Here is a 243,793-nt window from a genome sequence, read left to right on the forward strand (position 1 = left end):
GATAGGGAAACATAAGGATGTGTAGTGTAGGAATAGAGGAACTTTTAGCTATTGCTGAATGACTAAAGTAAGTCATTTTTTTTAGGAAACTGAGATATAGCTAAACGGTACAAAGCTCTTACAACCATGAACCGTGATTTCTAGCTATTCGGCCCTCTTGTGGTAACAGTACATTAATGCATGTGACGACAGGACAATCCTCTGGTATCCACTGGATGAAAGCTATTGCGTGCCCCTGCAAGTATTTGAGACCCAGCTATTCAACGTGTAACATCAAGCAAAGATTTGCCCAAAATGTACCGGGGTGCTGTTTCTGTCGTCTTGCAATCTCTGAGCCGTTGCGTTACAAGAACAATATGCAGACGGTTTGTAATAAGTCTGCAAACATAATAAGAATATCTTCTCTGTAGGAATTAACTGTAAGAATGTTTGTTTGTAGGCAGCGGCAGCATTGACATCCCTGTCCTTTGTATGCTGATATCAGGGGAAGCAAGCATGCTGGAGGTACAGACGCTGCTTTTTATGTCGGTTGATCGCCACAAAGAAGTTTTTGGGTCAGTTTTAACAGTAAAATGTAAAGCAAATACATCTCTCTCTCTCTCTCTCTCTTTTCCTAATATCTGCCAGAGAGTGGATCTCTCTCTTAAAAACTCCATGCCCTGGCTGGTGCTGGCCGGCTCGGGAGGCCTGGCTGACTTCTTGAGCGACGTCTTGTCGTCAGCCGCGGTTGTCCAGTCGTCCGGCGAGGGAGACGGCGAGGCGGGTCCCAGCGTGGATCTGAAAGACAAAGTTGCAGAACGGGTTAAAAAGCACTTCCCTTCTGAGCCAGAGACCGACAAACTGGTTGAACGGGTAAGTGCTGCGGACGGAGACGTGTGCCGTCGTTGTGCAGCTTTTGACACGCAGAACAGGAAGAAGCTGTTCAATGAGCCGCTACGGGGCTTTAGATTGCCGTGACGTTTAACTTTGAGGTTCATGGTCTCAGTTTTTAAATGTTCTTTTTTGAATACAATAAGGTCAAGATTCCAATTCGACTCTCCCGGTATATTTCATAATGTAATGGGCAGATTGCCAATAAACTTTCTGTGCAGTCTTTCTTTCTTCTTCCTCATCCCTCAGGGCATGCTTACATGTTTAGCCTCGCTGCTGCTGCCGAGGTTCGACAGCAAAATGATCAGAATGTTGCTCATGTCATCTATCCGACACGTTACGGTTGTGGCGTGTAATGAACGTTTATTGAGCCTCTGCTGCGCCTGTAGACTTCACGCTACTCCCCGTCTGTTTGTCCAACATTCCTGAAATGACTGGCTGTGTTCTTTTTTAGTTGTTCTTGCTGCTTTTTACAGTCGGCTCACTCACAAGCAGCGGTTTGGAAGTCAGTCGGATTATTTTTGGAACACAGTAGACTGTACAAGGATTGGCGGATTCGGAGTGTGTAGCCAATGCTCCAGATCTCCCGAGGACATCTATTGTCAAAATCATTCTTATACTCTAGAAATTGGATACTTTCTAGAAAACTCCCAGAATGCAATGTACAAAGCAGTGAGTATCTTTGCTCACTCTTTATTGTGAATGATGGTGACATCAATGTCCGCCTCTCGACACTCCCAACACACCCTCCTCTCAGCTGCAGCTCCAACATGATTTGTGTGAGTTTGATGCTTATGGTTATTGACTCATTCGTCAGTGTCCCAAATGATCATTAAATCACAAACGTAATCAGTGTGATTTGCCATCTATTGCACTTGATTGAAAACACTCTTAATCTTCTTCTTCTCTACTTGCTGGTTAATTATTTCTGTTGCTGCTTAACTTCAAATGGCCCGCTACGATCTCTGAATGCCAGACATCCTGCGCACTCAGCACGGGGAGGCAGTCCGCTTAACGCGATCGTGGATTGGACCATCTTTCTTCATCACTATCTGTCTGCTTGTTAGTCTCTATCACCAAGTATTGAGGTCATATATTCAAAGAAAGTTCTGTTTGTCTTGTTCTCCTTGTTCTGGGTCTCCAGGCTCTGAGCATCTACCAGAACAGAGACTTCATTACAATCTACCACGGAGAGCAGGAGGGCCCAAATGACTTTGATACAGTCCTGCTCAAAACATTGGTTGGAGGTACATACAACTAATTTGAATTATGGAAATTGCTGTTTTATGTGGCAACATGTCTTGATTATGACGTCTCTGTGTGTGTGATTCTGTGTTGTTTTTTTAGCTAGTAAGCATCGTGCGTCAGTTGAGGGCAGCCCGTACAATGAAGAGCTGAAGCTGGCGGTCACATGGAACAGGGTTGACATTGCCAAAAGTGAACTTTTCAATGGAGACATCAATTGGAGGGTGAGGGGGAAAATATGACTACTCTAAAATAGAGGCATTATGTGTAGTAACACTTTTAGCCCTGTTGTGCAATGATATTGGTTTTATACAAGTGAAAATGTCTCAAAATGAAGTATTGACCTTGTGTTGAAACCTTCAATCAAATAGTATGAAGACTTGCGAGACTCCATGACAGACGCCCTGATCAACGACAAGCCTCAGTTTGTGCGTCTTTTCACCGAGAATGGCCTCAACATTCTGGACTACCTGACTTACGGCAGGCTGGAAAGCCTTTACCGCTCAGTGGCTGACGGGACGGTGCTTTACTATCAACTTCAGCGCCGCCTAGTGGAGCGGCTAGGAACCGCGGCCTCTGCGCCGGCATCGAACCTGCAGGACTCTGCTTCCAAAGTGTCAGCAGAGAACATGCAGAGTGGCCCAGTGACGGAGATTAGCCTTTTCGAGGTTTGATTTTTCTGTAGAGAGAGTACAAGTACAATAAAAACAATGTCAAGAAAACTTGTGTTGACATGTACACTTTTGTTTGTTTGTTACTCAACCCCCTCCCCCCTTGATTTCCACAGGTTGCAAGGGTCCTGGAGCTGTTGATGGGTGACATCTGCCAGCCATTTTACTATGATGTCTTGGGCTTAGAACAGATCTCATCCAAGAGGAGAGCACTTAGGGTACTCTAAAATGTTTCTAGCATGTAGACCTACTGTACATGAAAGCTAATAAACTACTGGCATGCCACCTGTCACTGTGCCTTTCTCACAGTCGCTCTGATACCCCTGCTTCCTTTCATCCATCCCAGCATGCCAGTAAGCTGCTGCGGGGCAATTGCCTTTATCGGGAACAGCGCTGCCTCTACCCCTGGGCCTCGCTCTTCATCTGGGCCGTCCTCCAGAACCGCAGCGAGATGGCCACTTTCTTCTGGGAGATGGTAAAAAAAATTCTGAGATTCACAAAAGCCCAAATTTGTTCTGTAGCTCATGACAATCCTCTAAGCTGTTGGAACAACCAGACTCAGAACTGTGTCTGCAGTAGCACATATACTTCTTTAAACCAACTAACATGTACATAAACAGTTTGTCTGCCCTGACTTCTCTTGCTGTCTCTCCAAAGACAGGCGAGTCGGTGCTCAGTGCTCTGAGCGGCTGTAAGATTCTGAGGGAACTGTCCAAGCTGGAGGCTGAGGCGGAGAACAAACTGTCCATGAAGGAGCTGGCCCAGAAGTTTGAGAACCTGGCACATGGTGAGACCATGACCCTTGAACACACCATCAACTAATGTTCATTTAAACAACAGCTGATTAATACACTTTTCTTTCATGCTCGATTTCTTTTTTTGTTTTCTAAATGGTAACCATCCAACCAAACTCCTTCTGCACTTGTCTTTCCCTCATCTCAGACATGTTCAGCTCTTGCTATCGGAGCAATGAGAGTCGCTCTTTCACCCTGCTGATTAGGAAATCTCCAGTTTGGGGTGGTACCACCTGCCTCCAGATGGGCATGGGCGCCGACACACGGCTCTTCTTCAGCCATGACGGAGTACAGGTGTGTTACAACTTGGGCTGGGCGGTATGACCAAAAATGCATATCACAGTATTTATTAAGATTCTGGTGGTTTCACGGTATTTTTTTTTTCCACGTTAAAGCATTAATTAATTAACAAAAGAAACGGCCGGCCAGCGAGCGGTGAACAGCTGTTGTGTCTTCCGTTCCGTCACTTCCTGTTTCCTTCACCTACATTCTCCTGGGTCCTAAGCCCCTCCATGGAAAGAAACGGGATTGGACCATAGGATTTAGTTGTTAGTAGGTGTTTAGGTTTATTTCTTTAGTTATTTATATATAATCTATTATATTTTATTATCGGAACAGTGAAGAAAAGGTTATCCTTAAAAAGTGCACACTCCGGTACAGTAGGTCGCGGTATGCACCTATGCAAGTTGGTTACTTTAAATACAGATTAGATATTTATTGCAGGTTATATTTAGCAGGCGCTCAGCTACAGCTCACATAAAAATAATACGATACTTGATTCGATTAGTTACAATTTTTCTTGTTCAGCCTTTGTTCATCCTGCATCGCTCTTTTCTGATCTTTAATGTAACGTTACTGGAGCGACAGAGCCTCTCCCAGCTGTTAGCAGACTGTTGTTGGCGAGCTTTACCCAGCATGCAGAACGGCAGAGAAATTTTATGAATGTACAATTATTAGTGCTACAAATTGTTTATCTGTCACAAACTGTTGTGGTGTTTTGCCCTATTAAAGAGCGTTAGTTGTGGGTTAATTGTTGTTATAAAGTTATGACCGTGACTAGGGTTCCCGCTCAATACAGCTAAGACAACTAGCTCCAACCATAGCATTCCCAGCAGCGAACAATATATTTTGCTGCCTGTTGAAGAGCGACAGAAGTTGTTTTGGCTGTGCACCGGTATGACTGCATATGAAAAATTCATATCGTACGGGAAATTAAAACCGGTATACCGCCCAGCCCTAGTTACAAGTCACTGACTTCGTTTTACAGTTCAACCAGTTCTCTTCATGCTTAGTCCCTTTCAAATGTTCAAAACTGTCACTTGAGCTTGCTCTCCCAGATATCCATCTTTCTATATTTTATAAATAAAACCCTTCCTTTACATTGAAATACATGCTCTGCCAGTCAATGCGTAACATTTGATGTGCAGCTTCAATAGTCTTCTTTTAATTTACATTGTTACCTAAAGGCATTTCAGCACTATATTAATATAATTAAAGAACAATGCTATAATACTACACATTCAACACTTTCACATCGAGCAAAATTAATAAATAGCACTTTGGTTGAAATTGGTCTTCTTTTATCGTCTCCTGTAGTCTCTGTTGTCCCAGATCTGGTGGGGTGACATGAAGAGGAACACGGATGTGTGGAGCCTCCTGCTCACCTTCTTCTGCCCCGTCCTCTGCTACACCAACATCATCGCCTTCAGGTAAAATCCACATTCGTATTATTTTTACGTTAGCATTCAGAGGTTGACGATTTCAGGACTGATACTTTACAACACACCCTAACCTCACAGGAAACAAGACGACCAGCATCAAGGGGAGGAGGAGAAGCCTACCGAGGACGGACAGGGCAAGGACAGCGACAGCCTCTATGGCCATACCGTCTTCTCTTTCTCGGACATCAAGCACATGTAAAACCAAAAACACTTTTTAAAATCTTTGTTTTTTATCAATTGGCAGTGTTTATTTTATTAAATTAATTTGTAGTGTTTTGTGTTAATTTAAATGTTCGACTGGTTTTTTGTTTTTTTACCAGTGAAGCTGATGCACAAGGAGCAATGTCTCCCAGGTCAGCAACCATTAAAGGTGAGCTCTCTTTAAACAGCACCTCTAAAATGAATTATCAATATCATCAGCAGCGTGTATGACTATAAGAAGCTAACTAAACCATGTCCAATAACCTTCCTTACAGGCATACCGCACTCTCGCAGACCACCAAAGCGTCCGTTCATAGTGTCAAGATGGTGTCAGTTTTGGTTTGCACCCGTCACCGCATTTTTGGGCAACGTCCTGATGTACTTCCTGTTCCTCCTGCTGTTTGCCTACGTGCTGTTGGTGGACTTCCAGCCCTCTGGTCCGGCCATCACCGAGTACGTGCTGTACTTCTGGGTATTCACCATCGTGTGTGAGGAGATCCGGGAGGTGAGTGCAGAGAGACGTACTTCTACAAAATGTTACACTTAGTGCATCTACTTCAAGAGCTCTTCAGTGTTCTGTTTCTAGCTGCGTTTCATTTATTGATCTGACGTTTTCTTCCCTAAGACGGTCTTCCTGGGGACGAGGACTTGGCGTCAGAGGGTCAGAGTCTACATTCAGGATGTGTGGAACAAGTGTGACCTCATTGCCATCGTGCTGTTCGTTTTGGGAGTAATCTGCAGGTAAAGACAACAACTACGCAGTATAGACAGTATGTACTGCTACAGGATGATGCAAAAACCTTTCGCATTTTCATATCCCTGGTCAGAGAGGTCTTGATATTGCAGAATCTCAATGTATGATATTCAAATTCCTGCTGAGAACCTGCAGTCATGTTCACATGTTGGCCACCGGGTGGTGCCATTATAACAGTGTACATGCTTCACTGTGTTTTAGGATGTTCACATGGTCGTATGGATTTGGCCGGGATGTCCTGTGTGTGGACTACATGGTCTTCACCCTCCGTCTCATCCACATCTTTGCCATTCACAAGCAGCTGGGGCCAAAAATCATCATTGTTGGCAAGATGGTGAGAAACCTTTTCCATATGTTGACATCGAATCGTTATTACAAAGCAAGATGTTGGCATTATAACGACGGAAAGTAATTTCTCCTTTTCAGATGAAGGACATCTTCTTCTTCCTTTTCTTCCTGATGGTGTGGCTCATGGCGTACGGAGTCGCCAATCAGGCTTTGCTCTACTCCTATGACCCGAGCTTAGAGCGCATCTTTCGCCGGGTCTTCTACAGGCCGTACTTGCACATCTTTGGACAGATCCCCGTGGAAGAGATGGATGGTAGATGTGTTAGTTTGTTTGTGTGTCATGCATCTTGATGAAATAATACGTAGTTTGAAACCAGTCGAAGAGTAACGTATGAACTGGATGTGTTTCCACATCCATTGCAGCTTTTTAAAATCACAGTAATAAGAATTCACTGTTATTTTAAACTTAAAGCAGATCTATATAATAATATACAGAACAGGACATATTTTAACCTACTCTTTATTTTGTGTCTATGCCAGTGAGGAAGCAGTGGGATATGCCCTGCACAGACAACGTGACATTGATTGAGAGCGGTCAGGAGCCGTGCAGGACTGAGTATAATAACTGGCTGGTGGTAATTCTGCTGATTGTTTATCTGCTCGTCACCAATATCCTGCTCATCAACCTGCTCATCGCCATGTTTAGGTACAGAACAATGAGTTCAGTGTCCGTCAATCTGTTTCTAGCTCGCTTTACTGACATGCTATAAGTTCTCTACACTACAGTTCCCCACAGCACTCGTTACTCTGCTCTCTTTTGTGTCCACCCAGCCACACCTTCTCCGAAGTGCAGGGCAAGAGCGACATCTACTGGAAGTTCCAGCGCTACACCCTGATAGTTCAGTACCACTCCCGTCCTTCCCTGGCTCCTCCTTTCATCATCCTCTCTCACATCAATCTCTTCATCAAAAGGGTCATCCGCAAAGTGCCCTCTATCAAGATCCACCACTTTGGTCAGTATCAGAATGGCTTCAACTCAGCCGTGGTGGTTCCTGCTCGGTCCAGGAAACGCCTTGGCTGAGTAGAATGATGACGATGAACCTTTTAAGCCCGAGAGTGCCCCAAATGGGGCACTGGTACCGTTTTCGAGGTTCCGAATGGACTTATCAAGAAATATGAAAATTGGTCCATACATGTAAAATATTGAAGAAAAAAAAAATAGTTAATCAGTTAACAGTTAATCCATTGAAAATTGGTACCGCTCTCTGCGCCGTTTCCTGCTTCGTGTGTCTGCATTGGAATGAATGCACTGAGACGTTCCATGTGGGAACAGTGCGGATCTTTCGACTGAACAAACTTATTTTTTTTCGCATGGGGGAGATTTTTACTGACTAATCGCCCTCAACGTTCCAAATAACACCCCTGACAGTTTCAATGGACTATTCCGGACCTAACAACGTGTCGTATGACTAAATCCACCATTCACAGGCCCTAAAAATCCCACATAGACACTGAGTCGCAGCATATTTTTTTCAAGGATGAGACATCTGGAAATAACTGAACATGACTGAAAATTATTGCAAACTGCTTTATTCCGATGTATTGAACACTCGTAGTGATAAAGAAAGTGAATATATAGTTAATATGTAGTTGTATGGTATATACAATTAGAATAGAGCAGGGCAAAATCTGGTTCCGAAAATCTGAATTTTGTTTGAAATTCTGTACTCGGACCTCATTTTATGCTGGCCTGCTAAGTAAAATTAACAGACCACAAAAATTGGACAGACCACAAACCTGTTGTGCTACGACTGTGGAGTGATTTTAGGGTTAATTTGGCATTATTTCAACAAAAAAAAAAGTTCAATGCAGGTGCTTTTTTTTTTCAGGCGAACATGGAACTTCTTCAGTTTGAGCTGTGCCATAAGTGTATCAGTTATTAACCAGTAACGTATACACAATAATTACATAATTGAACACATCTCACAAGTGTTACCTGTATTCTGGCATCAAATTATTAAAATAGACCTTGTAGTTAGAGCTGGGGACTCTTGAGTATGGGAATGCAGTTTTCGAGCAGAGGCCTAAAAAATAGGGCTAGGAGGCATAGGGCTATAGTTAAACACTTGCCTTTTCCATCAGTGCTGCAGTTAAAAGGGAAAGCAGCCAACAGGCTCATGACGTGGGAAACCATTCAGAAGGAGGACTTCTTGACTGCCCAGAACACGATCCAGAAAAGCAGTGACTCGGAGAGGCTCAAGCGGATGTCTGTCAAGTGAGAACACCTTCCTACACCAACACCGTAGCGGTTCAACTGTTTATCTTTTGTCTCCATTATACTGAGGTTAATATCTTCTGTTTTAAAGAGTGGACAGTGTGCTTAAACATATGACTGAAAGCAGAGACTTTGACCACAGGCTGAGGGCTCTGGAGAATGAGGTAAAATGAAAGCACTGTTGTCAAAGCTTTTCACTGAGTTCATCGCTCTGTACCGTTTGTGTAGTTCTCATGACTTTCACGGCATTGCTGCAGTCAACCAATCCTGTACAAAAGTCAAATAACCGTCACTCATCTAGATCTAGCAGGGCCGGGTGATTGCGTCATCACAACTAGAACACTACGATCTAATGATATATGTATTTATGTCTGAAAAATCACATTTGTTGATCAAATAGTTTGCCATTTTGGGAAATACGCTTATTTGCTTTCTTGCAGGCTAGCTGTTTCCCCCTGGTACCAGTCTTTATGCTAAGCTAACTGGCTGCTTGTGGTAGCCTCGTATTTAGCAGGTTGAGTTGTTAGAGTGAATAAGTATTTCCTAGAATGTTTAAATATATTGTTTACTCTTTTGATCTTCTTTCTCAGATGGAGTACTGCTCAAATGCTCTCGGCTGGATTGTTGATACTTTGGCACAAGGCAGCACGTTCAAGCCTCCTCGTCCTCCTCCGACATCGAGAGGTACAAATGAGAACATACACGTATCGTCACAGAAACAAGACAAATGTGGAATGTCACAGGTCGTATTCAGCATGTAGTTTTTTTTTTTTTCCTCGAGTCACTCGTCCCCTCACTTTCCGTATTCTGCCTCTTCCTCACAGATTCGTTCGTCTCTTCTTCCACCTGATCCAGCCGTGGTGATGCGTTCACTTGCTCAGGGTCGGTTTAAGACAATATTCAAGTGCTTTTACTTTGGCTGCTCCCTTGCTACACACCCACCATTCTTACTGTTTGCCAGCTATGTTCATCACCGGACTCAGTTACCAAATACTTTTACTTGTTCTGAACTGAAAAATAAAGTGTAGCAGCCATCACCTCTTGTTACAGTATTGATTAACTACAAAAGCTGATATTTTAAATGTGCAATCGATCATATTTAAATGCCAAAGTCAAGTCTGTGTATTTATGATGTAGCATGATGTATTTTATGGATTATATTTGTCAATGCTATCATGTCTTCATTGCTGTATTTTTTAGAGGACTGCTGGAATTCTGTTTAAGGTTTTTATATTGATTTTTACTGGTATATTAAAACTGATACTTTTTGACAGAGGTTACATTCACTGCACATTACTGTTTTCATACTTTTATGTTCTGTTACTTTCTGTAAAGGCTAAACTATTTATTTGTCATGCCACATTACTTTATTCAGTTCAATAAATTGTATATGCAGTATTAATGAACTCATTATTTTACTGTTAATGGAATAACACTAGGAAATGCTTTACAAGTCCATTTACCATTTAGGTCAACATTCTGGGACATGCGAGGCATTCACTCTCCTGCCGAGAGTTAGATTGATATCCCCCTCATGAGCCAGCTGAGTTTAGCTGAGCACAAAGACTGGAAACAAGGGGCAACAGCTAGCCTGATGCAGGATGCATGTTAATTAGAGTCACAAGTTAGTTACAGGTGCAGGAGAGTGGTATCGATCGTCTCATCCAACTCTGCAAGAAAATAAATAAGTGTTCCCAAAAATAATGGACTATTATGTTTGTTAAAGTAAGCTTGGTTCAAAGAAACTTCGTAAAACGGCACTGCACTGAACTATAGAGCATTAAATTATGTGAATTTAAGGAGAGAATCACTGAGGGGAAAGTGTGACTAAAACAAATAAGCAAAGTAGTTGGATATACTGTAGAGCAGCGGTTCCCAAACTTTTTAGGCCGCGCACCCCCTTCTAAATCCCGACCGGGTTCACGCACCCCCAAATCCCCCATACCTTAAAAAAAAGAAGCAACAGAGCCTATTTATAGCGCATATAAATCGGACCAATGAGAACAGTTTGCTCGCGCGTGACGTTTGTTTACAATATTTAGGAGAAAGGGCAAGCTCAAATCGTGGCAGCGGCAGCTAGTACAGGCACTTCCTGTTGCAAGCTCAGCTGCCACGACTTTCCGTGGCAGCTGAGCTTGCAACAGGAAGTGATTGCCACTATATGTACACGATTAACTGTATTTAAACGTTTCGCTCAAAATTAGGCTTTTTTGTTGAAATAATGAATGCTCTTACTAATACTGCGACAACTACTACTACTACTGCTAATATTTCTAGTATTACCACGACTACTACAACTTTTGCTGTTGCTACTACTGCTACTGCCATTACTGCTACCATAAATATTATTACTACCACTACTGCTATTACTACCACTACTATTATTACTGATACCACAACTGCTAATACTGCTATTCCTGCTACTACCAGTACTAATAACCAGTACTAATACGACTACAGCTATTAGTACGACTGCTGATACTACTACTTCTACTACTTCTAATTACAAATACTTCGACGACAACTTCTGCTACTACAAATATCACTACTGCTACAACTAGTACTTATTCAAATGCTACTCATACTTATACTGCGAATAATACTTCTACTACTACTACAACAAATATCACTACTGCTGGAATTCTTTTAAGCTACAGAAACCGTTCGAATATCAAAATGTTCAGCTCTTTCAGGAGAGGGGTGACATAACTTCATATTTGTAATCTTTCAACTTTTTGAATTATTCAGCTTTTTGCAATTTTTTTTTAATTGGATATCTATTTTCAGCAATGTTTTTGAGATTCATTTCAGCTTTCAGCATTCCAACGCATTTTCAGCAGGAAATGCATTTTCTAGTTTTAAATTGAAATCTTCAAGGTGAATTTTTATAATTCATGTAACCGAGCGTCTTGGGTTCGTGTATAAGGGCACTTATCAAACAGTAATACCTGGAGTCGGGAGATTAGACATCTTGTATCAGCCCACGGCTACTCTCTTTATTATTGATTTCTCCTTTGGCCAGAGGTCGCTACGGCAACCCTCAAGGGACATATCATCGTCAACACCAGAACGACAAACACGAGACAGTTTGTTACATTCATGTTTTTACTTTGTGAAAATTATATTTAATATTAGGGGTGCGCGCACCACACTTTGGGAATCCCTGCTGTAGAGAGAAGAGGATATGGGCCGTGTGAAAGGTGTACCATGGTGCTGAGTGTCGGTGTGCCAGAGCCCTATTGAAGGTCACATAGTGGAGCAGGGCTATTGAAGGAGCCTTTACTGTAAATAGCCGGCTGGGCCACCTGTCAATCGCACCAGCGGCTTACAGTGAGGGAGGCCGTGTCATCGCTTTCTGCATGACTGCTGCATGTGCAAATATGTTCCCATGTAAGTGACCATGTGTGTCTCACTACTCGAGTCTCATCAAGAGTCATTTTGATTCAAACTCTCCTCATTCAACACGATGGCACAGACTCAAACTCTCCCACCTGTTTCTCATCTGGCTTCATGATCAATACCCAGTATAAAAACTCTGAACTTCATATATAAAGCTTCTCTGGAATGCCAAGTTGCTGCACATGTGCAGATTGCCGTCATCTCTATTTCCTTCTATTTACATCCATTCCATACATCATCCTGACATGTTCCCCACTGCTTTGTGACTGGCAAGCAAATATCACCTTCACTGTTGAGACTCTGAGAGGTGTTGGTTTAATCCTGTGGTCATTTTATAAATTCGATTTCCCTCCAGAGAGGCCTTCATTCGAATGGATCTGCTTTCATATGTACAATTGGGTGTGCGCACATGCCATTCTGAGTTTCAGCCACATTTAAAATTAGATTAAATTAAAGAAAGGGAGTGTATTGGTGCACATGATTACACCTCCCACAACTTGATTGGGCTGAGAATAAACAGCAAAAGTCAAAGTTGAGTCTGAATACCATCAGTTACTCTTCATGTGTCTCATTTAGAAAAGAACTCTAGAATTGTCTTTTTTTATTTCTTATATTTCTTTATTGGCTCGTTTCTGTTATGGGTAATTTAGAGATGTGTGCTGGAATTACATTATAATTAGAGAAAAATATATAAATTTAACTTCTCCCTCCTTATTTCCATATGTTCTTTAACCTCTCTTTTCCCCTCCCTCCTGGAGTCCAACCCCCCCCCCCCCCCCACACACACACACTGTCTGACATAAGCACACACCCACCTCTCTAATACACTGGGTTAAGGGCAACAGGAGCATTCTTCCCGGACATGTGCCCCTGTCACTCACAGCCACACAACTACACCACCCAGTTGTGTTTGCACTGTGTCCTCTGCGTTCCCAGCACAACGCTGGCACTCTGCTCTGTTAGTCTTGTGAACGTGGCCCTGCTCACCCCGTCTCTCTGAAGCTCGGAGCAAAGAGCTGAACAATATCCCCGAATCACCTGCAGCTCTGTTACGTTTTCCGCGGATTTAATTGTTTTTACGTGTTAAAAACCCATTGATTGTTTTTAGTTTTTTAGTGGAAGAAACAGGGTGGAGATAATCACCCGGTTGTGGATTTGTAGTTCAGAAGAGTGTCCTCAACTGTGCTTTCCAACATGGCACCTGTGAAAGGCTGGGTAGTGGGGCTCCTGCTGGTCCTCCTGTGCCCATCGCAGGGCCCGCTCTCTGGAGTAGTGAGTGCTCAGGACGTGGCTGCAGCGGACGAAGGCCTCCATGCCAGAAATGTTGCGGAGGTTGTGGCTGAAGAGGGCGAAACCACTGAGGGTGATGATGGTGCAGGTGAGGAAGACGAACATGTAGCAGAGGATGATGAAGAAGATGATGAAGAGACAGATGATGAGGCAGAAACTGATGAACAGGAGGAGGAGGAAGAAGATGAGGAGGAAGAGGAAGTGGAGGCTGCCGCTGAGGAAGTGGAGGAAGACGAAGAGGAAGAGGCTGCTGAGGAGGAGGAAGAAGAAGAGGCTGCCGATGAGGAAGAGGAGGTAGAAGCTGAAGACGAGGAAGCGGGCGAGGAGGAGGATGCTGAAGATGAGGGGGAGGAGGCTGCAGATGAGGAAGACGAGGACGATGCTGAAGAAGAGGAAGACGAGGAAGAGGGGGAGGAGGCTGCAGATGAGAAAGACGAGGACGATGCTGGAGAAGAGGGAGACGATGAGGAGGGGGAGGAGGGGGAGGAGGCTGCAGATGAGGAAGACGAAACTGAAGGAGTTGAGTTCGCTGAGCAAGAGGAGGCCGATGATGCTGATGAGGAGGAGGAAATAGATGAGGAGGAAGAAGAGGATGCAACTGAAGCAGAGGAAGATGATGGTAGTCCCGCTTATTTAATACATTGGGTTTATCAAAACACTTGCAACCACTCAGTATAAAGTAAAGCACATTGTTTCCTAACTCTTCTGTCATAAAGCGAGCGGCAGCCACCGTAGGAACACTGTCACACATATCAATCCTAAAATAGACCGGCTTATCTGTGCGGTAGCTGGCCCCAAGCAGTATCTAAACCCTTCATGCCTTTTGCTGAACCAGTGTGGCCATTTTGAGACCTCAAAACAGGTGAAGTGTGTAAAAACATTTAGATGGAAGCGATATTCAAAAGAAGAGCTGATTTGTCTGAAGAGGTTGTGGTGTTCATGCTGTTGTTTATTCCTCACTGTGCAGACACAGTGTCATACAGCATATGTTGGGGATAGTTTGCTCATTGACCTTACGTCTTATTTTTGTTACAAGCACTCATCTGTGCATTCTGCCTTCTCTCTCTAAAGACTAACTGCTCAAACGTTTACAGGCGACTCAAATAAATATTGTTGTATCAGCATGTTAGCATTGACTGTAACACAACCTGACACTAATCATATGATCTCATGATCTCTGGAAAAAGGAAGGTTCATTTTTTTTTTTTACTTTTATGAACACAACACGAGCAACAATGTTAATATGGATCCCTCAGATGTGTTATTTAAGGAATTGTGCCCGAGATACACACCAAGCAGGACATTTTGCAATGTAACAAGAGAGTCTACAGCCATGTTAGCGGCTCTGTGATGCTAACATGCTGACAGTACTTGCATGCTGATGTTTAGCAGGTATAATGATTGTATTATATTATGTATTAACATGCTAACGTTTGCTAATTAGCATGAAACACATAGTACAGTTGTGGCTTCCTGGTATGTCACTAGTTTTGCTGGTATTTTTCAGGACGAACTGAAATTTCGACCTGGTGATAGTAGATGAAAAGTCAGGAGATCAAAGTTATCACAATTCATTCTCTGGGGGATCATGGACGTTTTTACTAAATTTAACAGCAATGCATCCGGTGGTTGTCGAGATATTTCTCTTTGAATCACAAACGTCAGCCTCATCGTGGTGCTAGAGGAAAAGTAAGGGGATTACCAAAGTCAGTAGGATTCATCCTCTGAGGACCATGAATGTCTAAATGCACATTGTTGTTGAGATATTTCAGTCTGGACCAAAGTGGTGGACAAAATACTTAGTGGAGACACTTTCTAAATGACGTATACCCAGCGATACCTACAGTTGGGGTTGGTTTAAAAAAATGAGGATACCAGTAAAGTGATACAGATACCAAAAGAGTACTTCAGGGTACTGGCTTATTTAGGTTGGCTCTGGCGATACGATGTATCAACAGTGAACTGATGTCGATCAGGCTGCATTATTGCTGCAGCTCTAGAGGCCTAATTTATCATTGACTCTGTTGACTTTAGATGAGCCGGAAGATGATGACGCAGCAGATAACACGAGTGAAGTGGAGCCCGCTACTGACCTGCTGCAATACCGCTCTGGCTCTTTGTGTAGTGTTTGCTCCATCTGTGAGGTAAAATCATGTAGTACACGAATGTAAAGTTGCAATGAATAGTCTAAGTTTATTTCAAATACATTTTTATTTGAAAATAACTGTACATAATGTGTGTGTCCCTCCCCCTGCTTCTTTTAGCACTGCGCTATTAACTGTGACAAATGCCCTTGTGAAGAGGGAGATGAGTCGGACCACTGTGAGCACTGCCAAGTAAGCATCCGCATAAACTTTGTCTTTATAATACACATTAAAGGCAATGCTTCAGTGGGACAAGAGCCTCCTCATTTTCACCCTTTTGTCTTCTAGGAATGCTCATCCTGCTACATTTGCCCAATACTGTGCGACACAATTTGCACGCCAGGTAAATACTGGTACTCATACTGTGCATGCACCTTGTTTATTTATATATTCAGTCAACTTTGGCCCTTTTAAAATATTGTATATCTTGCTTTTTTTCAGGTGGCCTTGTTGATGAGATAACTGGGATCCTCTTTCAGTAAGACTTCTCACGACACACTGTTTAATTAAATGCTTCTGCGGCACATACAGTATTTTGAAATGCTATGTAGTTCAGTGTTGAGTGTCCCCATGGTGTTTGGTCTTTGTTTTGCAGGAGTGTTTCCTCTCTACTCTGAGCAACCCGGAGATTGTGCCCTTTACCGCCACCCCGTGGTTGCACGAAGTACTGCGCCCAGGATTGGCGCTGTCCGGCTGTTCATACCTCTCCAGCAGCATGTGGACTCCCACAAGAGCTCGTCATGAATCTAACAGCTGACAGAAATACAAAAAACACATTTAGGTTTTAACTGATGTTTAGATTTTTAACGTGCCTTTAAATAAGAGCAAGAAAGTTTGTTTTACTTTTCCTTTATTTAATAATCTGCCTGTTGTACATTTTCCATGCAAAAAGGGTGATAATATGATTTGTTAAGATTCTTTTTTTTCTAGGAGCATTTTTGTAAAACAGTTTAGTTGATCCAAAATGGTAATTGGTCTATCTCAGCGGCAGTAATCTGTATGAATGCACTAGAGAGATGAAAATGAAGTCTACTGCCACTCTCCTAATTTGCCCACTGTCCACAGTGATTTTTTTTACAGCACAATTTCACAGCAGTTAACACAAAAACAACTCATACAATGTTACAAATTCCCATCTGATTATAAAATGTTCCTCATCTGTAAAACTTCTAGCGGACATACACCACAAGCACAGGTTATCTCTGTCATGAATTTGCTTCCAATTAGCTGCTTTTGCTATGTTTACTTTTAGTTTTCTATTTCACATTGTTTACTGACTTCTAAAGTATTACGAGATTTGATTTTGTGCACATACTCATGACTGGGGCTAATTGAAACGTCAATAACTTGGGTAAATATGCCCATAAAACACAACAGTTTAAACTCACAACTATAAAGTTATAAAGCATATAAAGTTATATGTATATAAACCTATATATATATATATATATTACCTTATTGAATGTATATGTTGTAAATTCGGAATGATTCATAATAATATAATATAAATTGGGTTCAGACTTTTAGTCCAGAGTATGAATACATTTTAGAATATACTGAAGTAAGCTACATTGCAGTTTCTTAAATAAATCATTTCTGTTCACCCTTCCCCTTTTATTTATTCTTTAATCTGTTATAATCTCGTATTTTTTCCCTCCCCTGGTCGCACTCATTTAATATTTGCAGGCATCAATGATTTTTCCTCACGGAATATACACAGAAAAATCTAACTCACACTTGCATTTCTGAAGCAAAAGACTGGTGACCACCACGACTGCTGAAGTCAATTGTCCAGCCAATCACAAGATGATTAGTTAACGAGCTGCAGCTGCTGCTCAGATGAAGCAACGCGTTTCTCTCCAGACAGCACAGGGAACTTTATGAAATCTTCAACTCACGGACCAAGGTTTCCTGCCGGGAGGTTTTATGGCAAACGTCTGTCTTGTGTCAAGGAAAAACAAAGTTCTTATTTATGTGGTCAGTGACTTGGCAAGTAAAAGGAGGAAAGATATATTGTTCAATCAACACAGACAGAACTTTGTGTTCTTTTGATTGTTTCATATTGATACAGGTTACTGACTTTAGTGCCACCACAAAATGTATCATCAGCTTATTTTAGGCCTTGGTGCTACTCATGTTTCGCCTTTCATTCATTCATTCATACACTCTAGATTGCAGTGGCGGGCCGTGCGTTTTACATGGACCTTCTGTGCTGTCCTACTGAGCTACGGTTAACACACGTTCATTTGTAAAATATCTCTAACTTTGTGATTCTGTTTAGGCCAGCAGAGAAGGCTCAGCTGGCCCTGACGGCCCACCACTGCTAGATTGTTCTTCACGCATACTGTCTCTCCATTGTGTCAATTCACGTAACATGAACCTGCCAACAGCTTGTCCTTGTTGTTTTGGAAAAGGTGTGTCGTGTTTGAGAAGTCAAACCCGGATAGAGCTTTGGATACATGAGGTGAAGGGCAGGAAAACTGCTGCGGGTTCATTTACAGAGTCGTTTGTGTGTGTGTGCATGCGTGTGTGTGTGTGTGTAAACACTGACTTGTACAAACACAGTTTTCTCCCTGTCAAGAATGATGGAGTGATGTTGAAGTGTCAATGTTTTCATGTTACGCTAAATTCTTTCATAAAACACATTGTCATTATCAATTTAAATGAATTGTTCCGACGTCTTGGGAAATACAAATATTCACTTTCTGGCAGAAAGTGAGATGAGTCGATTGATTGGTCTCTAAGGATTGATTTGTATCAATCTTCTTAGCTAACTATCAAATAGGCGTTTCATAGACTGTCACATAAACTGCAAGATCAATTCTAGCTGGTTTTTTTTAATAGCTGCAGTTAACCGTGTGTGTGTGTGTGTGTGAGAGACACTTTCCCGCAGTTTCTGTTTGATGTGTCAACCTGAACTTCTGTTACCTTCAAGATTTCCCAAGTCGAGCAGCTGAAATGTAGTCATATGTGCAATGAAAGAAATGGCACTGACCCAGCAAACTGTATATAATATCTCACATTACTGCAGTTTATGGTCAACATTCCTACACTGGCTTGTATAGGCTGCTTGAAGCCTGATATAATCCAATTGTGTAAAGACTAATTGTTATTTACGGGATCAGTTTGCAGGGTCACCTGTGAATTCAAAGCTTTAGCAGTGTCGTATGTTTTCAAAGGGATGGAGCAAATTGCAGTATGTCCTTTTATCCGGGTTATGCTTTTGTTAATTTGTGTTCTGTTGTTGGTGACGACCACAAAAACAGAGGTGTCAAATACCACTTACCCTTTCACAGGGTTCAAATTGATGATTTTAAGTTTCATCACAAGTGAAGTTTGCATTTAAACTTAGGCTCTTCTTTTAAAAATAAATAAAAAATCATCATAAAATATGCTGCCATACATTGCGACAGTATTGTGTGTGGAAACCTGGGCGCTGTGTCCTGCAGCACGATTCATTGAGCTAACTTTACTTTGCTGAGTAGACATTTATATGTCACCAGATCATTGACTTGCTCTCACCATTTGCATTTTGATTGCAATGTCAGGAACAGAGACCGGCGGTCATGTTGCGCGTCTCCCCCATACTGGTTTGGTGTTGTATACGCAGAGGGCCTCCCTCCCACTGTGTGTCCCTCCTCCTCCTTATAACCGACTTGATGGATACCGGGACACTTTTTCACCTCCTCACTGATCAACTTGTTTAATCCGTATCGGGACTCAGGCCAAGGTAGGATGTTTGTCAGACTTCTAACGCATGAATTGCCAAAGGGCATTGCTTTATCTATAAAGGTTTTTGTTCTTCAATATAGTGCATTTAAATGGGATTTCAGGGCAGTGATGGACTCTGTAACGCAGATTGCATGGAATAGGTGATTGACTCCATGTCCAGACCTAAACCTGGAAAAAGAAAACCTCTGCATTCCTATTGATATTCTTTCACGTATACATCGTAGCGTACGGTGGGCTTGCTTAATCATCACAGAGGCTGGTATCGAGTGGTCTCACCGACGTCACGATCTCCTTAGTTACGAGGTCGGTCGGCCATGTTGGAGTACATACAGAACCTACATGGCGGCGCGTAAGCAAGGAAGTGCGGCGAAAATACCATACTTTGAATCACTGGATAGTGCATCAAAGGTTCGCTACCTGGCCAAATTGAAGGTTATTGGTAACTTGGATCCCTATACGATGAGTGCAGATGGTTTCAGTGCCGATCCTACTTATCTTCCATCGGTAAACTACGCCAAAATCTACACGTATCTCGTGAACACCCCGAGTCCTTACACAAAATACGAGCTGGAGTGCTACAAAGGGCTCGACGCTTATAATCAGTTTGTCAGTGGATGGGTCCGAGACGTCAAAGCAACGGTCGTCGAGAATTCTCATCTCGTCATTGGAAGGGTAAATATATACAGATCTGGTCAAATATTTAGCAATATTCAATGTTTACTCAGCGCAAACAGACACGTGTGTTTGTTTACATTGTACATGCACGTCATTGTGTGCGTGTGTGTAGGAATTCACTTTCAACTAACTCCTAACTTCATCCCCCCCCACACATATATATATATACATACATATATATATGATCTGACGTTAAACTCATATCAAGCAATGCTGAGGCTGCATCTCTGTGTTTCGCCTGTTGTACGCGCTCGACACGTCTCTGGCACCGACTGCTGTCACGGGCCGATGAAGCTTCGGTAACCTTCTCATGTAAAAGTTTAATTTATATTTCCTTTATTAAATACTGTTCACAAACGAATTTGTAAATAAAATCACTGACCACTTATAAAGTGATCCGCACATACTCTAGTGTACGCCAAATTCCATTCCTTTAGATCTCGAGAGATGCGTGACAGCCATTTCTCGCGAGGTCGCTTGGATAGCTCCTTCGTGTCATTTCCTTGATGTGTAATGACCGCTGGCAAACGAAAGAATGATTTCTTGTCTATCAGCTCTGCTGCCACAACCAAAGACAGCACAAAAGTTCACCACCGATAGGTTATGCGACTCAGCCGTGCATGCCAGTGGCTTTGTGTGTACTCCAACATGGCCGACAGCTAAACTGTGACGTCACACGAGACCACTCCTATGGAGTTTTCTCTGTCTGATAAAGTTACTTCAGACATTGAGAAAAAGACTTCATGACACCTTGATTGATAACCGGTTTCCTTTTCTTCCTAAAGATGCATCTTTCCGTGCTGTTTCTGAGTTTTGGGGCATTGGTCAAATGTGGTGAGTAAAATGCATCGTCACTAAATGGAAACATTTGTAATTGGTGAGCTTTATCAATTTCTGTGTATCATGTAGAATGTTTGAGGATTATAGGGCAATGTGCAATTTATCTAGGATATGAGGGATATATATATATAGGGCCGCATGCTTGGTACCCTCATTTTTGCTAAGCGTAAGGTGTAATTGTAGTTCTTGTTAATACTTATTATTTTACCATTTTAATCATGTTACATTATTTTAATAAAATGACTGTGTTCACTGTCCGTTTAGCTACAAAAAAAGTCCTCGGAATGTGGTCCTGGAACTCTGAACGCAGTGCAGAGCGGCTAGCAAAGGACACGCCCGGCGGGCTCAGCTCAGTAAATAAAGAAAAGCCTGGATTACTACACACAGAGAGAGACTTTATCCTCCGCCTGGGGAGATGTTTTTCCACTATATCTTTACATTGCAAATTCAGAACATCATAGTTTAAAGAATAACTACATACAAGTGTTAATAATGATATTTCTTACCAATTTGTTTTTTAAAATCTACATTTCACTGTTGAAAATGGCTCAAAACACCATTTACTGTTTTAAATCTGCCCTAATCTTGCAATGCGAATCTGCGATTGAGTCTACATCATGAAATAAAAGAATGTTAAAGCACTCCACTTAGGCCCTCCTGCTCGCCTCTCCCCACACCGTCTATCGTTTTCACTTTTTTAGTATTCACTGTGTAGCAATAGAATCCCAGCACAAGCTTGTCCTCTCTTTACTGTGGACCGTAAATTAAGCTATCGGCACATTAAGAAACCAGGAGAATCTGCATTCCTCCCGGCAAAGTAGTCTCCCAGCGGTGGCACGTGAGGTGGTGGGACCACAGGGTGTAATAATGGTCTCATTTGTGGTCTGATGAATCTTAAATCCATCAAAGTCAGTGAACCACATCATTATTTTCCAAGCTACTTGTCTGCTGTGTCAAGGATTTCCACAAATGGAAGTGGGTGTGGTTTCATCGCTCAGCTCCTTGCCCACTTTTGAACATTTTCCTAAATTACACAGAGGGCGGAGTTAGGCTCAAACCTGGGGGTGAAGATGCACTTAAAGTAACGATAACTGAATGGCTTTGTGCCACATTATTTGATGTTTCATAACAACACATCAGCATCATTTTGCTCCTGTAGCTGGTGAAGGTGTAGCCCGTTTCTTGACATGAAACCTCTTTCTCCCAGGTTTTGACTTTACGAATTGTTTTTTTGTTTAATATTGGATCATTTGACCTATTTCGACAAATATTTTCCTACCCTTTGGTAACCCAAGTATTAGTCTTCGGAGGCGAAAAGTTGTCATGGAGGTCAAGAGTGTGGTGCGACGGTTTGTGTTCATGACTAAGGCTTGGCAGTTAGACTGACCAACAGTAAACAGGCGCATAACTTCTAAACAAATGCACGTACCATGACCAACCTCGTGAACTGTTTGTAGTGTACACTGTGGTGGGAGGCCCCATTGGTAGCAGCAGAAAGTGACATCATCATCAAGCCACGGAGGACGAGTGTTTGAGAAGTGGTGTGAGAATGCCTTCACCTGTGGATGTACATACATGTAATTCACACTTGTTTATGTAAAATCATAATGTCGAAAGTAGCTTTAGTTGTCATAACTGAAATGTACATTTCACTCTGAAATGTGGTGGAGTAGAAGCACTAAGTAGCATAAACGATGGGTACAAGTAGGCTATCTTTTTATCAATTTAACTTGAGTAACCACCACTGATTATTATTAATATGTCTCAGGCAGGGAAGTATTTTATTACATAATGCTGATGAAGCCACCGTTGATGCTTTTGTATCAGCTGGCTCCTGTTTCACAGTGCATTGTCTATATCTCCGTTTCAGCTGATGGAAGTGAATGGTGCTATCATGGCTGTGGTAAGTAGTACAGACAGATGCGACGGTACAATTTGGATCAAAATCATTATCGGTCTACAATAGTTTAATAACTTTCACAGAGCACACCCCCAAAAGGTGGGCAGACATCCCCGGTGCTTCCTGTGGAGAAAAAAGGCAGTCTCCTGTTAATATCGTCACCGGCGATGTTAAGACTGACCATCGCCTGCTTAACTTCACCTTTCTCAACTTCTCCTCTCAACACGTCATCAAGTCCGTCATAAACAACGGTCACACAGGTACACAAACTGAGACCGAGTACACAACGTTGCTCTGTTTTGCATCGAACACTATATGCAGTATTGAACTTCTGTAAAAACAGACTGTAACTACATAAACACTCTTCTCCATCTGTAGTGAAATACATATTGGAGGCAAATGAAGTTGAAGTGAGTGGAGGTGGACTTAATGGAACTTATTCTACACTTCAGTTTCACTTTCACTGGGGCAGTACGGAATATCATCCAGGTTCAGAGCACATGATTGATGGGCACAGATATCCCATGGAGGTACAGTATGGGTTGGCGTTTCACCTGAGGCAACATGCCTCTCCTCTTTATAAACTGCATTGTTTTGTCTTATCAACCCATGTACTCTTTCGTAGATGCACATAGTCAGTGTGAAGGAAGGCCTCTCCGTGCAGGACGCCAAGGAGGATTCAGAGGGAATTGCTGCTCTTGGGTTTTTCATAAATGTATGTCCAGTATTTCAAATCATTACAAAGAAAACTATTGATTGCTAACCATTCACTAAAAATAATGCCTTGAAAACGTCATTGGAATATTAACGTTTTTGCAGAATTTCAGCTTGCTCATTGGAAAGAAGTTGCAATTATGAAATTTGCAACTGAACACCAGCAACCCGCTGACGACTGGACTGCTCCAGATAATATTTACAAAAAAATAAACAAATGCATGCACGTCGAAGGAGTTAATTCCCACATTGTCAAAATAATGTAAGTATAATTGATGTCCTCTCCCTAAAGGCAACAGACGATGGAGATATGTCGGGACCATGGGGCGAGCTCACGTCTTACCTGACAAACATCATAGGTAGGTGTTTGTCCCTCGAATATTCTTGCAGCAGATTGGTCTGATGGAGACCTAAGACCGTTCTCATTTACCAGTTTGTACATCCTCGATTCCTTTCCTCGCCTCCACGGTTGTCCTGAACACTGTTTATGATCTTGTATATTTACTTTTAATTCAATTCACAACGTGGCACAATGTGACAAGAAGGACGTCATGCATTTTTATTCAACACCTGCTTATATGTTATAGGATTAATGTGTTTTATTGTGTGAGGCGCTACAAATGTTTGTATGAAAAGTACGACGTAAATAAAGTGTCGTATGATTCAGTGATGTATATCAGGGTGACCTGACGTATTGTGCTTTGCGACTCAGACATCAGATCATGCACATGTTGGCATCCTGTCGAACCCTGAGTCTAGTTCTTACATCTTTTCACAGGCACAGAGGTTGATATGAACCATACCATTTCTATCGATGACCTGATTGGAAATGTAGACCTCACGAAGTTCTATCGGTACACGGGCTCCCTGACCACCCCTCTGTGCAATGAAACCGTTGTGTGGACACTCTTTCAAGAGCCAATAAACATCAACAAAAAACTGGTGAGCTAACCCTCGTTAATCTCCTATTACACCTCAGCACAGAGAGGACCGTAAGGGCCCTTCAAACAGTATTTGGACTTGCAGTGTTACAGCAGCAAAAGCCCCAAAAAGTCCCCCAATTTGTAACCAGATGGCCGTGTGAACCCTTGAGAGAATATTACCTGAATCTGCAGCTGTTGTTTAGCGGTCTGCCTGCAACATCACTGTTTTGGTTCACTGTTATTGATAGAAGGGGGCCGCAGAAAGCAGCTGTTTTTTGTGAAAAAGCCACTGCAGACTACCTGCTCAGCATCAAGTTGCAAGTTGGTTTCTTCCCTGCCAGCAACATTTCATTCATTTCTATGTCATGCTGTTCCCCATGAACCGGTTAAACAAAATGAACCTCACCAGAGAACATGATGCCGGGACATACTGGTACATGGTGTGCTGTTTTCATCATCATGTTAGATCATCAGGATTGCTTTACTTTCTGCTGAATCCAACAACAAAAGATGAGACGGTGGGTTAGTACAGATAGTTGAGCCATGTGTTGTATGTTGCAGAGTGACAAATGATCATTCTCTTATCTACCTGACAGCCATCAGGCGTTGGAAGATAGACCGGCGCACCTGTCTCTGTATGTTGCCTGTGCGTCAGGTGGTTCAGCAGGTGCGTGACTGTGACCTCTACTTTATGCATACCAGTCTGTAACACACGTGCAAAGGGTAGACCGTGAGACAAAATGACTGTTTTTAAGTTGATTTCTGCAGTGGAACGTCATTTAATTACTTGCGTCTGAGTTAATTAACTGTACCATGTTTCACATGTATGTGAAAAAATGTTGTATAAAGCCTTTTGAGCCTCTGGGGAAAACTCGGCCTTATTTTTGCCAATAACTTCACTGTTAAACAATAAACATTTCTTTTGTTTCGTAGGTTCAGCGGTTTCCCATGAAGACAGGACTCGCCAATGTGTATCGGCCTGAACAACCTCTTCACGGACGTCACGTCTTCGCTTCCCCTGCAACTCCTTTACCACCCGGTGAGTTGTGAAATCACACTCTCATATAGACCAGTCGTGTTCATGACTGAGTTGACCTCTCAAATGTGACTTCTATTCTTTAGGTCATTCATGGTGCTATGAGGAGGAACCCTGTGGTATGTACAAATCTGACCACAGGTTCAAAGTGATAATGCTGTTACAGGATTTAGTTTTACACTTTGATTTTCCTATCTGTCATCAGAGTACAGGCCGGCTCATTGGCTCAATCTGCCTCACTCGAAATGTGGCGGCGAGCGCCAGTCACCCATCAACATCGAGACTCGTGACACTGTGTCGGACGAGCATCTCGACGCCTTCAATTTTACAAAGTTTGACGACAAACATGCCATCATGTACATCACTAACACAGGCCACTCAGGTTTGTTCTCTCATATTATGGGCTGTTTCCAACTCAAAGGGAGACTTATATATCCGTTTACACACACAGATCAGCTTGTCAATGATTTTCAAGAATCATTGAATCAAGAATCCCAAAACAAGGCTCATGCTTAAGTGCTGCAACGATTAATCTATTCGTCGAACACAATAATTCATCAACAACAATTTAAATAATTGTTAAATAATCAAATCGGTGAATTGCCTTATGTATGTCATAGTCAAGTTAATATATTTTGGGTTTTAGACGTGGTTGGTCCAAACAAGCAATTTGAAGGCATTACTTTGGGGTCTGGAACATTTTCAGGGGCTATTTTTTTTTTGGGGGGGGGGGGGGGGGGGCATTTTATTCGATAATTCAATAATGAAAATAATTTTCATCTTTCAGTGAAGTGTGTGTTGAAAGAGGACATGGTGGAGGTCTCAGGGGGCGGTTTGGGATACGTCTACTCCACCCTTCAGTTCCACTTCCATTGGGGCTCAGATAAGTCTGATGGCTCAGAGCACAAAGTGGATTCCAAGAGATACCCAATGGAGGTAATTGAACTCCTCTGTTGTTGCAGTGAAGGCGTGGCTTTCTAATCGATTTAGTTTTTGCCAGTGTAATACTACATGTCGTCATTGTGTCATTGTGCAGATGCACATAGTGAACAAGAGGAAGGATTTAACTCTGGAAGAGGCACTAGAGACTCCTAATGGTTTGGCAGTGCTGGGATTCCTTATTGAGGTAACATTGAGTGCATTAGACTAGTTATGTAATGAGTCAGTAGTGAGTCAAAGCATTACTACACACACTCAACACGTGTTTGTAATTTGTTACTATTTCTAGTATGAACACACTTCAAAGATTTCGACGCATATGGAAAAAATATGGCCCGAGAGACGCCTACTGTAGGGAGAAATGCCACAGAAGAGGTTATGTGTAATGAGCCAGGTGTTTATGTCTGTGTGTCTGTCCGTTGACAGATTGTGTCACTGCGATAGCATCACAACCGTGCAAGATACAGTCAAAACACGTTACAGGTATGTAGCTGAGTTCAAAATAAAGGCTGAGTTTTAAGATGAATGTGGCCCGAGGCAGAGACACAGAGCTATAAACAACTGGCAAAGATTCCATTGCTTCTGTGGTATTTCCTGCTACTGGGTGTCTCCAGCCCTCCATTTGGCCTTGATGACACACACACACAGTCACAAGGTAAAAACAATACGATGTCACTGTTGCTGCTGGTAAAAATCTGTTCCTTCAAGTGCTGTCATCGTAAATGTTTTCTATCACATTTGACACTTGGCAAACAAGAGAAGGCTGGAAAACGGTGCCAAACTAATTGGGCTCTCACTCGTCAGGTGACATTATTTACTGACAAGAATGTCACCACCTCTCATCCATTGCTAAGTGTTTCATGCGTATACATCCACAGTTGTATGTTTGAAACTAAATGACAAGAAGTACTTTTAAAGACTGTGAAATGGTTTGTCATAATCCTATTTTAAACCGATTTAAAGGGGCTGCTATGTTCATGAAAGTTCCAATGCAAACCTCGTGAATATTTGTTACAATATAAAAATCTACCACCTGTGGTCAGTTCTATAATTGGTGGAGAGTTTTCACAGTGCATATTAGGGTAGGGAACCATCCTTTCTTTTCTCTGCAGTCTAAATCTGACACTAAGAAAAGCTGTTTACGCAACAGACTCACTTCTGTGTGCTGTTTATTGTTCAGGCGACGAATGCCCAGAGCAGCAGTTCAGGACATCGTGAGGCAAGTGGTGTCGATTTCTTAAAGCAACAGATTGTGCTACTGCTATATTCAAAATGTTCCTCATCATTTACCGTGTTTGTCTCTGTAGACGCATCCCACATCTGATATGGAGGCCTGGAAAAAACTGACCAGCTATATGTCAGCTGTTCATAACATCAGTGAGTGAATACCTGCTTTGATTGCATACATTTCAAAACAAACGTGGCAGTACGTCTTGTGCATTTTGGCTCCCATGCAGGCTCGGAAGGTAACGTCACGGATGCGATCTCCATCGATGACTTGCTTGGCGACGTCAACCGAGCTCAATACTACCGCTACAACGGCTCCTTAACCACCCCTTCATGTCATGAAGCGGTGGTATGGACAGTCTTTAAAGAGTCTGTCAAGGTGGACCAAAACCTGGTACGTCCTTCTCAACATCTTGGTGCTGAAGATTTAAATGTGGTGTGCCACAATAAGAATTGCCGGTGTATATATGAGGTGATTTTATGTACAATCAACAAACGGGGTAATGAACACCATAACGATTGTAAAAAATAGTGAGCATATTATCCTGCTTGGAGGTTAGAAGAGAGCAGTTTGTTCCACGACATCACAGGATGATGAAAAACGACTACGCCGAGCGTAGCGGTAGATAATACAGAGATGCAGTGTGTCAGAATCCTGATTCAACGTGTGCTTAACAAATGCCAGTGTTATATCTGTTGTTGGGGGAAAATCTCAATAATACATTTCAACTTTAAACAGTTTCAGTTACTAATCAAAACAGAAAACAACGATATGACTCCCCGAGGAATGAATTGATTGACAAAGTCATGAAAAATTGGAACGACAGAACAAATGCGAGACATGACGAAGGTTACCTGTGGGGTCCGAAGGAACCCCAGTTGGTAGGATGAGGGTTAAAGAGGTTCTTCAGGTTTAAGTGATCTTATAATTAGTAATTGGCCCTGGTGCCCAAACGTTGGTTCTCCACTACAGTCACTGTGATTGACGGTAATGATGGCCGCTAATCTATCCACAATGAATTGCTGCACCCTGTTTTTGGACAACTCAAAATAAAATACTTCACTGATGCAACACCCTTGATAATATTGACACTATGATCTCATGCTTTGCTTTGCCACTGGCTTCCTGTAGCATCTAGGATACACTTCATACAGAGCACTTCACGGTCAGGCTCCGGCTTATGTAGCTGATCTACTTCGCCCCTATTCACCCGCCCGCACTCTCAGGTCAAACGCTCTCGGTCTTCTGTCAGTCCCACGCACACGATTTAAGCCCCGTGGTGACCGAGCCTTTGAGGCAGTGGCCCCGAGGCTCTGGAATGCTCTGCCTGCAACTCTACGCCTCGCAGATACTGTGAATACTTTTTAAAAAACAGCTCAAAACCCACCTGTTTAGGCTGGCGTTTGAGTAAAAACCCATGTCCTAGACCTGCTCTTAAAATATGTTTTACATTTTTATTTTATTTTTTATTTTATTTAATTTTTTAATTTTCTCTGTGTAGATCATTTATTGACCCTTGGGTCACATTGTGTTTTTTATGCTTTTAAATGTCTGCTCTGTTAAGCACTTTGTGATACTACTGTCTGTGAAAAACGCTATATAAATAAAATTCATTCATTCATAGTTGATGCCGACGGCGTTGCTACTTGGCAAATGGACGACTTTTTAAAAAGTCGTCCAGACTTTTCGCCTGGAAAATAACAAACTTTCAAGGATACAAAAATATTTTACAGTACACTGTCTGAATGACAAACACTTCCATGCACACATGATCAATGCTTTTGTCAGCTTGAAAGTAACCTATAACCCAAATGTGCTGTCATCATTCAAATGGCATCTTTTTTTTTTCAAAGCTTCTTTTGTGATGGCTGTTGTCTCTTCTGTTCATCCTGTCACGCCAGGCACATTGTTTACGCACGGATGCCTTCACTAGTGTAACAGGTTGTACTGCTCGAACAGGATAACTAGTGCAAGAATGTTATTTAAATGAAAGAGGCGGCCTTTTACAACAAGTCAAATTATAGGCCGTCTTTTTTTCCCACCAGATGACGATGTTCCCGACTCATGCAGGATATCACAACGTCTATCGGCCTACGCAGTCTCTTCATAATAGGAGAATCTACTCCACCAAATCAGCATCCGGTGCCCCTGTTGCCATCATGCTGCTGCTACTGCTGGCATGTCTCTGCGCCTTTTCATACAACTTGCACTTGTGAGACGATTAGCTAATCGGAACTGCTGTGAAGAAGTATATTGAGCTCATTATCGGCCTTGCTTGGAAAGTGCCGTTTCATTGGTGATTTTCATTGATGTAGTATGCAATTATATAATCTCATAATCAAGATCACATCTTTTGATTTGTATCGAAGTGGTTACTACTTGATTTAATAGTATCCCGATTTGCTTTGCTCTGTCAAAACATGCAGGAGAGTTTAAACCTTCATAATGGGAAGGTTTAAACCTTCCCATTATTTTCAGATAACAAACAGGTAAACAAGCTTTTTCAAACACTTGCTGACATTGAATGAAATACTTGTTTTTAATTATTAAAGTTGATAAGTGATTCTTAAACGCTTGTGGCCACATTGTTTATATAAAACATAGAATGTACATCACATTCCCACATTTGTTTTTTGTGGAAAAATGCTCAATTGAGAGTTTCAAACAGAATACATTCTGGGGCCCGGTACGCAGGTCAACCAGTCATATGAAGACAATCTGTAGTGAGATCACCAGCCGGATAAGGAAGAAGAAATGAAATCTGAAAAAGTATGGACAAAGCCAGAGCACCAGGAACATGTCACTGCTCGGGCAAGTGATGAGATTCCCCAGCCTGTAAAGTTGAGTTGAGTACAGAGCTTTAGGTAAAGAGCACATGGCTAAACAAAAAAAAGAATTACGATCATTAAATTGAATTTGTAGAAGTCTTTCTGTGGTCTCTGCTTCTTGGTTTGACCAAACACGTCTGTCGGAAACAAATCACAAACAAAAAGTTCCAGGAAAAATAAAGCCACGGGACAATACTCTGGGATTAAGCAGGAACTAAAGGTGCTGTCACCATAACGTGTGTTGTTCATTACTAAAACATTGTATTTATATACAGTTCTTTATTCACATTTTATGAACTTTAACACGTAGTGCTCATTCCAGATGGGTATGCTGCAAAAAGCACAGTTAACTGCTAATAAATGCATTATGAAGTATTAATCTTAACAAAGCAACACAAAAAAGTTGAACAATTACATAATAGGTAAGCTGAACTCAATAAATATGTACTGTAATGTTGTAATGAACAATTATGAGAATATATGAACGGTTAATTATTATATAACTGCTTGCAAATGTTTTATAATCGAACAAACATGTTTATGGTGATATTAGTGAATCTTAAATAGTCTTATTAACACATAATTATGTTAATACGCTTATAAGGACTTGTAAAGGTCTTCTATTTTTTTTTGATACTTTTACCATAAACAATGTGTTTAAATATCACAGCAATATGTATACTTCCCGTTGTTAGTCCGAAACAGACCCCGGGGAATTCTCTCAGGGAGGTATCCTACAGACATAGCTCTGACTAGAGGCGGTGTCAGAGCAACTTCACTGAGTGAATAAAAAGGAGGATGAGACGCAGCTGTTATCAGACGAGGTGCAGGTGCGTCAAACTCAAAGGTAGGACTCGCTGCTGCGCATCTCAATTGAAATCAGTTGTGTCCAATTGTCTGAAGAGACTTTTTTTCTGCACGATTGGTGGTCTCTGTTGTCGGCTTTACACAAGGCAGTAGCATTTTCAAATCCCGCAGTAGTTTATGATCATTTCATTATTTTGAAACAGTTGTTAAATTGCGTGCATAATTGGCGACTTGGTATTTGGCTTGTTGCGTGCATTTCAAACGGACTAAATTGATTTTATTTTCTCTTAAATATTTGCATGGCGACAGATGCTTTTTCGTGCCGATGAATTAATGTGTGCTTTATTTGTTTTCTGTTGAATTTTTCTTATTTTAGATGAATTGGCTTGGAGCTGTCCTCACTGTGTGCGTCCTCGTGTCCAGCGCCCGCTGTGCCTCGGACACAATCCGTATGAATTCATTTTTATTTTCATCTTGAATCAATATTGACTATTTTTGGATAAACTGTTTGTCTCTTTGTATATTGTTTGTCAGCGTAACTAATGTATCCCCCCCCCCCCCCCCCCCCAGCCTGGTGTTATCATCAGCCAAGCTGCAGTAAGTGATCTCCCTTTATCTCAAACTGGCCGCACTTAACATCTTAACCGTTGCTTCTCTTCAGCTACTTAAAGCCTTGCTCCTATGTGTAGGTGATTCTACCTGGCCAACCATTGCTACGCGGTTTTGCAATGGCACCCGACAGTCACCGATTGACATCGTCTCAGGTTCTGCCCAAACTGACTCCAGTCTGACTGCATTCAAGTTTGACAACTACGACATCACCACCGCATTGAAAAGCATCACCAACACTGGGAAGACAGGTGGGCGGTCGAGTGGTGTGGCCAGAAACCAGTTGTGCTTAATGCCTTTAATTGCATTTGAAGGAAGTGTATACGCTTTTAAAGAATTTGCCTGTTGGGGTTTTCAGAAGTAACGATGCAGCCTTATTGTGAGTCAGATGTCCCTCATAGTGTCGCAAAGCAGAGGTGTAGCCGGGATTGTAACCGCAGAAATGATCATGCTGACATTCTTGGTGTTATCTATTTGTCCTCCAAGTTGCCCAACAGCTGCTTGCCAATTAACCACTTTTTCTAAAGTTTCTTGATTTTAATAGTCCGTTCTTCCATGTTCCAGTCAAAGTCAACTTCAACAGCAACATCAAGATTTCAGGAGGAGGTCTGTCCGAGGACTATGACAGCCTGCAGTTCCACTTGCACTGGGGTAATGGTGCCTCTGTCCCTGGCTCCGAGCACTCTGTGAATGGCAAGCGTTATCCCATGGAGGTAGCGCACAGTTCCCTTTTCATGTTCAGCTATATGTTTTGCCACTGAATTAATATTTAATTATTTCTTCTTGATTTAACTCTCCCAGCTTCACATCGTAAACAGCAAGGCATCCTTTAATGGGAACACGACTCTAGCTGTTGCAGATAGTACAGGACTTGCTGCTCTTGGTTTCCTCATTGAGGTGAGGAAATACGTTTTTCAGTTTTTTGTAATGCCAATATACTTCAGTCATGTCTCAAACCATGTATTAGCCATTTCTTTAACTTAAGTTTCAATTCAGCCTGATTTTAATTTGCACACCTTTCAGGAAATGGCAGGTGATGCCACTGGCCAACCTGCCAGCTGGAAAAAATTGACCTCCTACCTTGCCAACATCACAAAAAGTGGTAAGGAGAGTGTTGCTTTTGTAGTGGCAAATTTGATCTAATGTTTTTGGCTAAAATGCTACAGTGCCTGCAGTGATCGTGTTTCTGCCCTCAGGTGAGTCTGTTTCATTGAGTGCAGCTGGAATATCACTGGATGATCTCCTACCCGGGGTGAATCGCAGCAGTTATTACCGCTACCTTGGCTCCTTGACCACCCCCTCCTGCAATGAGGCTGTGGTTTGGACTGTGTTCAAGGACAAGGTCCAAGTCAGCAAAGATTTGGTGAGTTGTTTTGTTTTTGGTGTGTCTTGGCATGGCCGATCCCCACAAATGCTCTAACGGTGCTTCACGTACGTAACTGGCTTAATATCGTGTTTCCAGATTGACCTCTTCAGCACAACGCTCTACGTGTCCAACGCCACATCAACTGTTATTATCAATAACTTCAGACGCATCCAGCCAGCACAAAGTGTCTCGCAGACTAGCTCTACCGCCAAAACCTGCTACTCTCTGGGGCTGATGGCTCTGAGCAGTCTTCTGGGAAGGCTTTAGAGAGTCGTCGAAGGCTGGTTTGTCAGCAATTTATGGTAATGCTGGTTAAACTGGTTTGCGTCAAGGATGCACCCTTTTCACCTCATGAAGTCTCCGACGGGCCAACGCTCCAGTCAGGTGTCTGAGAAAGGGGTGCATTTACACTGAGTTTACAGGGTCGATGTGGGAGTACTTGTTTAGAAATGCAGCAATGTAATCTGTGTATTTAGTTGCATTCAAATCTGCCAATGTGTATTGGCCTAGATGGTTAAAACTCAAGTCTGTACCAAAGATTTTAGAGAATATGATTTCATTTTTAAGTGGAGTTTTGTACTTTAATATTCCTTTTGTATTGGAAACTTATTTGCCTTCATTTTTTTCTTCATTAGTGCAGATGAAATGTAGGCACGTTGCCAAGCTTAACTTATGAAACCGCCTCTGTCATTTGGTGTAATAAAATATTCAAATGTCACTCAATTGAATGAAGACTATTATTTATGACTATAATGTGTATACATCACACTGGTGTCTTTCACTTCAAAGGTCATACTTACATTTTTTGCCACTTTGCTTCCTTGGAAATGACGTCTGCGAGGGTGTTTTGCTTCTAGCGTTCTCCAAATACCTGAGTCACTGACAGCTGACCTGAACAGCTCCCACTTCAAGAATCGAGTAAATAACTCTGCACAAACCTTGTATAACTTCAATGTGCCTTGAACAAAAGATTCAATGGTTGACTAGATCTGTTAACAGTGTTCCGTGTTGAAGATGAAAGCCTTTGAAGTATGTATGCACAATTTTCCATACCAGCGTAAAGTTCGACGCAAAGTAACTAATCAAAACATGGAACTACAATAAACGCTAAAAATCAAGTTCTCACTTGTGTATCGCTGTACTTTCAGATTTGTTTGCCAGACTGTAAAATCATAACTGCTTCTCACGCCTATCCAGCCATCTAAATGAGTGACTATAATCAGTTTTCCTCCACTATATATCTGACCTGCTGTAACTGTCTGACTTGACGGCACTAAGAAATGTGTTTCTGAGAGGCGTTCCTAATGGCGATGCCAATCAGCGGTCTAGGACATTCCACACAGGACCGTCACTGGAGACTGTTCATATGTGCACAACAACTCAGCCTTTTGAAGGAGCTAAGGTCGAGGGATGATTAACGCATCACAAAGTAATATCAAGAACTCTTGACATTTTAATCATGGTACTGGCTCATAGTCACTCAAACATGGACCCATTGAGTTCTTTCATACAGACCTGTAGCAACAGTGCAACATACACTCCATACCTTTTATAGTAACTACAATATGGCCTCCAAATCTCCAACTAGGCAATTTACACTAAATAACCTCAATTGATATATAGCACTACAGGTTATAGATTTAAAAAAAAATCTTTTATGGGGTGAACTGTCCCTTTAAGGATGAAATGATTTACTGTTACATCTGCAGCGCTTTATTAATCCACCTCAAAAGGACCCCAGTGACTAAATTAAATAATCAAATACAAGAAAAAAAGACTGAATACCTGTTGCCGTCACTCTGCTTTGAACTCTAACCACGTAAACGACTGATTGAATTCAACTGCTCTGCGAGCCGACGTCTCTGTTTGCAGAACTGTTGCAATAATAACATCACTTTGATTGTCAACACAGACGACGATTTTTCTTCCTGATTGCGTGAAAATCATTTACATGTACAATACAAAACAAATTTAAAAAACAAACTACAACACACTGAGTTTAACTAACCATATTTCTGATTGTACTGTACATGCTCAAACATACTCGAAAAAAAATAGCTCTGATAAAGAAATTGACGATTGCACTTGTGTTTGAGTGGCCAGTTTACTGTCCAAACATGAGGTGGTTTTGTAAGAATGAGGTTGTTTTGTAAGACCTCATTAGGAGGGTCGGGAGTGCTGGATTGGCCGTGTCGAATTTCCATTCATTCTCCTATACAGGCTCCATGTAATCCAACACTTACTCTTGAAAAAGGAGGGGGATATTCTATAGCAGGACAGAGGGAGGACGCAAAATGTACTGTTTTCAGGCGTCAGCGATACGTTCTGATAAGGCAAAGTATTTACAGTAACACAGGCCTCAAATGCCAAAGCTAAGGCAGATATTTAACATTTTTCTGACACTAGTATGTAGAGTGTCAGTACTACTTATTTTCTCATAAAGGCATGAATTACCAATAGGACAGTGATCAGTAGGATCCAGCTGCTTCTTAGAAATGAAGATGATCCCTTCAGTTCACAGTTGCACTCCTTTGGGATTCGAGGAGTGGGGGTTGCAGGAGGAGTTGGACATCTGAGCCAGTCTACTGCGATCGATTTAGGAGTGACGACTTCTTGGTTCATTCCTCCGTTCTTCAGCACCCAGTAATGGTTGTCCTTGAAGAAGTAGGCATCTCCTAAAGTGCAGCAGCAGCAGTGTGACACTTATTCCTTTTTGTTCGCATTGCACATTGAAAACAATATCAGCCTGCATCTACATCAGCACTACGAGTCGTCAAAAACTCCACAGGGTCCCTTTAAGGAAAGAATACTTCTTGCACAATTTTAAATACAAATTTAAAGATTACAAATGTCCAATAGTCATGATCAGTTCTTTTCCATCGCTTTAGTACTTCATACCTTCCACACCAAAATGCAATCCCCCTAAAAAAAACCCCTCTTGGTTTTGTTTATTTATTCAGCACTTGAGGCAGAAACTCATCACATATGCATGTTGCCTCTGAACACAAGATTACCTGTTCCCCAGCTGATGATGTCATCCATGTGGGTGGGCACTCCTCCCCAGAGGCTGTTGTTCCGCGGGTAGCCCGGCTCCGGCTGCCGGGTCACGCGTTGGCCTTTACGGCTCTCGTCGAACCTCCAAAACCTCCCACCGTTGAACAGGTAGGTCTTGCCGTTGTGGGCCCAGATGAAGGCTGCCTCCACTCTGTCCACCAGCACCCCGCTCTTTGTCCTCATGCCCCATTCGGAGATGGGCCGAGGGTAGCCACTCATGGCGTCCGTGTCCTTGAAGACCCAGTACAGAGATCCTGAACAGACAAAGGAAAGTCAGAAAGACGTTTGTCATAAATGGTTTGTCATTCAAGGGCTGTTGGTATTGCAATGTCTTTAGGATTTTGACATTATTAGTTTAATGAAGCTCTTGTTCGACACGGACCATACAAACATTTTTCTCTTGCTCAAAAAATTGATTCAACAAGACCAGAGGATTTTGCTTCTCACCAATAAAGAAGACGATGCTGCTGTCACTCTTTCTCTCGTACACTGCATCCACCTTATTCGTTCCCGGCGGGAGGCCGTTCCAGAAGTTTTTGATCTGAGCCGGCTTGAGGGACACCAAAGACCTGTCTCGCTTAGTTCTCCAGAAGTGTGCACCTTTCCAAGAAAAGAGATGGAACATGACACGTGTCCCTCGCTGTGCACAGACACACTATGAAAGAGGGGTTCACCAAGTGTATCGATGAAACTAAAACACCAGCTAATTCTGAATTTGCATGGTTTCTTCTCACCTTTGAAAAAGAAGACCTCTCCCCTGATATTTGCCACTGCATCAAAGCCTCCCTGACAGCGCTCGTTGAATGAGGGTTCAGAACTGGGACAGAAAAAGTTCACTCAAATTATATTTTGTAGGATGTAGTTTGATAAGAAAATCACTAGAGGGTGCAACACGACCAAACACTGTCACAGGGAGAATCGATCGGAAGACTTGTATCGACATCCACTGGTCTTAAATTACTCCTCATCCTTCGTGAGTAAACAGAGTGATTTGAGAGGATATATGGTGTGTAAATGCAAAAAGTGCTTATTGTCTGGATGCATGTAAAGGGATGGTTTCCTCTGGCTCTACTCACGGCTGTGTTGGTCTTGGAGGAGGTGGACTGGGCAGGCGTGGGAGGTCAGGATCACCACCTCCTGGTGGTCCGCCGTCCTTCACACCTACAACAGAATGGTGACAGCAGGCAACGTTGAAGAGGCGGTGAACGCTGATGACAGCGCTGCAAAAATTGTCCAAGCAACCTACATTCTTGTCAGTAGCCAGGGGAAGTTTGACACACAGGATGCTTTCTTTTTCAGACACGGAAGGGAACAGTTGAAATCCGGTTTGTGTGTGTGCTTGATAGTACAAATCATCACAGTCAACAAGTAAGGATTAGCTAGTTCAGGGCCACTTCCTGCATTTTTGTAGGAAATCACAAGGCCATAGCCTACCTACCTGCCACAAACAACCAATGGTGCTATTTATCTGGACAGTGAGGATTTCACACAAGAATAAATCAAGGAATATGAAAATAATGAACAGGATGAAAGGCCAGCGTGACACTCAGATATTCATGGTGCCCAAAGGACGAAGCAGACTGACCTTGTTGACTACCTACATAACTAATGACATCCGCCTTAGCCGCTCTTTGTGTTTAGTGCTAATTTAGCATGCTAACAGGCTAAACTAAGATGGAGAATATGCTAAACAAACGTGCTGATGTTGGCATTCAGCTCAAACCATTGTTGCCAAAGTACAGCTTCACAGAGCCGCTAGCACGACTATAGACTCTTATTCTTGCTTCTCCACATTGTATTAACTTGCAAACCTACTTTTGACTCCTTCCTTTTTTTCAAATATGTTCCTTGTGGGTTCAATTGAATGTCAGTACTTGTATAAGCCAAAATAAAAGCATATCATGAAGCAACATCCTGTAGAATTTCCGGAATAAACCGTAAACTATTCTAAGCTAAGAGTCAACACGTTTGTCTTTATATTAAGATTTCAAATCTGACAAATACACACACAGACATGGAAAACACATATCAACACATACTGTAAGTTCAGTAAATATCACAGATACTGATACTCTGTACTCGGATCCAGATTGTGGTCAACTGGTGACTGACCATAAAGCTGCTGGATGGCGTGCTTGTCGTCCAGGGCCAGCCGGTAGTTCTGGATGTCTTGTACAGGACCCTGGTAGTAGGGCCTCATGATGGACGGGTCGGACGAGGAATGGGACAGGCCCAGCGAGTGCCCGAACTCGTGCACTGCAACTGTGAACAAGTCTGTGCTGCCACTGCGACCTGAGGATGTGTGAAGAATCTGTGTTACTGGATCACATTAACAACCATGATTTGGGAGCTCTTTGGCTATTATTCTCTGTTATTATTCTCTCATCATGAATCCATCCGTCATGATTTCAATCAGTAAATACCTCCATTGCTCCAGATCTCATCATTATCAAAGTGTGTGTCACCCGCCACTGCATCCCTGCCAGGGAAGAAGGCGTGGGCCAGGGTGCCACCCTGGCCGTCAAAAGGGTACCCGTCGTCGTGAAGCGAGCGGGCAAAAGTCACTCTGATGTCCCCTCCAGTTGCCGGCCCCCTGATGTCACTCGGCAGCCGCCGGAAACTCAAGGGGGCCTCGTCGCTCCAGGCTTTGAAGGCGTGAGTCAGGATCACGTCCACGCTGCTGCTGGACAGGTCGGGTGAGAGGGAGGGCGAAGGGTAGCTGTGGACACTGCAGACAAGAATAGATTATATATTGTAACAAAGTTGTAGACAGTTTTAATTCACCTCTGAATCTGTTCACGGTGCATTGTGTGTGAGACTTTTGTTTTGTTTTACGCTCTCGTTTTTGTTCCAAAGTTCATCGAGATTGAGTCTTTCAAAGAAGTTAACGTTTCTGCAACTTAAAGGGACAGTTCGGTTTTTGAGAATGTTCCTATTTTTGCTGCTTAACACAAAGTTAAAGGATAGGTCTGGCAATATTCTGCGTTTTTGTTATTATTGTCAACAAATCCATTTTAAAGGATCAAAACCAACCAGTATAGCCTGTGTAGCCAAAATCTGTTGTTGTGTATTTGTGCCACAGAGCTGCATTGTTGTTCAAAAGCACATCGATGACTAAATGGCATTGGTGGCATGTTCCTTTCATTACTATGAGCGTGGGCCCCGTAGTTCATTACAGATCAATCACACATACACCCTCCTGCTGCTGTAAGGTCCTGTTGCTGTAAACTCCAGCACAAATTGGGTATTCGTCCGTAGCGAAAACAAAAAACACAAGAAAAATGTAGAATACCACCAGCCTTATTTTATTTCACGATTAAAATATGTATTTTTATATCACCTTGTATTTCTTCTGCTAATGTGTTTTATGTCAAAAGGCTATATTGATACGGTTGTGGGACTATGGACGAAAACAAAAGACTTCCCCAAAAAACCTAACTTCCTCTATTTAGGTATCCTTAATCCTAATATACCGGTAGTTGGCTTTAAAACATAACATACTTTGTTATAATTAAAATCTTGTTTGGCATTCAAAATGGCGGCTGTAACTTTTTAATAAATGTAACAAACACCAAACTCACTTGTGGATGCCACACAAAGCTCTGTGATTCATACAGGGATGACATGAAACCACAAAGCAACATGACAGGGAACACACCTCCACGTGATGTCTGTCTTGTGCCACTTAAGGCCTGACAGGGCGTATCTCTTCCTCCTCCTCCTCCTCCTCCTCAGCATGTCCTCATTGCCAACAAAATCAGGGAGAGAGCATCGAGGCGTAGACATGAGTTTGATGGTTTCTTTGTCTGGAAGAGAAGTTTGTCACGCATGCTGAAACTAAAAGGCAGATTACACCCCAGATATGTGAAATCTCATATACACATCATATATTGTCCTGATAGATCCATGTTTAGAGGTTGTTACCGAGAACCCCGGTTTCCTGGACCCCGCCAAATCTCTGCATGAGACGAATGGCTTTCTCAACCCCCTCTTTGGTCTGCAGTTTACTCGTGCGCGGGTCGGGAGGAGGAAGGTAGCCATACCTGCTCAGCCAATCCTGCACAGAAAACCAGAACAAATTTGGTCATTTGTGATTTTTATTAAAATTATGAGCACAGCACAGGATGTTGGGTCATAAAGATATAACACATTCATTTCCTTTGGTGGTAAATAACTTCTCAAGTAAAGCACCATTAAAACACACCTAATCAACAGCAACACTAAAATCCATGTCTTAACACCAGTCAACATTAAGATTACTGGCAAATGCTGTCATGTAGGGTATTTATTACTACAGATCAGATCCTCACAATGGAGAGCGTCAGCCTTTTTTAATATCATCTGTTGAGTGAGGTATTTGATGGGATAAAGGCTGCGTGCATTTGGCAATTGGCATATGGTGACGAATATGGTGTGAAATGTTTCACGCTAATCGCGTATCTCGATCAAAACAGATTTTCATGCATCTGCTGCCCAAAAAAACAGCAGCATCACACAGAATGTGGACCAAACATGATGACTTTCATGGTGGCAGGAGTTAAACTTTACTTTTTTCTTACACACGACATGCAAAGTTGCACAACAATAAGACGTTTGTATGTCGTTTTTGAGGAAGTGTTTGAGTGAACTGGACAAAGGAAGCTCGCAGATTTCTAAATCGTGTTGCCTTTCAAACCTTTTACCTGACAATAAGTGTAACATTGTTAAAATACACCACAAAATATGGATATGATGCCTTTTCTTCATGCTTTTTTAAACCTCAGGATTCATATGGAGGATGCCTCCATGTGCACCATGTCTCTCTGCCACATCGTGACACCCTGATTCTCATATTAATAGATACAAACATGTGTATGGCCCACACATGTACACAATTGAATACAATAACACATGCAGGAAGGTACGCAAAGGGATTTTTCTCAAAAGCCTGCTGATGGTTTGAAATGTTACCAACTTCATGAATAAATATTTAAATTGAAAAGAGTATATAAAATGCTTCTATGACCCACAATTAAAAATATAAAGTGAAATCAACAAAGTCGACTAATCACACCAAGAATTAGACTGAGCAAAATCAAATATGGCATATAGATAAATATAAATACAACGCTGAATCACAAAACAAGCTCACTTACATAATTCCTCAATAATCGATGGGCAGCCACACACACATTGAAGAGTTTTAGTACAGTTACATGTTTCTTTTCTCTCTCTAATGAAGACATTGAACTCACCACCGCTCTGTACTGCTCGATCAGCGCTGATGCGCTTCCCGTTAAGGTCAAAAGCATCAACAGCATACGACCCAACTCCATTCCACTCCCTGCAAAAAAAATCAAATAAACGCATCATTGTTATCACAACACTTATCATTTGGAGAGTAAAAGAGACATATCTTGTTTCTAATTGCACCAGCTCTCTCCAAAACCAACCCAAACAAAGCTCACCGTTGTTTCTGCGTTGGAGCTCCAGTCTCTCTTGGGACTAGGCTGGGCTGGGCTGATCGATCATCGGCTGCTCTCTCTGGCTCTGCCCTCCCTCACGCAACAGCAGAGCGAGTCGTTTGCCGCTTTCAATATCCGCCCATAACAGCGCGCATCGTATATATCTCTGATCGGAAGAGGGAGCACATGGTGCGAGTCGCTACAGGTGCATGTGAGCAGATGAAATGACATTAGGAAGTTCTCTTCCATTTGGTTTCCATTTTTCAATCTCTAAATTAATTAATTTAGGACTGAATGTGGTTCTACATATACAAATATGCTATACCATGGCTGTAATCAAGTATTTATTTCTGCTGTTATTACTTCTGCTATTATAAATGGTATACCATTTGTATTGGTTACCCATGATGTCTAGTTGAACATACTAATCAACTGTTATTACATTAATACATAAGTAAGTTATATTTAAACGGATTTAAATGGTATACACTTCCTTGTGGTCAATCAGATTGTGGTCATTTGATGAAACAACTTTATTTGGGGAAAAGCACCACGTCTGTGCCATTCTGCCTCTCTGTCCTGCTGCCACATTCCCACTTCCTGCAAACCCGTTCATTGCCATTCTCCTCCTGTCCACCAGATGCCCTCAGACCTTTCCAACCTGCTCCAATCACCTGATTCCTCATCCACCTGCTCACCTGTTTCCACTCTCCCTCATCAGCCCTGCACATATAACTGCCCAAATTCCTTTATCAGATTGTCAAAGTGTCCATGGGTGTCTTGCCTTCTATATAGCGTCTGTGATACCTGAAACCGTTTAGATTTTTTGATGGTTTGAAGTGTGTTAACTGCCTGTTTTGAACTGCTGTGTGATTTTTAGAACTTTGGATTTCCTGCCGTCCTCTTTTGATGTGTTTGCCTGTTTGGACTGCTTTCCCGGTTGTGACCCTTGCCTCCCTCATGATTCCTGTGCCGGCCTGTAAGCATACACATTCACTTTGGCATTACATCGCTGCGTTGATCGTGCCTGCCTGCGTTGTCTGTGTTTGGATACAATCATCCATCCCCAGAGTTGTTACAATGTGAGCACATGTACAAACTGCAATGCTAACTCTCATACAAGTTGGCAAGAAATTAAATTGCCAAACAAACAAACAGTGAACCTGGGGCTTTTGGGGCCCCTGGAGGTCAGGGGCCTGTGGTGCCCACTTTGCTGCGTTGGTAATTCCGCCTTGTGGCCAGGCGTTCCTATTGCCTGATATTACCTTATTCCACATGTTTTAGTATCAGAGTATACGTTATCTGATGAGTAACAAGAAGTGTATGTTTGTTTTTAGTAGAGCCATATGTACCACTGCATAATGTTGGGTTCCCCACATCTGTTCACCTGTTTCCCCCCCCCCCCCCCCCCCCCGGTTACATGGCCTCATGCCTGGTGAATCACCTGTGTCTGACCTTGGAGCTAAAGTGCTCAGCAACCACAATATCCTGCTTTCCACTCTTAAGTGTAGATGACTTTGATAGTAGTTTCAGGACGCCCACACTGTCTCTGTCTGAATCGCTCCCACGTTGAGAAATTTTGGCTTTTGCTGTCAATTAATTATTAATCATGTTTATCAAGTTATTATTTTCCTCATAATTACTGGTAAATTGTTATTGTCTTGTATTTTTGCCCTCCTAAATGATTTTAGATGGCTTCGTTATGAATTGCACTAAAGTACAATGTTCTTTTGATATGTTTTCATGGTGTTAGTTTACAGAAGCTTAAAAATGAAATAATATTTAAATAATTATAATCCAGAAAACACTGAAAATAAAATTCTGATTCGATTATATATTTACATTAAAATTGGCACTCCTGAACATCTATATATGTTAATCATCATGGAGATTTTATTTTACTATTTTGTCAATGTTATTCAAAACAAAGTACTTATAATACATTTGGGGGAAATTGATGACGCTGCATTAAGCTGGAGTGCACCGACATCTGGGATCTCATCTTAGAATCCCATTATGTTCATGAGTGTGTGTTCATTCTCTCTGCAGAGCATCTGGTATTATCTTTCCCTCTTCCTCCTCTCCCTTCTTTAATATCTGTGCATCCTCCAGGGGCCGTGTAAGTGAGTCATGCCATTAGCACAACATGCTGCCCTGCTAATGGTTTGTCCACTTCATGACCGACGCTGCATTCAAGGAGTGTGGATTTAACTGTAAATGTTGGATAGTCTCTCTCCCCCACACTGACCCAGCATTTTCAATCCAAGCCCAAAACAATAACATGGAAGCCTACATCATATGACCAACATTCTTTCTAATATCTATCCTAAAGAAACAACACCTGCATCAACTAATATTTGGCCACCTGGGAGCAGCTATAAAAGTGTAAAAAACACTGACAAAACACACTCCAGCACATTCCTCAAACCCCCTCTCACAGACACTTAATGCATGAAATGACTCCTACAAGTAAACATACTGCATCACATTATATACATAATTAGGAGTGCTTTAAAACTTAAATTCCTCACAGATGCAAAACGAAGTACAGTGTAAACACTTCACAGACAATAACGTTGTGTCGTGTTTGAGTTGAGAGGTGAAAAAACAGAAGGTATGCCTACGGAATGCTGAGTAGAAGTGAGAGGAGCTGCATAGTTTGGTGATAATCCTGTATGGGTTCATCACTAAGCGCGACCCTTTTTAAATACAAGTGCGTTGTGATCCGTTGCAAATAAATAAATGTTGATTCACAGCAGCACATCTTCTTTATCTCATTACATGTGTTGATGATTATCTTTTAAGAAGTTTAACAACAATTCAATTTACACTAAATACTATTTTCACATGTTGGATTTGCCCAAAAATGTAATAAATTGTTGTATTTGGGTAATGGTGATAATATAAGAATACTTTTTTTCAAGTGTTTGTAGTTCAAACTCTTGTTAAATGATCAACCTTTAAAACTTGACCCACACATCAGAAATAAAGGCCCCTGAATACATACTCATGACACACCGTTTTATTTTCATTAAAGGGATCCAAGGCCTTCACAAAAGGGTTGACTCTTGGTAGCTATACAGTACTAACACAACACACAACGACAACAGAAACAACACGGAGGACTTGTGTGAACGAGTGAAAAGACAAATAAATAAGAGTTGAAAGACATTTCATATGAGATTAAACTGAGACGCATCAACAAAAACGAGTCAGAGGAAAGTGAGCAGAGGTTCAAACCCTGCAAAGTAGCAACGCTTTTGTACAATACTCCATTCATTTCTGCAAGTAACTGATTGTCTACAGCGGCTCATTTTTGGTCATGCACGGTTGATGTCATTGCAATTGTATCGACAGTGTTGCATTCATTTCACAGTTTTTTTTTAATTCTTTTTTTTTTTTAAGTCTCCTTTACCTCCCAGCTTTGATTGTCAGTCTCTGTTTGAAGGCAGCCTCTTTGTTTGCTCTGTAATGATTCTTGATTGTCTCTGGCTGATGGATATGGTTCATTGTGTGAGGTACAAAAAAAGTCCCTGCCAATCAAAAGTGTGGTTCACTGCTGAATCTAAAATGCAATTGCTTCTGTTTTAAGATCGACCAGATAAAGTCTTCATATATATATATATATATATATATACTGTATATATAAAACAAAGAGAAAATGTAATTGTTTACTGTAGTTTTTGGCAAAAGTCATCTAGGAAACGTGTAAATGAGTCATATAGTTATGTTCAGTATCGGACACTATCTTTATTGACATGGTGTGTCCCTAATGACGTCGTTTTTTTGTGCTTTGAGGATGATTCGAGTCCACAACGTGCTACAGTCTTCCCTCCAATAACATCCGACAATATTCCAGTTATCTTCATCATACACAGATGTCTGTACAAAAATATGCAGTATCAGTCTTAGTGTAATGTTGCTGGCAGGGTAGGCAGGATTTACTTTTTTCATTGAAAGTTTTTAAGTTTTAGTAAAAGTGATTGCCGTTAGCAAGTTGAAAATCTTTAAGGTAGCCTCGCACAGCTTATGCTTATGGAACAAGCTTGCTATCACAACATCACTGAGCTGCTCAAGTAACAGGAAACTCTGGTTACACTTCACAATACAGACATCTGCTGGCATTTACATAGTACCACTGAATCACACATCAATTTCTGTGTGGAATTATAATCACAATCCTGCCATTTGCTCAACACGTATGAGGAAAGAAAACTACTTTTTCTACTTTTGATATTTGAAAAATTCAAGTTCATGAAGCTGTCTTTTTATTCTTTTTTTTTTTTATGAACTTGGCAGACATTTGATGTACTGAGAGCTTGTAGTAACGTCAGGTCGGATACAATTAGTTTCAACATGTAACAAAATAATCTAAACTCAAAAGTACTTTTACTGGCTTTTCAGAGCTTTCAACCACATCTCAACAAGTTTTCAGTTGTTTTATCCAGAGTACATTTACTTTTTCCCAGTTTTTTTGGGAAAGTAAAAGCCCAAATGTAAATATTAAAATATGGTCCAATGCTAATTCTCAACTATCTGGTAATAAAATACGCTGTCACATGTTGCATCTCCACAGACAATGTGACCTAAACCCTAATTTAAGTCTGATCCTAATCCTGACTCTATTTTAATCCTAAACACACCTCAAACTGATCCTATTTCTAATCCCGACTTCAGCCCTATGATTAACACACGATCCAAACAAAAAAGTGCAACTTGATAATACTAAGCAAATACCAGTATGACCAGAGTACTGTCAAGTGCAACCAAAGCTGCTCTTGTCTGAATTTGTAAACATTTAATGCATTTCAGGGTCTGCAACTCGTTGAGGCCCTCTCTATAGCTCAGTCCTGTGCTTCCTTAAAAACCCGTGTCACCCCATATTGTTTTCTTGACACTTTTTTTGTTACGTGCCCCCTTTTTTTTGTTTTTCTTCTTTTGTTGGCAGCCATTGTCTGTTCACTGTAATCTGGCCCAGTACTGACCCAGGTTATGACTCATGCTCTGCTGCTCAGTTCCTGGAACCTGGACCGGCACTGAAACGCCGGGCGATATGAGCCCTGCATGTGAGAGAGGGTTAGAAGAAAAAACTGATGCAGTTACTCAGTCTGTGAAGTTTCAGTCCAGCAAGCACTCCGAGACACCCCACAGACATAACGTAAAGTCTCCGCCCCCTGTTGAATAAAACCACATCTACCACGGAAATACTCACCGGTGTTGGAGTTGGCCGAGGACGGAGTCTGCAGATGAGGGGAGGAGTACGCCGATGAGTCAAAGCTGCGCGGGGCAGAGGGGGATGGAGGTAACATGCAGGAGTAGGAGGCCGCCGACTGGGAAGGAATAGACTGAGAGTGGAGGAGAAAGATTTGGGTTAGATACATATTGAAACGGACTGTACTCTATGAAAAAAAGCTTATTTTAAAGTTGTATATATATATTTGTATATTGCTGTTTATTGCAATATGTACTGTAATAGCAGTTTAAAGTGACAGCAGTTTCAGGTTGACCACATAGAGGTGCTAGAGTGGTGTTGTAGGGCAGGAGGAGAGCACAGCAGCAGGCCACATTTTTCGCATTACATTATGCAAAATTATTTCTCTTATTTTTATGTTTCTTGTCCTCCACTGATAATTGTTTATTATTATTTGTATGTGTGGCTACAACCCAATGGGTATTTGAATAAAGGGATTTCTAAACAAGAAACGAGAGACAAATTGAAAAGTCTGCTGCCTGTGAGTTATTATTTAATGCACAGATGTAAATGATAATTTGTGGATTTTGTTCTGGCACCCACGCATGACATTTCATAGAGATTCATGTAAAATAAGAAACAAAAAATCGGTCTATTTATTTTCATGCTGCTGTTAGCTTTTGCAGGAAACCATCTCGTTAAAAAATAATCATTTTGTTTCCGATGATCCTGAAACAATGGCTGGGCCTGCAAAGACCCTTTGACCCCACTGATTATTTGTGTTCATGACACACGTGACGCTTTAACAATAAAACTTTTATTGTTGAGAAATCTGCTTGATAAACTTTGATGAAATAAGAGAATGATGTAGTCACATTGTAGGAAGCCTTTCAGTTGTCATTCTTATGGAGTAACGAGTGAGTCTATTCATGAATTAATATCCTAATTAAGCCTAATCAGGACCAAGATTTGAAAGATTGTTTTTGACAAATCACTTTGTTTGCCTCTTTCAGAAAGTCAATATCATATTTAAAATCCCTTATAATTCACACATTTCTAGATATACTTCTTTCTATCTCGTTTAGGCTTTTTGTGTTTTATTTAGGTTACCTTATAGTCGTATTATCTTTATTAGGGCCCGAGCAACCGACAACGTCGGGCCGGCGAGGCCCTATTGATATTGTACCCGTTGGGGTAAACGTACGCATGGTTGGAGGACTTTCCATGCATGAAAACTCACCAAGTTTTGGGGACTTGTCAGGCCTGGTGAATATAGCCATCTGAAAAAGAATGCATCTTTCTGTGTTCAGAAATGGCTCTCTAGCGCCCCCTACAAGTCGGACCGGCGACGCCCCTCGGCCAGTATGTCCCATTAACTTGAAATTTGACACACATGTCCACTAGAGCTAGAGCTACAAAAAAGCCAATCAGACCCCTAAGCTCCGCCTACTTAGATTGTCCGCCATTTTGAATTTAGTGTAAAACACATTTCTGCGAACTCCTCCTACATGCTTAGGCCCATTACTACCAAATTTGCTGTGGATCATTACTGGATCTACCTCATCAAAAGTTATCAAAAGCTTTCTGATATCTCTTAGCGTTTACAAGATATGGACCAATAAACGTCGTAGGGGCGTGGCTAAATATCAATACACATAACTTTTCATTCTAAATTTTTTCCAAATTCTGCAGCATATGTGCACATCACATGCTGTAACATACCCTGAGAATTGTTTTGCATTCGACCACTAGGGGGCGCTACAGTAAACCCGCAAAGCCTACTGGCTGAAGGAAATGTCTGATGTAACTCAGCTGGACTTGTTCCAAACGGTCCCAAACTTCACATGCTTGATAACACTCATGGCCTGAGGATGTCTACAAGCTAATTTTCCCTAATACTCACAGCGCCACCTGCTGGCGAAAGGAAATCTGCGTTTTTTGACAAACACCATCCGATTTACGTGACTTTTACACTACGTGGTTCACACTTGACACAGAGCAACACGACGCACGCGTTCTGTAGCGCCAGGCAGCGGACGCAGGAAGCATCAGACTATTTGCAAAGCGTCAATTCCGGCACCAGGCGGTCCACGCGGGATTAAACACGTCTCGCTCGCGGACGTGCCGTCCGACGGTCGCGGACGTTCTCGGACGCGCAGGCCGGAGTCCCGCTGGCACCCCGACGCGCACATGGCGAGGGCCCGTTCATCGCTGCTCGCAGCTTTAATTATTATTATTATTGTTTTATTATAATTTGAATATATATATATGTTTTATACCCTGGACGTATTTGAGTTAATAAACGGGCTCTGCTCTGTGACGATGACCTGCTTCAGTTAAGTTTGGAAGGTGCTGATGAATGATGAATGATGAAATGTCCAACCTGGACTCCAGATGAGAAAACTGACAGGGAGCTATAGCTGGGCAGGGACGACTCAGCCTGACTCAACATGGACCCTGGAGAGAGACACACACACACACACACACGCAGTTACACACACGGGAAGGGAACATCTCGCAGTAGAAATATAGATGCATGCGCTCTAATGGAGAAACGAATGGTTTGCCAGCTTGCAAATGTCCCTCTGAGCAAATGCTTTAGGTATAACTGATGTGCTGTACGAATGAGCCAATGTACACGTATATTGAGTCTTGCAGTGCAGCGTGTTTACCTGAACTGCTGCCGTGCTGCTGATGGTAGATAGATGTGTTGAAGGAAGTGGTCAGAGGGGCTTGGCTCTGTGAACAGGAAGTCACACTCCCTGACCTCCTTTGATTGCGCAGTTTCTCCTCCCTCCTCCACTTGGCTCTTCGGTTTGAGAACCACACCTGTCAATCAAAGAGTTCTGTCAGGCTTCTTTATCGTGACAATCATGTTGATACAGGTTGATCATCAGGGGTATACAAATCAAATCCTAGTTCTCTTACCTGTATCCGGGCCTCTGGTAAGTCGATCTTGTTTGCCAATCTCTCCCTCGCAAAGACATCTGGGTAATGTGTCCTTTCAAACTCTGTGGAAGATATTAACCAATGTCAAACACGCAGTGTGAGTCTTAATAGAGGATGACAGGACGACAGGGAGCAGCTCGCCTCATAACCCTTGCTGCATGTTGGTAACATGTTTTAAACTCATCTGTTTATGTGAAAAGAAAGCACAAGAGTGGAATCAAACCGAAATTAGTTTGAATCACCTATTATTTTTGACAGATAACCATCTGCATATCAAGTAATTACTGCTTAAGATCATTAATTATCTTGTCATGGGATACACAAATCCAGGAAGCTGAGCTGTATCCTTACAACCATATTTAAAATATTCATCTGTTGCACTTTGTATAAATGATTTATCACTATGGAACACGCAGAAAGTTCACATCAAGTTGAGAAGCTGCTTCAGCACTTTGTCAAAGTAGGCTAAAATTAAACTGAAAAAAAATCCCTATAGATTTTAATTTTGTCAAAATTTAATTTCTGAATATCTAAATGAGGCACTGTGTCTCACGCCTCAGCAGAAACATTGAATTAAAATGATCAGTATTCCTATCTGGTGTTCTGACTCACAGCATGTAACGGTCACAGAGGCTTCAGGTACGCAGAGTCATTTCTCATTGTGGCAGTTCATTTAAAGTTGACAAAGTGCTGACATTTTTGTCGTTGACAAGTTCAAACGAGAATGTGCCTCACCCTCTAACTGACAGTCTGAGTCATCCTAAAGAACTCTGAAGTTTCAGGTCTGGTAATGGAGACATCTTTATTGATCTGGGCGGTCTACAATTATGATGCTGAACATTAGTTTAGCATGTCAATAAAATGTCAGCAGAGAAACCGAAACAAATATGTTAAGACACACACACACGCATATATATATATATATATATATATATATATATATATATATATATATATATATATATATATATATATATATATATATATATATATATATATATATATATATATATATATATATAGTATTGTTGAACATATAATATTGACAGGTTACCAGCATTGTAAATAACTAAAGACTTAAGTTCCCACACATGGTTTATAAATCCATATATCAACGACAGCTCTATGATTAAGTCTGTCTCGCAAATTGTTATAATTGGCTTGGTTATAATTGGTCTCTGTGTCAACACATGATTGTTATTGTGCCTTGGCCGTGCACTGAGGTCAGGGTACCTCATTAATGTCATTTGTAGTGAGTGACCACAGTGATACATTTCCACTCGGCTGCACAGTGGACATTGCGTCCTTATTTAGCTCAAGGGCCTGCTGCAGCCATATCCAGTCAAGGGTGGCTTTCTGATCCGTCTCTGTGGATATCGGCCTACGAAGGCCGGATCTCACTGCATAATACAACCATGGTAATTATGCATTATCAAAACTCTGCTGTGCACGCTGCCGGAGGCTTTTTGGAACAGATCAGGAATATTTGTAAAGATTATTGATGATTTGCATCTAAAAGTGATCATGAGAGGCAAAGTTTGCTCTCCCATGCAGGGATAGGTAATAAAAATCCTATACTGCTAAAAATGTTCTTCATAATTTCTCATATTTATGTCCCCTGTCATTACCCAAAAAGCTGTTAACACGGTGTAAAGACTACAGTCCAATAGCAAAGGTGTTGGCAGGGGGGAAAGCAGCAGGATAAGCTGCGTCATGACCAATGTTCCCTCTAAGCTGCGCGCTTGAGCAATCGCGCACTGCTCGCACATTCTCAGCGCACAAGAAAATCTATGCAGCGCATAAAATAAAATTCAACATAAACGTATTAATTAATATCTAATATTAGTCCTAATCTTATCTAATCAATTAAACCAATAATAATAATAATAATTTTGTTTTCTGTACTATTTTGCAACGTAACTCAGTGAGTGACAGGTGTCCAGCCAATGATACGATTCGGTTCACTTACGCTACGCAGCCAATCATAGCATTGACACTATTGCCCTGCCCATTCGCGCCGTGCAGGTTAGCTAGCTAACAACAGTGCGGCGGAGTTACGAGACGCAAATGCTAACCCCTTATCATGGCGAAACGAACGGGCAGCGACACATCCACTCACCAAGCCATTGGAAAAAAGAAATGTGGTTCTTTTAAGATGGAATGGCTGTCGGAGTATGTTCAAATAGAAGAACAAGCGGTGAAACTGGGTGAGATTTCTTCTTTTTCGAGGGGGAAGGGTCTACTCTGCAAAACATGCAGCGAAGCTAAAGTAGCAAATGAGTTTTCCGAGGGAAAAATGTGGACTGAATGGAAGTTGGACTACCTCAAGCGTCACATTCAGCAGAAAAAACTAAAAATAAAATCAAAACAGCATCCAGAAATCGTCTTGAAGTGGCACATTTGGACCAGCTGATGCGCATAAAGTCAAAGCAAGAAGCAGACGAAGCCATCAACCTGGACAAAGTGTACAACCATTGGAGAAGTGAGAAGGACAGACGTGAAAAATAAGGTAAAATTTAAGTCAGATTTGTGCATATTCTAGTGACATTTATTAAGATTTTTTACTTATGGATATTAATCATTAAATTATGTTACTATTAGATAATTTATGGGTAGTAGAAATGATAATAAAAAACTGAGTAATTACATATTTTACAGACAGAGTTACAGGAATTTACACTGTATCACAAGCTACAGCACACGTCATTGTGCAAAATGTGAATGTTTTAATGTGAACAAAATGTTATGTCTGAAAGGTGTATATGTATAATTTCTTCCAGAACAGGACCCTCACACAGGCCAAAGCAAGACTCTTCCCATGGCCAAGCAGGACTCTCACATAAAACATACTACACATCTCATGAACAACAAGATTTTTGTCTTTTTCCTTTAAAGTTTGTCAAATCACTTATATTAAAAGTAAACTAGTGAAAATTGCTGCTGTAATTTGATTCTTTTAATAAGCCATGTAACTTGCTATGATCCAAGGTTTTGAACAGGTGTGATACTGGTGTGTGGCCACAGCGTACTCTGATCAGAGCACATCTGATGTTGCTCACAGTGGTCCTCAGTGTGCTCAGGGAGCTTGTGTGTATGCCCAGACACATGAAAAATTAGAGGGAACATTGGTCATGACATACTCTGGTGTGGCTCGTGCCCACTGAGGGCGGCGATTGGCTGAAAAGCAAAGACAGAGCTGTGCGTGCTTGCATGGCCTGACCTTTCTCCAGAGCCTCGATCTGCTCCTGTGTGAAGCTGGTCCTGTTCCTCTGCAGCTTCCTCTTGAGCTGCAGCCTCAGCTGAGACTCCTCGTCCCTCTCCACGGGGACTCCTCCCCCTCTGCCCGTTCCCCCTCCCCCTGCCTCCCCCCCCATGCTGCCCTCCGTGTCCAGCAGACAGCCCTCAGACACTGGCAGAGAGAGGAAGGTGACAAAAGAGATGGGGGAGTGTCAAGCAAATTCCTACTTTGGATTTTAGATCAACAGAATGTGCAGATTCATGCGTTGAACTGACAGCAACTTAGTGACACAGCCACAAGTGACTGCTGCTTCTAATGTGGTTGAAATTTGGTGACATTTAACTGATGACCTGTGAGCACTGACATATGTTGAAAATCTCCCCTCACCTGTGCTGTGTTGCGTCTGAACGCTGGTGGGGTCATGGTACCAGTTGTTAGGCCCACTCCAGTTTGAGCCGCTCTGCAGGTTCAGCATTGTTAACTTCTCATACATGCTACGAGTGTCCAAACCACCATGAAGAGAAATGAAAGCAGCCCTGTCCTGTGTGTGTCCGCCCCTGTTTACTGTCCCCTTTGGCTACTCTCTCCCTCCTTCGATCCTCCAATCCTTCCTCCTGGAGGGGGGGGGGGGGGGGTTAGGGGAAGGAACGAGGAGGAGAAGAAGAAGGAGGGGTTCATATCGCATGAGTTCACACATGGTCGGCATTGTGGCGAATTAGCCTCATGATGACAGACAGAAATGGAGTTAGTTACATGCTAGCTGTCGTACCGTGCGTGTGTTATACATTGGTATGCTAGTATGCCATGGGGAGCAAAGGTACATTAGAACCCACTCTGAAAGCCATGACATTTATTATGCTACTTGCTTTTAGCGCTATCTCTGCTGGTAAGCACGAGCTCGCATGCACCCATGTATGCATGAAAAGACAATGAAAAGCCACAAACTGGCATCGCACACACACAGCGGCTTCACGAACAAGACATTCGAACCCAAACCATGTTCAACTTTCAGTTTAAGACGTTAAGGGCTCAAGTATGTCCATAAGCAGCATTACCTGCCAAAATAAGTCTAAGTCTGAGGAGGATAAAAGCTTTTCTCTGCTCCTCCTCGTATCTTGCATTCCCCGTTTATTTTAGAAACTTCCTCTTTGGAGAGGAATGCAAAGGTCAATACTGAGCCAAATCTCACAAACTACAAGATTAGCACGATGTCAAAGGTCAAACGTCATTCATTTTGGCGACGCATATTATATTAAACTCCAGAAATTATTCTAGGAGGGCAAAGTAACTTGAGGACCATCTCTAAGCCTCTACCAAAGTCCACATTAAAGAAGGGATCTCAGCACAGAATGATGCCACATAGAAGCACTGAAAAGACGGCTTTTTTGCGAACTTACCAAGTGTCCAGGTGAAATGATGCGGTGGGTCCTGTGTGTTACTTTCCTCCTCTGTGGACCTTTATTCCCCTGGTCCCCCTACGTCCCTTGTTCTCCAGCTTTGTTGACAATAACTGTGTGTATGTGTGTAAAGCAGAGAGTATAGAGAGATGGAGAGAGTTAGACAGGGTGAGAGAGAGTGAAAGAGGAAGAGGGGGGGCTCTGGAGAGAAATGCATCTGCGGGCAGTCTTGTCCTCCAAGCGATGGAGAGAGAGGAAGAGAGAGAGAGGAAGAGAGAGAGAGGGAGCCACCGAGGGGTGACAAAGTGAGTCAACATCAGTGTCAAGTTTGAACTTAATGCCAGCAAGAGGAGGAGGGGAGGCCGAGAGAGTGGAGCATAAAGCACAGATAATGGAGAGATAGTGGATGATAAATAGAGGATGGAATTCAATTGTAACCATAAATTGCACTTAAAAACAGAGTATAATCGGAACGCAAGTGTGTTTTTTTCACACAAACACACGCGCAACCAGTCAACTTATATTATTAGATTAAACTCAAAGTTCACACGAGCAAGGACTCATTTTCATTGGTCCTCATTTGGATGTTGTAAAACTTTGATGAAGCGTTGACATGTCCACGTGCATCTGCGATCATATTGTAAAATAAAACATTCAGCAATTGCACACAGAAGCAGATATTTTTATGCAAGAAGAAAAAGATCAATTATTACAATTATTAAAAAACAGATACTGTTGTTATTATATCGATTTTAGTTTCTGTTTAAGACACTGACGATTTATAGTTGTAATGTTTTCCAATCGATTTGAAACACTGATAAACTACAAAAAAGGAAAAAGCATGTTACAAAAGATCATGGTACCGTCTGTATCATTAATACAACTTGTAAAAAATATAGTTACCACACAGTTATTAGGTAAATATGAGTAATACTTTCATTGAATTATTTCTTCACATTTTTCAGCATCTACCAATGTAATAAAGATGGTAACGTCTCCAAAGATATAACATTAAACCCTATTGAATGCCCAGATGTGTTAATAATTAATAATTTGTTCAGTAATGTAGCAAAACCTAAATATTTTCATAATATAAATATTTTTACAATGTAATATATATATATATATATATATATATATATATATATATATATACAGTGTATATATTAAATTATGAAAATATTTATGTAAAAAAGCTAAATTATTTGTATGGACGGCATCAGTTAAAGATGCAGTTTTAAGCATGCTCTGCATTTGTTTGTCTTTGTTTTCATTCTTGAATAGTCTACCCGTTTCTTTCTTCATTGTTCCATAAAACTGCAGAAAATGTTGAATTTTCTTTATTGCAATTTCAAAGTTCAAAGTTCAAAGTTCACTTTATTGTCAAAGATTCCACATGTGTTATGCATACAGAAAATTTGAAATGCTGTTTCTTGCAGTCCCACAGTGTGATATAGACATGAACATATAACATATAATAGAGTAAAATTGAATAAAATAGAAAAAAAAAGGTTAAGAACATAAGGGCCTAGATAAAGGATTAAAAAGAAGCTAAGTACTATCTAAAGATATCTAAAGATATATATCAAACTAAAGTATTTGAAGCTATATGTCTTCTTTTGGCAATCGGGCCAAAACCCAAAGATATCCAAAATTGTATTTACAATGATGTAAGAAAAAGCAACACATTCACATCGTTGACAAGCTGCAAATGTTTGGCCAGTGTTTTAGGCCTACAGTGCAGTAAAGAGGCTGTAAGTAGGCAGGTAAAGTTTCCACACTCGGGCTAAAATATGCACGTAGTTTAGGTAGCAGCGTTTCCCAGAGCATAGGTATTGTTCCCTCACAACAGAGGTATTGTTCTCCTGCCATAAAACACCGAGCTTAAAGCTATGGGACAATAAACAAAGGCTTTGTCTGGCCCCAGAGCGGGTTAAAGGAGCACCATACAGAAACCCTTGGCGATAGGCACACAAGGTCTGTGTGAGCCGTGAGTAATGACGCAGGTATGACGGTATGTAGAGTCAAAGAGCGAGAGCAGAGTAGAACCGGGGTTTAAATTTATCTCTTTGCAGCAGAGGGGAGAGAAGAAGAGAGAGATGGAAGCAGGGAGGCAGAGGAGAGAGAGAGTGAAGAGGAAGTATGTGACTTTGGGGTGGGTGTTGGGGCTTGGGGATGGGGAGGGTGCCAGCTTGTTTTATTTCCGGTTGACAAGACTTTGCGCTCCCTTTCTCTCTGTCGCTCCCTCTCTCTTTCATACTAAGCTATTCTTTCTCAGCAGCCCCCATTGCTCACCCCCCCCCCCCTTCTCTGTTACTTTCCTCCAAGATGTGCCTTGGAGAAAGGAAAGGACTTGACAAGTTCAAAGGTAAAAAGGAGCAAGAACAGTGGTGGAGGAAGCATTAGCATCCTTTACTTAAGTAAAAGTACAAATGTGTTTCCAGCTAAATGTTCTCTCCATTATGCATGATGACTACATATTATAATATATATTATTGCGTTATCATTGTTTGTTTTTGCCTTCTTGATAGGAAGGCTGAAGACAGGAAAGAGGGAGAATGAGAGAGAGCACGACATGCAACAAAGTGCCGCGGGTCGGATTCAAACCTACGGCTGCCGTTCTACAGCTGTACCGGGTATTGCATTGTTATCATGATACATCAACATATACAGTAAGCAGCATGTTAATGTTCATAGCTGGTTGAGGTGGAGCTCATTTAAGCTCCTCTGTCCAAGGTTGGATGGATGAATCTATTTACGATGCTTTACAGGTTACAAGATCATGTGTAAAATTATAATCTGCATATTAACTGCCAAATACATGTATATATGTATAATATTAAAAATACAATATTTGCCTCAATGATATTAACTCTAGTAGAAGTAGGCTATAGAAAACTAAATATTTATATCCATGCACAAGTACCTCAAAATTGTACTTTTGTAGAGTACCTATGAAAATATACTTGAACGTGAAAATGGAAACTAAGTGAGTGAAAGTTGAGTAACAACACTGCTGAGTGAATTAAAAACTAAACCAAAACAAGTGTCTTCAACCCGACACACGCTCATCATCCCACCCCCTTTGTTTCCTATCTGGCTACCCTATTTGTTTTTCCTTCATTCAGAAATCATTGTTTCATCTTATTGTGTTCCCATTGTTGGAATGTGGCTTAACCTATGTGATCCCTATGTGCTGAGTGCAATAACGTGTGAGTGTCTGTGTGTGAGATGGCGCGTGCGTCACTGCAAAGATTCATGTAGCTCCCGGATATGCATTTATTTTAGTGCATCTTGTTAGTTCATTCCTGTCATCTCTCTCTCTCTCTCTCTCTCTCTCTCTCGCTCTCTCTCTCGCTCTCTCTCTCTCTCTCTCTCTCCCCCCTTGCTTTTTCAGCGCTGAAGGGGGGAAGGGGTGGTGGACGAGCCTGGGAGGGGAGGCGAGGGCGGTGGAGGCAGTCACCATGGTTACAATGCCACGACAAATATTCATCAAGTCGTTAAAATAAAAACAAACTGGAGTGCATTATAATTGCTCTTGCTGACTGGATCCTATAATGTGTTCATATATTATGAGTGAGATGAGCAGACCGGATGGGGCTCATATGAGATACACACACATTTCAAGTCTCAGTGTATAACTTTATTTTTCAATTACCTGTTTATGGAATTCCCTATGAGTACTTTGGCGAGTCTCTTTTCTTTTCTCTTTGTCCCTCCATCTCTCTCTCTCTCTCTCTTCCTCTGCTGTTGTGTAGCCCGAGGCGATACTGTGATGTGTCCTCCCTCTATCCCTCCCTTCCTCTCCCTCTCTCTCTGTCCCTGTCACCTTCAATTGCGCTGTGAAACTAGACACACTGCCTGGGGCAGGGAGGCAGGGAGGGAAGAGAGGAAAAGAGAAACAGACCGACCGCTTTATAGACAGACGGAAGAAATAAACATTTGGTGTCATGAAAACTAAAAAAATAAATAGGGTAACCACAGCCCAGATGTGTGGCACACTCAATCAAATGAGTTGTGTTAATGTTAATAATCCAGCCAAAAACATGCACTCAAAAGGATTAGCACTGGAAACAGAAGAACGTACAATAAATTGTGTCTGTTCCTATAACATAAAAGCTGGAAACCAGACAAATTACATTATTAGATTAAACTGAATGTTCACATTTAAAGAGGTTATTTTCTTTGATCATTTATATTTCTGCAACAGAGAGTTTATCTTTAAATCTCTGATAAAGCTTTGACATGTGCATCTGCAAATTCGTAGGAAACATAAGAATATGCAACATATAGGGAACAATAATTGATAATAATTAGGCTTAACACATTATATTGATATACTCGTATCTGCTTGAGTCATTGATATGATGAACATGTCATATCAAAGACATTGTGTACATCATCATATGAATACCAAAATAAATATAGAGAATACATGCCATGTTGAACATGGGGGTACTCCTTGTTCTGCCAAGTAAATGCTCCAATGCAACATGAAAACAGTTATGGACTATATGAACTATATAGTTAATATTAAAAACTGCATCACTTACCATTGTTTGGGATTGAGACCTGCATGTACAAACTGTTTCAGGCCTATAAAATATGGAAATGCCCATTTTATCGGATGAAAAGTTCCATTTTATTCAGCAAAAAAACCCGTAAATCGTGATTTACCTGTGACCAAATCAGGAGGAGAATCTGATTCGTCTGCGGGTGCGTTCCAGCGATTCCATTGGCTCAGGTGAATCAGGAGGGCGGGACAATAGTTTTGATTGGGTGTAGTTGTGAGCACAGTTAGCCGTCTGTTCAAGGCGTTTACCTGAGAGCTCATTCGGGAAGCCTGGATCCGAAGAAGGATATACTGTCGACAGTTAAACGCAAGGAGATGTAGCTTTTTTTTAATTTTTTTTTTTTTTTAACTTCCTGTACTGTTTCAGTTCAGTCACAAGAGAGGAAGAAGACGTCGAAAGGTGGATTTAACAGTGTTTTTTCGTGACTTCAGAGATAACGTTAATGGTTGGCTGTGATTCAGTAGTGTCTGCTAAAACCGAAATTGGGGCGCGAAAACAAAATGTCGCCGAGACTGGATTTTTATGCCGTTTGTTGGTGCGTAACAGGTGAGTGTTCCCCGTTACCCCCCTTACCTGTCCCCCCGACCGTGTCTCCTGGTTCTTTGTCTACCTGTAACGCATACAATCGGCACTATAAACTACTTAATTAAACCAGATATGTTTGGTGTCGTATTGTGAAAAAAAGAACCCGCTACATCGGTCGGAGTGTTCAGACATGTAATCTGTGTTTACGTTTTAGGTTTTTTGGCTTCTTACGCCCAAGAATGTGGCCGACCACCGATAGTGGAGAACAGGATTGTGGGAGGGATGGACGCCATTGATGGCGCTTGGCCGTGGCAGGTGGATATACAGGTATGTCCCACTCAAAACTCCCACTAGTATCAGCTCTGCCTGTGGGTAGTTATACGTGCGGTTAAGTCTAGCTCTTGTTTATCCGCTGACCTGCTGAGAGAGGGATTTGCTTGTGATGCTGAGGTGACTCACTGTTTTTCTCTTCCCCCCCCCCCCCCCCCTCGGCCTCCAGACATTCAGTCACATCTGTGGCGGCTCCATCATCACAGAGAACTGGATCCTATCAGCCGCGCATTGTTTCCCCAAGTAAGAAAACTCCTCGCACTCCATTATTTTCAACATCTAATTGATTCTTTCAAATTGTCAATTTCTGGCAATGTTGCACACGAGGAAGAAGAACTATCCCATTTCAAGGAGCACCTGCCTAAGCCATTCGACCCCCCCCCCCCCTCGTCTAGCAGGTGTCCTTTTGTTGTCTTCTTTCAGTCCAAACGACTTGAGCTCTTACACCATCTATGTCGGCCGGTACCAGCTGAACGGCTTCAACCGTCACCAGTCGATGCATCGAGTGAGCCAGGTGGTGATCCCGTACGGTTACAGTGAGCCTAAAAACGGGAAGGACTTGGCGCTGGTGCGGCTGTCCAGACCAGTAACCTGGTCAGATTACGTCCGTCCCGTCTGCTTGCCTGCCTCTGGCACCCTGTTCCCGGGTGGCATGCCGTGCTTTGTCACCGGCTGGGGCAACGTGCGGGATGATGGTAAGGCTCGCTAAATTGTGGCACTGTGGCGCCCGTATTAAATGTAGTTCAGTGCAAATGTATTGCAGCAGCTCGCCTCCCTACAGGAGAACAATGATTAAATAACACGGGGAGAGGGTGCTGGCTGTGTTTTTGTCGTATACTGTTAAACCATATTTGCAAAATACTAAACATGAACATATCCTTTTAATAACCACACTACTGTAGTTGAGATCTAACAAAGCTTACTGACCATCTGTTAAAGCTGTAGAAATAAAGACGTCTCACACTCCTTTTGTTCTTCATCCTCCATCTGTCCTCGCTCTTCCCCTCAGTCCCTCTGCCAGGAGTCGGGACTCTGCAGGAAGTGGCGGTGCCAATCATCTCCCAGAGTTCATGTCAGGCGATGTACCGGACGGACCCGACGGAGCAGGTGGACATTCTGTATGACATGATCTGTGCTGGATACCAGCAGGGCGGCAAGGATTCCTGCCAGGTACTGTTGGATCAGCTGTTCCTTCAGCAGTGTTTACATTCACAACAAATGCTTGTGTACAACAGCTGTACACCGGAAAACAAGAACCTGCTGTGAAAGTAACTTGGATTGCTACTTTTCTGCAATCGTGCACCGTCTAGTTTTGATATCCTTCATTTTTTTTTTGAGCACTTTGATACCTCCCAGTGGTGAAAGTTGAACACGTGCATGTTTGTGTCGTCTCTTCAGGGGGATTCAGGAGGGCCCCTTGTCTGCCAGATGGTGAACGGGACCTGGGTGCAGGCTGGGGTGGTGAGTTTCGGACTGGGCTGCGCTCACGCCAACCAGCCAGGTGTGTATGCCAAACTGTCCGCCTTCTCGAGCTTCATCAGCGACACGGTACCGGAGATCCGGCTGTACGGCCGAGCTGATCAGAACTGGTGTGGGAGGGCTGCCATGTTGGCCAGCTGTCTGTCCACTCTGATGATTCTGCTGCGGCGGTAGAACACTGTGACAACTGGACTTCTGGGAGGTCGAATGCAAACCAAGCCAAATGAAGGATGAGATTAATTGTGTGTCTGACCTTTGTCCAAAGTTATCCCCAATAGTAAAATTAGAAAACTGTACCTAATGTGCACATGAAGCCATATTGGACAAACTGTAATATAATCTTACTTTTTAGAACTAACTTTGCATCATAACCATAAGTGATGTGTTCTGTATTTGAAATAAATTGTTAATTTGATTCTTAAAATCAGGTCAGTGCTCTGTTCAACTTCTGATAGCTGAGTTTGGAAATGTTTTACCAGAATCATGTTCATGGATCAAAGATTCATTTGTGTTCTTTCAAAGCTTAATCTTTTATATCTACCTCTAGCACGCCCACTTATAAGTACTGAAGCGGTTGCCTTTGATCAATGACAAACCCGTTTTTTGGAACAAATATTCCCTAATTTTCAGGACACGTTTCTGTAATGTAATTTATTTCAGCCTTGTTCTTCAAATGTTTGTTTTAAATGAATTAAAGTAATCTTAAAATGTCCTTTCTCACAGAGACGGGTGATGACAGTTCTTTATTATAAACAGTGCAGCATGTCATAATGGTAAAAAAGACGGCTTGGTAGTGCCCATTAAAGAAAAAAAGCTATCTTAAATTAATTTGATCTTCACTCAATGTTTTAATACTAAAAACAAATCTAAGATTTACACAAATCCAAGAGCTGTCTTTCAAATTCCAGGCAGCGAAGGTCAGGCATCGGGGGGAATGTTATCAGAGAGGATCATGGGAGAGCCGAGTTGCAGCTCCTGCTGCAGGGATTCCAGATCAGCTGGAGTCATGCGGTGAACCTCGCTCCAATCAGATAACAGGGAAGCCGAGAGGGGGGCCGAGTCGTAACTGATGGAGAAGGAAAATATAGAAAGCATTAAATGGGGCCATCGTTTGGATCGTGTTCCAGCGTCACTGATAGACTTTTTAGCAAACTAGCAGACCTCTTGTATCGAGTAGTTGACCAGTGATTTGAGGGCTTAGTCAAAGCTCGTAAAACACTTTCGTGCTTTGACACTAAAAGACATTTACAATGTAGCTTATAAGGAAGCAGTTGTTGAATAAATCAAAAGGGCAGACACGAAGGATGACCGTGAGAATGAGTGTTTGCACTTGGTGGGTTAACATGCATGAGTCATGCAATTTGGGGAATTACGGCACATGAGCACTTGATTTACCTCTCCTTTGAGTTAGCTTCTGATATGAATGGGTAGAATACATTGGTTGTGTTCATGAGTGTTGGAAAGCGAGCTCACGCTGTGTAAGCCCTTACCTGTCACAGTGCTGCAGGTCTGTGAGAGACTGGTTGAGAAGGTCATCCAAGTCAAAGCCCACGCCGTACCCAGCCCCACTGCCTTTAGGGGTGACCGAGAACACCGGGGGCAAAACGTCCTCTACCTGACAGGAGACACAGAGAGAGGGGGGGGGGGGGCATTGGGTCAACTGAACTCTGTATCTTTAAGGTCAGTCCAAGGCAAGCGGAGGGTTGTGACATTTCAACCTGGTTTAATGCGTAGAGGAACATCTTTTTGATCGATACACATGGCTTCTTTCAGGTAATATGCTAACTGCAAAAGGCAATGAAATATTTGAACAAGGAAAGCACACCTGGGACTTTGAGAGCTGCAGTGTTACTGTATGGATGTCGGGGGCAATGGGGGGCCCTTGCTGTCCGGTATCTGTGAATCCTAAACTGGGATGAGGCTGCGAGGGGACCCCTAAAGCCCCACAGAGAGGGTGTGCGGCGGTCTGTGGCCCAGATTTCTCTCCGACGGAGGGACACAGCTTCTCCATCGGACAAGCGGGTGCAGTCGCGGGGTTATGGTGGGGGTTGTTTTGCCGTCCGATATTCCCATTCGTCTCTCGGGTGGTTAACGTTGGCGGTTTAGTCAAGAAACTCTCCAGAGGAAGCAGTTGCGACTGCGGTCGAGGGTCCGGCTGCGATTGACTTTGAGGTTGGAGCTGGGGCTGGAGAAAGCTCGGCGGTGGAGGCTGCGGCTTCCTGTTGGGTGGTGGTTGTGGTGACCTCGTCTCTAACTGATGCCCGTTCCAGCTCCCCAAACAGTTGAAACCGCTCTGTCCGTTGCTCTCGCTGTGAGGTTTGAGCGTGTTGTTCTTGGCGAAGCCACTAGTGACGGTCATTACGTCCATCCCTCCGCTCACAGCAACAACTATATCCGCTGGAGGTTTCCTCTGGCTCATGGAGAAAAGCAGTGATGGTTGCTGGGTACTGGGAGGCTGAAACACGCCCTGCTGGTTAGGTTTAACCTGAGAGAGTACCTGTTCATGAGACCTGGCCTCCTTGCCCGTTTTATTGTTCAGTGCTCCTTGAGCGTTATCACTGACGGCTACACCGCGATGCGAGTTCACATTACAATCGGTATTCGTTGCTCCGTCGATATCGGGAGTCGGAGTTCTCTCATTTCGACTGTCCATCATCTTTGTCCAACGTTGCAAAAGGCTTTTGTCGTCGTCGCTCAGCAGAACCCCGCCCAGCGAGTCCCCCTGTCTGCCCTCTCTTCTTTCCTTTTCCTTCATCTTCTTCTCCCTCTCCCTTGCTCGTTCCTGCCTCTTCCTTCTTTTCTCCTCTCGTTCTCGTTGACGCTCCTGTGCTGTGACAGGCCGACGCAAATCTGGAACAGAAGACAGGGAGGACGATACGCCGCCTCCTGCGCCGGCCTCAATGCCCAGAGCAGAAGATCCGCCATCTGCAATGAAAATATACAATTCTGTTAAAGGCCGTCTGAAGGACGAAATGGCAATCATACGAGTGGATACGGACAACAGCAAACTTACCACCCCTGGCTTTATTTCTAAGAGCTGATTTCAATAAAGCTGCTTTAAGTGCAGCTTTGGTATCCTCTGAAATAGCTCCTTCTTTTCTAGTTCCCTCTCCGGCACCTGGAGGCAGCCTGGCATTCTTGGACAGTGACTGTGAAAGGGACTGAGACAGCGACTGGGCCTGTGCCACAGAGAGACAAAGGGACGGCACAGTGGTGGGTAGGGGTGTCATGGTCTGTGCTGGTGTTGCAGGAACAGAGGTGGGAGCCTGGCTCAAGGCCTGGCTCAGAGGAGCCTGACCTCCGGTTAGCTGCTCCTGTACCTCACCGTCTCGCATCGCCTCCAACGGAGCATCCTGACTCGACACCGGTGTTGTTAAATCTATAGTCTCTGGCTGACCGCTGTCTGAGTTGGCGCTGGGCATGTCCACATCAACTGGGCCGCTTTCGCTCTTAGAAAGAAGAGGCAAACCATGGGTCACGTGAGGCGGGGCGCCTTTTAAAAGGGACGCCGGCTTGTTAAAGTTCTGCATCTGATGTGTGAACGTGTGGTTCCCTTCTGCTGGTGTGTGATCTTGTTGCTGTTGAGACTTCGCGTCTCTCATTTGCTGTATCTGTGCTGCTTGTGGGTGTTGTGCCATGGGAACCAGTGTGGATTTGCTAAACTTAACGGTCGAGGGCTGAGCATTGCACTGGTTACCGCTTTGCGCCACAGCTCTGCCGTTCGCCAGCGGCCTGAACTGCAGCCTTTGACGACAGACCTGTTTGTTTTGATGGAAGTCCTGGATCTCCATCAAAATCGCCTCTTTAATTTGTTCCCTGTTCATTGGGAGCTTGTCAAATTCAAAGTCAAAAGCCGGCACGCAGATTGGCTCATCGTCTTGGTCGTGGTACTTCGACAGGTAAGGATGCTCTAGCGCTTGTGTCACACAGATTCTTTCACGAGGGTCAAAGCACAACATGGCAACCAGCAGGTCCAGAGCCTCTGGTTCCGCTTGCGGGTACAGTTTGGCAAAAGGCACAGCAGCCCGCGACGGAAGACTCTGAACATAAGAGCGTACTCGGTCCGCCCGAATGGTACTAATCAACCCCTCGGGAGGAGTGCCTAACACACCCAGGATGAGCGTGAGCTGGTGGACGTAGTGCTTCCCAGGAAAAAGCTGCTTACGCCCCAACATCTCAGCAAAGATGCAGCCCACAGACCACAAGTCAATGCCCAAACTATAATGATTGAGCGACAGCAGGAGTTCGGGAGCACGGTACCACCGGGTTGCCACATATTCAGTCATGAAGGAATGGGACTCCTCGGGGTGTAAACTTAGACCCCTCGCCATGCCGAAGTCACCGATCTTGAGCTCGCAGTTCTCGTTCACCAACAGGTTGGAGGGTTTGAGGTCGCGGTGGATTACGTTAGCAGAGTGCACGTACTTGAGGCCACGGAGGAGCTGGTACAGAAAGTAGCGCGTGTGTTCCGAGGTGAGCGTCTGGGAAGAGTGTATGATCTGGTGCAAGTCACTCTCCATGAGGTCCAGCACCACGTACCTGCACACATGGGAAGTGGAAAAGTGAGACAATGTGTTGTTTGCCACCCAGGTTGACCCCGACAATACAAAATACGTACACAGACTTGAAGGCAGAGTGAGGAAGGTTGGGCTGCAGGATGTCTTTGATGGCGATAATGTTGTCATGTTTGAAGTGCTTGAGAATCTTGAGCTCTCGCAGCGTGCGTTTAGCATTTGTCACCACCTCAAAAGCATTGGAGATCTTCTTTATCGCCACCTGCTGGCCTGTGAAATGTAAATAAAGTCCCAATGAAAAAAACAAAACACAGCAGGACGGGACATTGTAGTACTCACAGATGAAGTAAGTCACTCATCCAGCCTACCATTGTCCCTTCTCCTGGCAGACGAAACGACACCGTAGGCGCCCGTGCCGATGGTTTCTATGACATCATACTCCTCGCCGACGTCGAACTTCACATCCAGAGAGTGTACTTTAAGCAGAGCCAAGTTGTTGGCTGTTGTGCTGGTGTCTGCGGTGCTTCCCGGTGCCTCGACTTCACGCTGGTTCTCTCTGCTTTTGTCAGTGGCCATTCTTTCAGGTGACATGGCCACCGGTTGACCATTTTTTCCGACTCCTCCCTCCTTAGTCGACATTTTTCTGTAAAGAATTAAAAATTAGCAAAGTGAAATGTTTTTGTCTGCGTCGCACGCTCTTGACTGCATGTGAGGAACATAAAGAACTGTTTGGTTTTCTACAAGTGGACTTTCATCAGCATGTGGCTGATACAGAATATGGATCAAAATAAGATCCTACTGTATCTTCACAATGATTTTGCTGAAAGTCAATAAACAACATAAACATTGCAGAGTCACTTTTTAATCAAAACTGCCCAACAATCTGAAATGATACTGTGCTAGTAAGCAGGTTATCTTTAGGTGTTGGGCTCTTGGACTCACAAAACGGGCAATTCAAATGTTTGGGTTTTGGCTCTGCTTTGTTATTTTCAGACACAGAATAAACAAAATTACTTATTTGAGTAAGTATACAATGGGCAGATTAATCAAAAAATTATAATTGTACATAATAATTTTAGCCTTTCCTCCTCCTGGGGCCCCGAGGAGCCACTCCAAGTGTGTCAAGAGGTCAGTCCGTGCTCATTTAGTGCAGCACAGACTGAGCCGCTACACAGATACAACGGAACAGGATTAAGATCGTGAGTTAGCAATTGTTTAGTCACAATAATAACTAAACAGGTGTATTAAACCAGGCATAACCGACAAGCTGCCCAGCAACTTCTCACCGTTAGGCCCGTCAGGTCAGGTGGCCAAAACCTATAACAGCTGGACTCTGCTTGTTTATGGATACAGAAAGAAAATCCAGCTGCATTCAATGACCGCGTTGTTTTAGTCCTACAGCGTGGTTTAAATAAACTATTGTCGTAACGTGACAAAGACGTAGCCTTACCCACTTTTTGACGCAGGGGCGTAGGCTTGTTACCTGAAGCTCGGCCTTACCGTGGACGTAAACCGTTAAACGATGTCTTTCTCTGTGTATAAAACCAAACAGGGCGACACGGAGACGTGTTTCTGTGCGATGGATCAGGCTCTCACCTTGTGAGCCAGTCACAACATCCGTAATTGTGTTTTTAATCCCGTAGTGGCGCTGCTGTCTCTTGTTTTTGTCTGTCGCTTCCTCGTGCAGTTCCGTGTTGGGTTTAAGTGACGCGTGTGCGGACCAACGAGGTGGGGCGACGACCGAATGATCGTCCAATAGGAGCAGAGAACGTGATGGGAGGCGGGACATTACGGCAGACAGTAGGGTCTCTGTTTCGTTTTTTTGTTTTTTTTTTGGGTGGTGGTGACGCCGTTTTGCTGAATTCATTAATCTTAGGAGGGGCCAAAATGACCTGCAGTTAAATCACAACACAAACCAATACGACTTCTTCTACCACAGATCATAACAGCCCAAAAGTACCCTAATTGCTAACACTGGAGCACATAGATTGGTTGATAAATAGACAGACATAAAATATTGATAAATGAAGATCATGAAATATAGAAAGAGAAACTGATCTAGTGTTTGGAGGTGCTTGTATATTAATCATACGCAGTGATGGAAAGTAAACAAGTAGCCTACATGTACTCTTTACTTGAGTATTACATTTGATGATCCTACTATTCAGAAGGAAACATTATACTTTCTACTCAACTTCATCTCTAGTTACTGTTTACTTTACAGCTCAATATTTTAAATCCAAAATATGTGATCAACTTATCTATCACATGATGCAGTGCTGTAGGTTAAATATTCAATATCGTGGCTGGATTGCTGTTTGATCTAACACAATTTTACACAATTCACAGTATTAATTGTACTTAATATCTAAATTTAGTTGACACAGAGACCCCAAGCAAGGCAAGGGTAATAAAGCAGGACCCGCCAATTAGTTAATATAGTAGTTATACTCTGTTGGTGCGGATAGAAAATAACTTGTAATTTAAAATTAGCTTCATCTTGACCAGCTACAATTTAAGATGATACAAAAAAAGATATCTATTTTTGAGTACATTTCGCTAATTATAGGCTTATTTTGTACCTTTATTGGATTATTTTCACGGTGCTAAGTACTCTCACTGAACCTAGTTCCAGCTCTGATTATATCTGCTGATTCCTCTGAAGACCAAACAGACTGAAGTCCACAGTAAACACACAGTGAACTGTCCAATAACAGGCGGGGGCAAAAAATCCCCAGACCAATCAGAAGTGAGAATCGGATTTTAACACGTCGCCTTGACAAAGTGAAGTTTGGAAGGAAACGAAGCCTTGTTTTCTTTTTCTTTTTGCCTACTGGAGCCATTTATATTGACCTAAACGTGAATAAACATGGCAATGCCGAAATGGGAGAGAAAAGCGCGCATATTTCTCTGCGTTTTTGGTTTGTTTTTGTCTGTGTATGCGCTTCACGTCGAGCTGTCCCGGGAGAGAGACCCGGAATACAGGGCGCTGTGCGACCTGGGGGAGTCTGTGAGCTGCTCCAAAGTTTTCACCTCCAGGTATGTTTCTTCATCTCCGTTTGGCTTCATCAGCTCGCACCTTCTTTGTAGTGCAGATTCACGAGACCTCGTCGGATACTTTAGTGATTGTTGAATCATTTTGGATTATTCTCCCTGTTGTTGTAAAAGCAGAATATTGTATGGTCCGACCCCCTTCATTGCCACGTGTTAAAATCATTTGGGCTTCAAACCAGAAACTATTTTACATTATGAGAATATTAAGTCAATATTCCAGTTTTAATGAAATAAGCTGCATGACTGTTTTTACAGGATATAAACCATGGTTATCTTATCAGCACTGTATCTTTTTGCCTGTTTTCACTTTCTTTTTTTTTGGCAGATGGGGCCGAGGTTTTGGCTTGGTCCAGTTCTTTGTTGCCAAAGACAGCCCTCTGAACCAGCCCAACAGTGTGCTTGGCCTCATATTTTACACTCTGCAGATGGGCCTGGGTCAGTCTGTCATTATCTTCAGCAAATCACAGTGTCTTGCTTTATGTTTCTAGACAAAAAAAAAATAGAGCTTGCAATGCATAATAATTATGACATATAACGTTTTGTTGTTGTTATTTGTCAATTTCGACTCCATTTGTAAGTCAAGCATATCAACCATGCATTATTCCCTAAATATGACTGCTATAATCTATTGTATTGAAGGACTGAACTCCTCCATGTTTGTCTTTTATTGCAGGACTGTCTCTGACCAAAAAGGCAGCAATGTTCCTGGTCTTCGCCTCCTGGGTGTCTGTGGCCGGCTCGCTCTACCTCGCATCTATTCTCGCCTTTGTTCTGGGGGATTTCTGCCTGGTCTGCGTGTCAACGTACATCGTCAACTTTGCGTTGCTCTTCACCAACCTGAGACGTAGGACAGCAATTGAAGGAACGAAGGAGAAGGCTGGATAGAAAGTGAATACTTGAGAGATTCTTTCTTTTGTGTGTTGAACAGTATTCCTGCATTGTTTACACCTGTCAAGATCTTTCAGAGGAACAGGCCCGGAGATGCATCTCAGAAGATCTATAACATGATTTATTTTAATGTGCAGAAACTTACCAAAGCATTCATTTTGTATGCAATGCCCCATGTGGTATAGGCCTGGCTTGTTAAGACATCAAAAATCCTTAAAATGGATGATACTTTTATTTGTGTTAAGTTACTTCACGGATAATAGGCTTCTTCTGTACTTTTACTTCATTAAATATTTGAATGCAGGCCTGTTACGTTTATTGTATTATTTTCACGTTGTAGTGTAAGTACTTTCACTGAACATAATTCCACCACTGATTATAACGATGATTCCTCTGAAGGCCAAACAGACTGAAGTCCACAGTAAACACACAGTCCAACAACCAGCAGAAACATGGATAAAGTAAAAAGTCTCGTTAAACTCAACGTTATTTCCCCAACTTTTTTAACCAAAAGTTATTTTAACCAACACAAAAACCTAAAGGAATAGTTGGGCATTTTTATATGCCGCCACTTTATGATGAAAGGCACCACATGGATCTATCTTATATCTCAAGTCACATAATCACTCATGCCAGCAAATTCATTGTTTGACCAGTTCGACAACTTCACAACCCGCACCTCCTCCACATCCTGCGGGCAGTGTGTTTTACACATCCAGCAATGCTGCCATTTGAATGCAGCACAAAGCAGCATGAGGCCTTTAAGGAGGGTGAGCCCTCTCTCAGCGTCAAGTGCCATTTGTACCATCCACTTTAATTGGATGGCACACATTAATTGCCAGGTGGGGTTGATTGTCTGTTGCCCTGCTGATACTTGATTAACTACTTGCCAAGGATCATTGTCCTCATTTGCTAGACGGTGGCAGTGAGTTGGTATTTATTTTAAAGAAGATTGCACCTGTAAACCATGTGGATTATCTTCAATATCAAACATTTGAAAGTCTGTACTTTTGAAGAAAAACTTGAGATTAAACACCACTGTGAACACTAGCCGCGGAATATTGTTATATGAACCGAATGCGCTGGTAAAAATAATCAGATTTAAGATTTAAAGAAAAGACCCTTTTTTTGGTTCCGGTGTGTTCCCAAACATGAAAGCAGCAGAACAACGCGGTAAAATTGCTAAACCCTATCCAAAATGACAACGCATATTTAGGAGAACAGGTACGTGTCCAGTGGGATTATTACTGTGTGTGGGGGGGGGGGGGGGGGGGAACATGAATATCAGGACATTCTGAAAGCCCTATACAAATCCTGTCTGCTTTAGTTGAGAGGACTTACAATCCTAAAGAAAGGTTTCAGCACCTTTGGTTCCCCATGGTATGAGGAACTGTGGACAGAGTGTTTCATAACAGAGGCAAGCTGACATTCTTGTCAGATGTTTTGCCTCTTTTGTAATTGTAACAATTACAAAAGAAGCTCAAATCTGACAAAAATGCCGGGGGCGACGGGGGAGGGTAGAGCGGGAAGTCCCTGAATCACCTCCCTGAATCACCTCCTCCAGTCCTATGACAGTTAAACTATGACAGTGTCACCAACAACAACGACATTGCTCTGCTCAGACTCTCCTCACCAGTCAATTTCACAGACTACATCAGACCTGTGTGTCTGGCAGCCAGTGACAGTGTGTTCAACAACGGTACTGATAGCTGGGTCACTGGCTGGGGCGCAGTCAAGGAAGGAGGTGCGTCTGCTTGTTGCTGACAAATAGTCTTTTTCAAATGTCTTGTAAGCAGCAGATGGATGTGTGAATCATCTCTCCTCTTGTTGGTCTCTCAGAGTCATTGCCGTTCCCTGAAACCCTTCAAGAAGTGGAGTTGCCAGTTCTGGGAAACAGACAGTGTGACTGTCTCAATGGAGTCGGTACAGTCACAGACAACATGATCTGTGCTGGTGTTCTGGCAGGAGGCAAAGACTCTTGTCAGGTAGGCTGCTTCATTGAATCTGTCACTCGTTGGTAAATGTGTTTAGGGTTTTCTGAAATCCTCTGACGTCTCCTCTCCATCTCCTCAGGGTGACTCAGGAGGTCCAATGGTGAACCAGCAGGGCTCCGTCTGGGTCCAGTCTGGAATTGTTAGTTTTGGTTTTGGCTGTGGTCGGCCCAATCAGCCTGGAGTCTACTCCAGAGTGTCCAGTCACCAGTCCTGGATCAACTCCCACATCAGCTCTGATAAGCCAGGCTTTGTCCAGTTCACCTCCAGTGGTACACCTGTCCTGGTCCGCCACCTCCTGTTATTTCTGCTACTACTACTACTGGTACAGCGGGACCAGACACAACTACAGATCCAGGATCCACAGCATCAAGTACTGAATATAAGTATCCTGACTTAAACAATACTTATAATACATATATGTAATTTTGCTTCTTTATTGTTGAAAAAAACAGTCCAGGGAACAATTGGTACAGTATATATGTTGTCTTCAGCCATTTCTTCTTAATATGTGGTGCTGTGCTGTCGGCAACAATGTTTTTTCAGATGCTCCCATAATACCTTATTGATAGGGGCTGATGACTATCCATGAAAGTCTTTATTTTTTTGTCTACTTAATAGCTGGTCTGCCAGCTGCATCAACAACAACTTCATCAACGACAAGACCAAGTACTCCCCAAATTGTAACCAGTCCTGCAAGTGAGTGTTCTGAAAACATATTTCATTCAAATTCTTCCACGATTAGAGTTTTCATCATTTTGTTTTCCACCATCTATCATTTATGTCTGCTTCCCGTTGTTATTTGTTTCTTCCTTAGGAGCAGTGTGTGGTAACGCTCCCATGAACAGTCGTGCTCTAGGTGACAGTGGTGTTGTACCTGGAGGGACCTGGCCTTGGATGGTTAGTCTCCACAAAAATGGGGTTTACACTTGTGGAGGAACCCTAATCGCAGAAAGATTTGTTCTCACTTCTGCCCAGTGCTTCTCTACGTAAGTGCGAAAGATTTCTTCCGCTGGCTGGGAGAACGGCAGTAAGAGCTTTTGTGTTTGCTGCTAATATGAATAGGATCATTTAAGTAGGTCTTATAGATATTTAATAGTTGCTTCATCATATACAAGGCATAGCCTATAGTTAAATTATTCATGTGAGTAATTGTGATTTTTCCAGCGACAGATAAAGCTGGCTCAGGCCTTCGAGATCTTGAAACTCAGGTGTTAAGTTGTGGGGATGTTTCTGATTCAGAGAACATTTGCACTTATACCATTGACCTTCAACAGGTAAAGATTTTCCATCCAGCAGTGTTTCTAAAATCGTTTTTGCGAGGTCTGTTATCACCCAGGGGGTTTTAAGGTGTGTTAATGCTCTCTTCTCAAACCCTCTTAAATGTATTTAAGATACTCAGGTCAGTTGTCAGGCACTTCCAAGTTCATCATTTTATAACAACAAAAGGTATTTTACTGTAGTATGATGATTTTTGTCTTTAAATGAATTGTACAGCGAAATTTTTTTTATGTGTTTCACTGAATCCAATGAAGGACAACTTCTGTGTTCATTTTTATGCCTCTGTTTCCTTTCTACATGAAATGTGATGAGTCATGTATGAACGTAAATATTATTCATATATTATATACTTCCATATATTATTGTTAAGAGAAATGAAAAATAATTTTAATCACATATATAATAAATATTGATGAAGCATAAAGTCAACGTCTCTTTATATAAATTATTAATACAGTACTGATATCAATATTTCCATTTTAATTTCAGCAGTTTTACAAAACGATTTGTGAAATCAGAAATAACACAAATGAACATGCATAGCTTGCAAATATAAAAGCAGAAAGGTTTCATTGTAGACCTATACAATGGGCTATTAGGATCAAATATTTAGATTTGAAAAATGTACAGTCATTTTTTAAAGCCTCCTGCCACATTACATCTCGGCTGTGGCCGAAATCACTCTATGTATGTATAGGTATTTAAAAAATGTTTAAATGCACTACGTTTAACCTCCACCATTGTATTTGAGCGGTTCACAACATTTTAATGAACCGATTTCTACTTGCGATCCTTTTTTACAGGGTGTCTCCCTGCTGAGACTTTCATTTGAAAATTGTTTGGGGAAGAGGTAAACCTTTACAGTATTACTTCCTAACAAGGAAATCATCTTGCGACCCCTTGGCACAGTCCCGGCCCCCTGGTTGAGAAATCTCTGTTGTAGGAAATAGTGAATGACAGAGTGAGGGAGTGATTTCAGACACAGCTGAGCTTTCTAGTTTCTTCAAACGAAAGTTGTCTTCAAATCACGTTGATTCCTGAAAATGGCAAAATATTACAAAATGCAAGAGCTCTGAGTAATGGTACACATGAAGTAATCAGAGTTGATAGGTGCCACTGTAGATGTTGAAACAGTTTTGCTGTTTTGTTGTCAGCTGCAATAAGCAGGCTAATACTTTGGATATGTTTGAGTTGGAAAAGGCTGCCGTCTGGGGAACATCTGCAGATTTTATTTTTGTTATTCTGGTGTGGGTGCGCCTCCATCCACCCCCGGATCTGCCGCATCAGCGTTAATCATCTCCTTGTATTTACTCTTGAAAAATCCAGCCTGAGAGTACAAAACAAAAATAGTGATATGAAAAACATGCGTAATAAATAATAATAAATGTAAAGAACCAAACCCGATGAGACAATAACATATGAAATATTGGAAAAAAGCTACTTAGTTTTGCAATTATTTGAGCCATTTTGACATGTCATAGCAGGGTAAACGGAAAAATCAATGATGGTCCTGTTCTATTAAGTGTGTCACAGTCATTCCAGTGAGCCAGCATTCACTTTAACAGGGCATTGACCCATCTAAATGAAACCAATTCATGATATTAATTACACCTGTGTTTATACTATGAAATGTCAAAATGGCTTCATTGCCTCCAAAAAGCTTTATGCTAAACTGAAGTGGTGTATGTTCAGTGTCTCACCTTATACAGGCCAGCGGTGAGTAAAACCAGGAAAGCCAACCCTCCCAGGGAGCCTCCAACAATCTCTTTGGTGAAGTCTGGTTCAGGATACACTTCTACCTCTGCCTCAATCTGATAGGTGAAATGACAAAATGTGGATTAAATTCCAAGCTCTTTTAAAACACAAAGAGGTCAAAACAATGTGTAATCACCTTGCGAACAGGAGGGTTGTTATTAGACCCTGTTGAAAAGAAGATGTACTGGTTTCTGTCGTACTCCAGACTGGCTGTGCTGGTCAAGAGGAATTTGGCAGATTGAAGTCCAATCTTTTTGAGGGAAAAAATGAAAAGTGGGATGAGCCTGATTTTTAGTGACGTTACATTTCATTAGAATATCGTTATTTCTGGGGATACTTCACTGCAACATAGTCAAAACCAGTTGTAATCAAAATACTTTCAAATGCAGCACTTAAAATGCCCATTAAATGTCAGTTAGTTTGTTCAATAAAAGCATAAACATACTTTACCTGCTCTATCCATCCAGAACTCAGGTTGGCAGCGATGTTGTACTTTTTACTCTCCAGTCTTGCCATGAACATAGTGCACTTGAAAACCTTGCACCTGGCTACGGAACAGTCCTGTCAGGATAAAAGAAGGCAGAAAGCAGAGAGAGAGCAACAATCAGTCCTACACACTCCAGTGGGATGAAAAAAATAGTAGTTATATCGATGTAACTCCAGTTCTATGAGTGTATTTGGGAGCCCTTAAATGGGCTTCGCAATTACTCATAGATGGCAGAGGCATACTTACCACAAACTTATTTTTCTGTATCTCAGCAATAAAATCTGTGACACTAGGTTCTTCCTCCTTGTCGCTTTGGCAGCCTGGAATCTAAAATAGAGCAGATTCATGCCAGTTTACAGAGAACCAGATGTGGTGCTTGGTGTAATCACATCCGTCCATAACACTGTAGTTGTGTAAAACAATTATAATTTTATATTTTAAGGGTTCAGTAACGACGAGTTCCCACACGATACCTGCAAACTGCTGGAATCCACCCAGATGTCTTCATCACCGAGCCTCACGGGCACCCTGATCACCACAGTGAACTCCAGTGCTCTGATATCATTTGTAACCTAAGAAAATATAAAAGGGTGGTAAAGTATCAAACAGACGTAGTGACCATTTAAGTGAAGTCTGAATCAAGTAAATTAAGTATTAAAATAATTACTGATAAAATGATATAAGATATTTTACCACAATTGATTGTTGGACTGGTTTTTGCAGATTATTCTTGCCGAAAGAGAAATTGCTGTAGCTGAAGGAACTTAACGGATATAAAAATCATGTGATGAATATTAAGTGAAAAGATGCCAGCTTAATAGTATTATTGTTGTAGTATAATATAGTTGTAGTATTGTTCTTTTTAAATTTCTTTCGTTTCACATAGAACAACACAAACCTTTCAATCGTAGCAAAAATGCTGTACTTCACATCAATCTCTTTGATTTTGTAGAGTTCACTTGAGCTGGCGTGGTCCTCATTCCCACTAAAGGAAGGGTGAAATTATTTGTACAAATGGGAATGGGACTATTGCACACTTGCATATTGTTGTGCTTATTATGCAGGCAGCTGAGCAGTACCTGGTAGCATTTGCAGTGACATAAATCTCCCTGCCAAGTTGACTTCTAGTTTCGATCCCATAGGAGATGATGAAGAAAGCCTAAATGACATAAAGGAAAGAAATCAGCTTGCCTCTTCTGTCTCTGCAGCAGTGAGAAGGGATAATTTTGTACAACGATCAAACCTTAGTGTTGCTCTTCAAAATAGGCTTGTTAACAGTGCAGTCCGTCTTTCCTCTTGTTACGCCATCTTCACTGTCCAAGGAGTTGCACTCAATTCTTCCCTTTATTACAAACACATTTGACAAAAGCGCCGTGTGACCGGAGAGAACAGCTGACCAGAGATCACCGAAAGCAGACCTGAGCCTGAGGCCTTACCTGCAGAAGTGCAAACTTCCTGTATGAGAGTCCGACTGGGTATGTGAGAATGACACGGCTGTTGTAAGAGTTTTCCTCGCTGTTCTCCACTGAGACGGTGACATCCAACAGTTCATCAATGCCCACTTTTACCTCTGAGGAACTGACAGATTGTGAGGAAAGAGAATAGTGAAGTGAGACGGAAAACAAAGGGCTGCGGTGGAATTGTAAAAAAACAAAACCTGGATGGAGAATATTGTGAGCTCAAGGAAAGATCTGAAGGATAATTCATAGGGACTTAGGAAAAGACAACCATTGGGCCAAGAGAATCCCACTGCATATACGCCAGGCTATGTAATTATGCAACAGCGGATGTCATTGACGTGGGTCTGCTGTGGTGCTGCTGCAAGGAATTGTTGGTGACCATAATCCCTTCTCCTTTTAAAGAAGATGATCCAGTGTACCTTATGCTAAAGGAGGAGAGAAAGGGAGCGCCATTGCTTGGACGATTCGACCAGCTCTTATCAGGTTGCCACTTAGAAACTTACGGATCTTTTCAATCAGCAAGCAAAAAAGACTATTCAACCACAGCTTAAAGTCATGGTCACACTTTAGCATTCGCTAAAAGTTCCATTCAATGCGAGTGCGCAAATGCAGGAGTGACCATTGCCTGCTGAGGCGATATCCGCCTGAAAGTTTACCAAAGTTGAACTCCACACGAATGTGATGATGGGGATTTGCTACGGCACGGTGCAGCAAATGCTTTTTCACTCCCTCGCTCACATAGAATGACAGTGAACGGGAGGCGATTGTTACTTTCATGCATGTGGGACTGTCCCGGGTCTACTGCCACGCTAGCTGCTCTGTGAGGCTGAGCCACAGCGATGCTTTTGAGCTAAATGCTAACGTCAGCATGTTAACCTTCTTATGTGTTAGCATGCTAACGTGTGCTAATTTGAAGAGAAAAAAAACACATAGGACAGCTGAGGCTATCGGGATTTGTTTTGCAGGTATTTCGTCATAAACCAAAGTACAGGAATGATATTTTACACTTAAAGAGGCAGAGCTGAAACATCTGTGCTTTATACTCCCCTGTGCTGCACCGCGAAACGGAAAGAATAGAAAAAAACAGCATGCTGAGTTAGAGTGAGCAGACTCCTTGCACTTGCCAAAAAGTGACCATGTGACCTCACTCCCAAGTTGGGATTCAGTTTCGTAGCTCACCTGGTGAAGTTGAAATCCACTTTCAGGTTATCGGTACATTTATTGTCCGTGCCGCAATTGATCTCGAACCCTAACTGTGGAAGAGAGTATGAAGTAAACCATGTTTGTTCAGGAAGAGTAGACATAACAGTTAAAGTCTGACTGCCTAATCTTACAAATAAATTAAATTACAATCGAACATTGTTAAGAAGGCATGATGCACTGCAGAGCTCCTATGTGGTGGAATGGTCGATTATGTGAAAACTGACTTGAATTTGCCTAAAGTATTGGCAAAAGTGAAGATTTTGTTGTTCAGTCAATACTCAGACAATGAAAACCATGTGGTAGAGTCCTTAGCAAGTTCTTTAAAAATATTTAAAGAGTACTTACAGGATGAAAGCCTGTTGTCTGCGCCTGCAGGGCGAGACTCGGACTTGGATTTTGGCCGATAGGTAAACCTTCAAAGGTGAATCTGAGTTCATTGTTAAGTGCATTTAGAGCATCTTCTGGACAAGCCTGCAAGAAGAGGGTAGGGCACTATTGTAAAATACATTTGTCACGGTTGCATGGGTTGGATTCTTTAACACAACAAACATCGGATTTTTCAATACGAGACAGGCTGTGGTTTTCCATTTAAAAAGGCTGTTCAAAAAGTACAAAGAAAGTATAAAGAACGTTGTGCATGTGTAGCAACTCACCTCGACGAAGTACGCCACCTTGTCGCATACAGGCTGACGTAAGTCAAGAGTAACCGCTCCATTCATCTCTCGTTGTTTCGCAGTAACGTAGGCCCGGTTGTTTGGGACTTTGCGAGTGGCGTCCAGCGTTAGATTATAGCGGATCCTTGCTCGAGCTGGAACAGATTAGTGTTTCATTAAGAGGTTCCTCTATGAAGTATTTAAATGACAGCGGAGCATCGGGTACCTTGGGCTACTGTAGAGTGTTTGGTCATGGTAAAGCAGATTTCCACCATGTTCTTCAAAGGCTTTGAGCAGTCTGAGTTTTGAGTGGAGATTTGTTTTGGGTCGAATGACACTGTAGCTTCTACCATTACTATAGGCTTTGATCTGGAAATGGACAGAGCAGGAAAACACACTGTGCATAACTATTGGCTTTGTGATCAGTAGACTATTGCAGCAGAAAACCAAACCGGTTCTTAGCACTGGTCTGCACACATTGGAAGCTAAAGTTCGATAGTAATAGAATTGCACTTGAGAGTAATATGTAGACAGAAGCATCTTGGATGGACTTACCTAAGTAAGACAACTGCGCCCTTTGAACCCACCGCCAAGTCAGGCAGACCGTCATTACTGTGGTCAAAAGACGACTGACTGATCGACATGCCGAAGAGCTTCAGTCGTGACCCGACTTCAGATGCAGCAATTCTCTGTGTAAATGGAAATATTTAAATGAATCAAGTTGAAGAATGTAAAGATTGTTTATCTTGAATACAGTGGCAAACATGGAGCCATGCAGGCTGGATCGCGCTCACCTGTGAGTAAGCAGAACTGATCCTTCCTCCTCCTTCGCCGTGGAATATGTAGATGCTGCCTTCACCGTTGTTCTCCAAAGGCGCTCCAACTGCCAACTCATTGAGACCGTCTGTGTTAAGATCAGGCAGTACGGCGAGAGAAGACCCAAACCTTCCATTGTCAGATGCAGCCCCTCTCAGCACTGACGGAGAATCTAAGTGACACTCCACATTCTGGTAAAAATAAACGGACGAGAGTCGATGTTTGCATGATCGTTAGAACAACAAATAGATTCATTTTAATAAGGCACCAGATGCAACTGTCATTTACCAAATCAGTTAGGCTGCAAACGTAAACTCTTCCCTCTCTATCAGTGTCCACGAACATAGGGGCAGATATGAGGATTAGGTCAGTGTAGGTGTCACGATCAACGTCCATCGCACAAACAACGGCCCCAAAATATTCACCACTCTGAAACTGTGAAAGCAACAAATTATCAATGAAAACAATTACATAAAAGAAGGCAACATGTTATGAAAACATATGTTTCACGTTGTCTTTCAGGACTGTCAATGCCTCTTTATTTTGAGCTCCCACCTGCCATGGAGAGGGATCAATAATTTTGTAAAGCCGGTCTTTGGGAACTACCATCACAGCACCTCGGTGTTGATATCTTGGAGCACCAAGAATTGTTAAAGTGCCTCGCATCGTTGTAGCGACTGCGATGGAGTAACCTAGAATCAAAGCATCAGTTAAAAGTCTGACCAACTGTGAGCAAACTGTCTCACCTTGGTTATTACCGCTGCGGAAAACATTTATGGACATTACATATTTCAGAGAGTATTAATCTCCAAATAAACTTATTTGATTTCGACAGAGATTAGGCAACAACATGTTCCATAATATTAAAGTATTAAGGCTGAGAAGAGTCTTCATATTCATCATCCCCAAGACATTTGTAAAAACATCGTGATTTCTGACTCTTTTTTTTGTCATTTCACATCTGACATAAAACACAAAATAAAATACTTTCGACATTATAAAAAATAATAACTTAAGTCGAAGCAAAGACAAAAGATTAGAGTGGAGCAGTGCATGTAAATGGTGTACCTTTTGTGTTTACATTCTTACCCAGATAACTGTCGGCATCTATATTAGGCTCAAAGGAGCTCGTGCGGCGTCTCGACAATGAGTATTGGTGGAAGCCTCCCTTCCACTCATTGGCACCAACAATACCCATCTGAATATCCTTCAATTTAAACAGATATTTAATTGAACAGGCTTTCCAACACACAATTTCTTACACACTTCAACTAAATCCTGAACCTTTTAATGAAAGATAAAGAAGAAGCAATGAAAGTAAATAAACCTGAAAAAAAAGTGTTAAACGCAGTAACAATCTGAACTCTGGGTGGCACAAAGACGTGTGTTTGCATCGTCCAGGACATTTCTGGTGTTTTTTTTTTGATTACCTGAGGCCCATAAGCTGCACTGAATCCGTCTTGAGCCATTTCCAATTTCAGTGAGTCTCCACTTTGCGATCCTGTAACGGCGACATAAATGAGCACAACAATCTCTCGATGCTGCACGCGCAAATCTAACTCTGATTTACAAAAAAGTCCATGCTTAGACTGAGATTGTATAAAGGTTCGCATGTGTCAATCTTTTTTTTTTTTTAACTGTACAACTGTACCTTCAATAGAGAAGAGTTTGGCCTGCAAACTCTTCCTTATTTTTTCAAGTGCGGTAAAACTCTCCACTCGAAACACGTTTTCTGTGGGAGAAGACGCAATGGTGTCCAGTTCTTTTTTTGCCGCAGCATTGGAAAAGGCTTGCCCCACCTAGGGATGTTGAAAACAAGTGTTTGAGGATGTGCAACAGAGTTCATCAACTGCTTCCATGTATTGATTTCAACGAAGGGACTTACTCCAATAGCAAATCGAATGATCTTTGCCTTCTCAGCTAAGTCTGCTGCAGATGGCAAATCTTTCCGGTCGTGAGATAGTCCATCGGTAATGACGATCAAGACTTTCTTCACATTTAACCTGGAACCTCTTGATGGTTGGAAAATCTTTGTGCTGTTGAAAGAAAGATGCCATTTCAATTCACCCTTTTGCAATCTATTTGTCGTATCTATGGTTTAAACTTTAACATATTAACCATGTGGTGAACCATATGTATGGTTAATCATATTACCGGTAACTAATAAACTAAAAAATTAATACATCGGGGTGTCTTCATTTTCACAGTATATAGGTACCTGCTCTGAAATTTACAATTCAATTATCATGGGACTAAATGTCTCTCAAAATTCAAACTATCATTATCTCAGCTTTGACAGATTCAATACTTCGTGGCATTTAACTTAAATTAAGAATTCTTAAGGACTTCCTTCGCAAATGGAAAGTCATGACGACACTTACACCACATATTCAATGGCTTTCGCTGTGTAAGTTTGCGATCCCTGTTGCCTAATGTCATTAACTTTGGCTTCCCATGATGTTCCAGTGAAAAAATCATTGAAGTAAAAATGGACTTGGGGAGAGGTGGCGAATTGGGCAATGGCAAACTGCAAAAACAGGAAAAACAGAATTTATATCAAAGAATTCAACAGATCAAAGAATTAAACAAATTTAACTTCAACCATCTGTTAATTTAACAGTCAACTCTTAAATTTGGAACAAGAATTGTGGAATCATCACTTTTATTCATCCAGAAATAAGTTCACACAGCTTGTGCTAAGCACACTGGCAGTGAAAACACAATTGTACCTGTGTGTCTAGTGGCAGGAGTGAGCGGACCAGATCTTTCACAAAAGTCTTCATTGTTAGAAAATCCGTTGTTGCTACGCTGCCAGAGCCATCCAACAGAAATGCAATGTCTGCTGATTGGCACTCTGTCAAAGAGATTTCAAGTAACTTAGAAGTTGGTTAAAAAGCATTTGTTCCCACAGGACACATTACATAAATGCAGCAAACAGTATGCACATTCTGGACATTTCAATAAATACACAATGAATACTACATAACTACAAAACAGTCCCTTTTATTGTGATATGTGTATTGTGTTTGAATTCACAATTAATGCTCCGACAGGATAATAGATTGTGGTATTCCTTCTTTTCTTTTTTAACATTCTTCTATGCATGTCAAAGGTCTGCTTTTAAATAACTGGAAACCACCGGAGGAGGAGGACACTTTCAGATGTGTTGGTATTTATGGCACATTTGTGAAAGTTTGTACAGACTCTGTCGGCCTGCAAAGAGACAAACCTCCCTCCTGTGAATGTGTCACCTAAACACTGGCAGCCTACACAAATGAAGACAAAAGTTTGTTCAGCCTGTGACTGTGGACTGAAACATCAGCTACCTCCACAGCTGATCCACAGCTAAACCCGGCCCACACCCACCTGCAGCATTCAACAGCAAGACACTTTAGCCTTGGACAGCAGATAAGTAACAAAATACCAACTTTACCTTGATTTCTGCAAAGAGTTTGATGCCAAAGTTTGTTTTGGTGCGGTTTTGGTCAGGAAAGGCTCGTTTATATTCGATTTTTAACCGTTTTTTTTCTGTTCATTATACTGTTACGCTTCCAAATTATGCTGTGGTTGCTGTTTCAGACATATCTAAATAATATATTATTTGTTTAGCTATTTGTTCCAAATACATTCACCTTGATTTATTTGTATTCACTGTTAATTTAGTATATCGATAATACATTGTTGCTAGTGTTGTTTCTTTCTGCAGACAATAAGAAAACATCTAAAGGAAAAAAGATCGTACTACATCAGACTGACTGGTTTATTTAAATGTGTTCCTAAGTTGTTAAAGGTGGTGACCCGACAATACAAGTGATATTTCCATTGCCAATGTCCATTTACTGGTATATTTTCACAGCATGCTGATATACTCAATATCAATATCTCAATATCTGATGGTGTCAGTGCTCATCACTCAAGAAAAGCCTTGAAGAGCCACAATGCAACCATGCACGTTGTGTTGATTGTGTAAAGTATGTCGTTTTTGTCTGTGTGTGTTTATTTTTCCATATTTACCTCGATCAGAGGAAGGTATAGGACCTGAAAATTGATCAACACTGTCTATCTGGAAGCATATACCACTGTACATGGTGATACTTTTGCAGTCCTTTGGGATGGTTGGACCACATGCCTAAAAAGAGACACGGTTAAGTCCTGATCAATAAATAATGTGTTGCTGTGTGCATTGATGAAATGTAAGGTAGCAAGGAGATTATTTCAGTGCAAGAAAGACATGTTCCCACAATGAATTGTGAATAGTTGCAGACTATCGGCTCACCAAAGTGTTTTGTGAGGAGGGATCACTTGCCATCGTCAAACCAAGAGACATGTTGACTGCATAGTCCACCCCTGCATTGAAAGCATCCACCAGCCATGTTAAAACAGTCATTCTGAACCCTTTGTGATTGCACCACAGCGACTGCTACAAACCTCAGCTCACACTAAAATACTTCCCCTTTGTTATCTGGTAACTACTCACTGCTTTCTAACTGCACACTCTTTTCTGGCCTGTGACCAATTATCAGATGACTATACCGGTACACATTTTGGTAACTGTTATTACCATTTTCAACAGCATTAAGTACTAAATATTTCCACCCTAACAAGTCATTATTCTGTCATTGCGTCTTGAAATATGCAAGAACAAAAGTAACTCTGGTGGGAACAGGTAGAGTAATACATTAATTCTTGTTTTAACTTAATCTGTTGGCCACTTAAGTCAAAACACCAAATATATCATTTTTAAGAAAGCTAGATTCATCCTGAAAACATATTAAGTGATCCACATAAAGTCTTGACCCCATCTGTTGGAAACCTGCTCTTATAAATCAATATGCAACCCCCGAATGCTTTAATCGTTTAGGTTTAGTTCTATAGTTTGTGAGTTTTAGGAAACGAGAAGTTGCTTACGGGAAAAACTTAGTACCCTGCAGGATTCGGTGGAACACTTGTATATTTGTCCTCCATGTGAAGACTTTGCAAGAGGAGCACTGACCAGCAAGCTGAGAAAAATACAACCGGACAAACATGTGAAAAAGCAATATAGACACACAAATCACATTTCTGTCAATATGGAAGTGATTGATTGGTATGAGACGTTTACATGACAGCAATGCTAGTAGTTAACATTTGGCTAGTGTAGGCCCGTGTTCCAAAACAACACTTTGACTTACTCTGATTGCCTCTGCACCACCTGGTATCCAAAACCTGCAGCAGGTTGAGTCAGGGTCTTCCAGGCCACGGGATCGATGTTAAAACAAAGTGCAGCTTTTAACACTGAGGAAGGAAGAAGGAACAACCGGATTTAAAAGCCACATTGACGCACTCACTGAGGAACTATGGATGATGTCAGTCAAAGTGTTTGTATGATTTTGACCGTTTTTAGAAAAACCTTGTGTTACGGCCGAAAAGGGAAGGCTTCATTCGCGCAAGAAACAAATCTCTCAATGTCAGGAAATCCAATTTGACTTTTAAATCATTCTGCATATGCGCATGTGTTTTAGTTTGTAGGAACATTGTATGAGCGCCACTTTTAGTACATTTGTATTGATGTCTGCCACAGATAACAAGAATGCACCAACGTCAGACATTTTCTAATTCTAAACATAGACACCCTAAATATTTATTACATTTAAAAACAGATACAAACTGTAATGTTTGTTTACTTTTGTATTCTGATACTCTGTAACACCTCTTCAATTATTTAACAGCAGAAACTAGACTGAAGTATACAACTTTCCACGGCAACATGTAGGAAGTTGTCCTTCTATTTTTGCCTTCACATAGATTATCTGACGGGTGTTTTTTCTTGCACGAAGGAATTCTTCCTTTTTTTTCTTTTTTTTGGCCTTAATACAAGGTTTTCAAAAAATAGACAAACACTTTGACTGCCTTACAAAATGCGCCCTAGTTCCTCAAGATTGCGAGAGATTATGTGAATAGATGTGTTGCTGACAAACATTAACTTCCCCTAATAGATCTGACTGACACTCCATGGTCTGTCACCTCTGATAGTTCTTAAAGGATCTTCGTATCATGGATATTTCAAAGTCTGACAAAATTACATAATTTTGCTGACGTAGTTTCTCCAGAAAAAATAAATGCGTAAAAAAAGACACTGGTACAGTCACCATGAGACTAATGCCCCCAGGTTCTGCTTTTTCTTGTGACCAGCCTCAGTTAGGGAACTGCCACCTTCATTGCTTCAGAAAGACAGAAATGTTCTGTTATTTCATTCATGTCCCAGATTTCTGTTGTGTTAGCATGCAATGTTTATTGTAACTAAATCACTTAATATATGCTGAAGCTAAACCACCAGCAGCAGAAATATCACTACGGCGGCTACACACATGTAACGAATCGATATATTGATCTGCGTTTAAGATCTTACATTCAGGTGGTTATGGGCCAAGGAACTGGTGTTTAGTTTGAGTGGTTATTTATAAAGCACTTCTTCACTCACGGCTCTTGAACCGAGAAGCATAATTGTATTTGTCTTGGATTTTGTGGCTCGAGAAAATTATTTTCGAAAAGGTCATGCCCACTTTTGATTTTTTTTACAAAAACATTTTTGCACTCCTCTTCCTCCGATCTTCACCAAATGTATCATACAACATATTTGGATGACCCTGACAAATTGTTTTGTATTTGTTTTTTGATGTGTTGTAGCGTGTTCTTGTAATTAGACTGTGTGATCTGTTTGTTACGAACTGCTGTAATTCTTGCGAACATCTACTATTTGATAGCATTACAATAATAGATGCTGCTACGACGTCATACGTTTAAATGATCATAAACATAAACTTTTCTAATATTAACTAAAGGAATTAGAAAAAGCTTTATAGGGTCAGAGTAAACTCAGCTGGTCACGTATTGATTACATACTGTTATTACAGTTATTCGTCTTTTAGCCCTGGTGGGGTTTAAAATAACACAAATAATAATTTGTGATAATAAGCCTTCAGCATGCTATAGGAACATAACTTAATAATTTGATACTTAATAAAATGTCATTAAAAGAAATGACAGGATCATATTTTCACTGCTGGCTCAAGTATTCATAAAGAGACAAAATGAGGATGTATAAACTTGTCTTACCTGACAAGAATAGTGTTGTAGTAATTGTCCAGTCCATTGTCCAATGGAGAAAGCTGAAAGCTTCTCAGAGCTCGCACACATTTATTTGGAAACTATTGTCCTTTGTGGTGACCTATAACTATTTCTTGCACTGAAACTGTGGGGGGATGTTGATAGCAACATCCAGACATCATAAGGCGACAGCTCCGAGCTACGGCAGCCAGTTAGAGGAACTCTTGTGTGGGAGGGGTTACAACAGTTTCTGTTTTATATTTGCACACTCTGTGTTGCCACTAGATTTCACAAAGAACAGGCATTGTATGACTTGGAGTCAATCACCCAAGCACACATTTTTCCACACAATAATCTACCCAGTGAAGTGGATACTGATGCTAGTTTGGATGCAAGGCTGACAATTAAATAATGAGCAATGTGCCAATTAAAACCTTGGCCCTAACCACCGCTCTCTTTAGGTGTGGTGCTAAATTCCTTGCTGGTTTTATTCAGAACATGAAAGTGTTTTCATCACTTTCAATCTCCACAGGGCAACAAGGCCTGTTGGCCATTCAGCTGTAATACTCAGTTAGAAATTGCCGGCTTTCCTTGACATTCCAACGTGGTTCCTTTTCCCCCAACAGTGCTGCCGGCGGTCCCCCGGAGACCGGTTGGAGAGAGAAGAAGTTCAATTATTATCTGATAATCAACTTCACCACAGGTAAATGAACACACCCGAAAGCACCATAAACATTTGCTTCCTCGTGAAAAGAAAATCTAAAAATAAAGAGGTCCATTTCTTGTTTTTGCTTGACTTCCTGTGCACTGGTTCATCCAATCTGTAAACCCGTGGGCCAGTTTAGGAGTCAAACACTTCGAGTTGGTCAAATATCTTCTTGTTCTTTCTATCTTCTTGTTCTCAAAGGATTACTGTGAATTTTAAAGCATCAACTCGATGTACTATTACGTTGATGAAGTATGGTGCCATTCGTTTGCCACTGTCTAAGGACACAAATCGAGTAATTAATTCAGCTGATTACATATAGACTTTGTATAATTACGCCATGAATAGCTTTTGAACCCTGCCTTATTGACAATAAACCAAGCAGCGGTGCTTATTTTGTGCTCTGCACTCTAAACATGATAACTCCTTCAGCCCACAGCCTCTGTTCAGGAAGTGAACCTATTTCCCTGCAGCTGCTCAAAAGAGATAAGATGTTCGATGGTCTGACCATCACAATGGTGCGAAACTTCACATCTTTTCAAATGTGTGACTTCTTCATTCTTTTGAAATGTCTGTGTGAAAAAAATTAAACAGATATAAAGTGTGTTGCAACTTGACTATGTGCATGCGCAACCTTCGCCCAGCTCGTCAGTTGACCCTTTCATGACAGGCAAAGAAGATCATGAAAGGTCAAGGATCAACGCACTTGTTGCTATGTCTGGATCTGATTTCTAAGGGCAGGTTAGCTATGTTGTCACATGCTCTCCAAGCCTCTGTGTGAGTCTGCTTGTATGGCTGTGTGTACTCTTACTACATACTGCATGCATATAAGTTATCTTCCTCCACACACCCTTTGATATGGCCTTAGGATGCCGAGATACTTAGTTGAGACAGCAAATTTTCAACGAACTGCACTTGAAAAGTGTATGAAATCTATTATTTTACTCACAGCAGCATACACTCGGACAGCTGCTTACACTGTAAATGCTTTGAACTAGAATTTACAGAGTGCAGTGGTGGGAAGATGCATGATTCGGTCCAGAAGAATGTGGTGAGTGAAGACATCAAAGTGAGGCTAATTCCTTTTTCCAAATATCTACCTGCCTATTCACACTATGCCTTCACACAATATATCTACTTGTCTTTCCCCTATACTTGCCACCCTAACGCTCCCTGACTCTATCACTTTCTCCGCCATTCACTGAAACACTCTTTGCCCTTTCACTGGCTGCTCACCAACATGATAGTCCGGCCCAGTCCCTCTGAAGGTCACGAGCCATCTCTGGTTGCGCCCGGCTCTTTTTATAGCCGGGCAGCTGAAATGTGAGGGGTCACAATGGGAGGATAAATACTCGGGTCAGCGGGCTGCAAGAGTGTCGCAGACGAAAGCCGGATCTTCTCCTCCCTCTCTCTTCTCTCAGCTCTCCTCCTAACCTCGAAGGTAAAAGAACAGAACATTTCACAACAACTATGACATAAATGCATTACTTTAATTGGCGTTTTGTGCTTCCTGTTTCATATTTTGTTCCTATAATGCATAAAGGGCACGGCCTAATTGGCACATACTATATATGTAATTTCTGGTTCCTGTGAAAGCAAGAGATTCAGTATTTGAGAGTCACATTTTACCCACAGACGTGTTTCCTCTTACTAACCTCTGATGTACTAAAACAGACCGAAATATCTCAGTTATTTCAAATATACATTCACTGTTGTCCCTCAGCATTAAATATCTTCATGTTTCATATTGTTACACAATGCAGTAATTGTCATTACTATGTGATTTAGCTCATATGTCATCAGTGGATCACTGGTTGTTGCTATGCCCCTCTTAATCTGATGAAAAGTTTCCACTGCATTGTTTCTGTGAGGTCAGTAGTGACTCACCAGTTTGACTCCTTTTTTAAACGGTCTAAATTTGTCCAGGGTGTGAAGCTGCACAATTCTCTCTAATCGAATGCCTTTTCTTGCTGGGCCAAAGGGCTTTCATTGCCTTGCAGCCAAATGACAGCGGATGCACAGACCAGACGGGGGGAAGGGTGTTGAGGAGTTGTGTGATAGAATAGCAGGGAGGTGGAAAGGGGAGGGGGCAGTGAAGGGGGAGGGAAGGTTCAGAGATAAGAGGCTAGAAAATGGAATAGGTTACTCACATGCTTGTCATGATTTGTCAAGGGTGATCAGATACAGAGGAGGGTGCGAGGGCTCTCTGACACTGGATCCTCTGTGCCACTGCATATTGTGTGCGGGGAATATAGTGTGTGACCCCAGTACATGACATGTTCTATTGCACTGGAACAGTTACAGCTGCAACAACTGCAGTCACACAGTTGCGGCTACAGCTTGTCTGACTGTTTTAGAAAATATATATAAGAGACAGGAAACATCAAACCACGTTGTCAGTCTCTCTTCTTCTTCTCTCTTCTTTCCTCTCATGCATTCACAAGAAGAACCACAGCCCAGAGTGCTAAGCTCTGCAGCTTGACTTTTGTTGAACTTTCTTGACCTTTGTCTTCCTCCTACAGTCAGGATGCCTCACGCATATCCCTTCCTCACTCCTGAGCAGAAGAAGGAGCTCAGCGATATTGCTCAAAGGATCGTCGCTCCCGGCAAGGGAATCCTCGCCGCAGACGAGTCCACCGGTAAAGAATTTCAAGAAAATGGTCCTATTATAGTTTAAAAAATCATTCATCATTTAGGATGATCAACATTCACCTGAAAAAGCAAGTGCAGTATATCACCTCATTAAACTGTCTGCCAACAGCTGGTTGTGAAAGGTGAAGCCAATATAAAAGTGACTTAAACTTGCATTTGTTCTGCTGACCAGCAGGGGGCGACTCCTCTGGTTGCATAAAGAAGCCTGATTGTATAGTCTATGAGAAAATGACCCTCCTTCTTACTTGATGTAATACCTCAGTAAACATTGCAAACACTTTCTAGTCTTCATCGATATAGCATGATGTTATTTTCGTAAATTAAGAGTAAAATAGGCGATAAAGCAGGGTATGCTTTAGGGCGTGGCTACTTTGTGATTGACAGGTCACTACAGCGGCGGTATCCAGTATGCCAGTTGTCCCTGTTTTAGTCTTACAACTTAAACCTTTTCATGGACTGTTTTCAGTTCATGAAAGTTAACTGTAACATTTTGGCCATATATGTCATAAGGAAATTACTCAAAAACTGTGTGAAATGATCATGAAAACTATGACCGGCTCGATTGCACATTTCTCAGAACTAACACTTTTTTTGCAAGTAAGTCTGTAAAAGCTCAAACAAATACTCAACAAACAGCACAGATGGATCCAGTTTTCATTTATCTTGTGTCTCCTGAACCTCTAGGCAGCGTTGCCAAACGCTTCCAGAGCATCAATGCTGAGAACACTGAGGAGAACAGGAGGCTGTACCGCCAGCTCCTCTTCACCGCTGATGACCGCATCAACCCTTGCATAGGTGGCGTCATCCTCTTCCACGAGACCATGTACCAGAAGACTGACGGTGGAAAGGTCTTCACCGAGCACCTCAAAGAAAGAAACATGGTGGTCGGCATCAAGGTCGACAAAGGTGTTGTCCCCCTGGCCGGAACCAACGGCGAGACAACCACCCAGGGTGAGCGAAGAACAGATCAGACGGTCAACATCTTTTAATACCTTTGTCTTCCTCACCCGGGGTGTCCTCTCTCCCTCTTTCACAGGTCTCGATGGACTGTATGAGCGTTGCGCCCAGTACAAGAAGGATGGTGCTGACTTTGCCAAGTGGCGCAGTGTGCTGAAGATCACCCCAACCACTCCCTCAAGACTGGCCATCATCGAGAACGCCAATGTCCTGGCCCGTTACGCCAGCATCTGCCAGATGGTAAGAAACAAAAGGCAGAATTAAATGTTTTCCTTCATGGCAAGGACAGATAAAAGTACTGCATATAAATTATCAGTCGAAAAAAAAACAGTGTGTCAGCTTATATACCAACTAAGTTATAGTAAGGAATTGTCAATGGCCCCAAAAGCTATATCAACTTCTACATTCACTTATTGTGTCGTGAAAAAAATGAAGCGTTTTTTTGTTTTGCATGACATGCATTTATTGTCAGTGGAACACGTATGATAAGTTATCGATACCGTTCAAAACCTCAGAACAAGCAACCAGCAAGTGTGTTGCAGATAATGCCAACTCACCGTGGTTTCCCATTGGGCTTCTCTTATCAATAAATATATCATATCAGAGATTTCTATTTATTCTGGAAATGGAGAGATGAAAGAAAGCCGTTTTAACCTCTGACCCTGATAGAAGACTGAAGTAGACTTATAAAGAGAAAATCGGTGTTGTAACTTTGGAAAATGACGAAACAACTACAACCTCCTCAAATTTAAACCCAGTTTAGAAACCACTGAAACAATAAGAAACTATGAAATACTACACACTATGACCCCACTGCGGTTCTTATTTCTAGCCTCCTTGTTATACACTCGTCTCTGACAGCCCCCCGCCAATGCTAACACCGTCATTTTGCCTCCTTTTGTCTCTGCCCTTCTCAGCACGGCATCGTCCCCATCATTGAGCCTGAGATTCTCCCTGATGGTGACCATGACCTGAAGCGCTGCCAGTACGTTACTGAGAAGGTCCTGGCTGCCGTCTACAAGGCCCTGTCCGACCACCACGTCTACCTGGAAGGCACCCTGCTCAAGCCTAACATGGTCACCCCCGGACACTCCTGCTCTCACAAGTACAGCAACCAGGAGATTGCCATGTCAACTGTTACTGCCCTGCGCCGCACTGTGCCCCCTGCAGTCCCTGGTGAGCTGGACGCACACACAATACTCTGTTGTTGACATGCACACATTTGCAAAATTTGCAGACACAATACAGTCTGCATGACGTTCACTCAAATGTCTCGAGAGGTGCGTTGCTAAACTCTCATGCGCCTCCTGTACAGGCGTTACCTTCCTGTCTGGTGGCCAGAGTGAGGAGGAGGCTTCCATCAATCTGAACGCCATGAACCAGTGCCCTCTGCACAGGCCCTGGGCTCTGACCTTCTCATATGGCCGTGCCCTGCAGGCCTCTGCCCTCAAAGCCTGGTGCGGCAAGAAGGAGAATGGAAAAGCATGCCAGGAAGAGTTCATCAAGAGAGCCCTGGTATGTGTGAAGAGAGATAAAAATGTTAAAAAATATATATAAGTATGTCTGTAGAGTTTAGTTCTGAGAACTGTACAGATTGTAAACATCAGACTTCAATATTGTGTTGTGCATTCAGTAAAACTGTCTTTTTTTTGTCTCTCACAGGCTAACAACCAGGCCTGCCAGGGCAAATATGCTTCCTCTGGAGTCAGCGCTGCTGGTGCAGATTCACTGTTTGTGGCCAACCACGCTTATTAAGCATCAACGCGCACTATTTCCCTTTCCACCTTTATCCTTTCATCATAGAAAAGGCCATGACTTCCTCTGCACCACCGATGAAACTGCTATTAAACAACAGCACTTTGACCGAATATTGGTTGAAAGTGAGGGAGAAAACATCCGTTTTGGGTTGTTGCTGCAGCCATTCTGAGAAAATGTTCTGCCTCCATTCCCTTACGTTTTATTTTTCAAACCTTTTTTTAGGTGACGATTCCCACAATGTTTTACACAACTTGTACTATTTTTTCCTTGGTCTGATACCACCGAGTGAAGTTGATGGTACCATGGAATAAAGTATTTACACCGTTCATGTTGCTTTACTTCCTTTTTGAGTCTTTGCACTACCGTTTTTTATGTTCACATGTAAACAACAGTAAAGAGCTGTGCCTTAACAGAAGTAACAAGAGTGAGAAGATGTTAACAGAGTTGGTCTTTACACGTCGACACAGTTCTGACAAGTGGCCTGATGAAACAACAAGTGAAAGTATCTGTGCGGTTGAACCAGACTTCAACTAACCAAAGACTCATATATTGTCACCATAATACCAGTTCCCAAAAAGGTGAAAGGGCTTTTTAAACCTAATCACAAATATATCCACACTGTGATCAACTTTTCAGCTTTTCAGTTCAATATTGTCTTGATATTAAGTTCCAGAAGAGGTCTAACTTGTATTAGATGTGAAGCAGTGTTTAAAATAAACTGGTGTTTTTGTTCCCTAATTAAGAAAATAAGGTTTTTATTGGTGTGGGAGTTTTTCGAAAATTGCACAAATCCTTATCAGCCTTCAACGTGACAGCTGCAGGTTTTGTTTTCGTCACTAGATGCCGCCGGAGCGTGCATTGTGATGACATCACGTCTGTAAAATCCCAAATGCTCTCTGAATGTTGCACTCTCTCGCCGGGTGCGGTGGCGCGCGCCTGTAATCCGAGTTACCGGGAGGCTGAGGCTGGCGGACCATTTGAGCTCAGGAGCTCTGAGCTGCAGCGGACTATGCCGATCGGGTGTCCGCACTAAGTTCGGTATCGGTATGGTGATCCTGGGGGAGCCCGGGACCACCAGGTCGTCTAAGGAGGGGTGCACCGACCCAGGCCGCAGACGGAGCAGGTCAAAGCCCCCGTGCCGCGCAGTAGTGGGATCGCGCCTGTGAATAGACGCTGTAGTGCAGCCTGAGTAACACAGCGGGACCCAGTCTTTTTACACTCTTTATACTGTTCAACAAACAGTTGAGACAACAAAAAATATATTTGTATGTTACAACAGCTCCACCGCAGCTTCTTCATATTCTAGTTCCCATGAAAAGGTTCAGAAACCAGTTGTGTGTGTTTGTCCTACAGCGCCTCCACTTGGAGGAGACGAGCAATGAGCATCAATCACAGCAGTCAGTGCAGCGCCACAGATACAGAAAACTAACGGGGCTTTCTTTATGACATTCAATGAACATGATCAAGAGGTGAATTGTCACGAGAGAACACTTTTCTCATGTTGGACCCTTACTCTAATAAATGTATCCTCTCAATATGAAGCAACAATAAACAAAACAAGGTTTTTGGACCATGAATGCAGCTTGTGTGTAAAATACACTGAGTCCTCTCATCTGGGTGATGAGACGAATAACTGCCTGATAATATGACTGTGACAGAGAAAAACTTATAAAACCAGCGATAATAAATTGGTACTCATAATGAATATGTTAAAAATAAAACAGCATTACAAGTACCATGAAAACTGAAGTGATAGCGATTGTCCAAAATGTGTTGATGCAAGTTTTTCTGTTAGGTTGCCCACCATTAGCAAGTAAAATATGTTAATTTGTAAATTATTTTACTCATTAAATACTCATTAAAGTTTTTTTCTAAACTGAAATAAAATACCGAACCAGAGTGGCTTAGCTAAACAAGTAAAATAAATGATTGTGCTACAATTATTTATTTAAAGTTTCGTTCTCTGTCAAGAAAGTTCGCTCGGAAAGTTATACTACCCAAATTATATCCTTACGACAAGGTGTTTTTAACTGGTTGATGCCTCTGTTTCACCTAAATAAGTAAATAAGACCATCATCGATGAGATTGTCTATTTTTTGATAATTATTGTTCTTAACGCTTGTCAACAGGTTTGATTTCCCGCAAAATCTGACGAAACGATTTACGGCACGTTGACTGGAAAACCTGTTTATTTTCACAGGCAAAGTTTCACATGTGTGTTAGTCAGTTAAAAGCAAGCAGGGGGATTTTCCTTTAGAGATTTTTATTTTGAATATTTGAGATCACATTTTTACACATTGTGGTTATAGCTGATACTATAGGTCAAGATCATCAACATTTTAAAATAAAGAATCGACAGATATGTAATGTGTCTATTTTTTTTATAGCCTACATTTCGGGATCACCGTATACGGCTCTGGTAGTCGTATGTCTCTACGTCACACCTCCGCAGTCCAAATGTGTAATTTCCGTTCACTGGTTGCAAAAAAACAAGATGGCAACGTCCAAAATGCTGAACTCGATGCTTCAAAACGGCAGTCCACAACCCAACGAGTGACTTCAGGATGACTAGGTCCACTTCTTATTCTATGATTTAAAGAAATAAGTTCATCATAAAGTTGGGTGAAAATCAATCAGTCAGGCAATTAAACGGAAAGTAATACATTTTAATAAAGATATAAGTAAATGGTGCCCTGGAGATTACGATTGGCATCAACAAGGGAGGATGTAAATAGTTGGGTATATTTAAAAATAAAAAGTTTCTACTATTGTGTTTGATTGGTTACTTAAGATATTAGTTAGTGCCACCTGTACTAATTGGTCAGGAAGAGGGAGAGACGCAAGAGAAGGAAGGAGTCAGCAGGCAGACCTGTCAGACAGAGCGAAGGGAATCAGGAGCAGTAAATTTAGACAACAACTCGCACTTTTCTCTTTTTAATAATCTCGGTTGATGAGCTGTTTGTGTGTGTGTTTGCATGAGCCGGAATTCTGTGAGGAACTACATTGTTTCACAATAGCAGCTAGCGGGAGTAAAGATGCTAACTGATTCATTGATGTGTTGGTTGGCATTTCTCTGATAGGAAACAGCTGTTTAGTGTGCGTTCCGAGGAGGATTTAATCTCTGCTGCTGCCTGGTTCCATATTTTGGACAACGAGCTGTTTCTCCAGGACTGACGCTGAACTGTGAGTTGGACTTATTTTGTTTTTGCTATGTTAAGGATAATGATTATGTTGCTCCGAGCATGAACAATTTGATTTGCCTCGCAAAATATTTACTGAAATGAAGATGTTTACGATCTCCTGTTTATAAAGCATCTCAAAACGAATTGGCCTATTGTGTTTAATCCCTAGACATGTAAACAGTGCTTTTTATCAGTGAACTATTTGTGGCAGTCACGTGGAGTGCGCGCGCCAAATTACAAAAAATCTGAGGTGCACGATTGTGCTGTGGAATCTGAATCAAATTCAAGGCATCAAAATCAGTACAGTAAATCTTCAAACTATTTCCAGAAATAGTACCAATTCAGACTAAATTCATTAATTTTCAATAGTTCAAGATCTCATTTTTAGATTCTTAGTGTTGAGCATATTCCATATATGAGTAGCAAAGCCATGTTGAGTGGCCTGTGCAGTGATGTCACGTGGGAGGATGTGTGCCTGTGTGCACTGGGGTGCTGTTGTGCGCATGTGCAAAATAAACGGTCAGTGTGTGTTCCCAGACCAAAGAGACTATGGCGGTCTGCTCTTTTTCTCCCGTGAATGCTAGCTACTAGGAGCTACTAGCGAACCACTTTGGTGACTGTAATAACGTAGATAGCTGCAGGAATGTCTAACGCTACACTTAGTCTTTTAATTTCATCCCATTGTGACTGATGGATAAAAACCAGGCCATGTTTTATGATTTGTTTAAATAAGAAGGACGTATGGTTCTATATCTATGAAAATGAGAGATGATTTCAGAAAGTAGGATCATCTTTGTAAAATGATTAAAAGACAAACATATAACTCGACACAGGAAGAAATCTAGACATTTTTTGCGCTGAACTGTGCTATCATGTTACAATGTTCTGCAGGAACACTGCCAGTAAGATGACAAGAAATGTAAGCTCAGTTCCAACGGATGAGGCTGCTGTGCTCCCATCTTCAGAAACTGAGTCACGGCACACAAAGCTGTTGTCTTCGTCAGTGCCACTGGAGCTGAATGTCACAAAGCGAACATTTGCCCCCGCCACTTGATCCAAGATCCAAGTCTGGAACTGAGGTACTCGGGCATAGACTTCAGGGAAACCGGCCCGGGCACAAGGTAATCCAAAACTGGTAATGCCGCCCTGGATCCACTGTGAGGCTTGTTTGCATTGCAAAGGTCCACCAGAGTCTCCCTGAAAAAGAAGGGACGATACAGTTAGTTGATAAGGATGGGTACCGGAACCTGAAATTCTGGTGCTAAATTATTAAAGATAATTAAAAATCCTAGAACAGTGGATTATTATTCTAACCTGGCATGCTCCTTTGTTCTCTTCTCCCGCACAAATCATTTCGTCAGTGATGGTTATATTGGTTGGGCGGTAGTTGCAACTGCACTGATTTTCTCCAATGACGGGAATCTGAACCTCCTGCAGTGATTGAAAGGCTGGTAAGGGTTCTGTGGGAGGAAGAGTATAAAGTCAGAAGGTGTTTATTTCCGGTCTTTTCGCACAGTTTTAAAGCGATTTTTGCTGGTTTTCTCATCAAATAACTTTTGTTGATCGCTGAGGTTTTGTTTTGTTATTGTGTTTGTTTGCGAGTATGTTCTGAGACGAGCCCAACAAGAGTCAAGAAGTCTTCTGACAATGTAGTTCTTGCATCGTGATCATTAATTAGTCATGTTACACTGAACCCTGTCACAGTGCAACTCTGGAGTAAATGAAATGTGACTGTGCTTACCCTGAGCCTTTGACCCTGTAGGAAAGAGAGATGAGTATTAGTAATGTAGCAGATATGAGTAACTAACACTAGGTGGCACAACAGTTTCAGCTACTTCTTGAACTCCTTATGAGGTGTGTCATCTATTGTTGTGTTGGCTTGAGATATGACAACACGGAACAAAACCAGCAGCGCTGGAGAAGCGCTTTAACTTCTCGGTCAGTATCCAGAACGGACTTGTCATTGAAGCAGCACATTTCCTTTATCACAAACAGAGGATTCCCCCTTAATTATTTATCAAAATTGTGTCACGTTGAGCCCACGAGTATTGTTTGTATTTTTATTTGTGATTGAATAGACTCATTTCACAAAAGGTTTGGTGTGTTTGTAATGCTGAGTGATTGAAAAATTAAAATAATATCCGAATACCCAAATTGAAACCGAATGCTTACACAACGAATGAATGACTCACTCGTCGAATATTCATGTCCAGCCCTAGTCTTTATGAAGTTCATATTCAGGTCATATTTAAAGGTGTTTTTAACGGTCTGTAAAAGAACCAGACATTTCAGGACGGTACAATCCAGAACATCATCTACATTTTTAAAAATGACCATAAAGTCAAAACCTCTCTAACACTGTTCACAAAAACTAAACATGAGCTTCAAAAGAGATGATCTATTGGTTTGAAATGCATAATAAACTGGTAAATCAGTGTAAAGCTCACCTTGTCCAGCGAGGACGGCACATATCAGGAGGATCCCCACAGTCCAGGCTGCCATGCTGTGCTGTCACAAACCTTTTGCCTTCAGTAAGCGCAGAGAGCTTGAGCATCATAGTTCACAAGCACGACTGTTTTATATACGGTGAGCACTCTCCTACCCAAACCTGTTTTTCAGGAAGCATTGAAAGTATGCTCTCAAAGATAACATGGGTCAATTATCTTTTTCAACAACAATTTTACCAAATGGTAGCTTGTAGTTTTGGTTACCCAACTAACTTACATAAGTTAACGTGGATTTCACAGGATACAGAGTTAGCTACGGAGGACCAAGACTGAACTGTGTTCGACGATAACTTAACTATTGTTAACTCAAGTCTTAGTTCAATCCGAAAATCAGAAGTGGTTTTGCCAGATTCACATGCAAGGGACTTTGCTTGGTTGTTGGTTCATGACAATAGACACATTCCAGTAGCATGAGACATAACGTGGAGATTTCCCAGACAGACTGGTCTGATGAGGACACGGTAATATTCGGCCGATTATATCATCCGTCGCCAACAGTTGGTTTCAGTTCCGTATTTCCCTTGTTCTATGAAATTCTATGATTTTTAAGATAGAGTTTGACTCCAGTAATGCTGCTGTGAACCAGGTAATGGCTACCAATTGCATGTTAGCTACTAAAGAGTTACTTTGTCCTTAATCGTGCGCAAGCAGCCTGTAGACGCAAAAGCAGAACGGGTTAAAACAATTACTGAAGTCATTTGCATTTACAGAATAGCAATAGCAAGTTTATTTCTATAAAACAAGGAACAGCCATAAAGAATATGATTAAATGATAGTTTAAAGTGTATATAAAATTGTAATTAAACAGAGATTCATATTTTAAATAAGGAATATAATTAAAATACAAAGTACATAAAATAAAATAAAGACTGTAAATTCTTTCAGTATTGATCAAAGGACGAGGATATCAACATACCTCATGTTGCACTTAAACGTAACAGAATTCTTGAAGGTATTTTTATTTATTTCATTTTGTTTCAAATTGGACATCTTCAATATTTTTGTTTTCATGTAAGACTATAGCCCAAAGTTCTTTTTTAAGTTTTCTTGAAGTTCTTTAATTAATAAATGGAAAGCAAAGTTATATTTGGCTCCTCCCCTTTTCTTTGTTGATCCAAAAAATTATCCAAACCGTGATCCGAACCGTGAGGTTTGTGATCCGTGACACCCCTACTCTAAACAAAGTCAAAGGTTAGCATTAGCATGCTATCGTAGCTTATATCACACCGTCATCTCTTCCAGTCTTGACCGGATCACCTGCAGTTATCCTACCTGTAGTCCCCGAGTACTGGTCCACGTATCAGTACTAGTGTTAATACCTGTAGTCCCCGAGTACTGGTCCACGTATCAGTACTAGTGTTAATACCTGTAGTCCCCGAGTACTGGTCCACGTATCAGTACTAGTGTTAATACCTGTAGTCCCCGAGTACTGGTCCACGTATCAGTACTAGTGTTAATACCTGTAGTCCCCGAGTACTGGTCCACGTATCAGTACTAGTGTTAATACCTGTAGTCCCTGAGTACTGGTCCACGTATCAGTACTAGTGTTAATACCTGTAGTCCCCGAGTACTGGTCCACGTATCAGTACTAGTGTTAATACCTGTAGTCCCCGAGTACTGGTCCACGTATCAGTACTAGTGTTAATACCTGTAGTCCCCGAGTACTGGTCCACGTATCAGTACTAGTGTTAATACCTGTAGTCCCCGAGTACTGGTCCACGTATCAGTACTAGTGTTAATACCTGTAGTCCCCGAGTACTGGTCCACGTATCAGTACTAGTGTTAATACCTGTAGTCCCTGAGTACTGGTCCACGTATCAGTACTAGTGTTCCTACTAGCTCCATTATATGCTAGCGCTAACCTTAAAGCTAATGTTGATAGTGCTTTTACTCTGTGCCTGCAGAGAGGACAGTTAATCTTTGATAGGCTAATGATATTCTTAAAAAGTAAACCTGTGAAGCAGTGTAAATTAAAAATATGAATGGAGCAGTTATGCATTTTCTTCATATTTTATCCCAGTATATTCCTGGTTTAAATGGCTATAGAATGTTTTCTGATCATGCATGTTCTATAAATAAAGATGATAATCCTGACAACCATCTTCTTTGGTAATTTCAGCTAAAAATATGCAATGGCGAAGACTCATAAATCCAAAGGATGATGCCAAATTCTACACTGATACTGGAGGGGACAAAGTGGGACTTGATGTCAAATACATCAATGCCTTCAAAGGTAAGTTGAATGTTCTGATTTTGTAATCATGATTTAAGTATGAATAAACTTAACGGTATGAAATAGGTCGCGGCATCTTCACCTGTGCTCTATTTGAAAAGGGAGAATTTCTCTTAGAATATAGAGATGAACTGACAAGCAAGCAAGAATGTGAGAGGAGACATAGTGTTTGTTTGCAGCACGATGCAGCATATGGCAAAGTTCAATAATGACTTCAAAAGTAGTGTATTGTGCACTTTTATTTTAAAAGTACTGCTATAAAAACAGAAGGGCAATAACATTTGGTTTACAAACACTTTAAAGACCCAACAGTGTTTTTTGGTCCTCATAAGTCACACTTTTGTCAAAAATAGAAATGTCTGCCTATACCACAATAGAATTAGGTTGCTGTGTATTGAAGTTGTATCTGAAATCTAAAGTGAGCTGAATTTTTTTCAGAATTTTTGAAGTGTTTTAACCTAACTGCCAAAGCTGTGGGACCTCAGGAAAGGGTAGTCCATCCAAACCACAACCGGGCCTGTATGGTGAAAAGTGTGTGTGTGTGTGTCTGTGTGTATGAATGGACATTAATATATCTGACTAAATGTCCTTAAAAACAAAAAAACTTAAATGCTTTCATTTCAAGGACTTAACTGTGTGTGTGTGTGTGTGTGTGTGTGTGTGTGTGTGTGTGTGTGTGTGTGTGTGTGTGTGTGTGTGTGTGTGTGTGTGTGTGTGTGTGTGTGTGTGTGTGTGTGTGTGTGTGTGTGTGTGTGTGTGTGTGTAACACTGCATCCAAGTTCACTGTCGCTATGTGTACATTGCAGAACATTCTTTCTAATCTCACAGCATTCAAATCATATACATAGTTCAGACTACCAAACACAAAATCTAGCGGCGTTTGTATGCAGATAAATTACGATGTGGTTTATATTGCCTCAAGAAAAACATGAATATATGTATGATTAGATGTTGATTTGAAGCAAGAATCTTTCAAAATCTGCACAGCTATAGTCGAGTTATTTCATTCCTTCCATCGGCAGGTGTGTCCTCCATCAAACCCTCGTTTCCCTCTTCTCTCACCCCCCTGAAGTGCACTCGATCTTTCGACCTGATGAAAGGAATGAGTGTCAGTAAAAGAAAGAAGAGAAAACATGACTAATCAGAACGAGCACAAAGAACCAAAGACAAACAGGGAAAGGGAACGCGTTAATCACCTCTTTCAAACACCTAAAAGTCTCACCTTTGTTTCTATCCAAAGTAAAGCAGAGAAGGACCAAAGGAAGCGAACACAGACACCCTGTGTGATCTCCAAAATAAGAAATTTAAATGTGTTTGCCCACATAAGCGCAGTGGGATCACCCTCTCCGTTTGTTCATGGCAACACTGCACCAATGTAAAGTAGCCCCAAAATCTTGGCCGGAAGGCCCGTCTGAATTTTAAGTGACCTATTTGCCCACTTGTGTGTCCCAGCACATCTCCCCCCTCCTCCTCGCTCCGTCGGACCTCTAGGGCTCGCTTATTTAAGAGGACATACACATATCAAGGGCCTCCTTTCACTGAGGCCCTGGGACAATATTTCTTATTTCCCATCTGGCAGGACAAACCCGCCCCCTGACACCTCCTCGCTCTATATAAGACAGCAAACGGGCCAGATGATAAGAACCTGATCTCAAGACAAGCCTGGCCATGCGGTGTAAAGTCCTCGCCTATGTCGTCCTCCTGACTCTCATAAAGCATGGTGAGTATCGTGTCATTACACTCACAGGCCGGTTACAAAGACCGCATTGTTGTTTCTTCACCTAATGAGCTGAACAGGTGAAATTATAGATGTTGATACTGAGCTATTTGAGATTTCTCTGAATTTGAAGGCTTGTAACAGGAGTGTTGAACAGTTCCCAATGCAAAGCGTTAGTTTGTGTCGTTTAGTGGTTTATTTGGGGAGTTAGAATAAGTGTAAAAGTACAGATGTTGGTCGTATTCAGACGTGTCCATGTCAACATTTACTTGACTTTTTATTTTGGGTTGATTCATGGTGTCCAAGTATCTGAGCATTATGTGTAGTGAAGAAGGTCTGAGCAACAAGACAACGCATAAAGTAAATGGGACTGTTTTATGCTCATATTAAATTTACAAGATAACCATAAATGTAATTCAGTGTTGCAATGTCAGTGCTGCCATTTTATCCATGTTGTCCAGCCCCACAGTGTAATAATTCACAGGCGCTGACAAATTACGATTATTTCGAAGTGAAATCCTTGTTTACATACAAGTTGGCACACTTCTCTGTCTACCTTACCTATGTTGTCAATGTCTCGGTGATTTGGGATATGATCATTACCATGGTTGCAAGCAGTGACGAGTACATATTCGGTATTTCTTCCAAATTGACGTAATATAGACTCAAGTTCTCTGATTTGACCGAAACGTTTTGAATTACTTGAATCGATTCGGACCACAAGTGTCGCTTCGTTGGTGGATTAGCACGACGTTTGACTATTTGTACTTTTGTAGCCAAACATACACACCAAAGCAGAGCATTGGTCGCGTCTTTATTCAAAGAATCTCATTCTTGTCTTTCCTGTCAACCTGCTGTAGTCGGCACATCTATCACACTTGACAAGAGGTGCAGCATGAACACTTCACACTGAAAAAAGCTTTCCATTGCTTGACTCTTTACCTGCCCACAAGTATTTATTGTACTAGTTACTAATTAAGCTGATTGGTTGGCCAGACGGGACTCAAAGGCTTTATATTTACTCTGATTCAAGGAGGTATACTGAGTATACTGAGTTTACTGATTTACGGTTAGGGATGAAAAGAAAGAATGTGCAGCGGAAAATTTCATGAAACTCAAAGCCGTGACAGAAAGGTCCTTATCGCTTTCAGGTTTTTGACATCTTAAAAAAACAAACTTGAGAAGAAGGCTACTTTTTGCCCAAGCTCAAGGATGCATTTGTTCCTGTATTTTTCTAACGCCAGATATGAAGCGATTGAATTGAAAAAGAATGGGCTTAAAGGGAGCTATAGCCTTGTGGGTAATTACATTACATAGTGGTACTGTGGGTTTATGTCTTTTGTGATAAAATACTGGAATGTTTATCTGTTTAACACACAGTAGTGTAAGTAAACACAGTAATCATCAGTAATCTCACAGACCCCCCTAAACTTTCTTTCTCTGCCCACAGTGTCTCCAAGTGAAATACAGGCCGGCCCAAATACAAATGCAACCCTGCCCTGCAATGTGACGCTCCCTCTGCCTCGAAACGAGTCTCTCCTCGAAGTCAACTGGATAAGTAACGGCTCCGACATCGCCTCATCCAGAGGAGCAGCGACGCACATACAGGAAGGCCTCAGTTGGGACAGCAGCAATTTCGTCAACGGGGACTTTTCGCTGACGGTCCTCAGAGCCGCTCTCGACCTGCAGGGGGTGTATGAATGCACGGTCAGCTACAACTCCACCACGCTGCACTCCAGCAACATTACATTCAGCATCCTCGGTATGTCTTTGTGCAGTTGTTTGAGGTTTGATTTGCACATTTAGGTTCACATTTGAGCATCATTTAATTTGTGTCGTCTTTTAGCTTCCCCCACTCTGTCAGTCCCTCAGCAGTGGGTGGTGTTGGAAACAGAGAGCCAGCTTAAATGCCATGCAGACGGGTTCTACCCTCCTCCTGTCTCTTTCTCCTGGACCAGAGATGGGCAGGTGATTCAACCTGCCTACGATGTTGAAGGTGAACAGACTCCAGACGGGTACCGCATGGCTGTGGGCAACCTGACCCTCTACCCTTCCCGCGAGGACCAGAATGTGACCTTCGGCTGCAAAGTGTTGCACAAAGGCAGCAATCAAGACCTGGATTTCCAACTCCATATCACGTGTGAGTGACTCAAAGACACCCAAATGACTTTGACCACAACCACTTATCACATTTGTATGTAGCGCCAGAATAGCTACTTCCGTCAACCTTTTCTTTACAGACAGTGTCAACAACTGCATGAAGCCAAAAAATGTTTCTTTGTCGCTCCTCAGACCCTCCTTCTGTTGGACTTTCTGCCGTGCCTTCGCGCCCCGGGAACACTCCTCTCACTCTTTCCTGTGATGTGGAGAGTTTCTACCCAGAGGAAATATCTGTGTCCTGGCTTCAAAACAGCACGGCCCTCCCTGAGCCCCCCGCCACTGAGCAGAACCCGGATGGGACCTACAGAACCAGACACTATTATACGTTGAGCCCTGAGCAGAGGGAGCGAGGTGGGAAGGTGGAGTGTGCGGTCAACCAACCTGGGGTACTGCACCCAGTCAGTGGCTCAGCGCAGCTGGAGAAACTGGACCCCCAAGGTATATGTTTGACAAGACAAGGTTTTCTAAGAGATGACTCTGGGTACAATTCACACCTCTTTTTCAATATTTTTTTCACTTTGAATGATGGTTTGATGGATAAACTCCTGACAATCAGATGCTGGAACTGCAAAGACGAACAAAAAAAAAAAGTCTGTCGAACAACCACACATTCTTGTGCTACGTGTGGAAGCAGCGCTATTATTAGTAACTTGTTTGTCCTGTTCTTGATGCTTGCACACTGTAATTAGATTTGCATGTTTCGCACACTGTTCCCTCTCAGATGAGACTCCGGTGTTGACGAAATCAGCCAAAGCATCTGTGGCGATGATGTGTATCTCTATTGTGCTGGTCTTCCTGCTCTGCTTTGGCTTTTCTTGGAGGAGAAGGGATGGTGAGTCAGCGCCAGCGGGCATACATGCATGCCACTGTGACCCCTTAAAGGAAGCAAAGTCTTCTCGTGACCCTCAACACAAGTTATGCCATAGTATCGACAGAGATTGTTTTTACTTGTTCTGGTTTTATTTGAAGGCTTTTTAGAGTCCCAGAGACAAAACATATATTTGAATTCAATTCTTCACAAAACAAAGGAAAGTGTTCAATGATTGAAAAAATAAAGAAACTTTGGGATAACAAAATCATGTTGTGATCACTCAAATTTATCTTTGGCCTCCGTGTGGGATCTTGACCCACACAGTCCATAAGATCTACAGATATGTAAAACACAAGTGAATAAAGTTACTAAAAAAAGGACCGGCCGACGCAATGCCTTCAGAACTTGAAACCACAAAGCCTCTGATGTTTTTATTTCAGTGTCTCATCACAATCAATTATCATCTTAAGTGCCGACACAATGGGTTGAGCAGGTTGTGAGGAATGCATTCACTGGATTATAATGCTGTCGGAAATGTTGTCCTCCAGGGCACCTTTCTTCCCTTTTGTCTCACTGACTCGTTGATCTCCATTCTTTCTCCCCTCACTCAGAGAAACAGAAGTCTTTGAACGTGTCGGGGATCATCCTCCCGCCACGCGTGATTGTAGGTCACAAGGGCAGAGTGACCGTGAGCATTGAGGGCAGGAGGGTGGACCGAGTCCAGACTGCATGGTTCCTCGATGACACCCCTATCTCTGACACGTCTCTCACAGGTAGGAGAGCTGGACAAATCCACATAACCGGCAGTTTGCTGGGGAACGCGTCTTTGACCCAGTCTGACAAAGTTTGGCAGCACAGCATGAGTTTGTGATAACTGACCCAGCTCTTCTGCCACAGAACTAAATTATGAATTCTAGTGGAGATCACAAAGTTTGTATATGATCACGGTTCGGTTCGGATCACGGTTCAGGAGTCACGGTTCGGATCATTTTTCGGATCAACAAAGAAAAGGGGAGGAGACAAAGATAACTTTGCTTTCCATTTATTAAAGAACCTCAAGAACACTTAATTGAAGAACTTCGGGCTATAGTCTTACATGAAAACAAAAATATTGAAGATGTCCAATTTGAAACAAAATGAAATAAATAAATAAAAATAATACATTCAAGAATTCTGTTAAGTTTAAGTGCAACATGAGGTATGTTGATATCCTCGTCCTTTCATCAATGTTGAAAGAAAGAAACAGCCAGTGAGCTTCCACTGTTTACACTGAACTGAACTGCTCAGCAACAACTTGGGTCTGTGTTTACTTCCTGTCAGGTCATTCAAATACACAATAATGTTTACCATTACTGTGACATTATTTTCAAAAAGATGAGAATATCTCCATTGTCTGGGGAGAGGGTCGACCTTTCTGTGGAGACTGGAATATTATTGGGCCTCTCTAGCTTCACTCTGATACTTCTGTCAGCACCTGAACCAGGTGTGTGTCTGTGTGACTCTCACAGAGGGGGCGTGTCTACAGAACCGGACTAAGAATCACTCCGCCGTGGTGAAAGCGGTCTCTAGTCTTTTCCTTCTCATAGAGGTCTGGAACAGCTTCACACTGAAGTGGGTGCGTGAGTGGACTTCGTAGCGTGGCTCAAGCATTTTAACCAGATTTAGAAATCCTTTGTTTTCTACAACGGAGTGTTCCCGTCGCTGACAGATGGGATGGTGTCTCTTCATATGTGTGGACATGCCGATGTTTTGCCGTTGTCGTGTGTCTTTCTCTTTAAATAACGCCGACATACCGTAACGCTTTGTCCACCACCCTCATCCGTCATTATACAGGGAGGACAAAATGTTCCCAAACTTACGACTTAAATGACGCCGCGGCTTCTGGCGTTCCTCCGCTCGCCATGACGTCACCATTAAATGCTTCTAAGCTGCTCCGTTCACGTGAACACACTACTGCTTTATATCTGTTCACTGACACTCTGCATTGATATTCGGGGACTTGTTACTTGAAAAGAAACAGAAGCAGTATAACTTTATTACACACTATGATGATTACACTGTAAAAATAAAATTAAAAAAATACTCTTGATCCGCGGTTCACGAGCGATCCGAACCGTGAGGGCTGATCCGAACGGATCACGGATCGATCAGTGATCCGTGACACCACTAATGATCACTGTCAGACTGGGAAAAGATAATTTTTCCAAACCTTAAAGAAATAGTTAACATTTTGGGAAATATGTCTTTTCGCTGTCTTTAAAATATCTTTTATTTGTATTGCAACTACCCCTAAAACACACCATGTTTTCTCTTTCACACTTAATTCTGCTAACAATGTACAATCTTACACGCATAGGAACCTCCAAAGCTAACTTTAACTGCCTCTATAACCCCCTAACCACCATCCATCTGCCCTACGGTCTAACGCTCACCTCCCCAGCGTCAGAGAACGGCCCTCTGCTTCCCTCCAGAGGCGAGATGGGTTACTACAAGCTGCACACTCAAGGCCCGCTGCACTCCTCTGGAAGTGGCACTCACCAGCTGATCTCCTCGCTCACCTTCATTCCCCGGATTTCAGTCCACAAGGCAGCGGTGTTTAAGTGCCAGGTGTCCTACATGGGCAAAGATAAGATCGTGGTGGAGAGGGTGTCGGAGAAGTTTACGATCCTGTGTAAGAAGAGATTTTCACTTATCCACTTTTCCTCATTTAAAAAAAAAATTTTTATCCAACAATTTAAGAAATAGACATGTTTTAAACTTTGTCTTTTAGCTGCTCCAGAAGTGTCAGAAATCCAGCTGGCAGAGACTCCAAGTAACTCTGGTAAGGCAGACAGTTCATCGTTCAGCTGTAGTTCAATACATTATGAAAAGCATTGATTGTGAGAGGCTACATCCGCGCAATTTCTGTCTGCCAGATGTCATCAGCATGACTGTCCGGGCATCGCATTTCCATCCGGACGTCATAACCTTCCGCTGGTTCTGCCAGGGGAGTGAGCTGAGCCCTGTGGCCTCCCAGGCCTCGTCCTCCCCTCGACCCGATTCTGAAGGCTTCTTTGCAGCCTCCAGCCAGTGTAAACTTCCCTGCAGTGAACTGGAAAAGGGAGGCACTAAAGTTTGGGTCAGTGTCCACCACATCGCCCTGAAGCAGCCGGTCACCCGCGAGACCAGGGGTAAGAAAAGGGGAGGGGGGGGGAGGCATGCAAATGAATGATTTGTTCAAAAAAATTAAAGCTTCAATTTCCACTTTATCCCGAAATAGGATTCATCAATAGGCCGTGTGTGTCCGAAATCGTTGGCTCCGGTTCTTCCCCAGGGCAGACTTTGACCCTCGGATGTGAAATCACAGATTTCTACCCTCCGAACATAACGGTCACCTGGCTGAGGCTCCGAGAGGGGGAGCAAGATGACCGAGAGGAGGAGGTGATGGAGGGAGAAGAGATGTGGGGCCCCGTACAGACTCATCCCAGACTCTTCAGGGCAACAGCCACTCTGAAGAGAAAGGCAACGAATCAGGAGAAAAGGGAGAGAAGAGGAGGGATTATTTGTAGAGTGGAGCACTGCTCCCTCCAGGAGCCTGTTGAGAAACACTGGAGAAACGTTGACATTGGTATGAATCATTATAGACGCAACAGCTTTTGGATCTTCTCTTTATAATATGGAGGATATTCCTCCAATATCTTAACTTATGGAAGATGTATTCCTTTGCATTCACTTACTCTTTCTGTTTGTCGTTCAGTTGCTCCCTCCATTCCTCCGTCGCTCTCAGTCTGTTGGAGCAGTGAAGGGGTCGGTGTGTTCTCCCTCCTGTTGAAGGGCGGTCACCCTAAGGTGAAATTACTCTGGGCGGCGGGAGGACCCACACTCTCACCATTGGTTTCCAACGAGACAGAGGAGATCGGAGATGACGGACAGAGGGAGCTGAAAAGTGTGTGTGCCCTGGAGAGGTCCACAAGCCTGCCGAGTCAGACAAACAAACAGCTGGAGAGACGGAAGAATGGACATGCAATAAGTACTGGTCATTACCGTATATATACATACGTGCTATTTCTGTTGCATTGTGGGAACTGTAGGAGCCAGCATACTGGAGTTTGAACCGTAACAGTCTGCATTGAGTTTAACCATTCTTTTGTTTGTCAAGACTTTCTATCAAAGTGCAACACTAAATCACTGCAGTACCCCTTCATGAATGTTTGAGGAAAGTAGATTTGTTTTATTCAGCCCTTATTATTTCTCCTCCAGCAGTTTCCTTGAACTTGTCAGGTTGGCAAAAACAGTTGCATTATAAGTTGAAACTTAATGCTCCTCCTCTACACTGTTTTTTTTTTCCTGAACGGTTTTCCAAGTTAGCTGGTGTTGCACACCTCACACTGTAGCCACAGGGGTGTGATATGAAGACGGCTTCATCCAAATGACATCGTGCAAACTGGCCAGTGCAGGATTCCTATTTCCTCATTTGTTACATGCTCTCCTGTTACAGACACTAAAGCTGCCGTCACGGACCCCGACACTGACGGAATAGAATACATTGATGGGGATAATAACAACATTGACAGAGACGAGGAAACAAAGTCAGAAGTGGATGAGGACAGCGACAAAGAAGGAGAGGAAGACCCGGGGGCATTGCACATCAACAGAGTCGACTTGAGGAAGGGCCCCAGAGAAAACGAGAGGCCGCGTTTGAGAGTCTGCGTGGAGATCACACACACTGCGCTCAAGCTTCCTGCTTATCGAACCTGGACAGGTGAGACCCGGCAAACAACAAACATACATGTACATGCACACATTACGGAGCCGAACATCATGAAAGACCCTCGCGAAAGCCAGGAGGTCTCACTGGTTGAGGGGAAGATTACCGATGTGGCAGCTGTCATTTTGCTGAACAGGAAAAAAGTAAATGTGACACTCAACAGGAAGTTGAATGTGCTTTTTTTTAACTTGATATTGTGTCCTCTTTCAGAGCCCAGTGAGGAAATTTCATCTTCCGCATGAAAACCTTGATGTGTGCAAGAGTCCCTCTATTTCATCGATGCCGTATAATACATCTAATATGTCTTTATAGTAGATAATGAGTAGTCACGTTTTTGGGATATCGAACTGTTTTTGATGATGTGGTTTTGCATCTAACTTTTTACTGTATTTATTACCTTATATTTTTAATCTGTCGTCCATTACTATTTTTTCCAAATTCATGATATTTACAAATGTTCATATTTTTGTACAAAGAATTTTACAATTATAATCCAGGTTTGTGGATTTCTTTTTTTAAAATCTGCTTTGGGAAATAAAATAAAATTACATTTTTTTGGAGAGATGTCTTTTTGTGAGTGTCATTTTTTTTGTCAGAGAAAATTAGTCAACAAAGTTCCTGCAGTTCTCTTCTGCTCAGTGTTCTGATATCTGGTCAAACCGCTGAGATGAGTTCTCATTTTAGAATCATACTTCTGTTTTTTGTTTGCTGTTGCACTCTGACCACAGTTGAGTGTCACTTCACTGTGCTGAGCAGAGGAGGTGATGCGTGGTTGAACTGAGTCATTTAAGTTGTTTAAAACCACCATGGCTGTCGACAGCATAAATAAAACACCTAAATATTCATTGAGACAGAATCTCTTAATTGTAGAATGCAGACTTTTGACAGATGTGTATCAGTGAAGTTTAAATATGAACTGTGACGGTAGCACAAGTAGAAAGTCAGCAAACTGACTTGTAATGTCAAGACGCACATGCAGCAATGTAAGTTAGTTTGCCATTGAAGTCTAACATCATGGTCATACCAGGTCAGGTGGTCGCAGCAAAACCCCTCAGTGAATTGAGCGAAAACAAACGGTGTTTTCGTGCTTCTTCACCTTTTCATTTGTACAAGAATGTGTTTCTTAAAATAAAATGCAAGTCTGCTTCAAGCGCATGCATCCTTAAGGGTTAAAGTGCTGTGTGCAATATCTCCAATTTAAACACCAACCAAACCAATGCAACCCAGTCTGTTATGTGCACTTTAGGCTTGAGGGACTTCATAACAAGCGAGGTTGGCAAAGATTAACATGAGTTTGTTAATTGAGCGACGGCGGCCATAACAGTCAGACATGTTCTCAGAAGCTCAGTGTCACACATCAACTCAGAAACCATCACGCACACTTTTGCGGCCTGAAGCTCGACGTGCACATCCGCAAACTGTGCAGCACATATGCGTGCTGCACAGGCGACTCGGCTGTGTTAATCACACTCTTCCTCATAATGATACACCGGACATTTGTCTGTATGAGGAACTAGACGCGACTTTATCAGCGGAGTTGCCCGTCGCTGGTCGTGTTTCGGATGGAGCTTGCTGCAGAGTTTTTTATGGAAAAGTAAAAACTGCCAGGGTCTGTTAGAATTAGCGTGGTCACACCTAGAACACATAAAGTCAGAGAGGCAACGAGGAGGACGTTTTGAAGATGGACCCGGACGGTCCCCCCTCCAGGGTGGACAGGAATTTCTGGACAGTTTGGGTGAGCCGCTGCGTCATCTATAACCAAACGTGTTTTTAAGATAACTGCTTTCATTTTTATCTTAAACGCAGTGAAATGTGGATGGAAAGTCTCCCTCCTCCTGTGTGCGGACCCCCCCCCCCCTTTTCTCTTTCACACACACACACACACACGCGCGCGCGTAGGCTCGCTCTCTGTCAATTATAAGTTTGCTTCATTGGCAAGATCACAATAAGGAAAGAATAACATTGTGTGGGGTTGGATACACAAACATTACACCACTATTGTGCTTTCCGCAAGATTTTTGGATTTGGCTGCATGAATTTCTCGGTTCCAATGTTTTTTTGTTATTTCATAATAACTGGCTAAAAATGTTTCAAAGCTTTCCTGGGTGGAAATAACTCGAATTGTTCAGGTAAAATAAAGACATTTCCGAGTTGAGTTCATATTTTTGGGCTGAGTTGTCATTCACCGATTATTGGACACTTTACTTGTCTTATATGCTGATTTGCAAACCGCAGAGAGATTGCACTTTTTTTTAGGTTCAGCTGATCTACACTAGTTGTTTAAATGTATCTTTAATTTACTATTTGGTGGTTTAGCAATTCAACACTGTCTGTACTTTGCCTATAATTAGTGCCACACACAGTTCTCTCGAGGAATTTTCCAAGTCCATTTTTAGGAATGTATGGACCCCCATTCAGCCATAAGAGTATTAGTGAGCTCCTGATGTTGGACAATAGGATGTGGCTCGTCGACAGTGTTTCACTAGACCTTTTTCACAATAGACATTTTCAACAGCAGGAAAAAAAACCAGATGTAACTGAAAACATTAATGATGGCTGTGTTGCATTTCGGGGTTTGAGTTTCATGGCCCTGCTATTATTGCAGGCTGGTTCACTTAAAAGTCTTCCTGGGATGCTTAAAGCTGCAATTCATGTTTATATAATAACAGTTGATCAAATTATATTAAATGAGAAAGGTGCTGCTTGTATGAAAAACCCCACAGCTAATTATTACCCAACTCTGCAGTTCCTCTCAGCTCGAAGGAACGTTTTTTGCTTTTTTCCGCTCATTGTTTTGGTTTTGCAGCCACAACTTTGAAACTAGGTCCAGCATCAAACCACAGACAAAGTTATCAACTGTAGCCGCTGAACATATTGCTGCATTGAGTAATGAAAGAGCAGATATGAAAGATTTGGAGGAGAGCAAAAGAGAGCTAAAAGGAAAGTAAATATTGAACTTACATTCATCGGGTTGCTTGAAACATGACGCCAATAAACGTCAAAGTTTCAGAGGTGTTGGACGGGGTTGTGGGCAGGCCAGTCAAGATCTTTCACATCAAACTCAGAAAACCATTTGTGAATTTTGCTTTGTTTATGTCGGCGTTGTCATGTTGAAACAGGAAAGGGCCTTCCCCAAACTGTCGCTGCAAAGCTGGAAGGACACTATTGTGTAAATAGCCTTGTATGCTGACTGTATGCTGATGAAGATTTCTCTTAGGGGGCCTGTCCAAAAACATAAAACACAGCCTCATGCCACAAGTATAGGAAGCTATGTGAACAGGGATGTCCCTATACTTTTGGCAATATAGTTTAAGTACATCATTCGAAACTTTGTAAGACAACAAGTGCATTTGGTACACATGATGGGGTAAAATATGTTGATTAGTCAGTAACATGAATAAATCAAAAGGTCTCACTTCTTTCTCTCCATCTTGTTCTTAGTACTATATAACCGGAGCTGTGACCAGATTCTTCAGACCAGAGCCCACTAACATCTCCAGCAACGACACAAACTCCATCCAGGAAACCTCAGTTGACAGCGAGCCCGCAAACCTTGGTCCCCCAGAGGGTGATGCTAGCGGAAGGGGGGTCGATGAGGAACAGCCTCTTGCGACAGCCTCTCTGCTGAGCTCTTCTAGGCCACTTGTTGCCTGGGAACTTTGCACCACAGACATCGACTTAGGAGCTGATGAAGAAAGCATGCAATACAAAACCCAGCTGAGCGAAGGCAGCCGGAGAAAAGCATCTGAGAAAGGTGAGAACACGAGAGAGGAACAATGCCCCCAAGTGGGAAATGATGATGCAGGGCTGCTGGTGGCAAAAGATGACAAAGAAGAAGAAAACGGAGATCAAAAATTGAGCCCTGGCAGGAGAGATCAGACGCCGGATAATGGTGCGTTTGAAGAGCATGCAAACACCAGGTCACTAAAACGCACAGGTGATGCAATGAGTGAAGACATGGAGGAAAGTGGGACAAAAGCTGGTGCTGAGGAGGAGACTAAGAGAGCAATGACACCGGAGGATCCTCAAAACATGGGTGAAACCATGAGAAACGTAGAGGAAGCAGAAAATGAAATGCAGCGTGAAGATGAAAAAGATTTACAGGCCGAAGACGTTGAGGTAAAATTGCATCCGATCACAGATTTGAGTGTAGAAGAAGAGGATAACGTGCACATAGAAGAAGCAAAGATGCAGAGGAACGAGGCAGATTCAACGGTGACAAATGAGGAAGTAGACAACGGTGATGGTGTACCAGAGCTGGCCTGTGAAGATGAGAACAAGCCTGATGAGGGAGCAAAGCAATTTAAAAGTCAGATGTCCGTCTGTGAGGAGTTGTCAGATGACGACAGAGACTTCAAGGGAGACCCAGGCTTTACTTCACAGCATGTTGAATTACAAATGGCCTACGACAAAAGTGTCATTGAGTCTGAGGATCAGTCGTTTGTTGTCGTGCAAGAGCATGTGATGGCTCATAGAAGTGAGAGGGATAATGTTGAGGATGCAAAAGAGGAGGAGGAGGACGAGGAGGAGGACGAGGAGGAGGACGAGGAGGACGAGGAGGAGGACGAGGGTGATGTCATTGAGAAAGAAAATGTGAATGAGGACGCAAACATCCAGACAGTGGATGAAGCGCCGGAGCAGGAGGACGGCATGAAAACAGTTCCCGAAGAAAGTCAAGAAGTGGGAAATGATGATGCAGGGCTGCTGGTCGCAAAAGAAGACAAACAAGAAGAAAACGGAGATCAAAAATTGAGCACTGCCGGGAGAGATGAGACGCCGGATAATGGTGCGTTTGAAGAGCATGCAAACACCAGGTCACTAAAACTCACAGGTGATGAAATGAGTGAAGACATGGAGGAAAGTGGGACAAAAGCTGGTGCTGAGGAGGAGACTAAGAGAGCAATGACACCGGAGGATCCTCAAAACATGGGTGAAACCATGAGAAACGTAGAGGAAGCAGAAAATGAACTGCAGCGTGAAGATGAAACAGATTTACAGGCCGAAGACGTTGAGGTAAAATTGCGTCCGATCACAGATTTGAGTGTAGAAGAAGAGGATAACGTGCACATAGAAGAAGCAAAGATGCAGAGGAACGAGGCAGATTCAACGGTGACACAAGAGGAAGTAGACAACGGTGATGGTGTACCAGAGCTGGCCTGTGAAGATGAGAACAAGCCTGATGAGGGAGCAAAGCAATTTAAAAGTCAGATGTCCGTCTGTGAGGAGTTGTCAGATGACGACAGAGACTTCAAGGGAGACCCAGGCTTTACTTCACAGCATGTTGAATTACAAATGGCCTACGACAAAAGTGTCATTGAGTCTGAGGATCAGTCGTTTGTTGTCGAGCAAGAGCATGTGATGGCTCATAGAAGTGAGAGGGATAATGTGGAGGAGGAGGAGGAGGAGGAGGAGGAGGAGGACGAGGAGGGTGATGTCATTGAGAAAGAAAATGTGAATGAGGACGCAAACATCCAGACAGTAGATGAAGCGCCGGAGCAGGAGGACGGCATGAAAACAGTTCCCGAAGAAAGTCAAGAAGTGGGAAATGATGATGCAGGGCTGCTGGTCGCTAAAGAAGACAAACAAGAAGAAAACGGAAATCAAAAATTGAGCACTGCCGGGAGAGATGAGACGCCGGATAATAGTGCGTATGAAGAGCATGCAAACACCAGGTCACTAAAACTCACAGGTGATGAAATGAGTGAAGACATGGAGGAAAGTGGGACAAAAGCTGGTGCTGAGGAGGAGACTAAGAGAGCAATGACACCGGAGGATCCTCAAAACATGGGTGAAACCATGAGAAACGTAGAGGAAGCAGAAAATGAAATGCAGCGTGAAGATGAAACAGATTTACAGGCCGAAGACGTTGAGGTAAAATTGCATCCGATCACAGATTTGAGTGTAGAAGAAGAGGATAACGTGCACATAGAAGAAGCAAAGATGCAGAGGAACGAGGCAGATTCAACGGTGACACAAGAGGAAGTAGACAACGGTGATGGTGTACCAGAGCTGGCCTGTGACGATGAGAACAAGCCTGATGAGGGAGCAAAGCAATTTAAAAGTCAGATGTCTGTCTGTGAGGAGTTGTCAGATGACGACAGAGACTTGAAGGGAGACCCAGGCTTTACTTCACAGCATGTTGAATTACAAATGGCCTACGACAAAAGTGTCATTGAGTCTGAGGATCAGTCGTTTGTTGTCGAGCAAGAGCATGTGATGGCTCATAGAAGTGAGAGGGATAATGTTGAGGATGCAAAAGAGGAGGAGGAGGAGGACGAGGAGGAGGAGGAGGAGGAGGAGGAGGAGGACGAGGAGGAGGACGAGGAGGAGGAGGAGGAGGACGAGGAGGACGAGGAGGACGAGGGTGATGTCATTGAGAAAGAAAATGTGAATGAGGACGCAAACAACCAGACAGTAGATGAAGCGCCGGAGCAGGAGGACGGCATGAAAACAGTTCCCGAAGAAAGTCAAGAAGTGGGAAATGATGATGCAGGGCTGCTGGTCGCAAAAGAAGACAAACAAGAAGAAAACGGAGATCAAAAATTGAGCACTGCCGGGAGAGATGAGACGCCGGATAATAGTGCGTATGAAGAGCATGCAAACACCAGGTCACTAAAGCTCACAGGTGATGAAATGAGTGAAGACATGGAGGAAAGTGGGACAAAAGCTGGTGCTGAGGAGGAGACTAAGAGAGCAATGACACCGGAGGATCCTCAAAACATGGGTGAAACCATGAGAAACGTAGAGGAAGCAGAAAATGAAATGCAGCGTGAAGATGAAAAAGATTTACGGGCCGAAGACGTTGAGGTAAAATTGCGTCCGATCACAGATTTGAGTGTAGAAGAAGAGGATAACGTGCACATAGAAGAAGCAAAGATGCAGAGGAACGAGGCAGATTCAACGGTGACACAAGAGGAAGTAGACAACGGTGATGGTGTACCAGAGCTGGCCTGTGAAGATGAGAACAAGCCTGATGAGGGAGCAAAGCAATTTAAAAGTCAGATGTCCGTCTGTGAGGAGTTGTCAGATGACGACAGAGACTTCAAGGGAGACCCAGGCTTTACTTCACAGCATGTTGAATTACAAATGGCCTACGACAAAAGTGTCATTGAGTCTGAGGATCAGTCGTTTGTTGTCGAGCAAGAGCATGTGATGGCTCATAGAAGTGAGAGGGATAATGTTGAGGATGCAGAGGAGGAGGAGGAGGAGGAGGAGGAGGAGGAGGAGGAGGAGGAGGAGGAGGAGGAGGAGGAGGAGGAGGAGGAGGACGAGGACGAGGACGAGGAGGACGAGGACGAGGAGGATGCTGTCATTGGGGAAGATATTGAGAATGAGCACACAAACAACCAGACAATAGATGAAGCGCCGGAGCAGGAGGACACCATCAAAACAGTTGCTGAAGAAAGTCAAGAAGAAGATATTTTAACTCAAAATGTTACATGCAGCGAAGAAGTCGTGCAGAATGCTAAAACAGAGCTCCACACAGCTGAATTCCCAGATGCGGGACAAGTGGATGTGGTTGAGGACGCTGATGTGCAAACCAACACAAGAGAGGTAGATGATGACGAGACAGAAAGCCATAGCATGGTGATCAAGCAAAAACCTGATGTGACAACGAAACACATTTCAGTAGATGAGGGACTTTTTGAGAAAGATCAAGAAGAAGAGGAGAGGCTCTTCCGTGAAGTAGACAACGAAGAAAGTGCCATGGAAAAAGCAGGTACAATGACCTCAGTTGCGGTAAAACCTGAAGGCGAGACGCGACAGGAAATGAGTGGAGCGTTTAACAATATTCCCCTGGGGATATGTGAAGGCCGGCTTGTTGTCTCGCAGGAGCTAAACTGTCCAACTGGTGAGGAAACACAAGAGGGAGTTCCTGAGTACAACAGTGTGCCTGGGCCAGAGGACAATACAACACAAAGGTTCCTGGAGGAAGGAGATTGCGAGGAAATCCAGGGCAGCCAATTACCAGAAGAGGTGGAGAGCAAAGAGCCGGAGAGCCTTCAAAACAGTGGCTGTGCAACCGGTGCTGACTATTTACTGGTGACGGAGCATATGGAAGAGGAGCAAGAAAGCACGCGAGATGTTCAGAACAGCTTTGATGCTGGATTGCCTCAAGAAACAGAGAAACCACTTGTCGAAGCACCAACTCAAGAATCAGGACATTTATTTGAGGAAGAGGAAGGAGAACTACTGGCTGACTCAATGAAGACGGGCATCGAACAATTTGAGTCAGACGTTGGCTTTACAGAAGAGATCGATAAGGCGGCAAAAGAGCCGCAAGATGGGTCTGAGGAGATTTTGGTTGAATATGACATCAACGAAGGGTTATGTGATTCCAAAGTAGCTGATGCTGCTGGACGTGGCAGTGAGACGACAGGAGCTTTAACAGCAGAGGAAACGTTCCACAAGGCTGAAGAACAGAAGGCGACAGAGACACGCTTCCTTCAGGAATACGTAGATGCCCTGAGCTCAGAGCAAAACAGCGACGTGACTCCTAGTTTACTGGAAGACCTAACTGAATCTGGATTCCTCAGACGGCACGATGAGACAGAGACTAAACTACTAGAAGATGTAGAAATGCCAGATGCCGGGATAGATGTGGAAGAAACAGGTTGTGAAGTTGAGCAGTTTGCAGCAGAAGATGAAATGCAGAGCAAAAATGAGAGGGCGATTTTACATCTGCAGGTAGTGGGACTGGCAGAATCTGGATTGTCTCCACCAGTTACGTCACTGGAGACGAGAAATCAACAGTCAGACGAAGCACTTGAGATGAGCGATGAGATGTTAACAGACTCTGAATCGGCTGATGAAGCAAAGACGGCAGAGTCCGAACCCAAAGATTTGGCTTTGATTTCAAGAGAAGACGTGGCAAAGCATGTGACAGAGTCGGAGGGGAGTGGTGCTGAAGAAGCGGTTTGCTCATTCGGTGGACGTCAGGATGTGATCGGTGAGGAAATCCTCGACTTGTGGCTACAGACGGCTTTGTCAGAGGACAACGATGGCATACAACAAGAAGTAGGGCCGCAGCCTGGACAACAAACAGAGCCATCCAATGAGGAGCGAGGTGAAATAGCATCAGTGTACACAGAGAAGGACAAAGAGCAGCTTGTGGAGTCAAGTTCAAGGGAATCTGAATTAGTGAGGGACACAGAAACATCTTCATCAACATTAGAGTCTGGATTTTTGGACCAGTCTCTCTGTGAATGGGGAGCTCATAACAGTGAAACTCAGCTACCGATATCAACTAGCAGCGGGTCATTTCAAGGCATATATGACACGTTGGCTATTGTGTCAGAATCAGACATCTCTGAATTATCTACCCAACAACCTAACGCTGAATCTCAGGATATATTGATGGAGGAAGCAGCTGAGACCGAGCAATGGTATCTGAAAGAGAAGGAATCATTCTCTGAGTCAGGATTTCACCCTGATTCAGAAGTCCCATCACCAGAGGCCAGCCATCTGAATCAGGAATCAGATAAATCACCTGAAAAAACCGACAAAGAAGAGGTTGAATCGGCGGAGACTGAAACTGGATCAGAGAAAGAGATCGATGCTGAGGTATCCGACCGGAAAGACACTGAAGAAGCAGAAGCTAAGCCACCGACAGAAATGAGTTCTCTATTCGAGGTCGAGAAAACAAAGGCTGAAGATGAGCCTCTTGAGGTGACTGCGTCTGACTCTCCGGATGAAATCAAACACACAGAATCAGGACGATCTAGATCTACCTCAGAGGCGTCGTCAGAGGATGAGATCGTGTTGACGGAATCTGGTTCACAAGGCGACACCTGCACTGAATCCGAGAGGAAGTTGCCCTCAGTGGACGAACCCCAGCCCGGGTGGTCAGAAGATGTTGCTGAATCATTACTTGGGCTAAACAGGGCTGACGTGGCAGGACAGCCAACGACAAAGTCTGAAGATCAGATGGAGGTATTGCTTCTAAAATAACATATTTAACCGTATAAAAACATCTTTTTAAATCATGAATGAAACCAGGCTTTCATAACATACAGATGGTGGGAATTGAGTTGTGTTTGTAATTGCAGGTGGACAGATCTGCGCTTGACTTCACTCCGCAAAGGGCGAGAATTTTTGTTAAAAACCCTCGTGTAAGGCGACCCAAAGATCCCCGCTCCCTTCTACATATGCCCTCATTGGATCCCACACCCTCTCCACAGCTGTCTGCCAAAGTCCCCACAGGTGTGCCTTTGGGAGGCTTGGGCTTTCGAGTAAAACTGCCTGGTAGGTCACTTTACGATGAGTGGAAAGCCAGTACCTTGAGCCTTTTATGTCCAATTATTTTTAATCTGTAAAGGCTGTCACACTTTTTTTTGTTTTAGGGCTTGGTGCAGGATTTCCTGTTTTAAAAAAGACACAACGGGTGGCGAGAGATGAAAGTAGTCCAAACACCCTCTCACAGGTATTATTAATAATCTTCGAAAATCACTTTTCTCTTATGTTGAGGGGTATATACATTATTAAAATGTAACAATATCAACAGGACACAAAGCCAGAAGAGACGAGTGACACTCACACCCAGGATGAGGCACAACACAAACCTAAATGGATGCCACCAAGACAGCCAGGGTAAAAAACAAAACAGTCTACGAGTATTGACATCATAGTATTCAACACAAAATATAGGCATCTTGTGCGCAGACATTTTCTGATTCTTAGTTTTCTCCTGTGTCCCCAGATTTGGAAACCCACTTCTGTCCGAGCTGAAGACCAAACTAAAGAAAACCACAAAAGAGTGAGAAGATGAATTGTGATGCTTTGTATGAATTTAAATATATGATGCAAATTGATACATTTTTCGTGTATTTATGAAACTGAACACAGTGATGAAATGTCCATTAAGTCAATTATTTGCGCTATGTTTTGTAATAAAGTTGAACTGAAAAAAGAAGTGGAATTTGTTTATACACTGCATGAACATGTGCATGAAGTGGGGACTTTGCTGTGTTTTCAGCAGACACAAGTCTCAAATCTCGCTGAGGTGCAAAAGGACAAAATAAACTCTTGAAGTCCACATTGACGCTGGTTGTGTTGTTGACTTAAGTGCTGGTGGAAAACTTGAAACCACAGACAGTTTGAATGTGCTCAGAACCTCACAATATTTCCATTTTGCAGCTCACAAAGCCACCTGGACATGTTTCAAAACCATACTATGTATTTATTTATTTATTTATTTATTATAAATTCATTTTGGAATTCACTACAGCAATTAGTTTTTTTTAACCTTGCAGTGTAAATAAATTACATGAATGTATTTAATCTTAAAATGTAGTTTTATCCTGACAGTAGATGGCAGTACTGCTCCATCGTAAGGACATCCCTCTCTTAAACTCACGAAGAAGAAGCCTTCCGCTGTGATTGGTTAGAATGATCCAATAAGTGTGAGGAAAGCTGGTGACGTTGTTTGAACCAAGAGCGGCGCAGACTGACGAGCAGTTTGGTCGGGCAAAGTTGTTTCCGTTCTACCAACTAACGTTACCAAGCTAATGTTAGCTTAGCCTCGTTCCTGACTGTCTTATACGCCTCGAGCACAGCGTAACTAACGTTACTGGGACCTCTCAAGGTGAAACGTCAACGGTTTCTTCGACCTGCCATGTTGTGTGTGTTAGCAGCGCTGCCTGTGGTCCTTCTTTTAGTCGGCTGACATTGCGACATTATTGAATATAGCATCGTAATATGTTTTCTGCCTCTCGAGACTGAAGGTAAATACATCATGTTCATCGTCACAGTGTGCGTCGCCCTTCTAGTGATCATGGTGTGTGGTTCACACCGGTCAGCGCATAGTCATGGCTTTATCTTTTATAATGAAAGAAAATACAGTTTGTATTTTTAATTGTATTTTGTACCCACTTGCTATATTTACAAGTCTGTACATTTAATTATGTTGACACTAACATAATCCAGTTCTAAAGCCAGTTTGATATCAGAGCTGGCAATAATTGTGACATTTTCCTGATGTAATGTAAAATTACTAAATGTTCTGTGTTGATTAAATCGCTGCAGGCACAGAGGGTCTTGGTGGACAGCTGGAAAATGTCTTTTGGGCACTCATTAAATGGCCCGGATGCTCATGTGTGCAGCCTGGATGAGGAGGTCTTGCCAGAAATTACCCTCCTTGATGATACATGTGATTCCCCTCTTCCTGGCAGAATGCCTGCTACACCAGTCACAGCTGAGTCTATGAACGGCAGGTTTACCTCTCTCCAGCTGTGTTCCTCCACCGCTGAAATACCCTGCCCCCAGGAAAAGACCCCGGATCTTCTCAAATCTAATTTGAGCAGCCTCAAAGCGGAAAGTAAGACTTTCAACGCCAAACCTTCTAGACAGAATGGCACAATAATGTCGGAAACAAGCTCAAGTGACTGTGCTGAAGAAGACAATTCTGAAGTCCATAATCCTGAACTGTCTAAACATAATAGTACAACAAGTACAGACTCTAATGATAAGATGTTTGATCCCCCTGAGAGTATAAGTTATCCAGAGCAGTGGCTGGAAGTCCGATACTATCCAGAAATTACTCTCCTTGAGATCACACGTGAATCAGAGTTATTATCTTCTATGGAGGCCACACAGGAGAGTGTTTTGGAAAACAGTATGCCTTCACTGGAGCACAGTGGATCAAACATGGCAAAGAGTCAAACATCAGCTGAAGAAACATCTGATAGTCATCCTTCTAATGGTACTACCGACATGAGCTCCTCGAGCGTTGTGTCTGTCCGGTGTGCTGCATCGCAGTTCTCTACTTCCGACATGCAGTGCAACACTAGTTCAAAGAATGTCACCTCGGAGCTTCATGGTGAACCTCTGGTGACCTCGAATCCTGTGGAAGCTAACGATGAAGAGCCGCCTGCCAGCCACGATGCCGAGTTGTCCAGCAAGGAGACACGACCAAGCCAAAAAACATCTGGGTCTGTGAACGGCACATTGACCTGTCCTCAGAATTCCTCCACGGATTCAAACACCCCTGCTCAAATACCCTGCCCTAAGAATACGACACTGGATCTTCACCCGTCTAATGAAAGCAGCCCCAAAGCGGCGAGTGAGGCTACAGGTCAGGCTACTTCAGTCTCTGATAACGCCCCTGAAACTTCTCTGGTTATTAGTCAGAATGTCTCCGCTGTGAAGGCAACCGGTTCATCTGCTGTGTGGAACACCACTTTTGAGAGACGTTCTCTTCAAAAAACCTGTGCCAATAGTTCTTTAGGGGATGCTGGTGCTGCAACCAGTTGCCTCCAAAACACTTTCGATGCTAAACCTCTTCGGCAGAACAGCACGATAACTTTGTCAGAAACGAGCTCAAATGACGGTCGCCAGAACACTTTCGACAAGTCCACTCCTCTTAAGGGCTGTGATGCAACAAGTAGCCCGAAAGAAAACAATTCTGTAGCCCCAACTCCAGAACATAATGAGCCATTTTCTAGGCCAGACCCCAATACCAGGATGGTTGACACCCCTGAGAGCGTGTCTGAAGTTAATCCAGCTGTTGAGGAGGCTTCTGGAGCTGGCCAACATGACACTAAGGATCAATCCCAATCAAGTCTGTCTTTGACAGATGGTCTCTCCGACACTTTAGGCCATCAAAACATTGATGTGGAGAACAACACTTCAAACCCATTCAATTTGGATGACACCCGAGATTTAAGGGCAGACCCTTTGATCACTTCAACACCAATGACAACCTGTAAAATCTTAAGCGTAAACACTCAACGAGAGGGCGGCAAAACCACAGCGGCACAGAAAAGGCTGTATGGTGATGGTCTCAGGAAGCCAGGTCATCAGCTGCCATCGGATGTTCCATCAAACATCGTCTGTGACCGAAAAACATTCTTGACGCATACAGCTGCGAAATCACATTTGCCTCCTTTGAGAGCTGCATCCCAGCTGTTGAGAGACAAGACAGGCTCCGCACCTTCGGGGAGGTTTGACGCGTTGACGTCAGGCCTGCCCATGAAGAGACAGAGAGCTCAAACTGCTCCTGGTGCACCCCAGGTAATAGGATTTGAACGTTTTTTTTTTGTAAACCACTAAGTGTACAAAATGTTGATTACATTGTGTTTAATGGAATTGATCAAATGAACTCAATTGACAATGTCACTGGAAACTACACACAAGCATTGATTGCATGTACTCTGTTGATGACAGCCTCTGTTCTTGTGTATTTAAGACCACAGGAACATCAAGCTCTCACAAGTTGCGTTCTTCAACGACAGGTAGGCAGCGTGTGTTCGTTAGTAGTTTCGTTCTTTATACATCTTGAGGGTAAATTATTAGAAGTATGACATGAGAATTGTCAGCATCTGTGCGCTTTATGAGCGATTGTTACTTCAGCTTTACTTTTAGCTGCGTACAGTATTCACCGTCTTCCCTCTGTGCTGACATTAGGATCAAAGCAACCCAATTCAGGCTTGCAGAGACCTCAGGTAAGCGGCATTCCGACAGGCATCCAGAGAGCTGCAACCGGTCTCAGGCTGCCATCAGTGAGAAACAACGCATCGTTTCACGGACTCCGTGGACCTACAGGTACTCGTTCAGTGGTCAGACTGTAAGAAAAATACATGCATGTAAATTCAAGTTTAGTCTTGCTGTTCCTTCGTATGGTATTTCTACACAGCTGTATTCCTGAGCCCCAATAATAAACAAAGTGAACAAACAAGATGATGAATTTGAATGTAATTGTTTTGTTTTTTTCTCCCTTTTTTTTTTTTTTTTACACACAAGCAGCTGCTAACCCTGTGACTTCACAAGCAAAGAAGCACCCCCTATCTAGAGGTGATTCTTTTCCAGCAGGAGCAAAGAGGAAGAGAATGGGTAAAAAAAAAAAAAAAAAGCATTCAGATATATATTTTTAAGCATTTCAAAGACCTGCATGGTTAGTATTTGCACAAAAGCTGTGCAAAAACTGTGAACCCCTATAACTAAAACTGTACAACCGTTTTTATGATGGTGTTCAAAACCTGGACTTTTCTGAGCTTCTTAAATATGAACTCACACTTTTCCCTCATCCTTTCAGATACGCTCGCCAGTACTTCTGCTGAAGTGTCAACATCTTGCAGTGCGGTTAGCAGAGCTAGAGCCCTGAAACTGCCCGCGAGCAGCCATAGAGGTCTGCTAACTAAAGCAAAAGGTATTATTAAGTATGCTGATAGCTATAATTACACAGTGCTATAAGCATATCATAACACATGAGTATAATGCATGATACAATATATGGGCGTGATAGAAAGTGGTAACTTCCAACTGGTGTCTGGATAGTATACCATCACCACATAGCATTGGCTGGGGGAGAAGAAGTAATGTAGGGAAGCCGTACATCAGGAAGCCACCTTCACTTATCCAAGTCTGATGTACAGACAATAAAAAGTAGAAGATAAAAGATTCCTTGTCTTCAGTAATATGACTCAAATTGCATTGCAGATTGTGCCAACTGCCTAGTGCTTGAACAGCAACTCGAAGAGAAATCAGCTGAAATAGAGAGACTCAAAGAAGGTAAGTCCAGTTACTGTAGTTTTATCTGAATGAAGTTTATTAATAATGACTTCAAAAACAACATGCTCCAATGTTCAAGATTTAAAGAAATGTTGGTGCCTTTTAACAATCCCTCAGGTGACTTTCTGTATCAAATAGTTTCCTCAGTAATGACGTCCTATGGGTATAGGTGGACTCTGTCCCAGGTTGGCTTAGTTATGTAATGTTCTTACTTCCAAACTGAGGGTTTGTTTTAGGGAAATTAAGTGTTTAACTCATTGGTTAGGATGCAACAGTGTGGCTATTGTGGCTGTAACGCTGTTAGAGTATTAGTAGTGTTAGTAATCCAAAAATGCCACCTTCTCGTCTTGGTGTTTCTTTAGTCTGGTCTCATAAATGTATCAAGATACCACTTTTTTATTTTTTTGTCCCACGTTTGAAGTAGTTAATGCCATTATCCATTTTTCTTCTTTTTCCAGAGCTGCTGAAGTAAACGAGAAGAATGCTGATTTTAATTTCATTGTATTACATTTTTCCACTGTAAATGTGATATATAATATAATAATAATAAAGGACAATGCTGAAATTAAGATACTGTGTGTGCATATTGCTATAATCCGGCTCCAGCATCATCAAACACTGAACGCCTCAACCTCACACATCGTATTTAAGACTACCCACTGACCAAATCCACGTTTACGCACACAGTCGAACAAGGCAGACGTCACAAAGTGTACCCTTGTATATAAATGAATCATCCTCAACTCGGTTGAGAGTCTCCCCGCTATCTAAAGACAACACAGCTAACTAAGCGCATCCCTAGTCCTCGTGCAGCTACTCGTGGTGGGTCTTTATGCACTGAAGACTGGTTTAGCAGAGCGACGAGTGAGCTAGCAACTCTCCTTAAACCACGGACATCCCAAGCAAGCTTCAACCACGTTCGCCACAGCACTACCCAAAATCAGCTCAACGAACCCAAAGGGGAACGTCGCTAAGGGCCCGCTTCTTACTCTCACATATGCATCTGTGGTATTTGAAATAATATTCTGGGAATTGTCTGAAGAGTTCATTGTGTTTTGTAGTTCATTATTATCTTCTTTGTTACAAATATGGGCTCACATATTAGATGAATATATTTACGTCTGGTGAACTTACTGGTTCGCCCGCTGGATGGCAACATAACGTGGGCCTGTTTCTGTCGTAGATCTGCCGTAAACCGTACCTCTGTATCCTACTTCCGTTCCTGAATCAAGTGCCCGGCAAGGCTCACGCACGCCTTTTATTTGTGACCACTTTACAGCAAAACTGGATTTTAAAACGATTCAAAGGAGACAGACAACCCGCAAGATAACTTTCACAAGGACGTAGGTGAGTTTGTCTCGATATTTTGATTTAATTACGGATGATTAATCTGTGCTTTAGTTTATTTAGGGAACGTAACCGGCTACACATGCGAGGAGGCCCCTTCGCTCTCTCGGCTCTGCTAGCGTTAGCTTAGCAACAACCCCTGCGCCACGTTAGTGTTCACAATGTCAATCTCGCAAATTAATATGTTGTGGTATTTGTTTGCGTTTTGTGGGTTTTGATCAAACGCACCGTGTAAAACGTGTAGCTGCAACGAACGTTCGATGTTTACTTTAATTGGCTTATTGTGATCCATCTGTCTAACGTTACGCGAGTTAGCTTAGCGAAGGTTGTCGTTGCAGAGCACGTAACGTTACACACCGTTGAGGTACAGGCGTTGGTGGCTAACTGGCGTCTGCACCCATCCACGTCGACTTTTGTCTGGGAAAAATGCACAAACTGTTGAATTAACTTTAAAACAAATGTCATGTCAGCCCTCAAAGTCTTAAATGTGTGACCTGTTGTCCACTATTGAAGCTGACACTCGTTTCTTATTGGCTAGCTAACGTTAGTTGTTACGTAACGTTAGTGACGGAGTAGAGTTAGCTAACGATGGCGAGCCAAACAACAGTTAGCTTGACGATGCGACAGAATAATCTGTGGCGAGAGAGAGAGAGCAACAAACTGAGATGTAATAACTTGTTTTATTGTTATTCAGTTAACACCCGTGATTATGTTACCATTCGTGTATTTTACCCAACAGACGTTACTGTAATGTGAATTCCTGGAAGTACCTTTAAAAAAAAATGAAAAAGGCGCACGATTTTAATATCCCTGAATGAACAAATCGAATTGACATTTTTTAGGAAATTTAGTTTTGATGCAGATCTGACAATATGAAGATAAGCAGTTATTCTGCAACACGTATCATGTAGCACATATTTTTAACAGATCAGGTGCAATAACTTTATTATCATTCCTCACATATCTAATTGTGTCTTCACAGATTGACCGTTTCCTTCAGCAATGTCTCGTTTCTTCGCCACCGGGTCTGACAGCGAGTCAGAGGAGTCCTCATCTGCTGATGAGATCACCCCTAAAGCACCCGGAGGAAATTTAAAGCAGTCAGTACAACTTAATCCTGTAATCAGGACTCAAGTTCTGCTTTTTGTGGTGATCTCACCCATGCATATTGTTTTCACAGGTCGTTACTGCTTAGTGATGATGAGGAGGACACCAAGAGAGTGGTGCGCAGCGCCAAAGACAAAAGGTTGGTCTGCTATCTTTTCAAGCAGCATATCTGAAAAACTGCACAGGTGCTCTTTATGTATTCATTCTTGTATTTCTTAGGTTCGAGGAGTTGACCAACCTCATCAAGACCATCCGAAATGCCATGAAGATTCGTGACATGTCCAAATGTCTGGAGGAGTTTGAGCAGTTATGTCGAGCGTTCCTCAAAAGCAAGACTATAGTGGACAAAGAGGGTGTCCCCCCTTTCTATATCCGTCTTCTGGCCGACTTGGAGGACTACCTGAACCAGGTCAGTAGCTCAAAGTTAAACCACAACTCAAAAAATACCACCGATGTGATTTTACAATGTTTTCTTTGCTCTGCCTGCAGTAAACAAAGCCTGTTAACCTTGGTTAATGCAGTCTGACACAGTTAATATCCACGTCCCCACTTTTCCAGTGGAGTAGAAATGATCAACATTATTTTCTTTCCAGCTTTGGGAGGACAAAGAGGGCAAGAAGAAGATGAACAAAAACAACGCAAAAGCCCTCAGTACCCTACGTCAGAAGATCCGCAAGTACAACAGAGAGTACGAAACAGAAATCGCTTCATACAAGGAGGTAAAGTAGGAAACGTTCTACAGAAACACACAGAAAAATAGCTGTTTATGGGATGTTAACTACAAGTCTAGACTAAAGTTAGAGCGGGGAGGCTTTTTTAAATATAACATGAATCTGTGTGTGATAAAGTAAAAGATTAGCGCTTGCCGATCATGCATTGTCGCCACATAGGTGCTGGCCAGTGGCCACCTTTCAGACTGTGGCTGTGCTGGGCAGCTTCCATGTGTGTAAAAGGTAGAAGTAACATCTCAATTGTCTTCTCTTTCTCTCCGTTAGGACCCACAGGAGTCTGCTGATGAAGAGGAGGAGGAGGAGGAGAAGGAGGCAGGGGATTCTGGTAAGCTTGTTGTTTGTGCAGGTGTTTATTTTTAAATCACAAGAAACTGTAAAATATATAAACACGCAGGTGTTCATTCTAACAAAGTAGATCGGGGAAATATGTTAGAAAAGTTTCATGGCCTCCAAAAGTCACAGAGAAAGTCTTTAGATACCCGAAGAGAAAAAGGTTGCCACATATCAGCCTTTTTTCATTCTGTGCTTAATGCTTTTGCAAGCATTAAAAAAGTACCTGTATCACAGGTGAGCATTTGAATGTTAAGACCTCATTGATTATATTAAATTAGTGCAAGCGTCATTCATCTCTAAAATTCATCTTGGTTTTTGTTATTCAAGGCTCCTCTTCTGATAGCGAGGGAGAGGGCGATGAAGATGGCGTGTCAGCCACGGCCTTCTTAAAGAAAAAGCCCGAGGTCGTCCCAGAGGCCAGCAAGTTCCTCAAGTCTGCTAAAGGATCCGGGGTAAGAGGCCAGCAAACCATACGAGCAATGAGCAACCTGCTGCAAAATTCTAATGTGCCCCACCCCCCCGACAGGATGAGTCTTCTTCTAGTGATGATGACGGCGAAGAAGACTGGGGCTCAGACACTGCAGACAGTGGCAGTGAGAGCTCGGATGGCGGCGAGGGAAAGAACGCTTCCCTGGCTGTGGTCTTCCTCAAGAAGTGAGTCGTCCTTTCTGGATACTTTATAAAAAATGATATTAATAACTGACAGATGAAAATGATGGTAACTTGCAGCCCCAGCAGTAAGTAAACCAAAGCAGGTCAAGCAGTTGCTATCCCTCTTACAGTATCATGTACGTATACTTACCACCACACTCTGTCTGTTCTCAGGACCCAGGATGGTGAGAAGAAGTCCGGTGGGAAGAAGAAGAAACTCAAGAAAAAAGAGCGACTCGAGGAGGAGGCGGAGGAGGAGGAGGGGGTCGAGGGAGGCTGGGAGAAAGTGAAAGGGGGCGCTCCTATGGTAAAGGGGAACACTTGTTCAAAAGTCTTTATCCATTTACTGCTGATGGAACAATAGACTTTTCATATATCAAATATAATTTTGTCTCAGGGAATCAACATATTTAGTCAATATTGATGTTGTGTGCTATCTTCAATCTGTCAGGAAAAGCCCAAGATGTTTGCCAAAGGCACAGAGATCAACGTACCGGTGGTGGTGAAGAAGCTGAATGAGATCCTGCAAGCAAGAGGCAAAAAGGGCACCGACAGGTAACATAGCATCATTCACTAAAGCTCCACTTCAATAGAAAATATGACTCCGCATGTTGTTCATAATAATGATGCTCTTTTTTAGGTTTTTATACTCTTGTATATCTGTCATTTGTCCTTGCAAGTGTTACAAGTCACAAGGAATTAAAAGGCTTCGTACACGTGACACTTACAATATTATTAATCGGTGCAGAATCTATTAAAAGATGATGTCACTATTATGCGGATTGCATTTCCTCTGACCTCTTACCCCACTCCCCTTTTCTCCCTCTAACAGGGCTGCACAGATTGAACTGCTCCACCTTCTGGCAAACATCGCTGCTGAGAATAACTTGGGCCAAGGCATCCTGGTCAAGATTAAGTTCAACATCATCGCCTCCCTGTATGACTACAACCCCAACTTGGCAGCCTTTATGAAGGTAGGAGACTTCTTTTTTTTAATTATTATTATTATTTTTTTTTATATACTTTCTGTTAAATTCAGAGTTTGTACCGGGGGAAAAAGTAAAAAAGAAAACATTGAAATTCCTCCTAGTATTTGATTTGTAAATGAATCATTCTGACTGTTTGTCCTCAGCCTGATATGTGGAAGAAGTGCCTGGACTGTATAGATGAGCTGCTGGACATCCTGTTTGAACACACCAACATCTTCATCGGGGAGAACATTGCAGAGGACAGTGAGAATCTGATCATCTCAGACCAGGTATCCCGTTTTCAGTTTTTTCCCTTTCTGGTATTTTTAGATGACGCTTGTATGTATGAGCTACATATTATGGGGATTGTCTGCGTTGTTTTAATTCATGGGGAGTCGTCATTTGTCTTAAACTTACATGGAAATGTTTAATCTTTTACACAAACTAATATTTCTTGCTTTATTTGTGTTTGTCAGCCGTTTAGGGTGCGCGGGTGCATCTTAACGCTGGTAGAGAGGATGGATGAAGAGTTTACCAAGATCATGCAGAACACCGATCCCCATTCACAAGGTGAGCTATACCAGAACAAAGACACAAGTATGGTTTTTAATTGAGTACCGTCATTGTAGATGTTTCCAAACTGCTCTTTCTAGTAGCTCATCGCGCTCTTCTCCACTTCTCCTCCAGAGTACGTCGACAATCTGAAAGACGAGGGACACGTCTGTGGCATCGTCGACCGGCTGCTCGACTACATGGAGACCAAGGGCAGCACAGAGGAGATCTGCCGCATCTACCTCCGCAGAATCATGCACACCTACTACAAGTTTGACTATAAGGCTCACCGACGCAGCCTGGGCCTTCAGGGAGAGACCAAGGTAAGGAAAGCACTGGAGTGGCACACCGTCTCTCTGTAGATGTGTTACTGAGGGTGTGATGTGCCGAAACGTGTCTCTCTGTCTGCCGCGAAGTCCGAGCAGGACCAGGAGGAGAGCGAGGGGGAGGACAGCGCCGTGATCATGGACCGCCTCTGCAAGTTCATCTACGCCAAGGATCGCACCGACCGTATCCGTACCTGCGCTATCCTCTGCCACATCTACCACCACGCTCTGCATTCTCGCTGGTACCAGGCCCGCGACCTGATGCTCATGAGCCATCTGCAGGACAACATCCAGCACGCTGACCCACCCGTACAGGTAGGCAAACGGTGTTCATTTAGAGTTCATAGATGTTCTCTTATGTAGCGTTGCATCGAAGTACATATCTTCTCTCTCGTCTAGATCCTGTACAACAGAACCATGGTGCAACTTGGCATTTGCGCATTCAGGCAGGGCATGATTAAAGACGCCCACAACGCCCTGTTGGACATCCAGTCCTCTGGCCGAGCCAAGGAGCTCCTGGGTCAGGGCCTGCTCATGAGGAACATGCAGGAGAGGAACGCAGAGCAAGAGAAGATTGAAAAGAGAAGACAAGTAAGTCTTAAACGAGCAGCAAAGTTAAGACCAAGATCATCTGCTGGGTGTAATCTGGCTTTGCTGACTAAATGTGATACTGAAGTTTGATGAGACAGAAGACCTCTGAGAACCACTTTAGTACGACTCTTTGGTCACAGGAGCCGTTTTGGGCAGAATCACTGAATTGTTGCTCATGTCAAGCATGCAAACAAGTCACCTTTTGGTGATAATTGCCGTTTTGAATCCAAAAACAGTTACCTGCGTGATCCGTGCAGATCAGATGCATTTTTGAAATTGTGAGGCGCAGAACGCTTCTTACCAAACGCGTCTCTCTGCTCTGCTAAACGTGCGACTTCCATCCAGAGACAAATCCTGAGGTTAACACAACAAGCAGATTGGCGAGCTGGTCCGTCCCACGTCGTTGTATAATTTATGTTGAGGCAATATTGAGGCTCAAGGGGAGGTCCAAACTGAAGACATCATCATACCATTGCCTCCCTTCCAGGTGCCATTCCACATGCACATCAACCTGGAGCTGCTGGAGTGCGTGTACCTGGTGTCTGCCATGCTGCTGGAAATCCCCTACATGGCCGCCCATGAGTTTGATGCCCGCCGCAGGATGATCAGCAAGCAGTTCCATCACCAGCTCCGGGTGGGAGAGAGACAGCCACTGCTGGGTACGCAACGTGTCCCCTAAATACTTGTTACACCACAATGTTTAATCCGTAGAGACACCAGAGAGGATCACTGTCGCTCTCTTTGCCCTCCAGGACCCCCAGAGAGCATGAGGGAGCATGTGGTGGCAGCCAGCAAGGCCATGAAGATGGGAGACTGGCGTACCTGCCACTCCTTCATCATCAATGAGAAGATGAACAGTAAAGTGTGGGACCTGTTTCCTGAGACGCAGCGAGTACGCGAGATGCTCGTCAGGTTAGCACACACCATTCTTTCCATAAGCTAATTTAAAGTCAAATCATTCAATCTTATCCAGTTGCTGTTGTGACTTAAATTGAATTATGAATTATCTCTTAATCATTTAAGGTTGTGTTTTCTGTTTGTAGGAAGATCCAAGAAGAGTCCCTGCGGACTTATCTGTTCACCTACAGCAGTGTATACGACTCCATCAGGTCAGCACGTGATGCCACTGCACTCACGACTAAAGTATTGGTTTGTGTGGACCAGTGTGCCTTCAGCTGAAGCCTCGGCTTGTATCCACTTGGTGCAGAAATGGCTCTAATCGGCCATTACACTGCCTACTAGTGTTGGTGCACAGTCACTAAAGATCAAGCAACGCTCAATTTGATCTCAGCATGAGAATTTGTTCTGTGGAAAGAATAGTGTTTCAATTGTTGTCTCTGTCCTCCAGCATGGGGACGCTATCTGAAATGTTTGAGCTGGAGATACCCACCGTTCACAGCATCATTAGCAAGATGATCATCAACGAGGAGCTGATGGTAAGCCTGCGTTGCATCTTTACGTGCATAAACTTTGTGCAATTGTTTTTGTGTGTCCTAAACATTTTCTGTCCTCTTGCCAACAGGCGTCGCTCGACCAGCCCACTCAGACCGTGGTGATGCACCGCACTGAGCCCACCTCCCTGCAGAACATGGCCCTGCAGCTGGCTGAGAAACTGGGCAGCTTGGTGGAGAACAATGAGCGCGTCTTCGACCTCAAGCAAGGCATCTATGGAGGATACTTCAACAGAGGTGAGTTTGGATAGCGCGCTTCACTGTATGAAAGAGATGCCATGTACTGTTTACTTCCACCCTGTTTGTCAATGAACAATGAGGAACATTAAAGGGCATCTTTAATGCTATGAATGCTGTTCCTGGAACAGCTCTTACGCTGTCATCATTGTTTCTAACTGAGCACTTTTCAACCCCATAATAATAACTGGTTGTTCTTTGCGTTACAGATCAGAAAGGTGGCTACCAACAGAACAAATCTTACAACAGAGGTATGTTAATCCGGGGGTTGTCAACCTTTATGCACACACGTGTTATGCCTTAATTACCAAAGTATATATTCTGCTTACTCATCACAATAACACACAATGTATTCAGTCATATTTCCTCACCAGCATTTTTTTTATTTCATCCTCCTATTTGGCGCTCTGAGGCCCACTCGTGCTTGAGAATATCTGTTAAGTCACACTGAGGTTGCACTTTGGATGCAAAAAAATGTTCTGACCACATGATGACCTTCCCATGCCAGCACGCCTTCATTCATTGCTGCGTTTAACGGTCGCTTTCGTGATATGATTTGTAATACGTTAAAATGTACGGTTACGGGTTGGGCTATGTCCGAACAGGAAAAGTTGATAGTTTTTTCTAACGGCTGCACTGGGAAGCGGAGCGAATAGAGACTGTGGATATGTAATGTTGTCAAAGCTATTTGACCGTCCAACAAGCAGTTCTGAAGAAGCCTTCTTGCAGCTGTGGCTCATTTTAAATTTTAACATTTGGAAATGTGTGCAAACCATTAAAACAATGTAAGATTAATTTAATTGCTTTTTGTCATTTAAGTCCTGACATGTGGACGCTTGTAGATACTTGTGGTTTCCTCTTTGCGTGTTTACAGATCAGAGAGGTGGTTACCAGAATAAGGGAGGCTACAATCGAGGCGGCTACAGAAACCAAAACTATCAAGACGGCCATCAAGACGGCCACCGAGGCGGCTATCAAGACGGCCACCGAGGCGGCTATCAAGACGGCCACCGAGGCGGCTATCAAGACGGCCACCGAGGCGGCTATCGAGGCGGCCATCAAAGCTATCAAGACGGCCACCGAGGCGGCCATCAAAACCACCAAGACGGCCACCAAGATGGCCACCAAGACGGCCACCGAGGCAGCTACCGAGGCGGCTACAGAGGCGGCCATCAAAACCACCATGGCGGCGGCTATCAAGGCGGCTATCAAAACCATCATGGCGGCTATCAAGGCCACCAAAGCAACTACTGAGCTTGAACCGTGTGGTTTTCAGTCTCTCCACCTGAACTAGTCTCCATTCCATAACAGTAACATCTATCTGGGTCTCTGTGCTCAACACTTGGCTATGAGCTGTTCTCCTTCATTTGACTCAAAACCGCTTTCAGTTGATGCTGAAACAGCTGAAAGTTTTTGCAGTAAAAGCCCCTCCCACTGCAACTGCTCAGTGTGGTATTTCAGTACGGCCAACTTCTTTAGACGAGTTTTATGGTTATTATAGCGGATACAAAATAGTATAATAAAGGCGTTGCAGTGTGGCTGGCTTGTGGCTGTAAGTTCAGTGATTGTTGACTTATCTAATAAAAATTGCAACAATGAAACGGCAGTTGACGGTGGTATTTATTTCAATTTATTTATTTGTTGCTTCAAACACTCAAAAAACTGCTTTTGTTGTTTGGACATGTTTTTAATGACGTATAATGTTAATTGGCTTTCACCAACGGTAGTTTGACAGCAGAAAACATGAACGGTAAATCAGTTTCTCCGATTTTAGGAAAATGGCCTCTATTTTTAGAAAGTGTTTTGTATGAAGTAGCTTCTAGGTGATCAGGCAAAGTATTGACAGCATTAACAGTTTACCAGAAGTTTAAAGTACTGTTTCACCAGCAGGTGAAATGAAAAGAAGTATTTCATACATTTTCATGCTTTACTATAAAACATGTAGTGGCAACTACTTTACATGTATTTTAACAAATTATTCTTCAAAATTGATTCAAAACACATTGTTGCAATAATTGTCTTCATCAGCATACAGAAGGTTATGGCTTTCTCGTGACATGGCTTTTAGGGTATTGCAAACATAAGAATATTTAAGTGTGCATGGATTTTAACATGAATTTGTTCAATTGGCCAACTGTTCCCACGTTGATTCTTTATTCTACACCATTTCTTGATTGCGAACCTCACGAGTGTGTCCGGTGGCTCGGCACCAATGCCTCTTCATTGACCCCCTTTGGGTGATGGGCTCAGGAGCTTTCTGCAGTAATCAGTACTATACTTGTTGCGTACAGGAACTCCTCTCCTCATCGGCAATGTCTCGAGGCTGATGCAACATGCAGTGCCGTTGGGTTCTGCTAAGCCCTTCAGGTTATCTTGATACAATCTGGACAGGAGACTCATTTTAATTCAAGGTGTGAAGGGGGTTCCCTCTGTGCAGGTGGCCTATTGGCTGCCTCCCCTCAGGCTCAGTCTTCTGTAGAGCTCTTGCCTCAGCAGGTCCCTCTCTTTGCGAATTCCCTGCAATACGGTGTGATTCTCCTGAGCCCGACGCACCAGGTAGGGGAGCGTGTCGTCCACTGAGCCGTATGGCATGGACTTGTATACTGCATAACCCTCCTTTGCTGCAGGAAAGGGGAGAGAGAGAGAGTATTTTAGCATTTAATTCTTGCCCAGATTAGTTTACATGAAGAGAGGTTGGATGGGCAGAGCCGCTGGCCTACAGCTGAAGGTTTGCAGGTTCAGTCCCAACTCTTACAGCTCACCCAGTGTGAGGGAGACGTGATCACACATGCCCAGCAGCTGGCCGAAACACATTGAGCCTCCATCCTTGTCCATCCCCAACTCTTCCATTCTGAAGATGACACACACAATAGCTACATCATCGCACCATGAACCTTCTTTTGACGTGACATCTGTGGAGTTCCCCTTTTCAGAGAAGAGGGAAGCAGAGGAACCAATTCATGTTTTCATAGCACGTGGTCTAACCGTTTGGCGGCTCTTCTCACTGACTCCTCGTTGTGAGTGGCGACTATGATCCTGTATCGCTCAGGTTTCTGTGAAATGGCTTCCAGCATCACATCCAGTGAGCCGTTGTAACTGCACAAACACAAGTAAGTAGAGGAAACGTGTTGGGCGTCAAGTTCACTGGCAGAGATGATCCTAGTAATTTCAAAAGAGTGCTCCAGAGATGAAGTATTTTTGACCACTTCCTCTTTTCCACCTGTCATTAGTGTCCTCCCAGCACTGGTGGACGGGGTCCAGACGACCCTCGTTCTCTGCCAGCTTCCTCTCTTTGTCCATGTAGGCGCCTCGTACCAGCTTGACCCCCAGACAGAAACCCTCATCGTTTGACAGCCGCAGAGCTTCTAATAGGACAGACCTGGACTCCTGGAAGACACGGAGAGGGGAACAACTGATAACGTAAGAACATACTTCGTCTTATTAACTACGCTATTTCGTTTAACTTCAATACATTTGTAAAAAACATATTTGCCTTGAGGTAACACTGATATGTGTTCCAAATCCAGGCACCATCTTTGTTGAACTTCTTCATCATCGCAATGGTGACAAGAGAGAGGGCGGGATTCATGTAGGTGTACTCTGCATCAACCAGGACTCTGACTTTGTTTACGCTTGCCTAAAATAAAGTTGTTTAAGATACGAAGTTCAGAATTACAAAACGATGTCACTTTGATGCAGTTCTCCCATGTACAATGCATTTCCTTCACAGGTACCTCTGCTATTTTGTTGAGTCTCTGCAGGCCACAGAGGAAATGGGCAACTTCACTTTCATTTAAACCAGGGAATTTGATTGGCTGAAAGTTTCAGACAAAGGTCAGAGGTCATTTAACATTTCATTCAACAGAATCACCCTCATCTACTCTGTAAGTCTTCGTATATGTAAACTTGGGCAAAAGGGAGATATCTGACCTCTCCATCCATAGCTCTGACAAGAAGATTCAGGTCATACGGTTGTTGGGTGATGAGGGTTGTGAGTTTCACCTTTACACAAGCAGTTCAGACTTGTCAGTGAGGAAAATGACACCGTGTGTACACACTACACCAAACATTCAAATGTGTGTTCTTATCTTTTATTCCCACATATTTCAACTATGCAGCTGTTGTTTGACCTCAAACAGCTGGGAATATCCCAAATGTGACCAAAATAGTCAGAAAAGTCATTTTCTCTGTTGAAAGATTTTGCATTTGAAAATTAACATTTCTTGCGCAACATGTAATTTATACTGATAGCAGCAGTTCAATGGAGAAGTCGTTTCCTAACAACGATGAGGAAACCGTCGCCTTACACACAGCTCCGGGCTGAGCAGAGCTGTGATCTTCAGCTGCATCATCGGGTCTTTGCGCCAGGCATTGCTGTGTGAGAGCCGCACACATTCCAACATGGTCTCCATGTTGTCGTCATATCTCTTCTCGCTGGTGGTGACAATATCGTTTTTAACACACCAGAGCATTTCACTTTTAAAACAGCAGTTTAAAGGAAATGTTGGTTTTACAGAGGAGCCGAGGTGCAACATGTCAAACAGAGAGACTTTATAAATCAGCACTGACTTTGCAACAGTAATCAAATTAAATAATTAGCTCTTTTAACAGGAACAAACAGGTCCCATGACCAGACTTTGTCACAACATAAGCATTGTGGAAAATCACCAACAAGGTCTCCACCACATTGTTGTATTTTGAAAATAACTTAGTAACAAGTCTCTGCCCTCCTTTGTCCATGCAGCCTTGAGTCGGGGTTGTGACAATAGGATTATTTTACACCCTGTTCTCTTTATTTCCAAACCACCAAGTGTGGTACGTGCACAATAGACCACAGGAGGACACGTGTACAGTAATGTGAGCTAAGTCAGTGTAATTGCCCAAAAGAGGAGCATGCTTGAGAATAACTAGTGCATCTCCTCTCTTTTTTCTATCCTCTAATTGTCTTTGAGCAAAATCAGCTTCCAATTACAATGTGAAATGATGTTTAGTTGTTAGTCTATTTTGTCACGCCTGAGCACACTGAGTTATTCACGATTCGTCGTACCCCGTGCTCTCTCCCAGATCCTCCTCGATTGGTACCGCCAGCATGGGCCTCAGTCCCAGCACGCTCATCTTCTCTATGGATTGAGAGATCTCACTCTCGTTCTCACCGGCCACAAACTGGGCATACACGGTGGGCCGCAGCAGCAGGGAGAACACCCTCCTCCCCAGGAGGGTGCGCCCCACTGACATCAGCTGTAAGAAGAAGAGAAGAAGAAGAGGAGCAAGCGATGGAGAGGAGGACGGGGATTCATGGCGTGACACAGACTCAGTGGTGGAATGTGACGACAGTAAGTAGATATACAACTGTAAAGTACTTGTAACTGACTTGAGTCTTTTTTTAATTTCATGCCACTTTCTACTTGATAATCCCCAGGACAGAGAGTCTATAGAACTATGTGGTGTCCTTGATAACTGTGATCTGACTCAGCATGTGACAGGACCCACCCACAACAGGGGGTACACTCTGGACCTAATCATCACCAAAGGTGTACACATTTCCAAGGTCGCTGTGACTGATGTTGCACTCTCTGATCATTTCTGTGATTTCTTTGAGAGTGCAATCTCCTTGCACACAAATGTCCAAACCAAGGTTGTGACAAAGCGTTACATCTCTGAAAACACCAGTGAACTATTTATTCAGAAGTTCTCCTCCACACCAGCCCTCTCTTGCCTCTCAGTCAATGAGCTTGTAGATGGCTTCAATTTTAAATTAAAAAATATTATTGATGCCATTGCACCCACTAAAGTGACGGTAGTCTCGGGTAAGCAAAGATCTCCTTGGAGAAATGCTACGCTGGTCAAAATAGAGAAACGAGAGTGTCGGAAAGCTGAGCGCAGGTGGCGAAAAACTAATCTCCAGGTTCACTGTGACATCTATAAAGAGAGACTTCGCAATTATAATTTGGAACTTAGAAATGCAAGGCAGTCATTCTTCTCTGACATCATAACCAAAAACAAGACCAATACACGCGCCTTATTTGCTACCGTCGATAGGCTAACAAACCCTCCAGTGTCGGTAGCTGCTGAACTCCAATCCACCTGGGCATGCAATCAATTTACCTCCTTTTTTACTGACAAAATTCAGAAAATTAGACAAGCAGTCAGTGCCGCCACACCAACCACAGGATATGTGTTGTCCCGATCTCTGAATAACATCCATTCAAATATCATGACACAATTTCATTCAATCGACCGTAGAAGCCTAGAAGACATTATACTACATCTGAAGTCATCCTCCTGCTGCTTGGATATTCTACCAACACACTTTTTCAAAAATATTTCAAACTGCATGACCACTGATCTCTTACAAATTGTAAACACATCCCTTCTCTCAGGTGTCAGGTGTCTCACTTTCCTCCAAATAATAAAAAAACTCACAAACTCAATTCTTACCTTCCCACAGTTGTTCACAAGCACCGGGAAGGAACAGAGGTTGAAGATGCCCAGAGCACGGAGCAGCTCACCCAAACTCTTCACCCTGAAGGCACCGGGCTCCTCAAAGGCCAGAGTCGCTGAGACAAGGTCAGGCTGCTTGACCGCCGCTGTCCTGGACGCCCTGGTACCCAGCAGCCTCAGCGACAACAGGTGAGGGAGTGAGGGACGCGAGCGAGACATCATCATCCCGGGAAAGGTTTGTATGTTTGTGTTTGTTTCTCACTGACTCAGCTTGCAGGTTGTGACAGGTTTGGTGTGAAGTATGAATCTCCTTTTGTTGCACCGGTTGTTTTGAAGTGTGTATTGTACTGAGACTGTATCTGGGGTTTGTGTGTGTTGGGTGTCGTATGATCCGTAGTGTCAAAGAGACATGATCACCCTTACTGCATGGTTGACATTGAATGATAATTGGTATTTGAAACAAAGCAGAAACAAAACAGCCTTAAAGTACAGTACAATTTGAATTGCATGACACGTTTGAAATTGACAATAAAATTGAAAAAATATCGCAACACCTTACCCTACTTCCCAGAAGTGACTCGCTGAAGACCTGAATGATAGAAAGCTATGCAGGTGCGATTTAAAGGTTTGCGTAACCAGTAAAATTCATCCTCTTTGGACCAACCCACTGGTTAATGGGTGACTGAATACAAACAGACATCTGAGCATGAACCCAAAAACCATGGTTGCTTCAAAATGGACTTGAACAGCTCTCTTTGTAATGTTTAAAAAGCATTTGTCGTGTTAGATCTGACGTTTTTGCGAGAAGCTTTGGAATACATTCGGCTGTAAAAGCCAATTCTGTGATGAGGCGTTCAGATAGTAATGCAATCAAAGTGGGTCAAGTAGCAGAATTCAACCGGTTGCATTTATAGTTATAGCTACAATAATGTTGCCTTTTTAACAGTGAAACAGAGCTAAAGTTGTGATCCATTCGGGGTGTTGCAATAAGGCTCTGTAAAAATGCCTGACATTAAATTAAGGATTTTGTAACAGGGAGAGAAGTGTATATATAACAAATGCTCTGGAGAGGTCAGATCTGGGGGGATGTGGCGGTTAAAGCAGTCTGGAGAGGAAATGATTAACTGCTGCACATGGCAGACCGACCCACTGCTGAAGTCAATGTGAGTCAGACCTTGGTATTTTTTGACCAAAGATAACTGATGCGGCACAGATGTTGTACAACGCCAAGATTACCGATTTAATAATCTGATCACCTTAATTGCTTGTGTTCGTGTGTGTGCGTGTGTGCGGGGCAGTGAGTTGAATCCATACAATCATTGGAATCTGTCGTGAATCTGAGTTGAAGATTACTTTTATCTGAAGCAGTTTTGATGAAGAAACACACACTGTTTGTGCAGGTAAAAGCGATGAAGAGCTTTGAAATGAGTCAAAGTACTTCCTTTCATCAAACAGAAGAGAGAGCGAGAGGTCAGAGCGGGAGAAGAGTGATTTTGACAATTTGTCTAGATGGTACCCAACAGTTTCAAAGAAAAGTTTGACATTTTGGGAAATACTGTGATTAACTTTCAGAAACGGGGGCTAGCCTGGCTCCAGCATCTTTAAAACCCACGTAATAATGCATCATGTCTCATTTGTTACTAAAACTGAGGTGTAAAAACATCATGTTGTGGTTTGGCGGGAGTTGCCGCTGGTTTCTGGTTTTTGATTAATTCTGCGAACCAATTTCAGTTATAAGCCCCCTGCAATTACTATTAAATGTATTTTTAGTAGCTGCCTGTTACCAATATGTGGCTCTTATGTGTCAAACATTAGCTGGCCGTGATCCAGCAGCAGAAATGTTTGTGTCAAGGATTCAACTGTAGAGCACAAACAACCCGATTTATCAATATCTGGTTGAACCTTTGGTCTTTTTCATGAAGTCAATCCTCCATAGAGGAAGCTGCATCACAGAATCTGATGCGTCAAACATTTCACTACTCCAAAGTTAGCAAACGAATCGCTGGCAAAACTCTTGAGCCGCTCGCTCGTAGTTTGGTATAGTAGGCTCTAGTTTGCAGGTCCCCGAATTTTATGGGTCCCATAAAACAACTTGTTGTTTTTGCAGACTTTTGCACAAAAAAGCAAACAAGATATAACTTGTGACGGCCCGGCTGGCTAGTTTCCAGTCTCTGATTGTGGTACAGTCACTATTAGTTTCGTGTTTCAGCGAAAAATTTGCACAAAAAGCCTGGAGCATGGATTATTTTTTTTATTTTTCACACTGGAATGGATACTTACTTGAAAAGAAAATCTTCAACAGCTATTTACAAATATGGATCAACCTCATTCATCTGTTTATGTGTTGAACCCGGAAGACTCACTCACACACACCACAGTACATTGCGCTTCTTAAACTGATGCTAGAAATTGCTAAAAACCCCTAAAAGCGCTATCAAGCCAATTTTTTTTTTTACAACTTTACATTCTTGTACATTTTAAAACACAGCTCTTGAGCTCATATCCAGGTAGGGCCCCTGGGGGTGGGCGTGCCCATGTTGGTGTTGTCTGTATAGATGCCTGAATGGGATGGAGAGGGATGAGTGAGGGTCCTGACAAAGCCGGAGAGGGTAGGACGGAAAGGCAGAGTAGAGGGCTGAGGGAGGGGCGGAGGACGGAAGACTGGAGGGAAGTGATGGATCCAGCTGAGGGAGAAGAGACGGGTGGTGCAGTACCATCTCTGGGAGATAGGGAGCGGCAGGATTGAACTGTGGGATGGCACCCATCTCAACTGGAGGGTATGAGGAGGTGCAGGGATTGCGCAGGTTTTGAGGATGAGCTGTTGGGGGCATTGAGGTAGCTGAGGACATAGACTGCTGGAAGGAAGAGGAGACAGCCAAGCAAGAGGAGGGTTGGAAGGAAGGGTGAGCGTGAGGAAGGGAGGAGGATGGATGAGTGAAGGAGGAGGGAGGGAAGGAAGCAGCCTGGGCTTGGTGGCTCAGATTTGGGAGGTGAAGGACATGGTGGGCAGAGCTGGGAGACACATTGGAAAATGACAGATTCTGCATGTGTGGAGGGACAGAGGGGAAGGCAAAAGATGTGGGGGCACCATGAGTGGATAGAGAGCACGCCAGGCTGGGAGCCTGCGGGTGGATGTAGTTGAGGAGATGCTGAGCGGTAACTGGAGCAGGATCAGGATTTGCTGGAAGGGTATTTGGATAGATAAATGCTGCTGAGCTTTGATCAATGGATGAATTATTTCCGCTACTAATAGGTTCACCCTGCAGAGGATGACTCGGTTGAGTGAGCAGAGAATGAACTGATATTTGGTCCTGCAGTCCAGAATGACATGTGGAAGGCGGGGCAGGAAAAGAGGCGTCTGTAGATGTATGGGGGCTGATTGTCTCTGGGATGGTGTGGTAGGTGTTGGCAGAGGGGGAGGAGGAGGAGGACAGGAGTGACTGTGGCGAGGAGGAGTTAGAGGGAGGTGGAGTGGGGAAGGTGAAGGAGGTCTGCTGCAGTGAGGGAGTGGAGGAGGAGGAGAGCGTGGGGGAAGAGGAGAGGATGGAGGGATAGTCGACAGGCTGATGATTGGATGCATCTGAAGAGTCAGGGACGGGGAGGGAGGGGAAGGAGGAGGATGACTGAGGAAGAGGAGCCAAGGGGAAAGAGGAGGAGTTGGTAGCGGAGAAGGTGGATGTATAAGCTGGTTCACCAATCGTGTCTGATCTGTGGTGGAGAAAAAGAAAAAACAGATATTTATCTTAGTGTTGAAAAGATTTTTCACTTAATGCATTTAGAAACATGGACACAAGAACCTTGCCTTTACCTTTCAATCATATGATTCGCCACCTCACGTCCCGGTGTGTCCTGCATCCCATTGGCCATGGAGATGCCGATATCAGATATCTGCGATGCCATGAATGCCTCGCCGAGATCTAGTGGATGCTCCGGGACCAGAGTATCCTGATAGGAGGCTCCATCTGGTCTGAACCCACAGGAGGGGTCAGGCAGTTGGGGCAGAGAGGCCAGAGCGAGGGCCTGCAGGTCTGTGCTGGTGGTGATGGGCTGCAGCTCAGTGGAGTCGCATGGATCACAGTTCACTGAGAGAGAGAGAGGCAGAAGCGGTGTTTTAGGACAAGGCAATTCAAGGCAAAGCAGGAAGTAAGAGTTATGTCAAATTAAGGGTTTAAAGTGGCATCCCACGTACCAATATCCAAGGTGTCTGTCACGACAGATATTTTGCGCTTCTGTCTTGCATCTCTTTGTCTGCAAAAACAAAAGATTCAGTTTAGATTCAGATCCTCCACAATACGTTTGCAACAGTGTGACGTGTTCCTACGTGAGCACATGTTGTGAATTACTTTTTGCTGTTCATGCCTTCATCTCGGAAGCCTTTAGCGAAGGGGTTGGAGTTGATCTTCAGCTCTGTGATCTAAAAACAACAAAAAGAAACAATTTTGCAGTTGGTTTACTTTCCCTCTGCGTCTGTTCTTGGCTCTCAGTTGTTGTTTTTTATTTTGCATTGAATCTCTTACATATTATCTATTATTGCTCAGAGAAATATGGTCAGGGCACCGTGACTACTCGTGATATTGGTACACAGAATTTCTTCTTAATCTTGAACTGCACTCATTGCAGGTCATTTAGTGCGGAATCTTTTTCCCCATTCTTCGTACATAAATGTAGTATTATGGTACCTTGTTGTTCTGGTAGGCGGTGACTGTGAGAAACTGGGTCTCAGGGAAAACGAAGGAGTGTTGCCCTCCGCCCCATCTCAGCACGTCTCTGGCTTCAATTACATGAACTCTGGGCTGGTAGCGATGCAGAGAGTGCAGGATTATCTGGAATTGAAAGAAAAAAATGAACTCAAAATGCACCATGAAGATCTAATCTACCAGTGGAGGTTTGGCCCTGTGTTTGTGCCGGGTCAGCCAGTCTGCAGGACTTACATGCCCCTGAGAGTCCAGTGTGTTGTTGGTGAGCTTGGCGTAGTGGAACGAGATGTTGCGGCTCTGCCAGTGAGCACCTGTGGCAGGCGAGTCTGGGTGGATGAAAACCCGGTCCGGTAGCTTCGCCTCTGCCCCGCCAACAGCCTGCCAGTCGCCACCTTGGAAGCGATAGCGGGAGTTGTCCAATGGGATGATGTCCAGGAGGAGGATGTACCGGAGAGATGGGTTCAGGCCCGAGAGCTTTAACCTCAGCCCAGGGAACATCCGTCTAAGAGTAGGAGCAGAAAGGATGTGAGAAACAGGCAGTTGTGAGTTACAGTAGGATTGGAGAAGTCGTGGACTGAATGGTTGTTGCAGGAGGATTAAGTTCAGATAAACAGACAGTGGAGGTTCTCTCACCTGCCCTTCTTAGTGATGATCATCTCTGTGCCCACAGAGCTGAACTGTTTCCATAAAGACGCATTCTCCAACTCCATCTTCACATCATTTTTGGGAATTTTGGTGGTCGGGTCGTTGGGGACGGGCGGGGGGGCCATCAGCCGTGGGGGCAGGGCTTTGGCCACCACGTCACAGGCGGGAGGGAACAACGGCATGTGGGCCGATGCCTGCCGGTCTATGGGAAGGATAAAAACCTTTACATGAATGGTTGAAATAAGGAGAACAGTGTAAATGATGGTTGTGTACCTGCATCCTATCAGTTGTGCAAAGAAAAGGACCAATCAGTGCTCAATCACTTGAAAAAACATATTTGGCGGCCAATAAACGAAATGAGCAAACATCTGAATCCAATTTCTCTCGTGACCAGTTTATGAAAAACAAATTGTACAGCCCCACCCAGCGAGTTAGCTTGATGGGATGAAGAACTTTCTTGGGCTGACAAAGTATTTCTGAAGTATTTCAGAAAAACATGCAAGACTTTTAAAGCAAACAGTTAAAAAGCATTAAATCACATTTTTTCATGAATGTATTTTGCATGCCTGCACACACACACACACACATACACACACACTCCCTCTCACCTCTGTAAAAGCAGTCTCCCATCCTTTGAGGTCCCAGAGTCAAACTGGGGTACATCTCCACACTCAGCATCTTCCTGGTCTGTGTTTGTTCTGATACTCGTCCTCTTTCTTCCGCTGTCCTTTGGTACTAGTGCCCACAGCGGTGACTTGCTCTGTTAAATAGGTGTGTGGAGCTTCACACATGAGGCCAAATGGCCCACTTTATTTTCCTTTTTTTTTTTTACACAGCTCTTTATTTGTCTCCCCTTCTATCCACACTACGCCCTCATCTTCCCTCCTGTCCCTGCTCGACAAACACAAACAACACCGGTCATATAGAGAGGTGATTTGCAACATTTAGGGTTTACTCTGGTGTCAGGTTGGAAAATGAATGTGATTTGTGTTATTTCATGTCAGTAGAGTTATGTAGACGTCTACTCAAGTACGGTTTTCACTTATTTGTTGAGTATTCTTTTTCACTCGAGGCAAATATTGTGCTTTTTACTAGATACTTTGCAGATAAGCATTTTAAATGCAACAAACATAAATTCAACTGAGAAGACGTGATGTGTTGCTAAATATTAAACTACCTAAAATATATAAAGTAGTTCAAATTTGCTCCAGCAAGAACCAAACGTCGCTTGCACGTTAATGCATCAACAATTACATAATAATATATACTTTAAGTGTATTTTGTTGCTCATACTTCTGTTTGTTCATAGAACTTTGACTTGATTATTTTTATATTGTGATGTAACTGATCACTGCATGTCAGGAAATTTAATTCTACAAACTTATCTTAAATTGTAGTTTAAATTTATAAAGCATTTAGTCACTGCAGTATGTGTGTCAGATGTAAAACTGCAATTTGTTACCTGACTCTCAAGATGTTCTGTAATAATTCTGGGTAATGCTACTAAACTGAAAAGGCCTCTTACACAGACATATACCGGTACATCTTGTGGTTTACTGGCAGGACCCCCGTGGCTGTTTGATGACTTGACGACATGTTTCTTCCTCTCAGCAGGGAGGGGCCTTGAACGAAGGTGGAAGAGGAAGACAGTTTGGCCGATGGCTGCAATTTGGCCACAAACGTGAGTGTCTAGAAGTTTCAATTCCGGTGCGAGCTGGGTATTAAAGTCAACTTTCGAAAAGCATTTTCTGGAATATTTAGCACTAGAACTGTTTAAAGAATCCATTCAAAGCAAATTCTGCCAAAATCACTTGAGGGACGTTTGGTGAGCAGACAGGATTTCCAGTTCAAAGACACAACGTGGACCACACAGACAAACCTGTGCTGGTAAGACCACACAGTCAATTAGTTACAATGAGTTGAGTTGGATATTCACTTTAGTAAATGTAGTAATGCCACAATGTGGGAATACTCTTTGCAAGTAGCAATCAAAATGCTATTTTAGGAGAAATATAAACAAAATATAGCTCAAGTGAAAGTACTCATTATGCAGCAGAGTCTCTCCTGTAGGTGTATTAATATTCATCATGTCGGTGAATTATTATTACCGATGCATTAACATTTCAGCAGCGTTTTGATGTTGTAGCCAGTTGAGGCGGATTTTGGTTGGAAAATGTGAAGTGTCTTAAGAGAACACACTATTTCATGACTGAAAACCTGTTGCAGTAGAGTTCAAGATGTCTTCAGCGAAATACTGGTGCTGTAACAACATGTTGAAGTAACAAGGATCACAACAAGTCTTCATAAAAGACTTTAACAAGCAAAAACGGTAAGCTGAGGCTCTTTGGAGGACAAGACAACGGATGATAGATGCTCTTAAGCGGAGGATTGCCGTTACATCACAAGTCGAGCGTTTGCAACTAAAGCGGTCAAACAGAATAAACGGCTTGGCTGTGTGGGAGGTTTCATGTGAGCAGGATCAATACTTCAGAAAAGTTCGAGGAGAACTCTTCTTCAATAAATGCTCTCAGATCAACCTGCTCGGAGACATTTCTGTCAAAGTGAAGAGTTGACAGCTGGAGTCACTTCACAGGAGTGAAGAATAAATGTTGTTCTAGTCGGTGTTGTCCTTCTCCATTTGTGTCTGCGTGTGTGTATATGTGTGTTGGAGGAGATAAAAGCTAGTGAGGTCTGAGGGGAAGTGGAGGTGTGAATCACACCGAGAGAGAGAGAGAGAGCGGTCATTACCTTGATGGGGGGCAGCGAGGTGTGCGTGATGACTCTTAATGTTTTTACGAACCGACAGGTGTGTCAGCCACCAGACTCGGTAACAGCCCATGATGGGGACTGTTACTTGTTTGTTTGCTCTTGTGGGGGCAGGTTTGAAGTGCATTAAGTATTACCATAGGCCTGCTCTCTCACGCGTACACGCAAAGTTGTTTGATATCCACCTTTGTGTGCTCACTGAGGCCTAAAGGTCAGGTTACTGAAAGAAAAGGAACACACCATAAGAGGCATTTGTATTTAAATTGTCGTTGTTGGCTCAGACGTTCCTGCTGTTTGAACACTTCCTGCATGACAGGGGGTTGTCCATGCACGTTTACGATGGAACAACAAGCCTTTTTAATCGGATTGGGATGACTGTTTCTGTGCGCCAGACGCAAACACTCTTCCTTTTAGGGAGACATTTGTGGATGCTGAAATTCTCTTTCCACGTCACCAAAGGGCACACTTGATGTCACGGATTACTAGGATTAAAAAAAAACACAGTGTGTCGTCCGTAAATAAATCCCCTGCATGCAGAAAACACATGCATTCAGGTGACATGCTTTGTATTCAGCTCTCATTGTGCATTTGTGGGCTGATGTCTCACCCAACCTACAAACCGTTTTTGATCAACCAGAACCCATTTTTATTTATGATAACAAGAACAACATGTAAAGGAAGCACTTTTCACAATTACATGAGGCACAGGTATATTGAAATACTCTTTTTCCGGCTGCTAGCTTTACATAAAGAGCCCGGTGCAATCATATCGTACACTTCAACTGCTCCATTAGAAAAAGTGTAAGGCGCTTTTGAAATTTGGATTTTAACCAATCAAAACAGTGAAGATGTATCCACTTCAGTTAGTAACTAACTGGTGCAGCTGTGTGCTCCATGGCGGTCAGACCACCTCCAGAGGGTCCCTGTCAGCCTTCGACACCGCCACCGTTACGCTGTCCGGAAGACGCACAGCCAGCTTCTCCCTGAACACGGCCAGAAAGCCACGCTCACTGTTGCTGTGCTCACTGAGGAGGACGTTGGTTCCCTTCGCCACGGCGTCCAGCACTTCGTGGTGGGACATCTCGCCTGAACAATGGATGTGATTACTTCCATGTCAAGCTACGACACTGACAGTGAAACAAAATGTATCAATTGTTTTGAAGACTTTAAATAACTACCCGTGATGTAGAGGTCTGCCTTGACTCCGTCCAGTACAGAGGCCCCAGACCCAGCACATACAGCCACAGTACACACAGAGGACTCTGAAAAACACCAGAATAAAGACTTACTGACACACACATTTAGATCTCTTGGTTGTTCCACAAGCTTCAACCTTTGATCTCTTCATCTAAAATTCCAGACCATTCAGGCTGCACCCAACGCTCGCCTCATGGGTAAAGTGTTAATTTCCTCCGCATTGTTTACATGTTTATGTGACCTCCAGTTTGTGGAAGAGTTGCTTACCGAGCGTCTGCCCAGATCCCAGAGCCAAACGGAGGTGACTCAAACCCAAGTGGGACTTCACTTTCTGGATGGCTGTTGCCAGCGTGACAGGCTGCGCCAAAACACTAAGCCGCCCTTGGCCATGGCCCGGGAGAGGGGGCTGCAGGGAGTGTAAGGTGGACAGTTCGTCAAAAAAGAAAGAAGTACCTACTATGCATAAAACAGGATATCACTTCCCATGAACTGCTTTGTGAAATGTAAAGATTAGCTTTTTAAAAAGATGGAGCTCTGTTTCCGTCTTAAAGAAATCATTTTTTTTTCTTTGTGTTCCTGAAACAACACATTTGGTTTTCAGTAAACAAAAACTGAAAATATAATGTCAAAATGACTGAATCTCTTGATGTTCTTCAGTTCATCGTGTAAGCGTTTGTGCGGCACCTTTTCTAACTTGAGGATGCTGAGGGAGAGGCTGGGGGCATTGTGCCGTAACAGAGTCTGGACACTCGGTGTCAGCGCTGAGTCGCTGCAGGTTATGCTCACATGGACCTCATTGTTGTCTGGTCTGTTGAGAGGGGACATTAACTGTCATTAACTATGCAAAGGACATTCGTGGTGATCAGTGGGTTTTAGCATGTTTAAACCTGTTATCTACTAGTTCTGTAAACCTTTTGTTACTACTGACCATGTTCCAATTAACATAGATGATTAGTTTGTTCTTTTCAGCATTTTTTAAAGTCCACACTTGCTTACAACAGGCAATCATTCAGAGAGGATTTTTAGCCTTTTATGAGGTGTCAATGTTATGGAACCAGCTTGTGGTCATGAAGCTGGGAACAGGGTCTGTGTGTCAGGCTTTTGCCAGAAGCTTTGATATCCGAGGTGTGAAAGTCAACTCCAGAATTGCATTCACAAGCTAATTAGCTTTAAAATCAGAACCAGAATAACAAACCAAGCCTGGATGTTGTGAATACTGTAGCAGTGGCTGTTGCTTCATTTAAACTCACACTCAAATATTGCACAAACCTAGTTTTCACAACTTAAAAAAAAGAAGAAGCAGATTTCAAGATAGCGGTGTTGTATTGTGAAAGTTTCAGTTGCTTTCGTGCTGCACTGAAATTAAGGAATTACAGTAAACGGTGCTTAAATGACTGATGACTGACTAAACCTATTCTATGTTTTGGAAATTGTCTGCAGTTCGGTAAAGTACAGAGAACTTGTAGTTAAAAGATGATCAGGACCTGCTGACTGAATGTTGTAGTGTTGATTCACTGTCACAAGCCTTCAGTTCCTCCAGAACACCGTTTAGTTCCTCTGTGCTTTTGACTGTGAACTCCAGTTTGTGACTCTGTGAGGCGCCACCGAGGGCCTGACTGAGCACAGAGACCTGCCCACGACCTGAGAGTCAAAGACAGACACCAGAGATGGGAAAAAGACAAGATGGAGGACACTTGGTGAGAATAATGTGTAGTGCCACAACATTTGATCTTATACCTTAATTAAATATGAAAGTCCTGTAGGCGTGTGTGACACATCTTCCATTCAGAACGACATCTTACCGAGTCCCCCCACCAGCCAGTCGTTCACTCCTCCTTTAACACTATCCCACGAAGTGTGAGGGGAGAAGATCGCTATCCTGGCCTCCACCGCCCGGATGGCCAACTTCTGCTTCCAATCTTTCTGAACCAGACGCCTGATTGGCCGAAACAACGGAGGGTGATACGAGATAATGAGGTCACAGCTCATGGCCTCTGCTTCGTCCATGACTGCATCCGTAAGGTCGTTGGTCAGCAGGATGGTTTTAACGGGCCGAGATTTGCTGGGCTCGACCAGAAGGCCGACATTATCCCACGACTCGGCCAGAGACAGAGGGGCGAGCTGCTCCAACACCTGCAGAACTTCTTTGAGCTCCATCGGGCCTGAACAGTGAGCAGAAAGAGAGAAGCGGCGGGTGGGAGAGAGCTGAAGAGAGGAGTGTTGGGGGACCGAAGTTTGTTGGCTTGTAAAGAAGCCGTGACAGTGAGATGCTGAGAGGAGAGATGGAGGGATGGAGGGAACCGTTGACGCAGAGGAGCAGAGAGCAGCCCGTGAGGTCAAGCTCCTCCTGGTACAAAGTCTTCTGTCGGTGAGTGAAAACAATGTCCAAGAAAGGCTTCTACATCCGGTCAACATCAGTGGAGACCTGTGTGGACAGAAAGAAAGACCACTGAGTCTTACTTTAACACCCAAGAGTTAGCTTACAACCTGCACTTTCTTTGTCAGCCTAGTATCTAGCTAATCTAACGATTGAAAATGAATGTTTCTGGCCATGAAGCCGAGTATTGTTGTGCCGCTATTTAAACCCTCAGTATGTAACATGATACACAACCATGACTGGTGACTGTCACTGACTGCTGGGAAGCATGCAGCTAACAGCAGAGCTAGCTACTCAGCTAACATTAGCTGCTAATACAGACTAAATGACGCCGCTATCTTTAAAAACACACCGTGCACTCATCAGTGTGTGTATCAGTGATCGTATTTACTTTCGCTTGCCTTTCACTATAAAGTATGAAGACTACTTGCGTTCTGTTGTCGTACACATTTCTCCAGAGCTATGAGAGTGTACTCACTGGAGAACCCGCATGTCCCTTTCCGGCTTCCGTTTCTTACATCTATTGTTTTGATTGGACAGTTGAAATGTCAGGGAGCATCGCGTGAGCTCTATGGTTGGAGCACTTTCTGTTCAAAAAGTGGCAAAGTATGTGATTTTATTGCATTGCCATCTGCGGAAAAAACACTTCAATAGCTCTGTTCTAGTCAAATGTCAGCAGAATTTCAGTTCATGTTGAATAAATTATGTTAAACTAAAAATGAACGAAGACATGACAAAATAATCTGCATAGTCTGGCTGTAGTCTATGATCAAAATGTTGCTAAATATATCTACTAGATAACGTATGTAATGTGGGACTGTGTAACTGTGTGGACGATAAAGACATTAGCTACCACTATGCTTATCATACCAATTAATTTTCTTTTATTTGTCTCCATTTTCATATGAAAAATAAACAGTGGGACTTGTTTTTTTTAGCAGGTTGGAAAACGCCATTTAACTGCATTTAAGAAACACTAAACCTGAACTATTATCCTACACACTCGTGTGAGAAGAATAAGTACTGGCAGATCTTTAAATCAGATGGATTAATCACACCTTCTCAGTGGTAGAGGACATTTATGTTTATCTGCAAATAGCATTCCAACTTGTTTTGATGTACTAAAGCATATGCTAGAGCACAGCATATGTAATAGCATAGAGGAAGGCTATAAGCCTTTGACCCCTGACTCTGAAGGATCTTATTTTTGATCTGTTAAGACACTGAATTCAGATTCTAGTCAGTAGCCTCTAAATGCAGAAAGCTGCACTTTGATTATGTTTTGCATGAACACATTAACATAGTTTAATTCTCTCTCTACTTTAGTTCTCAGACTGGAAAAAGAATGAATTCCAAAATGATTGGAACACAACTTTTATTATATTTGAAAGCATGCATCACAGTGTATTACTACAACTTGCAGTAAACATTGATATTTTGCAAAAAGAACCAGAGAGGCTGAATTTAATCAGATGGGGCTAAAGCAACAATGTAATTGGGTTATTAATGCACAACACTGTCCGTCAAAGTCAGTTCCATCTTTGATGCTTCTGTTGTGGGGTTTTTTCCGTTGTTGATGCTCAGCTTCTTTGACTTCATGACTTATGTTAAAACTCTTAACGGCTGGCTCAGTAACTGTTATCTATCTGACTCGTGGTGAGACAGGATCTCACTATTAGGAACTCAGTAACGAACACACAGAACACAAGAGAGATTGGATTTTACTTCAGTTCACGCTGATTTATTTGCATCACAAAGTATACAGGTAAACCGAGCTGTCCGGAGTCAACTGACTTCACAACAGCATTGTACATTACTTTATACCTCCATTCTACCCTAAGTCATTCTGTATAAGTATTGACAAACATTTCATGAATAGTATCGTAATTAAAAGACACTATACTCACAGAGTCGCTTAAAAATCACGTTTGTAAATTTGATTCGTGAAAACCCTGTTCAACCAGAACTTCATACAGCTGTGGGTATGATGTAATGTTCATGTGTGTTATAGAACAAATTCACGGATCAATGTGAGCAGGAAAAGACCAGAGGCCCTGATCAGGGCAAAGGCCTGGCAGCGAGCATTACATCATCGGATTCTTCCTTTGACCGTATTATCCTCTCTTCACACTACTCCGCTCAGTTTAAATGGGACTTCCCTTTCAAACACGTACATTAGATCATAAAGCATGAACAAATATGAATCCTTCCTATATAATTCTTTTTTTCACTTCCTGCTTTCACGTAAGAGCATTTATGTTCAGCACTGAAAATGTTTTACTTATAGATTCAGCATATTGCCACAGCTATGCCCCGTAGTATTCAATCTGAGTGCCACTGACAGATGTGTGTTCAAGAACAGCTTCACTTTTGGTAATTGGTACAATAAGCCCTTGTGCCCCATCTGTTCGTCTATTTGAAGTCTGCCCCGTATGTCATGCAATAACATCCGTCTGGCTGATGTGTCCCCGACTGCAAGGGGGCACTGTGTCCCCGTCCACATCCCTAAATTCCCAGGTGTTTAGTCTGAGCTGTGCCGGCTTTGGGTCAGATTGACACAGTACTGGAGAATAACCACATATTCTGTTCACAGGTCTTTGTATCAGGAAGTGAAATCGGTGTCAAGCCTGGTGCAAATTTGAGACAACTTTGGTGTTTTTTTAAAGTGTGCACTAGCTGCTATTCCAGATAAGATGCTAAATGTGTAGCGGTGGAGAAAATAAGAAGCAACTTTGCCAACTAGCACTGATTTGCTGTGCTTCTGTCTGGTCACATATGTTTTCTCTTTTCCTTGAAACAAAATAAACAGCTCATACTCTGAAACGTTTGCTCACACTTTTCCTCAGTGTCTGAATTTCCCCAAACGTTAAAAACTTACTGGGCATTGCCAAATTAAAATAAATGACTCTTCATCAGGCTAAAATTAGGGACAAGTACATCTTTTTTTTGGCCTTTTTTTTGGCACAACATACAAATCTGTTATGCATCATGATGTCAGAATTATGAGCCAATTCGGGGAAGTTGCTCAACCCTCAACTACCCGATAAAGAAGATAATTCTGCTGGTTTATTATACAACCAGCGAGTTTTGTATTATTAAGCAAGTAGATTTACTGCTGATGTCGTACTGAATATGTGTTCCACATTTGAATAGAGAAAGACATTTTCTTTGCATGTCAGCACTGAAACCATAAACTGGACTGATACAATAAAAATTCTTGCAGACGAATGGATGAATACACTGTGTCCTTGGCTTCCTTCAGGTGTCACAGGAAACATGTCGCATTCATTCAAACCAAAACTCTTGTGCACAGTTTACATACTTTAAGGTTTTATTTAGATATCTGGAAAATACCTGTTGCCAGGATTCAACTTGTTAGAATCAATCCATAGATGCATTATGTAGACCAACACATTGCAACTAGCCCAGGCCCAATACTGTACATCTACATTTGCTGTACACATAATAAATGCTTGATAACTTTAAATCTAATTTTTGCATGATAACATTGTTTCAGTGATAATAATACTGTCGGAATAATTCTATAAAGAATAAATAGTTTCTATGAGCAATACATACATTTCATAAATGCTATCCAATTCAACAAAACAATCCAAAATGACTTTCTGTATTTAAAAGAAATGCCATTAAACAAATCAATACAGTTTACACAGTCGTTTCAATGATCTTAAAAAATATCAATCAATCTTTGCATAGATGTGAAATACTCTCTGAAAACAACTTCACATTGCTTGACTTTTCTTCGCAGCACTTTATTCAAATTTAAGAAATGATTACTTGTTTGTTCCTAACATATAGCCGACAAATTCATCTGTAATCCAGCTTCATAGAAAGACAGCATCAATATCAACGCATGTCCGTCGAGGTGCAACGGTATTTCCTTGATTGAAAGCCTCCTCAACTGTCATTTGTTGGACATCATTTTGACGAACTCTGCAGCAGAGAGGAAGAGTGTGATTAGTTTAGTGAGAGATTCATTCATAAAACTGCTGTGGATGCATGTATTCTATGATTGATTGCCATGTCACTGCAGCTGACAGACGGGTCACACCTTCAAAGTCTACTGTGCCATCTCCGTTGTCGTCGGCTTCTTTTACGATGGCATCGATCTCCTTGCGTTTCATGTGCTCTCCCATCAGCTTGGTCATGGCAGACCGCAGCTCCTCTGTGGTGATCGTTCCGTCTCCGTCCGCGTCGAACTGACCGGAGAAACCGCACAGAAGCACAAGAGAGTGAGGTCAGAGGTTATCTTTATGGCATCACAGTGAGCGAGTTGGGGGCGCATATTTCGGTCAAATCTGGCTTTGAAGCTGCTGCATTTTGGAAAGTTTCAGGGAAATGTTTCACCCTCACCTCTTTAAAGGCGTCTTTGAGCTCCTTCATGCCAATCATCCCAGCCGTTTCTGCCAGAAGCTTTGGGGCCATCAGATCTACAAAGTCATCAAAGTCCACTTTGCCACCAACTGCAGGGGAAATCACAAGAAATGATTCAGGACATCCGTGGGATCTTCCGGTTCTTCATTTCTGTGTTATTTTTGCATCAAATGAGCTTACAGCTGTACAATTTCTGCTGTTGAAAAAGTAGGACTGTCCTCAAGAGTCACACAAAAGCGCCACTTTAAATCTTGTGTTTACCAGAGATGTGCTTTTAAGTTTTTTTTACAAATATGTCATTGAAATAAATGACCAAACAACAGAAATCTTATAGCACAAGACCAAAAAGACTGATTAGTCATTTAATTGACTAAAGGGGTGCAGCAAACAGCTACATCTTTGTATATTTAGCCCTGCAGGGACCCACGGCTCATGTTGATAATTTGGCTCTGCTCGATCAGCTCCATCTCCGTGGGCATGTAGCCCATTGTCCTCATCAGATTCCCCAGGTCCTTGCAGCTGATCAGCCCATCCTTGTCTTTATCAAACTCATTGAATGCATCACGCAGCTCTGCCGAGGCGTACAGAAAATTGACAAGTAAATCAATAGAATGTGCAAGAGTTTAATCTGCATTTACTGATGAAATCATTCGACTAAGCACCAATGTAGAATATGAGAGTTTAATTTACCATCAATCTCATCATCAGCCAGTCCTCTTGCCTGAACAAAGAAAAACAATTGGTTAGGGCCAGTGAACCAACACAAAATCAACAAAATGGATGTTTTATTTATTTTTATAGCTCAATATATTATTCTTACAGAATTAAACGTCACTGTAACAGACATTAACCTGTGGATTAAAGTGTGGGTCTGTATCTCTTAGCATTTTTTTCATACCGTTTGGGTTATATAAATCAATTGAACTTTCATCAAACATCAGCACAATCCCATCAAAATTAAAAATAGCAGAAAGGTTGTTGTTGTTGTACTTACAATACTTTTCCCTCCTCGCAGGAAGATGCACGCTGCCCCCAAACTCATTTCTGGAAGGGGACAAAACAGAGTGGTGTTTGCCAGAGCGGGACAGTTAAGATGAAAGCAGATTGACTCGTCTTTGTTCCAGCAGAGGGGTTGAACACTATGTCCTATGTCTGAACTCTGTGTGTTTGTGTGTGTCTTCATTTTCTGACATTATGAAAATACTTCTCAAAAATGAGTCAATTTCGATAAAAGAACCATTTTGACATTGAGATTTAAGTGTCATCATGTGGGTATTTGTGCTCACCTTTTTCTGGTGATTTCTTTTCAGCAGCCAAGTGCATCATACGCGACCTCTGAAGTCGAGACTTGGCAGCTGACCTGCAGTGCAAAGAGGACTCTGTCTTCCTTGTGTTTCGTAATCTTCTTCTCAGTATCGGTCCAGTTCCTCCTCAGCCAGGACAGCCCTGCTTCTCAGTGTGTCCGCCCGGTTTGCCAAGGCTGAAGGGATGCTGGGAGGCTGTATGAGGGAGGTGTGGCCGCATCCAGCGTTGTATGCCGGCGGGGAGGGGCCAGCGGTTTGACGGGGCCCACCGGGTTCATGTATGAGCTGAAGGGATGCAGCTCTGCTTCCACCTGAGTGTTTACATGAAGATTATACTGCCAGCTGGGACCACGGCTGACAGAAAATTAGGATACGGTCAGTTCACAAGTTAGGGCTAGAGTTTCTGTTTCTTTTGTTTACTGTGAATTCATTGTAGCTGTCTTATTCACTGTGGCTCTTCATGGCTGATTCAGCACTTAAAAAGTATTTTAAGTACAGTATAAAATAACTTAGGAGAAAACTAATTATTTCCACGATGGATGTTTAAGTTACAATGACATAAAAACAAGAAAAAGCAGCACATCTTTCATTTGAACAGCATGGAGCCAGCGAATATTTGACTTTTTTGCTTGATAAAAGAGGATTGAACACTTAATGATTGAAAAAAGTTGACAATTCTGTTGATGGACAAATCAGTTCATTGTTTTAACACAAGAGCGCAACATTTTGGAGAAAAGACTAACTCACGGGACAGTAATCATAACGTTAACTCTGTTTTACAGGCTTTCATTGGACTTGAACTGGATAAAAGTCTGTTTTGTGTTTTTCAGTTGCATTTTGTCTCATTAGTTATGTTTGATTGTATTTGTTAAAGTGATTTGTTTTCATGAGTTTTAAGGATATTTATTTTTTGCTGAAATTTCTTTGCCTCTCCTTATCTTCTCTCATCTTCTGCATCATCTAACAACCATCCAATTTCGATAGAATGCTCCACAATCATCTAATAAAAAAATCCAACTCGTAATCTTGTAAAATGTTTTGCTTTTATTCCCCCTTCAGACGTACAATGTCCGAATAACAATAATAATTTCCGGTGTTCATTTCCTCTGGATCAGGACACTCTTACCAATTCTAGTGAGGTTAACTGCATTACCCCTAATGGGAAAGCATTATTTTAAAAGAGTGAACTTATAATAATATGTATAGGCTATATATGTATTGTGATTTTATGTTACATTTTGACAAATCGTAGGGTTTACTCCTTTGAGTTTGAACCCTCCAAATCATCGGCTTCATTGTTTCTGTTAAAAATAATTCGACAGTGACACCATAAAAGAAGAGAGGCTAATTCGGATCCTCCGTCTGTTGTTAAAGCCCCCATTGTTTTCAAAAACATGACAGTCAAATTGATTTTGGATGTATTTAAGAGCCACAATCCGGTTACAGCTAATATCCGAGTGTGTGATAATCTGCATGAGTATTGGTTACATTTGCAAGGAGAAAAAATGAAATACTCTGATGACAATGTCAGGGATTAACGCCTCGAGGTCGGTCTTCACTTACACTGGCTGATTTGAAACACTTCTGCACCGGGTCTTGACAGTGTGTCCTCTCTGACCTTAACCCCTGCGCCTGCTCCCCTGTTATGTAAATTAATCCAAAATCAGTTTGAAGCATAATCCGCAGCCAGAAACGATTTTGATATCTTCCTCCCCCCCCCTCCCTCCCAGCTGTGGGGTTATGCAAAGCCCCGGCTGTGAAAGGATGTCTGTGGAGTGGAGGGCAGGAGGTGATATGGGTGAGGAAAGTATGAATGAAACTAAGGAGAGGAAAGGGGAGGCCTGGGTGGCAGAAGGTTAAGTATGTATAGGCTTAATTTGAGTTTTAATACATTTTAAAGGATATCAGCAGCTGATTGCAAGGGACAATGATCATGATACAGAGGGACGTTTTTTGGTTTTACTGTGTGTGTGTGTGTGTGTCGGGGGGGGGGGGGTGTGGTGTGTCAGCTACAAGTGCACATCAGAGATTACACTGAGCGGATCATGAGAGGCTCAGCCAAACACGCCATATGTGTGATTGTGATGATAAGTGTCCGTGTGTGCGGAGATAATTAACTTAACTGATGTCAAACTTCAAAATGTATTCACATAAAAAGGAATAATTGATGTGAGGGTCCCGGGACAAAGGAGGTCGCATGTGTACAGATTGTAAAGCGCCACACAAAATATATTGATTCAAATTTTAATTGAATAGAAGGATTGCATAGATTGACTTTACAGCTAAACTCAAATGATACACTGTCATCTGACAAGTCATCGGTTAATAAACACAAGCCATCTGTCTGCTTGTGATGCAATATGCAATACTTAACAGAAAGCAAGGCTTGCACCCAAACATACATATATCACTGTTAAAGTAGATGGGTGCCGAAAAAGCTTGATACCAATTGGTATTTGTTTAACTTTCAACTCCGTTGTCACGATGTGAATATATAACGTAAACTAAGTTGTATTGTTTTCAGTGAACAGTTGTAGAAATGACTTCCTATGATGACATTCTTATTATTTGGGTCAAATATTATAATTTTTCTGAAATAGCTTTTGAAACGTGATGCTTTATTATAGATTAAACTACCAAACCATTTAAAATTACCTCCATCTTGCCCATCAACAACATTAAAATACTTATTACACATGAATGTGTCTGTAATAATAAACCAATATTATAATACTATAACACTCACATGAGTCATTCTACTGTCTAATGAGAGTTTTTGATTCCTTAAGTGCATTTTGTTGATAATACTTACAGTGGTATTGCTACTTTTACTCAAGTACATATTCAAAATATTTCCTCCACAACTGTTAAATGTTTTTACTTTGATTTCCCCACTGAACACATCCTAACTGAAGACTACTGACAGCTCACCAGTCAATGACAAACATCTTTCTGTCACATGGTATCCTACTAATAATATGGTCCTAGCTGTTTGTCTACGGTAGCTGCCTGTAATACAGATAACTGTTGATTTTAATCATGTTGATGTTCCGCTGGACCTGGTTTGGCCACACGTGGGCGTCGTTGATCACTTCGGAAGCGTCGAAGAAGAGCACTTCCGTTTTCCTTTCGGCTCCCACCCCGCTCCGCCATCATGAAGTCCTGAACAAAAACGGATGAGACTCGAGCAAAATGGGGATAACACGAACCGGGGACGAAATCCGCAGACCACACCAACGTAATGACAGCACGGAGCGGAGAACATTGCGGACCCGTGGAGATTAATGAATCGGTGTCCCATTGAAAACGTTCCGGGCGGCTCCTGGCGTCACGTTATTTAGTTAGCGGCGCTGCTAACAGCAGCCACAGCTAGCCTCTGATTTTCTCTCTGAAGGCAGCTCTTGATACCTAGCCGGCTGGCTAGTTTAGCTGGCAGGCGTCAGTCAGCTTAGCTGTCACTTTAATTGACTGGCACGCTACTCGTGTCAAGTCGTGCACACCTGCCAGCTGTCCAATAAACTGGGAGCGATCAGGATGGAGAGGACTTTGAGTAAAAGCACCGACGGGCACAATGTGGTTTGTTCGTGCTGAGTAGACGCCAGTGCCGAGGAAAGGGGAGGGAGACCATTATTTTTCCAGCCAGGCCAGACAGCTAGCTCTCGAGCTAGCTGGATCCCAGAAGCCACGGTAAGACATGTTATAAATCATTCAGCACTCACTGCTAAAGCAGCCGCATGGGCCTCTTCATCCCTCTTTGCAGGGGAACAATACCAAGCACAATTAACACCCTGATGTTCAGATCCCGGAGAGACGTTGACATTGACATGTAGGCTTGTTATTGGCCTGCAGCCTGAACACCCCAGCCATCCTTGAGTTGTTGTTGTCTACAGTTGAATGCATGGCATGCATTTCTTCTTCGGGGAGCTAGAGCAAAGACAGCCTAATTGACCAGCCAAGTGCAAAAGCCATCTCAGCTTCCCCAGCTGAGATGTGCACTGATGGCAAAGCTCCCATGGAGACAATTACACCAACCAATGATAATACACATTTTGTTTTCAGGAATATGCGAGATAATCTTCACTGGAATCACACAATTCTTTTGTGTGTGTGTGTGATCAGTATGGGTTCTTTAACGATAGATTGAGAGCTTGCTTTAGGCTTTTGGTTGCAAGATTGAAAGAACTTCTCATTTTGAAAGGGAACAATGTGCTTCCTCTTTGACAGCAGCAAAATGGCCCTGAAAGAGACATGTCATCTGGTGCTTGTTCGTTTTGTGGATACTGAAACAAAGGCCCAGTTGTTCAGTTACCGACCACTTAAAATATATGGAGCATGTGTGACATTTGAACTCTTTGGCAAGAACCTAATGTCCCATGATGTATCCTCTGTGCCAGGCTGATAACTTGACAGACGGTGCATCACACATTTTGTCTGACCTGTAGCCACAGAAGCATACAAGTCAGAGTTTAAGTTAATATTTAAAAAATATGTGGTTTCATGTAGACCTTCAGTAGGAGCCTACATCGAGTAATATATGGATAATTTTGATCCTGTGGTTCGTTATTATGTCGACTGCAAAATAAATGAAAGATGTTGAAAGATTTAGAAACAAAATACTGTAAAAATAGAAATTGGGACGTATGTGTCGGCTTATTTATTCCTCAGTGCCTTATCCCGTTATGAACCACTCGTTTGGCTACATTTCTATAGGCGGTCAGGAAACCTCTGATGACCGTTTCAGAGAGATATCAAACACTGCAGTGGTGGCACTTAAACAAAAGTAGAACCTGATAGACAAATCGTAGACCTGCTAAGCTGGTTGGCGGTTTGCTTTTGTCTTGTGAAACTCGTCCTGCTGTCGTCTGCTGCCTCTCAGAGAGATGTCTCTTTGTACCAGAGCGAGAGCGACGCATCGACCAGGCTGTAAGATGCTCTGCTCGCTATGTGTATCGATCACAGTCACGCATCAAGATCGGTGTTTATTATTTTGAAGAACAGAAACTATTGGCAGAGAGAGGATTGTTTCGTTGAACCATGAACACGTGAATCATTTTGTGATGTTTGACTCTTTATTTCATCAGGAAGATTGAATAATTATTTCAGAAAATAAACGCTGCAGAAGACATTTTGATTGCTAAAAAAACATAATGCGATGCTAAAACATTTATATAGGACTTACAGACGCTTAAAGCGGCATATACAGTATCTGGTGAAATGATGGTAATTAACTATTTATGAATGTTGCAATGTAAGTGTCAAAAAACACGATACAGCAACGTTCCGTATTAGAGAGACAGATGGAGGATGATGATGATGATGGGCGGGTGGGTGGGTGGGTGATCATTTGAAGCTGACGAACACTTTGATATTTTCCATCCATATGAGCCAACACAGATGTGCATTTGTGTGTACTTACACAGTTAAAGTCCAGATGTTGACACACATTTTACACGCAACCAACAAGCTGGATAAAAAACTAATGCTTAAGGTACACCAAAACACACATGCACATTACATAAGTATCAACATCGGTGCAGTTTAAAAAAGTTCTAACGTGCTGAGAGAAGTCGGTGACCGTATTTCCCAGGCGGCCGGTGTTTGTAATCCTTCGAAAGAGCAGACGCTCACCCGGTGTGTGTCTTCCTCGCTCACCAGGAGCTGGCCATGCCTGCGATTGTGCGGGCCGGGAGCCTGAAGGACCCGGAGGTGGCTGAGCTGTTCTACAGGGAGGACCCTGAGAAGCTCTTCACGGACCTGAGGGAGATCGGCCACGGGAGCTTCGGAGCAGTCTACTTCGTAAGTGACTGTTTCTTTTGCACCAATGGTGTCCTCTTTAGAGGTGTGATGAATTGTGTGTCTTTCATCTCAGGCAGCTGGCCTGAATTTTACTTGAGTATTTTAGGAAAGGAGATTTATTGACTATAAACAGGTCTTTTCAGTATAGTTAGGTTTGGTTAAAATCCACAACCCTTTGCTGAATATAAATTTGGGCGTCTAATTATTAAGCAACTGCTCTTGAATTGTAGGCTACGGACAAAATGAGATATAGCTCTTTAGTCGTAGCAGCTTAAGCTATATCGCTGCTACACGTGATCGCGCGACTCAAAAACTCTTCCACTGAGCTTAAAATAAAGAAATGCAGCATAGATAACTTAAGCTGTTTTTCCCCATCATTGAGGTGTAATCACTGTAATCTAACCTGGGTCAAAGTGGTGAACTCATTTGTTGTCTGTCTGTCCCTCACCTTTCCACATTAGGCCCATGACATCCGCACCAATGAGGTGGTGGCCATCAAGAAGATGTCCTATGGTGGCAAGCAGTCCAGCGAGGTAAGACCTGGGAAACGCTCTCATCCGTCGTCTTATGGCCGATGTGAGATCGGTTTACAAGTCCGGTTCGCTCATCGACGTTTGTGGCTCTGTTGGTGTTCCAGAAATGGCAGGATATCATCAAGGAAGTGAAGTTCCTCCAGAAACTGCGCCACCCCAACACTGTCGAGTACCACGGCTGCTACCTGAGGGAGCACACAGCATGGGTGAGTGTGTGTGTGTGTGTGTGTGTGTGTGTGTGTGTTTCAAATACTAACCATAAATTGATTGAATGGTGCTCCTCCAAAGGTACGTTTTTTTTCTCTCACCTCTTTCTCATTCACTCCTCTCCGTGAGGAAGTCAACAACAAAGCCTAACATTGTTTTTAACTAAAATAAACAACAACAAATGACGCAAATGTGGCACATTAAGCTTTTTTACATCCGATTCAGCCTCTAGAGCAGGGGTCTCAAACTCAATTTGGCTCGGGGCCGCTGCTGGTATCGTCATCTCATAGGAGGGCCACTTCAACGTTCAAGTACTACATGAAGCTCAATATTTTGGAACACCAACATATTTTCACCATACTTAACAAAAAAATGCACCCAACAGTTTCTCTACATTTTTAGATTAGTTTTTACAGTGCAAATACTTTTTTCCTTTTGCCCCATTTTTTATAACTGATTGAAACTTTGTACTTGAACCAACAATTGCAATCCCTGAATACACTTGTACTTTATTCTATTTCTTGCCAGACATCTGGCAGCGCTTCTGCTCACACAGCTGAGCCACATTTGCCCTGATCGAGGTCGCAGTAGAAACCCTGAGTACAGCTTCAAGATGGGCATCACTAAGCCTGGACCTGTACTTGCATTTATTAAAGTTCATAGTCGAGAAAAGTTTCTCACACAGAGATGTGCTTCCGAAAAGGCACATTACCCGACTGAACACTTTTGTCAGCTCAGGGAAGGATGGAGGTAATTCTCATTAATTGTCCAGTCATGTCTGCTTTTCCCTGAGCCTCTCTGAATTTAGCTTTCACATCACTGTTGCACTGCAAGTCAATAAGTTCCATTTGCAACACACTTGGGACACTCTCCACATCAGCTGAGAAGGGGTCTGCAAACAGCTGGAAAGTGTCACGGCGTGCCTTGAAGTCAGCAAAACGCTGATCAAACTCCTGCAGTAGGTTTTCAACAGCACAGGCATATCCATCACCACTGAATGCTGTGCCCTCATCCACGAGAGAGCTGCATGTTGTGAAATGGCTGAGATTTTTTGCAGAAAGCTGAGTTTTCCACAATTTCAGTTTAGTGGAGAAGGCTTTCACGTTTTCATAGACTGCTGTGACCAGCTGACCAGGGCCCTGGAGCTTCAGGTTAAGGATGTTCAGCTCCACTAGGAATGCAAGGTCCACAACCCATCTTGGATCATCAAGTTCAGAAACATCCATTCTGCCATCCTCCATGAATGTCTTCACTTCTGCTCTTAACTCAAAAAATCTCTTCAGGACATTCCCCCTGCTGAGCCAGCGCACCTCAGTGAAGTACATCACCATAAGTTGACTCAAGTTCTTCTAAAAAGGCCCTGAACTGGCGGTGCTGTAAATGCCTGGACCTGATGTAATTGATACATTTCAGGACAACAGACATGACATGTTCATATTTCAAGCATTTGCTGCACAGTGCCTGTTGGTGTATAATGCAGTGCAGAACAACTGCTGGATCTGCATTTTCCTCCTCTAACTTTCTTTGTACCAGCGCTACCAGTCCGTTTTTTTTGCCCGTCATTGACGGGGCTCCATCAGTGGTAATGCCCACCAGTCTGTTCCACGGTAAACCAGCGAGCTCAATCGCGGCGCACAGCTCCTGAAAAATATCCTTGGCTGTGGTGCGGCCGTGCATTGGACACAAATGCACAAATTCCATCTATCTTGAAACTGTCTGTGTTCATCATCCACTTTTCTTTTCGGTTTGGAAGGAGACATATTTCTTGTTCACAGCTGATGAAGCCCCGCGTAACCTGTTCTCTTCTTATCCAAAACTGACCGTGCGCGGTCACCTTTGACCCTTGCCATTATTTTGCGTCAAAGAAAATAAGTTTTTTAATAGAATTTCGTTTTTATTTAAATTGTATATTAAGGAGTAGTTTAAATGAATATTAAAAATATATATATTTGGCGGGCCGGATATATGATATTTTTGGCATCATGTCGCGGGCCGTAGGGAGGGGGGAGGGGGGCCGGAAATGGCCCGGGGGCCGGCAGTTTGAGACCGTTGCTCTAGAGCTTCTTTCCCACTGAAAACCCCTCCAACTAACATCTTGCTTTTGTCTTTGATGGAGAAGTTTACAATCGGCATTCATATTTGTAGGAAAAGGGTGTAAGAGATGTTTCAATCTCCATTTTTAAAGTGGACTTGAGAGCACTTTTCTGGGCTGTACAACAGCTCTTACACTATATGTAATGAACTGTCAGCTAAAAACTGCCTCCAGTCCAAACAGCACTTTTCCACTGGAGTCAAGTGTGAAACGGTCCTGAACATGAAGTGTGCTCCTCCCTAAAACGCTCTGTGTCTCTCCTAGCTGGTGATGGAGTACTGCCTGGGCTCAGCTTCTGACCTCTTAGAAGGTAAGTAGGAAATAATAAAGTGACAAATGAGTAATTAAGACATTAACACAAATTTAATTAAGATTACCACCAATGAGTTAATTATATTTCTGTCGTTCACATGAACCATACCTGATAGCCCTTAATGCCTCTCCTCTCCCAGTCCACAAGAAACCCCTCCAGGAAGTGGAAATAGCTGCCATAACCCATGGTGCATTGCAGGGATTGGTGTATCTTCACTCCCACAACATGATTCACAGGTAACTCCCCCGTTCCTTTTCTCACTTTCTGTGTCTATTCTGCTCTCCTCCCACACACTTCTTCTTACAGCTAATACTGGGGAGAAAAAGCACAAACTGTGCTGCCTGGCGCGTGGTCGTGCGCCTCAGAATTTTTGTAACATGGTGCGCACGTGACTGTCACAAATAGTTCCCTGATAAAAACACTATTTACACGTCAAGGGCTGATACAAAAAAGGCCAATTTGCTTTTAAATGCTTTAGAAACTGACGGTCTTGAGTCTTGAGTACATATTTTGCAGCCAAATCAAATAGTTTACAGGATATTCAACCTTTGTTTCCTTTTAATGCATTTAATACTTGACTTGTTTATTTACAGGGCTCGTACAAAGGCAACAAAGTAGTCCATGAATATGAGATATGACTTTACAGATAATTACAATCCCTCCTCGACATCGTGGAGGTTGATTTGAGGCTTTATGCCAGTTACACCTACAGTCTATGGGCATATCTCTGGGTTACACTCGTTGTCTTTTTGGTTCTTCGCAGTTCATTTTGTCTGTAGGCCCTCTGGCGTTTTGGAGAATAATGCGGCGCACAGAGTGTCCGTACATACGAGTATGAGCCGAGCTTCAGATGAGCTTATGCAGTGGTGTTTGTGCAGCAGCAATTTGTTGTCTCTCTCATGTGTCTCCATTTGTTTTGTCTTCCTCACGATTTTTTCCTAACCAGTCATTGTCTCTTATCTGATCATTTCTCTCTCTCTCAGGGACGTGAAGGCAGGAAACATCTTGCTAACCGAGCCGGGTCAGGTCAAACTGGGAGACTTTGGCTCCGCCTCCATCGTTGCCCCGGCTAACTCCTTCGTGGGAACACCGTACTGGTAATAGAACAGTTTCTCTTTCATAACAATTACACCGAATTATGATCCAGCAAAGCTTTCCCTGTGCTCACCTTTACTCTTGTTGTTATACATGAGGCAGCGCTGACCCTCGTGATACTCGTGTCTGTTCGTGTGGTGGAGACGTGCGAGCCCTGAGGTGCTGTGTTCTCTGTCGGTCCAGGATCAGAGAACAACAGAGGAACATGGCTAAATTGCTTTGTTGTGTCCTCCATGCAGGATGGCCCCTGAGGTGATTCTGGCCATGGACGAGGGTCAGTACGATGGGAAGGTGGATGTGTGGTCACTTGGCATCACCTGCATAGAGCTGGGTAAGAGACGGCCCTGAAATAGTTCACCAGTGGTTGTTTTTCTGTGTGCGTGTGTTCACAAAGCTGAAAGCATCCAACCCTTTTCTTATTCCTCTCTTCTTTTGTTTTTGTTCTTGCTCTTTATCTGCCACTCTGTCGCGCAATGTCGTGCTTTGTGACTCTGTAGCGGAAAGGAAGCCTCCTCTGTTCAACATGAATGCCATGAGTGCCTTATACCACATCGCCCAGAATGAGAGCCCCGTGTTGCAGTCGAACCACTGGTGAGAGTTGGAGAAGCTTCCTAAATGTCCTCTAGGACTTCTGTTGTTAATTTGTTATTCATTTTGTTATAAATGTTTCTTTACAAAATAGCTTTGAATGTTTGATTTTTAAAGATTGAATTTTATGGTTTTGCACACAGTCTACCGGGGGTTAAAAACCAAAGAATAAAAAAACAGACTAGAAATGAACTTGATGACAGTGGGACCATCTGAATTTATTGATCTGTTTTAGTGAGAACAACGTTTACCATCACAACAGGAGCGGTGCTTTTATAATGACAATTATATCATTTTCAGGTCGGATTATTTCCGAAATTTTGTGGACTCCTGTTTGCAGAAGATCGCCCAGGACAGACCGACGTCTGATGTGCTGCTGAAGGTACAAAGAGCTGTTTGATGTTGTACATGAAGGCAGGCGGAGGCGTGTGATCGTCTCTTTGTGAGAGATCGTCCTTATGATCGAGCAAAAGGAAATCTGAATAAGAACAGCTTTCAGCCAGAGGACCAATTGTGTTAAATTGAAGGAGTGAATATAATTAGTATGCTCCAATAAAAGATTGTGATGGACGAGAACAAAACAAAATCAATGTCGTGACTGTAATCTTCCCTTCCTAAAACTCCCCCAACTCTCATGTAGGTTAATCTTGACATATGGGGAACTTGATCTCAGACACTAATGATCCTGTGATTATTTTATTTTTATTCAAATCTCTTCACCCCTCTATCCGCCCAGCACCACTTCTTATGCAGAGAGCGTCCCGTGACAGCTGTGATGGACCTGATCGCCCGCACCAAGGACGCTGTCCGCGAGCTGGACAACCTTCAGTACCGGAAGATGAAGAAAATCCTCTTCCACGAGGCCCTCAATGGCCCCGCACCAGAAGGAGGCGAGGAGGAAGAGGTACGACTGGGACAGAGGAGGAGGAGGAGGAGGCTATTGGCTTTCAGCTCTTAATTCACTACGGATGTCCTGGTCAGGTTTCCCCCCGGGTCCCCGAACACTGGGAGTCTTATCCGACACTTGTATTTACCTAAATGTTGACTGAATGTGTGTCTGACACTTTGAAACAGCAGCTGTAGATGAAGCAAAAGCCTCGCACCGTAGAACCCGGCTGTCAGTGCTGCAACACCAGCAGACGAGCTTTACAAAACAGGAAGCAGTGTGATGAAAGGATCGCGTTTGTTCAGATTTATTTTAGCCCTTACCGATCCTTTCAAATATGCCCAGATCAGCACTGATATCCATCTAAACATGACAATGGATTGCTTTGAATGGCCTGATTTTTGTGAAAGGCAAACCAAAAGCATGACTCAAGAACTGTGGAGAAACTCTTGAAAAGACTATATTTCATTATCTAAGTTGGAAATCCCACTCCAAAAACATACAGCCGCCTTGAAGATGAACCTTCAAACTCTTTTATTTTCGAAGAGGAAGAAGCGTGTATCAGGGTCTGTAAGGGCAAGCGGCTGGTTCTAGCAGCCATCCTGCCTTTGTATTGTACTTCTCAGTATATATTGTGAATGTAGGGCCCCTTCCTCTCCATACAAAGGCCTTTGTTTCCATCAACATTTAATTCCAGTTGGTTGGAAAAGGAAATGAAGGAATTCTGAGAATGTGGGGCTGCACTCTTCTAGAGGGCCTGTGTCTTGTTAGCTTGTTTCATATTTTACTGTTTGTCTGCCAAGAAAGGATTTCATAGAATAATTTAACACATGTATGCTCTAAACTGCTCCATACACAACTACCACCCTATGTAGTAAATCCTGAAAGTGTTGTCTTTCCCCTAAAGCTCTTGACAAAACGTCCTCTTTCTTTCCCCCCCCCCCAGGATGTGGAGCAGTATATGCTGCGCACCGGCACGGTCAACAGCATGGAGAGCTCCCACTCTCTGCCGTCCATGTCGATCAGCGCCAGCTCCCAGAGCAGCTCGGTCAACAGCCTGGCAGACGGCTCTGACGACAGCGGGGAGATGGCCATGATGCAGGAGGGAGAGCACACCGTCACCTCCAACAGCTCCGTTCTGCACAAGCCGCTGGTCAGTCCAAATGTTTTACCGTCTGTGGGCGGGTGTGTTGAGTCCCGCCCGAGCCCCTCTGTGACACAGTCGGCACCATGTCCATCAGTTTTACACAGTGTCCTGAAAGAGAGAACAAACACGGAATCTTTTCCGAAGAAAAAGATATTGGAAGCATTTTCTTTTATGTTTTTGTCCCGTGGTTCACTTTTACTTTGTGTCTTGATGTCTTTCTCTTTACTTTGACTTCCTCAACTACTGGATTTGAACAAATGGTCTGACCAATTTCACACATGCACACTTGCATCACCTTCAGGAAATGGAAAGCAATAGCAGCACCAGTTTAGACACAGAAGCACTGAAGACATGACAGTGTTGCCAAAGGTTTGGTGAACCTGATTCAGAAGTTAATCTGTGATGACTGTTTCGTACGAGGATGAGAAAAGACTGATCCTCAAACCACCACGGACTTGTCTTTTATAACTCATTTCCCACTCATCTGATTTCTCCTTCGCTTGCTCTCCACCATGTAGAGCCATGACAACATCTACGATGATCCGTATCAGCCAGAGGTCGACCCACTACGAGAAGCTTCATCTGCTGGTGCTGGTGCTGGCGGAGGAGGGGGAGGCGGAGGAGGGGGAGGCGGAGGAGGGGGGAGGCGTCGTCGAGGCAGAGACCATTTTGCCACCATCAGGACAGCCTCGCTCGTCACCCGTCAGATCCAGGAACATGAGCAAGGCTCTGCCCTCAGAGAGCAGATGTCAGGGTAACGTGACGCATACACGCTGTATATTTCGATTAAAAACATGTTTCAAGTATATATTTTTTGTATAGCTCTTAATCATACAGTTTAAAAGGCCCTTACAGTCCCAACCTCAATGCCCCGTTTCTCCTCACAGGTACAAGCGAATGCGGCGGCAGCACCAGAAGCAGCTGATGGGCTTGGAGAACAAGCTGAAGGCAGAGATGGATGAGCACCAGCTGAGGCTGGACAAAGAGCTGGAGAATCAGAGGAACAGCTTCTCAATGGAGGGAGAAAAGCTCTCAAAGAAGCACCAGGTTATCCTTGAGAAGGAGGTGAGCTGGTGGAGGGTGAGTGAGTGATAATAAGATATCAGAGGCAGAGATGAATACGAGATGGGAAAAGCACACGGCTTGACATAACAACCAGAGAAACTAGAGGGGGGGAGATCTGTAATCTGTGACAAATACCTGTTTTACAGTGAATGTTCCAGTTTTTTGTTTAATCTTGTGCTTCTCCAAACCCTGATGTTAATGAGGTTATGTGTTGTTGTTGTGGTTGTTGTAGACAAAGGCAGTCCTGACTGAGGAGAAGAAGTTCCAGCAGCACATACTGGGCCAGCAGAAGAAGGAGTTGACGGGTCTGCTGGAGTCCCAGAAACGCCAGTATCGACAACGCAAAGAGCAGCTCAAAGAGGTGATTTTAATTCAATAAGAGGATCCACTACCCTGCAACTTAAAATGAACCCCGCATCGTACGGACAACATACAAACAGCACTGATCTTTCAGCCTACTCGGCTAATACTAGTCTTCTTTCTGTGCATTGACTTTCATTTGTTTCCGCTCCAGGAACTGAATGAGAACCAGTCGACGCCAAAGCGGGAGAAACAAGAGTGGTTGGTGCATCAGAAGGAGTGTCTGCAGCAGCTGCAGGCGGAGGAAGAGGCCGGTCTGCTGCGGCGGCAGAGGCAGTATTACGAGCTGCAATGTCGGCAGTACAAGAGGAAGATGCTGCTGGCACGCCACAACCTAGAGCAGGACCTGCTCCGAGAGGTACCGTTTTTAAATGATATTGCCCTGTCAACAGTTCAGTTCCCCTAAAACACATTTCCCTGCTTTAAGTCTTTGTTCTCTTTGAGGTGGACATATTCAGGCACAGTCTCAGAGAGAGACGGTGCATTTGATTATCAGGTAGCTCAATTATCCCCAGGTAGCACTTGGGTAGTCCCCAAGTGCTTGTGGACACATAAGCACTTTTAATACATAAAAATGTATTTAAATTATCTTCAAAATGAGATTTATAAGAAATATACTTAAAATATTCTCCTGTCCATCAATATGTGCAAAAAACGTTTCCTCTCAGAGTATTCCAGTATCCTTCCTGCCACCTTACCGTCTCCTTATCTCCTCTAGGAACTGAACAAGAAGCAGACTCTGAAGGACTTGGAGTGTGCGATGCTTCTTCGTCACCACGAGTCCACCCAGGAGCTGGAGTTCCGCCAGCTGGGTTTGGTGCAGCGCACGCGGGCCGACCTGATCCGCACGCAGCACCAGACGGAGCTCACCAACCAGATGGAGTACAACAAGAGGCGCGAGCAGGAGCTGCGTCAGAAACACGCCGTGGAGGTCCGCCAGCAGCCCAAGAGCCTCAAAGTGAGTGAGAGCACCCCGAGCCAGTGGTCCCCCGAGGAGGGAGAGGGACGGGCGACAGAGGGGCCGAGCGCCAGCTGGGACAGTGAGGCGGGGGTGGCGGCGGGAGCAGAGGGGGAGAGGGACGGCGAGTTAGAACAGGGGAGGGAGGTGTATGATGCTGAGGATGAGCTCGATGGAGTAGTATTGGAAGACAAGGACATTTATACAGGAGAGAAAGAGGAGGGCGCGAGGAAACATGAGCTGGATGAAGACAATGACACAAGGGGAAATGATGAGGAGGGGGAGTGGGAAGTCAGTGAAGAGGGGACAGAGGTGAGGGAAGTAGAAGGAGTGCAGTGGGAGTACGAGGATGATCACAGTAGAACTGCACACGGAGACACTGAGGAGGAGGAAGAAGAAGGCAGGGGCGTGGCTGATGGTTGTCCGTCAGAGTTCATCTCCTCCCTGTCCCCAGAAAAGAGACGAATGCGCGAGCGAGTGATCGATGAGCTGTCCGAGTTTTACTTCCCCAACGCTGCCGAGGAGCTGGAGCCCCTACCCACCTCCCCCCTGTCTCCCCCCGCTCAGACTTCCTTTCCTTCGCTCTTCTCTCACGCCATCTGCCTTCTCCTCTCCCTCTCCGCCGCTGCCCAGCCCTCCAACCTCACGTTTCTGCTACTCTCCATCTTCCTCCTCTCCCTCCGCCGCTCACGTCCTCTGCCCTCGGTGGCGTCGGTTCTCCTCTCCGCCGAGCTCGCCTTCTTGGCACTCTTCTTCTCGTACCTCTTCCTCCGTTCATGCTGCTCCCTGTCTCTCTCCACCTACCTGTCGCTCAGCCTCTGGGCCAGCGGCCTCTTCAGTTTAGGACTCTCCCTCAGCTTGGGGATTTATTACATCCCCATGATTTTGATTTCCGCCTCCTTCCTCAGCTCCCCCTCTCTTTTCCTCTCTCTGTACTTGGTGGTGGTGCTGATTGTCAGGCCGGCCCGTGGCTTCTTCCAGCATGCGCCGCGCAAAGTCAACCGCCTCTGCATGAGAGTTCTTTTCCGGCTGCCTCGACCCCTGTTCGCCATGTGCCAGTCAGTCTTGGGCGGGATGGCTGAGCGTAGCCTCTATGAGATGTTTCCCAAAGCAGGGCGCAACTGGGGTGGGCGCCAGTCCAAAATCCCAGTACCTCTAAAGAGCTTACCTTTAGAGTATCAGGCTCGCTGCACTAACACCTCTCCCTTGTCCAAGGGCCTTCTCTGGGTGAAGCGCTTCAGTAGACGCCCCCTCGGGGTCCTGGCAGACCTGGCTAACTCCATAGTGCTAAGACTTGCCGGACAGCTCCTCAAAAAGCTCCCGCTCAATGTCCGGATCAAGCTCCAAACTCTGGGCCTCTTGAAGGAGGAGATCCCGAGCAGGCTGCCGCAACTGCTTCCGAGGGAGGTGAGGGAGAGGAGACAGAGGGAGAGAGAGAGGGAGAGGGAGAGACAGAGGAGGGAAGAGAGGTTGTTCCGTGAGGAGGCGAGGTGGGAGTTTGGGTTGAGACGAACTTCCTCTGGAAGGTTTGTCAGGGGGAAGGCTCGACCGTGGAGATAGCAACAGTGTGAGGCAAATTCAAGGAAAGGGTGGAAAAAGTATGTGAGAGCGAGATCATGCTCTTTTTTTATCTATTGTTCAAGCATCCTTTGTGTGTCTCTTTGAGGTGGGCCCACGTGTCTCTCTTGTTGCATCACATTTCTTAAAGGTGCGATATGTTTTAGCCTGCACACATCCTGTACGCCCGTGTGCTCCGGCTCAAAGAGCTTTTGGCTGCTGCAGCTTATCCAAACATGCGTACTGTTGAACACGTTTGCAGCCCTGCAAACGTAAACATGCAGCTGAACCCACGGTTACTGTACCAAACCCAGTGAAGTTTTCATTATTGTGCTTTTTGTAAAAGTTCTTTTTTTTTTTTGATTTTATTATTTTGCTCTTAATTTGTAAGACGAATATTTTTTTATGGTGGTTTTTTACCAGTTTTGTGCAATCTTTTGTTTTTCTTTATAGTGGTCTGATTTTAAAGGTTGCAGTGTTATATCAGTGCTTAGAACAAATATTAGTGTCGCAGAGCTACATGGCTGTAATTTCACTCCCCAAATACTGTGGAAAGACAGTAAAAGCACATGACGCCACTAACATCACCCTGAACACTAGCCCTCAGTCGGTATAAAAGTGCAATAATCGGCTGGACAGAAACATCCGAGACCACTGTGGACAGATGGTATTATTTTGATGTGTAGTTCCTAGAAGTCCAAGTGGAAAGTCATAAGCAGAAGGTCCGAAGTTATAGGACTTACAATAATAATAATAATAATAAAGCCTATATAAAAACAATGAGCCTGCACAGCTCATTGTTTCATGTTAATGCATCATCATTATATACTTTATCTATCAAATTCTAGTTAGATATCCTGTTATTGTTGCCCTTTGTGCAATAATCTTGTTATGATTTACCATGTAAACATTTAGATATTTTTATCTTTAATAATCCTACAAGCAGTTGAGTTCCTAGTTACAACTGTTTGCACCAATTCCTCTTGTGATGTGACATATCCTACATTTATAGTAAGAAAGCAGGATATGCTTTGGAGTAGTGAAAGTATAATATAATAAAAAAAAACGATTTAATATTTCAGTGTAGCTTAATTTATATGAAGCCATACAGACAATCTTTTGAGACACGCAATCATTCTATAAGTCCAAAGATAAATGCAACTACTGAATGTGAAAGTGAAGATGGTTGAAAAGAAGAGATCTAGTAAAAGCAGACGGTTTCATTTTGCACTGCTCATAAAACCATTAAAAATATGTAATATTTAAATAATGCTCAGCAGAGCTTCCCAAATATCTTTTATGTTTGACCAGAACCAAAGATATTCAGGTTACGTTGCCATGTGACCGGGAGAATCAACAAATCCTCTGAATTGAGAAACTGAAACCAGAGAATACTTTTATAACAATATTAATCCGTCAATCGATTAATCACTTCAGCTCTACTTCGGTCCGACCAACTGGAAACTTGACAATAATTGTGCTGTTTAAAATAAACCAAAAAAAGATTTTGGTTTATTTCAATCTCAAACACCAAAAAGCTCTGATTTGTACATTTAATGGAGTGAAGTCTAAATGAAAATAGAAAATGTTCTATTGAAACATGCAGATCTGAGAGCGTTAGAATCTATAAACGTTCATATTTGCAAAGGAAAGCTGGTTCATAGAAGTAAAATGCATTCGAGCCTATAAATGCTAAAACTGTGCTGGAAGACGGTGCCCTGCACTGTATTCCACAGAAGGACAACATTTGAGCCATTTACATGGAGGAATATTGCTGAGTAGGAAAAGTCAATCTCAACTGTATTTGACCCGGAGGGGGGGGGGGGGGGCTAATCTTTCAGAAAGGCATTTCACAACAGACGTTGTTTTCGTTGAATGTAATTTATTTGCCATTGATTTACATTTGTGTTCCAGTTATTCCCTGTTCCTTTGTGTATGTTTACATGTTTGTATTCTGTTTTGTCGTGACACCATTTCCACAGAGTTATATCACCTTAAGTTTGTTTTGTTTTAATATATTTTATGTGTGCAGTATCTATTGGACTCGTACTGCATCCTGTTTGGCAGCCATTTTGTTGTCCCTTTGCATGAGTGTTGGCGGACTGTAAGGCCGTGTGCTCGCACGCGTACTACTTTCTTTTGTCATACTTTCAGATTATTTTTTTCTTCACACAAAAAATAAATTGTTTTGTGTGAAAATCATTGTCTTGTTTGTTTTTTTATGATTTTGTTTCCATTATTACCACGTTGTCTTCATTTGTTTTCCTTTTCCCCGAATTTATCGACATTATTGTGTTGAAAGATCCTTTATCATTTTGTCCATCACTCCTTCTGCATCATCACACGGTTTATCGCCTCGTAAAATCATAAAACGGCTTCTGTGACGGTACGGTTTTAAATCTAATGTAAGGTTGAAATATTATTTATTTATGTATGTTATATTATGTTAACTTGTGAGTATATAATCATTCAAAGGGCTCACAAGTAGGCTGTGTATTGGAAGCCATGACTCGTGTGTCAAATCACAGCTTTAATTCATTTATTCTTTCTTAAATATTACTGTTTTTTTGTTTTAAGCGTTCAGTCAAAACGTTCAAACCTGAGTCATCACGCGGAGGAGTCTGAATACGTTAAAATAAGTTCTAATTATTCATTTGTGATGATCATAACTTGCGCACACAAAAAACATTATTTAAACTTTGTTTTAAGAAAAAGTAGCTTTGGTGTTTTTTCTCATTTGATGTCGACACAGAATAATCACATTTCTGTTAAAGCGACAATTTGCAATCTAATGCACTTATGCAGGTCTGCTCATGTTTCAGTGCTGAAGTTATTAATGTTAGTTTTTTACATCTGAAATGTTTGGTTTAAACAGCAACTAACTAATTACTTACCTTTTAAGAGTTGAACCAAATTCTCAACACTTTCATACATACACACAATAATCAGGAATATATTACTGAATACTGACAAGTGGGCAACCAATAAGAATTGAATCACAGTATGAATAAAACTCTTATAAAGTGTACACGGTATACTACTCCACAACAGAAAGTACTTCAATTCAATATAACTAAGTGGCAACATGTAAAAACAGAACGATAAGCATTACCTTTGTGACGCATTTAATTTGTCCGACCGCCATAAAACAATGACATCACTGAATGTCGTTTTGGCCGTGACGAGGTATTAAGTTGTGAATACTAATGGTTTCAGCATTTTGCGATCAAAATTCAGAACAAGTCGTTATACTCAAAACATTCCCCTGATTTTCTTCTTGACGACCGTCTCCATGTTCATTTGTAAAACCACAGGAGCTCTTTAGCCCAGCTGCTTCCTTCTCTCCTCTCTCTCTCCTCCAGTCCAAAGAGCTGCAGATTAAGCGTCAGTTCCAGGACACCTGTAAGATCCAGACCCGGCAGTACAAGGCACTGCGCAACCACCTGCTGGAGAACACGCCCAAGTCGGACCACAAGGCCGTGCTGAAGCGTCTGAAGGACGAGCAGACTCGTAAGCTGGCCATCCTGGCCGAGCAGTATGACCACTCCATCAATGATATGCTGTCCACGCAGGCTGTGAGTAAGGCAAGGAGACGTCGTTCATGTCACACTCGCACCACACCGTCGATGCTGTGCCTGGCCCGCTGGGGGGGCGTCCTGTCCGTCCTGCCTGCCATCCTGCCCGCCAACAAGCCGCCTCCTGGTACCTCATAAAAAAGTTTGAGCCTTTTACATATTACACTTGAAATCAGGTGTGAGCTGAGATATTGGGGGACTTGTTGCTGAAGCAAAGGAATGTAAGTCTCATCTGGAAAAAGCGCTTAAAGTATCAAGTTGGTATAAGTACTAGATGCAGAAAAATGCCCACTGTTACAGGAATAAATTAAGAATTGTAGAAATATCATTTGAGAAGCTGGAACCATACCACCGATGCTTGGGAGGGTTCTGCTTCTTAAATAGTCAAATATAAGGTTCGACCCCGCTCCACTAAACTCTTCACATGCTTCCCTCTAAGCCTGGGACTCATACACACACAGATCCCAAGCTTTTAAATGAATGAAACACAGCAGGAAGAGGATGGAAACGTCACTAAATGTCTCGTTCCCGTCAATGATGTAACGGCTTGTGCCTCTTTAATTTACCTCTCATGGCAGCGTGCCCTGTAAGCTCAGTAAGCCAAATCCCTGCTGCCCTTGTCTGTCCGCACATCTTCTCCTGCTGTGGTTCGAGTCTCATTGGGAAGCTTTCTCTCTCACTGATTAAACTCTAACCTGAGCTCAGAAAAACGACACACTTTTTTTTGAATGGAGAAAATCTTTCAAATCAAGATTTGATCTGTTTGCTGGAGCCAGGCATCACACGCACAGGTCAAAGTAGTTCAAAAAGAGTCAATCTAAAGCTTCATATCCTGTTCACGAAGCCACCTGCAGTGTTTCTGCCAGATACATTTTAGATTGTCAGTAGAACATGCACTGAAGTGTATTAATATTACTTAATGACAATATATCATTTTAGTTTCACTTTCTCCCGTTGAACACATACAGGCCCAGACGGATAACACTTGAGTTACCCCGACAAAACATTAACCAAACAACACATTGGATCCTCTCTCTCTCTTTTCCTTACGTTCTTTAAACTCTCTCAACTGTTCCTCAACACTGACGCACAATGTGTCGCCCATACAATCATGCCAAATGCATTTTTCATGGCACTCCCTCATTTTCTTTTCCTTCTGTCTTGTAGCTGAGATTGGACGAGACCCAGGAAGCGGAGTACAAAGTGCTGCGGATGCAGCTGCAGCAGGAGCTGGAGCTGCTTAACGCCTACCAGAGCAAGATCAAGATCCACACCGACACGCAGCACGACAGAGAGGTCAAGGACCTGGAACAGAGGGTGTCCATCCGTCGCGCCCTGCTGGAGCAGAGGGTGAGAGTCTTTGGCAATCACTTCTATGAAAGCAAAGCTCCTTAAAATGTAGTGAACAGAGAAGCAGAGAAGATTGTAGAGTGAAGGGTAACTGCTGTTTTTAGCTATGACATTGTTAGCTTCTTAAAAATCCAGGTAGGACTTGTTGTCATATGATGAAACTTCTACGATTAACTTGTTCTTCAACAAAAACAGCTTTAATGAACTTTCCATCTCTTCGTATGTCTTCATTTAAACGAGATCCCAAAGAGTTTCACGTTTGCAAACGCAAAATCTTGAATCTTTTGATTTGGAAAATATTTGAACACCTTTTATTAATGCTACAATTTAAAGAAAGAGGACATTGTGTTTTCACGCGTTTTCTCCTGTTTTTTTTTTTTTCTCACCCCAGATCGAGGAAGAGATGCTGTCCCTGCAGAACGAGCGCTCAGAGCGCATCCGCACCCTCCTGGAGCGGCAGGCCAGCGAGATTGAGTCCTTTGACTCGGAGAGCTTGCGTCTGGGCTTCAGCAACATGGCACTGACGGGCATCCCCAGCGAGGCCTACCCCATGCAGGGCTACTCAAACATCCCGCCCCCCAGCCGCTCTGCCGGCCACTGGAGCCACGGCATGTACCCGCAGAACATGCCGCCGCCGCCGCCACCGCCGCAGCACTCCCGCCGCAGCCACAACAGCAGCAGCAGCAGCGGCATCAGTAGCAGCAGCGGAGCAGGGGACCGCAGGAGCGAGTCCTCCGCCTCCTCCTCCCACCCCCTGGGAATGGTCCTGGGGCTGGGGCGGGACGGGAGGGAGGCGCACCACTCGTCCCGCTCCTCCGCCTCCTCTTCCTCCTCCTCCTCCTCCTCTTCGTCCCACCACCAGCGCCACCACCTGCCCCAGCACTACCACCACCAGAGCACGCCGCAGCTCTACCGCGAGCGGGAGCGGGATCGAGAGAGGGAGCGTGAGAAGGAGAGGGAGCGGGAGTGGGCTGGAGTGCGAGGCTCCGGCGGCGACCTGGCCCACCCGCACCCCCTGCCCTTCTCCCATCACCTGCCCTCACGCTCCTCCTCTCAGTCCCTGGCCATGCTACCTCCACCGCCGCCCGCCCCTCCCTCCATCTCCGGCCCGTCCTCCTCTTCCTCTTCCTCCTCCTCCTCGCAAGGGGGGATCTACTCCGGCGGCGGGCTGGGTGTGCGCGGTGCCCCCGGCTTGATGGCCCTGAGGAACAGCCCCCAGCCTCTGAGGAGGACGGCGTCCGGCGGAGGGCCCGGAGGAGCCGGGGGCAGCGACGGCGTCCTGAGCCGGAGCACCTCAGTCACTTCTCACATCTCTAACGGCTCCCACCTCTCCTACTCTTAGACGGCAGGGTGGTAGCAAGAAGGGGGGGGGGGGGGGGAGTGATTTAGGAAGGTAGCTATCCCAGGTTGCATCTCAATACTCTCAGCTTGCCACCATCAGAGGCGAAGAGAGGACAAACTGACATTGTTGAGCTGCAGCCTGCTCCTTTAGACTCAGGGTGGGTAGAGAGGCTTTCTCCCATTCTCACAGGTACAAAAGAGGGAGGGAGGAATGTAAACACCTGTAATACCACTGGATTAAGGTGACATTAGATTAACAGAAAAATGAAAAAAAAAGAGGTTTGTGTTTAATGTTTTTATCTTTGTTACTACCTGTATCAGAGTGAGACAGGATGTGTGAGAGGAGGGGTATTTTGCCCTTTTTAGTTTTTTCTCCCAGAGCTGCAGAGAGAGGGAACGGCAGCCATGTCTTCTTCTATGATGTTCTATGCTGGAATGGAGAAAGAGAGAGGACAGGGGGAGGAAATAAAGGTGTTCTTTTGCATTGTGTATGTACTTGTACGTAGTCTGTAGTGTCCAGATAAATCTAGCAAGCACTTGTAACTGCAGCTCCAGAAGGAAAAAGGGGGAGAATCACAAAAGATGGGTGACTTTAGTCTCCAGCCTGGTGGGGGATTTGAAAACACTTTTATTGATTTACAACTGTTGATGTTTTGTTGATTTTTTTTGTATTAAGTGTATTTTAAAAAAAAAACACAAAAACAAGTTTCTTGGAATGTCACCAATGCCTTTAAGGCAGGGGTCTCAAACTCCCGGCCCGCGCGCCGAATTCGGCCCGCCACGTCATTTTATGTGGCCCGCGAATCCGCCAGCAAACAAAAAAAAGTTTAAAATAAAATCTTTTTTTTTTCCTTTTTTTTAAAAGTTAGACTAATAACAATACAAAATATCCCCATAGTCGAAATTATGAGATAGAAAGTCGAAGTTATTCGATAGAAAGTCATAACTACGATAGAAAGTCATAATTCTGAGATAGAAAGTCAAAATTATGAGATACTTAAACAGTCATAGAAGCAGCTCTTTGGCTTACTGTACATTTAACATGGAAATGTATTGTGAGCACATTGAAGACTACTTTAAACTGTGAATGCAGAGAGTTATTTAACAATATGTTACGAGTAGTTTCATTTACAACCGGCCCTTTGCGGGCGACCATGATGCTGATGTGGCCCGGAGTGAAAATGAGTTAGAGACCCCTGCTTTAAGGGGTTCTTAAAGGGATGCCGTGCCATCAAAATTTTTATTTGATGACTGCGAGATGATTTAAAAACAGAATGTTTGTAAAGGCAATAGACTCTGTTCTAAAGATGCAGCGGGGATGAGGAGAAACATTTGTGTGGACATGTAAAAATACAAAAAAAAAGAAGCTTTCTGGCATCCATGACATATTGAATATCTAAACAACATAGGTGTCGATGGGAGTCACCCCCATGCATGAGATAGATGTACAAAAAAACCCATTTGTAAACATGACCAAACGACATTTGAAACGTACCGTACCTGTCCATGTTTCACTGGCATTGAAGATCACTTGTCCCACATTTTTGATCTTTGCTGTACATATTTATGGGAATAGTAAAAACAAAAAGGAGTCATTGGTTTTGTAGAGTAACAAAGATACTGATAGTAATTTTGATATATTCAAATGAGTATTGAATTCAAGATTTAGAGCGACAACTCCAACTGCATTTTCTATAGGTGTCAATATTACCATAACTAATCCTGGTGTAATCGTTGTTGTGATCATGTTCACATTTTTCTCGCGAAGAAGAAAAGGGCCCACTTTTGACTGTATAAAAAATAGATGATAAACTGTTGTCAGGTATGGTGTGTATTCAAGGTATTAATTATTATTAATAAGGGATTATTGATAATTGTTAATGATTCATGTGTGTGTGTCAAGCGGTAAACTAGTTATGTTGCCACTTTTTTTTAGACAAAACAATTGCATTTTAAAAGACACTCCGACAGCAGCAACATCCGACCATTCACGTGAACTCTGACCTCCTCTGGACTCTCACAGGAAACAATAGAAGATTTTACAATTGGGCACTGGAATGTAAATGTGAATGCTGGTTTTCCTTTTATTTATTTATTTGTTTGTAGTGTGTGAATAAGTTTCCACACAGAAGCTGTCCAAGGAAGGCATGGACAAAAAGAAACGGAAGAAACAGCTGCTCACTCCTAGTTGATAATCCTACTGCTGAAGGGTGCAGCGTGCAACTGGTGTGTGAAGAAGAAGAAGAGGGGAGAGGACGGGCGTCGACTGAGCTGCTGTGAACGTGCACCCTCTTGTGCCGGCACAGCTGCAGTGACCGCATCAGCCCGTCCTCACAGATAAAGACACCGGTCAGTGTTTTTTTTGTTGCACGTGGTGCTTCTGTTGGTTCATTTACGTGAAGGAGATCAGAAACAACTGGAAATGTTTTGTTGGTGTTTTTTTAATTATTATTTTGTTTTAATTGAAGAAGAAAAAAAAGTGAAAAAAGATAATCACCCTGCTGTTTGTACGACTCAGAAACACCAGCTCAAGACAATTCCCTGTATAACCTACTACTTTATGCTCGGTTGGAATCTCAGTGCATGCATAAACTCCTTATATAAACTAAGACTGGCGGGTTTCGGGGCGGCCTTTGTGTTGGGGAAATCGGTGTGGTAGTGTTTTTAGTGTCAGAGGTCGTAGCGAGAGCAGGGAGTCTCAGTTCCTGCATCATGCCTGGATGAAAGATGAAGACAAAGAAGCAACACAGGCTCATCTGTGTTTTGCAGAGTTTTCAGGGGGGCGGGGGGGGGGTTTGAAATCCTTATTAAATATTCCAAATCAAGCCATTCCAAGGCTGAGGAGGAGAAGAAGGAAGGGCCTTAACACATGTATTGGAAAAGAAATAGGGTGCTTTAAAAAGTAATTTTAAAAAAACAAGATAATAAATTGATATTAACACATTACCTTGTCTTTATTTGATGTACTTTACGCACATGGCATTATTATGACGATGTTTATTAGAGTCAGTTAATCTATAAGTCAATTGTCAGAAAATAATCAGATAATTAGATAATTCATTAAATTACTTTTTTAAATAAAAATGCGATCAAATTTCTCCTCCAGTTTCTCAAATGTGAATATTTGCTGGGATTGTTTATTATTATTGTCGTCTATTATATTACATTTATATATATTCTGGTTTTTGAGGGAATTTTTGAAATTATGAGGGACACTGTTTTTTTACTATTTTCTAAAATGTTATGGACCAAATAATTAATAGAGAAAATAATCTAAAGATTTATGGACAGCAAAAATAATCACTTGTTTCATTGTCGTATAATTATCGATCAATCTTGGTCCATGAAATATCAGAAATTAGTAAAAACAAAATCCCATCTATGTTGCAAAGCCCATGTTGACATTAAAATGTGTGATTTCGTTTGACTAGCAGTCAAAATCCTAAATATATTACAGAATACAATAATATATATTTAAAATCATTAAAAAATAATTTATATTCACATTTAAGAAGCTGAAACCAGTAAATTTGGGTGATTTAAATGATCATTTTTTGTCTTTTGACAATGGATTCATCGAGTAATCGGTTAGTTTATTATTATTATATTATTATTATTATTATAGAGTGTTACTACTTTGAGATATATACAGCGGGTAAAATAAGTATTGAACACGTCACCATTTTTCTCAGTAAATCTATTTCTAACGGTGCTATTGACATGAAATGTTCACCAGATGTCGGTAACAACCCAAGTAATCCATACATACAAAGAAAAAAAATAGAGAATTTCTTTGGCTGTGTGTTTGGGATCAATGTCGTGCTGAAATGTCCACCCTCGTTTCATCTTCATCATCCTGATTTTTCTCAAGAATGTCTCGGAAATTTTTTCCATTCATCTTTCCTTCAATTATATGAAGTGTTCCACTGCCATATGCTGAAAAACAGCCCCACACCATGATGTTCCCACCTCCAAATTCCACTGTTGGTATGGTGTTTTTGGGGTGATGTGCAGTGCCATTTGCCCTCCAAACATGCTGTGTGTTATGGCATCCAAAGAGTTCAATGTTGGTCTCATCTGACCAGACTCTATTCTCCCAGTATTCCACAGGCTTGTCTAAATGTGCAGCAAACTTTCAACGAGCTTCAACATGCTTTTTCTTCAGCAATGGAGTCTTGCGTGGTGAACGTGCATACAGGCCACGGCGGTTGAGTGCATTACTTATTGTTTTCTTTGAAACTATTGCACCTGCTAATTCCAGGTCTTTCTGAAGCTCTCCACAAGTGATTCTTGGCCCTTGGACAACTCTTCTGATAATTCTTTTCACTCCTCTGTCAGAAATCTTGCGAGGAAAACCTGGTCGTGGCCGGTTTATGGTGAAATTATGTTCTTTCCACTTCCGGATTATGGCCCCAACAGTGCTCAATTGGTTTCAGAGAAATAAAATAAAGCTGCTAGAATGGCCCAGCCAATCACCTGACTTGAATCCAACAGATAATCTATGGAAAGAACTAAAGATCAGAGTTCATAGAAGAGGCCCACGGAACCTTCAAGATTTGAAGACTGTTTGTGTGGAAGAATGGGTCAAAATCACACCTGAGCAATGCATGCTACTAGTTTCTCCATACAGGAGGCGTCTTGAAGCTGTCATTACCAACAAAGGCTTTTGTCCAAAGTAGTTAATCAATTTCAGTGAGCGTGTTCAATACTTTTTCCCTGTGTCATTCCATTTTATGACACATAACTTCATTTCTGGACTTATTTGTTTGGTTTTCGTTGTATGTGTGGATTACTTGGGTTGTTACCGACATCTGGTGAAAATTGCATGTGAATAGCACCTTTACAAATATATTTACTGAGCAAAATGGTGACGTGTTCAATACTTATTTTACCCGCTGTATATATATTAACAATACCATGTGTTATATTTGTACATGTGCATAAACAGGAAGTGTATCTGTATTTATGCACATCTATTCTCATCTATTGTGTGTACATCCGGAGCTGCTATTCGTCTGCGGTCTATATCTGACTCTGACATCATTATTATTGGCCGACTCGGAGGATCTGTGCGCACTCTCCTTTAAGATGCGTCTGTCATCTCGCCATTAATGGAAAGTCATTCTGGCTGCTTCCTGCGGTGCACGAGGAGATCAGTTCCTGCTGCGAGGAAGGAGGGGGAACATAAAAGAAGAAAAAACTACGGTGGTGCATTTTGTGTCGGCCGACAAACCTCCAGGAAGGAAGGGGAGGAGGACAGGCCCCGCCGAGAGAGACGGAAATGAGAGGGGGTGTCCAAAGAGGAAACCCTATCCCTTTAAGAGCAAGTGGGACATAGCGGTGCGAGAAAAGGAGAGGAGGGGGAGAAGAAAGAGGAATTAAAAAAGAAAAGGAAGAAAGAGACAGGGAGGGAGGAGGGAGAGCGGGCGATAAAAAAAGAAAGATGACATCCTCGCAGCTGAACGGCCGAGGTGGAGCGATAGGCTGCGGCCCGGCGAGAGCGCCGCTCGCCGGGGTCAGGGCTTGAATCCAACAACGAGGCTTCGACAAAACACCCGATTGGCCTATTGGGAGAAATCGGAAAAATAGATTCATAAATTAAAAACAAAGCATGAGCTGCTGTGCTGACAGATACGTGTGTTATAACCCATATTTGTTCTCTTCCGTAAAAATGCATTTTTTTTCTCCACGTAGAATGGTTTATGTTTATTGCGAAAGTGTGAGACTGTAATATGCGATTTTAAATTTTTTTTAAAGGTTTTTGAAAGCAGTTGTGTTGTGTGGTATTGCGTTTGAGTAAGATTAGTGTTGAGTGAACTAAAGTTCGGAACCAAAGTGAAAAGAGAAACAGGCCATTGTTGGACCTGGCCTGCTCCGCTGCTGCCTGAGCCGCTGCAGCCTGCGTTAGTCAACAGCTGCGTGCATTTTAATCGACAGCATTAGGGCTACCTCAATGACAAAAAACATATTTTTGCACTCGACTTTATTCACGTTTTTCAAAAGCAAATCCAGAAGCCCGTCGTTTTCTGCTGCGGGACAGGCGCCTGTTTGCGCCTCAATCACCGGTGGGCCGATCCAAAGCCATGCAAAGGCTGCCCTGCCCGATCTCAATCAGGAGCTGACTTTATAATCTCCATCGCGCAAAATGGATGCTTCTTGGAGCAATTTTCTCTTCCAGGTAGGCTTGTTGAGCAGGCTTTACTGGCCTCTCTTTTTGTTTCTCTCCTGCTCTCATTTTAACTGCGCACAATTCTCTCACAATGTGTGTCCGGCGGTCCCGCGGCCCTCACGTCTCGTATTTCAACGTCAGCGCCTCAAGATAATGCTGTGACTTGTGTTTACATTTGGTGATGGCCTTCTACTTGCTTCTCCAGAATACTCCCACCCAAAACCAAGTGGACGGGAGCCTCCAATCAGAGCTCATGCCCGTGCATACGAGTTCTCCCCAAACCCCACCCACAGAGCACATAGCACAGCCTCCCTCCACTGTGGACACTGCTGCTCTCAGTGAGGAGCCCCTGCCTGGTGAGGGACACTGCACGGCATCCTACACCTGTGGAGCTGACGAGACTACATACATTACACGTAACTCTAAACTGCATAACTGCCAGTATTTGAGTCACTCAGGTGATTAAAAACCCGGTGACATTGATTTTTGGTCATTTGCAGGTGAAAAGACGTAATGTTTGTATTATTTCAGTCAAATTAATATTGCTTACATTCTATACGATCAAAGACATGAAAATGCAACTCATGATCATTCAGGATATCTGGACACTTTGCACAACAGTATCTCAATGTTTGTTAATATTTATTTCTTTGATACATGTAGCATGATTACTGTTATTAAACCCCAATAAGATGTCATTACCACACATTTAGAGACACATCTGGGCCTCGATGCTCAGTAGAGCTACAATTTATGATTAGAGCAGAAACAATTAGTCAACTCACAGGATACTAACTGTAAACTATTTTGATAATTAATCATTTCAGTAATTTTTCAAAGCAAAATTGCCAAAAGTTCACTGTTTTCAGTGTCTCAACTGAGAATACTTGCTCGTCTTTGTTGCCTTCCGTGATGGTAAACTGATTATTTTTGGGGGATTTGTGATTGTCGGTTGGAGTAACATGGAGACGACAATATTGTAGTTAATTACCTCTTCAAATTGCTTGTTTGATGCTACTGTAACCTGACAGGTGAATTAGGTTATTACACCTGTTTAAAAACAACCAAATCGCCTTCTTTGACATTGACGGCTCTCTTTCTTTCTGTGTCCTCCCCCGGCCTTCCTGTGGTCCAGTGAAGCCAGTGTCTCGTCCGGCCCGCATACCCCACATCTGTGCCATCTGCAACAAGCAGTTCAAGAACAACTACAACCTGCGGCGGCACCAGTCGGTCCACACTGGGGTACGCATGAAGGACAGGGCCAGAGTGCAGGCGCAGGGGGCAAAGGAGGGAGCGGCCGGCCAGGTGGCGGTGGCGGCCCCGTCGGCGATGGCGGTGGGGGCTGGAGGGAGGGTGGAGAGGCCCACTGTTCCCCTCTCCCTGCTACACCTCTCCGCACCTCCCCCTCTCGCCCCTCCTGTCGTGCTGGCGGGGGCCCAGCAGCTTCCCCTGGGTAGTCAGGATGGTGAAGGGGTGGCCATGGCTAACGTAATGGCTAGTGTTAACCCCCATGCTCCGCCTCCTGCTGCTGTCGTCATGGCCACAGGGGCGACAGTACAGGTGGGTCAGGGCCTTGTGGAGATGGCTGTCTGTCATCAACCCCAAACCTTCAAGCATGTTGTTTCTTAAGCTGCCTGGGATGGTTAACCCACCCTTTGTTTCTGTTCTGTAACTGTTTGGGACCTGTAAGCAGTTCCTGTGTGTCACTTCCGTGTGTTGAATTCTACCAAACGTCCATGTGCAGTAATCCGTTCAGGGACCAGTAAATACCATCCCAGTGTTTGGCACTGGTCCCCAGTTTGAGAAAGCAACGTGCTAGAAGCCCCCCCCCACGCTCCACTGCATGTTCTCCGTAACACAAAACAGCGTGAAAGCAGATAAAGACTCCATCCAGTGGGATGTAGTTAATCTAACATGTGAATCAACATTGGTACAAATTAGGCAAGAATATCTTGCATTTGCATGGTTACAACAAAAGATATAACAGTAGTTCACGTGTTTGTGTTTATAACTGCACTTCTACTTTCCATCTAAACGCTGTTGTGTGTTCACCCGCTTGTCTGTTTTGCCTCAGCGGCCTGCGAATCCCAACCCGAACCCGGTGAGGAAGAACCACGCCTGCGAGACGTGTGGGAAGGCCTTCCGCGACGTTTACCACCTCAACCGCCACCGCCTGTCCCACTCGGACGAGAAGCCGTTCTCGTGTCCCATCTGCCAGCAGCGCTTCAAGAGGAAGGACCGCATGAGCCATCACGTGCGCTCCCACCAGGGGGGGGTGGAAAAGCCCTACGTCTGCCCCCACTGTGGCAAGGCTTTCTCCAGGTGACAAAGCATTCACTGTCAGGGTTGAGAAAGTTGTCTTTTTTAGCTTAGCTTAGCGTAAAGACTGGAAACAGCTGGCTCTGGAGAACAAACTAAATCTGCTGGCTGTAGCTTCATACTTAGCGTACAGACGTGAGAGTGGTAACGATCTTCTCGGCTATCTCCTGACAAGAAAGCATGTTGAGCTGACTAGAGAAAGGGGTTCTCCCCGACATTACACACAAATGTTCTCACCTTTTCCTTGAGTGTGAAAGCATGATCTGTCCTAACAAGTTCACTCTCTTTCTCTCCCAAGGCCTGACCATCTAAACAGTCACGTCAGACAGGTACACTCCTCGGAGCGACCCTTCAAATGCCCGGTGCGTCATGTTTACCCTGTGTGACAGCCGCACCTGCCAGTTGCACACAGCATTTTTTATTTTATTTTTTTAGTTCTTTCATGTTTACAATGACCATGTTAACATGCACAGTGTTCCAGATGACTCGGGGTGGAGGTTTTGTACATTACCGCACTTAAATCTGTCTTCAGCGGCCTCATACTGATATCTGGCTGATGTTATTTCATAACTTAAACGGCTACAAGGTGACAATGTATGAAACTTAACACTTATATATCAAAATAATTATTAGAATTTCTTTTTGTGCACACATTTTCAAACTACGTGCACATTCTGGTGCGTAGGTTTTTGCTTTCTTCCCCGTAATCACTCATCGATTCCGTCTTTTTTTTTTCCCCAGACCTGTGAGTCCAGCTTTGCCACGAAGGATCGTTTGCGTGCGCATATGATTCGCCACGAGGAGAAGGTCCCGTGCCACATCTGTGGCAAGCTCCTGTCTGCTGCTTACATCACAGATCACATGAGGGTGCACAACCAGTCACAGCACCACGCTTGCCATCTCTGTAACCGCAGTAAGTGCACATTAACGGATCCGTCGTGAATACTTTCATGTTTATTGGTGACAACAGAGTGGGCTTACAAAAGCGCCACGACAAGAGCATAATGATGAGACGCTATTTCACCGCTGCCACATTTTTAGGAGTTCGTCATTTTCCTTTCGAGGTCATTTTTAGTCACTTCTCTCTCGTCTCTGCTCTCCTCCGTCAGGCTTCACCACGCTGACGTACCTTCGCGTCCACGCCCAGAAGCACCATGGGCAGGAGTGGAAGGACAGTCCGGGGGGCTTCGGCACAACCTCCGGTGGAATACTCGTGTGCCACCTGTGCGGCATCCACTGCAAGACTCCCACCCAGCTCCAGGGGCACATGGGCACCCACAGCAACATCCAGGGTGCCCCGAGCCCCATCACCTCTAATGTGGCTGCCAGCAGCTCTGTCTCCCTCAGCAACATGGTGACGGCGCCCACCGTGTACATCACTGGCAACACGGTGGTGGACCTGCTTGTCACGGACTGCTCGAGCATTGCAGCTCCACAATCCCACAGTTAGCAGTAGAGAGCTCAGCAATAACAACCTCAGTCCCTTAACAGAGGGCAAGGTTAGAGACTGTTAAAGTTACGCATAGATGCTGATCCGGTGTCAGTTTTGTAACGTCCCCACTTCTAGGTTTGGTTAGGATTAAAAAAAGTGGGGGAGATTAACTCCAGTCCAGGGCAGTATCGCCTCACGGCTGGAGCGTCAGTGAAAAGGAGGCTGTATTAACAGAGCAGTGAAGTCATGGAAAGACGGACCTTTGTGGCTGCAGCAGGTTCAATGACACCAAACGACAAACATGGATGTGTTGTCCAAATATTCCTGAATGCTCTCGTGCATTTAAGACTCCAGTGGAACTGTGGTATTGTGGGCATCTACTGTATTACTCTCTCTCTCTCTCTCTCTCTCTCTCTGTCCCTCCCCTCGAACCCTGGCTGCTCTCTGCAAGTGCACCAAGTACTGTATATCTCACACCAGCTCTGATCTTACCTCCATTTTGCAACTCACTTTCTAAGAATCAAAATGGCTTGCGTTAAGAAGTAGTAGAGAGAGAATAGCTCAGAAACCAGTAGAAAGGAGAGTTGTGTGTTTTGGTTGTGTTTGTGTGCGTGTGTGTGTGCGCACGCAAGTCAGGGCTCCGCTAGCATGTTAGCTTGTTTGTTCACAAAACTAAAATCATATGATTTTTGATTGTTTTTGCAAAGCTGTAATGCCAGGTTAATAAGTCTCCAGAGGGCTGTGTATTGATCAGGATGGAAGGCCATACGTGTTGTGGCCAGTATGGAAATGTGGGATGTACTCGTTCATTTGTTTCCTAAAGGTACAGAGATACAGACAGAGTCGTGTTCAGGAGTGTCAAGCACCTTAAGTCGTTATTCTTTGATTCAGCAAGGATCGAAATGGGTTTGAGATGTCTTGGATTTTCTTGCTCTGAGTCTTCCTCTCTTGGTCTGGCCATTTAAAGAGAAAATAAGAAGAAGAAAAAACTGCTAAACAACACTTTAGCTTCTGACATGGCAATTCTTGCACTCGAAAACGTACCTTTTGCATGAATTTAAGCTCGGTCATGCTTATTGTTAGGGAGCTGTCATGACAAAAAGAAACCTTTTCGCAGTTCCACCAAGTTAGTTGGCTGTAAACAACAATATTTATTTTAAAAAAGTGTTGATTTTATTCAGAATATTTTAAACATTGTTGGCCATTCATTTGGTGGTAACCGTCATTGCCATAGTCCCTTTTTGTTTTCTCCATGTACCAGTCCAATGAGTGAAACTTATGCATTCGATTTAGTCATTCAACTCTGTACAGCACATCACGCTCTGAACGCAAGTCATTATCGATCATCATTAACCATGAGGAGAATGGTCACCTGTCCGTCGGATATCTTTGGTTGCTTTAGGTTCTGTTGTGAGTGATGTGGTGTTGAGAGAAGGCTTTTAAAGTCATAAGTACAATGAGAGTTTGACACCACTTGGTATGCTGTAAACAAATCCTGGTTTTGTACTGGAGTGCTTTTCCCGTTTTGTGTTAATGTTAGCTTGACATTTGTAGAGTTGTTTCTTTCTTCCTTCTCTTTTCTTTTTTCTCCTTTGAAAATGTGTTCTTCCTGTTGAGAAAATTAGTGATTTATTAAAACATTAATTTTTAGGTTTTTCTCCATCACACTTAGAAAAGAATATTACCTCTACTCTAGGATTCTGTACAGCTCTTGTGATACATCTTAATGCCTTATCGTACTCAACTGCATTTTAATTCTTTTATGATGAAATATTTCAAATCTCAGTCATGGATTCATTAAGAATATTAATGGGATGTATTTATATTTATATTTTTATATTTCTCAACAGTATGCATGTCTAAAAGGTTGTTAGAGCAAAAAAAAAAAAAAAATCGATGATGCTTAATACAGTCATAAATATGTTATTTTGTAGATGAAGTCGAGATCATGTTATTATTTTGTAATTTGGACAATTTAAAGTAAAAAGAGTAAATGGGCTTTGTTTCGTGTGCTGATCTGTTCATCTACTACACCGCCATTTGTGTCTGTCACTGGTAACACTTAATAATACGGGTACAAAGCAAATGCTTTAGTAATGCCTCATTAACACATGACTCATCATGATTTAATGTGTTTAATAACGCAGGCTGTATCTGTAATTGATGATGCTCACCAGTAAGAAAGGATCAAGTTACTGTGAGCGTGTTTGATGCATCAATGGAGGTTGACTCGGTTAAAACTGGTGTCCAGTTACCGTAACCAGAAAAGAGAATTTCAGACCCGAGCATTTGATCAGCATCTCTGAAAGCAGAACAGCGTTCCTCGTAGAAATAGGAAGATGTATTCAGACAAAGTTATCTTGCTATTCAGTCAATTTAATGTTGACAGAGTGCAGGATCTGATTTCCGTTACTTAGTCACATGTTACTTATTGCACATGTCTAAACAACAGTGTGCAAAGATCACTTCTCCTGTTTCCTGAGTGATGTCTTTCCCTATTAATCACTTTAATCTAGCTTTGAAGAGGAACTCATTCTATTCATTGACAGAAGCCAACATACAGTGCAAAGGGAGGATCACTGTAGTAAAGCTGAAGACAACAAGTTCGTAGCTATTCTCCACAGACTGTTGAAAGTAGTTTAAATTAAGTGGTTACTCCAAAACAAGTTAATTCTAACACGCACACTAACGTTATTACATTGCAATAAACAATTTCTTTCACCTACTTGTGTGTGTTGCATATAGTATCTTTTGTTTCCATGTGTGTGTATTAAGGTCTTACTACATAACTAATTATTTACAAGCTTTGAGTAAATTATTAGTTATGGACACGGTACAGTAAGTGTTGTGAATTATGCACAATTGATAGGACCATGAAGTAAATAGCAGACCAAAAGGAGATATTCTACTCAACAAATGTGTAGCTTTTCTCCCTAATCTACTTCTTGTACTCTTTTACAGATGTTTCCAGTTGTAGGAGCAGTGAACAGGGCAGGGTTATCAATGCAAAGCCTGAACAGTGACGCATTGATTAGCATGTAATCTGCCAGCCTACAAATACATCAAGGTTTGCAATGGAGCAACATGTCAGAAGAATGAGCATTCACACATACCAAGCATCTCTGATAATGTGCAGATAAGGACTGATCATTTATCAGTTTATTTGCAAATGCAGGTCAGTTTAAAGGTCAAATAACCAACCGGTCCAAGACAAACACGTAAATAAGTATTTACAAACACAGCTGATAAGTGATTAATGGTAAGTGACTGCCTTTTATTATTTTTAATAGGGTTGTGGTTCTTTTAAATAAATACACACATACAGAGTCCTTTTGTTTGCATGTAAATTCCTTCATTTTTTTGGAAGGGGTCAGATTGGATATTGCAAACTAAAGAAACATGCAGTGCAGTGACTGGTGCACGTTTCTCGTCATGACATGAGCTGCTGCCCCTGGACCTGTAGGAACTAGCTTGCGCAGCAGTCCACCACAGCGTTGAGTCAACGTTGCAATCTGCGAGGCTGAGGACAGCGGTATCTCTGGTCTGATGAGATGACATAGCGACTAGACAGGCTAACGTTACATTGACACCTGGATCAGATTGTGACATTGTTTTTTTCCGTCACTTTTGACCGTTTTTCACTTGGCTATTTGCTTAAGCTTGCTTGAAGCAGGCCAGTCACCAATGCTCTCACTGAGCTACCCTCACATAGATGTCGATCTAACGTGCTGCAAGCTAGCGTTAGCTCGCTGCTGCTACCCTTCAGACATCGAAGTGGCCACATAAACATGCGGATCATCGAGGCGGAGACCCCTGGGACATCTCTAACGTTAAACACTTTCTGGAGGACACGAGCTTTCGACTAGCCGCTGACTGGACTCTGCAGAGTCTTTTGTGTAAATGTTGCTTTAAGATTCTTCATTTATTCTGAACGTGTTGCTTAACTCCAATCTGTTAGCTTCCACGGTGTCGGTTAGCTTAGCTGCTACAAACAAATAACAAGCTAACTGAACAGTTTAACGTTACCACGAATACGTGACAAAACATGTACCGTGGTGCATTCAATTGTCAGTTATTATTTATTGGGTGTCATCTTCTTGCTAACTATATGGACTTAACGGAATGGTTGCTAACTAAGCCAGCGGTGACTAACGACTATAGTCACATTTCGGGAGATGCTAACGGTCCTAGCGTCATTGTTAGCATTGGGCATGCTTCCCGAAGGGAGGGACTGCATTTAATGTTAGCAATAGCGCCTCTGTTCACTAAATATAACGTCTCACACGTGAATGGTGGTTGACCCAGTTGTCCTCGATTCAAACTGATAATAAAATAAATAAGCTCTGTAATTGGCGTTAATTTTAGCTTGAATAGCCGGTGTGTTTAATGGAAAGCGTTCTGTATAACGTTAGCGTACATTTGACGTGTGCTCTCGGACACAATTTAGACAAAGTTGCTTCAGTTTATGTTAGCCGTTATCAGATCCGCGTCAATACCTGAGTAGTTTAGCTGTATGTCAACCTACACTCGGTCTCAATTCCACTCTGTTGTTAGCTAACATTGCATGTCAAGAGCTTGGCAAGTGATTCTCATTCCAGGCAGGTAACATCACTGTAGCCCGGAACTATGAGCAGCAGCAGCCCATACATCAGGATTCAGGATTTAAAAAAAAAAACGCAATGCGTATTTTGCTAATGGACATCGACTTTTTATTGAGTCAGCTAGTCTAGTGTAATAATACTGCATGCATCTACCACATGGTTGCCCTAGGAATACATGGGGATGTGAATAAGGCGCACAATGGCATCAGATGGATGGAGCAGCATGCTGCACAAAAGAGCCTTCCGTTATTCTGCCACTGCACTCACATTTGTACAGTCTCCCTGATTTGGATCCCAGGCACCGTCCCTTTTTACATCTTAAAATAAACACGTTTTCCACATTGTGCCTGTCTGTTTACCCCACTTCATCTTTATTGTACATATAGCAAGGCTTCAAATTAATATTGAACAATACATTGCCACACATGTTGGACTTTTATTACACACTTTGTCTTAGTGCTACTAATGTATATGCCTGTGAGTTGCCACTAGTGAGATCAATATGCATTGTTTATTTACTGTTTGATATTTCGTGTGTTTCAGAGAGGGGAAAGAACGACGGATCTCAAGGACCAGATTGCCCGCTGAATCTTTTGCCTCTCAGACAGATTGCCAGAGACCATGCTGACCATTCTAGCTGCTGGGTCTGTGTTCTTTCCAGGCCTCTTCCTGCTGTCCAAACAATGCCTGAAGTCAATCCCAGCTCTGAGGTGGAGCGAAGGAGATGCAGTCATTGTATCCGCCAGGTGAGACCTTCTTACACTTATTTTCTTCAAGACTCGTGCAGTTTTTTTTGTGTTACTTAAATATAGCAGGTTGTTGCAGCTGCACTTGTGTCATTTACCAAGATCTTTCAGCTGCATATTGTTTGCTTAAAAGCATAATGGGCTCTACTTTCTTACCATGTGTTAACTAGACGAGTCTGAACCCTTTCACTGCATTGGCTAATGAGAAATACATTGTTTGTAATCATCTTGCCATTTTCTGCTCCCAGGTTGGTTTCATCAATTCAGGCAGTCATGGCCTCTTCAGCTGGCTACATCATTGCTTCTTCCTGCGAGGACATCCTCGAGGACCAGTAAGTCAAGAAATGCTCTCCAGAATATATTCCACCCCATTCGACCAGTGTGTTCTGTCTTGTAAGTGCATGAAACAAATCAACTTTCGGGATTTATAATTTCCAAGGCTTTAAGATGCGCCATTCAAAGGCACTTTGTGTCATGCATCAGCCACAAATGTTTACCATTTGACTTTATGTTGATCAAGGTATACGCAGTTTTACTTTTTTTTTTTCTCATCAAAATGTCTCCGTCTGAGGGAATTCTTTGCTCATACTGTTAAATTGATGTGTATTCTTAGCCGGCTTCTCCTCCTCTCTACGCAGGCATTGGCTGACCAGCAGTTACATCATGTTTGCCGTTCCCTACTTCGTGTACGACATCTACGCAATGTTCATGTGCTACTGGTACAAGCTTCGGGTCAAAGGGCACGAGGAGGCCTCGGCAGTGCCCCAGCACATGAGCACAGCGCTGACCAGCTACTTGCGTCGCGAGTTCCTCATGGTGCTGCACCACGTGGTCATGGTCACCGTGTGCTTCCCCGTCTCTGTGGTAACTGTCGCTATAAGTTGTATGAGTTCATAATGCGTATGGAGACATTAGAAAGCCATCCACACTGTAATTGCATTCTAGAAAAATAATCAACCTCTTTTTCCCTCTCTAGTTTTGGCGACAAGGAAAAGGAGATTATTTCCAGGGTGTAATGTTCATGGCTGAGCTCAGCACTCCATCCGTCTGCTTAGGAAAAATACTCATCCAGGTAAGTGTGTTGGTTCAGCCTCAAAGACGAGTTGGGTGCGTTGTTGCATGTGCTTGTGTCTGTCACACTAAAGTTCCACTGCACTCTTTACTTCTTTTTTCCCGCTCCCATTTTCATTCAACGGAGAATATATTTCCGGTCACTCCCAGCATGCAGCTTGTTCATGTCCGTCGGCTCCCGTTGACTGTGTCTTTCCATGAACAGCACTGTAGAGAACATCAGGCATTAATTGGTAACGCAGTGTGCTTGAATACACGTTGTAGGCGCTGCACCCCCCCCCCCCCCCCTGTATTTCTTCTAGGTTTGTGTGTGTAATGTTTCAGTGTCCAGAAAGGGCTTTTCCCTTCACTGCAGTCTGCTTGTCTTCCCATCGGAGACTCCCACAGCTGTTAGCCTCTGAATATAGCCCCGAGTATTTTGACCGGATATTCAGCAGATACAATATCAGCTTGTCCTTCTACCCTCTTAGCACTCGACCCCCCCCCCCCCCCCCCCCCCTGTCCCTAGCAATAGTGCATGTGGCAAAAACAACTGGCTCAAAGCTGTGGCCTCGTAGTGCCGCCCTCTTGTACCTAAAGAATAAAAACAATAGGGTGCGAAAACCATGTGTGTCAGCTTGTCCTCAGTGTTATTTCACTGAAGCAGGTTGAACGCTCAAGATAAAAGTGAAGTCATCAGCTGTAAACGAGTTGAGAATGTAAAAAGCAGCACTGCTTCACTGACGCACGCTGTCCTACTGCCTCCTGTAGAAACCAGCCGCACGGCATACGGTGCTCTGCATCGCCACGTGTTGCGTCCGTGCCGATAGTATTCGCAAATATAACAGTGTTAGTATGAACGGTAAAACAATGGCAGATAAGATTAACGCCGTCAGCTTTCATCAAACTGTACTGCTTGCTCTTCTTCTTCCCTCTCTTTCGACCTCTCCTTCTGCTTTTCTCTGCTCTCAGTACAAACAGCAACACACTCTCCTGCACAAAGTGAACGGGGCTCTTATGCTGATCACTTTTTTCATCTGTCGAGTCCTCCTCTTCCCTTACCTCTACTACGCCTATGGAAGGTATGTCTGTCTTTCCATCTCTTTTGGTTTCTCTCATGTTCTGCGGTCTCGCTCAGCTTGGGTCGGTAACTTGCACAGCCACGTGATCTCTATCTTATGGATACAAGGCTCAGAAATGCGTGTTTAAAATCCTATTCATGTCTTTCGATCCAGGTACGCGTCCATTCCCTTCCACATGGTTCCCCTGTCGGTGCCCTGGCACTGTAACCTCGGTGCTGGTCTGCTCATGGCTCCCCAGCTCTATTGGTTTTCCCTAATTTGCAGGGGCGCCCTGCGACTATTCACGGGCTCCTCCCGCTCTCAGAGACCAGGTGCGACCACGGGCGCAGCCAAGGAGGGGCCGACGGACGGCAACGCACTGCCCCAGCCGGCCAACGGCTACAGCACGTGTGCCTCAGAGCCTGAGCTGGCCACTCACTGAGGAGAGTGGAGGGGAGGGAAGAAAGGCGAATGTACCAATGAGTATGTAAAGGAAAGAAAGCTGTGAGGGAGAAGTGAGACAAGTAGCAATATGAAGAGAGCTACAGACAAAAGGCCTCAAATATTGCTGAAGTGTTTGCGGCCAGCAATCGAGCTCCTAACTGTGAAATGATTTGGTCGCTGGCCTTCAAATCACTTCAGCATCTCAGTTTGTAGGAAACAAGTGGAGTGTTAATGCACTCAGGATTTAAAGATGTCATCTGGCACGCTGACCGGTAGGAACATGCACTGACCTGAGAGGAATTTGCCTGGATGTATAGCAAGCATAGGTGGCGATTTCCCTCATGTAGATCAAATTGAGTCCTCTCTGCCTCACGGTATAGGAAGAGTAGGAGAATAGGAATGTATTATATTGTATGTTAGTACATTTGCTGTAGATGGAAGGCCTAATTCAGTTTAGTAATGAAGAAGACCTTCAAAAAAGAAAAAAATCACGACTAAGCAGTATTTTGACTTGTTAGTGTTTAATATCTGTATCCTCTATGTAGTCACTGTCACTCTTAACAAAATGTAACCAACCTGCAGGCTGACTCATCTTTAGAAGGGAGATAATCTCATAAGACTGTATTCTGCTGCCTTATCCCTTTCCCCCAATTCTTTGCCGTTTCTTTAGGTTTTTACTTATTTTCATCCCCGGAGGAGAAGGAAGCGGCTTCCTCAGACAGAAAAATGTGACGGGTGTACATAGCCGATGTAAAATTGTCCTTATTTCCACCTCAGTATTAGGTCAATGTTGGGTTTGATTCTCTTTTTTTTTAGGTTTTGTCTCACATCTGATGTTTCAACAGATGTTTTTTGAACAATGACATTTCAGCATTGACACAAAGCATTTCACTGTTTTGCCGCCAAGTGTACGCAAAGTTCCCCCAAACCGTAAAGCAGTGCTTCTTGTTCCATTGTAAATATGACTTCATTCCATTTACTGGTATCACAGAGTGTTTTTAGCATACAAGGAAGTGATGCACAGTAGCAGTCACTTTAAAACGAGTTTTTTTTTTTGTTTGTTTTTTAGATTGGTGCTGATATAAATCTGAAAATATCCATTTGATTGGCTGGAATATTTCAGTAAGGGATCCATGAGAGTATTTAAAGCTTTGTCAGGGGACTTTGCAATTTTGCCGTTTGAAGGGAAACAAAATAACCTGTTAGGGAAGCATTCCCTTGTGATAGACATGCAGCACATTTGTCCACTTATTTTGATGTTCCTCGTTTATATTTTAACCATCATCAAGTTTATGAATAGTTTGAAGGCGTTTAGAGTTTATGAAACGCTTCGATCATTTAGCCGTTCACTGGTTCTATGAACCGCCTAGGAACAAACTGGCTAGTTTTATCATTTTACGTTTGTTTAAAGCCGCTTCACTGTCCTACAAATGGGTCAAGACAAAAACAAAGAACTCAGAAACCATCAAGACAGGGCAGCGTGTGCCAAAAACATCTGGACAACTGTGGGCATGTTGAACACAGAACATCCATTCCCGTTCCATGAACTCATAAGGTACTGCTTCTTGACAATACATTTCAACTGATGTACTGTATATTCCACAAAATGCTCGTTATTTATTTGTATTTATTTATTTGGTTTGTGGTTTTGAATGCATATTTATGCATACATATTCTACTATATGCTTCTGAGCCTTATGTGAAGGCTGTATTGTTACTCCAACTTAGCTAAAATATACTTCTGTCCTGATCCTGCCTCGAGTCTTTCTTACACTTAAGTTTTGTTCATGTTGAAACTTACCAAAAGCCATTTTTTAGATCATAAACCTAGTTTGAACGTCGCTGCCCATCAGAAGTGAAAAGTGAACCACTAGAGGGAGCCAGAATCCATGTATTGGTGTAATACCGTTTTACTAGCAGTTACTTTTGAAGCATTGGGAAGTCTCTTTTCACAATGTAAACATCTTGATTTGGCTGTTTTATGAGAGGAAGTCAACACATTGTGAGTAATGATAGAAACAGAGGTCCCTCTAATATATCTGTATGTAAACATATTGTATGTAAATGAGCAGGGCTGCTTTATTGCAGTATTGCTTTTTCTACATATGGTTTCTTCTTAAATATAAACAATCTGTTATGGTCTGCTCATTACATCCCTATCTTATTGTTTCCATAAAGATTCTTTAATATCCCACAATATAAACCACTATCACTGTTATTCTCATCACCCATCGTTACTGAACGCTGATTACAACAGTTAAGTCTCCTGGGTTCAAATGTTTATTGCCAACATACAAAACACACATAGAAAACATACAAAACTTGTTAGATAGAAAAGCCTGGAAAGCACTTGGCCCCATTTGCCTGTGAGCAAGTCCTCGTCTCTTAATACTTCAGTATCTCCTCTGTCTCGGGGAGAAGACGGTGTTGGGGTTGCTGTCTCGTTCCCTCTCCTTCTCCCGCTCCTTCTGGCTGTTCGGAGACAGAGCCTCCTGCATCTTTTCGCTCTTGAAGAGATCTCGACCCGTACGCATGATGTGCTCCTCCATTTTGCGGTGGCGTTTCATGTCAGACAGCACCTTGTCCAGCCGAGCTTCCCTTTTCACAGAGGAGCGGGCTGAAGATCCTGGGGGGGGAGAGAACGTCAACCAGATTTCCCTAAACCACCAAACCGGAGAAGACGGAAAACTATTCATTGACTTCGCTTATAAGGTTTTAAAAATCAAATCTCAGTGGTTATTACCTGGTGTTCTGCATCTGTTCAAAAAGGCATTTTTCGGAGTGGCTTGTGTTTGCTCTTCATCAAAGTCAAACTCGGTTGGACTTAGAGGCCTACAAAAAAAAACAGTAATGATGTTTCACATTACCTGTACACCAACCAAAATCCTAACAGATGAAATGATGAGAAATAGTCGTACTAACCTGCAGTCTCTCTCCTCCCTCTCTCTTTCCTTCACTGCCTCTTGCGCGTCCTCTCTTTCAGGTGAGGGGGTACGATCGGGAGTAGGGGGCCTCCTAGGAAGGGGCTCAAAGTTAAATTCCAGCATCTCCCCTTTAGAGAGGAGCTCATACAGTCTTTTGATCTCAGCAGGCGGGGGCATCCAGTTTTTGGGGTCCTCCATTTCCTCGTCACTGTACGCAAGCTCCCATTCACCGTCCACTCCTGCAGCCTGCTTTCCCTCTCCACCGCCCACCCCCGTGGCTGCCTGAGGTTCATCCTTGTGTACTTCTCGTTCCACTGCAGCTGAGGAGGCAGCACAAATGTGCAGTCAGTTTCACGAAAGCAGACTTACGTCACTTCAGTATTACATGATATGTAGATTACTTTCTTTATTATAGGTACTACAGTTAAAGTACACAATGACACTGAACATTCAACTCTTTACAGTATTAACCTTGGGCACTTCTCTGACTCTGAGTAGTGCACTTTGTCCTTAATGATGAGATGTCTTCCCTGCTACGTGTGCTTTCAATGCGTGTGTGATTTGTGTTTCTTACCCTTTTCATTCTTGGTGTTTGCATCCTCTTCCGTGGCAGCTGTCATGTCCGTGTCGCCCTCTTCCTCTTTGCCTGCTGCAGGTTTCTCTGCGTCGTGCACCCCCAGAGCCTCAATGCCCTCTCTCAGTGAGGAGTCTGTGGCTTCAGCCTGCATCCTTCCTACTGCTGATGCTGGTGAACTTAGTAGTCACAGATCTGCTAAAACACAAGCATGAATCATGAAAAGATACATGTTAGTACAAATCAAAGTAATAGGTAAGTGTGTGTGGTATCAGGCTCATACCGTTAGCTGTTAACTTTGATGAATGGAAAGCAGTGGGCAAAGCAACACATTACACGTAATATTGTATTTCTTTGACTTAACTGACGTTATGTAGCTAACCTCAGGCCTAACCGTCAGATATTTCTAAATAAGATAAGACACGTGCCTTAAATGGTCATTACCGAATGTCCGGGTTGTGGCAGGTGTTGCTTAAATCGTCAAATTATCTTTCCCAGAGAATGAAATCACCGAAGCTCTCCATGAGACTTTTTAGAGATAATACACGATTATACAGAGACGTAAACATAGCGCCATTTTGGGTTGTGTGACGATCCGCTTGGTTCGGTGAGAACGCGCATTCCCGTTGATTAAACACCAAACGGCTAGTCCGTCGACGCCGCGAACAGCGTGCGGCAGTTAAGCTGTGTGTTGTAGCGATCTATTGTTGGGACTACTTCCTCCTCCTTCTTCTTCTTCTCTAATTTGATTGGCGGATCGCAACCAACTTCAACAGGTGCATACCGCCACCTACTGTACCGGAGTGTGAAGTTTCAGAGTAAAAGTTGAATCACTGTTCTAAAGGATAATAATAATACGAATAATGATAATAACAGTAATAATTAAAAGAAGAAAACGTAAAAAAAATAAAAAAAGGGACTACTTCCTGCGCAGCACGCAATCGCATACAGGGCTGAGTTCATGTTGGCCGAATTTTGAATAAAAATATTTTTGCTTCACAATTCGCTATGCCTCCATTTTAAAATGTGTTTATACGTGTCTATAAATCACATATTGGACAACAATATTCGATGCGCGACTGCATCGTATAAATGACGTTAAATAGGCCCCACCATGTGAGCGAGTTCTGATTGGTCAACGGTCGTTTCCGGTTGCAGTGTTCCTTTATTTGAAAAGTTTTCGTTATGGTGTTTTTGGAGCTCCGTCCCCATTGTTAAAAGACGGCTTCTGCAATGTTGCCAAAAGTGAAACTTGGATAAAAACAAAAGCTTTTGAACAAGGAGTCCGTAAGTAATATTGGTAAGCACGAACGAAACACTATCATTACACTCTGTGAAGCAGTGACGTTTACGTATCTCAGCTAGCTAGGTGAGTAACGTAAACGTGACCTAAAGCTAGCTTATTATTAGCTGATTTAGGTAAACAGCGTAAGCTCTGAGTCGGCTCACTTGGTTTGTGCTAATATCTAACATTTGTCCTTTTTCTTTATTAGTTCAAATATGGCTCAGCGTTTGGCGTTGTCCGATGGAGCACACAAGAAGACCGCCAGCGTTCGGGTAGCGGTTCGCCTGCGACCCTCTATGGACACTCAAGATGAGAAGGACGAGGGCCCATGTGTGAAAGGCCTGGACTCGCAGCACCTGGAAATAATCAACTGGAGAAACGCTACAGAAACAGTCAAATACTAGTCAGTGGCCTCGGCATCTCAGCACCTTAACTGTTCCTCATGTCTCCCTTATCCTCGTTGATATCTGTCATTATTGTCCAACAGTTTTGACGTGTTTCATGGTGAGCAAACAACACAGCAAGAAGTGTTCCTGTCATCAGTGAAGCCCATTCTATCACATGTACTGAATGGACAGAACTCCAGTGTCTTTGCTTATGGACCAACAGGAGCTGGTATGTCGCTGCCACATTGCATTTGTTAAGTTGTACTTTTGTTATGAATTCACCAGCCAAAATACTTCAGCTTGAGATGTTTTATTAAGCCCTCTTCGTCGTCTTTTATTTGACCTATACTGTTCATGTGGATACAACCTCACTGTCTATTGCTCACTAACTCCCCGTGTTCTCTTCATCAGGTAAGACTCACACCATGATGGGCAATTCAGATCAGCCGGGTGTGATCCCCCGAGCCGTGCGTGAAGTCTTCAAGCTGGTCAAAGCTAAAGATAACAACAATGAAGGATGGGACTACAGCATCAGCATGTCTTATTTGGAGATTTACAATGAAAAGGTATAAATGGTTGGCAGTGTAGATTCATGCTTTCTGTCCAAGGGAAATAGTGTATAATCTATCTTGTCTTTCTCAGGTGCTGGATCTTCTATCGCCAAGCTCCCAGGATTTACCGATCCGAGAGAACAAGGACAAGAACATCCTGATCCCTGGCCTCACTCACACAACTATCTCCTGCTTCTCAGATTTTGATAAACAGTTTGCCCCTGCCAGCCTCAATCGTACGACAGCCTCTACCAAACTAAACCAGCGCTCCAGCCGCAGCCATGCGATCCTCCTCATCAAGGTTTGATATGTCATCTGATTAACTCAAATGAAAGACAGTTTGTTCATTTACAATTGTCTTTGAGAATCATTCATTGAACTGGTCTGTCTGTGGGTATCCAGTGGCTTTTTAAACAGGTCATGGCCTCTGAGCAGTAAGTCAGGATTTGGTGGCTGTTGCTGAAATCAGTTCTCTCTTGCAATGCTCCTACTAGCAACATCTGGGCTTTCTGGAACTATTCTGGGAGAGACACAAACTGGTGTCTGCTGTTCTTACCTTAACTTTGTCCTTTTTTTTTGTCATTCTAACATCCTGTGCTGTATTGCTGAGTGTACAATGTGTCACATTTATCAAAAAAGCCTCTTTTGCTGCCTACCTTTTCCCAAATTTAAAGGGACAGTTCACCTCACAATCAAAAATGCGTTGTTTTTCTTCTTACCTGTAGTGCCATTTATCAATCTAGATTGTTTTGGTGCGAGTTGCCTAGCTTTGGAGATATCGGCCAAAGAGATGTCTAAATCCTTTCCATTATAAAGGAACTAGATGGCACTCAAAGTGCCAAAAATGCATAAACTCAGTCTGACCTGTGTCCTTACCCCTTTTTAAAATCTGAATCTTTTCCATGATCTAGGTTGTTCGGACTCAGCGTGCCCTGCCCCACAGACAGCAGACGGGGAAGCTGTACTTGATAGACCTGGCTGGGTCTGAGGACAACCGTCGCACCGGCAACCAAGGCATCCGGCTGAAGGAGAGCGGCGCCATCAACCTGTCTCTCTTCACCCTCAACAAGGTCGTGGACTCTCTTAACTCGGGCACCGCCGCCCGCGTGCCATACAGAGACAGTAAACTGACGCGGCTGCTGCAAGACTCTCTGGGTGGCTCGGCACACTCCGTCATGATCACCAACATTGCACCGGAATACAAATTCTATTTTGATACGTTTGGTGCTCTGAACTTTGCCTCCAAATCCAAGCTCATTGTGAACAAGCCCTTCACCTGTGAAACTGTGGCAGTGCCTGTGCTGCCAAGTGAGTAAAACTGAGTGAGAAATGCACTTGCCGATGTTATTAATAAATGTATATAATAGGCTGAGAAGAGGAAGCTCTGACAGAACGAGTTCCAAGCCCAATAGGGGGCATCTGTGTCACATCCCAGAGGATGGTGACAAAGAGTAAACTATCAGCTATTTGTGATTTATGTCATTTTAAAATGTTTGTTTCTAACACCTGATGTTAGCTGATCTTATATACATTCTTGATGCTGTTCTCCCGTGTGCTTTAGTTCTGGCACTGCAATGCAGCTTTGACTGATGCCGTGCCATGTTCATCTGTATTGCTTTACACTCTAGAGATCCCCACAAATAGTGTTGCCTGAGTGCACGGAATACTAAACTGTTAATTTTCCCTTCTACCTTCATCTCCAGTGAAGCGGGCCAGAGAAGACCACGGGGCGGGGGGGTCTGGCACCGAGCCACAGAAGAAGAAGCAGAAAGACGAGAGGAAAACGGAACAGGACGGCTCCTCGCCGTCTTCACATTTTGACAGGTTAAAGATCGCACACTAATCAGACTGATGTTTGACTGTGACAAAAGCCACATTCAATTCAGCCCACACTACAGCAACGTAAACAAGCCGTAGCCTTAATTCAGTGGCTCCCCTTTTTTAATAGCTTGTGCTGAAAGCAGCTCTCTCTGCTGTGCTCCCATTGGCTACAGCTGCTGTGTCTGCTGGGACCGATACAAACGTGGCTTCCTTGCCATCTGTTATGTGTAATGAATCTGTCTGTGCCTCGGATTTGTCAACCTTTTGACTTCTGAGTGCATTTCAAAGCCTCGGTCCGTACTGCCACCACTCGCCGTCGACCTACTTTCTCTCTCTTGATTTTTGTTTGTCCGCTTCAGTTTGTCAAAACTGTCGGTGATGGACAGACTAATAGCTCTGGAGAAGCTGGTGATGAACTTCCAGGACAAGGATGAGCACAGCATGCTGAAGGAGATCCAGGTGAAAACAGATTGCTACAGAACTTGAGTTTGTCCACCTGGTTGTCATGCAACCCTGCAAAATATAGGTTCTAGTTATTTAAATCTGCACCTGGTCCAACCTCTGTGTCTACTGTCTGTAAGTGATTTACCAGATGCTGATGCTGTCAGATCTTTATACTGATTGCTCAACTCTTCCTCGTGGATATTTGATAGCCAACCTTGCCACTCTGTTTTTCTTTTTACAGGAAACCAAAGAGATGCAGAGGGAGCTTGAGAGCAAGGCCACGCTATTCAGTCGTTTGGATGGAGAAAAGTCCTTCAAGAACAGCACAGCTCCTCTGCAAAGAAAACCGTCAGCTGCCACCAAATCCCCTACTGGACCACTGCCGAAGCAGGCGGTGGTCCAGCCCCTACAGGGTCAGTTCGAAATGTAACTCGCACAATCAAATTCAAGTTGTATGAATTTAGCTGACAGTCAAATAGAAGTTTAATTTCATCGACTGGGGAATGCATGCAGAGAATCACCATATTCAGACTATAAACATATCGGATACTACAGTCTTTAATCTGCCCTACACTAAGGAAGGAAGGAAAGAAACTGACCTTGAAAAAGCCTTTTTCCTGTTGCGTAATCGTCTTCTGTTACGTTTCCCTAAAGAGTAGTCACCCACTAATTCTATCATTTTGAATCACTGGAGATATTAATGAGCTGCAATGTGATACAAGAGCTCAGTCTATAATATAGAAGCCACAAAATGGATCAGGAGGAATTCTTTTTCAAACCCTCAGCATTTTAGGAGTGAGAATCATGCATTTGGCTTTGAACGCCGGTGCTAATATTCTCATTGTAAACTGATTGGGTTCTAATGTGTCGCATTGTGTGAATAAAACATTAATTTGTGTGTTTCCTCCCCATCAGTGCTCCAGCCTCTTCAGCAGCTGGCCGTCGTCAAAAAACAGTCTGTCAAGAAGAGAGAGAGGAAGATTTCAGACCAGGTTGAGGTCAGCATTCAGGCCTCGGCTGTGATGCACTTAGCTTGCCACATCTGCAGCATTGCAAGCATCGGATACAAGCTGACCTGGTGCATTAGGCTCAATTTGTTTTTTTTGTGTCGACTGTTGCTGCGATATCTCTCATTTATTATGTCAAAATGAACCTCCTCTCTAGGCCACAATATGATGTCTACATTTTGACTGTGTACATCTTCTATAGTCTAACTTTACACTGCGTGCATCTCTTCTGTCGCAGCTTCCAGATGGTAAAGAGAACGTTGAGGAGACTGGTTGGGAATCTCAGCTTGACGCGGCCGTGTTGGAGCGCTCCAGACAGAAGATCCTGCAGGTTCTCAACACGGGCGCCCTCAAAGAGCTGAAGGGTCTGCAGCAGATCGGAGATAAGAAGGCGAAGCTCATCCTGGGCTGGAGGGAGATCCACGGTCACTTCATAAAGGTCAGCGGAGAAAATGTCCGGCGCAGATCTGGTTTCAATCGCAGCGATGCGTTATCTTGTTTTTCTCACTTCGCATTTATTTCAATTATGCTTTGCTAATTTGCAGTTGGAGGATGTGAAGAAAGTTGAGGGTATGACGGCGAAGAGATTTTCCACCTTCATGAAGGTAAGCCAAGACTTCAGTGAAATATTTGAGGTGGGGGGGGTCTGTTCTACCGATTTGAAATAGAATAACTATCGTTCCACCTCATTGGTCTGTACTGAAATGTCTCATTAACTATTTGATGGATTCCCACAAATCTGTATGAATCCTATTTTTTATTTTTTTTTTGCAATCCTGACTTTTTCGCTTGAGATTGACATTTGTGATTTTATGGAACCAGTATTTCAGTGCATCTATTAGCAGAAATAGAGTATAATATTCATACATATGTTTTCATTTGCGTATAATCACCAGAAACAATTAATTGTTTTTTGTTAGCTTGACCCCTTCATAGCGAGAGCTTTTCACGTGTTCGCTGAACTGCAGTAATGTGAGCCGAATAGCGCAAAATCCCTGCAGTCTGAAGTGTTGTTGTTGTAGTAAGAATGACCTCTGAGTGAGGCGAGCAGCGGTACCGCAGTTGTTGCTCTTGGCGGCTCACATTGCCGCAATCTTAAAAAGGGAGGAGTAAGCACTTTTGGTTTGTGACCTAGTAACGTCAACGATAATGGCGTTTCATGAGTCTCAGCTGTACTTACTGTTTATGGTGAACATCGTAACTACTAAGCACCAGCATGGTGTCACTGTGAGCACGTTGGCGTCAAGCTCCACAGCCGCTAGCATGGCTGACGCACTAATGCATTCGAGGTGATTACCCGTATTTGCGCATTGTGCAGCTTTTAGTGATGATCTTGCTTTTTCTCGGTACTAATATTCACTTTTTTTTCTCTTTTTTTTTTTTTCCTGCAGGCAAACATCCTGAGCACCATGGGAGTGTGATTATTTTTATTTTTATTTTTTTTATTTTTTTCCCTCTCTTTTTAAGTGTTTTTTTAATTATTGTGTCTTTTTTATTAAATGTGCATCAATTCTATCTCTGGAGCTTTTGACATGTCTGCTTTGCTTCAGGATGTTTTTGTAGTTACTACTGTGTTCCAGCTGGTGGCACATTGCTGCTTTTTAATAAATATCTCACGTGACATTGGATGTTTTGAGTGTTTATTTCATCACAATAAAGACATCTGATGGACTTTCACATTACCCAATGTACCCTTATTGCCTCTTAAATCAATCACCCTGTTTGGGGGAAGTTATCGCCTGTTTCTCGGTTTAAAAACTCCAATTGGGTTAATTTTTGTACTTTTGTCCTCTGCGAGGTGGAGACAGGAGGACACGTTTTTTTTTTTTAATCACAGGCTGATGTGACGCAGTATCAGTGGATGAATGTTAAATGTGAAAAGCAGTTTTCTTGGGTGAGGAGAGGAGGATGCCATAAACCAGCCTCCTCCTCGATTTCACTTTTCCTTTCTCCCCCCCCCCCCCCCCCCACACACACCCACACACACCCCTCCTCTTACTCCACTGTCGTGCAGGACTCTCCATCCATCCCAGCACACTGCACCGGAACGAGGCGCCACACCTCCGCGTCTCCAGCTCTCACATCCAATAAAGGCAATTGTCGGATTTTTCCTCTCAAGAAGCGCACGTTGTCTCACACACAGGAGCTGTTTGTTCGTGCCTGATGTTTTATTTGTTTTTGTTTTACACCTGAGAACGATGTCAAGACCAGGCGCGCTCCGACTGCGTTGAGACAGGCGCTGGAATAAACAGGTCGGTTTGATTTATATTCATACAGCCACCGTGTGCGTGTCCCCCTGGGTGTTGGTCTGAAATGCTAAATTCCTGTTCAGTCATGGTTTGGTATAAATGCAAGAATCCAATGCAGGCTGCATGTTTTCTTTCTGCTTATCATTGCAATTCAGCAGCTCACAACTACTGCATTTAAACGACGTGCAGCAAGCTCATTAATCCCCGCCCCCCCCCCCCCCCCTCACACACACACACACGCACTCCTCTATCCGAGTATTTGTCCTTATACTTATTTTATGCTCTCTCCTTTTTTACCTTTTGTACTGTGCCCAACAACCGGCCATCATGTATTGGCGCTTGTGTACACACGGGGAAATGATGGTATTTACACACCTGCACGGAGATGGCTGCTACTATCGTTTCAAAGGAACGCGCTCTCCATCTGCCATGCCTTTGTGCTCCCCGTGCCATTGTGACCTGCTTTCGTTGTAACCTGAGATTGCATGGTCTGCTGTTTTAAAGAGGCCTGACTTGCAGTGAGACTTGTGTTTTTATCGGTTTGCCTGGAATCTATTTATTTACAATTCAACATGACCTAAGATCTTACATAAGGATCAATGTGATGTGGATTAAGAGGCGTGTGGTGTTATTGAGCCTGGGCTCCGACTCTTAATCTGCTGAAGCAGAATGTGTTTACTGTATATTAGTGAGAAGGATGTTCACTATTTCATAAAGCATGAGCCCAGCATTATTTTCTTTGGACCTCCCCTTGAATTGGAAAAGGAAATGCAACACATCTCTACATAACAAGACATTTGTACAGCTAATTTCGCCATCAATAACAAAGAATTTCCGATGTTGTGTGGCCAATTTAAATTAAAATCTCAAAAAATCATTCTCTACTGATTTAGCATTGCACTGATCAAAACCGATGCAGAATAATCCGATATCATCTATTTTTGTATTTCACACATTATTCTTCCTTGTCCCGGCGCCTACATTACCCACAATGCCATTAGATGACCTCAGCAGTTCTGTCAGACTCCTTTAGCCCCTCATGCAGATTTAGCGCAGCTCCCCCTGCATCCACAAAGAGCTTCAGCCAGATACGATAGTATTCCCCAAGAGATGGAAACAGATTTTGATGAGTTTCCTTTTAATGGAATAATATTTTTCATGATTATTATCACATTAGCAAAAGCCCAAATTCTGGACAACACAACAAAATGATGTGCCCTGTTCCCTGAATATTCAAAACATTGTTTAATCACGAATTTAGAGCTGTAATGGTCAGAACAATACCACGCTTTGTAGAAATATTAATTTAGATTAGTAATGACAAAGATTCAGTAGTTTGATTCTCTAAACACAATGATCTTATAAGATTCTTATTAACTTAGTTGATTTTGATGTAGAAAATGAACCCTGATGCAAAGGCACGAGTGTTGTCCTCATATTGCTAAACACACAGTAATATTCTGTGTCGCATCCAATATTAATCATTTAAGTATTTCATCTTTTTATTTCTTTAGAATGAAATAAAATCTAACTTTGGGTTGAGAAAAAGTTAAACACTGCTGTTCCCGAAGAGTTCGAGCCCTTTCTTCAGCATAAAGAAAATATGCATCTTTCCCTTCTCCTCTTCCAAACCCTCTTTCCCACCACAATCATTTTTATACAGTCCCTAAACCGATGGGAGGAAGCGTCTCCTGTTCATAAATATGCTCAAAACCATTTTTCTGGCCCCCAGGTGAACTACAGGCAGCACTCACAGGACTGGACACACAAACAAAGGCTGAATTCTTCGCTGTCGGCATGGCTGTGAACACGATGCCATCTCCCACCATTTGGTCAGGGGACGAACAACCATCGCTGCTGGACCAGGAGGACTCTCTGTCGAGCCAAGTTGCCGTCACTATGCCGTGCCCACCAGTCGGAGGTGAACCACACATCCGCAGCAGCAGCAGCAGCCCGGTCAGCACACGGCCTCCCCGCAGCAAATCCAAAGGCGAGCTAGTGATAGTCATCAACGAGAAGCTGAAGAACAGTAAGTTTGACCTCCTGGTAAGGCAGCGGGTGGGTGGAGGAGGGGAGCTCTCACACAGCTGCTTAGTCAGCTCACCCGGGGGAAAGTCAAGTTCAAGTGCATGAAAGAGCTCCTGGTGGAGCACACACATATTCACCTCCTCCAATGCTTTAAACATGTGCCCGTCCTATTCGTCCCCTCCATGTGTAGGTAATGGGATCCACCCAGCGTCCGCAGACAGCACCTCTCCGGTCGTCTGCTCTCCTCCCAGAAGACAGCACTCCATCTCTTACTCCCATCACAACAAGACCAGGAAGGGGAGCAGGGCGAGCTCCATCGGCTACACCGCCTTCTCGCCCAGGCCGTCGATCTCTCGCCACTCCAGCATCGCCACCAACCCGCCCTTGGACCGGACCAAAATCAAAGACTACCTCCTCCTATCTGTGCTGGCCTGCTTCTGCCCCGTCTGGCCCATCAACATTGTGGGATTTGTCTACTCCATCATGGTGAGAGAAGGATCTTTTGTTTTTCTTTTGTTTTTTACTCTTAACTGTATCAAACCACAGCTAACAGATGGTTCAACCTTCTCCTTCAGTCCAGGAATAGTCTCGAGCAGGGAAACCTGGACGGCGCCGTGCGTCTGGGACGCGTGGCCAAGATGCTCTCCATCGTGTCACTAGTAGGAGGGACGCTCATTATCGTCGCCTGCATTGTCAACCTGGCCAGTGAGTGTCCCAGATCTGACCTTTAAACCTTAACCTCACCTTTTTACCCCCTGTGTGCAGTGATTCGTCCCCCTTCGTACCCAATCACCTGCCCCTTTCCCCCTGTATCCCATCACAGTATAATATTTAGCTCTTTTTGCACAATCTGACTGTAATCACTGACATTATTACCCATGTTTGCACAATATCGCACCATACGGTATTTAGACACTGTGGCACTTTAGGAACTGTGTCAACTCTTCACAAAGATCGGAGCATTTTTGGTCAAATCTACATTTCCTGCCATGTTTTGTTTCTTTGCACGGGCGGCCTCCAACTGTAATCAACTGCATGCCTCAGATTGCTGTTTATCCGGAGAGTGACCTGTGTGGTTCGCTTTCTGTTCCATGCCTTGCCCTGTTTGCATTTATTGTACCAAATAAAGGGATTCGGATAACAGATCAGTGATTATGACTTATTAGAGATTTGTAAAGAAAGGGCCTAGTATTTGTCTTTTGCAGTACTGTGTGTTTAAATATATATACATGAAGGGCCAGTCAGTTAAATGATTATTTGCCTTTTCACTTCAGTTCAATCAGATACTTATCTGTACTCTTGCTTTTGAATGCAGCCTGTTGGGTGTCATTAAGCCAAGAGATGTCCTAATTAACTTAATGGCTGGAAGAGAAATTGTACACACAACTTTAAGGGTTCTGGGACTCAACAACTCATGTGGCTCTCATGACATAGCTTGTCCTCTGTGGTCTGTGAAAGTTTATACAGCCATATCAAGTTGCAGAATATTTAGCTCTTCAACTAATACGCTTCCTTTTCTTTTTTTAGTAAATGTGAAAACCTGAGTTTCACCCGAGGATGAAACTGGATCAGGCAACTGACCGTCTGGCCCGCATCTGCACCAACGTCTTTACCGCCTAGTCATGACCTGGATGTGTGACAAATATGCACCCGATATACAGTGCTTACTTGTATTCCTCTAATCTATATAAATCCCTATTTGCTAATGGAAGAAAGTAAAATATGCAATTGCTGCCCTGAGCCAGGAGGGGGGAGGGGGCTGTCTGTTAGATGGAGATGAGAGTAGACAGTCTAATCAGCCCCTTTGTATTCTGGTCAACACATTCAGAACGATTCTCAAGAAACACTTCACTTCCCGTCATCACCCGCAGAACGGACTCAGACGAGGTGGACTGGAGACTGGGGAGACCAGTGGAGGGGGGTCATAGAACGTGAAACGGGAAGGATTGCCTCCCATCTACAGCGTCGCATGAAACAAAATGTCTGCCCTCGTCCATCCTTTACTGCAGCCAACGACAGGACACATCAGAGCTTCAGCTTGCCGGTAAATCCCCTCGGATACACGGAGAAGGCGCTGGGATTTGTGGTTGCATTGGAATCACAGAGCAGAAACTCACCCAATTCCCTCGCAGAGAAGAACCACTTCTATGTCCTCTTGTTTCGGACTCTTCTCCGTGGTTCTCCTGCCCTTACATCTTGTGTTTGAGAGTGAGTATGGGTGGCAAAAGAGGACGAAAATAGAGGCTTATCAAGGACTAGCTACGGGTGCTGAACTGAAAGGGATTATGGAAAGTCTCCCACGGAAGGCACAGTCATCACTGCAAGGAAAATGTGTGCCAAAATAAAATGCAGAGGGAAAGTTCCTTGCTTTGTAAAGACCCAAATGATCACAGACATGTGATCATTTGTAGAGAGGAAAGTGTTTTCTGCTCTGCTGCAACTTTACTGTATATCTGCTGACACCACTGACCACTGTGAGCCTGGGAGGGGTACATGTTCACTCACACACACACACACACACACACACACACACACACACACACACACACACACACACACACACACACACACACACACACACTGTAGCAAGACATTCATTTTACAGTGAAACTAATTATGCTCTGTCTATAATCTTTTGATAATGTTTGTGAAAGATCGTTTTGAAACAGAACTTCACAATGTGACGCTCTTGAAGTGCTGAGCCGCAGTTGACAGATGACGGCAGCATTGTATATGCACGTGGGAATCGATATTTGGTTAACAAATGAAATAGCTTGTGATTGCAGTCAAAGTTGGTGGCTGTGGCCTCAGTCTGCATCCACAGGTATAGCCTGTACTTATAAACCAGACATATTGTGGTTGTTTTTGTCCCTCGAAAAAGCACTTAAACAGCAATGAACACCTTAATTATCTGTCCGTTTTGTTTTCACACACAGTGTGAAACAGGGATGCTGTTTTCTGAATTTGTAACACACTGGTTCAAACACGGTTTTATAGGTGTACGATATTAACAGCACGATGCTGAGAACTACTTTTAAAATCGAATTAATTGTCATTGTTATTGTTATGATTATATATTTCCGATATGTATCCTTAACTAACCTCTAATCTTAATCTACCTGTGATTCTTACTGTGATCTGAAAGAACTGGGTTTCATCTAGAATGGATGAAACTCTCCTTGTTTATCAGACCTTAGATTTTGAATCATGTACAGAAACATAAATCGTGAGCTCACACCTGCAGGCAATTGGCTGTTATGATTAAATATGACAGCTTTTCCTCGGTTAGCACTTAATATGTAAATTGAATTGTAATCAACAGTTAGTGCAGGTATAAATCTCAATATTGTGAAGATTCTGTAGTTGATATGAGTTAGCGTTACGTAGTTATGGGCTAACATGTCACCACCAGGCTTCTATAATCCTTGTGGTGATTGGCATGTTGTGGATTTGTATTCATGTTTGACAATAGAAGATGAAAATTACAAAGATGAACTGGCATTTGGAATATTATACTTCTGAAGCACATTCCTAATAAAGACAAAATGCATGCAACGTGTTGTCATTGTGTTTTGCAGCGATGAGGAGCAGCAGGGGAGATGAAAGAGATTTTGTTTTCGTGGGGGCAATATCCAGAGAGCTTAGCCACTGAGAAGAGATTGCAGTTCAGCAGATGAGCCGGGGAAGTATTCATGTAGTTGTCCGTACTGTTATAGTGTGTAAGCTGAAGGGATTGAGAGTGCATTCTGTTGTCAGGCAGCAGGAAGAGCAAAAGGCTGAAGAGAGACGCCCTGAGCCGAGGAAATACACTGAGAGTCTCAGATGACTTCAACAAAATCAAAGCAAAAGTAAAGACTTACCTCATTATCTTCTTTAAGGGTTTTTTAAACCCTTAAAGCTATTACTATTGGCTGCTTACACTGACTATTTCATTCATCACTTTATCGTTAGTTATAGGTTTTGAGACCCAAACTAAAAGTGGTTGACATTTAACAGCGCTGCATGTTGTGCACCACAATGACCAACTGCTACATTAACAACATCATACCTTTTAAACGAGCATTGCAAGAATTAGTCAAGATGGGAAAAAGCAACTGTTTCGATAATTGATCAATCGTTTCAAAAGTAGTTTTGAAAGGAGCGAGATTACGAGTCCACAGTCATGCCAGCCACTCAGTGAGGATGGACTGAGACACAGCAGTGCTTTCAGTTGAACGCCAACGTCGTTTCAGTCAAGAGGTTGCATGCTAACATGTGCTAATTAGCACCAAACAGAAAGTTCCTAGAGGGCGCTATTCAAAAAAGCTGTTACTGACACTTTCAGAGTTGGGGTCAGAGGTCACCTCCAGGGTAATTTCCATGTTCATTTCAGGAGGTGAGTGTTTTTAATGCCAAAATGTAAATGTCCAGCTGTTCTGTGTTCCTCCTCGAGGCTTTTTACACAATGGGTTGATAATAAAACAATCAATATCATTAACAAGTATGAAGGGAGAGCTATAGTTGGTTTGATTGTTTTAGGCTACAACATGTGGTTGTTAGCTTAGTTGCTAACATGAAATCCCAGTTGGGGATGCTGTTCACATTCTCTCCTGGGTTGATTGCCACATGTGCCTGATAGCGAGTGACTGACATCATTGTTCTTTGATGAAAAATGCATTTATATGAATGATTTGTTCTGTTTATGTTCTCTCGATGCAGGAGATGTGTTAGGTTGGTGCATTTAAGATTGCTTTTTTGTCTGGCACACAAAAGTGTAACTTACACGATTTGTTCAGCAAGATATTCTTCATAAACGAACAGCGCTTTCATGATGTTTGAAGCGTGAATGCAACCGGCAGAAGTAAAAGCTGATGGTGTGTCATGTTCAGGCTTTAAAGGAACTACACCACGGTCACATGAACGAGAGTATACGCCACGAGGCTGTTAAGACTGACTAGTCGGCGTCATGACTAGTCTTACGAGATTTTTGAAAGAAATTGTGATGTTTTATAGACCACATGACTCATCGACGAATCGAGCAGTAAAGTACAGCCATGTTTAAATGTGTTGTATGGAAACGACAAAGAGATGCATAGCACCCAGTGAAGTGAGTGCTCTGTTGTAATAACAAACATTCAAAAAAATACTGAACATGCTAAATATATATGACATGATTCAGTGTATGAATTAATTTGACAGCTGTCTGTTACTGTCAACACAGAGAATTATCAGCTCCAGTTTCCATTCATCTTTCAGTCAGAAGGACTTTTCTGTTTGTTGTGAAAAAACATCATACTTGTGTGGCTAATGATATTAATGAGCTGGCAGGGCTCACTGATAATCCTGGAATGGATTGAAGCCGTAATCAATATCATTTGTGACATCTGTGCTTTTACTGCTAAGACAAGTGAAAATGTCCTGGAAAGAAAAGTCAACTGTGGACTAAAAGGTCTTTTCCAGAGCACAGGTGTCACGAACATGAACATGGCTCTGTTCCATTCATAAAAACACATTTTGAACGCCGTGTATGAACGGCTGGTATGAATGCAGTGTTTCCAAATTAGTTTGTCTCCTAAACTATTTCAAGAGGAAGGTATAGCTACGACAGAAATGCTGTTTTTCCAACTTCAAAATGAGGTAATTGGCCATTCTGCACGGATAATTGCAACACAAACTACACATTAATACACATTAATAAGCATGTGAAGAAAGGGGGGGGGGGTCCGGATATCGAGGCAATTCATGGAAATCTATGAACTGTGTTATAAGTGTATACATGAAGCTTAATTGAAATGCGATGTGAGCTTCAGGCTCATATTTGGCCCATTTTTTACTGGACGTCTGCCAGCTTCAACCTTTCATCACATTCCTGGCTAGGTGGCAGTAATGTGCTCATTATCGGCTCTTTAGTGTAATGAAAACCACTTATCATCACAGAGTGGATTCAGAGCTCTGTGGTGAAATATCACTACAATATCTATATCAAGGGTCTTAGTGCCTTCATTCCACTTGTATCCTCAGCAGCAGCCTTTTAGTGCACTGAATTGTTTTTTGTCAGTTTTATTGTTGTAAAATGACCATGCTCTTCTCAACTTTTTAACAGTAATCTCCGTTTAGATCAATGAGCAAAATCTGCAGCCCAGTCCGCCTCCCTGCAGCGTTCTAAAATATAAAAGATTAGATCTATTTTATCTGCAGAGACGCGTTCTTGTTTTTATTATAAATGGACCTGGGCTGTTGCAGTGTTCTGTATCGGTGTTTACTCAAACACTTTCAAAATTGCTTTTTTTTATAAAAGGTTATATAAAAGGTTGTTATTAGTTATACTTGCATGAGTGCTGTCATCAACATTAAGACAGTGTGACAGGATCTGCAGAGGACAGACGTCTCTGGTGTTTGTCAGTCAGGGCGAGGAACAAGCCGTGACTGAGATGAACGGGAGTAGCCGTCTTCGATTTCCCTCTCAGGATGCACAAGAAAATGCACAATAATCATAAACTGCACCGCTGTAAAGAGCTCTGTGGTTTTCCTTCTTCTATTTAAAGTCTGGACCGAGCCTCTTTCTCAATGTCCATAAGTCTGCTTCTGACTCAGACACTCGCAGCATCTTTCAACATGCTCTGGGCTTTGTGTTTATCACAATAATCCCAATGTCCTGACCTCAGACATCCTGTCGAACGGAACAAGTAAAAGGTTCAAGAAATGGAGCCAAGATCAAGAGAATGTTATTATTTGACTGGTGGAATACATGAAGAGAGTGAGATTGTTGAGACATGCCTTTTCTTCACTGGTAATCATGAGATGTTACGATGCACGCTCTCTGTGTTTGTTCTGATAGTTTACTTGGTACCCTCTTTTGATGAAGACCATGCAGGTGAGTAAAAGCCCAGGAGGCTTAAACTGAAAGATTTAACGACTCGCCCTAGAATGTGTGCTGGAGGACAAGGAAGACATTTTGTTGTCAAAATGCTCAACCCACGACGGTAAACTATTTGTAATTAATCCCGGTAATTTAACCTTGTTGTATCGGTTCACCCTTCAAGTACAGACGCAGTGTGAGATGATCAGAATAAGGGATTTGGTTTTTGAGATGTTTAGGGCAGATGTTTTAACCCATCAGAGAACAAGTTTAACTCTGAAGAAGCAACTTTGTCTAGTTGAAGCCTGAACTCAGTTAATTTGAATCTGACCCATCATAAACAATATGGAGTCATACATTTGGTGTTTCTTTTCGAGTGTAAAGTTTTAAACCAACACTGATGCTTTTGTTGGTTTTCTTTTTCCTCTGGTGTGTGTCTCTGCGTGTCACTGTCGGAGGAGAGGCTGCGGCTGCAGATCTTAAAGGGTAGGTGGCAGTATTGGCTTGTATTATTCCAGCTATTGGATTGCCACTGAGCTGCACATAAAACATTAGAGATTCGAAGAGGCCACTTTGGAGCAAATATAATAGAAATGCAGGGATGCACACAATATATCAATATGAACGTTTTATGAAAAAAACCAAACAATCATGCACACTTTCAGTTCCAAAAGACAAACACCCAAAGCAAGTGAACCACAATACATGTATTATTTACATATGAACACCACTGGTAATTTCAGCATGCCTCTTAAACCACATGAGGCCGAGATAAAGCCTGCAGCTTAGTCAATGCGAGCCGCAGTAAAGCAGCAGCCATGGAGCGTTATCACACAACACTGTGCTCTGTACACCATATTTGTAATTTAGATATTAAACAGAGGCTGATGATTTCATTCACGGTGTGTCAGAGTGGGACCATGCACAGCTCTCCTTAAACCAATCCGCTCTGCTCTGAAACGTTTCTGTTAATTACATCCCTCTTCTCCTCCTACATCCAAACGGGGATTGCGAAGCAAAATTAGGTCAAGATCAGCGCGTCACCAACAAGAAACTGACACTGTGATATTAGAGCTGACACATCAAACAACATAAAAACAAAAGCTGGTACCCTTGAATTGAATGAAACATCTTCTTCAGTTAATCAGAGCAGCACACCTCAGGAGAATTGGGAACAACACAATGATGAACGCCCTGCAGCAGAGCCTGGCACATATTTGCTCCATCAACACCAAACATGCAAATAACTGACACGAGCCATCAACACAGAAGAACCAATAGTCTCTCTTGTTTTCTGCAGGCAATCCCATGACAATCAGATCAATAGATACAAACTGTCCGACAGTATTAAGACCACTTGGAGGTCTCCGGAAGCATTAGGCAACACATTATTGCGAGGGAGAGGTATGTGTGCTGTGAGATGGACGGTGTTGAGTTTTAATGTCAGCAGTTAACAACAATAAATTATCGGCCCGTAAAAACAGGAAGTACACCTGACATGAATTCATATTTCTGCCTCATTAAATGTTCTTGCACGATTTCAATTTTTCTTGTAGATTGAGATCAGTTTGGAGCAGCGCAGAGAAGCATTTAGATTGACATTGAAAGGGACATGGATCCCTATGAATATGATTATGAGAATTATCATGCTTTGCGGTGAGGACTGTTTCCGAGATTGGCATTAGGTCTATTTAGATCCGAGATTATCGTATTGATCTGAGTGTGACCCCCCCCCTTTGGGTATGTTGTTGTGAACAATGATCTCATTTATGACATCGTAGACATGCAGACAATCCTCAGAGCATGCGATGAAACGTCTCTCGCCAGGCAGTGTCTCCAGTGTCCGTGCAGTGGAAGAGGATCAGTTCATTCCTGCAGCGTGGATCCAGGCAGCTCGTTGGTCAGCGTGTGCCAGCGCTCCACCTTCTGGCCCTTGTTCTTCAGACAGTCTATCCAGTGCTGCATAGTTTCTCCTTGTGAGTGACACCCCAGGGACACGCCGCCTTAACCAGGGCAGAGACAGAAAAGAAAGTCAATGTGACTCGAGAGGAAAGTGCATGTTTGATAAACAAACGGGGAGAATTTGACTCCAAGGGGTGGATTGATGTTGTAGTGAGGAACTGAAAATGTGTCAAACAGCCCGCGAGTTTAAAAAACAAACAAAATAATTGCATGTTATTACTTTTGATGTCAAATAGGTTGGAGTGGGCGTAATTAGCTGTAGCTTCAACACCTTTTTGGCCTGTTGAAAATCTTCTACTTTGTCTTATTGTTTTGTTTTCTACTGTAGGCCGAATGTTTTATTAGCAGAAATAGTTTTTTGTCATTACCGACGGACAGAAATACATTTTAATTCAAAAAGAAAATCGAGGCCGATATGAGATATGAATAAATATGGTTTAAATATGAATCACGTTAAATAACGTAAGAAAAGCTGGCCGATTTCAAACTGGATTTGTTTAAGAGGAAAACAACATCTGAAACTGTTGAGAGACAGACGTTGGTTTGTCTTTTGATAGTTTGTTAAAAATGGAAAAAATACCTAACTTTATTTTGTCTACTGTAAGAAACTAAAATCTAGACTTTACAAGATCCCGGAAAAAAATAGAGGTGGAAAAGTTATTATATGTTATAAGTCAGAGAGAGAAACTGGTGTAAATGTAATCACTCACTCCAACTCGTATCGAGCAAGTGTAGTATAAAGCTGACTTTCAGCCGAAATGTCACTGACACCCGTTTGGCAACTAAACCCTGCAAATTACACAGAGTGCTGCAGAGAATAGAGAGCAGCTCAGAGTATCTTTGGTAACATCTGCCATGGGTACATTATTAGACTGCTAATGGGGTAGCCAAATGGCAATCCAAATATACAACAGCAGGAAATGATTAGCTGCCTATGATGTCACCTATGAAGTCATTGGACTTTCCCAGGTCGTAGTCCCACACTGTGACCTCCAGCGTCTTGGTGGCTAACTCTGAGAATGTAATTTCATAGAAGAACTCCTGGGTGAGAACAGAGAGGGGAGGGGTGAGAGCAAAGGTCAGAAGATCACGGCTAACACCCATCTTTCTCTTCCGCTATAAACTCTAAAATACAAAATAACAACAGCTAAGCATGTGCAAGCACCAATTGGCTGTCTTACATATATGTTGCGGAGAATTTGCATGCGGTGTAGTGTCTCTGAGGACTGTAAAAATATAAATTAGCTCTTTACATTCAACTAAATGTGCTCCTCCCTTCCACAGTTATGCACATACACAAACATGGATGTCTACCTCATTAAACTCCGGGTTGAGAGTCTTTTTTATCACCGCTGTTTTGTGCTTGGATTTCTTCTGGACATCTGGCTTGAGGTACCTGAGAGAGAGAGAGAGAGAGAGAGAGGGAGAGAGAGAGAGAGAGAGAGAGGAATATCATACCATCATATACGAGTTTGGTCATCAACTTTCACAGGTCAAAGCACGGCTGAAATGAAGAGTAATAAGGGTGACTGCACCAGGGATAACTGTCAGAATAAGTTCACGCAGTTGAAAACTGTGCCGAACTTCGTCATTTGTGAACAACACAACGATGCAGGTAAAAACAAGGAGGTTGTATTTGCCTTGATGCACCACCAGACCAAATCAAACACACCTCCACCCAGAAAATGGATTTCTCCTTTCACTGAGGAACTTTTACCTTTTTTATGAGTGAGAGGATTTTCACAAAGCTCAGGTGTCTCGTTCCGACACATGAGCACAACGCACTTGTACAGATGAGAACTCTCTTTTTCCTCTGACACGTGTGATTTTGGCCGTTGTGGAGTTTCTACTGTTTCCATCTCTGTGTTGTCTGCTTGGTGATTGACTGGTGGATTCTGTCAGAGGTGTAGGGTTATTTTATTTGTGTCAGGATTAATGATGATTCATGATTCAACAGCCTGAAGGATTTTTATTGTTTTGCACCAGCCGTGCTGTTATTTAATTGCATTGTCTGAGTGTTGTCCTTTTTTCTGGTTAATTCTACTGAGGACCGAGGAAGGGCCGAAGATAATTGATTATCTGTATAAACAGGCCGCAAAGTGCAAATTGCTGAGGGACATGTCTTGCTTGGTAAATATGAAGCTACAGCCAGCTGTCTATTAGCTTAGCTTAGCACAAAGACTGGAAACCAGGGGAAACAACTAGCCTGGCTCTGTAGAAATGTTTTGAATCACAGCTTAAGATTTTCATTCGGGATATTTAGTGTTGGAAGGTGGATTTTGTTACCTTTGGACAGAGCCATGCTAGCTGTTACCCTCCGAATCCAGTCTTTGCGCTAAGCTAAGCAGCTGTAGCTTTGTATTTGCTGTATAGACATGACAGTGGTATTCATCATCTCATCTAACTCTCAGCTGGAAAGTGAATACCAGTGAGCACATTTCCCAAAATGTCGACCTCTTTAATATATTATTTGTGAAACTAGCCATATGTGAGTGCGAGGACTTATCACCAACAAACACAGCACAGATTGAAAAAGCTCAGCATCCCTTTGCAAGGTGTCATTAAATTCTCCGGATATTTTTAAGCCAGCTGGAAGGAGCGTGGAGAAATCTCTATTCACATTTGCTTTCCACCCACCACCCACAGCTCGGAGAGCGTATGTTCCCACACGCTCTCAGACACAACAAAGCATCTGGGAGAAGAGCTCCCGCCAAAGGGCAAAGATGCGAGCACGCATCCAAAATGAAACAAGGTGCGTGGTGTACAAATGTGGATGTGTGAGGGATGTATGCGTAGGTTTGGTGGATGTAAAGACATAGGGAGCGTTAAAGGCATGACGGGAAAGGAGAAGGTGATTGGCGTGTATGCTAAAGTGAGGCAAGCGTGCCAAGCATATATATAGCATATATATGTGTGTGTGTGTGTGTGTGTGTGTGTGATGATAGGTTGTTTAGTGTTTTACTCATTCCAGACACAAGCTCAAAGCCAGAACCAACACTCAGGAGAACAACCAGTTAAACATAAGCTCATTTATCCGACTTATGTCAGGGTGCATCATTCAACCCGGACCTTCCTGCCCTCTACGCGCACACACACACACACACACACACACACACACACACACACACACACACACACACACACACACACACACACACACACACACACACACACACACACACACACACACACACACACACACACAGTTTTGCCTTTCTTTCATCAATGAGTAATTCATCTCCAAAGACCCTCTATGACAACCGCAATAACACTCTCCTCCGTGATGCAGTACGCCCTTAACACTAGATCGTGTCGCTGCTGTTCAATCCATTTTGAACGCTGTCAATACACACACACACACTGTTACCATTATCTTGGTGAGTGATATATTTCACAATGGCTTCCACTAAGTGCGTAACTCAAGCCATTAATCACTCAACAGGTGATTCATGGGGTCAATATGAGTCAGCGGCCAGTTAAGACCAAACACCGGTAATGCGGTGGGGCGGGAGATTGCCACTGGATAGGTCATGTGAAAATTGTTCTGCAATGAGGATTGTGAAATGTCAATCCATCAGTCTAAGTTGCGTAATCATAATTTAATCACTCGGGCGGCAACATTACTCCATTTTATGGAATGGAATACACCATAGCATTCAGTTAGTGGTTTGATGTCATCCTTACGTTTTAACATAGGGGTCTGAGTAGCCGTTGACGTCCATGGCTGCCAGGTGGGCGCAGCGTTTGACACCCACGCACAGCCCGCCACGAGCCCTCTCCTTGGCCTCGCCCTTGGCCTCGCCCTTCACATCGCCGTCACTGGCCGGGGGGAAGTACTGCAGGCAGAGCAGCAAACGGCCTCTCTCCTCCAGACTTCTCTGCTGCTCAGTCTCCCACTGAGGAGAGAAAGAGGGGACACAAGAGAAAAATATATATTAAGGATGCGTAAGCTGCATTTGTAGCTGCTACATTAGTGACTTAAGATTCAGAGATAAAAGGAGGACTCTTGTTTAGAAAAATATGAGTTTTGTGTCATGAACTACTGATCAAATTGCAACGTTATTCAAGTTATTTAAAGCTGCTGTGATCGATATTTTTACATCACTAAGTGTAATGTAAACCTGCTCAGCACCAAACAGCAGACGGACAAAGTAGCAACTGGTGAACATCGTGGAGCGAACAGTTGGAGAGTCCGATATTTCCCTCAGGAGTTGGTCAAAAGCAAAACATTTGTAAAAGGAGAGTGAATGTTGGACTTGTTGACTCAAAAACGACGAAAATGTATGCTGGTGTTGCTCTGTGTCTGTCAGAGGTGTAAATAAGCCACAGCTGTTTGCAATCGTGCTTGAACTATCATCTCGATGAGATGATGTCAGTTTTGTGTGGCCCAAAAAAAAAAAAAATCAATTGATGAATTAAACATGACAGAAGATGAAAGAAAGCGAGGAAGCAGCAACAGAGGGTGAAGAAGGGAAGATGTTCTCACAGGGCTGTGACTCACCCTCATGGCCAACAGCACCAATACATGTCTGTTATTTATAGGAAAGACTCGCAGTTTGTTTTTTTATCACTGCAGGTGCACTTTTTCTGTTTCACAACAGAACATGCAAAAATGCTCTGTTACATTGGCTGTAATGTAATTTTAAATGAAAATGGGTTCCATCACTAAATATCTCTCCTCTCCTATATCTCTTTCCATCTCTCATTCAGTCTTATCTGCAGCCGAGAGGTGGACACAGCCAGGTCGATCAATATGCCACACGCCTCACACTCCTCCATGCTCCTCCCTCCCTTTCTCTAATCCTCTCAACAGCTTGCCCCCTTCTTGTTTCCCCTACATCTCTCTTCCCTATGTTGTTTTCCCCCCGTCTCTTTATCTGTGTTTTTCTTAGGGAATCATCCATTCTGCCAACAGCCAGTCCGCCATCTGCCGTGACCGAGACACTTTAAAACTTGCAATTAGTGAGGATCATTTGTACCAGGTATCTGGTGAAAGAAGAGCTCAGACCTTCACAGATCGATAGAGAGCAACTCATTAGGGAGGTGAAAATAAACAGGAGCCAGCCGCACACTGTGACAGACAGATGGGAAAGAGATGTATTCGTGGGTGGGTGAGAGAACTGGGAAGACGATCGCATTTAACAACCTTGACTGTGAACACAGAATAAAAACAAAACTCACTAAAGTCATTTTTTTAAACCAATTTAGACATGCATATTTAGAGCTTAATTCTACCAACAATATGAAGGTAAAATTTAAAAACAAGCTACGTGGCACAACACTGCAGCAAAATAAAAAAATGTAAATATAGCAGATAAAGGTATAAAATACAGAACACAGAAGCAGCAGTTTTAGTTATCTTCTTGTAGTTAAAGGACTACACCCGTCCTCTGGTTTGGTCCCTTCGTTAATTTGATTAAATGTGATGAGAGGCTCTAAAAAACGGAGAAACTAAGAACTTGTAACTGCTCTGTAATTAGGGTTAGGTAATTAGCTCACAACAGTAAATGAATGCTGCCTTATTAGATTACATGATAATGTCTTCAGGCAGGAAATCTCTATTCACAGCAGAACAACATATGGCAATGGTTTTAGAACAGTTAGCTGTGATCTCAAGTTGTGGTAAATGGTTTAACTTTAATGGCACTAATATAAACACAGTTATTGGTATAATTAAACTACATTCCATTTACTGTTTAGTTTATGAAATGTCGGAAAATAGTGAAAAATGTCCAGCGGCAAAACCTCAAGCTAGAATCGATTGACTTTGCTAATTAACTGATGAATTAATTATTTGTTTCAGCACTTTTTAAAATAATATATTGTTATATATTTTATATATATATAAAATTGCTTTGATCATTCTTAAATGAAGACGGATATTTTGTTTCCAGACGAATATCAAGGTAATCGAATAAAAACTGATCGCCACCTTGAAATATTACCCGGTTCATTCTCATAATTTTAGGATAATGCTTTGAGTCACACAGTCTCATATTGGTTTCGGTGTGTAGTCCTTTAAGACAGGAGGACAGATGGACTCTAAAGGACAGACAGACAGAAGGAGGGTCACGTTGAGCAAAAGAAGAGTCATCATGTGGTCACCTCTCTCAGGTAGCAGGAGATTCCTCTCAATGCTGTGCTCATCGCAGTCGGTGAAGGCAGCTGGAGGCAAAAAGGAGAGAAAGAGATACTTGATAAGGGGATATGACTGACAGAAAAGCTGTACAAGCCGGCTAAAGGGATGAACAGAAAGGCATAGACGCATCAGGTTGAGGGTGATGCCACTTTGAAAATGACATGCGTGACACAGCGCCTGGTTCGCAGGATGACAGAGGGGCTTTAACGTTTGATCGCAGAGTGGCCACCGGCCTCAGAGGGACAATCTAATACCAGCAGCCCTTTCTAACTCATCGAGAACAAGCAGCCAGCCTTTTCACACACTCATGCCCCCCCCCCCCCGCTCTCCACTGCTTTTATTTTTTTAAGCCATTTGTTTCTCATCTCTCTCACTTGTGCTCTGTCCATTTATGCTCCCCCTCTCCCCCTCTCCCCCTCTCCCCCCTCTCCCTTTATTCTCCCAATCTCTATGTACCCTTTTCCCACGCATGACCCAGCTGACATTTAGCCTGAACAAAAAGCTGTTTGTGAGCCATAAGAATGATACTCTGTCCTGTGCTTACCTCATATTTGTTATTCTCAGTAGGCCAGCTTGCAAAATATACTTTGGCCAAAAGAATATGGATACCGTACTTTGGGTAGTTTTAGACAGTTTTTCTTGCTTATGGTCCTTTTAGTTCCAATGAAGAGACATCTCTATGCTTCACATCATCCAATGATACTTTAGTCAAGAGTTTGTGCACAAAGCCAGGTAAATACTGGCCTGCACAGAGCCCTGACCTCGGCATCATCCAACACCTTTTGGATGGTTTGAATGACCTTATCGCTCAACATTATAGCCGACCTCACGATTGCTGTAGTGGCTGAATGTGAACAAATCCCTGCATGTTATGGCAGCAGATCAATGCCCATGGTGCATTCATCTGCATCGGTATATTCCTTTCATACAACACCAATAAACACACAAGCAATCTTTGCTTCAAATATTTAAGATTGTTTGTGTAGCAGGAGAATCTATTTATTTGCTGTTTACTGTCAAATAACAGTATTTAGGAAGCGTTTGTTTGGCCCTTTAGCTAACGATGCTACAGAGAGTGTACAGACACGCTTGGTATTTTATTTGTTATGAGACACAGGTGTGTGTGCGCCTCATCGGTCTACCAAATATCGACATTTAAACGTTGGCATATAAACAATTTCTTGCCTTCCCCCTTCACTATATTTCCATCCCCCTCTGTCCTTTTTCTTCTTTTAAAATGTGAGGTTATGAGTCAGACAGGAAGCTTAATATATTGAATATTACAGTTCCCTCAAGTCATTTATCTCCCTCATAAACTCTAATTTCCCTCGTTCCTTCCTTGAAGCATTTCTTTCCTATCATGCCATTTATTCTTTCTGCACTCCCTCTTCTTCTCACAGGGGGTGGATGCTCCAGACAGATGTTGAAGTGTTTAGTCTGGTCAAGCTTCACACGACGCAGGGCCACCCGCGACTCCCCGATGAACTCGTTATGTGTCAGCTTGTCTTCGTCGCACACAGACACCCTGGGGGTGAGAGACAGAGGAAGGAGGGGAGGGGTCAGGATGAGAAATAGCAAGAGACAAAGATAGGGTGGTGGGGAATACGATTTAAAGACGCTAATTATTGAGACAGATGTGCGGGTGTGAGACAGAGTGGTGGAATTAGTTATGCCAATGCTGTGGCAACATTATGAGCGAAGGTACTTGTTGACATAGCTCTGATCTACACGTATAAATCCAGAATCTGTAAAAGCACATTGTACAACAAGTAATTACCATTTTCCCTCACCTGTGAAATTAGACAGTGTAAAAGTGCATTAAGTCGATTCATATTCATAAGGCTGGCAAATATTTACACCTGCCATAATGTCACCCGAAATGCATAATTGGGTGAGAGCAGCAGAGAGAATGAAAGAGATGGAGGGAGGCTGTGTGCGTGAAATAAAAAGCCGGGGATGGAGTGATGTGGATGAGAGAGGGAGGATTTGTTTAAATCTGTGTGATTGTGTGTGTGTGTGTGGACTCATTTATGCCTGCAAATGTGCATGTCTATACTGTAGGCAGAAGTGGAAAATCACTGTGCTCGGCTAACTGACATTCAAAGTGATTGCCATTTTCTGTGCTTTATGTAAATGTGAATCAAAGACATGCAATGAGAGGAAGAAAACTAAGAATGCAATCTTTCAGAGAAGTGCTGATATGAACTTGTAACTTCTTTTCTCTCGGTGTTGTTCAACTTCTAACTAAACATTGCAGTCACCTGCTGCCTTCAGGTTCCGGTAATACAAAAAACGGTCATGCATAAATCAAGAAGGTGCAAGAGGCCGGTTGCCTTGGGACACCAGATATTTTCTGACATCCACAGAGTCGAGTATTTCTGAGCTATTCACAATCGGATAGCAGCAAAAATGAGGACAAAATGAAAATGGGGGGGCTAAAGAAAAAGAGAGAAAGGGCTAAAAAAATAATAAAGAGAGATGAAGACGGTCTTAGCTGAGAGGTGAAAGCTAGCAGCAGGTTACATACACATTTAGCATAAAACTTTACATAAAAATTTGTATTTTTTATCACTCATTGCTTTTATTAATTTGTTCTTGACAGGAATAAACTTCCACAGACTCTTGTCCTTATTGTGCAACATCTTGTTGGCCCATAGCCTTCAGTCAGTTGTGAATTATGTTGAAAGATATCAAAAGGATTGTGAATCATGACTTCCTCTCATCATAAGGCAATATAATACACAATTGCATCGATTTGAAAATTGTACTTTCTGGAACTGCTTCTGATCTGTCTGACACTGCGGTTTGTTGTAGCTGCTGGTTCAAAGTTGGATGCAGAAACAACAATAGAGCTTTTTCTGGGATGGATTTCTTCCTGTTTTAGAAGTGTTGAAATTCAGTAAGAAATTGCAAGTCTGCAGAAAATCCTCCTGTTTAACCTACTGGAAAATAGCCTAGCTTTTTGCTACTGCTCTATGATAAGAAAGATTAAAAAAATGCAAAAATAGCTACAGCCGCTGTTTATTAAACTTTTAGTGTGTCAACTCTTTTCACTGTCAAATATATGTGGATGTAAAAAAAGTGATGAAACTGTTACTTTGTAGACGTTAACATGTTTCGATAGGTTAAACTTCCTGTCTGCTGATCTTTGAAGGCAACTGCAGTGTCGTAGGCCTGTTGTAGGGCCAGTTTCTCTAATTTCCCCCGAGAGATCAATCGTCGATCCCATTTAAATCTCACTCCCACATGCGCCGTGACAAAGTTTTAGTCACAGACAGAGACAATTTGCAGCTTTCATCACCTCTGGCAGGGGGTCAATGAAAATTAAAACACCCCGTGGTGCTTAGTCTGACCTCAATCTGTCACTGCAACTTGGAAAGAGAGAAAAGCAGGGAGACCGACGGAAAGAGAGACAAAGAGAGAGGGATGGTTTGTAAGGAGTGAGGGGAGATCTTTTCTGATCTGAATGGACAGGGGAGATGTGCAGATGGGGAGGAATGAAGAAGGTGAGGTGACAGAGGGGGATGAAAGGGATCAATGGAAATAGAAGGGGAGGTAGGATAAAGGCCTAAAAAACCGAGAGTAAAAGACTCTGCGATTGAGATGGATGATAAGAAATCCTTTGTAAGCCAGAGTCAGTCCTCTGATGGGCAAGACAGGGCCGAGAGGCAGGACGTGAAGGAGACAGAAATAGACATTAAGCAAACATTTACCGGAGTGTTTTGCGGTACATGTCTTCCTCTGTGATTCCACAGTAGGTGAGCGTCTCGTTCCATGCAGGGTTCAGCGTGTTGCGAACGGTCTTGGTTTTCAGTTTATTGGCCTGTGCGTCACAGCAGAGGGGAGAGGGAAACAATCATCTCAGAACTGCAGACAGCAAACAACGTGCAACAGGACGTTCTTGCAGGATACAAGGTCATTTTGTTTTATAGCTGATTTACTGTTCTGCACTTGCACTTTTACAACACAGCTCAAAATTATATTTACACTAAGTGTGCACTCAGACACATTTTTGAAAAAAATGCAGGGACAAAACCCAGTTCTGATAATAACAGCAGACCTTGCAGGCTCCCGGCAGCAGGTGCAGCTTGACATAAGGATCAGCCAAACCATTGAAATCCATCGGTTTCAGACCCTAAAAAAGACAGAGAGAAGATATGAGGGAGGGGATATGAAATAATAGGTGGAGAACATTTGTGCAAGCTGCCAACACCAGTAATACACGATGAAACAACTACCAGACTGAGAGGTGAGGAGTTCATTTGAAAAGTGAATCCAAAGCACGGCGGTAGCGAGGAGGTCTGAGAGTTTTAATTTGACGAACAGTTTCAGTTGACAGGTAAGCCACACAGTGTAGAGGCCGTAGCCCACTGGCCATTTTGAAAACCATCTAAAAATGAAGGATGAAAACTGAAATTCTCTGCTACACACTAATTAGAAGAGAGGGCTGTCACCGTAACAGATTTCAAATACAGGATCTTTGTGGCGAAAATAATTCACAATAACGATTTTTATAGAACTTTTGAAAAAAGTAAAAATGATAAGTCAAATTCATCTTTAACATCGTGTGTTTTTGCAAATTAATTCAAAATACAAGTGTAGGGAGGTAGAGGGAGAGTCTGTAACCATATGAAATGATTTAAGAGGCTTATTTACATGATATCATATGGGTATTATTAACATATCAATATTTCATTTTTTAAATATCACTGTATCGTCAATACCGGTGTACATTCCTATCAGTAGATGTAATACATTAACCTGCAGTCTGTGTAACTTTAGACCTTTAATTTCTCAGTTGCATGCTGTCGGCTTTGAGTTTGTTGTTGTCATTTATTAAATGTAGTTGAAATGAAGTTAATTTAATCAATTGAACAATCTACTGGTTGAAGAATAGGTAGAGTTTCAGTCAACCAAGATTTTATTTTGGTTGACTACAGAAAAAGGACTGAACAGCTTTTTTGTGTCACCGATTGAGCACACGAACATGGACATGTTCAGAGGATTCAGAGGACATGTTGTTTACCTTTGCTCTCAGGACTGTGCAGTGTAAGGAGCTGGTGGCTCTCTCATACAGTAGGTCAAACTGTAACGTCCCCAAGGCGGCTGGAAGACAGTTGATTGAAATAGTTCAGTTACTTTGGTAATTGCTTTTCAGCTGATGACTTTGTTACCTTGTATAGAAAATGATGGCAGGAAGAAATGCAGACACTCAGAAATACACTCGTGAAATCACATTAAAACATTCTGCAAAAAGACTTTAGGTCCTGATGAGACAGAGCACGTTTAAGCAGCCTGAGGCGGCCTTTTGTAATTGTTTTCGTGAGTGTTTTGCAAGCTGCTTTTACGTTGCTGAGCACCTTGCATCTTTCCGCTCAATGCATTTTGGCGCCCTGAATGCCTGGAGTTGGAAAAAAAAGTCAGAATGGAAAACGATCGACGTCATTTGCGTCTTTTTCTCTTTTTGGTGACTTTTGCTGAATGTTATATGACTTTACCAACCGGAAAACAGCCTGGAGGTAAATTTGTGCATTTTGGAATGTTTTTTTCATCAATTCAAACCGTATCATTAACTATTGGGTCGCATGAGGTTCGTGGTTTTTGTTTGCTAACGTTAGCACTCGTTCTGCGGTTGCCTAACGACAATAATAAAAATAGCAAACTGCAAAAAAGGCTCCGTCTGATCTCCAACAAAATGGCAGTGTTTTCCACCTGCAAAGCGCACTCTGTCTTACTCGAAGAAAACTAATGAGTGTGATTCGCGAAATGTCGACCTATTCTTGCAGGACTCATTTTACATGGTTCTCCTTTTACAACAAATGAAATATAATCAATTCCAATCAGCTGTTGAAACAACTCAATGGCTGCTAGCTGCACTTGATAAACTCTCAAAGTCTCTGCTTTAGTTGTCTCTTATGAAATCAATGTGCTGTGTGAGAATTGAAAGCTTGACAGGCGTAGCAATTTTAGCGAAGGGTCAATTTAGATGTTTTTTAAATTACTCCCGGCTTTTTGTCCCAAATCCACCTCTGTGTTGAGTTAATGTCTATTCTTGGGCTCAAGCAGCTTCAGTGAAACCATGTTGTGACTTTCAGGTGACTCACTGTTATCATCGCTGTCACAGCTGTCGATCTCAATGGAGGTGTCCATGCTGCTCATGGCTGACAGTGAGCCCCCTCCGCCCGCCGCCCCCGGTAACAGCGGTGACAATAGGTTGCTGCTCCCTCCTCCTCCTCCGGCGGCGCCGGGGCCGAGGGCGGTGGGAGCTGCCACCCGATTGGGCGAAAGTGGATCGGAGAAGGAGGAAGTGGGCGACAGGCGAGGGAAGTAGGCAGAGATTTGGCTGATGGGGCGGATTGGGCCGGGGCATACGTCGATGGCCATGTGCTCCTGGATGGAGATGGCGAAACGTTTTCCTTTTCGCACAGTCATAGTGCTACAGGGAAAGAGACGGATAGATTCAGGAAGAGTTGAATTGCACTTTTCAGCAGTGGCGGGCCGTGCATTTTATACCTGGGCCTTCTGTGCTGTCCTACTGAGCTACGGTTGTTTGTTTCTATTGGTGTAATAACACACGTATTCGTATTAAACCGTTCGGTACGAGGCTTACGAACCGAACAATACGTTTGAATAATAGTGCGTTTGGAAAATGCAGAAGCTTAAATTGTGGGAAATATAATGTTTTCGGTGGACTGCGCTCACGTAACAGACAATGTGTGACCTTTTGAACCCGGAACAATAACAAAAAGCAGCTGGGGCCGGCCGGCGTTCGGGGTTCGGCGTTCGCCAGCCGGCTTTGCTATGGCGTCCTCAGTTTAGCATTGCATAGCATAGAGAAATAGGGGCTGAATCTTTATTATTGTTAAATTATAAAACAGCTATAACTTTGTGTTTCTGTTTAGGCCAGCAGAGAAGGCTTAGCTGGCCCCGACGGCCCACCACTGCTTTTCAGCAATACAATAACTGGAATTTCCGAATGCATCCGAAGCGAGAGCCAAGCCACCGATCTGCAAACATGAGCTGTTGTTCTTAATTTCACTTCTGCTATTCCAAGCGAAACAAAGAAGGCTTAGTAAGATGGTTGGTGATGAATAACATCCTGTGTCTGGCCATCACTGAGATGTAATCACATCTAATCGGAGTTTTTCATTTGCCAAGAAGAAGCTCTTCTGATAGGAAGCGTTTATCTCAAACGGCTCTTGCACTGAAACCTCTTCCAACATAATTAGATCTCTTAAAAAGAAAGACAACCCTCATAAGATGACAAAATACGGCAGAGGATGTGTACACATTTGCATTTCAATTGAAGACATCTGAATAACCTCAAGCCTATCAGGGAGGAGAATGAATAACGGACAATAAGGGTCTCTCCTGAATCCTAATCATCCTCAATGAAAATGAGCCACTCCGGCACACATGTCTTCCTAAGTGCTTAACAATCTTCTCCAGACAGGCAGGTAATTACAGGATGAAGTCTTTACAGGCTGGAGCGCTCTTCAGTGTACTCGGATGGAGGGAAGAGTCCTGGTGATTATATAAAGTTGTGGCAGCAGGGAGTGGAGTTGACCACAAGGCTGATGTGTCTGCTCTCTTCCTGAAATAAAAAGAGGGGGGTGGATTGCAAATATCTCACAGCTTTCGTTTTCTAAAGACAGCAGGCCCTGAGGGGGCGTTCTGTCCTCAATACTGAACAACCCCCCCTCCCCCTTCTGCTCTCTCTGCATTAATCGATTTTAAACTGAGAAGTCAGTATTTGCACTCTATGTATTTGCACTTCCTCTGAGTTGTCTGTATCGACGCCGACACACTACATGGCATTGCTGTACTGATCTCATTGCACTACTGCCTGTCTTCTAACAGGGTATTTCACTGGGAGGAATCTCTGACAGAAGTCTGTCAGTTCTCAAAACTATGTTTAGTCAACAAAACAAGAGAACATGCACGAGACAGACGGTTTTTTCCTGTAAATATGGCAGTCATCATGAAGCGAGCGATCAAAGTTGTTTGTGCGCTGATCCAAGGAAGGGAAATAATGAATTGTTTGTTCTGCAAAGAGAATAATGAACGCAGGTAGCCGCCTGTTTGTGTTGTAGCTCGACAACGACATGTTCGTGCTTTGTTTTTATTTCAAATAATTAAAAAGCTTACATGCAAATTGATTCTGATAGAAAGTATGTGCTCATAGCCATGCTTGCTGATGTTCTGTTGTTGGCATTATGACTACTCCCCATGATAATTCTTCGCCCCGTATGTTACGCTCTTGTTGGCTTTCGGTCTTTGCTCTCATTGACCACAACAAAACGATTTTCCCGCGACACGATTTGGACTCTCAGATCGGTCCAGATATTTAATATGCTAGATATCTCTCCAGCGTCTGCAACGCATCAGCGCATCGTCCAGATTGTGGCTTTGAAAATTCACACAAAGCTCATCGGAGGAGGCGCAGATTTGCCTCTGATCCGGGGCATTTGTTGCCGATCTCCAAAAATCCCTTTGACATTGGAAAATCAGGGTGAGACTCTGTAGCTCGCTACGAGTAGATTGTCTGTGAAGTTGAGAAACGAAACCTCAAAATGAGGAGAATCTCAGGACACCGAGAGGGACGAATGAAGAAATCATTTGGAAGTTAGTGGTCATGTTGACCTAATTCTGGTGAATAAAATGAATGCCACCAACAGAAGTAAGTAGAGAATATGTTAATAGTTCAACATACACTTATTCGCTCTCTTGCAGAGAGTGAGATGAGAAGATTGATACATCATGTCTGTACAGAGAGACAGCTAATTAACCCCCATTTTAATTAGTGTGATTGAGAAATGTTGATAGGTGGATGTTCTTACCTTTGGACAGACCCAAGCTAGCTGTTTCCTGTCTTCATGCTAAGCTAACCAACTGCTGGCTGTAGCTTCATATTTATTATACAGACATGAGAGTGGTATTAAGAGTCTTTATTATTTACTTAATCTCCTCCTCATCTGCATAAGGGTTGTCAGAACTGTAAATATTCCTCATTATCCAGTTACTTCTGTTTGTGAGGTCAAAACCAGGAAACAGATTAATTCTAGACGCTTCAGTCGTGGCGATAAAGTCAATTTGGCAAATGGCGCCCTTGCAGTGAGTGGTTCTGATATTCCTGCCTCTGACTGTTGACCTTCAGCAGAATTACAGGCAGCGAGGGTCATTTGTCATGTTTGGTCCGGTGTCTCTGCTGTGAGCACAACGGTGGGTAATAAACACCACCGCTCATCCAGCTTTTTCTTGGCCGGGGATGAAACAAACTTCTGAAACACGCCGCAGTGTGCCAGCATGCAAACGTTCGACTTTGACAGGCCACTGCATCTGGAGTGCTGCATGATGATCTTTCCTTTTGAAAATCAACAGCAGATTCTCGTTACAACCACAGTTTTTCAGATAAACCAGCAACAGTAAACAGTAAACAGTAAAAGTAAATTCCAGTCTGGAGCAACAACATGGTTAATGGAATTAACCATGGAATAATCTTAAAGTAAGCAGGAGATTGCACAGCATTAAGAAGAGGGAGAAGGGAATGAAACTGCCTGTGTTGATAATGGTTGTGTCCAGAATTGATTAAAAGATGAATTAATTTGGATCAGTAGATAATGATTGTTCACATGAACAATATACTCTGTAATCCCACACACACACATACACACACATATATTCACAAAGGCATGCCATTAAACATCCGTGGATACACCTCTGTCAGATCATTAAACACACACACACACACACATCTTTCTCTATGCAGATGTTTTGTAGGCTTGTGAGCGAGTGTCTGTTGATATAATGTGCGCAGTCAGTCGTCTTCCAGTTCTAGCAGATGTGGCCATCAGCTGTAGCTGCCCGACCACCACCACCACCACCACCCGCACCACCACCCGCACAGCCGGGAGGCCTGGTGGCTTGCCGCTCGCGGGAAGCAGGAGTTTACGGAGCTTACGGGGAGCTCATGATTGATCGCTCTCATGTTGCCAGCTGGAATTTCTCTCTCATCCTCTCCTTTCATCATCATCATCTTGTTGCAAATAGCAAGGGACAGATTCCACCTCACGCTTCTCTCTCTTGTATGTGCTGAAGCTCGTTTACATACACGACTCTTAGCCTCCGAGCACACACTGGTTTCCCTATTTTACATAATTCCTATAAGCTACAATAAAATAATGGCCCAACTTGTCAGCTACACACAGTAGCCCAGTGGCTGCTAGTTATGCAACCACATAGTACAGCATCTCCCGCATGCCTCCCTTGTACATATATATATATATATATATATATATATGTAGGGGTGTTGTTTCCAGCTTCGAGAGAAGGAGGAATAAAGCTGGAAGCCGGCAGTCAGGAATATCTTTGTGCAACATGCGACCCCCCCCCCCCCCGCCTCTTTTAGCTCCTTCACTTTAAATTAGAGTCATGTCACAGGCATGACTCTAATCTCTAAACTCTCCCTCAACCCCCATCCTCTGTCTCATCTCCACCTCCATAATCCACCTTTTCTCTTCTCCTCCCCTCTATATCTCTGTCATAATCTCACCGTCAGACTTTCTTAGACCACTTAGTCCACCTGTAGGTATGTGAGGATCTTTCTCCCCCTCTCTCTTGGCTGGTTTTCTTCTTCTTCTCTTCTGTCCTACATACAATGGCCCCCTGCAGCGGGCACCGTTCACCTTTAAATAACAAGCTGCTGGCTGAAAGGCAGATGGGATGGCACACTGTAGCTGCTCATTAGAGCTCGACAGACAGCACATCAGCTACAGCTAACCACAGTGACAGTGAGCACTTGTCAATTCGAGCCAAATTATTTTCAGGCCGTTAGGGATGAGTAAACTTCAACGCCTGTGCGTGACAGTGTGTGTTGGAAGGTGTGAAGGGGCAGGTAAAAACAGACTGCCACATGTTGCACCTGTCTGCTGTGAGAGAACGATAAATACATGTGCCAATCTGATCTTTACAGCTTTAATTCTCTCATGCATAGTCAACAAGAAAACACATAAATAAACCAAACAGACATGTAAAGCAAGGATACAATGACTGTGATAGTGTGTGAGGGAGAAAGAAAGAAAACATTTTTTTTTTGAAGAAACATAAAGGTGGGAAACAAAACTGATTCAACCGGTCTGCATTTAGGAATAAAATAATCAAAACGCTGACTTACCTCACTGATGGCGCAAGTGTGAAACTCCTCATAAGAAAAGAGTGGATTCCAGCGCGGAGAGGAGAGGGAGACTAACTAACAGGTGGTGAAGAGAGGAGCAGAAACTAGAGAGGGAAGGAGGAGCGGGGAGAGAAAGGGAGAGAGTGAGCTCTACGTGTATCATTTGAAATTAAATGCATGAATACTTCAAGTTGATATGAAATGAGGCGCAGAGAGGGAGAGGACAGCGGCATGCTGCAGGAGGAAGAGGAGGAGGAGGAGGAAGGAGGGAGTCAAGAGGAGAGAGACAGTGGGGAGCTAATACTTGACATTCTGTTGTGCATGTGACGTTTCGTCTCACTCCCTCCTGCATCCCCACACACACACACACACACACACACACACACACACACACACACACACACACACACACACACACTTGTTTTTGTGACTTGGGAGGCTGGCAGTAATAACCATCTTGGAATGATGCGTGAACACTCCCAAGTCAGGGAAGTTTTCCTGTTCTAACCATTTTACCAGGTTTGCATGAATGCAGGATTAAACCTGTTGTCCTAAAAATATTTAGAAAACATAAATTTCCCGATATTTTAGGGCCAGTTGTGAGATCGATGTATTACTTGGTAAATAGCAGCATGTTGTCACAACAAAGCTGCCAGTTTTGGTGCCATTGTGTGCTGAGACTTAAGCCTGCGCTTACCGGCCGGAGATGCTGTCAAAAAGGCTGAGTGGATGATCAAGAAATAGGTCCATCCCAGTTCAATTAAGTATCGAGCGATCTCGTGTGACGTCACAGTTTTAGCTGTCGGCCATGTTGGAGTACACACAAAGCCACTGGCATGCACGGCTGAGTCGCATAAGCTATCGATCATGGTGAACTTTTGTGCTGTCTTTGGTTGTGGCAGCAGAGCTGATAGAGACAAGAAATCATTCTTTCGTTTGCCAGCGGTCATTACACATCAAGGAAATGACACGAAGGAGCTATCCAAGCGACGTCGCGAGAAATGGCTGTCACGCATCTCTCGAGATATAAAGGAATGGAATTTGGCGTACACTAGAGTATGTGCGGATCACTTTATAAGTGGTAAGTGATTTTATTAACAAATTAATTTGTGAACAGTATTTAATAAAGGAAATATAAATTAATCCGATAAGACTAATAAGATAAGAGTAATCTTCCGCCACCCTTGAAAGTGATTTAGTTGTCCAATGTTAACCTTACGTAAACCACAGCATGTTTGCCTTGACAGGGATCTTTCCCTGACCTTATCCATACAGCAGTTGCCATGCGAACATTTTGTAGAAAGCAATGTTAAAACATTGGCATTTAATAACATTCTGCAACTATCCAATATTGACGTCCTTGTCTAACAGTCGGGCAGTCAACAGCCGTTCAGGCATTTCACATTTGTCTTGTACGGATACAGAAAACTATTTTGGACAGAGCCAGACTAGCTGTCTCTCCCAGCTTCCAGTCTTTATGCTAAGCAAAGTTAATCACCTCCTCCTGAGTACCCACACATAATGTGAATGATGGTGAAGTACACACAGGCAGCATCTCTCATGCAGGCTTTGTATTATTTGTACGGGTATAAAAGACATCTAATTAAATTTCTCCATCTTTCTGTCCAGGTTAAATCCAAACTACACTGTGTCTAAATCTCTCTCTCGAACATACACAGACTCTTCAGTCTCAGTTCCTCCATATAATTAAGCTAATGGGTCTTGAGTCAGTGAAAGACAAGGGGAAACATGCTATTTCACCCCTTGCGTCTATTGAAGGGATACAATTGGTGTTCTCTCCATGTCTCTGTCTCTTTTTATCTGACTCCTGTCCTCTCTTTCAGTTTAGAGTCCACACTCTCTGAAACTCTCTCCGTCTCTCTCCGTCTATTGAAAGAGGAGCCAAGAAGCTGTCATGCGGCACAGGCTGTTGAATAGACTTACTGCTGCTTTTTTTTGTGATATCTTCAAAAAGTGCTTCATGTCTTTGTTGGTGGTGTTCTTCCTGTCTCTCTCTTATCTCATGCCCCCGCTCCAGCTCCCTCCTCTCTCTCTTACACACACACACACGCACACACACACACACACACACACACCGTCATGTATGTTCTAGTCCCATTAAATTGATGCCATGGCACATACATTAACATGGTAATATAATGCATGCGCCTCCAGAGAGGCATGCCTACTACTCCTTCATGCAAACAACTAATGCCACACATGTTTTCACAATAACACACGCACACACACACACACACACACACACACACACACACACACACACACACACACACACACACACACACACACACACACACACACACGCTGTAGAGCCACCCCTCTGCCAACTCTGTCGCTCTGCAAATATACATTATATAAAACCCTGATATCACCCTTTTGGGCTTTATTCCACTTCCTTCCCTCCTCGTCATAGCTCTACTCTCCTGCCTCCTGTTTTTAGGACTGAACATCTCCTCACTACAAATGCATAGTCGTTACGTGCTCTCTCCACACCAATTATGTCGCTGACGGGTGTTCGTGCTTCAGTGAAGACGGCTGACCTCAACAGAGTCCACAATGGCTCTGACAAGAACAAATGACATCAGCGAACCAGTCGGCCTTCGTTACACATGACAAACCGACTGAAATTGTTTCGCAAACCAATTTCAAAATGGGAGTCACAACTCGACAATTTACACATGACATATCGTTAGTATATTTAATTTTAACTTTCTTTATTCATACATAAAACGGACATTAATCAATGTTTCTGGACATGAATCAATATTTCTGTAATTTTGCCAGCGTTAATCGCTCGGCACATTTTCAGTTGCATGCTTTTGGCCAAGTGGTCTTCTAACCAATGAACAGGTTCAGAAATACAAAGTAAGATGCTAAAGACAACAATAGAAACAAAAGCAAGCATGTTAAAAATAGCGCACTAATCACACAGAGAAAACATTGATGCAACAATACAATAATGCTTTTTGGTGTAGCGACACAAAGCTGTGTGAAACAGCAGAACACACATGAGCAATACTGTTTTTAACCTTGTTTTGCAGAGATCAGCTGTCACACAAACCCAAAACGCAACTACATGTTTGCATTTTACCATACCATACAGATTATAAAACAATAAAATGTGTAATTTTGAGAGGAAAAACTGCATAAAAACGTAAGAAGAACTATACAAGATAACTGATGAGACATACTTTTAGCTGAAGCTGTCACTTCACCTGTTTCATGGGATTGAAAAATCTATTTTGGTGCGGCAACATTTTAGTAAACTTACCACATAAATAAAGGAGGATCTTAAACTAGTCTCAATGGAGAGATTAGGGAGCATAAAGCTAACAAGCTTAGCGTAGCAGAACAGCAGAAAGTGCCTGTATCTTAACCCTCAAACTCTCAAGGAAACCTTGTGATAACAAGTGGTTCAGCTACATTTAAATCACACATTTAAGTGTACGTAAATATGAATTCAATAAACTAGCTCATCAGTTCAAATGGGAAAAAAGCTGAAGAAAAAACATACAACACAAGCATTGTTGTGGTTGTAGATCGCTGCATTTTTCATGTTGAGTTTCACCAAAACTGGACAGAATGTAGTTTTTTTCAGGTTTTTTTCAGGTTTTGTCACATTTATTAATAGCCAGCAATACAACGGCATACAATTAACACCAAAGCCTGTCTGTCAGGCAGTTTAGGGAGGAGCTTTTTTTCCTCAACTTGACTATTTCTTCCAGAGCAGCATTAAGCAATAAGACATAGGCAAAGCAAAATGTCCAAGAGACACAATAATACACGCAATACCTGCAATAAATAAGGGACAGTTGGCAAAATAATTATTTTATATACTATTTTGTGCATTAGGAGTTTCAGTTGGCAGTATAAGTTTGTTTATGTATATGCCACAAGCACATAATACAAATTTAATAAAGAATAAACTTACACAAAAGCTGTCATACTCATGTTCAAATACAGACCAACATATTGACCTTTAACAACATACAGAATGTGTTTCCTATCGACTTTTAAAGGGAGTAAACTGGCAGCTGCACCTCCTCCAACAATTATGTAATCGAAAACATTGGCGAGCAGAATAAAAGAAACAATCTGAGAACTCCCAAGGTCCTCTTTTCTCTGACTCTCAGCCGAGTGACTGCAAGGTCATCGTTTACCGATCGGAACAAAAGACTCGAGCTTCTCACGACATTCAACACTGCTCCTTCAGGATTGTCACTCACTAAGAAGAGCTATGTATTGCATGAGTCACTGGCCAATAATCGCGTGAAATGGAAATGCTAGCACCGCGCCTTTTATATTAGAAACGAAAAGAGCCCCATGGCAACATTGTGTAAAGAAATACAGGAGCTGTTGTGATGCCAGGGTAGTGACAGATATATCGGAGACTAAACTGCACTAAAATTGTAGAAGTGTCTGAAAAAGGGAGGCAATGACAGACAGAATTAGTATTTATTCTATTTCTTTGCAGAGCGCATAACTGCAGCAGTGATTAACAAGCCTAACAAAGTGGATTGCTGACATTTTCCCCCAAAAGTAAAAAAAAAAACAATGCAGGAGAATGTCAGCAGTATCCTGTCTTGATTCAGGTTGTTAATACCATTCAAGCAAGCACTCAACATAATTGATATCACTTGAGACAGTCAAGATGTAAGAAGCTGAAGGATATACAGATGATTCACAATGAAGTCCTGACCGAAGAAACTGACTGCAGGGTTTGTTCCTTTTCGTCTAATGGATAATCCATACAGATCCAGAGGATGCACATGCTTGAACCCAAAAAATATATATATTTCTTATATTGCTTCATAAGTCCCGTCAAGAGAGTGTGAAACAATAAATGGAAATAGCACATTTTAGCCTGAAGTGTGCGCTTCTTTGAACGAAGCAAGCTTTACCTTTACTCACTGCAAATGATGCTGGCTGCTGTCCCAGTTACCCTTCTATTTTTCAAACCCATCCCCTATGGAGCTTTACGTCTGGAGATAAGAGCGTCTCTGACTACAGCAGATATTATTAGTCCACTCATGCGGGTGTAAATTAGTTCGATGGAAGGAAACATAAAATGTATATTTACGCCGTTTCATTTAAGCAGAGTTTTTTTTTTTTAATCGAGGAAAACATGAACAGACAGACACTGAAAAGATGTTTGACGGCGGATTCATTCAGCGAGCGGCCTTGGCTGCTATATGGAGATGAGCCGCTGGAACAGTCATGAGGGCGCAAGTTTACATGGGTGCACGGCCGACTGTGACGCGTGCAGATGAGTGTGCTTATGAGCCCTGCAGCCCAATGTGCAGAGGCATGTGTGTTTGTCTGCGTACTTACATTTGCTCATGATAAAGTGATGTGAATGTACGTATGTGTGTGTGTGTGTGTGTGTGTATGTGTGTGTGTGTGTGTGCGCAAGTTCAACAGGTTCATCTGCATGTTGATATAATCATGTACCTGAAACTGTATGGGGATAGAGCTGATTCATTTACGTACAGTAATATCTTCCCAATCAAAGGGGTCACAAGAGAAACCTGCAGATGATTGTTACACTGTTTGCGTCAGGAAATATAATCATTTGATTTTCCGGTTTTTATAAGAGATGAAAATATGTATTTTTTTCTCTTATTTGTGAAAACTGCCCAAGCTTCAAGCCCCTTGGTGGGCGTTTCCCTTGGTTGGCTGACATTGTAAGGAGACTGTACTGTCGCCCTGCAGCATATGAACGTTGATACAAGGCCTTTTTTTCATATGGTACAGCTATAAAGTGTGAGAGATTTACGTTGCCTATCTCATTGCGTCAGTCAACATTTGGAAGGACCCATTCGGAGGGTGGAAGCTAGTTAGCCTAGCTTGCTAACGTCAGCACTGACTCCCATACGATGTTGATTTTGTGCAAAAAGAAATTCTCTCAAACAATTCTTTTTCTTGTGAATGACCGAAAAAAATACCAAATTAAAACAATGTGAGAAGGAAAGATCAATTTGCTTGAACTGCTCACAGCTCACCGTGTTTGTATCAAACCTGTGAGAAGGGGTCAC

General features: G+C 42.9%; 26 protein-coding genes across 39 annotated transcripts in view; 16 read left to right on the top strand and 10 right to left on the bottom strand.

The window, feature by feature from the left end:
• The window catches only part of LOC306794874 (transient receptor potential cation channel subfamily M member 4-like), a 13,682-nt gene extending 3,465 nt beyond the window's left edge, over nt 1-10,217 (top strand). The window contains exons 7-28 of the mRNA XM_079293109.1: nt 440-504; nt 628-852; nt 2,015-2,117; nt 2,218-2,339; nt 2,487-2,783; nt 2,903-3,004; nt 3,133-3,261; nt 3,444-3,573; nt 3,729-3,874; nt 5,177-5,289; nt 5,380-5,496; nt 5,622-5,671; nt 5,778-6,007; nt 6,128-6,243; nt 6,458-6,590; nt 6,683-6,857; nt 7,085-7,250; nt 7,376-7,557; nt 8,687-8,819; nt 8,911-8,983; nt 9,410-9,503; nt 9,644-10,217. Coding sequence (XP_079149235.1) covers nt 440-504; nt 628-852; nt 2,015-2,117; nt 2,218-2,339; nt 2,487-2,783; nt 2,903-3,004; nt 3,133-3,261; nt 3,444-3,573; nt 3,729-3,874; nt 5,177-5,289; nt 5,380-5,496; nt 5,622-5,671; nt 5,778-6,007; nt 6,128-6,243; nt 6,458-6,590; nt 6,683-6,857; nt 7,085-7,250; nt 7,376-7,557; nt 8,687-8,819; nt 8,911-8,983; nt 9,410-9,503; nt 9,644-9,669 — 2,927 coding nt within the window. The 3' untranslated portion in view covers nt 9,670-10,217. The remainder of the gene's footprint in view (nt 1-439; nt 505-627; nt 853-2,014; nt 2,118-2,217; nt 2,340-2,486; nt 2,784-2,902; nt 3,005-3,132; nt 3,262-3,443; nt 3,574-3,728; nt 3,875-5,176; nt 5,290-5,379; nt 5,497-5,621; nt 5,672-5,777; nt 6,008-6,127; nt 6,244-6,457; nt 6,591-6,682; nt 6,858-7,084; nt 7,251-7,375; nt 7,558-8,686; nt 8,820-8,910; nt 8,984-9,409; nt 9,504-9,643) is intronic.
• A 2,924-nt stretch (nt 10,218-13,141) lies between these two features.
• Nucleotides 13,142-16,699, top strand: LOC306794669 (uncharacterized protein). 2 transcript variants are annotated; one of them, XM_079292819.1, is made up of 7 exons: nt 13,143-13,838; nt 13,887-14,127; nt 15,543-15,652; nt 15,773-15,844; nt 15,941-15,995; nt 16,094-16,130; nt 16,248-16,699. In XM_079292819.1, the coding sequence occupies exons 1-7, from the start codon at nt 13,413-13,415 to the stop codon at nt 16,267-16,269; spliced, it is 963 nt and encodes a 320-aa protein (XP_079148945.1). In that variant the 5' UTR covers nt 13,143-13,412; the 3' UTR covers nt 16,270-16,699. The 2 variants fall into 2 exon arrangements, with proteins under 2 accessions (XP_079148944.1, XP_079148945.1); XM_079292818.1 differs by having other exon boundaries at nt 13,142-14,127.
• A 5,894-nt stretch (nt 16,700-22,593) lies between these two features.
• Nucleotides 22,594-33,926, top strand: ca15b (carbonic anhydrase XVb; the record flags this gene model as incomplete). The annotated part of the gene is made up of 21 exons (XM_079294039.1): nt 22,594-22,603; nt 22,883-23,059; nt 23,178-23,329; nt 23,425-23,514; nt 23,806-23,872; nt 24,292-24,455; nt 25,370-25,475; nt 25,678-25,854; nt 26,260-26,408; nt 26,509-26,608; nt 27,869-28,032; nt 31,163-31,196; nt 31,298-31,314; nt 31,651-31,723; nt 31,845-31,871; nt 31,964-32,134; nt 32,448-32,596; nt 32,685-32,780; nt 32,907-32,985; nt 33,080-33,246; nt 33,346-33,926. The coding sequence occupies 21 exons, from the start codon at nt 22,594-22,596 to the stop codon at nt 33,514-33,516; spliced, it is 2,340 nt and encodes a 779-aa protein (XP_079150165.1). The 3' UTR covers nt 33,517-33,926.
• Nucleotides 33,927-35,676: 1,750 nt separating this feature from the next.
• Nucleotides 35,677-41,618, bottom strand: mmp25b (matrix metallopeptidase 25b; the record flags this gene model as incomplete). Its single annotated transcript, XM_079293911.1, has 10 exons — nt 35,677-35,924; nt 36,264-36,557; nt 36,751-36,903; nt 37,038-37,120; nt 37,380-37,464; nt 38,416-38,595; nt 38,727-39,031; nt 39,962-40,109; nt 40,228-40,360; nt 41,538-41,618. 10 exons carry the CDS (start codon nt 41,616-41,618, stop codon nt 35,677-35,679), a joined length of 1,710 nt encoding a protein of 569 aa, XP_079150037.1.
• Nucleotides 41,619-46,706: 5,088 nt separating this feature from the next.
• pax10 (paired box 10) lies at nt 46,707-53,618 on the bottom strand (the record flags this gene model as incomplete). The annotated part of the gene is made up of 7 exons (XM_079292831.1): nt 46,707-46,807; nt 46,960-47,092; nt 49,322-49,395; nt 49,611-49,767; nt 49,867-49,949; nt 53,108-53,296; nt 53,513-53,618. 7 exons carry the CDS (start codon nt 53,616-53,618, stop codon nt 46,707-46,709), a joined length of 843 nt encoding a protein of 280 aa, XP_079148957.1.
• A 5,752-nt stretch (nt 53,619-59,370) lies between these two features.
• On the top strand, nt 59,371-62,054 carry LOC306795440 (serine protease 33). Its single transcript, XM_079293954.1, has 6 exons — nt 59,371-59,642; nt 59,836-59,948; nt 60,121-60,194; nt 60,375-60,646; nt 60,961-61,121; nt 61,350-62,054. Exons 1-6 carry the CDS (start codon nt 59,597-59,599, stop codon nt 61,602-61,604), a joined length of 921 nt encoding a protein of 306 aa, XP_079150080.1. The 5' UTR covers nt 59,371-59,596; the 3' UTR covers nt 61,605-62,054.
• A 173-nt stretch (nt 62,055-62,227) lies between these two features.
• On the bottom strand, nt 62,228-66,583 carry mapk7 (mitogen-activated protein kinase 7; the record flags this gene model as incomplete). Its single annotated transcript, XM_079293953.1, has 6 exons — nt 62,228-62,496; nt 62,921-63,045; nt 63,256-64,355; nt 64,444-65,969; nt 66,049-66,214; nt 66,313-66,583. The coding sequence occupies 6 exons, from the start codon at nt 66,581-66,583 to the stop codon at nt 62,349-62,351; spliced, it is 3,336 nt and encodes a 1,111-aa protein (XP_079150079.1). The 3' UTR covers nt 62,228-62,348.
• A 2,128-nt stretch (nt 66,584-68,711) lies between these two features.
• vkorc1 (vitamin K epoxide reductase complex, subunit 1) lies at nt 68,712-70,190 on the top strand. Its single transcript, XM_079293956.1, has 3 exons — nt 68,712-68,983; nt 69,324-69,433; nt 69,672-70,190. The coding sequence occupies exons 1-3, from the start codon at nt 68,814-68,816 to the stop codon at nt 69,881-69,883; spliced, it is 492 nt and encodes a 163-aa protein (XP_079150082.1). The 5' UTR covers nt 68,712-68,813; the 3' UTR covers nt 69,884-70,190.
• A 448-nt stretch (nt 70,191-70,638) lies between these two features.
• Nucleotides 70,639-72,870, top strand: LOC306795508 (testisin; the record flags this gene model as incomplete). Its single annotated transcript, XM_079294040.1, is given in 6 exon segments — nt 70,639-70,656; nt 71,462-71,630; nt 71,726-71,871; nt 71,960-72,146; nt 72,149-72,202; nt 72,701-72,870. Coding segments are annotated over 6 exon segments (744 nt in total).
• A 708-nt stretch (nt 72,871-73,578) lies between these two features.
• On the bottom strand, nt 73,579-88,481 carry LOC306794804 (integrin alpha-X-like). Its single transcript, XM_079293013.1, has 31 exons — nt 88,274-88,481; nt 86,628-87,246; nt 84,704-84,806; nt 84,441-84,532; nt 83,809-83,879; nt 83,547-83,661; nt 82,262-82,386; nt 81,914-82,059; nt 81,418-81,568; nt 81,184-81,331; nt 80,963-81,033; nt 80,622-80,739; nt 80,088-80,224; nt 79,821-79,967; nt 79,511-79,723; nt 79,272-79,405; nt 78,943-79,085; nt 78,717-78,871; nt 78,409-78,534; nt 78,040-78,113; nt 76,837-76,978; nt 76,644-76,742; nt 76,480-76,559; nt 76,299-76,385; nt 76,094-76,163; nt 75,874-75,972; nt 75,647-75,727; nt 75,364-75,474; nt 75,050-75,163; nt 74,859-74,969; nt 73,579-74,485 (listed from the first exon to the last, which is right to left on the bottom strand). The coding sequence occupies exons 2-31, from the start codon at nt 86,662-86,664 to the stop codon at nt 74,396-74,398; spliced, it is 3,390 nt and encodes a 1,129-aa protein (XP_079149139.1). The 5' UTR covers nt 86,665-87,246; nt 88,274-88,481; the 3' UTR covers nt 73,579-74,395.
• Nucleotides 88,482-88,664: 183 nt separating this feature from the next.
• Nucleotides 88,665-93,017, top strand: aldoab (aldolase a, fructose-bisphosphate, b). The gene is made up of 7 exons (XM_079293014.1): nt 88,665-88,765; nt 89,847-89,963; nt 90,661-90,927; nt 91,013-91,173; nt 91,851-92,109; nt 92,249-92,448; nt 92,596-93,017. Exons 2-7 carry the CDS (start codon nt 89,852-89,854, stop codon nt 92,686-92,688), a joined length of 1,092 nt encoding a protein of 363 aa, XP_079149140.1. The 5' UTR covers nt 88,665-88,765; nt 89,847-89,851; the 3' UTR covers nt 92,689-93,017.
• A 12,216-nt stretch (nt 93,018-105,233) lies between these two features.
• LOC306795367 (uncharacterized protein) lies at nt 105,234-110,434 on the top strand. Of its 2 annotated transcripts, none has more exons than XM_079293862.1 (9): nt 105,234-105,322; nt 105,913-106,074; nt 107,658-107,972; nt 108,072-108,122; nt 108,217-108,471; nt 108,561-108,908; nt 109,038-109,310; nt 109,779-110,042; nt 110,259-110,434. In XM_079293862.1, the coding sequence occupies exons 1-9, from the start codon at nt 105,256-105,258 to the stop codon at nt 110,288-110,290; spliced, it is 1,767 nt and encodes a 588-aa protein (XP_079149988.1). In that variant the 5' UTR covers nt 105,234-105,255; the 3' UTR covers nt 110,291-110,434. The 2 variants fall into 2 exon arrangements, with proteins under 2 accessions (XP_079149988.1, XP_079149989.1); XM_079293863.1 differs by having other exon boundaries at nt 107,742-107,972.
• Nucleotides 110,435-117,370: 6,936 nt separating this feature from the next.
• LOC306795063 (uncharacterized protein) lies at nt 117,371-121,000 on the top strand. The gene is made up of 5 exons (XM_079293405.1): nt 117,371-119,981; nt 120,098-120,293; nt 120,392-120,471; nt 120,553-120,638; nt 120,748-121,000. Exons 1-5 carry the CDS (start codon nt 117,633-117,635, stop codon nt 120,806-120,808), a joined length of 2,772 nt encoding a protein of 923 aa, XP_079149531.1. The 5' UTR covers nt 117,371-117,632; the 3' UTR covers nt 120,809-121,000.
• Nucleotides 121,001-122,813: 1,813 nt separating this feature from the next.
• LOC306795366 (uncharacterized protein) lies at nt 122,814-126,124 on the top strand. Of its 2 annotated transcripts, none has more exons than XM_079293860.1 (7): nt 122,814-124,058; nt 124,234-124,279; nt 124,452-124,589; nt 124,788-124,877; nt 125,080-125,193; nt 125,484-125,555; nt 126,014-126,124. In XM_079293860.1, exons 1-7 carry the CDS (start codon nt 122,820-122,822, stop codon nt 126,025-126,027), a joined length of 1,713 nt encoding a protein of 570 aa, XP_079149986.1. In that variant the 5' UTR covers nt 122,814-122,819; the 3' UTR covers nt 126,028-126,124. The 2 variants fall into 2 exon arrangements, with proteins under 2 accessions (XP_079149986.1, XP_079149987.1); XM_079293861.1 differs by having other exon boundaries at nt 124,791-124,877.
• Nucleotides 126,125-126,764: 640 nt separating this feature from the next.
• Nucleotides 126,765-135,443, top strand: eif3c (eukaryotic translation initiation factor 3, subunit C). Of its 2 annotated transcripts, none has more exons than XM_079293044.1 (23): nt 126,765-126,902; nt 127,885-128,002; nt 128,083-128,148; nt 128,229-128,418; nt 128,603-128,728; nt 129,005-129,065; nt 129,401-129,525; nt 129,600-129,727; nt 129,899-130,031; nt 130,176-130,279; nt 130,557-130,698; nt 130,857-130,982; nt 131,169-131,262; nt 131,380-131,567; nt 131,661-131,885; nt 131,970-132,161; nt 132,649-132,820; nt 132,914-133,073; nt 133,205-133,270; nt 133,510-133,597; nt 133,684-133,849; nt 134,059-134,100; nt 134,724-135,443. In XM_079293044.1, exons 2-23 carry the CDS (start codon nt 127,905-127,907, stop codon nt 135,101-135,103), a joined length of 3,072 nt encoding a protein of 1,023 aa, XP_079149170.1. In that variant the 5' UTR covers nt 126,765-126,902; nt 127,885-127,904; the 3' UTR covers nt 135,104-135,443. The 2 variants fall into 2 exon arrangements, with proteins under 2 accessions (XP_079149170.1, XP_079149171.1); XM_079293045.1 differs by having other exon boundaries at nt 126,802-126,898.
• Nucleotides 135,444-136,291: 848 nt separating this feature from the next.
• Nucleotides 136,292-140,512, bottom strand: prodh2 (proline dehydrogenase 2; the record flags this gene model as incomplete). The annotated part of the gene is made up of 10 exons (XM_079294041.1): nt 136,292-136,470; nt 136,612-136,700; nt 136,835-136,945; nt 137,070-137,236; nt 137,343-137,486; nt 137,584-137,664; nt 137,780-137,851; nt 138,157-138,283; nt 138,897-139,087; nt 140,288-140,512. 10 exons carry the CDS (start codon nt 140,510-140,512, stop codon nt 136,292-136,294), a joined length of 1,386 nt encoding a protein of 461 aa, XP_079150167.1.
• Nucleotides 140,513-142,767: 2,255 nt separating this feature from the next.
• On the bottom strand, nt 142,768-146,313 carry tbx6 (T-box transcription factor 6; the record flags this gene model as incomplete). The annotated part of the gene is made up of 8 exons (XM_079293407.1): nt 146,241-146,313; nt 145,621-145,834; nt 145,222-145,489; nt 144,970-145,113; nt 144,634-144,704; nt 144,480-144,538; nt 144,099-144,372; nt 142,768-143,998 (listed from the first exon to the last, which is right to left on the bottom strand). The coding sequence occupies exons 1-8, from the start codon at nt 146,308-146,310 to the stop codon at nt 142,768-142,770; spliced, it is 2,331 nt and encodes a 776-aa protein (XP_079149533.1). The 5' UTR covers nt 146,311-146,313.
• A 2,707-nt stretch (nt 146,314-149,020) lies between these two features.
• Nucleotides 149,021-152,471, bottom strand: nif3l1 (NIF3 NGG1 interacting factor 3-like 1). Of its 3 annotated transcripts, none has more exons than XM_079293198.1 (7): nt 152,451-152,471; nt 151,398-152,020; nt 151,080-151,236; nt 150,280-150,403; nt 149,863-150,001; nt 149,577-149,660; nt 149,021-149,484 (listed from the first exon to the last, which is right to left on the bottom strand). In XM_079293198.1, exons 1-7 carry the CDS (start codon nt 152,462-152,464, stop codon nt 149,300-149,302), a joined length of 1,326 nt encoding a protein of 441 aa, XP_079149324.1. In that variant the 5' UTR covers nt 152,465-152,471; the 3' UTR covers nt 149,021-149,299. The 3 variants fall into 3 exon arrangements, with proteins under 3 accessions (XP_079149324.1, XP_079149325.1, XP_079149326.1); XM_079293199.1 differs by having other exon boundaries at nt 152,404-152,469; XM_079293200.1 differs by having other exon boundaries at nt 152,364-152,469.
• Nucleotides 152,472-155,897: 3,426 nt separating this feature from the next.
• On the bottom strand, nt 155,898-157,693 carry cabp5a (calcium binding protein 5a; the record flags this gene model as incomplete). Its single annotated transcript, XM_079293375.1, has 7 exons — nt 155,898-155,926; nt 156,045-156,192; nt 156,347-156,456; nt 156,795-156,938; nt 157,058-157,088; nt 157,362-157,411; nt 157,654-157,693. The coding sequence occupies 7 exons, from the start codon at nt 157,691-157,693 to the stop codon at nt 155,898-155,900; spliced, it is 552 nt and encodes a 183-aa protein (XP_079149501.1).
• A 3,140-nt stretch (nt 157,694-160,833) lies between these two features.
• taok2b (TAO kinase 2b) lies at nt 160,834-180,535 on the top strand (the record flags this gene model as incomplete). Of its 2 annotated transcripts, XM_079293216.1 has the most annotated exons (20): nt 160,834-161,358; nt 163,327-163,467; nt 163,929-164,000; nt 164,105-164,206; nt 166,564-166,609; nt 166,752-166,848; nt 167,596-167,709; nt 167,947-168,038; nt 168,205-168,298; nt 168,596-168,677; nt 169,032-169,199; nt 170,128-170,334; nt 170,847-171,082; nt 171,216-171,393; nt 171,626-171,754; nt 171,908-172,111; nt 172,472-172,711; nt 177,631-177,843; nt 179,011-179,193; nt 179,585-180,535. In XM_079293216.1, exons 2-20 carry the CDS (start codon nt 163,336-163,338, stop codon nt 180,533-180,535), a joined length of 3,540 nt encoding a protein of 1,179 aa, XP_079149342.1. In that variant the 5' UTR covers nt 160,834-161,358; nt 163,327-163,335. The 2 variants fall into 2 exon arrangements, with proteins under 2 accessions (XP_079149342.1, XP_079149341.1); XM_079293215.1 differs by lacking the exons at nt 177,631-177,843; nt 179,011-179,193; nt 179,585-180,535 and having other exon boundaries at nt 172,472-176,433.
• Nucleotides 180,536-185,935: 5,400 nt separating this feature from the next.
• Nucleotides 185,936-192,116, top strand: mazb (MYC-associated zinc finger protein b (purine-binding transcription factor)). 3 transcript variants are annotated; one of them, XM_079293730.1, is made up of 7 exons: nt 185,936-186,712; nt 186,909-187,059; nt 187,839-188,263; nt 188,778-189,025; nt 189,321-189,384; nt 189,764-189,935; nt 190,132-192,116. In XM_079293730.1, exons 1-7 carry the CDS (start codon nt 186,680-186,682, stop codon nt 190,470-190,472), a joined length of 1,434 nt encoding a protein of 477 aa, XP_079149856.1. In that variant the 5' UTR covers nt 185,936-186,679; the 3' UTR covers nt 190,473-192,116. The 3 variants fall into 3 exon arrangements, with proteins under 3 accessions (XP_079149856.1, XP_079149857.1, XP_079149858.1); XM_079293731.1 differs by having other exon boundaries at nt 189,321-189,351; XM_079293732.1 differs by having other exon boundaries at nt 187,839-187,945.
• A 1,820-nt stretch (nt 192,117-193,936) lies between these two features.
• Nucleotides 193,937-200,100, top strand: tlcd3bb (TLC domain containing 3Bb). The gene is made up of 7 exons (XM_079293996.1): nt 193,937-194,350; nt 195,599-195,801; nt 196,050-196,133; nt 196,440-196,665; nt 196,778-196,873; nt 197,824-197,933; nt 198,087-200,100. Exons 2-7 carry the CDS (start codon nt 195,677-195,679, stop codon nt 198,352-198,354), a joined length of 909 nt encoding a protein of 302 aa, XP_079150122.1. The 5' UTR covers nt 193,937-194,350; nt 195,599-195,676; the 3' UTR covers nt 198,355-200,100.
• Nucleotides 200,101-200,628: 528 nt separating this feature from the next.
• On the bottom strand, nt 200,629-202,556 carry pagr1 (PAXIP1 associated glutamate-rich protein 1). Of its 3 annotated transcripts, none has more exons than XM_079293741.1 (5): nt 202,299-202,556; nt 201,855-202,049; nt 201,279-201,600; nt 201,100-201,188; nt 200,629-200,982 (listed from the first exon to the last, which is right to left on the bottom strand). In XM_079293741.1, the coding sequence occupies exons 2-5, from the start codon at nt 202,006-202,008 to the stop codon at nt 200,750-200,752; spliced, it is 798 nt and encodes a 265-aa protein (XP_079149867.1). In that variant the 5' UTR covers nt 202,009-202,049; nt 202,299-202,556; the 3' UTR covers nt 200,629-200,749. The 3 variants fall into 3 exon arrangements, with proteins under 3 accessions (XP_079149867.1, XP_079149866.1, XP_079149868.1); XM_079293740.1 differs by having other exon boundaries at nt 201,855-202,052; XM_079293742.1 differs by lacking the exon at nt 202,299-202,556 and adding an exon at nt 202,138-202,283.
• A 461-nt stretch (nt 202,557-203,017) lies between these two features.
• kif22 (kinesin family member 22) lies at nt 203,018-208,963 on the top strand. 3 transcript variants are annotated; one of them, XM_079293416.1, is made up of 13 exons: nt 203,018-203,154; nt 203,348-203,542; nt 203,627-203,754; nt 203,937-204,091; nt 204,168-204,377; nt 204,988-205,384; nt 205,780-205,900; nt 206,257-206,356; nt 206,583-206,754; nt 207,257-207,339; nt 207,587-207,787; nt 207,894-207,953; nt 208,740-208,963. In XM_079293416.1, exons 2-13 carry the CDS (start codon nt 203,355-203,357, stop codon nt 208,767-208,769), a joined length of 1,845 nt encoding a protein of 614 aa, XP_079149542.1. In that variant the 5' UTR covers nt 203,018-203,154; nt 203,348-203,354; the 3' UTR covers nt 208,770-208,963. The 3 variants fall into 3 exon arrangements, 2 of the variants coding, with proteins under 2 accessions (XP_079149542.1, XP_079149543.1); XM_079293417.1 differs by having other exon boundaries at nt 203,018-203,141; XR_013772964.1 differs by lacking the exon at nt 208,740-208,963 and having other exon boundaries at nt 207,257-207,419; nt 207,894-207,948.
• A 2,431-nt stretch (nt 208,964-211,394) lies between these two features.
• Nucleotides 211,395-212,356, top strand: prrt2 (proline-rich transmembrane protein 2; the record flags this gene model as incomplete). Its single annotated transcript, XM_079294042.1, has 3 exons — nt 211,395-211,626; nt 211,816-212,111; nt 212,201-212,356. The coding sequence occupies 3 exons, from the start codon at nt 211,395-211,397 to the stop codon at nt 212,354-212,356; spliced, it is 684 nt and encodes a 227-aa protein (XP_079150168.1).
• Nucleotides 212,357-220,329: 7,973 nt separating this feature from the next.
• LOC306794539 (double C2-like domain-containing protein alpha) lies at nt 220,330-237,769 on the bottom strand (the record flags this gene model as incomplete). The annotated part of the gene is made up of 11 exons (XM_079292648.1): nt 220,330-220,466; nt 221,370-221,466; nt 221,740-221,821; nt 224,110-224,321; nt 226,531-226,590; nt 227,963-228,089; nt 230,278-230,387; nt 230,625-230,699; nt 231,591-231,670; nt 232,669-233,000; nt 237,738-237,769. The coding sequence occupies 11 exons, from the start codon at nt 237,767-237,769 to the stop codon at nt 220,330-220,332; spliced, it is 1,344 nt and encodes a 447-aa protein (XP_079148774.1).
• Between the last annotated feature and the right edge of the window lie 6,024 nt (nt 237,770-243,793).

Source organism: Melanostigma gelatinosum, assembly GCF_949748355.1.
Source record: "Melanostigma gelatinosum genome assembly, chromosome: 21".
Taxonomy (NCBI): Eukaryota; Metazoa; Chordata; class Actinopteri; order Perciformes; family Zoarcidae; genus Melanostigma; species Melanostigma gelatinosum.

Bases quoted from the DNA above. Each gene is read 5' to 3' on its own strand.
- LOC306794669 (XM_079292818.1), top strand. From the start codon at position 13,413: ATGGCACCTGTGAAAGGCTGGGTAGTGGGGCTCCTGCTGGTCCTCCTG. The intron at 14,128-15,542 runs GTAGTCCCGCTT...TGTTGACTTTAG, and splicing joins TGAAGCAGAGGAAGATGATG to ATGAGCCGGAAGATGATGAC. The intron at 16,131-16,247 runs GTAAGACTTCTC...TTTGTTTTGCAG, and splicing joins ATAACTGGGATCCTCTTTCA to GAGTGTTTCCTCTCTACTCT.
- LOC306795366 (XM_079293860.1), top strand. From the start codon at position 122,820: ATGCAGTGCAACACTAGTTCAAAGAATGTCACCTCGGAGCTTCATGGT. The intron at 124,280-124,451 runs GTAGGCAGCGTG...TGCTGACATTAG, and splicing joins GTTGCGTTCTTCAACGACAG to GATCAAAGCAACCCAATTCA. The intron at 124,590-124,787 runs GTACTCGTTCAG...TTTACACACAAG, and splicing joins CGGACTCCGTGGACCTACAG to CAGCTGCTAACCCTGTGACT.
- aldoab (XM_079293014.1), top strand. From the start codon at position 89,852: ATGCCTCACGCATATCCCTTCCTCACTCCTGAGCAGAAGAAGGAGCTC. The intron at 91,174-91,850 runs GTAAGAAACAAA...TGCCCTTCTCAG, and splicing joins ACGCCAGCATCTGCCAGATG to CACGGCATCGTCCCCATCAT. The intron at 92,449-92,595 runs GTATGTGTGAAG...TGTCTCTCACAG, and splicing joins AGTTCATCAAGAGAGCCCTG to GCTAACAACCAGGCCTGCCA.
- LOC306794804 (XM_079293013.1), bottom strand. From the start codon at position 86,664: ATGGACTGGACAATTACTACAACACTATTCTTGTCAG. The intron at 79,724-79,820 runs GTAAATGACAGT...TATTTTTACCAG, and splicing joins TTTGCAGCCTAACTGATTTG to AATGTGGAGTGTCACTTAGA. The intron at 78,535-78,716 runs GTGAGTTGCTAC...CTCTTCTTGCAG, and splicing joins AGGTGGCGTACTTCGTCGAG to GCTTGTCCAGAAGATGCTCT.
- nif3l1 (XM_079293198.1), bottom strand. The intron at 150,404-151,079 runs GTCCTGATCATC...CCCTCTCAACAG, and splicing joins CTACAACATTCAGTCAGCAG to ACCAGACAACAATGAGGTCC. The intron at 149,661-149,862 runs GTAAGCAACTCT...GGTGTTTTTCAG, and splicing joins GGGATCTGGGCAGACGCTCG to AGTCCTCTGTGTGTACTGTG.
- LOC306795367 (XM_079293862.1), top strand. From the start codon at position 105,256: ATGATGTGTATCTCTATTGTGCTGGTCTTCCTGCTCTGCTTTGGCTTT. The intron at 108,123-108,216 runs GTAAGGCAGACA...TCTGTCTGCCAG, and splicing joins AGAGACTCCAAGTAACTCTG to ATGTCATCAGCATGACTGTC. The intron at 110,043-110,258 runs GTGAGACCCGGC...GTCCTCTTTCAG, and splicing joins TGCTTATCGAACCTGGACAG to AGCCCAGTGAGGAAATTTCA.
- tlcd3bb (XM_079293996.1), top strand. From the start codon at position 195,677: ATGCTGACCATTCTAGCTGCTGGGTCTGTGTTCTTTCCAGGCCTCTTC. The intron at 196,666-196,777 runs GTAACTGTCGCT...TTCCCTCTCTAG, and splicing joins TGTGCTTCCCCGTCTCTGTG to TTTTGGCGACAAGGAAAAGG. The intron at 196,874-197,823 runs GTAAGTGTGTTG...CTCTGCTCTCAG, and splicing joins TAGGAAAAATACTCATCCAG to TACAAACAGCAACACACTCT.
- pagr1 (XM_079293741.1), bottom strand. From the start codon at position 202,008: ATGCAGGCTGAAGCCACAGACTCCTCACTGAGAGAGGGCATTGAGGCT. The intron at 201,189-201,278 runs GTTAGTACGACT...TTTTTTTTGTAG, and splicing joins AGGGAGGAGAGAGACTGCAG to GCCTCTAAGTCCAACCGAGT. The intron at 200,983-201,099 runs GTAATAACCACT...CTCCCCCCCCAG, and splicing joins GAACAGATGCAGAACACCAG to GATCTTCAGCCCGCTCCTCT.
- eif3c (XM_079293044.1), top strand. From the start codon at position 127,905: ATGTCTCGTTTCTTCGCCACCGGGTCTGACAGCGAGTCAGAGGAGTCC. The intron at 130,983-131,168 runs GTATCCCGTTTT...TGTGTTTGTCAG, and splicing joins ATCTGATCATCTCAGACCAG to CCGTTTAGGGTGCGCGGGTG. The intron at 132,162-132,648 runs GTAAGTCTTAAA...CCTCCCTTCCAG, and splicing joins AGATTGAAAAGAGAAGACAA to GTGCCATTCCACATGCACAT.
- kif22 (XM_079293416.1), top strand. From the start codon at position 203,355: ATGGCTCAGCGTTTGGCGTTGTCCGATGGAGCACACAAGAAGACCGCC. The intron at 204,378-204,987 runs GTTTGATATGTC...TCCATGATCTAG, and splicing joins ATGCGATCCTCCTCATCAAG to GTTGTTCGGACTCAGCGTGC. The intron at 205,901-206,256 runs GTTAAAGATCGC...TGTCCGCTTCAG, and splicing joins CCGTCTTCACATTTTGACAG to TTTGTCAAAACTGTCGGTGA.
- mazb (XM_079293730.1), top strand. From the start codon at position 186,680: ATGGATGCTTCTTGGAGCAATTTTCTCTTCCAG. The intron at 188,264-188,777 runs GTGGGTCAGGGC...GTTTTGCCTCAG, and splicing joins CCACAGGGGCGACAGTACAG to CGGCCTGCGAATCCCAACCC. The intron at 189,026-189,320 runs GTGACAAAGCAT...TTCTCTCCCAAG, and splicing joins TGTGGCAAGGCTTTCTCCAG to GCCTGACCATCTAAACAGTC.
- vkorc1 (XM_079293956.1), top strand. From the start codon at position 68,814: ATGGCAATGCCGAAATGGGAGAGAAAAGCGCGCATATTTCTCTGCGTT. The intron at 68,984-69,323 runs GTATGTTTCTTC...TTTTTTTGGCAG, and splicing joins TCCAAAGTTTTCACCTCCAG to ATGGGGCCGAGGTTTTGGCT. The intron at 69,434-69,671 runs GTCAGTCTGTCA...CTTTTATTGCAG, and splicing joins CACTCTGCAGATGGGCCTGG to GACTGTCTCTGACCAAAAAG.
- LOC306795063 (XM_079293405.1), top strand. From the start codon at position 117,633: ATGGTGATCAAGCAAAAACCTGATGTGACAACGAAACACATTTCAGTA. The intron at 120,294-120,391 runs GTAGGTCACTTT...TTTTTGTTTTAG, and splicing joins CTTTCGAGTAAAACTGCCTG to GGCTTGGTGCAGGATTTCCT. The intron at 120,639-120,747 runs GTAAAAAACAAA...CTGTGTCCCCAG, and splicing joins ATGCCACCAAGACAGCCAGG to ATTTGGAAACCCACTTCTGT.
- LOC306795440 (XM_079293954.1), top strand. From the start codon at position 59,597: ATGTCGCCGAGACTGGATTTTTATGCCGTTTGTTGGTGCGTAACAG. The intron at 59,643-59,835 runs GTGAGTGTTCCC...TTTACGTTTTAG, and splicing joins CGTTTGTTGGTGCGTAACAG to GTTTTTTGGCTTCTTACGCC. The intron at 59,949-60,120 runs GTATGTCCCACT...CTCGGCCTCCAG, and splicing joins CGTGGCAGGTGGATATACAG to ACATTCAGTCACATCTGTGG.